At 47.0% G+C, this 252,893-nt stretch overlaps 1 protein-coding gene across 6 annotated transcripts; it reads left to right on the top strand.

Annotated features, from left to right (window-relative positions):
• Positions 1-27,306: 27,306 nt before the first annotated feature.
• Positions 27,307-251,068, top strand: ANKRD44 (ankyrin repeat domain 44). Of its 6 annotated transcripts, none has more exons than XM_070421756.1 (28): positions 27,307-27,482; positions 116,724-116,807; positions 141,449-141,527; positions 149,688-149,758; positions 152,943-153,143; positions 153,792-153,879; positions 156,469-156,611; positions 158,521-158,733; positions 163,292-163,370; positions 170,159-170,273; positions 176,098-176,180; positions 177,306-177,369; positions 179,819-179,887; positions 181,367-181,507; positions 182,838-182,918; positions 186,454-186,565; positions 216,597-216,668; positions 223,155-223,356; positions 227,860-227,947; positions 229,550-229,667; positions 230,915-231,131; positions 235,311-235,398; positions 237,049-237,132; positions 238,074-238,219; positions 238,685-238,767; positions 241,197-241,279; positions 244,502-244,593; positions 248,135-251,068. In XM_070421756.1, exons 1-28 carry the CDS (start codon positions 27,456-27,458, stop codon positions 248,191-248,193), a joined length of 2,982 nt encoding a protein of 993 aa, XP_070277857.1. In that variant the 5' UTR covers positions 27,307-27,455; the 3' UTR covers positions 248,194-251,068. The 6 variants fall into 6 exon arrangements, with proteins under 6 accessions (XP_070277857.1, XP_070277852.1, XP_070277854.1 ...); XM_070421751.1 differs by having other exon boundaries at positions 246,807-251,068; XM_070421753.1 differs by having other exon boundaries at positions 177,252-177,369.
• The last annotated feature ends 1,825 nt before the right edge of the window (positions 251,069-252,893 follow it).

Below are 252,893 nucleotides of genomic sequence, written 5' to 3'. Positions count from 1 at the left end.
GAGTACATATAGTGCATGGAGCACCTGGAGTACATATAGTACATGGAGCACATGGAGTACATATAGTGCATGGAGCAAATGGAGTACATATAGTGCATGGAGCACATGGAGTACTTATAGTACATGGAGCACATGGAGTACATATAGTGCATGGAGCACATGGAGTACTTATAGTACATGGAGTACCTGGAGTACGTTATTGTAGTGCATGGACTAGTAGCCAGCACACCCAAATACAAAGCAGAAAGCAGTGGGAAGGGCAGCCCAGCTGTGTGTAACCCTTTCAATCAGGAAAGCTAAACCTCTCTCAAGCAGACGCCTACTGAGGCCTCACTGGCCGGAAGTGGGTCACATGGCCCCTCCATTTGGGTAGGAAGGCGGAAAAGTGAGAAGGATGATTGTGATTAGTTTAGACCAACTTTGATCCACCTGAGACTGGGTACATTGCTTCTCTGAACCGATGAGGCAGGAAGTGGTGGTTTCGTGTAATCACCAGCAGTGTGTATCATACGATGGAGTTCCAACCTTAACTTTGCAAGTGTAATTTTTACTGCTAAGGGCACACAAAGTATACCTAAAACCAGACATTTCACCTCGCGTTTACCCTGGCTTCTTTACCTCTGTCTCCATAACCTGGTAGTTTCCACACAGTTTTCTTTGAAAAGGTCATTGACTCCTTCTTTCTTAAAGGAAGCATGGTGAAGACTAACCCAGCTGCTAGCCTCCCGGGCTCTGACGTGCGCAGAACTCCGTCTCCTGGTGTATATATATCCTCACGAACAGCTGGAAGTAATTTTCAACCTACGCGTTTCACATTTCATGGGTGAGTGAACTTTACCATAACTTTTGAAGCAACTCTTCTAAAGCTCATGCATCTTTGATTGGACACTTGACTAATCCCATCCATTTCACTGGTGCTGAAATTTTTAAAAACTCTTAAAAGGTTCTTGCCCGAGTTGTAAAAGAGAGACAAGAAAGGCACACACAGAAACCAGGCCTCCTCTGGCCCCTCTCCTACAGTCAGTCGATTCTCTACGCCACAGCCGAAGTGCTCCTTCCAAGCAAAATGCAGATTGTGTCCTGCTCCGTTCCCAGCCCCACTCCTCGCACAGTGACAGAACCCGACGTCCTTACAGGGGCTTTCCGGCCGGCTTGTGCCCCCCATTGGGCTTGGCCTTGTAAACAAGGGGGACCTCTGTGAGTCTTCCAAGTCATAGGGGAAAGGTGGTTCTTTGCAGTGAACTGTTCTCCAGAACACCGAGAGGGAAGGTTTCTGTCTTTCTTTTTTAAAAAAATTGAATTCATTGGGTGACATTGGTTAACAAAACCATACGGGGTTCAAGTGCACAACTCCATAAAACATCATCCACACACTGCATTGTGCGCCCATGGGCCCAAGCAAAGTCTCTTTCCATCGCCATTTCCCCCTTTGCCCACCTCCACCTCCCTTCACCCCCCTTTCTCTCTGGCTATCACTACACTTGTCTGTGTGTATGTGTGTATAAGTGTGTGTGTGTGTATATATATATATTTTTTGCTTAATCCCTTTACCTTTTTCACCCAGTCCCCTCTCCTCCCTGACAACTGTCAGTCTGTTCTCTGTATCTATGCTTCTGTTTCTATTTTGTTTGTTAACTTACATTGTTCATTAAATTCCACATATAAGTGAGGTCATATGATGTTTGTCTTTCTCTGACTGGCTTATTTCACTTAGCATACTATTCTCCAGGTTCATCCATGCTATCGTAAAAGGTAAGATTTCTTTCTTCTTTACAGCAAAGTAGTATTCCATTGTGTAGATGTACCACAGCTTTTTTATCTACTCATCTACTGATGGGCATTTGGGGTTGCCAGATCTTGGCTATTGTGAATAATGCTGCGATGAACATAGGGGTGCATATATTCTTTAGAATTAGTGTTTTGCGTTTCTTCGGTTATACTCCCAGAAGTGGAATTGCTGGGTCAAAAGGCAGTTCCACATTTAATTTTTTGAGGGAACTCCATGCTGTTTTCCACAGTGGCTGCACCAGTCTGCATTCCCACCAACAGTGCACGAGGGTTCACTTTTTTCTGCTCTTCTCCAACACTTATTGTTTGTTGATTATTGATGATAGCCATTCTGACAGGTATGAGGTGATATCTCATTGTAATTGTAATTTGAATTTATCTGGTGATTAGTAACCTTGAGCATCTTTTCATATGTCTATTGGCCATCTGTCTGTCAGGAGATAGGTTTCTTAACCTTCATTGTTTTTCTAGGACCATAGGTAAAATTCAATATGTATATAATAATTAAATTATATAATACATATGTATAAATTATAAATGCATTAGAATATAAATATATTATTTATAGATATGTATTATATAGAACATATATAATATATGACATAAATATTATGCATACTTTATAGACACAAACATATAATAACTAGTATAATCTAATGCCCCTTTAGTATCAGGGAGGTGACTGCTAGCTTTCCCTCAGTCAGATAACTGGTGGCTCAGAGGGCAAATCTGACTCACACACCCCAATGTTTTTTTGCCGCCACTTTTAGGTTGAAAGTTTTTTATTTTTTTATTTTTTTAATTAATATTTTAATAATTTTTATTTCTTGAAGTATTACAAAGAGTATTACATATGTCTCCTTTTTTCCCCCCCTTGAGATTCCCCCGGCTCCTACCCCCCGCCCCCCCGCCCCGTGTCTTGTGTCCATTGGTTAATCTTATATGCATGCATATAAGTCCTTCAGTTGGTCTCTTAATCCCCCCCCAACCCTCCCCAGGCTTCCCACTGTAGTTTAACATTCTGTTCAATGTTGCTCTGCTTCTGTATCTACCCCTGTTCATCAGTCCATACTGGTCCCCTTTATTTGTCCCAACCTCACTGGAGTAGTCTCAACCTCACCAGGGCCGTCTGAGCCTCACCAGGGCCGTTTCATAGGTTGAAAGTTTTTAATATAAAAGCCTAAGTCAGGGCTTACGTCCAGCCTCCCCGCTCCTTACGCGCTTGCGCTGGGCCATAGCCACACGCTTACCTTTAGTCAGGGTCTGGTCTGGGGAAGTATCTGAACCTGTGGGCTCACCCTTTGAGGAGTGTGGAAAACCTGGATCCTATCAGGAAAAAACAACACAGCAACTGAGTTTTATTTATGAATATTCTGTAATTTATTTAACTAGTTCTCTAGTGAGAGAAGTTTGTGTTGCTTCCACTTTTTTGCTATTGCAGACAATGAATAAACATTCTTGAACATAAAAAAACCCCACCCAACCCAGATGGCAAGGGAACGGGAACGATGACCACCAGGTGAGGAATTTGGAGGTTTAGTCTGGGGAAGGTGGGGCAGGGGCGATGGGAGAGGCCCTCAGAGCTGTCTCCAAACACCAGGGCGCTGCCTTGTTCTGCTTGGTCCCCAGCGGTAGTGCTGGGAGGCCCGGGAGGCAGCTGCGGCCAGTGGGTTTTATATCAGCACAAGGAAGCCTTTCGGACAGAGCTGCCTTCAGGAGCGGCTCCCCTGTCACTGTATGGTCCATTCTTCCTTCCTTCCTTCCTTCCTTCCTTCCTTCCTTCCTTCCTTCCTTCCTTCCTTCCTTCCTTCCTCCCTCCTTCCCTCCCTCCCTCCCTCCCCTCCCTCCCTCCCTCCCTCCTCTCTCTCTCTCTCTCTCTCTCTCTTTCTTTCTTTCTTTCTTTCTTTCTTTCTTTCTTTCTTTCTTTCTTTTTCCTTCCTTCCTTCCTTCCTTCCTTCCTTCCTTCCTTCCTTCCTTCCTTTCTTTCTTTCTTTCTTTCTTTCTTTCTTTCTTTCTTTCTTTCTTTCTTTCTTTCTTTCTTCTCCCTTTCTTCCTTCCTTCCTTCTTTCCTTCCTTCCTTCCTTCCTTCCTTCCTTCCTTCCTTCCTTCCTTCCTTCCTTCCTTTCTTGTCACTGTATGTTTACTGTGAAGTTCCAAGCTCTGTGGTGGAGCTGCTGGAGGGGATCTGGCTGTTGAGTTGGTGGGTTGCATTAAATAGTTCTTTTAGCCAACTGGTTTGGCTCAGTGGATAGAGCCTTGGCTTGCGGACTGAAGGGTCCCAGGTTCGATTCCAGTCAAGGGCATGTACCTTGGTTGCGGGCGCATCCCCAGTGGGGGGCGTGCGGGAGGCAGCTGGTGGATCTTTCTCTCTAATCAATGTTTCTAACTCTATCCCTCTCCCTTCCTCTCTGTAAAAAACCAATAAAATATATTAAAAAAAAATAAATAAATAGTTCTTTAAAAAAAATTTTTTTTGTATTGATTTCAGAGAGGAAGGGAGAGGGAAAGAGAGATAGAAACATCAATAATGAGAGAGAATCATTGATAGGCTGCCTCCTGAACACCCCACACTAGGGATTGAGCCTGCAACCTGGGTATGTCCCTGACCAGGAATTGAACCATGATCTCCTGGTTCATAAGTCAAACGCTCAACCACTGAGCCACGCCAGCTGGGCTAAAGGTCCCTTCCTATTGTAGGACTCTCCGATTCTGAAATAAAATAGAATCCCATTATTTGGGCCTTCATTGATTTAGAATGAGCATAAATCCCGTTAGTGGGGTAGGATTAACAACAACAAAAGAATGCCAGCAGTCTATAGAAAAATGAGCAAAAGATTCAAATAGCTAGTGGATCCATATGGTTAATAAGCAAACATAAAGATGCTTAACTAATGAGTAACTAAAGAAATACAAATCTCTATATATAAAAGCCTAAGCAAACATTCAATCATTGACCGGTAGCTATGACACACACTGACCACCAGGGGGCAGATGCTCCAACTGGTAGGTTACTAGCTGCCGGGGTCCAGCCGATTGGGACTGGGTTAAATGGGCTGGACATGCCCTGGAGCCCTCCCGAGGTCCCTCCCTAGCTGGCCAACCTCCCTTGGTCCTTCCCCGGACCCAATTGTACACTGGTGGGATCCCAGATTGTGAGAGGGCATAGGCCAGGCTGAGGGACCCCAATGGTGCATGAAACCATGCACTGGGCCTGGTTCATCAATAAGATGAATTTGCACCTACCAAACTGGTCAAGATTTACATGTTGATGAGAGTAGGAGGAAAGATACTTCTGTACCCTGTTGCTGAAAGTATAGGCTGGGAAGAACTTTCTGGAGGGCAATCTATGTTCAATTAAAAAAATATGTATACCGTATATCCTGGGCATCCTATTTCTAAGAATTATTAAGGCAATAATTAGACAAGGTGCAAAGATGAAGCTATAGTGTTTACTGTAATAGCACGTCTGATAGCGACAAATGGTATCAGTGAGCGTTGATAGGGAGAGGAGGCTCACTCACCGATGGTAAGTGGCGATGTTTTCCCTAGAAGCTTGGCTCGGCATTAGATCACTGGGGCCAGAAGGGTCAGGAGAAATGTCTCTACCACGGTGAGTTGACTGTGAAATATGCACTTAATGTGAAGGCAACTTGCCAAGGTAGACCGCTCTCCTCCAGGCTGTCCTGGGCTGATTTGCTTTTTAATAAAGAACGTTTTCAACCCACTTAGCAATGGTAAATTTAGCACAAAGCTTTCACTTGTTTTGGAGAGCAGAAAAAAAAACCAAACCCTACACTGATTCGAAGAACACAGGGACTAGCATTTCAATCGAAACCAGATGTTCTCATTGTGGTTGGTTGTATTTTAATGGCAATGGGCAGTCAAATCCTAAAGCCCACATCTTCAACAGGGCCTGGCTACAGCGAAACATCCACTCCTGACTGGAGAACGGACTGTACCTGGTGCCTTTGTGCAGGAGAAAGAGATCACTATCCTATACTAGTAGCTTCGGTCTGGAGAGAATGTGCTATGCGTTGGGCCCCATGCTTACGCACTCCCTCCACCTTCTCTCATTTAATCCTAAGAAACCGTCTGGCCAGCCAGCATGGCTCAGTGGTTGAGCATCCACCTATGAACCCAGGAGGTCACGGTTGGATTCCCCGTCAGGGCACATGCCCAGGTTGTGGGCTCAATCCTCTTGGGAGGGTGGGCAGTGCTGGAAGCAGCTGATGAATGGCTCTCTCTCATCATTGATGTTTCTATCTCTCTGTCCCTCTCCCTTCCTCTCTGAAATCAATAAAAATATATTTAAAACAAAAAAGAAACCTATAGAATCGAGTGCTCTCCATGCTATACGTGGAAAAGTTGAGACTGTGGGCTTACTCAAGGTCACCCAGCAGGGATGCAGGCCCATGGCAGACCCCACAGCCTGGCTCTCACTGTCCACGTTGTACGGTCTCTGCTTTGTACAGAGAACAGGAGACAGAACAAGAGTTGTCCCAGGGCCAATATTCAACTCATCAACACCAGTGTGGCTACAGTGATTTCCTGAATGTTAAAATATTCCCGCACTAATGGAGAGAAATGATAGTGATTTATTTCATCTGCATTAGTTTGGTTACTGGTGTAAACGTAAGAAATGTGCAAACCTGAGAGAATTTTTATGAATTGGAGCCAAACTTTTGACAATTACCGGGAAGCAAAATCTCAATGGATTGGGAAGATGCTCCCAGGAATGGCAGTTTTACACCTTATTTTTATTTTATTTTATTCTTTAAAATATGTTTTTATTGATTTCAGAGAGGAAGGGAAAGAGAGATAGAAACATCAGAGATGAGAGAGAATCATCGATAGGCTGCCTCCTGCATGTGCCCTGACCAGCAATTGAACCTCGACCTCCTGTTTATGGGTTGAACCTCAACCAGTGAGCCACACTGGCTGGGCTTGCACCTTATTTTATACATTACAGTCAAAGGAGGAAGGAGAGGGAGTTACATGAAATCCACTGGTGATAGATTAGGGAGGTGGGAGAAAGCAAAACGGGGAAACTGGGACTGGATAAAAAGGAAAAGGAAAAGGTACTTCTTTTACTTAGGGGTATAGGGTAGTTAACAGTCAAAAAAAAAAAAAAAGGTAATTACCTTGGCATTCCAAATGTATGTTATCTTAGATGCAAAAAGACAATAGACAGTTAACATAAAGATTGACCTTTGTCAGGAAAGATACTGGCCTTGGACATGGCCACCCGCCATGACCTGTTTCAGTTAGGAAGTTTAAATTTCAGACCCTCCTATGTGGTTGCCTAGGTCTCTGCGTTTGTAAGGCTGCCACCCAGGTCTCCCCTGAGCTTGCCAGGTTAGCAGGGGGCCCCTCCTCTGTCCACACTGGACTGCGTGTTGCTTTGACCGCCACACTGCACTGAGGTCCAGCTTCCCCGGAAGCCAGTTCTAGTTGAGTTAGAATATGTAACCAGACAACCAAGGGGTCCGGGCTGCCTGTCACTACTTGAGCCAATTCAGCAGAGACAGGGTTGAATTATATGGGAGTTTATTCCAATCCTGCTGGGAGCATGGGAGAGCAGCAGGCCACCCATAGAAATCTGCTCTGCAACCCCCCATAAGCCAGTTGCTTATATAGGATAGGACAAAGGTCCCATGGGGAAGTAGGCTATGCAGGCTGGGGTGGGACTCCATTGTTTGTTAATCTTTCCATGATAATAGGCAGTTCTTGTATGAGAATGGACCGCATTCCAAGGTTGACTCCCAGGGCTAAGGTTGGCTCCCAGGTCCGGGGGTGGGGGTGGAGGTGGGGGGTAGGGTGTGTGTGTGTGTGGGGGGGGGGGCGGGCGGGGGGGGGGGGGGGCTGGTGTACAACTCCCAGCCAGGTTAGAATGTCCTTTCTTCAACCAGAACAAGGCAATCACGGATAACAGAGCATGATTAATATTTCCCGTAACCATAGGTAGTCCCCAGTACCCTATTCTTGCCCCTAACAGAGTTAGATGTTGGACAATAGGGTAGTGAAGACCTGGGGGTGGGGAGGGGATATTGGAACAGGCTATTAGCTCCCTCAACAGCCGCTCATCCTTCCGCAGGCTTTGGGTCTTCGGACCTGCTGTGGTCAGATCATGACCTTCCAGGAAATTGTCGGCCTGAGCACAGCTCGGGGGTCTTAGCCTGGGTTTTCCCCAAGCAGATCCCGAGGCAGAGGTTGGAGTTCAGGCAGGTTCTTTGTGGCTGCCCTGCCAGGGGAAGTGAAACAGGGGAGAGGCAACCACAGTCCAGCCGTGGCCCTGGTGTGGGTGGTGGCTGCTGATCCTGGGGGACCTTCTAGGAGCCTTAGGGAATGTTCCCGAAGCTCATTCCCTCTGATCTCCTGGTCCGGGCGGCCTCAGAGGCTTCTGTGGTCCTGGGCTTTTGGCGGGTGCCTGCGTGAGAGCTGAGGCATGTGAAGAGATAAACCGAGGCACATTAAACATGGCGAGTTTATTTGCGCAAAGATTGATTCGCATGCGGCAGCGCCAAACCGGCAGTGGTTAGGAGCCTTTGCCAGTAGGAGCTGGGAGAGAGATTTATAGAGAAGACGCAGAAGCAAAGCAAGGAAATTATTTGATTGGCGATCATTTAGAGCCTTGTTGACTGTGATGGACGGTCTCGGTGTTGGTTTTGTAACCCTGAGCGTGTACAGGCTTAGACTTGGTTTGCTTAGTAGGTCCCGTGCCCTTAGAGCTGCCTGTGGGGGGCATCCTGTGTGATTCCCTGAGAGCGGGCTCCCTGGGCATCTACTTTAGGAGATTAGAGACGCCCCCACGCAGGAGCCAAGGCCCTGGTGGAGCCCAGACGAGGAGCCTGGGTGGGACTTGCCCAGGATGGGTTGCCCAGCAGAGGCGTGCAGAGCAGCAGGTGCAAGAACAGAGTCTTGGACAGGCAGTGCCTGCTGACTGCGCCTTAGAGCGGAGGGAGAGGGGATGGTGAACCAGCCTCAACCTCGAGGGCTGAGCCAAAGGACGCGGACGTCATCTCGAAAGCAAGCAATGCGAAAAGCTGAGGCGAGAGGGACCCCCTCAGAGGTGTGTTTTAGAAAAGAATGCTGGCAACACTGGTGACGGTGTGCAGGGTGGATTAATGGGGGTGGGTGGCCTGTGGGGGTGGGGTGGGGTTATCCTGGTGTTTGCGAGACCTGTTAGGAGTCAATTCAGGCTGTCCAGGTGAGAAACTATGAGGACCTAAAATAAGACTGCAGGTAGCGGTTTGCTGAGAGATGGGACAGGGAGAGGCTGGCCATGGATTGTTTGGTGATGGGCTTGGGACCCAGGCGGAGGAGAGCAGAGTCCATTCCCTTGGGAGCACAAGCCGTAAGGATGTGACCCCAAAGACACTTGCTGCCTTGCTCCCCACCATGTCAACATGGTGAGGAGAGGCGGTCCCTGAGCTCTTTCTGAACACTTTGGTTATTGTTGGGATACATAGACTTTCAATACTTAAGAATTCACGTGTATGCTGGAAGCTGGTCCATCCTTGCTGCTTGACACAGTCGCTGCAGGGAAGAAACATCTACACAGCTTATGTTTCAAGGGACCTGGCGTATATGGCATTACTGTTCTTAATATGTTTGCTCCCCTTCTTAGCACTATGTGTTTTAACCAAGGTCACCTCTCTGAGAAAGGTTGTTTCCCCAGGTGGGGATTTTTCCCTGGAGTTAGGAAGGGAATAAAACCCCTTAACTAAGTGCCAGGCGGGTAATTAATCACTTTAACTACAAACAATCTCGCTTAACCTACATAATCTTTACTTAGGATAATCTCCTTCAGTTTCTTCCTTATAGCTTAATAGAACAATAGAGTAACCTTGGAATGGAGATAACAAATGCCCTAACCTTTGGAATAGAATGGATAGGATTAAAATCAACTGGTATAAATACAGATGTAACAAGACAATAAACACAGAACCTGGCTGGAGAACCTGGCTATGCTGATCAACTGAATGCAGTTTCCATGTCCTTCATTCTTCGCCAAATCCGTCCACACCTTTGGGAACCCCTGGACCTGCTGGGGCTTGACCCCAACATGTGTAGCCCAGTGGCTCAGTGGTTGAGTGTCAACCTATGAACCAGGAGATCATGGTTCTATTCCTGGTCAGGGCACATGCCTGGGTTGTGGGCTTGATCCACAGTGTGGGGCGTGCAGGAAGCAGCCGATCCATGATTCTCTCTCATCATTGATGTTTCTCTCTCTCTCCCTCTCCCTTTCTCTCTCTGAAATCAATAAAAATACATATTTTTTTTTAAAAAAAGAATTTATTTGTACACCATTGTTTTTGTTTTGTTTTCTCCCAGAGCTACAAGAACGAGGCCAACACACATCAGATGCTGAGGGGTGTGTGTGTGTGTGTGTGTGTGTGTGTGTGAGAGAGAGAGAGAGAGAGACAGAGAGAGAGGCCGTGAGTTCTTGCATCCAATCTGCCCAGCCCTGCTCTAAACCCTGCCTTCCAGGGTTTGATGGTTTGTTTATATGAACATGTAATTTACCCTTTTTGGCTTAAGCTGCTTGAGCAGAGTTTGTCCTAATCAAGAGTCCTGACTAAAATAACATTTTTGTGCCTTAAGGCCTTTTTCTATTTTAAATTATTTCCTTAGCATGTATTCTTAAGGGAAAATAAGAGTCCATAATTATCACCAATTTACACATCTCCAGAAATGTATAAGAATAACTTACTTCATCATACTCTTACAAGTATTGAGTAATAGAAATGTTTAAACCTCTGTAAATTTCTTAGGTTAAAACTAATCTTATTTAACATTACTTATTTTTAATTACTGATGAAGTTGAAAATAATCCAATCTATTTGTTTTAGACTTTCTTTTTTGAGACTTGTCTAATTATATCTTTTACCTATTTGTTGGGGTCCAATTTTTTTTTTTTTAAATCAAGTTGTATGAATTCTTTCCAGCTAAAAGACTGTTAACTTGCCTGTCATATTTATTTCCCTAGCTTGGTTACTTGCTCTTAATTCTGTTTACTATCCTTTTAGAGAGATAGAAATTATAAAATGTTATATAATTCAATTTGTGTTTTCTTTCCTAGCTCTTAAATTTGGTAGAAAATAAAACAGACTTATTTTCAGCTACAAAATGTTAAAAAAAAAAACACCTTAAAAAAACTCTACATACAGATTTATTTTTCATTCTACTAGGGATAATTTGGTTCTAATGAAAATTCAATCCCACACATAAGAAATGACTTATTCATTTACTTTTACAGAGAGAAGAAGGGAAGGGAGAGAGAAACATCTATGTGAGAGTGAAACATCCATCAGCTACCTCTTGCATGCCTCCCCCTGGGGATCCAACCTTCAACCCAGGCATGTGTCCTGACCAGGAATCGAACCAGCAACCTTCCCATGCCCAGGACGATGCTCAGCCAACTGAGCCACTGCTGCCAGGGCCAGGAAATGGCTTTTTAATTTTATTTTAAATCTTTATTGTTGAAAGGCTTTTACTTTTGAAAGTAGGAATCCCACAGAGTTGGCATGGCAGCCATGGAGGCCCTCGCTGCCCTCCCTTCAAGTAGGAGCTCATGGCCCAGCTGTGAGCCCAGCTGTGAGCCCAGCTGGCTCTCGAGCTGCCACCCCAGCATCAAACCCAGACCACTGTCTTCCCAGCAGCTCGCAGCCTGTCCCTGAGCACAGCAGGGGACGAGGCCCTGCCATTCCTGCCAACACAGGACTCCTCCGTGAGCAACGTGTGCGGTGGCCTCGGGACATGTGCCATGGCCTCAGGACTGTGCTGCATCCGTCTCCACATCTTCCTCCGTCCCCTCTTTTTTCATAGCCACCAGACTGACGTCGAGGCTCTTCTCCCCTTTGTTTTTCACAGGCCGGTCACCCTTAGCTTCATTTTGACATCTTCCTGGAGAGCACACATGGCGTTATTAGTAAACAATGAGGCAGTTCAGAGAAATGCAACAGAGAAAAGAACCAATCCAGGGAACCTGCCATCCGCCATGCAAACACAGCCAAACGGGCTCGCTGAGTCCCAACGCTGAAACCCCTCAGAGCCCCAGGGAAAAAACGTTCATAATATAGCACCTAAAAGGTGCGTTACGTAGAACTCTGACTTCAAAGAATAAGAATTTTAAAGGTACTGACTCCATGAGAGAAAATCCAGAATTCAGCATCCGTGAAGAAATCTACGTAGTTGTGTGGTGTTTCTAAGGCCTCATGGAAACTTGCTAAAATAAACATATGTTCCAGCACCTTTAAGAAAAACCCCCGTATAAAATGCTGAAAGTAAACTTCCATTATTGCCTAGAAAGCCGAGATTATCAAATGTGTGTTAAGAACGACTCTGTGGGGCTGGGTTTCTGTCCACAGTTTTAGGAAATAGGTCGCAATGACTCTGAGTTTCATGTTAGGTTCGTGGTTCTGACTGAGGACAACGGTCTACATTCCAGTCGATGGACGCTTGGCTGCTTCATCTACGGACATGACCCCTCAGGAAATCTGTCCGTGTGAAAGGCACCCCCACAGGCCAGTCGCTCCTGCTCTTTGATGCTTGGCCCTTTGCTTGTCAGAAGTAACTGCAGTGACGGAAGTGAGCCCACAGCACTTACAGATTTCCCAAGATCGGCCAACAGCATGCGAGCGTTTGACTTACCGTAAGAGGGTGCGCCAACCTGAGCTCCAATTTCAGCTCAAAGGTGAGCTTGGCCAGCCCCCTAAGCATCTTCCACCGGAATGGCTCCCCAGGAAATCCTTGGATGACCTCGTGGTGTCCTAATCTAGTTCCACTGGATTTTAAAACTGTAGTTTAATATTGCAAGGAAAAAAGAAGAGATGATGGGGATGGAAAGTACAGCCTAGGGCAGTGATGGTGAACCTATGACATGCGTTATCAGAGGTGACACGCGAACTCATTTTTTTGGTTGATTTTTCTTTGTTAAATGGCATTTAAATATATAAAATAAATATCAAAAATATAAGTCTTTGTTTTACTATGGTTGCAAATATCAAAAAATTTCTATATGTGACATGGCACCAGAGTTAAGTTAGGGTTTTTCAAAATGCTGACACACCGAGCTCAAAAGGTTAGCCATCACTGGCCTAGGGAATATAGTTAATAATACTGTAATAACTAGGTATGGTACTAGACTTTGCATATTACATGAACGTCTAACTACTATGCTGTACACCTAAAGCTAATGTAGAATAATATTGAATGTCAACTGTAATTGACAAAAAAAAAAAGAAGAGCCCAGCCTGTGTGGCTCAGTGGTTGAGCATCAACCTAAGAACCAGGAGGTCACGGTTTGAGTCCAGTCAGAGCACATGCCCAGGTTTTAGGCTCAATCCCCAGCATGGGGTGTACTAGAGGTAGCCGATCAGTGATTCTCTCTCATCATTGATATTTCTATCTCTCTTGCCCTCTCCCTCTCTGAAATCAATAAAATATATTTTTTTAAAAAAAGGAGAGATGATGGGGTGAGGGAAGGAGGGTCTTGCAGTTTTGAATGCCATTATCACCCAATAGCAATGTGTAGGCCTTAATCAAACAAACAAATTGTAAAATACATTTATGATCCTTGTGAAATGACTGGAAATTTTAGCAACTGCTGAATGTTCGATTATACTAAAGAATTACTGTTGACTTTTTAAAAAGGCAATAGTATTGTGGTTGTGCTTAGAAAAGAGAGTCATTGCCTTTTAGGGAGCCATGCTGAAGTGCCTGTGGATGGAATAATGGGGTATCTGGGATTGCTGCAGAATAATAAGGGTGTTGTAGTGGATGGGGCTATACACAAGGACAATTATCCCTGAGTGGAGCGCTGTTGAACCCAGGTGATGGGTAAATGAGAGTCCCTTTTACTGTTCGATTTTAGTACTTGTTTAAAATTGACTATAAAAAAAAAGCTAAAAAGATTGTTTCTGTGCTTTGGCAGCATTTAGGATGAGTTTCACCTTAGAATTATTTTTCAAGGAGTTGACTATGGGAGTGAGTCTCTTTTCCGGCTTGTTCTCCATGCCTCACTGTCAGTCTCCTCAGGGCCCCCTTGCTTTTCATTCTTTTCCTGTTCCCCTTATTACCACACTCGCTCCCATGGCTTTCATTACCCACCATCTGCCGACAAACCTCCAAGGTGAATACCCTCCTGTTGTCCAACTCCATCTACATATTTCTCAACGTGGATGTCCCAGGGCACCTCCGACTCAGCTGAGCTCAACGCCTGCTTCCCCAGACCTACCCCTCGTCCCGAATTGCTCTCTCAGCGACTGCTGAGAGCCGCCGGCGTTTCTCTGTTTGTTTCATGTCTATCACTCTAGTTTCCACAATTAGGGATGGACCGTGTCTTATCTTACAGTTATTCATTTCATGGATGAACCGACTGTTTATTGAGTACCTGTCATCGGGCACTCTACTAACCTGGAGTTACATGTCTCATTGCTTAGCCCAGTGCTTGGCATGGAATTAACTATCAGAGATCTCCTGTTAACGGGTTCTTCTTTTCCATTAGTGAAACATTTCAAGCATGCAAGAAAAAGTCTTGTAGAAATAGAAATAATGGTCTGTATACCAGCCACCCAGCTTAAGAAGTAAAATTTAGAGGTAAAATTTAAGCTTCCGAGTACCCTCCATGCTCCCATCTCTACTTCTCCTTCCCCAAACACAGTCATTGCCTTCAATTTTATAGTTATCATTCCAAAGTATATTTAGACTTTTAATATTATGGAGTAGTCTTTTGAATGTCTCAAAGTTCATATAAAATATATTAGACTGTTATATATTTTTATAGCTCTGTTGGCCTAATGTTATGTTTTGGGAATTTATCCATGTTGCTGCCTGAGACTAGTTTATTCATTATCACTGTTGTTCAGTATTTAATTGTGTTTATCTATTCTCTTGTTAATGAAGATCTAGGTTGTGTCCTTTTTTTTTTTTTTTTTTACTAGTATAAACAGTACTGCAATGAGCATTTTTTATTCACATGTGCGAGTAGAATTGCTAGGTGACTTTCCTAGGCATTACCTGGTGTGCATAAGCCCAGGTGTGAGCAGGCCAGTCCCGTTGCCTCACATTCTTAGCAACATTTGGCACTGTTAGACTCTAAGAGTATGTGTGCATCTGATGAGTGTGAAGAGTAACTCATTAGGATTTTAAATTGTATTTTTCTGATGAGTACTGATATCAAGCATCTTTTTTATGTGTTTATTGGCTATTCACAGTTTCTTCTTTTGTTAATTATGACTAGCTATAGTAAAAAAATTTTACCATTTAAACCATTGTTAAGTGTACAGTTCAGTGGCATTAAGCATATTTGCATTGTTGTACATCCTAAATAATTTATTCATTTTCTACTGTGTTTAAAGGTGTTACCCATTGTAAGAACTTTTATATTGTGTTCACACATACACACACATATAGATCTAATGGAAACAACCATTTTATCTTCAGTATGGGGTATGCACTGACAATAGGAGCTATTGTAGGTTTTCACCAAAGACTAGCCAGAGAGCTCTTCGGTGGATTTGCTATTTGCCAGCATATTTTTCACCATGGACATGTGCTGACAATTACACAGCAGAGAAACAGTCAATGTAAAACATGCACGCAAATCTTTAGGTCCTTGGCTTTGTTCTTGATTTCCTGATGAATGACGCATCCAACTACCGAAGGACCAGACACAAAATCTTAATTCTTTCCTGTTTCTACAACAGTTGAGGGTCCTTTCCTATGGTCCATCACTGCTTGATAGCTCTGTGTTCTGCAGACTGGACGGGAAACCCAGCTGTGTCTTTGCGTCTCTGAATGTCATGAACTAGTTTTCAAGTATTCCATGAAACCGCAGATAGACTTGGTCAAGCATTTTCCCCCTGAGTTTTTGAAAACATTGCAGATCTTAGGAAATGTATTGCATATGCTCCTCATTCATTTGCCATTAAATGCTCCAAATCTTGCATTGCAGGAGCTAGACACTGTCCAAAAAAGCTTACTGAACCATTTCTGAAATTGCTTTCTACAAAAACAGGAAGTCCCAATATACCAGAAGTTAAGGGAATGTGAACTTGAGAGGAGTTGGATTAGGCTCAAAACGTCTGAATTCGTAAATCTGAGCAGGATCTAAATCAGGATATTGATTGTCCTTCCTCTCCTGTGAGGGTGTGTGTGTGTGTGTGTGTGTGTGTGTGTGTAGTACCTACTTTGTATGCACTCTAAAGTGCAGTGATGAGAAGAAGACATTTCTGTGTTTTGATTAATTGGATTTGAGGAGGAAAGAAAAGCAATCTTGAGGTTGCCCACTTGGAAATTGAGAATGCACATGGAATCCAGTGACTCTGGTCTTGTTCTGTTTTTTTTTTTGGTTCTGTTCTTTGCCACTTGTTAAGGCCACTGAAATGGGGGACATTTACACTTAGTGATTCATTTTAAAGATAGATTTCATAGATGACAACATTTTATTGAAAAGAGTGCTTTGCAAAGATAATTAAAAAGTGTGTATGGTCTATGTTATAGACTAATCTTATCCTTTCTTTTTTTTTTTTTTTGATTGGGTGTCAGGAGGGAGACTTGAAACTGTTCCAGGGCCTAAAAGCATAGAAAAAAACCTGAGATAATTGCTGTGTTCCATAGTTCTTTGGCGGAGGATGCAAGATGGCTTACTGCAGTGGTTCTCAACCTTCTGGCCCTTTAAATACAGTTCCTCATGTTGTGGTGACCCCTAACCATAAAATTATTTTCATTGCTACTTCATAACTATAAGTTATGAATCGTCATGTAAATATCTGATATGCAGGATGGTCTTAGGCGACCCCTGTGAAAGGGTTGTTCGATCGCCAAAGGGGTCGCGACCCACAGGTTGAGAACCGCTGGTGTAGAGGAAGACATATTTTGGAGCAGGAAGGCAATGACTTCTTAACAATGTCCTGTACATGAGAAGAGGCACTTTTTAGTTCAGCTAATAAAAGTTTAACTGAGGGCATCTTATGTGACCAGGTACTGAATGTCCTTGGGATCTAAAGATGAATTTGAAATGGGCCCTGCCCTCAGGGAGCTCACAGTAGAGTGACAGGCAAACAAATCATCAATATTTAAAGTGCTATGTCCAGTAGTAAAAGCTTGTGTAAGATGTAGATTTCGTACCAAGGCGGGCAGGATTACTGTGGCTGGAGTGGCGAGAGAGGATGGTGGAGTGTACAGCACTTGGCACGGCGCCTGGCACCCATAGAGGCTCAGGAGGTTTGCTCCTTTCTCCCTTTCCTATAGACTCAGCGGGCTGACCTTTATGTGCCAAGATTATGATGCCACTTGCCAAGCATCAAGGGGATATGGAGTTAGAATTCTTCCTTTGGGGAGTAAGTTAGTACTGATTCCTCTGCATTGCCTTTTTTTTTTCATTTTTCTTCTGGGACTAGTGACCCATATTTATGAAATTGCTTACCCGTGCAATGGGCAAGCTGGGAGCAGACAACAGATCTACAAATCCACGCTGTAAACTTGGCCCCTGATGTAAGTGTACCAGCCACATTACTGAAGGTTCTTCTATCCTCCTTCCATTTCAGCAGCAGGAAGCCTATTGAACTTCTAAAAGCGGTGCTTATTAAACTTTTCTTGGGCGTCCCAAGAGCAAAGTGGGTGATGACTTAGCCTAGGGCTTGGGCGTGCGAGGGGTCAGTAGGGGAATACGGGCAGACTGTGGGTTTTCTTTTTTCTTTTTTAAAAATATATTTTATTGATTTTCCACAGAGAGGAAAGGAGAGGGATAGAGAGCCAGAAACATTGATGAGAGAGAAATACCGATCAGCTGCCTGCACACCCCCTATTGGAGATGTGCCCGCCACCAAGGTACATGCCCTTGACCAGAATCGAACCCGGGACCTTTCAGTCCTCAGGCTGATGCTCTATTCACTGAGCCAAACCAGTTAGGGCAACTGTGGATTTTCTATCGCAAACACAAGATGTTTGACGTCTCAGGCTTACTTAAAAGATGTGTGCGCATGCTATGGTCCCAGATAAGACGATAAGATATCCATTTGTGTATGTGAACATGCAAATACGGCTTCCAGTTACTCACTAAGTTCAACCATTTACCTCCCTGAGTCGCCAAGTAAAACGGAGTCCAGGAAGAAGTGTGTTTAACCTGTGACCACCTGAGCCCTTGCTACATACACCATTTTGAACAACTTTGTCTTAAAAGAAGGAATAACTATGTGTACCTCACAGACTGTCCGGCCAGTCAATGGACTTACATCATGGTTTCATTACTACACTCTTCATTTCCCTCTTTTTTAAAAAAATATATTTTATTTATTTTTTTAAAGAGAGGAAGAGAGAGGGATAGAGAGTTAGAAACATCAATGAGAGAGAAACATCGATCAGCTGCCTCCTGCACACCCCTTACTGGGGATGTGCCCGCAACCAAGGTACATGCCCTTGATCGGAATCGAACCTGGGACCCTTCAGTGCACAGGCTGACGCTCTATCCACCGAGCCAAACCAGTCAGGGCTCTTCATTTCCCTCTTGCCCTTCATCTGAAGCATCTGGCTGCTCGTTCTAGTTCAGGACCAGACACAGAGCTGCTCACTTCAGCGGTGCAGGCACGGGGCTTGCACATGACAGCCTGGGAGTATTCCCTCGCCGCTTTCTCTTTCCGTTAGTGCCATGCCAACTGTTCTCTCTCTCATTCTTTCCTTCTTTCCACTTTCCAAAGCATTTTCACACACATTTTTTATATCTTCTTTTAAATGTTAATGTTACTTAAAAATGCCCATCACCATTTATTCCTCCATACCCTCTTCCACCTCCACCCCACCCCACCGCACCCCACCCTACCCCACACCACCTCACCGCACCCCACCCCACCCCACCCCACCCTACCCCACCCCACCCCACCCCACCCCACCACACCCCACCCCACCCCACCCCACCCACCACACCCCACCCCATCCCACCCCACCCCACCTCCACCCCACCCCACCCCACCCTACCCCACCCCACCCCACCCCACCTCCACCCCACCCCACCCCACCGCACCCCCACCCCACCCCACCCCACCCCACCGCACCCCACCCTACCCCACACCACCCCACCCCACCTCCACCCCACCGCACCCCACCCCACCCCACCCTACCCCACCCCACCCCACCTCCACCCCACCCCACCGCACCCCACCCCACCCCACCCCACCCCACCCCACCCTACCCCACCTCCACCCCACCCCACCCTACCCCACCCCACCGCACCCCACCCCACCCCACCCCACCTCCACCCCACCCCACCACACCCCACCCTACCCCACCCCACCCCACCCCACCCCACCCCACCCCACCCCTGCCATATCACTCTGTGTGGCATTGAGGGCAGACATCCTCAGCCTTATTTGACCAGGAATAAATGAAGGTTCATCCAGGTTAAACTCAAAGTTGCATTCATTCGGAAGTATTTATTTTGCATCTACCTTGCGTCAGACACTATACAATGAGCTAGAGACAGACAGGTGAATAACACAGTTCCTGTCCTAAAAGAGGAGTCAGGAAAGTAAACGGCAATTACAGGATCAAGGGCGCCATGCACTAAGAGGGGTTAAGCAGAGGACGCTCAACAGAAGCCTCAGAGGAAACTCCTAATCCACACTTGGGAGGTGGTGTGAGGACGAGAGAGCTTCGTGGGGTGAGTTCCATCTGCACTGAGATCCGAAGGACACGTAGGATTAACTAGAAGATGAATAATAGAGAGAAAAGAGCGATCGTCACAGGCTCAGAGAGAGGCATGTGCTGCCCAGGGTGTGGAGACGCGGTAACGAGGCCAGGCCGCCCTGTTTGGCCTCCGGGTTGTGTGGGCACCACACCAGCAGCCATCACGCACACAGACTAGGATGTGAAGCCGGAGGTGAGCAGCCTGGCTTCCCTGCAAGAAGAACGGTGGGCGGGGAAAGTGGAGGAAAACCGTGGAAACCCAGCAAACTCAGATGTTTGTAAATAGACTGAAGGCGATGGACAGCCGCTGAAGGAGAGTGGCTAGAACAGGCTTGAAGTTCAGAAAGCTTGTACTGCCGGGGGTGGGGTGGGGTAGGGGTGCGGATGGGGGTGGGTGGTGGTGGGGGGGTGGAGAGTGGGCCCCGGGATCCAGGCGGGAGGCTGTGCCAACAAGGCCGGCAGCTTGGTCTGAAGTAAGGTCCCGGAGAGCAGGAGTGGCATAAATAGAGTTAGGAGATACGACGGAAACAGAGTTGATCAGACTTGGACAAGCCTCAGGTTCTGTTCTTCGACCAGATTGGGTCCCCTGCTGATATGGGGAGCACAGGAGGTGTCAGGGGAAGACCACTGATCCCTTTTTCACATGCTAAGTGGAAGGTGTTCACCTGTAACACATAGGCAGCCAGCTATTTCTCTAGCAAAATTAGTTTATTTGGAAACAATAAAAAATTGCAATTTGGTTCATGTGGTCTAATCGCACACCACTTGCCAGTCCAGAGAAACAAAGAAGAACATTCTTTTATGGACTTGGGAGGGGCTGCTGTAAAGGAAGCAGTCGTTGGAGGAAATGGAAAATCTGAAGTATGGTGGCTTCTCACCGCTGCGTTATGGCAGGCCCCCACTGGCTGAGCTGTTACGAGGGATCTTTCCTTCCTCCTGCTGAGGTAGGGGTGTCCTGTCGGTCCTGCGGGAGGTGCAAGGTGTGTCTCTTCCTGTTGGAGTCAGTAGCGTGTATCATGTTTGAGAGTTTTCTCTTCCAGCCTCCTGACTCCATTTTAAATGTGGTTTCTGTTGGTCAATTTTCACAGATGATTCTGAGACATCCAACGGAGAAGTAGGCAGTCTGGCGACCAAGAGAAATACGGTTGGCCCAAGACACAGATATGCATTTTATTTTATTTGTTTATTTTTATTTTAAAAATATGTGTTTATTGATTTTAGAGAGAGAGAGAGAAAGGGAGAGGGAGAGAGAGATAGAAACATCGATGAGAGAGAAACATCAATCTGCTGCTCTGCAGGCCCCCTTCTGGGGATCCAGCCTGCAACCTGGGCATTTGCTCTGACTAGGAATAGGACCAGTGACCTCTTGGTTCATGGGTCGACGCTCAACCACTGAGCCACACCGGCCGGGCCAGATATGCATTTTAGACCACAGGCAAAAAGGATTGTCAGGATGTGCCCACGTGGAGCTGGTCAAAGCTGCCGTGTTTTCAGGGGAGTGGCTCAGGGGAGGGGGAGAGGGTTGAGGAGATGGGGAAGTGGAGAGAAGAAAAATAAAGAGGCATCTCTTTTGAGAAGTTTGCTGTGAAGGAGGAATGGTTACAAATATGAATTTGTGTGATTATTTTTTGGGAGGAAGGTTGAGAAGGGTGCCTCAGATTCTTCAGTGCTCCAGTTCAGTTGAAAGACCACCATTGTACATTTCAATGGCCCATCAGGTTTTTTTCTCTTTTAATAGAGCTTGCTGCTTTCACCAACTTCACCTCTTTGGCATTTCTTTCCTCTCCCTTCAGGCTCTTTCAGCGGGTCTAATAATGAAATCTACATGGGACAAGCCCTGGCGGGGTGGCTCAGTAGTTTAGAGTGTCATCCTGAGGTTGTGGGTTCGATCCCTGGTCAGGGTACATACAAGACCCAACCAATGAGTGCATAAACAAGTAGAACAACAAATTGACGTCTCTCTCTCCCTTCCCCTCTCTAAAATCAATCAAGAAATTAAAAAAAAAATTTATGTGCACACAAAAAATCAATAAAAAAGATATATTTAAAAAAATTACATGGGACAAATTAACAAAACAAAATAACCAAATTTAATTATGTATGTGCCACTGGAAACCCCACATGAGGGAGGTTCAGGGACAGAAAGTTAGAATGAGCTAAGAGCTGAGAGTACGGATCAGCACACAGGGCCTCTCGGGGGGAGGAAGGTCATGGCAGGGTGATAAGAAGAGCAGTAATCAGTAGCTGGCCCTGCCCTATAGATAGGCCGAATGAATGATTTCTGTTGGTAACTTTTATTATAGGCAAGACCCCTATTTTAAATTCTTCTAGGTAGTTAAGGGGGGTGGGCAGAAGTTCCTCTTTAGCCCCAGGGTCTTGGTTGCCTGTAGCTCAAAATAACCCACACACAAGAGGTGAATCTTGGGGTGCACTTGTCCTGAACTCCCACAGCGGCTTCTCTTCTCTCCTTCGTCCTCCACCCCTTTGTCTTCCAAGATGAATCTTACCTTCTCACCTTCTAATGTTTTTGGTTTGCTTTTCGAAGACAGCTGTCTAAAGAAGTTGAACATGAATGGAATAGAAGTTTAAAAACCACAATAAACAATGGAGGAAATGCAATATTCATCTTAGCAATCCCTCACAGGAAAACTTTAAATACTTTATTTCTAAATCGTTGTAATAACTTAGCTCCTTCTACTTTGGAATTTTTTTTTTTGGTGTGTGTTGCTGAATTTTACACGTTAGGTAGGCAAGTGGGATTTTGAGTAAGTACTTAAAGAAAAAGGTCCTAGTTACATTGAGTAGAATTACTATGTTCCCAGCCGATAGTCCCTCCACTTGCATGCTTTTAAAATCCTTTATTTATTGGATTTGTACTTAATAGCCAGCATTATAAGGATACCAAAGAAGTATAAGGCATGGCTCATGCCCACTAGAAGTTTCTAGTATAGAGGAAAACGACACATATACAAACAAAATATAAGAAATTATAGGAGACTGATACCCATAAAACAATTAAATACAATGGACAAGTGAAAGCAAACAAACAATGAAGTACTTAACTGAATGCTACTGATTATACATGTTAGAAGGTGAAGGACAGTAAAGGTCAGGAGCCGAGAAAGGCAGTCCCTGTTCTAAAGAACTTAACCTTCAACAAACCAACACAAAAATGAACTTTAGATATTTATTTGAAAAAAAACCTACCCTGTTTCTTCAATGTTAAGATGTCATCTTTTCCCATTTTAATACAATGGATGTCATAGTCATCTTGCACTGACTTGTACCAGGCGCTGCTGTAAGTGCTTTGTACGCGTGGACTTGTTTAGTGTGGATTATTCAATGGGTGGAAATATCTCCCCATCTCCCCTCGGGGAAGGTGCTAGGGAACCATTGGTACCGACGGGAACCCGATGGCTGTTCAGGATTCAGGAAGCACGGTGTGTGCAGAAAGAAATAGTGCTCAGAGACGAGACTTCATAAAAATGACATTGCCCATGTTTCCTATTTCCTCAGCCTAGACCAGTGGTCGGCAAGCTGCGGCTCGCGAGCCACATGCGGCTCTTTGGCCCCTTGAGTGTGGCTCTTCCACAAAATACCACGTGCGGACGCACGTACAGTGAGATTGAAACTTCGTGGCCCATGCGCAGAAGTCGGTATTTTGTGGAAGAGCCACACTCAAGGGGCCAAAGAGCCGCATGTGGCTCGCGAGCCGCAGTTTGCCGACCCCTGGGCTAGACTGTTGGCCCTTAGTGTCCTGGTTTGTGAGGATCACCCATAGCCTCAACACCCTTGGGCTTCCTGTCACTTGACTGTTCAGTCAGAGGCCACAGAGGCTTCAAAAGAGCAAAGTTTCCATGCTGAGGGCGTGAGGTGACCCATTCAACGTTTATCCTCATCCAGCATCAGTTTTCCCAGCCCTGCAGTGGGTTTCGCCTTGGCCAGGAAGGTGCTTCTGATTTATTTACAAACTCTCTCAGCTACCAGCGTAAAGTCGAAATACATGACTATGTCGGGTTGGGCTCCTTGGAAACAGGCTCTGAGATGGAGACTGGGGACAGGTTATTATTGGAGGTGGCTCTAGGACCACCACCTGTGGGGAAGCGGGGGAGGCGGAGAGAGAGGGGGCAGGCTCGGCAGAGGTGGTCTGCGATGCAGTTGCAGCAAGGACTCGGCTGACCCCAGGGGGCGCTCTGGAGCTAAGATGCCCTTTAGAGGTGTCCTGTACTGAGACCAGGGGTGCTTGCCATTGCACCCTAGCATTCGTTGGATATGAATAGTGCCCAGGCAGGGGCTGTAACCTTAGAGGAGACGATGACTTTGACTGAGGGCAATTCCTGGGGGATGATTCAATGTCAAGCTGTTGGCAGGCAACATCCCCAGCAGTTGGGGGAACAAGAGCTTGGGCCCATTAATTCTGAAGCAGTGTCTAGTCATCCCTGAAACATCTGGGTAGGTATTTCCTTTTTCGCAGTGCATGGTCACCCTAGTAAATGACATCATTTGCTTCCTTTGGGAAAGGCTTGGATGTAGATTGGTAGTGTATGTTTATGGTGATGCTGCAAGGTTTTTCCTCAGGGGGACCACCTGTCTTATTATTTTTTTAAATAAATATACTTTTATTGATTTCAGAAAGGGAGAGGGAGAGAGACACAAACATCAATGATGAGAGAGAATCATTGATCGATTGCCTCCTGCACGCTCCCCACTGGGGATTGAGCCCGCAACCCGGCCATGTACCCTGGCCAGGAATTGAGCCGTGACCTCCTGGTTCATAGGTTGGCGCTCAACCACTGAGCCGCACTGGCTGGGCCCAACCTGCCTTTTAATAAAGGGGCTGTGTCAGTGAACTGGTGTGGTTGGAAACTGGGTGAGAAGAATAACTTTTCACTTTGATGGCCCCAGTCAGGTTTCAGGCAGCAGAACTACAGTTTTAAAGATGAAGGGATATTTCAGAAGTCTGCCCAGGGCCACTTAGGATGGTACCGAATATCCCTGCGGGTCAAGACCTTTGAATACTCAGTAAACATGTCCCTCTTGTCCCTGCCAGTTAAATGCTGCCCCTTGGTCATTGCCATCCCAGGACCCAATTATCATGGAAATCAGGGAGCCATCTCTATGAAAGCATCTCCCCCACCATATCCGGCCACTACCGAGCTTTTCTGTTGCTCCCCTTACTAATGTATGTATTTTTCCAATGCCTGAGTGTAGAGACCATCATCTGGGCCTTTAGGGGTATGGAGATTGGGACTGGGTATATGGATTGCATGGGTCTACATGCTAACATAACCCCACAGTCCCCTCTCCAGAGCATTTCGGGTTTCTTTCTCTACATCATACCAGGGACATTCTGTCATCTCATTGAATACAGACAACCACCGAGTCAGAGTTTCATTTAACCAAGTAAGAAAGCCTCTGGAGTCACTTTCAGTGCTTGAGCTAACATGTGAAACCCAGACTTCCTGGTAAATGCACCCACCTCAATGCATTTAGCCCAATCCTGTGCCCTTGGTTTTGTTTGGAACTTGACCAAGAGCCTTTCTGCCTTTCGCAGGTCCTGTCACCTTGGACACCGATGCTGATATTTGAGGAGCTAATACAGCACCTCGATCTTGGTCTGCATTTGTAGTTCTCTCATTCACAGTGGGTCTACATGCAGGTGCAAGCATCTTACTTTTGTTTGGTCTTCCAATAGAGTTGTGTGATAGCAGTTACTTACGGAGATACACATTAATTATAAACCACTTTCCTTTATTTTTCCTTTATTATACAATTAGGACATTATATTGATTTTTTTGAAATTTGCATAGGTAGCTAATATTATTTATGAATTGCATTTCACGATAGTCAGGGGAGTATTTAAAACACTAGCTACCAAAGGGGATGATGGGCCTGATAGGGCTGAGAATGGCTCCCTGCCTTTCAGGCCGCAATCATGTCTATAGAGGCACGTTCACGATGAACCAAAGCGGTTCTGGAGCACAGCCACCAAATGAAATCACTTGTTATCAATCTCCTGAAAGGTGGCTATGGTTAAGTAGAGAATTCAGTGTCCTATTCATTTTAATTACAGAGCCACGCGGGGTGATATTAATAAGGAGACCTATCAGCAGCGGCAACGAAGAACTATCTAAGAGATGCCACAAGAGCAGGCTGCTTTGTGCTTGAAAAGGCCTTGGAGAGGCAATCTTTTGTGCATCCCTGAGGCGAGGCGAGGGGAGGGGAAGGCAGGAGTGTGCTTCGCTCTCTGGTCTGCAGGATCTGAATCCCAATTCCTTTCAACGTGGACTCTCTGGGGACGAAGTAGGGAGAAAGAGTCCATATTAGGTTTGTGAATGAAGGTAGATGTTTGGTCTTGACGCAGGAACTCTAGCTCTCGGCTGCTGCTCAATGCCACTGGCCTGCATTGCTCTAGGGCAGCGGTTCTCAACCTGTGGGTCGCGACCCCTTTGGGGGTCGAAGGACCCTTTCACAGGGGTCGCCTAAGACCATCGGAAAACACATATATAATTACATATTGTTTTTGTGATTCATCACTATGCTTTAATTATGTTCAATTTGTAACAATGAAATTGAGGGTCACCACAACACGAGGAACTGTATTAAAGGGTCGCGGCCTTAGGAAGGTTGAGAACCACTGCTCTAGAGCCTTCCGGGGGGGCATACAGGGCTACCTGGGAGCAGCACCCCACCCCCTGGTTACTCAACTCCTCCTCCCAGATCTCAACTCTCTCAGGGAAGCCTGCCCTCCCCGCCAGCCTGGTCTGGTTCCTTGGCCACAGATTCCTTCAGAAGCGTTTCTCACCGGTGGTTTCTGGATGTCAGTGTGGGTGGGATTGCTGTCACGAGCGGGGACTATGTGGGTTATGTGGGCCTCCTCCTACGACTGGCTCTCCTGCCTGCTTATGCTCCCCCACGTCATCCCAGTACCTGGTGCGAGGTAGGCACGGAGGAGACAGTTGGTGAAAATAAATGTTTGCTCCAAATCCCAGCAGCACCGACACCTTCCATGACTGTGAATGTACCGTTGTATTTGTAGCCCGTGCGTTTGACAGCTGAGCCTTCTTCTGCCGGTTGAAGAGCGTGGGGACTGGATTTTGCACAAATGGGCGAGTCGGGACAGGTAGAAACCCTCAAAAGCCCCATCCTTGCGGCCATTCAGGTCCCCCTTTCCTCCGCAGTCACCCGGGGCCATCCCCACCTTCCCTCAAACAAACCCAGAGGGAACTGGCGCTGGAGGGCGTGCGTCCTGCGGGGAGGCAGAGGGAGGATGAGGTGGAAGGGCCGAGCCCCGTCCCCCGTTCCTCGCGGGGCCTGGCGGGCACCTGCTAAGGAATGACAGTGAGCCCAGGGCCTCCCCGCGGGCAACAAAGAGCATCACAGAGCATCGGAACCACGGCTCTGACCCGGGGGGTCCCCCCGCGGAGCGCGGGGCAGCTCGGCTTCAGATCAGGGGGAGAGGCTGGAGGAGAGGCTGGGGGAGAGGGAGGCTGGGGCCGCACCTCCAGGTAAAGCAGGCGGCGTGCGAATGGCAGCCTCTCTCGCCCCCTCGGGACGTGATCCCGGGCAGATGAGGAGCAGCCCCGGGGGCGCCTCTCCCGGCTCCGGGGCCGGGCGGGCGCGGGGAGCAGGTGCGGAGAGCAGGCGGGCGCGGTGCGGGCCGGGGCCGCGGGTGCGAGGCGCGGCGCGGGCGGCAGGAGGCAGCGTCGGCCCGGCGGCGGCGGGAGGCCGCGGTGATGTCAGTGGCGGCCGGGCCGGCGGCGGCCGGTACTTCCTGTGCGAAGGCGGGCGGGCGGGCGGGCTCCGCCGCGGGCCCCACTCGCCAGTGTCGGCCTCTCGGCGGCGGGGGCGGCGGCGGAGGAGGAGCCGGGGGAGGGCTGTCAAATTCGGGACCGGATTTTTCCCGGCCCCTGGCGATCCCTTCCGCTTCCCCGGCCCCGGCGCGCCATCCGCGGGCCGGGACCTGCGCGCGCGGAGGGAAGATGGCAGTGCTCAAACTCAGCGACCAGGTAGGGCCGGCGCCGGGGCCGGGCGCGGGGCGGGCGGGAGGGGGCGCGGGGCGGAGGCTGTTTACTCCGCGAGCGGAGGGCGTGCGGCCGCCCAGCTCCAGCCGGCGGCTCCGGCTCCGGCTCCAGCTCCGGCTCCGTCCCCCGCGCAGTGCCGCCCGGGCCGTCGGAGCTGCGCCTGGGCTCGGGGCAGGGGCTGGGGCGCCGGCGCACCGGGGGCCGGAGGGCTGGGGCGCGCGGCTGTGCGGTCCCCGGACCCGCTGCGCAGGGGGATGGGAGGCTCGCGGCGCGGCTCGGGCTCCGGCTGGTCGCCTGCTGCGCAGCCAGGGCCCCGCCGGCCGGTGCGCCGAGGGCTGGCTGGTCCGCGCCGCCGGGAGGAGGGCGCTGGATGGAGAGGGAGAAGCGTCGCAGCCCGGGACCGGCCCCGAGCGCAGCCCCGGCCCGGCCCACGCCGCGCGCTCGGTGTCAGCTGTCGCCAGCCGTTTGACATGACAGCCTGACTTCCTCTTTAGCTGCCCCGGGGCTGTGTGCGCGGCGCGCGATGGGGACCCTGGACGCGGCCCTCTGGGCTCGGACCCGTCCCTCGGAGGGGCAGTGGAGTCCAGGTGGGCCCCGCGCACAGCGGGGGGGCGGGGGGGCTGCCCCTGCCTGTGCCCATCAGCCTTGTTGCTTGCCTGGCTGAGCCGCGGGCAGCGCGGAGCCTGGCGTGCAGAGGGGGGCTGTGTGCTGACTCGTGGGCAGCCCTCGCTGTGGGTCCGTCGGTGGGATGGAAGCGCCTCGCCTCTGCGGACCCTGCTGCTCTCAGCACGTGGACACTCACGGGCGCCCAACCAGAGTTGCAGGACCCAACTCCTTGCAGCTCCTTCCACGGAAAAAAGAAACAGCTCGCTTCCCCCGCCCTTGCTGTCTAGTCGTGGGTGGTGCAGGGACATGGGTTTTGGGGCCTGGCGGTCCTGACACCCGGCGGAGCATTCCCTGCGCTCGGCTTTAAACAGCTCCTACCCCCCAGTGGGCTGCACCTGGTGCCTCCTCCCCAGCTGGTGTCCTGCCCTAAGAACGTCCTGCGACTTAAATGCAATGTCACCGCAATGATTTGCTTTCCTGCCCCCCTTTTAGAGTCAAAGCTTCGGTTTGCTTCCCCTAAGTATTCACCCCCCTCCCCGCCTTTGCAGGGAAGAGACCACTGAATTAAAATGCACGTTAAATTTAGCAGGAGGAGCAGCTGGCAATTGTGATGAACCGACTTGTCCCCGCGGGTCCCGAGCATTTAAAAGTGTGTGTAAGCTGATAGTAGGATTTCCCCCACCTTTTGGTCACAGACTGGACAACTGTTCGACATTTGCTTGTTTTAAATCTTCCAGTTGTGGTCTGACACGGTCTTGTCATCTTTGCCACTACACGCTGCTCACTGTACTTGTGTGTTATTCCTAAATCTTTAAAGTACAAAAAATACTTCTAAGACTCATTATTGTTATTATCACATTCACAAAATTTCACATAGAATTTTAGAGGACCGTCTTCGTCTGGCCGGCGTGGCTGAGCCGTTGAGCGTGGACCTAGGAACCAAGAGGTGGCTGGTTCGATTCCTGGTCAGGGCACATGCCAGGGTTGCTGGCTCCATTCCCAGTAGGGGGTGTGCAGGAGGCAGCCGATCAATGATTCTCTCTCATTAATGATGTTTCTCTCTCTCTCTCTCTCTCTGAAATCAGTAAAAATATATTTTAAAAAAAGAGAGAGCATCTTAGCCCAAATCCTTCATTTTTAAAATGAAGAAACAGATCTGGAGAAGGGAAGTACATCTGCCTCTCGCCTTCCAGGCTCTTGTGCTTTCTGCGCAGGTTAAGACACCCCTGTCTTGCCACTGGATGTGTTGAAAGGGTTACCAGAAGGCCGCATCTTCTAAATCGATATCAACACTAGTGAAAAGTATGTGACTTGGTCTTACAAGAAAGAAAGTGACTTGTTCTTCAGGACTTATCAGACTAGGACTTCAAAAATGTTTCTCTTTTAAAGTGTTTCTCAATACATACCTCCCTTCCCCCAACAAAGTGGGATTACTATGGAGAGAGAGAAAGAGCTGAACAGCCTTCTTGTGGCTCCATTGATGCCTGATGCGGAAAAGGACCAGGAGTTCTTCGATTTGAGTGCACCTATAACTTGCCAGCTGATTTCTGGGCAAAGCCAGAGGAAGGCTGGCCGAGAGGTGTTTGGGGTGGGTGGGGTAGGGTGGGGTGGGGTGGGGTGGGTGGTGGGCAGCCGTGGTTTCCGCGTGGCTTTGGGTCCAGGAAGTGTGTGGCCTTCTTTGCCTTGTATAGTCTTACCTTTCAGTTTGAAACTTGAGGTTCTTAGAAGCGGGCTGCTAACCTCACCAGAGGCAGAAATACCCTTGGTTTAAACGCCTCCCGCGTGAGCTGGGCTCCACCGTTGTGGGTGGGGAGCCAGCTTGGAGTCCCTGCTCCACAGTTTGTAGAAGAGTGAGTGCCTCGCTCTCCATCGGGAGATCTGTAACACAGACTTTTCTTGACTCCTCCCTCATCTGTTTAATGCCGTGTGTGTGTGTGTGTGTGTGTGTGTGTGTGTGTGTGTGTGTGGTGAATCTTGATTTTTGCCAAGCCTCTTGGATTTTGAGCTTGAGGACACAGTCTTGCGCTGATGACCCAGATCACAAGCGGTCTGAGTTGGTTTTGAACGGGCCTGAGGTGGGAGGGATAGAGGTTGACGTTTCCCGTCCGGCCCAAGCTGGGTCTGGAGCTCTCTGGGCTGTGCGATCACCGCTTCAGCAGTCAGTCCTGCACCCCATCCAGGGGTACCCTGGGAGGAGGACTACCTTCCTAGCTCTGTTTTGGAAGAGTGAAAAGAAAGGGGGGAGGGGGTGGCAAGTGTGGTTTTCAGTTTTTGGTGTTTTCTTTTTTTTACTACGAGAAGGAACTGGAAGCTGTTGCTACAAACAAACTTGGCATTTGGCAGTTCTGCATTTGTCACTGTGTCTGCTCTGCTTTCCTCTGCACACAACACACATCATGTTCCAGCGACAGGGGGACCGCCATCCTGTCTGCAGGGACTGAGGGTTTTTGTAGGATGTGGGACTTTGGCACTAAAGCAAGCCAGGGGGCGGTCCCCGTAAGGAGCACGGAGCACACGCACCCCTGTAATGAATACAGCCTTGTCATTATTTTCTCCAAATGGACATCAGGCGGTTTATTTATAGCTTTGATTTTAAAAAAACGAGGTAATTTTAAGTTTGGGGAAGAAAATTCTGTTAACCTATGAATGTAATGCATTTTGGCTCAAGAGAGCCATGAAACTCTGCAATTTGATTTGCTGTTGAACTTTTGGGGGCTGCCCTTTATGTCACATAGTTAAGGCACTATAGTGATTTAAACACACACATACAGAGGAAGGGAGAGGGAGAGAGAGAGAGAAACATCAGTGATGAGAGCGAATCATTGATGGGCTGCCTCCTGCACATCCCTCACTGGGGATCGAGCTGCAACCCGGGCATGTGCCCTGAAAGGGAATCGAATCATGACTTCCTGGTTCCTAGGTCGAGGCTCAACCATTGAGCCACGCTGCCCGGGCAGCACTGCAGTGATTTTAAGCGTGAGGCCATCTCTTCAGCTTGGGCCCCTAAAACTTTCAAAGTTTTGAAGTCAGATGGGAAGTTCGTCGGGCCTCTGAAATGTTCACGACTGTTCCTACCTGAACTTGCCAGTGGCAGCGTAATGCCACTTCCACGTGAGGGCTGCCTGCAGGCAAGCCGTTCCAGCAGGTGGCCCTGCTTGGCGCTCCTGCCTGGAGGCTTCTGGCTTGCTGTCCCCTTGCCAAGTCCGGGCTCACACTTGAGTTACTCATCTCCTCGTCAAAGGCAGTGGCTGGCAGCCCTGGCGGTGGCAGGAATTGAGAATCCCTGTAACTTGGAAGGCAGGGTTTCTGGCCCCTAGTGTGGGGCCCTGGGCCTGGTGGCCACCTCCTTGGGCTGCCCCATCCCCCTCGTTCCCTGGAGCACCGGGCTCACAGCAGACACTGTGCTCCAGGCCTGCCTTCCGCGGAGAAGAGGGGAGAGAAAGGCTTTATTCTCTGACGTTCACTAGTTGTTTGGGGACCCAGTCACATGGCTTGGGGAGTGCACTTGAGGACTGGTGTTTCGTGGCCGAGACCTAATAATGGCTTACATTGATCTTGATCTTACTGTACGCCGGGCCCTTGCTGTGAATCATCTCTCTTAATACCCACAGCCACTGTAGTGTGATTCCTATTTACAGACGAGAAAACAGGACCAGAGAGGCTAATTGACGTGTCCAAGGGCACACACCCAGGGGAGAGCCAGCGAGGTGTCCACCTATCCTGGCAGCCTTGATGGCCTAGGTGGGGCTCTAACCACAAGGCTGTACGTTTAACAGTTGACAGGGCAGTGCAGCCACTGGACCCACGGGTGTCTGTCTCACTCCCGGGAGCCACGGGGTGAGCTGCACCCTGCCCTCCTCGGAGCCCTGTGCTGGCCCCAGGCCTGGGAGGTCAGGAGCTGCTACCTGACCTGGGCCTGGCTTACCTGTGAGCCTCCTCCCCCCACCGCCCCTGGGGAGTGAGGTGTTGGTGGGTAACTTGGTGATTTTTTTCCCTTGGTGATTAGGATATAAACTAGATCATCATAGAAAATCAGAAAGCTAGACAAACAGTTCAGACCCTCTGAAGTCTCTATACTCAGGCAGAACCCCTCTTGACATCCTGATATATTTCCTTCTAGTCTCCAGTGTAGGTTGCCAGGTACAGCTCTCCCTTTCTGCACGGCAGTATCAGTATTTTTCTCTTGAGCACAGAGCCGGTATCTGTGCTGTCTAGACCAGTGACTTTTCCAAATAAACGGAATTTATGCTTCTCTGAAATAAACAGTTGGCTGCAGCAGCACACAAGGTCTAGCCCTGAGCTGATTGAAACTTAAAAAAAAAAAAAAAGTTTTTAACTTCCTCTTTTCCTCTAAGCAGAGAGTAAATATAAACCCAAAAAGGCCCAGTTGTTTGTGCCAGAAACAGGACTGAACAATGTCATGTGAAGTTGTATGGGCTGAAGGATAACGTGAAACAATCGACATACAGTCAGGAATGACAGATCTGATCATCCTCTGGTTTCAGACTTGTGTCAGCGATTGGCTCCCATTTGTCTCCCCCAAAGCTCCTCCCATCGAAGCTCAGCCTATAGGAGAGCTTGGCAGGAGCGGTGGACGCCCCCCACCCCCAACCTCCCCCCCCCCCCCCCCCCCCCCGCCCCCTAGGCCCTTTCAAAGCCCACGTGGTGTCAGTATTACTTGAAAGTCCCTTTGGATGAGAAAACTGCTGGTGACTGATTCAGTGTTTCTTTTTCCTGACACGTCAGATGCTCAGAAAACAAACAAGTAAACATATAAGTGTTTTGTAGATGATTAGGCGTTACGCAGAGTTTGGTTGGCCACATCATGTTTATCCAAACTGGGGCAACTTTTGAGAATGATGAGGGTGTGAGCTGGGGAGCAGGTGCGAGCCAGGCCGTCCCAGGCAACCCTGGACACGTGGCCGCACCAGCAGGGCTCTGCGTGCCCACCGCAGGCCTGGCAGAGCAGCGAGCTAGTGTGACGGGAGCCTGGCCACTCCCCTCCGGGCCAGGCTCACCCGGAGCAGGGATCCCGAGGTGGTGACAGGACCACGGGCAAGCCCAGAGGTGGAGGACGGCTTCCGTCTGGCACAGGGGTTCTGAGCGGCTGGCGCAGGGGCTGCAGGAGCATCATGTCAGGGGCCTTGCCGCTGAGGAGGGGGAGTGTGATGCCTGGTAGCCAGTGCTTGCCCCGGGCACAAGGCAGACAGGCAGATGTTGTGCATTAGCCAACCCTTCGCGAGTCACATGAACCTCCAGCCTCAGGTGGCTCCGTGTGAAGTAAGGAGGTTGGACGGGATGCCGTGGGCGCCGGGGCCCCGCCCGCTCCCTCTGACCCAGCCTGAGCTGCGGAGGGGCCTGCTCTCCTCGTGGTGTGTGCGGGACTCCTCCGCACGGATGGGGCCACGGAGGGGCATTTGCAGACGCGCTCGAATTTGCTCTCCAGGTAACAGCCACTTAACTTCCTGTTCCAGAAGAGGGTATGAACCAGTGTCCATGATTTGGGAAATGATTCCTGCCCTGAATAATAATATCCCTTCAATTTTATAGGTAATCCAAGATTTTTATTTTACAGTTTAGTTTTATATAACAAAAATTATATAATAATATAATATATAATATAAATAATCTGGTGTTTTTATTTTATTATTTTTAAATTGAGTTTATTGGGGTGACACTGGTTGATAAGGTTATGTAGGTTTCAGGTGTACATTTCCATGATACATGATCTGTCTATTGCATTGTGTGCCCACCATCCAAAGTCATGTTTGGTTCATTATTCCCTCACTACTTGTTAACCAGCATCATATTTGCCTTCTGTCTGTCAGCAGAGGTTGGGAGAACAGGTACATTCTCTTATCAATATTTTTACTTGTAAAAAAGTTGGTAGCCCCAGAGGTTGAAATGAATAATTCATGACTAGTTTTTAAATGATCCTATTCATCATTTTTAAGGATCCTTTTATTTGTCCCCCCCTTTGAAAACAGGACATCTAGTACTCTCTTAATTGGACCAAGTGAATAAGAAGTACATAGTCCACCTTTGGGCTGTTTCTGGCTTTACGAAGCCAGTGTTTTCTTGAATTTCTTGGTTTTCATGTGTCTTGGGTTTTGTACTTCTCTCTCTTGTGAGTCATAAGAATCCCAGTGCAACTTTCTAAGATCTTAATACCAGGAGGTCATTTTGCCCTAAGGGAACCTTCAGAGCTCCTAGTATAATTAGAGAGGTTGGTGGGAGCAGCTGAGGCCTCCAAAGGTTTCAGTGTTACATTGCTGTTGTTTATTTTAAAACTAGAGGCCCGGTGCATGAAATTTGTGCACAGGTATGGTCCCTAGGCCTGGCCTGTGATCAGGGCCATTTTCCCCAGCTGCCAGCAGCTGGCCCCGCCCCCCCACTGCCACCCACCCCCGATTCCCCGTTTGCCATTGGGCGATTGGAGCCTGCCGGCTGGGGGGAGGGACCGAGAGGTGGTCAGTGCGCCTCATAGAGACTGGTTGAGCAGTCGTTCGGTCAATTTGCATATTACTGTTTTTTTATATATATAACACTGGATTGGGAATCAGAAGACTTGGATTCTACTCGTGGTTCTTTCTCTAATAGTCGTATGTTTGGCTTTGGGAAAGTCCTGGCCTTAGTTTCTTTGTCTGTAAAATATCTCTAAATTCTTTCAAGCTCTGACATTCTAAGAGAACACCCCAGATATCTTGTGTCAATCCTTCTCAACCCATGGGATCTGGTTTCAAATAGTACCTGCCTTCCACCAACTCCTGAGTTCTCACCCAGTGTGGCAGTGGTAGCTTCAGAGTTGACCAGGTCTGAGAAACACATCTAGAGTTCTGCCTAGGGGTCAAGGGTACTTTCCCCAAGGGTGTCATCTTCTGGGATCTCCACGAACTGCATTTTAGGCACACAGAGCCCCTCTGGCTTTTCTCTGTGTGGCCCTTTTACAACCCCCTGAGCCTATTTCAGAGCAAGGGGAGCACACCATGCAGACCCCGTGTTTGTCTGTTCTGCTCCGTGGTGCGCTGGAGCCCCCCTTGGCCTCCCTTACAAGTGCTGCTTTAGCAAATGGCCTGGGTCCTCCCCAGGCTCATGTTTTATGGAACTCCACAATCACATCTGGGTCTAGCAAGTCTGTTTGCCAACGGTGGGCCCCAGAGGTTGGGTGCAGTCGACACAGAGACCACAAACCTTCTCAAGGAGGGAATTCCTACATGCAGTCAGCAGCCTCTGCGTGGGTAGTCAGGCTCGGCCTGTGGAGGAAACCTGTTCTGGTATCTGAGACTGGCAAGACGAAGAGAAAGAGGAAATGAGTGCAGAAGTGTCAAGACAAAAGGCCAGGCAGAAATTCAGGTCAGCTGGGACCAGTCAACCAGCCAATCATGGTGCAACAGCGGTCTCTCAAAGAGAGGGTCGCTTCTATCCCAAGGGTGAGCAAGATGGCTTATTGAGTTTGGGAAAGAAAATGTAGGATTCAGATTTCTTTAAAAAACCCCGTTAACTTTTTTATATAATACACCAGTACTGTGAACTTCTCTTAGCTCTACTTCCCATTTTTTACCACCTGGCCGAACTGCTACTTGGGATATTGCAGTGGCCTTTTGACGAGTCCTCCCCATCCAGTCTTGGCCCGTCCACTCTGCTTAGAGTGATGGATCTCAGGACATGCCACTTAAAACAAAAAAAAAAGATTTTTATTTTTAGAGAGAGAGGAAAGGAGAGGGAGAGAGAGAAACATTGATGTGAAAGCAAGACATCCATCCTGCACACCCCTACTGGGGATCGAGCCCACAAGCCTGGCATGTGCCCTGACTGGGAATCGAACCTGCAGCCTTTTAGTGCAGGGGATGGATACCCAACCAACTGAGCCACACCGACCAGGGCTCATGCTGCTTCTTGATCCAAAACCCTCACATCTCACATAGAGTAAAACCCAGTCATAGAGCTCCTCCACTCACCTGCCCCGCCGTGCCTCCTCCACTCCCTCCCTGGCTCCTTGGCACAGCACACGGGCCTCCTCACTGAACATGCCAGGTGTACACACTGCTGTTCCTGCTGCCTGTGAAACTTCCCCAGATACACACGTGGTCCACTCTCACCTCTCAGATCTTGACTCAGATGTTACCTTTTCGGTGAGTGCTTTTCTGGCCTCTCTGTTTAAAATGCCCACTTTACATTCTCTGTTCCCTTTTCTTTATTTTTTCTCCACAGTACATATCCCTTACACCGTATTTTTCATCCTTTTTTTAAAAACAACACCAAAACAACTTACGTGTAGGAGAGATACAAATAACCAGGCAGAGGTCTTTATTATTGTTGTGTTAGCCTTGGTTCAGTCCCTCTGTATCTTCAGCACTCAGAACAGTAAGGGGCACAGAGGAAATGCTCAATTAATATTGGTTAAGTGACAAGTAAATATGTATGTGTGTATGTACATGTTCAAATGCTTTTTACTCAGGAGGTGCTCAGACTAAAAAAATAGGGAAACACTTCTGTAAACAGAGCTTTCATCTGTGTACTGGAACAGCCTTTCCAATTAGGGAAAATTCAGAGAAAAATTTCTGCCCCATCAAAAGATCAAAGATCACATCCTGTCTTCGTTTCTGGTTATATCCCTCACTTTTGAAGTTGAGCTTTTGGTGGTGGGGATGGGTTAGCACTGTCGTTAGTTCTGAGCAAGTTCCATTTCTTCCCAGGGGAAATATTGGGGTGACGCTAGGGAAAGGGAGGTGTTCATCCTAAACATTATGGGAAGGGACATCACACCCATGGCAAGGTGGATCCCCTAGGTACTTAGGCATTCAAGGAGTGTTGAATGAACTCCATCTCCATGGCAATGACCCTGCTGGAGTCCTCTGCTCCCCCTCTTTCCAGAATGGATAAGGACAGGTAAGAACGGGGACAACTAAAACAGTCAGAAGCACCATGGAGGACTGCGAATGAGGAGACAAGACAGTACTCACACTTGATGTGATTTAACCCTAACAACATCTCTGTGAGAGAGTGGCTGTCATTCCATTTACAGGAAAATGAGAATTGAGAGATGAAGTAATCCACTCAGGGTCACAGGTCTCTGGGATTCACCTGTGGGCGAGGTCGACTCCAAGGTGTGCATTCTGAGCTGTGGCGCTTCTGGCCCCCTGAGCTAGTATCACAGGAGGCCCTTCCCTCCTGGAGCTCGTGGTCTTGTTAGAGATGCTATTGAGTGTCCTGTGCATGGAAGGACCCATCACATCTTTACTGATACACGTGACATATGAAACAGCTTTCAAACAGGCGGAGTGCAGGTTAGACAGCATTTGGGTACCGTTAGGGACTACAGGGGTCCAGAGATGGGTAGTTATTAAGACAGTCTTCAGAGCCTGGCCCGGGTGGCTCAGTGGTTGAGCGTTGACCTATGAACCAGGAGGTCATGGTTCAATTCCCGGTCAGGGCACATGCCCAGGTTTTGGCTCGATCCCTAGTAGGAGGCAGCCAATCAGTGATTCTCTCTCATCATTGATGTATCTATTTTTCTCCCTCTCCTTTCTTCTCTGAAATCAATAAAAATATATATTTTTTTTAAAGAAAAGAAACATCTATGTGAGAGAGACACATTGATTGGTTGCCTCTACACGTGCCCAGACCAAGGCCAGGGATTGAACCTGCAACTGAGGTACATGCCCTTGACTGGAATCAAACCCGAGACCTTTCAGTCCACAGGCCGACGCTCTAGCCACTGAGCCAAACTGGCTAGTGCTAAATCTTTTTAAATAAAAAATTACTTTAAAAAAATCCAGACTATCGGGAATCTACAGAAAAAATGATCTCATTTTTTTAAAAAGTCAATTACCAGAAAAAAAAAGATGGAGGAGAAATATATAGATTAAATGAGAAGACATAAACTAATTGCAGTGAGTAGATTTGGATTCTGATTCAAACAAACTTGAAAGATACTTCTGTGAGAGAATTGGAGAAATTTGAGTGCTGATTGGGTATTTGATGAATATAGAAGGGTGATTATGTTTGCAAAGAGTTCTTATCTTATAAACAAAAAAACAAAACAAAACCACAAAACCTTAGCATTTGCCCAGGGCACCTAAACACCAGTGACTCACTGTTTCTGGAAGGGACTTCTCTTCCTCTTTACCTCTTCCTGCTCTCTCTGTGGCCCTTCTAACGCCCCACTATCTCAGGCCCTCCTCCCCCACCTCCCCACCTGGTTTCACTGTCCCCAGCTTTAAACGTCCACCTGGACTCGCGCTGTGAAATCTTACACAAAGTCAAGAACCCACACACTACCATTTGGCCTAGATGGCCCGCTCAGGGCCAGGACCTCTTTCCGGAAACATTAGAATCCTTTTGGCCAGAAAAGCACACAATTCTGCTAGTTTTGTTGCCTACAGAATATGTTCTGAGTTAGTTGTGAGGTTCACCCATCTGTTGATGTAGTTTAAGTAGCTCTCATAACTCAAGTCCGGTATTTGAGCATCTGCCTGAAAATGGTGTCTTGTCTGCCGTTAGGAAAACCTAGATTTGGCTCTCCTTGTAACCCATTTCATTGTAAGCTGTCTCCGGGGGAGTTTGCATATGAGAGTTGCCAAAAATCACTGTTACATTAACTTTCTAACCATGTTTCTATTTAAACTGGGTCTTTTCTAAATAGAGACAGTGAGCAGGTACAAGGTCTCAATTTTAAGGGCCCCGGCTGCCACGCCTCTCTTTTTACCTGACAGGAAGTGGGTGTTGGTGGCTGCACCCTCGGATTTCAGTGCTGTGTCAGGCAGCTGAAACACCGGCCTTTATTCCTATGAGTGTGACACTCTTCCCTGTCCTTTTTAATGGAATCCGGGTTACCAGTAAGAGTAGACTGTAAGCTGGAGAAGTGGCCAACCACTACTTGAGTCTGTGATATTGTCACGACGAATGTAGAAGCCTGTGCCTGGGATTTTAGGTACTTTGGTGACACAGTATAAATATTCCTTGCGGTCCTTGGGGCAAGTGTGACATTCAGTTGCTGTTGCTCCTCTTCTTAGCAGCCAAGGAGAAGTAGTCTTGTTTTGAGGAGCTCTGCTTTTTAGCAAGCAGTCTTTTCTTTTTTCTTTTCTTTTTAAAATCTTTTTTTATATATGTATTTTTATTGATTTCAGAGAGGAAGGGAGAGGGAGAGAGAGAGAGAGAGAGAAACATCAATGATGAGAGAGAATCATTGATCGACTGCCTCCTGCACGCCCCCCACTGGGGATCAAGTCATAACCCAGGCATGTGCTCTTGACCAGAATCGAACCAAGGACCCTTCAGTTTGCAGGCCAATGCTCCATCCACTGAGCCAAACTGGCTAGGGCTAGCAAGCAGTCTTATATCTTCCCGGTTACTCTATCGCTGTATATTTTAAAATATCGTGGCATCTTACTGAACAATTTCCCAAAGTACTACATGGGAGTGGCATGGTTACGAGAAGACTGAAGTGATGCTTGGAGGTCTGGACTATAGTCACATCTGTGCTCTCACGGGCTGTGTCAGTCTTCCTGAGACACAGCTTGCCTCGACTGTAAAATGGGTATCATGATAATTGCTTTGTGGGGAAGTTGTGACAATCATGTGGGGAAAAAGGAAAGTCTTTGTACAGCAAGTGGCTCATGGTAGGCACGCAATAAATAGTCCTTGAATCTCTAGTTGGTTCTTCACTTGTCAAATTAAAGAGGCTAGTTATTGCCCTGACGGGTTTGGCTCAGTGGATAGAGCGCCATGGACTGAAAGGTCCCGGGTTCGATTCCGGTTGAGGGCATGTACCTTGGCTGCAGGCTCAATCCCCAGTAGGGGGCATGCAGGAGGCAGCTGATCGATGTATTCCTCTCATCGATGTTTCTAACTCTCTATCCCCCTCCCTTCTTCTCTGTAAAAAAATCAATAAAAATAATATTTAAAAAAAGAGGCTAGTTATCTAGGGTCAATTGCAGCTCTATGAGGATATGGTTTTTATTATTTTTTTGTTTTCAATTTATGCCCATTTGTCTGGCCTTCTTTCTCTCTAGCTTAGACAACATTGGTAGGAGGGTGTCCCTGCTTGTTTTATTTTTGTGTGAAATTTCTGTACTTTGGTTTGAATTGTAGCATTTAAAAAAACACAATTATAGCATTTTGCTTCCTACAATTTGAAGAGGGGCATTTCTCGTTCATTTCGATTTTAACAAACCAGTTGACTCAGTTAATTTGACTGAAGAATAAATGTGTGTGGAAAAAATTATGAGGAGTTGGCAGTCATTCTTGATTTAAGTTGTCAGAAAGAACTGAAAACGAGTTGTAAGAAGGCCACTTCCTCTTCACAGAAGTATAAAACCACGTCTTTTTGAGGAAGTGTCTAAGAGCAAGATAGTTGCTAGAGCAATTTTCACAACAAAATCATAAGGGCAGAATTTCTGAAAAACACTGGTGTAAAATTTCAAGCCTTGAGTGAGTCTGTGAATGAATATAGAAAATCATAAATTTCTCTGGGAAAAAAAAGTGATTAAAAAAGTCAGAGGAAGGATCCTTTGTAAAAAGCTATTTTAATTTGGAGTCTTTTTTCTCTTAAAATTATAGCGTGCTATTGAAAGAGGAGGTCAGTTAAACATGCCTGGATACGTATGTGTATTTTAATTCTAAAATGTATTTCAGGGTGAGGTTGTACCCAGTTAAGGTATAGAGCAAAAGAAAAAGGGTCACAGGGAAATGAACATGAAAAACCTGAGTAGAATAAAGAAAGAAAAATAGGAGAGAAACATACATATTTTTTTTTTTAAAAGGGAGAAGGAGCTAGGAGGGGGAGGGAGGTTGACCGCATTAAGTTTGAGGTGCATGTACAGATGCTCTTGAACCTTAAGCTGAATTGGTATTCCCCACTAGTCTGTTCTTTAAAATAATTTACTGTTAAAAATAGGTTTTTACTGATTTCAGAGAGAGGAAGGGAGAGGGAGAGAGAGAATCATTGATCGGCTGCCTGCTGCACACCCCACACTGGGGATCGAGCCTGCAGCCCGGGCATGTGCCTTTGACCAGGAATTGAACCTGTGACCTCCTGGTTCATAGGTTGATGCTCAACCACTGAGACACACTGGCTGGGCTAAAATAAGTTTTAATAATGTTGATCACTGCTCTTGAGCCACACTGATTCTATTTCTTGGAGTTCCAGGATGGGAAGAGCCAGAGTGGAGGTTGTAGTTAAGTGGAAGAGAAATGACCAGAGCTGTGTACCCAGGAGGCTAGAAGGACTCACGCCTCCAGGTGGCCAGGTCCAGCCTTGGGGAGGGGGGGGGGGGGCCCTTCCCCCTGCCCCCTCCCCCCGCCCCGCTGAGACAAAAGCCTCACAACCAGTGTAGGGGGTTTATGTGGCCTAAACGCAGTTTTTACATTTTTAAGTGGTTGAAAGAGATCAAAAGAATAATCTTTTGAGACTGATGAAAATGATATGAAATTCCAGTGTCATTGTGGATACATAAAAGTGTATCAGTGCACAGCGTCCGTCATTTCCGTATGTAACTCGGGTGGCTGCTCTCCTGTATGTCGCTCAAAGCTGAAAATACTTACTCGCTGGCCATTTTCAGAAAAAGATTGTCAACCGCTGCTCTAACCCAGCCCAGACGGGGGACCACGGGCTCAGAGACTGAGGTGCACACTCTGATAGCCTGAGTGTTACCTAAGCTGCACTTGACCGAGGTTAATTGGACCCAGGGGGAATTCTTGCTTCTATTATTTTCTCCAGGAGAAAGTAGAAGCTTAGTTAGCTTTCACGGTCTGCTTTTACTTTTTTTAAAAAAAATCCTCTTTAAAACAATAGTTTGTTTGTATTCAGGTTTTTTCCGATCCCTCTAGGAATCACTGTAGAGAAGGAAGACACGTGTTTATGTTTTAAATCATTTGCCTTTCAAACGGGATTCGTGAGCTCCAGATGTGGACTCAGGAACAATGAAAACGCACCTTCGCCGCTCTCAGTGAGCCAAGATGGGGAGGAGGGCTTTTCCTCTTCTATTTGAGAGCGAAACAGAAGTCTCCGTGTTTCCCAGTGTGTGCTAAAAATACTACTTTCCGTTTTTTTGAGTCGAGACTCTAGATCAGTGATGGCGAACCTGTGACACGCATGTTAGAGGTGACACGCGAACTCATTTTTTTGGTTGATTTTTCTTTGTTAAATGGCATTTAAATATATAAAATAAATATCAAAAATATAAGTCTTTGTTTTACTATGGTTGCCAATATCAACAAATTTCTATATGTGACACGGCACCAGAGTTAAGTTAGGGTTTTTCAAAATGCAGACACGCCGAGCTCAAAAGGTTTGCCATCCCTGCTCTAGATTGTCATGGGGCTTTAAGTTTATGGGGAGTCAATTTAAACAAATACATCTTTAAAGATACACTTAATTATACAGATGGAAATGATAAAGTTAAAAATGAGTGTCAATAGTATCTACTCGTTGAATGTTTCTCATTATTCTAGAAAGTTCTGAAGCTAAGTGTGGTAATTTCAGTGTGAGTTATACGTTTGGGCGGGGCGGGGGGGGGGGGGGAGGGAGGAAAAGGGAAAGGAAGAGAGGGAGCTTGTGTGTGTGGTTTCCAGTGTTCACGTCCCTTAACTATGAAGAGCATCAGCCGCCCCCTCTTGCTCGTCCAGAGCCCTCTGAGTTATTCTAAACGCCTTCTCAGCCTGGAGTTCCTTTTGATCTTGGGAGAAGATGGGCATCTTGAACTGGTTAGTGAGGGGCAGAAGGGAGGTCAGGCAACACATGTCATCCTTCATCTAAAAGGGTAGCTCCCCTTTTCTCTTCTGATCTTCCAGAGAGAGAGAATCAGGACTGAGACACTTGTGGATAAAGAAGACTTGTAAAGGAACTCATGTAGTATATGACTTTGGGAAACACTGACGACTCAGGACCTCCGCTGTCGAAAACCTTCCCCATTTCCTGACAATATCACCCATGACCCGGGGAGACAGGAGGCGGACGCTGGAATCCCCATTTGTCAGAGGGGAAAACCAAGGCCAGTGCTTAACTAGCTGTTGGCTCTTAGTGGGAGCAGAGCTCTTGTTTTTCATTTGCCTGCACTTATTTATTTTTTTATTGACTGGTTAGAGAGAGAGAAATTTGTTGTTCCATTTATTTGTGCATTTGCTGGTTGATTCTTGTATGTGCCCTGACCAGGGATCGAACCTGCAACCTTGGCATATCGGGATGACAACAACGCTGTAACCTACTGAGCACTTGTAGCATCACGTGTCATTTCTACGGTTCTATTTAGGATACAGCTGAAGCACCGTGTAAACACCCGGTGATGGAATACTGGTCTGCCGCCTGGGTAATTACGTGGGTCACGTATCGTGTCATCTTCATTATCGCCCACTTCTGAGTTGGTCTAGAAGAGGGAGCCCATTGTGTTCAGGCCCAGAGGATGTTGCCTCACGGTTCCCCTTCGGGTGAAGCATTTGGGATACACGTACAGAAGGCTGTGGCCCTGCCTTCTTGTTTGAAAACACTTGCCACTGATAATAGCGCTGAAATACAAAGGCTTTCCCACGCCCTCACCCCCAATGCCTCCACAGTGTGCGCTGTTCTCTTTTTTAGAGCTTCGGGAGAAGTTGCTGGAATTACTGTCTGAAGGGAACGTTGTCACAGAACTGCCCAATCACTAGACGTGTCTATTGCAGATGGATTTAGCGAGCACTTTCATTTTTCTTCTTCATGGAAGGGGTGAGCGTTTTCGCTGAACCTCTCACTTCTGGTTTTAATCCGTTTTTAGCCCCCTAATTAGTGTGTGACTTAAAAAGGTTGGAGCTAAGCCATTTATTTGCTCTTCCCTTCAAGGGGAAAATGTTTGCACCGTTTTATTTTTTCTTTTGTTAATCCTCATTGGAGGATATTTTTCCATTATTTTTTAGAGAGAGTGGAAGGGAGAGGGCGAGAGGGAGAGACGGAGAGAGAGAAACATCGGTGTGAGAGAGAGACATCCATTGATTGCCTCAGTACATGCTCCCAACCAGGGCCCCGGATCGAGCCTGCAACTGAGGTATGTGCCCTTGACTGGAATCAAACCTGGGACCCTTCAGGACATGGGCAGACACTCTGTCCACTGAACCAAACTGGTTAGGGCAGCACCCCTGCTTTTTAATTTAAAAATTAAAAAAAATATTGATTTGAGAGAGAAAGAGAAAGAAACATTGATTTGTTGTTCCACTTATTCATGCATTCACTGGTTGATTCTTTAAAAAAAATTTTTTTTTATTGATTTCAGAGAGGAAGGGAGAGGGAGAGATAGAAACATCAATGATCAGCTGCCTCCTGTATGCTCCCTACTTGGGATCGAGCCCGCACCCTGGGCATGTGCCCTGACTGGGAATTGAACTCTGATCTCCTGGTTCATAGGTCAACCCTCAACCACTGAGCAACGCCAGCTGGGCATCATTGGTTGATTCTTGTGTGTGCCCTGACCGGAGATTGAACCCCAAACCTTGGTGTATCGAGAGGACTCTCTAACCAAGTGAGCTAGCTGGCGCCCCTAATTTTAGTATGCAGGGCCCTGGTTAACCTCCTGGTAGGTTAGTAGTAACCGGTGAATAGATGAATGAATGATCTGGTGCCAGTTTCTGCTGCTGTGTTTTCTCCTCTCACACCATCCTTCCCCGCTCGTACTGTTTACTTTCTTTCTTCCTCCTGGAATCTTTGAAGACAGGCAGGACAGAACGTGATTAATTTTTGGTACATAAATAGCCCTGTTTAAAAAGATTGGTGGGAGAACATAGTGACAAGTGTTTTGGTGGATTTTTTTTCTTGGCCTTTGTGAAATATGTGTCATCAAGAAGTGTGTGGCTGAGAGTTCAGTGTGTCAGGACATGAATAGCCCTTTAACAGCCCCACCACCCTCCACCCCAGTCAGGGAAATAGTACAGGAGGATGTTTGGTTATCATTTCCCCCCCATATTTGCAGGATTTTAGACAGGCTTTCACTGGGGCAGCTCTGGAAAGACTTGCACAGGAAATCACTGTAGGTTCTTGGTTAGAGTATCTGGCTGAGTCCCAAAGGACACAGAAGATGATCCTATCATCAATCCGGGGTGGCCTAAGGGAGGGCCAAGCTGGCCCCCTCAGGATACTCAAGGGCAGCTTGGCAACGTTTACCCCAACCTCCCTCCACCCCTTTCACTCAGCCCCCAACCCCTCCCTGCTGACGCTGTCAGTCTGTTCTCTGTATCTATGTGTCTGTTTCTGTTTTATAAGACTTGAACATTTGAAGGAAAGTAGAGGAATCTATAATGTCTTTACATATAGTCTCACTTAAAATATCTTCAATTAATGAAGCCAAATAACATTTCTTTCATGGTGTCTGTGTCTCTGTCGGACTGTTCTAGTGAGTCGATACTTGATGGAAAGTTGGTTGTGTGTGTGTGAATGTTCAGACAACGTATTGCGCCACCTTTGAAACCATGTTTGGTGCCCAGGCGATGTCCTCTCAGATATGTCGAATCAGACCCCTATGTGGCCCTCCTTCTATTCCACTCTGTGCAACTGGTCGGATAGGAGTGGGCGGTGAGGATTGCTGTTTCTCATTAGGTTTTAAATTTGAATTAGAATTCTGTGTATTTGAAAGCTGATTTCTATCTTGAAAGATGCAGATTCTGCTTTTATAACGGATGCTTGGCAAACCAGTGGCTTGAGGAAACCCGTCTGACCGCCACTTAAATTGAAAATAGATACCGTATCTGCGTACGTTACAAATGGGAGGTGAGACCCCAGATGTAAAATCCACAACGAGGTGCATTTGAATGTGCACGGTGAACGGATTGGCCTGGCTTTTCTGGGAGTGTTCCACCAGCATCAACAGTGGTTCTTCGAAGAGGATGCTGGAATCCGATGCCTGGTGCGGCTGGTTCCTCTCGCTCATGTCTAGACCAAACAGAGACACGTCCTCTCTGCCAAGCCTTCTGTGACGTCACAGGCAGGCCCCACAGACAGCGGCTGCTTCTTGCACTTTTCCTTTTCTGGCTGCGGGAGATTTAACCTCTTCCTCAACTGCTGTATCCATTTTTTTTCGGTTGGAGGATATATACTTCTACGTTATTTAGGACATCTAGTACTTTAATTATTTTAAAAAATAGATCTTATTGTGTAGAGAAGTTTTAGGTTCACAGCAAAGCTGAGCAGACAGTACGGAGTTTCTTTATACTGCCCGCCCCTCTCCACCCTCCCCACTGCCTTCACCTGGAACCTGAGCGGTACGTGTGTCAGAATCCATGAACCTCCATCGACTCATCATTGTCCTTCAAAGTCCATAGTTCACAATAGCGTTCACTCTTTTTTAAAAAAATATATTTTATTGATTTTTTACAGAGAGGAAGGGAGAGGGATAGAGAGTTAGAAACATCAATGTGAGAGAAACATTGATCAGCTGCCTCCTGCACATCCCCCACTGGGGATATGCTGGCAACCAAGGTACATGCCCTTGACTGGAATCAAACCTGGGACCCTTTAGTCCCTAGGCTGATGCTCTATCCACTGAGCAAAACCAGTCAGGGCATGGCGTTCACTCTTGATGTTATACATCCTATGGGGCTTGACAAATAGTTAATGACATGTATCCACCATGATACTATCATACAGAGTAGTTTCACTGCCTGGAAAACCCTCTGAGCTCTGCCTATTCACCCCTCCCTCCCCCAACCTCTGATCTTTTTAAAATTATTGTTTAATATATTTTTATTGATTTCAGAGAGGAAGGGAGAGGGGGAGAGAGACAAACATCAATGATGAGAGAGAATCATTGATCGGCTGCCTCCTGCACGCCTCCCATTGGGGATTGAGCCGCAACACGGACATGTGCCCTGACCTGGAATGGAACCGTGACCTCCTGGTTCATAGGTCGACGCTCAACCACTGAGCCACGCCAGCCGGGCCCCTGACCTCATTATTGTCTCCACAGCTTTGCCTTTGCCCGAATGTCATACGGTGGGATAGGTTCTTCTGAAAAGGGATGTAATAGGATGAAGGGCTTTTGGAACTTTAGGGGATCTTAGCAATTTCCCAGTATGTGGCCTTTTCATGCTTCCCACATGTGTTCAGCTTCACAGGAACAGAGAACTTTGCAGTGTTTAAAATCAAGTTAAATATTTCTGGGAGAAATACAGAGTAGTATGAAAAAGGTTAAGTTGGAGGAAGTAGAAAGAAATTCTTTTCATCCTTAGGAACCGCTTGAAGGATTCTGAAGCCAACTTTGGTTGCCATTTTGATAGCATTTAGAGAGATCTTTGGATTGCATACAAAGAGATTGCTCTCAAATGGAGAGAAATTGTATTAAACAGAAATATGCTCAATTGCATGGCAAGGTGGAACCAGACTCTGTTGAGGAAAACTGGTTTGGAAAGGATACTGACTTTATTTAAATTTTAAAAATATATTTTATTGATTTTTTACAGAGAGGAAGGGAGGGGGATAGAGAGTTAGAAACATCAATGAGAGAAACATCGATCAGCTGCCTCCTGCACACCTCCTACTGGGGATGTGCCCGCAACCAAGGTACATGCCCTTGACCAGAATCGAACCTGGGACCCTTCAGTCCGCAGGCTGATGCTCTATCCACCGAGCCAAACCAGGGAAGGGCTATTAGTATTATGGAGACTCCTGTGGAGCAGCTCCAGTGGCCAGTGGTAGCGCTCTCCTCCTTGTGCCCAACTGGCCAGCCTGCTCCTTTGCTGTAACGTTGGGGTGCAGCGCTGTCAGACTTGCCCAGGGTCAGAGCCGAGGCTCAGGCATTGGTGTGGGAGATGAAAGGGCTGAATTCCTTCCACCAGCGCTCAGTGATAAAACCGGAGGCCTTGATTTTGTCAGTGGTGACCACACTGAAATCTCCACTCTTGCAGAATCTGATACTATCATAATTTTATTGATTTCTCTAATGTATGGGTTCTCTCTCAGCCACTCTGGGGGTCTGTTTCCCTTTTCTGTAATCTGTTCCACCAGGGTTTATTTTGCAGGAACGTGTGATGGGGCATGCCTGAGACGGACAGACAGGCCAAGTCTCTTAATTATTATTTTATTTATCTATCTATTTATTTTTTAAAAATAATATTTTTATTGATTTCAGAGAGGAAGAGAGAGATAGAAACATCAATGATGAGAGGGAATCATGGATTGGCTGCCTCCTGCACGCCCCCTACTGGATGTTGAGCCCACAACTGGGCATGTGCCTTGACTAGGAATCGAACCTGGACATGGGCTGACACTCAACCACTGAGCCACATTGGCTGGGGCAGGCCAAGTCTTTAGGGCTGTGCTACTCATCTGTGAACAGCTTAAGAAGCTCTTGGTTATGGAAATAAGTCCTAAAGCCACAGAAGGATGTAGCTTCTTAAGAAAGTAAAAATGTACTTAGCATGTTTATGAGAAAGGAGAGTCATTACCCCGTTAGAGCCCAGCAGTAAAACTCACATTCACCTAGAACACTTCCTACAGCGTGGCCAGTGGCTTTAGCCCATGGCTTCCCGCTGCTCCATCACGGGCTGCTCTGTGTGGGTCGCCGCCCAGAAGAGGAGCAGGTGGGAGCTCAGTGCCCAGGGAGCGTGTGATGGCTTCCTACATCCCCCCTGACTATCTCCTGGCCGCCACGTCCCCGCCGTGTTCCTGCAGCAGGAGGCCCCGTGGAACTCGTTGATGGACATTTTGCAATGTGACTCGCCAGGGGCCACAGGCCTTGTGTAACTCAGACTCCTTAGCTTCCCACCACTTCCTGCAGCACTGGGGCTGAGGGATTCAACTAGAGATAGTGGGTGATACTCAGGCTTGCTCAGGGGAAAGCTCCTGCGTGAGCTGGGAGGTACGCGTGACCTGGGGTGCCACAAGCCTGGAGTCTCCCTCCTGTCATCTGAAAAAGGCCCTGCTTAATGAGCAGAAAACATAGTCCTGTTGGCTGTCGTGCACATTTTCATATCTTACAACTTAATCTAACATTGTCTCAAGGAATCCTCTTTCTAGAACTTTATTTAAACACATGCACGTAGTTTTTGGCCACATGTGGCCTTCATGTCTTGTTAGATCCTGTGGTAGCAGGTGCTAAGGTTTTAGAGAAATGAATAGGAAGTTTGCAGAAGACTAAATATATGTACAGGGTGTTCCCCACAAATGCAGACACCCTTTCACATCTGACCACTCCATTTTGAAAGTGAACTGTAACTTTAATAAACACTGCCTTTAGAATCATGCAGAGTGTGTGTACACATGGTTTTGGGGACACCCTGTATATGTGTATTTATTATACTTTTCCTCCTGAGAATTGGGAAAAGGACTCCCCCATTGTTTGGATTTCATGAGGAGGCAGCTTGGACCTGGTTGCAGTAGACCATGGCTGTCCTGAGGGATGGTAGTTGGAAACCTCGGCACCGAATGCAGGGGAGATGCAGGGAGCCCAGGGGGCCGCCACAGGCCTGAGGGCCTCAGCATCCCCCTGGCGCAGCTGGTTGGTGACGTCGGTAATGAGTTCCCCTGAGTTCCAGCTCAGCGTCACTAGATACAGATGTCTGCCACCTTCGGAGGGACTTTGCAAGGTGATCTTGTACCGAATGAGCATGTTATATTCTTGTTCGGATGAAGCCCGATGCTTTATTTTCCCCCCCAGGAAAAAAAAATGTAGCTTTTCAACATTGTGAATTCTGTTAAAGCGTTTTAGTTTAGTTTCCCTGTACCCCTCACTCCAGCAAAGAGACAACGTCCTGGACCTTTTGGGGGGGATAGTTGTCCAAGTCCCTATTTTTTTTTTTATTATTTTACTTTTTAAAAAATCCTCATCCAAGGATATTTTTTTCATTGATTTTTAGAGAGAGTGAAAGAGAGAGAGGAAAAGACAGAGAAACATCGATGTGAGAGAAACTTTTCGATTGGTTGCCTCCTGCATGAGCCCCAACCAGGGCCCAGGTCGGGGAGGAGCCTGCAATCCAGGTACGTACCCTTGACCAGAATCAAACCCAGGACCCTTCAGTCTGCAGGCCGATGCTCTATCCACTGAGCCAAACCAGCTAGGACCAAGTTCCTACTTATTTTCTTCCTCTTGGTGAAATGGGAGTGACTTTGCTTAATTAATACCGGAGGACCACTGTCGGCCCTTGTAGAAGGCACCGACGCCCAGCAAATTTCTTTTGAGGCTGGTAATTTCCAAAACCAGCACTAGGATGTAGAGTACCAACGCTGATGCATCTAGTAGCAGATGTGTTTGGAAAATGAGGAAATGCTGTTGCTCGCTGTGTTTTGAAGGATGGTGTAGCGGGGTATAGTTGGCTGGTATTTCCTCTATTAAAGGGATGCAGGCAGTTTTTTTTCCTTGGAAATTAAGATGTATGTATTCCTCTAAAAGCCTCCTGGGACTTTGAAACTGCTACTTGCTTGCTTATAACTGTTCCTGGTTTTCTTCCCAGCCACGGAAGGGAAGTTTAAATCTTGCTTCAATCCACAGTAAACTTTATGTGTTGTGACCCTTGTTGGTATTCTAAACCAGTGTTCTAAGACCATGTAAAATGATTCTGATGCAAACATGGGAACTACAATATCTACCGTGTTTTCCAAGGAAATTTGTTATTCGGAGGGATTAGAGAAAGAAGGCAGGGCAGTTGCTGATGGTGTGTGTCTTAAATGCTAAACTTAGTTTGTAGAGATAGGCTGGTGTGGCATGGGCAGCGGATAAGGGTTTGAGGCGGAGTCTGCATTTGGATGGAGGTAGTTCAGTTTAAAAAGTCACAGCTGGAGTTGTTGGCGTGGTTTGATGGCCTGTGAGGCCCCGGGGGTGCACGGCAGACCTTGCCACCCTGGGATGCTGAGAGGTAAAACAGAGGGGAGGTGTGATTTCTGGATTTTTCGAAGGTTGGGAGGAAAGGGATTAGGCCCAGCTTTTCACCTCTTTGACATGTAGGGAGCGAGAAAATGAAGTATGTGACAGGGAATGAGCAGTAATTGATCTAGAGGGGGGTTTAAAACCACGGAAATTGGTGGGTTCTTCGGGTGAGAGGAGAAGCCAGATGGGCGATGAGTGAAAAGATCGTCTACTTTTGTAGACAGAGGATACGCTATAGAACTCTGCATTTATGAATTAAACATATAGCCGCTTCCAAATTACTTTGCAAGTTAGCTAGTGGCATTCTATATTTGTTTGGAAACTTTTATGTTATAATCCTTTTAGATGATTCCCTCGTAGACTTTTTTAGAGGAGGTTATGTCATAGGAATACATTGGTAGAGATGTATTTTTGTGTATGTTTCTAAGCTTCACTTAATCATCCTCTGCCCACAGGAGAGATTGATTTCTCTTGCAAAAGCGCGTGGGGACTGGTGAGAGACGCTATGGCCCAGAAGCTCAAGTGATATCAACTGTACTAGTTAAATATTCTAAATAATGTTATTTTTAAAAATCCTCACTCGAGGATATTTTTCTTTTTCTTTTTCAATAAATCTTTATTGTTGAAAGTATTACATATGTTCCCCCTTTTCCCCATTGCCCCTCCCAGTTCTGTCCCCTCCCGAAGATATTTTTTCATTGATCTTTAGAGAGAGTGGAAGGGAGGGGGAGAGACAGAGAGAGAGAGAAGCATTAATGTGAGAGAGACACATCGATTGGTTGCTTCCCACATGCCCCTGACCAGAGCCTGCAAACTGAGGTACGGGCCCTTGACCAGAATCAAACCCGGACTCTTCAGTCTGCAGGAAGACGCTCTACCCACTGAGCCAACCTGGCCAGGGCTGTAGTAGGTAAATTTTCTTACAGTGAGGCCTATTACCTTAAAAAAGCCCATTACGATGCATCCCCTCGGAACAAGCACAGTGGAAAACAACTCCTTTTCTACCAATAAATATTTATTGAGTCCTGAAAAGTGTCCTGCCAGTCTCTGTGCTGGGCCCTCGGATACATCTCTCCATGCCTGTCCTCCTGACAGTTCAGAGTGATCCCCATGTTTCCATATAAAGCCATTCCAGGAGAAAAATTAATAGTGAAGCAATTGCAAGCATGAGGGGCCTTCATAATAATAGTAAATATTTAATGTCTCCCTGCAAAATAATTGTATTCTTAATTAGAAACCCAGCTGTTGAAAGTGCAACAAATTAAGTACTCGGATGACAATCACGATACAATAAATATATAACTTAATAATTCATGGGGATGGTTTCTTTAAAAAGATGAATGTGGCGGTGAAGTCATGGGGGTCTCCGTTGTTACCACAGTGGGTGTGTAAAATGACGTTTCCCTCTTGCAGCCATTTCTGCAGCAGTAACGGAGCAGTGAAGCGGGGAGGTCAGCTCGGGCACCGGGCCAGGCCTCAGCAGGTCATGTCCTGTCTGATGCTGTTGGATTTTGGAGTGGAGGGATTTGCAATATTGCACTGCTTCCAAGAGTGGCTCGGGGTATGGTGCATTCTCTGTACTCAGCTCAGCTCCAGATAGGACGGGCAGAAGAGAAGAAAGAACCCCGTCAGTTGCCCTCGCTCCCCCTTTTGCAGGACCGACTTATGGACAGGACACTGTATCCCCAGTTCGCTGAAAGGAAGGGAATGTTATGCTTGGAAATATTTCTGTGGCCCTAGCGAGGCCATGTTGTAAACAGAAACTGGGCTTAAGGATTTAATGCAGCCCGGCCAGTGTGGCTCAGTGGTTGAGCATAGACCTATGAACCAGGAGGCCATGGGTTCCATTCCCAGTCAGGGCACATGCCCAGGTTGCAGGCTTGATCCCCGGTGTGGGGCGTGCAGGAGGCAGCCGATCCATGATTCTCTCTCATCATTGATGTTTCTGTCTCTTTCTCTCTCTTCCTTCCTCTCTGAAATCAATAAAAATATGTGCATATAAACAAAGAATTTAATGTAAAGAACATGCTAGTAGTCAAAGACTTTTTAATCAATAAAGAAAACCAAAATCTTAGCGGGAGAGACGTAGGGACATAGTAGCAAATAGAGAGATGGGAAGCAAGGCCAACATATGTTGGGGGGCTGATTGGTAATGTGTGACTGTTCGTTGGTAAGTTAATCTCTTAGTTAGTGACCGAGGAACCCGGGTAGCTGTGTTGACCCGGTGAGGATACCTTGGCAGCTTTTACTTTTTGGCGATCAAGTTAACAGCACAGCTCCGAGCCCACCCAACTCCCCACAGCGAGGCCTGGCCACACAGTCTGCAGCCCAGGCTCAAGGCTCTGACACCGTGGAGCCAGCTCCCAGCCTCCTGCTTCCCGGAGCTTGTGGTTGGGGCGCAGGTAACTGAAAACAGATGTGCGAGTGGAAGCTGCTGGTTTTCTCGCGGAGTGGTCGGCGATTTGGGGGTGGGGAGCGAGCGCTGCCTTGACAAACCCTTTGTGCTTTGGTTACAGGCGGTTGGTTTCCCGACCTCAGCAGTATTTGCCCGCACTCTGTCCAGATGCTGGCTCTTCTGCTCCTCAGGGGGATGCTGACCTAGTGGAGAGGAGCCGGCCCCTTTCTTGATGCTGATCTCTTCTCCCGGGGCCTGTTTCCTGTCTGTAGCCGGCAGGGCCCTGGGGGACCCAGGCTGATTTTCCGACCTCGAACTTGCCTCTCTGAGTCTCCTGTTAAACAGGCATTCGGCTCCTGGCAGCCCTGCTTACGCGGCGATTGCTGCAGTGATGCCCGCACACCTTTCCGAGCGTCCTCTGTGCCCAGGGGTGGGGGGGGTGGGGGGGTGGAGGTTGGGGGGGTGGAGGGGTGGGGGAGAGGTGAGATGGGGGAGCAGGTGAGATGGGAGGGGGAACAGGTGAGATAGGGAGAAGCCAGTGCGAGGTACCCCCCCAGGAGCTCCCCGGCCAGCTGGCGGGTGGGGGAGGGGGCGGGGATGAGCGCCAGTGCCGGGCAGTGCCCGGGGCTGCCAGCTGCCAGCATCTCTATCGTGGCAGCCCCAGGGAGAGGCGTCCAGCAGGAGGTTTCCTGAAAAGCGGCTTTGTCCAGGCCATGCCCTGGGAGCTGGGTTTGAAATGCCTCGTGGCAGGAGTTCCACAAGCTGGGAAGGCGGAGGAGGGGGCACCTGGGCCCGGGCAGCGGAGCAGGAGGAAGGAAGCTCTGTGCATGCACAGGCCTCTGTGGGAGACGCCTGCGGAGAAGGCAGCACAGGTTTGTGGGGGCCCCTGCAGGTCCCCTGAGGAGTTGGGGTCCGTGGGAGCCACGGGGGACTTTCGATCAGGGCTTGTGATGTGCGTGAAGGAAAGTTGTAGGCCCAGGAAGCTAACCGCGAGGCGGAGAACCGAGTCTCATTCACCTCCTGGTCTGGATGGCGCTGTGTGGCAGCCACCCTCCCCTGAGGGGTGCAGTGCCGGGTGCACGGGCACAGGCGGCCCCCTGCCCCCCGCACCGCCTTAGGCACCGACCCTCACCGTCTCGTTGCTTAGGAGAGGGCCGTGTTTTACCACCAGCTCCTCTTCCATCGCTGCGGTGATATTTTATCAGCCTTTGAAATGTGGGCCTTGTGATGGATATGTGAGCGACTCCTAACTGCAGCCCTGCAAGCTCAGCCCTGCAATCATGTGGTTATGAAATAGTACCCAGCCTGAAGCCAGAAGGGAAACGCACCCTTTGCTCTAACCTACTCACAGCACTCGGTCAGAGCGCCGACCCTTCGAGGGGGCGTGGAAAGACCGGAGAGCCGAATGCAAATGAGAATTCCATGTGGTGGGTTCTCCTCTGAGAGTTTTTTCTTCTTCTTGCTCCAGACCACGCCGCCTGTTTTTTTTCTCCAAATGTTTCCAAGACCGAAGGTCTCTGCCTCGGAGATTCGAGGCACTTGCTTGCTGTTGACCCACATGTGGTCCCGCAGGGAAGGGGAAAGGATGGAGAGAGAGGGATGGGCAGAGGGACCTTCTGGGCTTTTGGTTAACAACATCTGGGCCCGCCCCGCCAAGCTCTCATGTAGAATCGAGGGTCAGATAAAGAGCTTCACAGACAAGGAGAAGCTCAAGGAGTTCACCACCACCAAACCAGGGTTACATGAACTGCTGAAGGGTATTCTTTAAGAGGAAGAAGAAGCGATAAAAACATATGAACAATAAAATGGCAACAGATGCATATCTAACAACAATCGAATCTAAAAATCAAAATAAACGAACAAGACATCTAAGGAACAAAATAAACTGGTAAATAAAACAGAATCAGAGGCATGGGGCAGACTGACGAATCTCAGAGGGAAGTGGGGAGGGGATGTGGGACGAGATTAACCACAGATCTTACCTATGGACAGAGTCAGTAGGTGGTGAAGGCCTGGGGTGGGGCGGGAACCGGGTGGAGGGGGACAATGGAGGGTAAAAAGAGGGACATATGTGATACTTGCAACAATAAAGAATGAAAATAAATTAGTAGCCCGAGCCAGTTTGGCTCAGTGGATAGAGCGTCGGCCTGTGACCTGAAGGGCCCCGGTTCCATTCCAGTTAAGGGCACGTACCTTGGTTGCAGGCTTCTGGCCCTGGTCACGGGCATGCGGGAGGCAGCCAATCGGTGTGTCTCTCTCTCCTCTCCCTTCCACTCTCTCTAAAAATCAATGGCAAAAATATCCCCGGGAGAGAATTAAAAAATGAATAAGTAAAATAGAAGCTGGGCCACAGAGCAGTGCCGTCCCTGGAAATCTTGGCGATGAAAGAACTGGTCCTGCGTGTCCTCGGCCTGGTCCGCGTGAGGCTGGCTCAGGGAACCGCTGCTGATTCTGCCTGGTTACGGGCGGTGCCCAGGAGGGTGGGCACAGCAGGTTTCATTCACTGCGGGAGCCCGTTCCTCTTCCCTGTGACCCCGGGGTCGGCAGAGGGAAGGAAGGAACCCCACGGAACCAGGCGCCTTCCTTAGGGCTCTGCACCTGCGAGGTCGCCTCAGCCGCCTCTGCCCCGGGCCATGTGGTATTCCCGCTTCCCCTGGGATCGGCCAGCTCGGGGCACATCCCTGAGAAGTGCAGGCTCCGCGTTGCCTTGGCCTTTGGTCCCCGTTGTCCACCTACATGTGGCAGCCATTGCATGATTGCTGATGGTTATACACCCTTTATTCTTAGATGAGAGCACCATCCGCTGGCTTACAGAGGCTCGGGGGTGTCCCTGGGTCATCACGGGGCCTGCCGAGGTTGCCCCCCCCCCCCCCCCCACCTCACCGCCCCCCCCCCTGCCGCCCTTAGCGGCTCCTTCTCCTCCCTCCTCCCTCCCACCCCCTTCCAATGGCTCTGCAGACATTCTGAGCAGCTGTTCTCAGAGTGGGGTTCCCAGGCCAGGAGAATTCGCACCCCTGAGAACTGCTAGACGTGTGAATTTGAGGGCCCCACCCTGGGTCTCCTGAGTTGGGGATTCTGAGGGTGGGCGCAGCCTTCTGTGCTTTAATAAGCCCCCCCCCCCCCCCCCCCCCCCCCCCCCCCCCCGTGATTCTGCTGTGTGCTAACTTCTGGGTGTCTGACAGACATTTGTCACACAACAGATGGGGTGTGAAGCGTCTTGATCTTTCCCTTTATAGTGATATATATGCATCTTGTTATCTACCTGGATGCAGAATAAAAACAGAATCTGACGCATTTCATCTGCCTCTCCATTCATTGTTGACACTTTCTGTGACAGAATGGGGCAGCCTAGCACTTTGCAATTTAACAACTAGTTAAACACCACTTAACCCTTTCGCTCTAGCCAATTGCCTTTCCTCTGCGAGCCTGCTCCCACCCCCACCTTCCCGCCAGTCCCTCCGGATCGCTGCCGTCACTCACCATTAGGCTAATTTGCTGCTCTGGGAGAGTGTGCGGGTGCCTCCGGGATTGTGTGGGAACTGATTAAGCAGAAGCTGGTTATGCTATTGCTGGGTCCGTGAAGGCAGCGCGAGAACCCCTCATTCCAAGCCCTTTCCGTTGTGCTGTGGCCTCAGTTTAGTTACTTCCCCAGGGTTCTGGCTGTTAGCATTGGTGACCCCTGAATGCCGGTCCCAGCCTACAGCCCTTCCAGCCCATTGAGGGGTATGTGCGCAGGATCCCTTCCTCACAAAGATGGCTCCCGTTGTCCTGAACGCCGGCGACCAGCCGAATAGCATGAGCGAAATGCAGCTTTGGGAGAAGAACCACACCTCTTATGTATGAGGGATGGCGCTCTTCTCCCCCCTCCCCCGCCCCCCAAGGCCAGGTCCTGGGTGTTAGCTGATGGGTAAGCCCTGACTCTAGGGCCACGACATCTCTAGGCCTCAGCAGGAATGGGGGTCACCTCAGTGGGGCGCTAGATCTGAGGTGATGATGCTTCTGCAGGAACTCTCCCCGCTCCCCGGGTGAGGCTCTGCATTCACGGCCTTAGGTCCGCACTCCAGGGCACCCCCCTCCCAGAGCCGTTTGTGGTCTGGCTTTCAGGCAGTGACAGCCATGTGTCTGAGCGTGGCTGGGCGGCCTCTCTCCCCCATCGCTGCCCCGACTCACCGGGGGCTTGGGGAGAGAGCGTGTGGGGAGTCCGGCACCCAGGAGCCAAGATGTTTCCTGAAGGTCACAGGTGTCTCTGAGACTGGTAGGCCTCAGACCCCAGTTTTAGGGTCAATTCTGCCAAACCCAACGTTCCTTCTATATGTGTTGTCGCATCCTCTTTACTTCCCGAGATGAAACGCCTGGGTAAGAGATCTCACACACAAGTATTTAAAACAACAGACACACAACTCTGTCACATAAAGGAGAAGCAACATTAGATGGTTTATAATAAAATAGCTTGTATTTCAGTGTGTGCTCAGCTGCATTAGAAGATATAAGGAAACAGGCTTTTGCTCTTGTAATAAGTCAGGTTGGATTTAAGCAGCATTCAGCAGACGGTGACCACTAATCGTATAGAAAACCTTATAAGTAAGGGCCCAGTCTTTTCCTATATATTACTAAGAAGAAGACAACTGTGCTTGTAGGTCAGTAGAGGTGTGCTGTAGAGAGGGCTCGTTAATCGAGTGACATTCCCGACACTGGCATGATGTTTTAGAGATGGTAAGAAACTCCTAATAGAATACAGAACACTTTCTCTTCAATTTATAGGTAAATTTAAAACTGAGCAAAATGTTTCCATAAAATGCAGAGTTAAGCTCTAGACTGACGTAATTTATAACCTTTGTGTTCTCTCTCTCTCTCTCTCTCTCTCTCTCTTCCTGCAAAACACTTTATTGTGTGCATTTGGTCCAGTGCCTCGGAGAGGCTCCAAGTGGTAAAAGGATGCCTAGTGGTTTGGGGCAGAGGCTCAGGCAGAAGCCGGACCCCAGGGGGACGCAGAGGGGCCCCCAAAGGCCTCCGGGCCCCCTGGCTCCTGGTGCTGCTGGAGGGGGAGCCTTTGGGAGAGACACTCGCCAGCCCCGCCCGGGGGCCGCCACCTGCGAGGGCCCAGGTGTGGCCCATCTTCCTGATGAGCCGCCCTCCTCACCCGGAGGTGGTTCCCAGGGGTCACGGCGGAGGGTCGGGGGCAGCACCAGGGCCTGCGGCTCTGAAAAGGCCTGGGCCACCTCCTCCCCGGGCCAGGTCTCCTCGGGGTCCCGAGTGTCACCCCGTCCCCTGGGGAGGCTCCAGCTCGTCCTGGAGAGAAGCGGCCCCCGTGCTGGGTTTGTGCCTTAAGAGGCTCAGTGCCCTCGGCTTCTTCACCTCGAGGAAGATGCGTCCCCTTCCCCGCCCTCCAGGGCCTCACTGTCAGGTGGAAAGAGACGCCCAGAGACAGGTAGGCCGGGTGGCCCGCGAGGTCAGGTGGCCGCGGTGACCGCAGCCTCCTCCTGGGGTGGGGTGGCAGTGATTCTGAGGAATCTGGAGCCGTGGTTGTGGGGCCACGAGGAGTGAAGGCAGAAAATGACAGCGGGGTTGGCTGGTCCCCGAGGTGGCTCTGAAGGTGGGGACTGGATAAGACCCGGAGCCTGGCCGAGGCTGGAAGAAGGGGCGTCCCTGGGTCTGTTCCCTCCAAACACTGGAAGAGGAGACAGGTCCGGACGCAGAGGGCACTGCCTGTTTTTTCTCTTTTATGAAAGTTGTGTGTGACATGGGACAGTCCATCATCAAGAGGGACCTTCTGGGGTATTCCAGGGCGCTAGCGTCCCGACCCCACTCCCCAGACGCTGTTGGCAGCCATTGTTAACCACCACCCTTAACAGCCATTGGTAGCAACCCCTGGGGGCGGTGCCACTCCCTGAGAACCGGAGGTAGCAGGACATCAGCCCTGCCTGGCCCTTGTGGCTCAGTGGTTGAGCGTTGACCTATGAACCGGGAGGTCACGGTTCAATTCCTGGCAAGGGCACATGCCTGGGTTGTGGGCTTGATCCCCAGTGGGGGGCGTGCAGGAGGCAGCCAATCAGTGATTCTCTCTTCTTATTGATGTTTCTAGCTCTCCTTCCCTTCCTCTTTGAAATCAACAAAAATATTAAAAAAAGAAAAGAAAGGAAGACATCAGCCCTAAACAGCACACAGCCCTGTGGCCCCACCACCTGCCCCCGGGACATGGTGTTCTGTACATATTTCTGGTGAATATGCATGATCAGACGTTGAATACTTGAAATGAATGGCACGTAAAAGTTTACTCCCTGGAGGCAGGTGCCAACGTGGGAGCTTGGGATGCAAGATGCTCATTCGGGGCCAACATCTGGGAAGGGGAGGAAGCAGGATGGGGCAGAGAAAGAGGTGGAGGCCTCCGCCGACCTGGGGGAAGCCCTGGGATGAGAACTTACAGGCCTGGTGTCTTGCTTTGCACTGAGATTGCTGGGCTCAGCCAGCAGGTGCTCGCTGCAGTGGGACCTGCAGGAAGGGGGTGAGCTCAGGAGGCTGCTCTCTGCAGCTGAGGCAAAGCCAACCCTGCTCAACCCAATGGAGCCCTGGCCAGCTCTCCACGCTCTACCACAGCCTCTGTGTACATCCTCACCTGTGCATCACAGCACAGTAACCCGGGCACTGCTATCATTCCCATTGTATAGACGATGAAACTGAGGCTTAGAGCATTTTCACTAACTTCCCGGGTTTAAGCACCTCACGACTATCTCAGTGCGGACTGGGTCCCAGGCCTTCCACATGTCACGCCCCCTCCGTGCTGTCCACGTGGGCTTGACGATTCTCACTCATCATTCATTCATCCCCACTCACTGGGGCCGTGTGAAGTGCTGTGCCCTGTGCCGTAAGGGGACAACTGAGCTGCTAACGTCTGTCTTGTCCGTGCTTTGCTTTTGTGGTTGGTGGAGTAGCTCACAGGTAGATTAGCAGGGAGGCGGAGACACCTGAGTCCTTTTAAATTCCCAGCGTTTATTGCTTGATCAGGTTAAGGAATTAATTTTTCAAATCCTTGACATGCCTGCTTGCTGCTTGTCTTGAGATAAGATTTTCCTGGTGGGTTGTTTCTGGCATGCACAAGGGCATCTGATGGAGGGCCTCTTAAAGAGCACCGTGCGCCTTTGAGATGTCACTCTCCAGGCTCGGCCGACTGGAGTTTGTGGGGCTGGCAGCGGCCTCAGGAGTCCCACATGCCCACGGGAGGCACGTACTGCCAGGAGCTGGCCTGGCTCCGTGGCTCCGGGCCCTCTTCCCCGGGTCTCAGTGTCTGAGTCCTCTCCACGCCCCCGGGGAAAGGCCGCCTTGAATCAGAGACGCGTTTCGCTGCTGTGTGTTGGGCTAATTTTGCCTTTTGAACAAATCAGATGAGAAATGACCGCTAGGCTACGAGGTTGGCCACAGGCAAGTTCAGTGAGCTCTTAGAATCGCGAGCCTGTTCACTCCGACAGATGAAGTCAACGCAACAGGAGCACATGCTTAGGATGATAGTTGAATGTTTTTGAGGCCAGAATTCTTTTTAAATAGTTTAATTTTTAAAAGTTACAAAATATGTGTTCACTGTTGCAATGAAATCTCCTCTCCCTTCAGGTCATTAATATGAATAGTTGTGTGTTTATTTGAACATGTACACATATATTCACCCACTTTTTTCTTTGTTTTTTCATAAAAATATGATTCTAAATATATCTATATTTTAATCCTCACCAGAAGACATGCTGAGAGGAAGGGGGAGAGAGAGAGAGAGAGAGAGAGAGAGAGAGATGCTAGAGAAACATCACCCCCCAACCAGGGCATGTGCCCTGCCTGGGAATGGAACCAGTAACCCTTTGGTGTGAAGGATGACGCTCAACCAACTGAGCCACTCCGGCCAGGTTGATTGTAAATATTTTACAAAGTGCTTTATCCACCATACAATGTATTATGGACATTTGCCCCCCAGGTCAATATAGGTCTTTATAATATTCCATGGTGCGGATGTCTCATGATTTGTTCAACCATTTTTCCTATTGGTAGACACTCAGCTCATTTCCGGTTTTTGTTATTAAAGCATTGCCGCATGGGGCGTCCTTAGCGCCAACAGTCCTGCTACAGCCCCGGAGGTGGGCAAGGCGCGGACGCTCACGGCTTTCCAGAAGGTCACGTTGTAGTGGGGAAGCTGTGTGCACGGGGAACGCGATACACAGAGTAGGAAGTAGCAGCGAGATAAGGGCTCTGAGAGGAATGAAGCCTGAAGGGCAGGCTCTTGCTTGGGGGTCACTTGGGAGTGGGGTCTGCCAGCTGCCCGTGTGCAGAAGTTGTCGTGAGTCACTGCCCCTGCTCAGAAGCCCTGCTTCCCCCACCCCCCTCAGCTGTAGGTGTTCCTGTCTTTCAACATTTTGCCCATCTCCTATGTGGCGAATGGATGTTTCCCTGAGTGCTGATGAGGTGAGATAGCTTTTCTTATGTTCATGGTGTTTTCACATTTCTCTTCCTTGAATATTGACTTTGTCATGAAAAAATTGGGTTACGTGGCCTCTTCTGACCATTGCGGAGGGGCTCGTTGTCTGTCGGAGTCTGTGGCCTTACTTTCCCTTCTTGTCTCTCCTCGTTGTTCCTTCAGCCCCAGAGAGAAGCAGCCCTTAGGGATTATGGACCTGGGGCCTCGGGCCCATGAGCTTTAAAAATATATTTTTATAGACTTCAGAGAGGAAGGGAAAGGGGGAGAGAGAGAGAATCATCAGTGATGATGGAGACTCACTGATCAGTAGCCTCCTGCTGCCCCTACTGGGGATTGGGCCAGCAACCCCGTGGCATGGGCCCTGACCGGGAATCGAACTGTGACCTCTTGGTTCACAAAGATTTGGTTCACAGGTCAACACCCAACCACTGAGCCACGCCGGCCGGGCGCTGAAGTTTTTCTTATTTCCAACCCAGCTGTCTCTCCTCAGCTCGCGTCTGTCTATTGCTTCTTAGAACTTCCACCTGGGCGTCCCACGTGTGCTCAGACTCCTTTTCCTCCTCGTCGTTCCATCCTTCCAAGCCTGCTGCTCCTCCTGTATTCATCACAGTGGTTAGTGCCCCTGCTGTGTACTCAGTTGTCCAGGCTTAAGCCTGTGGGGTTGTTCTTCACTCTCCATCCTTTCCTCTCCACCTCCTCACAGCCCGTGGCTGCCAGGGCTTGTTGGCGCGGCCTCCCACGCCAGTGCTTGGAGTGTGCTCTCCCTCCTCCAAGTCCAGCGACAGCCTGACGCCTTGGCAGGGCGTGCAAGGCCTTCGCACTGGTCCCTACCTGCCCTCTCACCCTCAGCTCCGTCCCCCCACCCCCCCCAGCCCCACGTCTGTCCCTCTAAGTCCTCAGACTTCTCACCTGTGAGCCATAGTACCTCCTCCTGCCCCCCACCCCTGACTGGGGACATTTGGAAATAGGAGGCATCACTCTAGTTATTATAACGAAGGGGAGTTGCCACCAGCAATCACTAGGTGGGGTCTGAGATGGTAAATACCCGCAGTGTGTGGGACGGTCTCTCAAAGGGGAATTGTCCCGCCCAGACGGGCAGGTGGCCGCCCTGTTGAGAAACACAATGGTGCTGTTTCAGGCCTCCTCCTCGGTGGCAGCCCTTCCCCAGCGGAGATGCCCCTCCTCGGCCTCCGCCTGGGGACTCCTCCCTGTGTCTGATCCCAGTTAAAATGCCATGTTCTCTCTGAAGCCTCCTGTGCTCCGTTCACACCAAAGCGAGTGGGCCCAGGCTGCCCTGCCAGCACCTCCTGGGGAGCGCCCTTTGCCTGTGTCTTTCCCTGCAGAAGGGCTGGTCTTGTTCAGCTTCACAGTCCTCGCGCCTGGCCTGGTGCCGGCAGCTGGTGGGTGTGCAGGAAGGTAAAAGGGGTGGGGTGGCTGCAAGGAGGGAAGCCATGGCCTTTCATCTGTGCCGTTCCGGGATTGGGCTTTGCTTGTCGCACTTGATTTGGATCTTGTCCTCCTCTCTCTCTCTCTCTCTCTCTCTCTCTCTCTCTCTCCCCCTCTCTCTCTCCCTCCCTCCCTCCCTCCCTCTGGCATGCGCTTCTTCATTCCTGCAGACTGGCTGCCTTCCATAGCTACAGTCATCTGCACTTCCTCGAGGCACTTAGATCTTGGCCCTCTTTGCTCCAAGGTGATGGCAGTAGTTACAGCTCCCGTTTCCAAGGCAACAGCCTTCTGGCCTGAGTGCTTCTCTGACTTGGTGCCTCCATTAGAGGAGAGGAGCCATAGGTCTCCTCTCTCCATATTCACACTCCCCTGCTTTATTGCTTCTAAAAGGCCAGGGGACATTACAACAGGACAGGGTGGAATAGTACTCTGCTCTCGCAACTTAAAAATGTTTGATTGAAGCACATGGTGTATGCAGAGGACAGCGCGTGTAGTAAGTATATATCCCACCAACACACCCGTCACTGTGCATGTAGAGGACAGTGCGTGTAGTAAGCGTACATTCCACCAACACATCCGTCACTGTGCATGCAGAGGAAGTGTGTGTAGTAAGCGTATATTCCACCAACACACCCGTCACTGTGCATGCAGAGGAAGTGTGTGTAGTAAGCGTATATCCCATCAACACACCCGTCACTGTGTGTGCAGAGGACAGCGCGTGTAGTAAGTGTATATCCCACCAACACACCCATCACTGTTCGTGCAGAGGACAGCGCGTATAGTAAGTGCATATCCCACCAACACACCCGTCACTGTGCATGCAGAGGACAGCGCGTGTAGTAAGTGCATATCCCACCAACACACCCGTCACTGTGCATGCAGAGGACAGCGCGTGTAGTAAGTGCATATCCCACCAACACACCCGTCACTGTGCATGCAGAGGACAGCGCGTGTAGTAAGTGCATATCCCACCAACACACCCGTCACTGTGCATGCAGAGGAAGTGTGTGTAGTAAGTGCATATCCCACCAAAACACCCGTCACTATGCGTGCAGAGGGCAGCACGGGTGGTAAGCAGTCCTTACACCCTTCTCAGGAAGGTAGGCGAGGGTGCTACTGCACAGTGTAAGGAACTGTCATTCCCACATTTCTAAGGGCTAAACTTTTATTCTTTCACTTATTTACTATGTAATGGGCATCTGTTACTTGCCAGGTGCTTTTCCAGGGGCTGAAGATACAGTAGGAAGCAAAACAGACAAAACCCCTGCCTTCCTGGCGGTTAATCTAGTAGGCTGGGTCTGGAGCAAGAAACTCTCCATCAACCGAGAGGCTCCAACGTTTTTAAAAAAATTATTTTTAATAGATTATACAGAACGTTTTTCCACGTTGCACATAGATTAAATGGAAAACGGATTTTTAAGACTTCCAAAGCTGGCCCTATGCATGTCCTGTACCACGCTGAGAGTCTCTGCAGTGTACCCCACCATTTCATTTTCCATCACAACGGAGGTGGGAAGTGTGCTTTGCTTCTTGCAGGTGGGAAACGGCACCACGGAGAGGTGCCCACGTGCCCGAGGGTTCACAGGGGTCAGTGACGCTCTTCTATCCCCGCGCTGGGGGCTTTCCCACTTCCAAGTTCAAGTCCTGGGCTGGTACTGCTGTTCATTTTGAAGGACAAGTCCAAGTTTTCTGTGTGTATGTGTGTGTGAAAAAGTCCGAATTTTAAATAGAAAAGGTGAAAAAAGTCGGGTGACTTCATGTTTGTGTAATCAGTTCTAAAACGAACCCCTCACCCCTGGCTTTCTGGATGTTAGTGGCTTAACTGACTCTGAAGGATAGAATTTCCCCTGCGGTTGTCCCTCCCCCCTCCCTTCCCTCTGGCTTGCTTCTAGAAAGCTCTCTGCTGTTATTTGAGGCTTTCTAAATGATCAAAATGAGTAGCTACTAGAGCTTTTATTTCGGCCCTTAATCAGACAGGGCTGAAATTGGGGGTGTTGGGGGAAGAATTCTTTAGCCGGCCGCCTCTGATTGGTCCCTGGAAGACTGTGGGTTCAGCTGGCCGGCTGCGAGCACTCTCAGAGAGGTCCCCCCCTTGCCTGCCTGTGCAGTGGCTTTGCTGTGAACACGAATCCTCAAGCCCAGCTGGCGTGGCTCAGTGGTTGCGCTTCAACCTATGAACTGGGAGGTCATGGTTCGATTCCCAGTCAGGGTACATGCCTGGGTTGTGGGCTTGATCCCCAGTGTGGGGCCTGCAGGAGGCAGCCGATCCATGACTCTCTCTCATCATTGATGTTTCTCTCTCTCTCCCTTCCTCTCTGAAATATATATATATGAAAAAAAAGAAAGAAAACAAAGCCCCATGCTCAGCTGTCCCTTTGCCTGCACCCCTGCACCCAGTGGGTGGCTCTGAGAGGGAGTGTCTGACTTATTATTTTTTACTGAAGGTCACTTTTGTGGAATATGTCATATGCTTTGCATTCTAGACTGAGTTTTAATGACCACAGACCAACTACATAGGCTTTAAGCTTTAGCCCTCGGAGGATGTGATAAAATGCTTTCACTGCTAGTGTTCAATTTGTGAACATATAGATGGCGGGTTGTACTGCTAATACAGCCAATGGGTTGAAATAGGACAAAAAAAAATCTGTCTTTTGTCTTTCTTTTTAATATCGTGGGACGACATGCTCTTTCAAATGTTCGAGGAAAGTGGTACCTGTTGGTTTGCGGTCGTCTCTCAGCAACACTGAATATGCTCCGTTCAGTTATCGTCCTCCCTGCGTCTGAGAGATCCTGCACTCGGGAGCGAAGGAATCACAAAACAAAACACTCAGTCATTTTTATTAGACAAGGCGGAGGCAGTAAAAAAACAGACACACACACAGCCCAAGCTTTCATTTTTAAAAAGCTTTTACTCCAGGAAGCACATGAGCATTTCTGTGACTAAAATAAGAAACAGCCCCGGGCCTGCGGAGCGGGGTGATGGTGAGTTCGCTCTTGATTGGGGCTGCGCTGAGATGAGGTCGATCTGGACCGAGTGGCCCGCGGAGGACTCAGTTCTGCAGGAGGCTTCCTGGGCGCTCCGGGTTTTGGCTGCCGACTTCCACCATTCTTGTCATCCCGCCAAGATAGTGGTAATGACTGTTACAAAAGTGAGAAAGTTCAGTGTCTTTTAAAAGATTCTGTGTGGTTTTTTTTTTGAAAAAAACTCTATTTTTTCAGTTTTAGCTTCACAGCAAAATTGAGAGGAAGGTGTATACATGTCCCATGTAACCCTTGCCCCCTCCCCAAGCCTCCCCCTCTAACAACTCCTCCCACCAAGTGGTATGTTTGTTATAATGAAATCTATATTGATAAATTGTGATGTAGTTTTTTTTCGTATGAGAAAACAAAAACAAAACACACCTATTAAATCCGATCTGGTCGTTTTAGCCTAAGTATTTTGTTCTGTTCTCTAGAGTCGTGGGTTTGATTTCCTGAACTATGCAAATGAGATTTTTCTCTTCGTCCCCGGGTCCGGGAGAAGATCGGTTCCTGATTTATAAGTGTCCCACCTTCCTCTGGGGAAGGCGAGGACCAGCTGCGCGCTTGGCTCGGTGGGTGAGATGGATGCCAGGGCAGCGAAGACTGTTCTCCTTCTGCAAGGATGCCCCGAGCGAGGGGAGGGAGCTGCCGTTTGTGGGGATTACTTATCGTAGATCTGGATTGTAGTGAAAATCGATACTAACAACACAAAAGACCGATGCTATCAGCCAACATCAAACACTGACCATGGATGCGAAAGACAGGGTGGAAATTTTCTTTCAGGAAATGTAGGGTGATATCTATTTTAAGGAACAGATATCAAAACAAAAGATAGTTGTCAAATTCAAAATGCTTCGAGATGCATCAGTTAGGGCAGTGGTCGGCAAACTGCGGCTCGCGAGCCACATGCGGCTCTTTGGCCCCTTGAGTATGGCTCTTCCACAAAATACCACGTACAGTGTGATTGAAACTTCGTGGCCCATGCACAGAAGTCGGTATTTTGTGGAAGAGCCACACTCAAGGGGTCAAAGAGCCGCATGTGGCTCGCGAGCCGCAGTTTGCCGACCACTGAAGGGGACTGGTTTGGTCAAAATAATAACACAGAAATGTTCTCATCTAGACAGGTCTGAGCAAGAGCGGACCAAGTCTTGCTGTTGGTGATACAGGCACTTTCTCTCTTACTGAGCCTTCCAGCTCAGATGGCTGCCCCAGTTCCCATCACTAGAGCAAAGGGAGTAAGAAAGGAGAGGACAGCTCCTTAAAACCTGTGGCTCAGATCCCATTGCCCACACCCAGTCACGTGACTACTTCCCCGCAAGGGGAGCTGGGAAATGTACTCTTTTATTTATTGTTTGATTTTTTCATTGATTTCTAGAGAGAGAGGAAGGGAGAGCGAGAGAGAGAGATAGAAGCATCCGTGATGAGAGAGAGACATCACTGATCGGCTGTCTCCTGCACGCCCCCCATTGAGGATTGAGCCCACAATCCAGGCATGTGCCCTGACTGGAAATCAAACTGTGACCTCCTGGTTCATGGGTCGATGCTCAACCACAGAGCCACACTGGCCGGGTAAGGGAAACATACGTTGTAGGTTGGCAGCCATGTGCCCCACTAAGCCTTCGTTTCGATAGAGGAAAGGGAGAGTGGGTATTGGGGAGACAGCTAGGAGCCTGTGCCCCGCAGGACTAGCAGCCCATGTGGCTCCTTGGCGGAGTCAGAGTTGACACTGCTCCTTCTGAAGGGGATGCTTATTATTCACGCTCCAGGCCAGAGCACAGGCGGTGTTGATGTCTTGCCGAGTGTGTTGCTCAGATGCCCAGGCTGGGAAGGTAGGTTTTGACTGTGTTGTCATTAAGTGAGAAGGGATTGTACTTTCTTTAAACATGCTTTTCTGGTGGGAAGAAGGGACTCGTTTTGGCGTATTGGGATTTTCACATAGAATTCCCACGCCTGCAAACCCATATGCATCAGAATGAGAAAGGGCTCAGAAAGGGCCGGCCCCAGGGAGCAGGTGGACGGATTTGGTGCTGGGTGGGGATTGGATTCTGGAGTTGTCAGTGGTCGGCCTTTAGGGTTGACTCTGATGTTGATTCTAGGAATGGAGCCAAAACATTACAAACTCATTTATAACTTCCCCCACCCCCTGTGAGTAACCATATTAATAAGTAATTTTAAGGGCCTGGGTTCTAAACTAATCTTATTAAAACAGAGTGATGTCTCTTATTTCTCTACCAGGAGATAGTGCCAGAAAGCTCGGCCATTTATTCCTTTCTGGCTACTTCCCGTCTGGATTTTGTTTATTGTTCTCTGCCCAGAGTGCTCCATCAGGGGGACTACTGTATGGCCAGGAAGGTTTGTTTGTTTAGAAGTATGTGAATGTTTTGTTCTGCTTGGTAGGAAGTGAGCTGTCACTGATACTCAGGTTCTTTTTTTTTTTTTTTAATATATTTTTATTGATTTCAGAGAGGAAGGGAGAAGGAGATAGAAACATCAATGATGAGAGAGAATCATTGATTGGCTGCCTCTTGCATGCCTCCTACTGGGGACTGAGCCCGAAACCCTGGGCATATGCCCTTGACTGGAATCGAACCTGGGACCCTTTGGTCTGCAGGCTGACACTCTATCCACTGAGCCAAACCAGCCAGGGCTTTTTATTATTATTATTTAAATAAAATACATATTTTTATTGATTTCAGATAGGAAGGGAGAGGGAGAGATAGAAACATCAATGATGAGAGAGAATCATTGATCGGCTGCCTCCTGTACACCGCCTACTGGGGATCAAGCCTGCAACTGGGGCATGTATCCTGTCCAGGAATCGAACCCTGACCTCCTGGTTCATAGATTGAAGATCAGCCGCTGAGCTACACCAGCCAGGCCAGATCTTGTTGCAAAGCCTAGCTTGCACCGTACGTTATAGGTTCTTAGTTGAGGTTTCTAGATTCGGGTGTGTGTGTGTTTTGCCCTTGGTTTTTCTCCTGTTCCATCGCACACAGCGAAGGGGATTTTGAGATCTGAATCTTTCAGATCCTGTTTTCGTCCTCAGGGTGAGCTAGACTTCCAGGCTCTGTCTTCTGGCCGTGTGGGAAGAGTTAGCAGGCCCGGTCTCTTGCCCAATATGGAGCTTGTCTATCTTGTGTCTCCAGCGTTGTTTGGGTCTTTTGCTTGGCAGTGAAAAGTCTCAGAGTCTGTAGGTCCCTCGTTGTCACGGGACCTTAGGAGACGCGTCAGGAATGACTGACTACTGAACAGACAGGGTATCGACCACCCACCGGCATCAAAGCGTCATCTTTGGCATAAAGACTTAGGGCAAACGTTTTAGAAAAAGTTGTCTTTTTTTTTGGTGAGCAAGAAAGCCTGTGATGAATTTCCCTTTAGAAGATTGTTTGGTTCAGGGCTCTGCTTCCAGGAAAGGTATTATTGCCATTTTTCAGGGAGGCCCCCGAGGCGAGTGATTTTGTTTAAGGTCATATAAGGCAGTGCGGCCTCTCTCTTCATGGTGCCACATTATTTTTAATGAGTTAGAGCGAGGGATTCTGTTAACAGATGAGCAAAGGGCAGCTCTAAGACCCAGGAGGTACTTGGGGGTTTTAGATGAAGTAAGGACTAGAGAAGGCAGACTACACCGCCATGGTGAGTTCGTCCTGCTGGCTCAGCCCTGGGACATAGGCTTACCCCTGTTGAATTAATGACTGTGAACTAAAGGAGAGTTAACAGTGAAAAAGGAAGAACAAAGATTTGGAAGAGCAATGTTTTCAGGTATTAGTAGCCTAAGGAGGGTTAGATCGGGGTAGATGGAGAAGGTAAAGAGAGGTTATTTGCAGGAGTTTGGGAAATCTTGGTGGACTAGAAAAGAGCAACCCAGGGCTAGTTCAAAGCTGGACTTGGTTGTTGTTAATCCTCACCAGAGAATACTTTTCCCATTACTCTTCAGAGAGTAGAAGGGAGGGAGGATGGGAGAGCGAGAGAAACATCGATTTGAGAGAGACACATCGACCAGTTGCCTCTCTCATGTGCCTGACCAGGGGTATGTGCCCTTGACTGGGAGTTGAGCCCAAGACCCCTTGGTGCACGGGCTGATGCTCTAACTACTGAGCACACTGGCCAGGGCTCAAAGCTGGACTTCTAACTCCCAAGTCTCTTAAGTGCCTGTTCGTCCTTGCTTCTTCGGTTTATGAAACTACTTTTATGGTGAGGAGGTTGAATCCGTTGCTGTGTGTGCATTCTCGTTGTGCAGCTGGGAGGTGCCGGGAATGCAGGTGTGCCCATGGGAGCACACCTGTGTCTGTGTGAGCAGGGGCTCATCACCGAAGGCCTCAGGCAGGAAGGGTGCCTGACAATGGACATCCTCACATCCCAGAGCCCTGGGGCCATCCTGCTTTTCACTCCCTTGTTAATCTGGTGAAACTCCTTGGACGGTAAACCCTCACAGTATTGACTCTTCCGCAGGACTGTGTGGAAGGCTGCCTTCCCTAGTCTTTAAGAACCGGGAGGACATGTTTAGAAATATCTTTTATGTCCGGGTCCCACGGTTTCGGTGCCTGGTTGCGATCCAGAGCACAGAAACGCTGGCTTCGTGGTTTTAGTGTGTGGGAAGTTCTTCAGTTCCCAGGGCCTTTCATGGGTGTCTCCGTAGAGCAGTGATGTCTTCCCTACAGAAAGGGATACTGAAACAAGAAGACACATTTTGAAACACCATGTAAAAGAAAGTGGAACAATCACTAATCATCAGGAAAACGCAAGACAAAACCACAGTGCGATGCCACTTCATACCCATTAGCATGGCTGTTCCCTGAGAAACAGAAAGCAGTGAGTGTTGGTCAGGAGATGGAGCTGTTGGAGCCCTGTGCATTGCTGGTGCACCCCCCTAGGTATGGGAAGTGCTGTGATCCGCCTGGTACTGCCTCCTGGAGTACCCATTTCCTTGTAGTTTTAGAAGAAACGTTGATGTTGATGTTGATGTGAAAGCAAGTGCATCTGTCAGTAGAGGCTCCGATGGGACACGGGCAAGAATTGCCAATGTAGCCGCGAGGGAATCGGTTTAACTTTGCGTGTGGGATAGCTCCTCTGCCGCTGGGGGTGGCGGTGAGGGGTGGGGGAGTTCCAGAAGCACCGAGTGTCTGGCCCATTGCAGACGGGAGGTGGAAGTTGACCATGAAGCTGGTGTAAGTTACTGAGGCCAGAAGATTTGCCGCCTGTGTCAGAGCTGGGTATGGAATACTCCCTCTGGGGGTGGGGTGCAGCCAAGAAACATTCCCGTAGCCCTCCCAGGAGCCCTGGACTGGCTATTAATGTTGTTTCCAGAATGAGATTTAGCCAGTTCTGGGGTCACAGTGTTCTGTATAGTTACCCCACTTGTTGACCGCACAGCGATGCCCGGTCTCCTCGCAGCGGCTTTGCACGGGGCGCCTTCCCTTTCCCGGGCGACAAAGAGAAGGTACAGCTCCGACCACAGTGCCTTTTCCCCACCCTGTCAGGCCGCCCGCCACAGTGCTTTTCTGTGATTTTAACGCCTGCGTGGAAATTCTCCGGAGAGTTAGTAAAGACTCGACTATGAGTCCTCTACCTCCATAAATGAACATCCCTTGGCTTTCCAGTTCATCCAAGTTTCTTTTTAATATTTTTATTCCGCGTGTGTATGTGTGTGTGGAATATATATATGGAATATATATGGAATAGCTCACATTAATAGAATAATGCAGGAATCAACATTATTGAGACATTATTAAACTACCCACTGTGTTTACTACTTATATGGAATACAGTAGGTACCTGAATAACATCGTTTTTTTTCAACGCTGTTTCTTTATAACGATGAGATGGAACGTAACTCTTGTTTATCTCAATGAGCCGCCGGTAAAGTTCAGTTCCTTACATGTTGCTTCACCTCAGTTCCAATTCCGTATCGATGTTGAGTGAGGACTTACTGTGTGAATGAGTGTATATATGCGTGTAGGTAATATATAGTAATAGAATAATGTGGATATGGACATGATTGGATACGTTAATAGACTTTCCACTGTACTCATTGACATCTTAGAATAAGATTCTAATAATGCAAGGCAGTGACAAGAATTTATCTCAGTAGATAAATTGGGAATGCTACCTGGCTTTTTTGGTGTGTTTTTTTTTTTTTTAAATCCCCTTTCAATTTAGGATAAAAATAACTTCCTCAGAGCAGTTATTTGGAAAAATAAAATTACTCATAGTTGCACCATCCTCATCCAAGAGGGATTGGTCATTTCTAAGCAAACAAACAACCATGACCAGAACCACTTTGTAAGAGGACTAAGGATTCGTGATTACTTGTCTTTGGGGAGCATCTGAGGATAAATGAGGGAGATAAGCGTTGCCTTTGCTCTTTTTTAGGTAAAAGAGTAAAAGTATCAGTTGCCTTTTAAGAGCTCTGTTCGAAGCACAACAGAAGTAAACACAGAGCTTTTGCTCAGCAGGGTTTAAAAACGAATATAAATATTAGCCTTATGCCGAACCGGTTTGGCTCAATGGATAGAGCGTCGGCCTGCGGACTCAAGGGTCCCAGGTTCGATTCCGGTCAAGGGCATGTACCTTGGTTGCGGGCACATCCCCAGTGGGGGGCGTGCAGGAGGCAGCTGATCGATGTTTCTCTATCATCGATGTTTCTAACTCTCTATCCCTCTCCCTTCTTCTCTGTAAAAAATCAATAAAATATATTTAAAAAAAAAAAAATATTAGCCTTATGGTTCTTAAGATTTAGCTTAAAATGAGAATTTTGAAGCCAAACTATGTGAAAACTTGGGAAATATTTGAAAAGCAATAGATGATCAGGCTGTAGCCACGAGGTTTTGGTTTGTGAGACCTGGGGCAGGAATCTCTATTTTTAAAAGCTTCTCTTAGGGATTTTGGTTTGGGAATAAATATTTAGGTAACAGGAGAGCGAGTTGTGAAGTCTAAAAAAGTATGCAAACAATGTATTACGCCTTTTCTTTTTTGTTAAAAGATTAAAGAGTTTATTTTATATATACTTGGGTTTTAAAAAATATACATTTTTTTCTTTTAAACAAATATATATATATATTTAAAATATAGTTTATTGATTTTTTACAGAGAGGAAGGGGGAGGGTCAGAGAGTTAGAAACATCGATGAGAGAGAAACATCGTTCAGCTGCCTCCTGCACACCCCTCACGGGGAATGTGCCCGCAACCAAGGTACATGCCCCTGACCAGAACCGAACCCGGGACCCTTCAGTCTGCAGGCTGACGCTTTATCCACTGAGCCAAACCGGTTAGGGCTGAATATATTTTTTTATTGATTTCAGAGAGGAAGGAAGAGGGAGAGAGAGAAACATCAACGATGAGAGAGAATCATGGATTGGCTGTCTCCTGCACGCCCCCTAGTTGGGATCGAGCCCACAACCCGGGCATGTGCCCTGACCGGAATCGAACTGTGATCTCCTGGTTCATATGTCTACGCTCAACCACTGAGCCACACCTGCCGGGCTATATGTTGCTTTTGAGGAATCAACGGTATAAGCAAAATAAACTCTGAAGATACTGTCTTTTTCACCTCTGATTTTGCACCTACCTAGCAATTTCAGGATAAAAACACAAAAACACTCTTAATATCGCACAGTGAAAGAATAATCCTTGTGTAGTTGACCGTGAAAACAAAGACCCATATGTAAGTGTTATTACTCTCAGAATTTTTGAGCATAGTAATCTCAATATTTATTTTGGGGGAAAATTGAGCAGTGGAAACATTCTTGTTCATATTTTTATAGCTAAGATTGACATTTATGCCTCAGTTATTGAAATTTAGGAGGTTGGGAAATGAGTTGGAATTTGGGTCCGCCCAAGGGTAAGTCTAGACAAACTGATCGTTTAGTCTGCATATAGTCTGCAGAAATGAAATTAAACCAACTTTGTTTTGAAATATCTAAATTCACAACAGCACTAAGTCCCCGAAAGATTAATGGGCAAAGAATAACAACAGATTTTTCATAGGAGGAAGTACTGGCAAACAGGCCTATAGAGAAGTGTTCCACTCCGCATCAAAGGAATGGCAGTCAAAACACTAATGAGAAGCCATTTAATGGCTATTAAGTTAACATGGATATAAATAAACCTAAGCTTATGTGACCTCAGAAAATGAGTAAATTCTTATTTTTCTGGCAGCAGTGTTAACAGCTCTGTTCTTTTGGAAATCACATTGGCAATGGATAGAAAAAGTTATACAAATGGTCAGGTCCTTCAACCACGTTATCCCACTTAGAATTTATTCTAGAGGAAAACTCCTGAAGAAGAAAGCTATAAGAAAAAGACATTAATTGTGTTGTTATTTCTGATACAAAAAATTAGAAAGAAATGTAGATGGCCTACAATGGATAAATAAAATTAGAATATTTTCTAACTGTCCCAAATGATGTTCAGGAAGACTATGGAAAATAAAGAAAAAGGCTTGGAGTAAAACATAGTAAAATGTATATACATATATTATAATGAAATATGTAAAATGATTAATAAACACTTTTATCCTGGTGTTGGCAACATAAGTGGCTTTTACAACATTAAACTTTTTTTTTTTTTTTTTTAGCAATAAATGAAAGACATTTAAAAAAGGATCATTTTAAAGTTTGCAATACCTGGAATACTTTTCCTTCCTTCTCAGCATAATGCAATAAAGATAGGTGAAATAAAACGCTTTTCGTTGGAAATCTGAAGGACTTGACCACTTTTCTCCTTGTACTATATTACCTCCCAACATGAATTTTCTGGGTACCTCAGTTGTCTTTTCTGTGTAAAAATGTTGTAGCCACTCAAGCCAAGACTTTGTAGTCTGTGGGGTTGGATATCTGGATGAAACCCTGTTTAAACTGTAGGGAAATGGGTACTTGCCACTTACCAGGTGAAGTCCTGGGAGAAACGATCTGACCTCTGTGTGCCTCACTTTCCTCATCTGGAAAATGGAGCTAACCATGGCCTCTCACTGGTGAGAATGAAATGACCTGATGCATATACAGTATGCGATAAGGTACCTAGTACTAGAAGTACTCAGCAATTAGAGCTATTATTCTATACCCATATTTGGGAGGCACTCTTGATTGCCTACTCTACTTTCTTCCTTGGTGACAGAAGCCCACTTTGGTTCAGGCGCCTGACTGTAAAATGCCCAGCTAATCAAGGCAGTCCTATTCCCATTTGGTACAAATTGGGTGAGACGTGAGCAAGTGACTTTGTACTGGTCCATGAGAGGTAATGGGAAGCCAGCTGGAGGCTTCTGGGAGAGAGAGTCATCCCCTCTGAAAAAAGAGAGAGGCGTAGGAGGGTGTGTACCTGTCACCTCTCCTGCCCCAGCGTCCCTGCTTTGGCCGTCCTTGTATGATGATGTGTTGTTTGCAGCTGTCACAGCCATTTTGCAGGCACTAGGGGATGGTCGCCAACGACCATGGGTGGCCGAGCAAAAAGAAGGAAAGAGCCTGGCTCTGGGATAACATCACTGAGCCACTGAGCTCCGCCCAGAGCCACCTACCTCAAGAGGTTTTGTTAAGGGAAAGACATACCCGAATTGCTTAAGCACATTTTAGTTGCCTTTTCTCATGTTTGCAGCTGAAAACATCCTAAGTGATAGGTAAGGTAAGTTTAATTGTTATGGTCTCATGTGGTTATTTAAAAACTAGAGGCCTGGTGCACGAAGTTGTGCACGATCGGGCCGGCTGTGGGAGCGCACTGACCACCAGGAGGCAGCTCCTACATTGAGCGTCCGCCCCCTGGTGGTCAGTGTGCATCATAGTGACCGGTTGTTCAGTCAGTTGGTTGCTTAGGCTTTATATATATAGATTATGCCACTAAAATACATGGTTTTTCTTGAGTAGATTAAAATTTATGGAATAAGTCAGCACTCTTTTATTAGTCTTTTATTTTAGATGTAAGATTTTCATTATAGAAATAATACTTTTAAAATTTTACCTTAGCCCGGTTGGTGTCACTCAGTGGTTAATGTTGACCTATGAACCAGGAGGTCATGGTTCAATTCCTGGTCAGGGCACATGTCCGGGTTGTGGGCTCGACCCCCCAGTAGGGGATGTGCAGGAGGCAGCCGATCAATGATTCTCTCATCATTGATGTTTCTCTCTCTCTCTCTTTCCCCCCTTCTCCCCCCTTTCCCTTTCTCTCTGAAATCCATAAAAATATATTAAAAATATAAGTAAAAATAAATAAAATTTAACCTTGGCTAATACCTGACTGGTATATTTTGAGCCTAGAAACTTCTTTGAAAGCTACTTTGATGATAAAAGTGAAATGTAGATGGACTTGTATGCTTTCCATTATCGACATAAAAAATATTCTCCAAATAAAGACTGCAATGCTGTAGACATTTTGGTGAGAGTGAATGTAAACCTGTAGCTCTGTAATGGACGACCCAGCTTCAGCCCTGATAGGATTATGGCTTAAATATTTTGACTATCTGTTTAAAAATAAACTTTCATGCAGCTGATGAAGAGATTGTGTGTTTTAATGGATATGTCTGCTGAAATTACATATCTAAAATAAATAAGTTATGCTCAGTGAAATAAGCCAAATTAAGAAAGGCAAATATCACTGGATCTCACTAATTTGTGGAATCTAATGAACAAAATGAATTGACCAACAAAATAATAACCAGAGCAGGGAGGCATGGAACAGACTGACATACCTCAATGTGAGGCTGGGAGAACAAGAAGAGATTAACCAAAGAAATTATATACTTACTAGAGGCCCAATACACGATATTCATGCAAGAGTAGGCCTTCCTTCCCCCGGCTGCCGGCACTGGCTTCCCTCTGGCACCCGGGACCCGGGCTTCCCTTGCAGCCCCAGCTTCATCCGGAAGGTCGTCGGAAGGATGTCTGGTCTAATTAGCATATTACACTCTTATTATTATAGATATGCATAGCCCATGGACATAGGCTATGGCAATAGGGTGGTGAAGACGTGGGTGGGTGGGTAGGGGCTGGGAGGAGGGGGAAAAAGGGGGGAAATGGGAGATATCTGTAATACTATCAACAATAAAAAATATATTAAAAAAACACACAAATAGGAAGTTCTACTTTTCCTTTGCTCTGTCACAAAGACCTTTACTGCCCTGGGTTCTGCTAGAATAAAAGCATGCTGGTGCCACCGGCTTCTTCCACATGGACGGCAACTGGGAAGTTCTTTCTCTGTCGGAACATGAGTCCTGCCCTATTTTAAGGGGTTAAAGTGATAAAAATTACCTGGTGGGATTTTCATAACCAAAGTGAGCTTTATACTACCCTTTCCTTACCTATTAGAGAATTTCCAGGAATAAGATACTCTTTCTCCCTGTAGAGCTAGGAATGTGAGTTCTCCCTAAGCAAACATTTTCACTCAAGTCAAGCAGCCCGCCATCATCCCTCGAAGCACATGCACTTCAGTACTGCCCTCCTCAAGCACACCACATGCGACTCCTGCTCCCAGTGCCTGCCTAGCTCCCCAGAGAGCCTTCTTCATCTGCAGAGATCTGCTCCCACAGCTCTCCATCCTGCAAGCTGGGCCCTGGATTAGTCAGGGCTCTCCAGGACAGAGCCAATAGTATGTATAAGTGTATGTATATGCAAATTATGTATATCTATAATAAAAGCGTAACATGCAAATTGACCAAACGGCTGAATAGCGGAACGACCGTCCGGACGACCTTCTGGACAACCTTCTGAATGACCTTCCAGATGAAGCCAGGGCTATAAAGGCCTACTCTTGCACGAATTTCATGCATTGGGCCTCTAGTCCATATTATAAAAACCCAGTGGCCCTAACGCCGTAATGACCAAAGACCGGCACGGGTGGGCGGGGCTGCGAGCATGGCAAGGTGCATGTGGTGGGCGGGGCTGCGCATGTGGGTGGGAGGGGCTGCGAGCACGGTGAGGCTGCGTGGGTGGGTGGGGCCGCGCGATTTCGATTTGGGCTTCTAGTGTATATATAATAGGGAATTGGTTCATATGATTGGGGAAACCTCAAATTCCAGAATCTGTGGTGTGGGCGGCAGGCTAGAGACCCAGGAGAGCTGACACAGCTCTCACTGGAGTGGGTACTGCGCAGTCCCCCGGCAGTCTGCTGGAGAATTCCCCCTTGCTCAGGGAGCCTTTGTGTTCTATTCAGGCCTTCACCTGATGGGGTGAGGCCCACCCACGTTATGGAGGGCAATCTGCTTTGCCTAAAGTTCATCCATTTAAATGTTAAGGGGGAGGGGAGGTGATGAGGAAGGAGAGGCCCTGTCCAGAACCATTACTTATTGTTGACGGAGTGAATGCCTTAGCCTGCAGAGACCTTGACACAGGGCCCCGGTGCCAGCCATCTCCCAGTTCTTCTTCGGCGTCTCCACTCCTCAGCTCGGACTCTTGGTCTGAGTTGGGCTGGACTTGGAGAGAGGAGGCTTGGGTTGCTGTCATCGCTCTGTTGTGTGGCTTTGGGTATGTTACTCATCATCTTTGTATGTCAGTTTTCTCGTCAGCCAAATGGGGACAGTAATAAAGCCTCAGAGCCCGTGTTGCTGTGGGGATTGTGTCGGAGGTCATGTGTAAGTGGTTTGTCTCCTGTAAAGCATGCTATGAATGAAGGTTGGGTTTTTACTCTATTCCACCTGCAGCCACCATTTATATAAAGCAATTGATTTTGCTCATGGTACCAGGACTTCTGCCAATAGGATTGCCCTGTGATAGATTTGGCAAATTTTTTCCAGGGAACAAGAGGGTATAATTGTAAGGCATTTGTTTCCTGCATTGGGGAGCCATATTTCAGCAGCCTATCCCAGCTCCTCCCCTTTCCCCCCTCCTCTCTCCCCCCTCCCCCCATGCCCACTGTGGCTTACAGCCCGTGTGGGATGCAGACCTATTAGTGCCGGCTTGCTTGGATGCCCTTGCTGACAGTGAGGGGATGAGTAATTAACCTAACAAGTTCTTGCCTGATTTCCTTGTTGCCTGGTGTCATGTTCAGAGATTAGACTTCTTGGGCAGAAGCTGAAATTCTCCCCCCGCGGCCCCTCCATGACATTCAGCATAAGGACTATGATTGAATGAAATCAGAACTGACTGTTCATTCATTCGCATAGCCAGTCATTCAATCAACACTTATTTACGGCGAGTACTGCTTTGAATGGGCTGTACCAAGAGGAAGGAGCAAAGGAGAGAAGAGGGAAAGAGACTGGAAAGGCACATAGATATTTGACTGCTCGGTGGAGGGTTTGGATTTTATTCTGTTGATGTGAAAACATGGGCGTTGTGAACACTGGGCTTGGAGTTGGACCATCTGGGCTCCAATTGGCTATTTGCAGCGAGATAGCCAATTCCTGGCTGTGTCATCTTGGGTAAATGACTGAACTGTTCTGTGCCTCAGTTTCTTCATCTACGAAATGGAAAGAGGGACACTGTTGTATCTATTCCATAGTGTTGCAGTGAGGATGAAATGAGAGAATAGTGCCCGAGCCTGGGGAACTGCTGTAGGTGTGTGAGCTTAGAAAATGTATGTCCAGAAACAAAGCTGGCAGCAAGACGAGGGAGAGGTGGCCACAGTGGGGAAAGGCGGAAAGGGTGTGACAGTGTCCATGGCACAAAAATGTCATGAAGATACAAAAGAAAACCAAAGCAACCCTGAACACACGTTTCCCGACTCATGATAATGGCGCTTGGTTATCTCGCACGGATACTAATGTGTTCATGTCAACGCTCAAATTGCTTTTCATTGTTGGATATATAGGCCCACCCCGCCCCCCTTGGTTGGTCTTCCTTGCTTAGATAATGTCCGTTTGAGGATAGACCTGCTGATACCAGGAACAGCAAACGAGGTCCCCTCCAATATTTTGGCAAATCTGTGCAGAAACTGCCGATCATCCCCCAGTATCCAGCCTTCCTTTCTTTATAGGGAATAGAGACTGCATTTCCCAGCCCCCCTTGCCACTGGGTAGGGCTGTGTGACTACATTCTAACTAAGGGACTTAAGGGTGACATTTTCAGAAAAGGGGAACATCACCCTTCATTACCCTGCCCCCCTTTGCCGCCTGCTGCCTGGAGTTGGATGGGATGGCTGGTCTTGAGCAGCCGTTTTGGGTCATGCAGTAGAGCAGGAAGCAGATACTGAGGTGAATTTTGCAGCGAGATAGATAGAACCTGAGTCCTTATCCCTAGAACACCACCCCAGTCCTGGGTAACTTCCTGTTTAGACCTTGTCTACAATGAGGGAGAAGTAGGCATCTGTCCTGTTTAAGCCCATTTGGGGTTTTCTGTACAATGTGGACCGAATCCTTCTATCATATGCTAACCTGAGAGCCAGTTCTTGGTCAGGGTGGCGGTCCTAGCACAGACCTGGATAAACCAAATTCACCTAGATGAATCAGCTTAAAAGCACTAGAACCGGGTGAGTAGGCAGTTTTCAGAACAGACTCCCCATCCCCTTTACCGCCTCCTTATTTGGTCTGCCCACGTGCTGTGCAGGGTGTCCAAACCTGACAGGGTTTGCTTGTTAATTCATTCAGCCAAGCACTGAGCGCCTACTGCATACTAGGCGTTGTGTTAGGCTCTGAGAATCCAGTGAGAGCCAAAGGGCACGAAACCACGACCTTTTGGTGCAGAGGACGCTACTCCACCCCATGGGGCCACACCGGCCAGGGCTGTGCCTTTCTCTTAAGCAAGTGACTAGTCCTGAAACCTTCAAGGGGGCAGTGCTCTGTGAGGACAGAGGTCTATTCTCAGGGGAAAATAATACAGCCAGCTGTTACGGGAGACCCACGATGGATGGCACGCGACTTGAAGGAGTTGTGTTTCCTCCAAAGTGACCCCCTGCCGCCTGCCTCTCGCCAGCTCCGTTCTATGCCGTCGTTGTCACCGTCACTGCCTGGGCATCAAAGGGCATTTGTCTTCTGTTTCCCTGGATTCTAGTGAGGGGCACACAGCAGCGCCTCGCTTCTCCCATCGCCCCTGCAGAGTTTCTGAGCGCGGGTTTACCTTTGCTCTTTCTGTACCAGAGACAATAGGATGCAGTCCACCGCCTTAGACTCTGAACAGGCTCGAACTGAAACTGACCTGCTACCCTGACCCTCCTCCTCAGTGGCTGCTGTAAAATCAGTCTTTCCTTCTCCCTCTCTCCCGTCCGTCCCTCCCTCCCTCTCTCTTTCCCTTTGTACTTTTTTCTTAGTCACTTATTTCGGGGAGATGAGAAGCTTGGGGTCGGATTGAGACTTTCTAATAAATGGGGAAAGAGAACGGAAGCTTGCTTAAAGGCTCCATAATGAGGATGTACAGGCAACACGTGTAGCTATAGAGTTGAAAGAAACTAGCCCTGCAGACCAAACCAACCTCAGCATTGCAGAAACAAGTTAAAACAAGAAATATTTTATAAAACCTCTTTTCTTATTGGTCCACAGAGATATACCCTCTCCTGTCACTGCTATTACTTTTTATGAGTGCAGGCTCACGGTTGGCCAGGCGGGAGGGTGGCTTCAGGACACCCTTGAGTTGCAGTGGGTTGTACACACACTTGTGAACACTTTCAAGGTAGGGACCGTGTGTCTTCTTCATCTGGTCTTTACACGGGCACAGTAAGTGCTTAGTGATGGGTTTTGAATGTATTTACACACAGTCAGCCTTCAGGAGGACAAGAGTGCTGAAACGTAACTTCTGATTCCTCCAAGGAGGCATTGCCGAGAAGTCCTGTGAGCTGGTGTGGCCCACACAGGGGTGGGGGCTGGGGATTCTGGACCTTTGGGGTCTGTGTTGAGAGGCACCTCATTGGTTGTTACTGTAGCACCATGTCCTCTGGTCTTACTTCTACCAAATGTACAATCACACTTAGATTCATTTGCCCAGGTGTGTCTTACGGTCAAATGACTGTTTTATGGTCCTGTCATAAACAGCCCTCATCAGTTGGCTCCTGTGTTAAGCCCTCACTGCAGTGCCGAGGGGCCTGTTCAGATGACCTGTTTGATGTTACTTCCCTCGATTTACTGCCACTGAGCACTCCTCCTAAGACACAAATTGCCTCCACCCTTTACTTGCTCACCTAATTGTGGACTGCTCTGCACTGTGAATTGTTTTATTCATGTCAACCTCAGCTCCCTGTGTTATAGCTTCTGGAAGGCAGAGATTGGATCTTATGTTGCTCTTGAGCCTCCCTTAGCACATAGTAGGCAATCAGCAAGCATTTGAATTTGGGAATCCCAAGTGAAGATAGTTTTGGTCTTGTAGAAGATTCTAAAATGTAATTCTATTTAGTGCTTTAAAAAAAGAAAGAATCCAAGACCATGCGTATTGGTGTGCTGAGATTTTTCACATGTATGCCATCTTTCTTCGGTCTTAGCTGTGTGAGTGTGCGTGTGTGTGTGTGTGTGTTGAGGCTGAAGTTCGTATGCTTAACTCAGTGAAGGAAGCCCATAGGTAGAGGCCCATTCTGCAAGTAAAACAGAGCACTGATTGAACAAACGTTGTTAATGGATAAGGAATGCAGCTTGAAAGAGTTAGAATTGAATCTAGACTGCTAACCCTCTCTTTTTAAAAAAAATATTTTTATAGATTTCAGAGAGGAAGGGAGAAGGAGAGAGAGATAGAAACATCAATGATGAGAGAGAATCATTGATTGACTGCCTCCTACACACCCCACACTGGGGATCGAGCCTGGAAAGGGGCCATGTGCTCTGACCGGGAATGGAACTGTGACCTCCTGGATCATAGGTCAACACTCAACCACTGAGCCACGCCAGCCGGGCCGTTTTGACTCTTTTTTAAAAAGCTCTATTGCATTCACACTATGTTCAAAAAGTAGCCTCTACTTCTTACCCCTGGGAAGAAAAGAACTTTACTAGAAGTGGGTTTTGGGTGAAAGTTGGAGAGAGGCAATCAAATGGAGTCCACTAGCAACTTAACTTTAAAAGTTTAGCAAAGCTTTGTAATTTTGAAAATTGGCAACCACCAAATTCCTATCAGTAGGGTTAAATGAACCTTGGGGTGTTTTCCTAACAGGAAAGCCTATGCTATTCAAAAGAATGAGGTGAGTAGGCATGCATGGCATGAGATAATCTACAAAAAGTCAAAAAAGCAGGTTGTGGAGCAATTCTTGAAATCTGATCCCAATCATATATCAAAACAAAACAGGAGGTAGATTTCTGTGTTTATGCACGGATAGTCACTTCATAGAAAGAAGTCTGGCAGGATACACACCAGACAGATGATGGTTGCTTACCTCTGGGAAGTGAAGACAGATTTACTGGTTTACTCAGTATATTATATTTTTAAAATTGAGGACACATACATTCTTTTGTTATAAAAAAAAATAGTCAACAGCCCATAGACATTTCCTTGTCCTTCCAGCTTTGTGTGTCTCATGAGAGAAAATGGAAAGAACAGTTGAGCAGTGTGTAGTTTGAATTGTTTAACTGCATTATTTTTCTTGATCAAAGGTGAGTGCAAGTTAAACTTGAGTTATTGTTACTGTGATATGAAATAGAATATAAGAAATAGAATATAAGATGTTTCTGCTTATTCCCTTTGTTAAGTCAGTTTAGAAGTCATCAGATATTGGTTGAAGAAAATAGTGCAGCACTTCAGTTATTTAATGATATCACTTATGGAATAAAATTTGTGTTTTCTAGCAGTTTTACTTTGGTTAGAGGCATTCAGTGTCTGGAGGGGCATTTTGATCATTTCTGGGAAGAGCTATGACCCCTCCTCACACAATGTTTTTTGCATATTTTATCCCATTCGAGCCTTCTAAGAGCAAAGGGTGGAGGAGGCCAGGCAGCATTGGTTCTGCTGAACACAGGCAGCATTGGCCCCAGAGAAAATTAGTAACATAAATCAAGTCATAGAGCTGGTAAGTGACAGTGTCAGGAATCAGATGGAGGCAGGTCTCTAAATTTTATTTACTTTTAAAAAATATATTTTTTATTGATTTCAGAAAGGAAGGGAGAGGGAGAGAGAGACAGAAACATCAACGATGAGAGAGAATCATACTTAGGCCGGGCTAAGTGAATGTTTTTTTTGCCTTAACTTTTTGTGATTTCCCCTGTTTTTCTTCATTCGAATGAAAGCATTGGTAGGATCAGTGACACAAATTGCCAATTACAGAGATTTCTAGAACACGGCTGCACACTTCATGTAACTTCTCTTCAAGTAGCTCTTGCCTTTTTGTTTGTTTTCTTTGCTTATCATGTCTGATAATTCTAGGAATTGACTGGCTACCTGCCTGACACCCTGATTTAGCTAAAGGACCGACTTGCTGTAGAACACTGACCTGATACTTAGGGGATGCTTCAACCTTGAAAACCTTGAAAACCACCTCAACCTTTAAGCTTGAAAACCACACTTAACATCTGGAGCCTGAGAAGATGGTGATACAGCTGTGACTGGAATGTGAGGGTGGTTATCTAGACCAGTGGTCGCCAACCTTTCGGATCTCACGGACCACCAGTGGTCTGTGGACCACCGGTTGGTGACTGCTGACCTAGACCCTTCCAGTTTACCAGACATTACTCAAAGCCTGCAAAGAATCGGATCAGGTCAACAAGAAAGTGTAGAGTTGCACATGTGGCCTTCGGCAGTGTTTCTGGTTGTCGAAAGGGAGAGCTGGTTACTTGTAGAGTAAATGTTGGCCATCTGGTATTGAAAGCTTCCAAGGTGCCATCTCTTTATATACCTGGTCCCTACCCACCTCTGCTCTGTGCTGTGGGGGAAGCATGACAGTAACAATAACTAGGGTTACACTAGTGACCAAGAACTAATATTTGTTTTGGGCACTTACCATGTGCCAGCCACTGAGCTAAGCTCTTTTTTTAAAAAAAAATATTTTATTGATTGTTTATAGAGAGGAAGGGAGAGGGATAGTGAGTTAGAAACATCAATGAGAGAGAAACATTGATCAGCTGCCTCCTGCACACGCCCTACTGGGGATGTGCCTGCAACCAAGGTACCTGCCCTTGACTGGAATCGAACCTGGGACCCTTCAGTTCGCAGGCCAACGCTCTATCCACTGAGCCAAACCGGTTAGGGCTGAGCTAAGCTCTTTCCATGATTATCTCATGTTAACCATGCCAAACCTCCAAGAGGACCTGCTATCATAGTCCTTATTGAATGGGTGAGGACATCGACGCTATGAACGGTAACTTAACAGAGGTAAGATTTTTTTTTTGTATTTTATTGTTTTTTTACAGAGAGGAAGGGAGAGGGATAGAGAGTTAGAAACATCGATGAGAGAGAAACATCGATCAGCCGCCTCCTGCACAGCCCCTACTGGGGATGTGCCCGCAACCAAGGTACATACTCTTGACCAGATCAAACTTGGGACTCTTCAGTCCACAGGCCGACGCTCTAGCCACTGAGCCAAACTGGTCAGGGCAAGATGGTTTTTTTTGAATATGTTTTTTATTGATTTTTAGAGAGAGAGGAAGAGAGAGGGATAGAGAGGTAGAAACATCGATGTGAGAGAAACATCATCGATCAGTTGCCTCCTGCACATCTCCTACTGGGGACCGAGCCCCGGTGACTGAGAATCAAACTGGTGGCCTCTTGGTTCCTGGGTCAACACTTAGCTGCTGAGCCACACCAGCTGGGCAGACAGAGCTAAGATTTGACTCCAAGTCTGTCTGACTCCACAGTCATGGTGGTTCATCATGACATTATATGGGTAACTCATTCTTTAGTCAAATCTTTGTTTTAGGAATTTAGTACCTGAATGTCTTAACTTTTTATCCTGTGATATAAGTCTCTTTTAATCTTTTGTTCTTTCTAGTGGTGCCTGCATTTATGTGCAGTTTTATAAGGATGTTTTTATGTAAATTATCTCTCTGTTTGGTTTTCAAAAACCAACCCATGAGGCAGTCAGGACAGATGTTATCCCAGCTTTCCCCGTGAGGAAAATGAAGCCCTGAGCAATGGACCTGCCCCAAGAGCAATAGACCTGCCCCAAGAGCGATGGACCTGCCCCAAGAGCGATGGACTTGCCCCCAGAGCAATGGACTTGCCCCAGCATACGTGACAAGTGCATGTCGATGTCGGGAGTGGGGCTGGATTGAGGTCTTTGGCTCCTGGGCCAGTTCTGCTTCAACTCTGCTGTGATTTTGGCACCTCCTTTCACAGGCCCTCCGTCTTTTTCTTTCAGCCTCAGGGGATTACCTTTTATTACAGCAAAAACACTGTCGTGGTTGCTTTTCATAGGTTAGCAGGATTGGGATGTGTGTACATAGGGTCACGGGGACCAGGCCTGCCAGCAGTTCTCACACCTGAAGTTGTGTATGGGGAGGTGTTGGCTAACGCCCGGGGTGTTACTGTGCTTATCCCTTTCCAGAACCTTCAGAAGGGGCCAGCGTCGCCCACACTCGAGGGGCCAGGCTCATTTCCAGCTCCTCCTGTGTCTGCGGCCCCCTGTGCAGCTCTCCCTGAAAGCAGAACTCCAGACCTCCCGTCAGCAAATGATTTCTTTTAGAAGTTGCCCTGCGGCCACTTCTTTATATGAAAGCTCTTAGCTCATCCCTACACCAGAAATTCAATTTACCACCGAATGAAGTTCTTAAAGGGAGGTTGTTATTATCTCTTTTAAAGAGAAGCATCAGAGGACAGGGTTTGGTGGAAGCAATAAAGCAACGCATTCATATAGATGGAGAACGAGGCTGCTGTTCTCTGGCGAAGGTGTCAGGAGGGGTGGTTTCCATCTCACAGGGGATGTAGTTGTCGTAACAGCAGCGAACCGCTGGCCAGGGAGGCAACATGGAGCCGACCCCCGCGGAGCTGCTTTCTGTACCTCCCAGGGAAGCGGGTCCAAACTGCGGTTCCTTTTTGGAATCCAATTCTGACATCTAATTCCATAAGGAGACATGCAACTATGAAAGAAGGTAGCGTAATAGAGAAGAAAGAATCTGCAGATGTGGGCTCTAACCCCAGCTCTGTGACTCATTAGCTAAGTGACTTCAGAGCTGTCACGCAGCCTGGATGGCATGGCTCAGTGGTTGAGTGTCGACCTATGAACCAGGAGGTCAGGGTGTGGTTCCCGGTCAGGGCACATGCCCGATCCCCAGTATGGGGCATGCAGGAGGCAGCTAATCAATGATTCTCTCTCATCATTGATATTTCTTTCTCTCCCCCCTCCCTCTCTGAAATCAATAAAAATCTACACTAATAAGAGAGAAACATGCAAATTGGTGTCACTCTGCTATGCCCACCAGCCAATCAGGATGAGTATGCAAATTAATCCAACAAAGATGGTGGTTAATTTGCATATGCAGGTGCGCAGCAAAGACTGAAGGCTCCGGCCCGAGTGAAGACTGAAGACTGAAGACTGAAGACTGAAGAGGCTTGGCTTCTCCACTGTGGTCGGAGCGAAGGCCTGGGTCCTGGGTGCCAGAGGAAAACCGGTGCCAGCAGCCAGGGGAAGGAAGGCCTATTGCACAAATCTCTTCATGCAACGGGCCTCTAGTATATTAATAAAGAACTGTCACGTAACAGCTCTGGGCCGCAGCGCCCTTTCCTGGAGAATGAGGTGGCTGGACCAGATCTGGGGTATCTGACCCTTACTATGCATCAAACCAGCGGGCGACCTTCTGAAAATGCAGATGCTTGGGCCCCGTGGGTAGAAATTCTGATTTAACGGGTGTGGGGTAGGACCCGACATCAGTATTTTTAAAGGCTCTCCAGGGGATTCCAATGTGTAGCCTGGTGAGAGCGACTCTAAAGTTCCCTCTTGCTCCGGCAGTCTTTTAAAAAATATACACAATTGGTTTCTTACCAAGGGATTTATAAACTGCACAGCAGCTTGTAAATGGGTTCACTGTAATGAAGAACACTGATCATCTTGTCCTGGAAAAACAGAGAAACGTTACGGAAGAATTACTGAAGCCATGCCATTGACCTGCAAGACAGTTCTCCCGGGGCAGCCGTGCAAGTTGTCTTCTGTGAGATACTGCAGATGGGAGAGAGTTAGAGAGTTCGGTGAAGCTAGAGAGCAGGAATTGTTACTTTTTGGGCAAGTGGGAGTGTTTTTCCTTAGAAGTTTATGCTGAGAGAATTTGTTCATAGCCCTGGAAGAGAATGTTTGCAAAGTATTTTTAAGGTTAAGTACAGTCATTTCTAACCTACACCACCTTTTAAGTCCAAGCACAGAAAACCACATTTTTATAAATGCCAAATGATTAGGTCTGTTTTGGGGGGGTCAAAATTTCAGTCCTTGTGAAAGAAAACGACCTCTTCCTTGGGAATCAAATTCCCCCAAACCAGTTTTACTTTTAAATGAAATGCACTGAAAAACATACAATTAATTGAATATTATTTTATTCACTCAATTTCAAAGGATGAACCCTACAAGGATTACTTTATAGTTTACATCGGATGTAAAAAGAAAATGTAATATTTTTATTTTTTTATTTTTATTTTTTTTAGTTGAAACGAACACCTGAGAATCCCACATTTCACAAGCACAGATAGAATATTCTTTTCCTAAATGCATTTTACAACACAAATGGAAGTGCATCTACCGTTTTTTGGGGGATTGCTCACCCATTTGTGGGCTCATGCATTTATTCATTTATCAAGCTTTAAAAAATATTGTTGGCATTTAAAACTTACTTACTGTATAAGTAATAAGTGAAAGCACAAACAAGTCGATGTAAATGCCAGGTTTACAAGAATGAAAATCTGAAAACAGCACCGGGAGAAGATGACGCTGAGGGCAGGGGTTTTCTCCCTCATTCGGCAGCGTCTGCTCTCGGGAATTTCTCCCTGGAGGGGCGAGAGGTGGGGGCAGAGTTAGGCTTGCCTCGGTAGTGGTGACTGTTACATATAGCATTATTCAAATTTAAATAATGTGGTAAATGAGAAGAAATAAAAGCCTCGAGGGAATTGGACCTGCTATAAAAAAGGATTATACGGCAACTACTTTCTTTTCTTTTCTTTTTTTCCCTCCATTTACAAATATTGTATACTTTCATTCTTATGTAAGTTTTCTGGATCGATTTCAAAGTACTTTTATGCTGTGCAGACTTTCCTAGCGACATGGAAAGAAGTGATGCTGGGATAGTCCTTTGTTACGCTTCTAGTAAGTGATGTCTCTGTGTAAGGACGATAGGAAGAGCTTGTGACAATGAAGGGACTCTTCGCCAGGGCACTCGCTGCCTCTCCGCTTCCTCCGTATTCTCTCAGGCCCTTCCCTCCCGTCTGCCTGGAGGCTCTGATTTCTTCCTCCCTCCGGGGATGAGATGCAGCTTCCTGTGCGGCTCAGTGTCTTCTCCTGCGACAGACACAACAGCAGAGAGTCCATTTTCGGTGATTTGCTCTACATGATACATTTGGCTAATTATCTCCTGGTCTCTCCGGACCCTGATTATTCTCAAGAACCTTAGTCAGGATCCCATTTGCTTTCACGGTGCCAGAACATGTGGCTTTATTCACGGTTTTTCAAACAGCTCTCATTTTTTAAACTAGTGACCCGGTGCACGAAATCGTGTGGCCCTGCCTTCCCGCATGCACCCTAACCTCTCCACCCAGAGCTCGAGTGCGCCTGGCCCCGCCCCTGGCCCCTCCGGCCTTCTCTGGCCACTTCAAGACCCGCCCTCGGTCCCGCGAGTTGCCTCGGGCTGGTCCCACCTCCTCTGGGTGCCTCCCCGCTTCTGTCCCGCTGAGCACGCGCATGTAGCCTCCTGCTGATTGGTTGTTATGGTGTGAGGGCGTCATGACCATTAGCATATTAGCTCTCTATTATATAGGATGAGTATTTTATATTCATCACTGTGCATTGATGCATTAGTCAGGGTTTTGTTAGGTGCAGTGGCAGAAATCCCCCTCAAACTAGTAGAAGCACCAGTGATGTCATGTTGTGGGCAGTCGAAAGGGGCTTCAGGAAACTCTTTCTCTCTCTCTCCCTCTTGATATCTAATATTTAGCTTCTTGCCATTCCTTCCTAAAGCCCCAGAAGGGCAGGTTTCCTTCAGCATGGGACAGCTGTGGGGGGCCGGAGTGGCCTGTGGGGTGGATCTCAGATGGCTTCACGGAGAAGTGGCCATTGAACTTGGTTATTGGTTGGGGAGCAATGGAAAGTGATCAGCTTGACCATGGGGTGGAGAGGGGAAAACCTAGGTAAACAGTCCACGTTGGCTCTAGAACAGCGGTCGCCAACCGGTGGTCCGTGGACCACTGGTGGTCCTTGAGGTCCGAAAGGTTGGTGACTGCCACTCTAGAATGCCCTGGCCAGTGTGTGCAAGGTCAAGGCGAATAGCAGAGCTAAGCTCAGAGCAGGTGGCGGATGGGCAGTGTGTCCGTTTGCACTGGGACATTCCTGGAGAAGGGAGGGAGGATGGGCTCGCGGCTCCTCTACCATGGGGCAGAGACGCCTGCTCTGGGGACCTGGGAGGGGACAGGGTGCTGGAGAACAGTCACTCAGTAAACATTTTCCTTCCCTTCTGTCCGAATGCCTGTCTTTTTCTATTTTTAAACGCCAATGTCTCTTTATCCTTCTGTGTACAGAATGGTCCTCCCATCCTTCTGCCACATTGCGGGACCCACCCTAGCGCATCTCAAGCAAATCGTTCCTCCTGTCTGTGTCCTGGCCTCAAGAATTAGCCTTTCCTTCCAGCTCATTCCAGTGTTTTACCTGCGCTTATACATTTTCTTTTTTTTTTTTTTTTTAAATATTTTATTGATTTTTCACAGAGAAGAAGGGAGAGGGATAGAGAGTTAGAAACATCGATGAGAGAGAAACATCGATCAGCTGCCTCCTGCACGCCCCCCAGTGGGGATGTGCCCGCAACCCAGGTACATGCCCTTGACCGGAATCGAACCTGGGACCCTTGAGTCCGCAGGCCGATGCTCTATCCACTGAGCCAAACCGGTTCGGCTTATACGTTTTCTTATGTGTAGCCTAAGCCCTCATGCTATTGACAGTCTTCCTCTCTCAATAGGGGGGGGGCGGGGGGCGGGGGGAACAGTTTAGTCCAAGAACTGAAGGGCTTTGTTGCCGAATATCTTTCCTCTGGGGACAATTACGCAAATGTTTTCCTGGAAACTCTGTGGGAATCATGTATTCTGAGCTGAACTGGAGACTTTTTAGATCTGGGAAGGACCCAAAACCAAAACAACCCCCCCCCCCCCCCCCCCCCGCCACCCCACAACAAAACACACGCCACCCAACCGCTCATTAGCAGATGAGAAACCCTGGCCCGCAGTGGTCTAATAGCTCTCGCACTTCTGTTACCTGAAGGGTACAGACCTCAAGGGTGCCCTCGGGGGAAGCCTGGGTGAGTGATTCAGAACCGGTGCTGCTCTGCCCCAACGTGGAGAACAGCCTCTCCTGGGCGCGTTCCCCAGCCACTTTCCCGTTGCCTAATTTCTCGGTGGTTTCACACAACAGCTTCAAGTGGCTTTCGGATACAGAGGCGAGGGCACTGTTTTTGCTGCCTCCCTCCAGGAGAGTCCGTTACATCATCCAAGCAATGAACAGCCTTTCTCCAGCAGAATCACTTGATTTGGGTGGGCTGCTGTGAAGCCAATATTTTCTATATTAAAGAGCACTAAGCCCGGCCGGCGTGGCTCAGAGGTTGAGCATCGACCTAGGAACCAGGAGATCACGGTTCTATCCCTGGTCAGGGCACATGCCCGGGTTTCGGGCTCGGTCCCCAGTGTGGGGCGTGCAAGAGGCAGCCCATCAGTGATTCTCTCTCATCATTGATGTTTCTATCTCTCCCTTTCCCTCTCCCTTCCTCTCTGAAATCAATTAAAAAAATATTAAGAAGGAAAAGAGCACTAACAGATTCCCCTTTCAGACCCATTTCGGGAGCTAGACAACCTGCGAGAAAATCTGCCTCTCTGGGTCGGTTTTGGGTCCTTTGAATGAATCCTGGTGGTGGTGACATGTCTGACACCGGGATCTTTCTTTATGGGGTTTGCCTGACTGAGAAACACACGTGTCAGTGAGCAAACGGAGGTAACTGAGGACATTGAGATAACCTAGTAACGTGGGAGGGAACTGGGCCATGAGACAAGTGGGAAGTAGATGAAATGGTCTCTGTTCCTCAGAAAAACCACCAGCCTGGCTTGCCAGCGGTGATGAGGAAATAGAACTCCTCCTCCTCCTCCATCTTCACGCTCCTCTGAAGGGCTGGTGGCTGGTTTGGGCGCTTTTACAGATCAGCCAGCCGGCCTTTTTCTTCGTGACGGTGGTGGAGTCTTTGTTGTCGGCCGGAGGAGTGGTTGGGTTGGATTCCGTCGCTCTGCTCTCCGACACGCGGCTGCTGGCTGCCTCAGGATTCAGCGATTGCAGGGTGGGAAGGCGGTGCTTCCCAGAAGTGGATGCTCGTGAGGGCAGAAACGTGTTTCTGCTGGAAACAGGCCACAGAAGGTGGTGATGTGTGGGACGGTGTCAGTGCAGAATGGAAAGTCCGCTCTCTGCCAGTCACAGGGGGAGAGGGAGATGGCGAGAGGCACCTTTGCTCAAGGTCACAGAGGTCAAGGACCCAGTCAGTCCTGAGCAAGACCCTGGCTGGTCGGCCCGGGTCGGGTCGTGTGACCTCTCTCTGTGACCCTAAGGCTTTGAGAGACCTTCAGTGTGTCACGGATCTTAGGATCTCAGTTTGTTGTGACATATTTAGGCCCAAAGTCTTACCTGCAGGCTGATTTCTAATTAACTTAATTAAATGGCGACGTAGTGAGAGGGCTTAAAGTACTAGACATTGCTTTTAGGTACTTGTTCAACCAAGAATGCTTTCCTTTCTTATTTATAGAAATGTTTACTTCAGTTAATTGAAGCCATTTGAGGGCATCAAAAATTGGGGAAATTTTCCCTGCCCACAGTTTTAGGGGAGACAATGGGTTTCCCGCCTCACCCTTTCCCATCTCAGTGTTGAATTGAGGTGTTACTCCCGGCTAACCCTGCACAGAGAGAGCCTCTTGCTGCCAAACCTGGTGTTTCTGTAGCCCAGCCAATGCCACCAAAATAGCCCTTTCTCTACCCCAAGCAAGAAAAAGCTTCAGTGAAAAACTGGGGCTATTTGCTTCCTAATGGTTTTCAGTAAACAGAGTAGAATAAACGAGCACATTTTTGCTTAGATTTAATAGATCATCCCAGCACAACTGCACATGAGCTACAAACTTGCTTTGTAAATACAGCGGCTGGTCCGTCCAGTCCCTGCGTTTTGGTTTGGCCTCACTTCGAGCATCTGTCCGGAGGAAGCATCTTTGCTCCCACTGCAGCTATTGCTGTCCTCAGCTGTGTTCTACTTATTCTTACAAACTCTGCTTTAAGCGCAATTTCATTTACACACCTGCTTTTTAATTTAGTTTTTATCGTGTTTCTTTTCTCTCCTAACAACATTAGCGATGAATATTAACTGCAAAATTTGGAATATAAACATGAGCAGAAGAAAAAAAAAGGAGAAAATAACTCATATGTATTATAATCACAAGAGATAAATGCTGTTGATGTGTTGATATTTTTCCTCTTCCTCTTCTCTTTATGCTTACTTACTTATGCATGTGTATGTATACTTAAATATAGACTTGCTATCTGTTCTATATGTTATTTAATGCAACATGTTTATTGATTTCAGAGAGGAAGGGAGCAGGGAAGAGAGATAGAAACATCAATGATGAGAGAGAATCATCCATCAGCTGCCTCCTGCATGTCCCCTACAAGGGCTCGAGCCCACTACCCAGGCATGTGCCCTGACTGGGAAACAAACCATGACCTCCTGGTTCATAGATCAAAGCTCAACTACTGGCTGGGCTGTTGTTTGTGTGTGTGTGTGTGTGTGTGTGTGTTACATGTGTTACTTTTTTCCCCACTTAATATTATATAGCAAATATTTCTCTAAGTCTTTAAAAATACTTTGAAATGTCATTTTAGTAGCTGCATAATATTCAACCATTTGGATATTCTATGTTTTATTTCATTATATCCCTAAGATTGGATAGTTAAGGAACTTCCCATGATTTTCTCTAATAAACAACACCCCAATAAACATCTGGATATAAATCTTTGTGCTCATCCCTCATTGCTTCCTTAGGGTAATTTCCCAAAGGAATTATGGGGATAAATAATGTGGAGATATGTGTAACTTTATTTGAATGCATCTTTCAACTGCAAACTCCATCTAATCCCTTGATTCTTTGCCCCTAAAGTGGCTTGATTGCCTTAAAGTGACCCTAATATCCATACTTTAAAATATACTTTAGAAAGGATTCTATACTCCCAGAGATACTCATATTTAATCTCTTAAAGCGACTGTGGTTAAGATATGAATCTTTCTAACAAGGAACGAAGAGTTCTAAGCTTGTTTATGCAAAAAGCCTAATAAACCAGATCATTAAAAGTGTTAGAATGGTCTTGTTTATGAAAACTTGCAGTTGGTTTAAATTGGCTATTTAAAGATTGTATGAACCCGTTGCCAAGAGCTTAGCAACGTACAGGCCCAATTCCATTATTTGCTCAGTAGCAGTTTCTTACTTAGGCTTAGCATAGAAGCCTGGTAATTGTGGCAGGATCAGGCTACAGTGCTCGAGTGTATAATAAGCCTGGCTTAGTTGGGATAGGGAAATATTTACCAGTGCTCTGCTAATGAGCTGTTATTTATACCGTTTAATGAGCTGGAGTTACTTGAGCTAAAGTTAAATGTATTTGATAGAGGTCTTGAAATAACGCGTGCTGAAGTCAATGAGAAGACATGCAGAAGAATTCCAGCAGACTTTCTGTGGGCAGTCACCATGGAGACCTCATTTTGGTTCATCTTAGAAAACCCAGAAAGCTGGTTGGAAGGATGGACTGAACCCTACTGCATGCCCCAGATCTTCCTGTCTGTGTTACAGACACTCTGCTACAGGCCACCTGTGTAAGCAGATGTGCAAGCTTTCCTTTGGCAGGCACTCCCCATTCAACCTGGTCTTGTTTGGGGTGACGTACCAGCCTGGGTTCCAGGGGTGCGGCTCACTGATTGGCTGTTTTTAAGTCTGTGTAGGAGGCAGAAGTCATAGAGACTCAAAATCGCCCGAGAATCCCCCTGGAAGGCTCCACCCGGGAGGCCTACACAGCCTGTCTTGCTCGCAGAGTTGGATCGGATTGCTGTTTCTCTGAGCATCAGATAAGCAGTTGACTTGCGTTTAGGTTCCAACTTGTATGTGAAATCTGTTTCTTCAAACACCAGCATCCCTCTCCGCCCTGGGACATGCTCCCACTGGGGGAAGCTTGCTGGAATGAGACTGGCTGAGGGAGCACGGAATCACGTGTCCTCTCTCTCTCGCCCTGGGGCTGAGGTCATTGAAAGGGACAGCTGGGTGCACGCATGAGCACATGGGTGTCTCAGCCTCCCTCTCCTCCCCTCCAGGGGTGTTATTGAAATCTTTTGAGTGAAAGCATGTGACGTGACACCACAGCAGTGCTATGATGCGGGATTTTTACCGTGTGGACGTCCTTCTGCGAGACCTGGCAGTGACCTCATTGGTTCACACACACCATAAAAGCAGAGAAGAGACACAGGACAAATGAATGTGTCATTTTGAAACTATCCTTTAATAATGTTTCTTCCCGACACCCAGTGGGCATTGACTTATTTTTATTTTTAAAATATATATTTTTTAATTGATTTCAGAGAGGAAGGGAGAGATAGAGATAGAAACATCAATTATGAGAGAGAATCATTGATTGACTGCTTCCTGCACGCCCACCCCCTTCCCTCCCACTGGGGATCGAGCTGGAAACCCGGGCATGTGCCCTTGACCGGAATCGAACTGGGGACCCTTCAGTCCGCAGGCTGACACTCTATCCACTGAGCCAAATCAGCCAGGGTAGGCATTGATTTATTAAGGGCTTACTATGTGCTAGGAGTTAGGGACACAGTAGGACCATAGTAGACCCAATTTCTGTCTTTCTGTAACGAATGGTCTGGTAGATCCCTGAGAATTTGCCTTTGGTTGGGCAACGATGGACAGACTAGATGGTCATTAAATCTATAGGAAACCAAATATTTGGTGCAGGAAATGCTATTTTTTTTGGTTCTTGATTTGGGACAGTTCGATGAGAACTGTCCAGCTCACACACCCGCTGGCTGATACAAACCAGCCTCAGAGGTCAGTCGACTTCCTAGCTGATGTCAGCACGCTCTTACCAGATCACTATCGTCCTGGTCTCGGATCTTGGCTCTTGTGCTGCTGATCTCTGACTTCATCTGAATCCACGGCACCAGCACCTGCTCGCTCCAATTTCTTGTTCTTAGGATCTGCATAGAGTAGTGGTAGGGTGTGTGCACATGTGACAGAGAGAGAGTCAAGAAAGTAACTTCTTGCACATGAGAGGTTACTTTTGATGACTAACCCTTCATCTCCAATGTTGGTCACACACCTGGAGAAGAGGGCACAGTGATTGGTCCCCAGTTGCGTATGTTCCTTTAGCTCTTTTGGTCTTGACCTGTTGACCTTTCACGGGGCTTCCTTGTGTTGTGTCCTCTGCCCTGACCTCTTATCTGAGGAATGCTTGGTAACTTGCTGTCTTTGTTAATGAACACCTGGGGCCTCCAAACTTGGTAAAAGAAAGAGAGCCTCACGGTGGGGTGGGGCGGTGGGACTGTCTGACCCTGATGGGGTCCTAGATTCTTGTGTTCTGTCAGATGGCACAGCTCAGGTATGCCAGGGCTGGCATAATTCACAGGATTAACATGATGTACCTTCCCAGTTAATATTTTTTGTCAGTCGATGAAAAACATTGCTTTTACATTGAAACAAGCATGGGTATCTCAAGGCATAGACGTAAGATTTGGCACATAATAGCAACTCAGATTTATATGAATTTTAAGTTAAAAAATTAGTTTTGAGGCAGACACCCAAGGAGAATGCATTTACTCTTGTCTTCTGTAGCAAGGGCTTTGGAGAAAGAGATTAAACAAGGCTCGAGGAATCCTGGCTCCTTGGTTGAATTATTTGAGATATGTGGGAAGCACGCAATGCATGCTGGTGGCCTGACCTCCCTGTTCCCCGCTCCCCTCCCTCAGGTATGCTCTGTGCTGTCTCTCACACTGAAGGTGCTCCACCCTGCGTGTCACCCCTTCCGCTGGCATTGCTCCCGGTTTCCTCGGACCTGCTTGAAGGGTGGCCCCCATGGCCCCTCAGAATATTGAGGGTGAATAGTAGACTGAGGAGTGCGTGGAGGGAGGAGGCAGCCTGGCTTTATGCATCCGAGGGGGAGGCATGTGCTTAGAGAGGAGATAAGACTAAGCATTTCCTGTGCAAATATTTGGTTTCCTATAGATTTAATGATCATCCAGGCAGTCCACTGTTGCCTAGGCAAAGGCGAATCCTCAGGGATCTACCAGATCATCCGTTGCAGAAAGACAGGAATGGGGTCTACTGTGGTTATCACTGTGTCCCTAACTCCTAGCACATAGTAGGCCCTCAATAAATCTATGCCCATTGAACATAGGGAAGGAAACATATATGATAGTTTCAAAATGACACATTCATGTCGCTCTCTCCTGGCACATAGCTGCACAGCGGAGTCCACGTAACACGAGCGGCTGTCTGTAGTCCCAGGTGAACCCCAGCAATGGAGCAGGCTGGGGCTCGCTGGCTCCCACAGTGACCGGAGCCGAGTCTGCCCTGGACGCTTTCTGCTCCATCAAAGGCTCCGTCAAAGGCTGCAGGAGGCGTTTGTCCCTCCAGCCTGTCACTGTCCACTGCACGGGGCAGGCCGTGCTCAGCGTCTGTTTCCGACCTCATCTCTGGCCTCCTCTTCTCTCCGTGAGGGAGGAAGGACATCTGAGCCGCAGGAAGCTGATGCCTTTTTAGTCCCAGGCTCCGGCCCCTAATCTCTCCAAGACAGGCTGTCCAACAGGTGTGGGGTCCTTCTCCCGAAGGCCTCCCCTGCAAGAGAACTCGCCTCCTGCCCCATCTCCGGAAGGAGGGATGGACGACGATAGGTGTCAGCCCTCAGGGACATGTCTGCAGGTGCCAGGTGTGCTTTGATGCCTTCCCTGAGGAGCGGCTCATGGGGCGGGGAGGCCACAGGCTTGGGAGCCCACAGATCTCCATCGGGACCTCGCTTAGTCCCTCGCTCGCGTTATAGCTGTGGTCCGGTTATTGACATTACTGAGTCTCGTTTTCTGCAGCTATAAAAGGATGGTGCTAATAATAACTCACTGTTAGTTGTGAGGAGGGAGCAAGATGACGTATGGAAAGTGGTTGGCTTGTAGTAGCCACTCAGTGTAGGCTCCTCGTGGCTGCTGTACTGTGTGACCCAAGCCCAGTGTTGGGCCCAGGGTGGCCCTTCTGAGAAGGTTCTAAATCACATGATTTCGTTCCTCGTCTCTGTTGAGACCACCTACCTCCCCCCTTGCTCCTGATCTTTCTTTAGGAATTGAGAAAGCAAACACAGCACCTATCAGAAGGAATTCTCCCTGGAAATCGTTGCCCGAAGAACCCGGGTGTTGGAGGAGATTCTGAGGTTGTGTCTGTGTGAGATCAGGAGTATTGTGCTTGATTAGTGATGTCTGCTGGAGGCGCAGGAAGGGAAGGGCAGCTCATGACTACGTACCTGTCATGCCTTCCTCCAGCCACTGGTCGTTCCATGGTTTCTCTCTTCATCTGCTCTCCCACTTGAGAGCAGTTGGGGAGTCAGAGGTGTTCTCCAGCGAGGCTTGCTCTGGGGAATGACTTAGCAGGGCTGAAGCGTGGTGCCAACTAACACTTTTCTTTGGTTTCCTGTAGATTTCATATTTATCCTATTCTGGATGTTTATTAACAGGAAAAATCGAGAGTTGTTAGGAAGTTCGAGAAACTGCCCAGAACATTTTGCTTTTCCATCTCTGAAGGGCCCGGTGCTCGAGAACCGTGGGCGAAGAGATGAATTGCATTCACAGATCACTCGAGCAGCGCAAAGCCAAGCCAAGAGCTGCCTCTAATCGTGTTGCTGTGGTACCCACTCTGCCTTTATTTATTAATCTAGGATCCCATCCCCATTTTAAAAACCCATCCTCTCTGCTTGAGGAATGATGAATTAAAATGTGGGTAAATTCATTGTGCTTCCACGAATGAAAAGCGCCTAGAGCAGGTCTGACTTAGAGTCTCACCTACGAATATTGGGAATGTGGTTCTGAGGAGCACTGGCCTCTCCTCCCAGAAGCCCTCCCTGATAACTGTGCTGGGCTGGGGCCTCCTGCAGGACCCCCCAGTGTTCACTGTGATGTAGTGGCTGCTCTTCTGCTTTCCCCTGGATCCAGAGCTTCCTGAGGTCGGGCTGGTGCCTTAATCAGGGACCTGGAGAGATGCTGCTGAGTGGGCGGGGACAGGGTATGTGGGGAGTTGGACCATTGGGTGTCTTGGAGCCAGAAAGAGCTTCTCGGGGCCTGGCAGTGACCTTGGGCCACGCTCACCCCCCACACCGGAGCGTCTCTCTCTGGGAGTGGGATGGCGGTGCCTCTGCTGCTTGCGGCTTGTGGGAGAACTCAGTGGGATGGTGTGAGGAAGGCCTTGGGCACAGGACCTGCTCCGCAGTGAGCTGCAGTGCTTTGCCCTTCCTTTCCTCAATGTCCCCCCCCCCCCCCCCCCCCCCACCTTGTGGCTCGGGTCATTCACACTGCGGGTTAGAACTGAAACAGAATCTGGCTTGGAGTCGGAGGTACAGGGCAGCGTTACAAAGCCTCGGCCAGGCAGCCGGGACACTTTTTTATTTTTTAAATATTTTTATTGATTTCAGAGAGGAAAGAAGACGGAGAGGGAAAGAGAGAGAGAAACATCAATGATGAAAGAGAATCATTGATCGGCAGCTGCCTCTTGCATGCCCCCTACTGAGGATCGAGCCCGAAACCTGAGCATGTGCCAATGACTAGAATCGAACCAGGGATCCTTCAGTCCGCAGGCCGACGCTCTATCCACTGAGCCAAACCAGCTAGGGCAGCCGAGACACTGTTTATTTAAAAATATATATATTCTTATTGATTTCAGAGAGGAAAGAAGAGGGAGAGAGAGAGAAACATCAATGATGAGAGAGAATCATTGATCGGCTACTTCCTGCACGCCCCACACTGGGGATTGAGTCCGCAACCCCAGCATGTGCCCTGACCTCCTGGTTCATAGGTCGACGCTCGACCACTGAGCCAGGCCGGCGGGCCGACTCCTCCTTATGTAGCTTTTCTGGAACATCTCAGGGGCGGGCAACTCCCTGCATTTGAAGTCCCCTGTTTCCTGTTGGACAGCTGCTCTGATAGTCAGAACCCTCCTTAGCTGCTGGCCCGATCCGGCCCCTGGACATGCCCAGCCTTCAGTTCAGGTTCAGGTTCTGCCCCGTCTCCCACTTGCCCGAGGACCTCGCAGTCACCCTGCGTCCCTGCAAAGGTCTCCTTTTCCAGGCTCAGCACTCCTGATCCTCTGAGCCAGAGTTTGCTAACCGGCGCCTGTGGGCTGCATCCGGCCCACAGATGTGTTTTGTTTGGCCTGTGGTGCTTGAAAAATATTGAATAAGTTGCCGACGCTGAAAAGTCTGGAGCTCCGGCGTCTCTTGAAAACTCAAAAGATCTGGGTTTACAGTCCAGCTCTGGGCGAGACGTACATTCTCCGGATTTTACACACATTTGCAGGTTGGGGTTCCACCGCTCCATTGCCGTGCCCAGCCCCCACCACTGAAGTCGTGATATCACGTGTTTTTCAGATCTTTCATTATTCTTATCTTTTCCTATCTGTGCTCCAAAGTGTCAAATGGTCTCATTGTTTAAAAAGTTATTTTTATGATTATGAAAAGAATATGGAACAATAAAAATATTATAGAGAAGTTTGGACATTACAGAGAAACAAAACAGAAAATGTATCTGTCAATAAGTCTGTTTAGCATTTTTTAAAAAAATATGTATTTTTATTGATTTCAGAGAGGAAAGGAGAGGGAGAGAGATAGAAACATCAATGATGAGAGAGAATCATTGGTCAGCTGCCTCCTGAACACCCTGTACTGGGGATCGGGCCCGTAACCCAGGCATGTGCCCTGACCAGGCATTGAACCGTGACCTCCTGGTTCATGGGTCAGTGCTCAACCACTGAGTCACACCGACCAGGGTGCTTGTTTAGCATTTTTATCAATTTCCTCCCAGTTCTTGTTTTTCTGTGCATATTTATGTATTATGAGACGTGGGTCACACTCTAAGTAGCTTCATAGACTGCTTTTTCTTTATTTAAAGAAAAATCTTTATTATTGAAAGTGTTACATATGTCCGCCCCCGCCGCCCCGACCCCTTCTAGTCCACTCCCACCCCTCACCCCAGGCCTTCACCACACCACTGTCTGTGTCCATGGGTTATGCACATATGCATACAAGTTCTTTGGTTGATCTCTTCCCACCCACCCCTGCCGTCCCTCTGAGATTCAACAATAGGCTGCCTTTTCTACATTTTCCACATCTCCTTAAACTCCTTTGAAAGATCAGTTTTAGAAATTATCCTGTTTTTTTTTTCATTGTAACTTTTTTTTTATTGTGGTAAAATATACATCAACATGACATTTACTGTTTTAACCATTTTCAAGTGTACAGTTCGGTGGCAGGTAGTGTATTTACAGTGTTGTGCAGCCAGCACCACAATCTAGTTCCGGAACATTTCATCACCCCGAAAGGAACCCCATGTCCATTAAGCAGTCACTTCCTTACCCCCTTTTCCTCCCAACCCCTGGCCACTGCTAATCTGCTTACTGTCTGGACTTCTCATAGGAATGGAATCATACATGTGGCTTCTTTGTAAATGCTGTGGCTTCCTTCACTTCGAATGTCTTCAGGGTTCCTCTGTGTGGCAGTGTCTGTCACTGTGCTGGTCCTTGTTGTGGCGGAATAACATCCCGTTGTGTGACGACGCCACGTATTGTTGATCTCTTCATCAGCAGATGGCCATTTGGGTTGCTTCTGCCTTTTGGCTACTGGAATCGTGCTGCTGTGAGCATTTGTGTCCAAGCTTTCATTGGACACCCATTTTCAATTGTTCGAGTAGAGACCTAGGAGTGGGATTTCTGGGTGACGTGGTAATTCTGCGGTTGAGTTACTGTGGAACTGCCAAATGACCCGTTTTTTTATAGTGGCTCTACCATGTCATACTCCCGTGAGCAACATTCCAATTTCTCCACATTCCATTTTGTTAGCTTTGGTTTGGTTTAGCTGTCCTAGTATGTCTGAAGTGGTATCTCATTGTGGCTTGGATTTGTATTTTTCTAATGTCTTTTCATGTGCCTGTTGGCCATGTGTATGTCTTTTGGGTGGATTTATGTATTATAACATTTAATAGTTTCCCTAACTTTGGCATTAGTTTCTCTCTGATGTTTGCTATCATGAATATTTTTCTTATGAGCACCTCTATGCAAAACTTGTCTGAATGTCTAGATATTTCTGTGGGATAGCTTCCTTGAAGTGGGATGACAGGGGTCAGAGGTATACTCTTTCTAAGGTGTCCATATGAAGGGTCAGGTGGACACTACATGGTTGAGGAGGGCATTCTAGTTGCGTGGAAAGCCTTCTCGGGCACCTCTGTTAGGATTCCCATCTCTGACTTACTGTACTAGGCTCATTGGAGGGGAACCCGATTTCTCAGTGATTCTGATTTACAACCCAGCTGTGAGTTGTTAGTCAAGTTTCCTCTGCAACCATGTAGATCTTTCAAAAAAAAAAAAAAAAAAAGCCATATTCACTGTACCGATACTCTGACCGGTTCTGAGCAGATGGGCCCTGCTGCTTCCTAGTTATGTGGGAGGCCCTGTGTTCTTAGCCTGAGCTCATGATGGCCTGGACCCCTCCGTGGGTTTTCCCCTCAGACTCCAGTCTTCCCCTTCTTCAGTCCATAGGCCATTGCTCTAGCCACTGAGCCAAACCAGCTAGGGCATTGGTCTTCCCCTTCTTGTTCTTGGGGAGCTGGTTGCTTTGAACCCTTCTTTCTGGTGAGGAAGCAGGCTTCTGCTGGCGCTGTGACTTGCCCTGGTTATATAACACCTACTCCCCAGGCTCAAGCCAACCCCGATCTCCTGGCTCCCAGATGAGTCCCTCCGCTTCCGTCATGGCCTCGCTCTGACATTGTTGACTGGTCCAGATTCAAGAGGGGAAATGCAGTCGCACATGCCAAGTGTCCTCGGAGGGCCCGAAAGGAGGGACAGGCTCTGACACGCCCTGACAAGCCGGTTCTGTCCCTGAGAGAGGGGAGGGCGGCCAAAGGTCCCCTGAGCTGGGACGATGGGACCATGATCTCAAAGGAGCCGTGATCACATGGTGCGTTTTAGACACTGGAATGCTGGGTGTTGGTGGGTGACGGTTGCTAAGGGTTTTCATGTTAGGTGTGTAGTGTAGATTCTCACATCTGGATTTAACTTGCAAATATACGAATGGGGTCTCCGTCCTGTTTAGAGCTGATTCAGGGGGAGCTGCTGAGGAGAAGCGGGCGAGCCCTCCCAGTTATGGTAACTGGGCCACAGGAGGCTTCCGGCCCAGCTGCCTCCCTGACACCCACTCTCAGGCCTTCGTTGCCTCTGTGGTTGGGCTGGTGCAACGAGTTCATGACTTTGTTTTTTCTTTTTATTCCTTACTGCTAAATAGAAACATTCAGCAAATTAGGTTTTAAAAAATTTATATATATATATATATATATATATATATATATATATATATATATATATTTCAGAGAGGAAGGGAGAGGGAGAGAGAAACATCAGTGATGAGAGAGAATCATTGATCGGCTGCCTCCTGCACGCCCCACACTGGGGATGGAGCCTGCACCACAGGCGTGTGCCCTTGACTGGGAATCGAACCGTGACCTCCTGGTTCACAGGTCAATGTTCAATCACTGAGTCACACCAAATTAGGTTTTATTTAAACTCAGTAATTCCCTCTCCTTATTAAAAGTTCCTATTTCCTGCAATATGACTGTCAAGATTATGTCTTTCAACTTGGCATCCAAGTTCACTTCCTCTGAGTAAATCTTGTTTTGCTAAAGTTTAAAAAATATGTTGAAAGCTAATTTTAGACTGGGAGGGGCAATGGAAAAAAAAAAAAGAAAAAAGAGAGAGAATCGCAGACTTCCCAGAGGCGCCACTTCAGTTAAAAATTATATGCAACTTTTAAATCTTAAGTCTTTGAGATAAAAGGCACATTAATTTGCTTACGCCGGATCCTTTTTCAGAGCTTTCTCACAGAATTACGTATATTCAGTACCAAGGCATAAATACGTCTGGCACACACACCGAGCTCTCAAATCTTCTTTCCCAATGTGAGAAAGTTTAAGACATGATACTGCATGTATTTTAAACTTAAATGGACTTCGTAAGTGGACTATACAGCATTGCAACATAGAGTGAAAGATCAGCACTAGTTTATCATATACCAGCTAGTTTATCAATACCAACCTTTTGTTTTTTTGTCAAGCATCACCTGAGGATAATTTTCCATTGATTTTAGAAAGAGTGGAGGGGAGGGGGAGAGACAGAGAGAAAGAAATATCGATGTGAGAGAGACACATAGGATTGGTTGCCTCCTGCACGTCCTAGGTACGTGCCCTTGACCCGAATTGAACCTGGGACCCTTCAGTCTGAGGCTGGCACTCTGTCCACGGAGCCGAACCAGCTGGGGCTCAAAACCAACCTTTTTTAACAGGGTTTTTGATTCTCAAAAGAACTCAGGTTTTTTGTTTTGCTTTAAATTACAATCATTTAAACTTCATTATTACTTCCTTCCATGTTGTTTATGTAATTTCCCAGATAGGTAGGAACAGTTTACATGACTTTTGTTTAATGGGTACAGAGAAGGTAATACCTGTGTGTGTGTGTGTGTGTGTGTGTGTGTTTGTGGGGGGAGGCTGTGAGCGGGGCATAGGAAAGGTAGTGAGGGAAGAGATTTGGGCAGTGTTTTCAGGCGTACCTGGCTGGAAGCAGTGCCTTGTATTGTATTCTTATTTTAATTAGCGTATAGTTGATACAGTATTACATGAGTCTCAGGCACACGGCACAGCGATTTGGCATTTAGATACGGTACAAGGCGACCCCCACAATGAGCCTCGTTACCCTCTGTCCCTACAGGGTCATTAGGGTGTTATTGACGATGCTCCCTGTGTGAGTTGCTTCCCCATTTTCTTTCTTTTTTTTAAAAAAATTTTTTTTATTTTCAGAGAGGAAGGGAGAGGGAGAGATAGAAACATCGGTGATGAGAGAGAATCATTCACCGGCTGCCTCCTGAGCCCACAGCCCGGGCATGTGCCCCTGACTGGAACCGAACCTGGGACCCTTCAGACTGCAGTCCGACACTCTACCCACTGAGCCACACCAGCCAGGGCCGAAGGAGTGCATCTTCCATCAGTGCTGTGCATGCTCTGTGGCCACTCAGCTTAGGACTCTGTCTTGAGCAGAGGCGGTGGGGTGGGAGCGGGTGAGGGGCTGTTTAGAAGTGCAGGGATGTGGACAAGGGCTGCTTGCTGTCACCTGTCTGAGGTCACTGCCGGGCCCTGGCTCACTTGTCATCCAACATGCAAGTTTCCCCCCCTCGATCTAATCTCTTCCCAGGCCCTGCTCCAGTCCCGTCTTCTCCGCAGACATCAGGGACTTCCTGGCCCTTCCGGTCTCCCCCTTTTCTGAAGCTGCGAAGGCCCCTGAAATGTTAGGGCTGGAGGGACCGCTGGGCTCTCTCTCCCATCGTCCTGTGTCGAAGGGAAACTCGGCACCATTTGCGTGAAGTCCGGGGAGCGCGCTCAGTCCCGCCTCGCGGTGTGATTGCTCTGCGTGGGGGAGGCTGGCTTCCCGGCTCTATTTGGCTCTCTCTGGGGAAGGGACTGTGTCACATGTGTCTTGTATGTTTCACAAAAACAGCGCATGGTAGGGACTGAGAACATGCCTTTAGCTCCGGGGACGCGCGCTGAGAGATGCTCTGGCCCAGGATGGAGAGCGACAGGCTGGTTCAGCCCAGACCAGAAGCAGCCTGAGGGCTCATGCAGAGGGGAAGACTGGAATAGATTGTGAGAATTTCACATGATGCAGCATAACGTAGCTATTAAGAGAGGGGAGTTCATCCTACAGCTACCGACCTGGGGGATGTCCTCAGTATATTACTGTGCTTGCAAATAACGAGAAAGGAAGATAGTAAAAGCCTGCGTTGGTGAGAACAGTGTAGCTTCCTGTATCTGTGCTTGTATTTCTATAGATCAGCAGGAACCTGGGGAAGGGTGTGTCAAAGAACTCGTTAGCCTGTTGGCAGTGGTGGCGGGAAAGGTGAAGTTTCTCTGCATTGTTTCGACAGGGAAAGATGAAAAACCAGCCAGAGAAGAGAGAACGCACAGAGGTCTTCATGCATCAGGAAGCCCCTTTCTAGTCTTCACACTGTGCGTGATTAAAAAAATGAGTTCGCCCTTTGATGAACTTTTGGAATTAGGAACTAAAGAGAACGTTATACTTGGGAGAGGGTTTTTTTTGTTTGTTTCAGCCACAAAGGTAATGTTTTTATTCTTCTTTCTCATGACCCAAAGATACGTTTTCTTTTTATCAAAACCTGAACCATGAAGGTAGCGGCAAACCGAAAGCCGGGCCTCTGGTTTTGTGGTGGGGCGGGGAGAGAGCAGCTTGTACAGATGCAGGATGCTCGCTCACTTCAGAGCCCAGGAACTTCCTGTCCCGGGGCTGAGCAGAACACAGTGCAACCCAGGGCCTTGCCTAAGTGGGAAAGTCAAGAGCTCAAGGGCTGCAGGCCTTCCGGTGCGCCCCCTCCCCCCCTCCCCCCCCCCCCCCCCCGCCCCGCCCCGCCTGGGCCGCTGGCTGGTGGCTCAGTCCCAGGGCCCCTGCATCCCACAGAGGAAGTTGTGAGCATCTTTCTGAATGCAGGCAGCAAGCCTGAGCCCGCTGGCTCTAGGTGCATAAAGGTGCATATGATTCATTTACCTTTAAAAATATGTATTTGTATTGATTTCAGAGAGAGGAAAGGAGAGGGAGAGAGAGATAGAAACATCAATGATGAGAGAGAATCATTGATCAGCTGCCTCCTGTACGCCCCCTCCCGGGGATCAAGCCCGAAACCTGGGCGTGTGCCCTTGACCAGAATTGAACCCGGGACCCTTCAGTCCCGTGAGCCGAACAGGCCAGGACCAGAATTATTATCCTAAAACACAACTCTTGGGTCACTTCCCTGCTCAAAAGCCTTGTCTGGCTCCCACGTTCTAGAGAGGAGAGTCCACATTTCTTAACTTGGCCTTCAAGGCCTTCTACCCTCTGATCCCTGTCTACTCCTCAGCCCACCTCCCTTCTCTCACGCTCCAGCCCAAAGACGTGGTTCCCTGGGCATGTTCTGTCTCCCCAGCTTCTGCTCACATGCTTCCCATTTCGTCCCTCTCCGCCCATTTAACTGCTCTCCACTCTTCAATATTCAGACCCAACGCTGCTTCTGTCCGGAGGCCACACAGGATTTCGCTTCTTTCTCCATGTACTTCCCCTGGGTATTACCTGACGCTCGGGTTGTGTGAACTCATGTACTTCCTCCTGCCCCTCAGGGACTCCATCACGGGAGTGGCTGCCTAGGACATCCGTGTCTCAGTTTCTTATGCTGAGAACGTTCCTCACAGGCAATCAGTCTCTGTTGGATTGGATGAATACGGTTATCTGAAATGGACCAGATTACTTCTTTAAAAACATATTTTTCATCTCTTGTTGGGACGGGGTGCTGGCAGAGAAAAAGGAAATCTGAGCTGAGTTGGCGTCTCTGTAAGGAAATACGACGTGACCATTCTTTTTTGCAAGTTCCCCCGTTTTCTGTTATCTGCTGTTTTTCAGCCTCTTGGACTCCTCTTTCCCTGCCGCCTTATCACTTCCTGCTGACCTCTGTCACCGCTCGCCCGGGCCTTGACTGGCCTTGACATTGGGGGGGGGGGGGGGTGTGGTGGTAATGGAGAAGATTCTTCCCAGAAGACCACCCCAAGGGGGTCCCTGATCTATTTGCATTCCCGTGAATTTCTTGTTTTGGGGGGCATCAGGGGGACCCTCCACACATCTCAGGCGGGGAGACTACTTGAGGTCCCACCTTCGATGGGAGAGCGGCTTGAACAGCCTGAGCCGGAAGGTGACATCTCCCTGACCCCCCACCTGGCTCCCTGCGGAGAGGTGGTGGGAGGTGACCGCCATCTCCTTTTCCAAAGAATATGTATGGAATTAAAAAAAAGAAACCTACAGAAAGGAAGGAGGTGGTTAAAAGAAACCATCATGGTCTTTGGAAAGACTTGGTTGAGCAAAAAGTGGCTTCCTGGTGTTTTGAAAGAATCGGGTTCTAACAAATGTCAGACACACCCAGTTCGGAGTTTGCCTAAATCATGAATGGCTTCCTCTGGCTGGGTCAGTGCATGTATCTCATATGGCCATGCCAGCCTCCACCCTCCTGATGGAGGCCTTTATGTCTGCACACCGATTTTGTGGTTGTTTTTTAAAATTTTTTTTACATATTTTTATTAATTTAGAGAGGGAGGGAGAGATAGAAACATCAATGATGAGAGAGAATCACTGATTGGCTGCCTTCTGCACACCCCACACTGGGGATCGAGCCCACAACCCGGCATGTGCCCTTGACCGGAATCGAACCGGGGACCCTTCAGTCCACAGGCCAACGCTCTATTCACTGAGCCAAACCAGCTAGGGCTTGTGGTTGTTTTTAAAGGACACTGGAATTGCCCTACTTAGCTTCCAATTTCTGAGATCCTCAAAAATTATAATTACTATTGACCATAAGAAAGTATTACTGCAGTTATAGATCATTTTCTATGATATTTTTTCTTTAGGAATACTATTTTATTTGTACCCTTAGTAAGATAAAGGATGTACACTATGGGCATTGATAAAAAGTCATGTTTGTACAATCCATCCTGAAACTGAGGACCACTTTCTGTATCAGAACAGACGAAATAAACTACTCTGAAGTCACTTAGACCCTGAAAATCACCTTCTGGACGTATATCCTCCCCCCATAAAGGTCACTGGAATACCTCATCTTGATTCACATGATTAAATCACCTTTGATACCTGAAACCATATGAATTCAAGTGCTATACGATACAGTTATACAAAGAACATAAGCCAAACTGAGGAAAAACCTCTACAACCATTTTTCAAAGCAGGGACTGTTGTAGAAGTATGTTGTTGTTCTTTCTGTCCTACTGCAGTCACACGGATTTAAATATTCTGGGCGAATTCACCTCTTGGTCCATTGTGCTCTGGCTTAACTGGACTTTCCTTGAAAGTCAGCTCCCGAATGCTGCTTCAGTAACTTAGCTCCGTGCAGACTTGTCCTCAGACCGGTGGGAAGTAGCCGGAGCGAACAGAGATGCGGAGAGTTGGCAGTGGAGCCGGTCAGTATGCGCACTTGGCAGCGCACGCCTGCCTTGTGGTGCTTTGCTTTCCTGACGGACGTGGCTTATTTTTGGGTTGAAATGCTGTGGCTTAAATTCAGCAACCCAGTGACAAGGCTGACACAGCAGGGCTCCCTTCCACAGAGGCTGGGGGAGGGGGGGACGGGGGGAGATGGACGAGGGCCAGGAGCGAAAGGAAGTAACCTCCATTTCACCTGGAAACATTAGTGTCTGGGGGCAGGAGGTCTGAGCTCTATATAAAGAGGGAGGAAAGCGGCCAAGTTGCTGAGCCAAACTTGCATCCAGGAATAAAGCAACATCAAAGGACTGAAAACAGTGTCTGCTGCTTCCACTACATATATCCCTGTGAGTAGCAATCGGGGAACTCGAAATACCGTCGACCTATGAACCAGGAGGTCAGGGTTCAATTCCTGGTCAGGGCACATGCCCGGGTTGTGGGCTTGATCCCCAGTGGGGGGCGTGCAGGAGGCAGCCCATCCCTGATTCTCTCTCATCATTGATGTTTCTTATCTCTCTCTCCCTCTCCCCTCTTCTCTGAAATCAATAAAAATATATTTTTAAAAATAAAGGGGGACGGGGGAATTCTTCCCTGTGAGGCCCTGGGCCATGGCCGTAGTCTTCTGCAGGGTTCTCCAGCTCCTTCTCAGCTCCTCAGTGGTTGGCGCACACTGCGACGGCGTCAATGTTTGCATAAACTCTTGCTCAAGAGCCCGGTTCCTGTGTGCCCAGAGGGTTAGGTTAAATTCCTCCTGCTGGCCCAGTGCTCTCCCCACTCCGTTATTTACTCTTCTAACCTCTTCACTGGCTTTTCTCCAACAGGGAAGGTTTATTCGTCTCATTCTTCCAAATCCACTCTAACACCTGCCTTCATCTTGCTGACAACTCATCCCCACAGAGCTCCCTACTTAGATTGTCGCTGTTTGTTTCCTAACTTTTGGTAAGATTGTTTTATTGTGAAAGGATGTGCATCTTCCTCAAACAGGATAATTGGTCCTTAAATAACTATAGCCCATGCCTACATGTTACTCTCATTTTGTAAAAGGTTAGATAATAAATTAATTTTTTTTCATTTTCTGACCAAATATAGTTATCCTGTATAATAAAGGCTAATATGTAAAAATCGACCGAACAGCAGAACGACCGGTCACTATGACATGCACTGACCACCAGGGGGCGGACACTCAACACAGGAGCTGCCCCCTGGTGGTGAGTGCACTCCCACAGGGGGAGCACTGCTCAGCCAGAAGCTGGGCTCATGGCTGGTGAGTGCAGTGGCAGGAGCCTCTCCCACCTCTGGGGCAGCACTAAGGACCCCTCCGGGGATGTCCAACTGCCAGCGAACATCCCCTGAGGGTCCCAGACTGTGAGAGGGCATAGGCCGTGCTGAGGGACCCGCCCCCCCCCCTCCAGTGCACGAATGTCATGCACCGGGCCTCTAGTTTTTTCATAATGTTTAAAGAGTTAATGGATAGCTACAGATAGGGAGAATGTTACTGATACTTGGGATTTTATTATTTTTTCTGTTATTAATAATAATTGGAAGTAACTGGAAATGTTACAGACATTTGCTCTGCAGTGTAGTTTGTAGGAGGCATTTTCAGACATGTGGTCCTGCCTTAAAAATGCTGTGAGGACGCAGTGTATTCTGTACAGCTCTTAAGGCAGCGTTTCTCAACCTGTGGGTCTCGACCCCTTTCACAGGGGTCGCCTAAGACAGTGGTCGGCAAACTGCAGCTCTCGAGCTACATGCGGCTCTTTGGCCCCTTGAGTGTGGCTCTTCCACAAAATACCACGTGCGGGCGCGCACGTACAGTGCGATTGAAACTTTGTGGCCCATGCGCAGAAGTCGGTATTTTGTGGAAGAGTCACACTCAAGGGGCCAAAGAGCCGCATGTGGCTTGCGAGCCGCAGTTTGCCGACCACTGGCCTAAGACCATCCTGCATATCAGATATTTACATTACGATTCATAACAGTAGCAACATGACAGTTATGAAGTAGCAACGAAAATAATTTTATGGTTGGGTCACAACATGAGGAACTGTATTTAAAGGGCCAGAAGGTTGAGAACCACTGTCTTAAGGGACACAGATTTAGATCCTATGATCATCATGATCTCCCTGTGATGGAGGGACCTTCTCCCAAGTAGCGAGTGATCTATATCCAGGAAGCACTCCATGGTGTGCTCTCGCGGATCACACAGGGACCCACATGATAGAGCGAACAAGTTCTGCCCATTAAATTTAGTGACTCGAACAAATTTTTATTATCCTTTTGTAAAAACGCAAGCTCTGCCTCAGCCAAAACCCAGTTGTGACTTAATGAGGTGTTTCGGCATGTTCAGAGAAGCCGACGGTTTCATATGGCGGGATTATTGCCGCATCAGCTATCAGCTACTACCAGCGCGCGCCCGGCCTGCTCTCATGGCACACGGCACTCAGAATACTCAAGTATGGACAGATGTTTCGGAATATCACTTCCCCCTCTTGGCGATTGGTTGAGTTCCAGCGCACACTCCTGATTCGAATGCAAGATGTTTTCTTTGATACTTGGAGTCTTTAACGACCCAATCAACTCCGTAAAAGATGCGCAGCGTGCCAGGAATTTGGCACGTGTCGCCGGGGCGTCTTCTTGGACCTCTCGCCACTGACGGTGGTTACGGATGCTCCGTGACAGCCTCTGTCACTCCGCTCACCGTCTGGAGCCGACGGATTAGTAAAGAGCACGCAGCTCTGGCAAAGGGATTATAAAGTGCCCCGCACAAGGTTTTAGCAAAAAAATTAAACTCGTGGTTTCATTAGGGGATTTGGGAGGAGGGACCCAGGGCCTAATTGCAGGTTGGCGTGGATTCTCTCTACAGGGGGCCCTCTCCCCATAGAACCCACGATGGACTGTACTCCTCAACTGTTGGATGCGCCTGGCCGGCATGGCTCAGTGGTTGAGCGTCTGTGAAGTCACAGTTCGATTGCTGGGGAGCGCACATGCTCGGGTTACAGGCTTAATCTCCAGTGTGGGGTGTGCAGGAGGCAGCTGATCAATGGTTCTCCCTCATCATTGATGTTCCTAGCTCTCTCTCCCTCTCCCTTCCTCTCTGGAAAAATACACACACACACACACACCCCCCTGTCGGATGCACTTTTAAAAAGTGAAATTGAGGGAATGATTGGATTGGGTTTTGCAATGATGAGAATGGTGCCTGGGGCCTCAGGGATCAGGAGGGACTTTTTTTGCCTTTGGGTCTGTACAGAGCGAGTGTGTTTACTTATACTAGGAACCCTCTCAGGAGCTCGAGTTCTCTTATGTCTGAATACAGTGCATCCTCCAGCCACCTTGCTTTTCTTAAGGACACAACCTGAGTATTTACCAGTACTCCCATCTCCCAGGTGACAGATTACCGTCTTGCTCCCCCTAGTGGAATTGTGACTCTGCTGCAAAATTTGAGAGTACTGTGTCAGTATGTGCTTGATTCAGCATCTTACTTGTGGGAATCTGGTGTCGTCTCAATTTGTTCTCAAAGACTGAGGTTAAAATCGAGAAGCGTTGCATTGTATGGGCTGATGGATGTGCCTAGAGACACTCGTATTTTACGGATGCATTTTCAGTTTCTAGTGGTAGCAAGGCTAGCCACGTCCTTTATAGCGGCGCCAACTTCCAGGGACGCCTCTGCCCTGCACTTCTCCGTCGGAGAGGGGTCAGATGTCACCAGCCGTGCAAACAGTCACCTCCAGGAGCCAGCTGCCGCTGCCGGCACTCCCGGCAAAGAGGGTCGTGTGGCTAGTGGGTGAGGTTGAAACAGGACAGGGCCCGTCTGAGTGCTGACGCCCACCTGAGCCATCGGTGAGGCAGGCACAGGGGGTATTCCTGTGCCTCTGGGTCTGCCCGAGGGGCTGTGCCACTATCCATAGCACCTGGCTGTCATTGTCAGTTCAAGGCAGTTCTCCTAATAGAAGCTGAAATTCCCGCAGACCTCTCTTAAGAGTTTACATTTCTTTTTTTAAAAATTGAATTTATTGGGGTGGTAGTGGTTAATAAAGCTACACAGCTTTCAGGCATACAGTTCTGCAATACACCACCTGTCTGTTACATTTCTTTAGGGAATGATACCTGAGGTTTCATGGCATCAGAATCTCCCTTTGTCCCCTGCCACTATTTGCTTTTCATAACCTTGACCCTTGTTATGAATTGGTGTCCGTCAGCTTTGGACCGGCTGCACCCAAAGCGCTCCTGTTTTGTGGACGCTGGTGTCGCATGTTGAAACGTCAAAAAGAAAAGCCCGCCTGTGCCCAGCTTAGGATCCTACTCTTTTTCAGGGAAGACTTTGCCTCTAAGCCTTATGCAGGTCAAGGCGAAAGCTCCAAGGATACAGTGGTTTCCAATCAGTGATCAGTACAGTCTAAGTACTTTAAACTCACGAGCAAGGACGCTGTAATTAGAATAGTTCCCCTTCCTTAAAATTATGTAATTGAGACAGTATTTAGATCTATCTTTCCCCAAATATTTATTCCCAGAGTAATGGGTTATACTTAGGGAAAAAGAAGACAGCAGGATCGGATTAAAATCCCAGCCAGCAAGAATGCCAGTGTGCTTGCTGGGCATGTTGTAGGTGGGGATGTGGGGAGAGAAAGAAAGAAACACCCCTATGTCTCTTTTTAAAAAATACATTTTTATTGATTTCAGAGAGGAAGGGAGAGGGAGAGAGATAGAAACATCAATGATGAGAGAGAATCATGGATCGGCTGCCTCCTGCACTCCCCCTACTGGGGATCAAGCCCGCAACCCGGGCATGTGCCCTGACCGGGAACCAAACCGTGACCTCCTTGTTCATAGGTTGATGCTCAACCACTGAGCCATGCAGGCTGGGCCCATTATGTCTTAAAAAAAAAATACTAACTTGCTCAAGAGTCACAGTAATTTAGTTCAAGAACTGCATCCATGCAAACACGCAGCTTCCGCTCAGGCAGAGCGCGTGCCAGTGAAGCTCTGGTCTGGAGCCCGGTGACGCCTGGATTCAGGGCTGTGAGGACGAGGATGTGGCAGTGGCCACGCGGCCAGCTGGTGCGAGAGGTGCCGTCTGGCAGGAAGATGGAGAACAGGCACTTTCCTATCCCGCGGGCAGGGTGAGGGGTTTGTATGTGAATCGACATCTACCCCTGTGTACACACACACGTGTGTAGATGCCCGTGCAAACGCAGGCGTGTCTGTGTGGGCGTATCTGTGCACGTGTGCGTGTGCCTGCAGTGTGGGAGAGTTCCAACAGTAGCTCGGCTTCCCCTTCCCAGCGGATGCCAGGAGTTCTATGCACTGACAGCCCCTCCACAACGATGGTGAGTGGAGCACGGCCGGGTGTGGACAGGTGTGCACCCCGCCCTCTGCTGGGATTCTGGGCATTGGAGGTGCGCTGCGAGGCAGGCCCAGGGCGGTGCCGAGGGCGTGGGGAAGCTGCCCGCACCCGCCCTGCTGGAGGGCTGAGCTGGCCTCCTGCCTGGCAGCCTTGTCGGGTGGCTCTCCTGGAACATTCCAGCGTGGCCGGAGCCCTGGTCTTTCCTGAGAAGCGCGAGGACTGAGGGCCACAGAGTCGTGCGCGTTCCCCCCACTGACGAGGGATGAGAGAGGCTTTCTTACCCGGCTGCTTCCTCAGGTGAAGCCCCGAGGTGCCTCATGCCGGGATGGGCTTGTCCCACTGCACCTGAACTTCTCAACTGTTGACTCCACACCGGGATCCTTGGGGCTCTGCCTCTGCTTGTCATCGTGGTTACTGGGTGTGGAGATTTGTTTTCTCTTGGGGCTCACAGAGGCGGGGAAGTGCACGTGAGCATTTGGCCAGGAGCACAGCAGGTAGAGGGTTATGAAACAGATGAATGAGATTCAGTATTTTTGTTGAGCTCAGTGGGTGTGGCTCAGAGGTCACGGTTCGATTCCTGGTCAGGCACATGCCTGAGTTGCGCGCTTGATCCCTAGTAGGAGGTGTGCAGGAGGCAGCCGGTCAATGATTCTCATCATTGACGTTTCTATCTCTCTCTCTCTCCCTTCCTCTCTGAAATCAATAAAAAATAAAAATAAAATAAAAAATAAAACATGTTGTTTGTGTAGGGTTAGATGGCTATAGAGGGTTTTCCCATATGTTATCTCATTTCTTCCTGGTAACAGTCCTGTGAGGGGCTGGGCTGCAGAGAGCGTGAACCCCCCCAGTTGCGCTGGGGAAGGAGCTGCAGGTGTGGAGCTGGCTTTGCCCAGGATTCTCACTCCTTGGCCAGGCCCAGCGCCAGCCCAGAGCCCACCCCTGGTCCTCTTGCTCCCCACACTCTGGTGGCCAGGCTGCTGGCAGCATGTCTGACGCATCATCTTTATGTGTCTCCGCCCCTCTGCGCGTGCAGGCCCCCAGTGCTCGCCTGGCCTGCCTTCCTTCCCTGTTTGCAAGCTCATGCTCATGAAGGCGCTTCCTGAAGCTTTTCTGGGCCCTTCTCCTCACCTACCTGCGCCCAGCAGAGCTGGTTTCACTTCCAGCTGTGTCTCCATCACACTTGATAGACCCACTATGCGTGGGGTCTTGCTTGATGTAGGCGAGGCCAATAGGAAGCCCTGAGTATCGCCCCCTCTTCCTGCTCCTCACCCGCCTTGATCCCATGCCCTTTGGGGAGGCAGTGGGTGTGATTAAGACTAAAATACTCAGGCTTGTTGGTCACGCGATGGGAAGTGTTCGGGAATGATGCCCAAGGTTTCCCAACGTTGACACGGCAGCGCGCAGGAGGCCAGCAGCTTAGCCACTAGCGTCCTGTGGGGATGGGTTGTTTGAGGATGGGGTGCCGGGGACATCATCTAATGAGAGGTGGGGGCGGCGGGTTACAGGAGTCCGTTTGCACAAAATCACAGATTTGGTCCTTTCCGTGATGGGGAAGTTAAGGGCCTGTCAGGGACCATTTCAACTGTGGGTGATTTTCATGTCACACCAGTAGCCCCAGGTCAGATGTGACTGTGTCACGGCCTCCACATCGTGTTATAGTTATTTCTTTATGCAACTGTCTCCCCACTAGACTTCCAGGGAGGGAGGCCTGGGCCCGATCCGTCTTTGCCAGCTGATCGTGTTGGATTCACTTTGGGGAACACATTTTCTAGCCTCCCGCCTCTGCATGCAGTCGAATGTATTCAGTCATAGTTGTGATTCAGACTCTCCTGCTTTTGCAGCCGCCACTGGTCCAGGCCATCTTCAGCGGCGACCCGGAGGAGATCCGCATGCTCATCCACAAGACGGAAGACGTGAATGCTCTGGTAGGCGACGCTGGGCTCCTGCCCGGGCCCCTCACCTTCCCCGTACCATGGCCTCCTTGGTAGCTGGCGAAAGCTCAGGACTGCTTCTCAGAAATCTGTTTTTAAATCCATAAAGTGAAATGTCTAGGGTTAGAAAGGAAATCAATGACACTGAAGTACAGTTATCAAAACATAAAAAATCGGATTTGTGATAGACTAGATGTGCTTCTCTAGCAACACATTTAACTAGCAAGAGGCAGCAGAAGGTCCAGTAGTGACCACAATTCAAGAATAGTGACGAGCATGATTGCACTCTGCGCTGTGTGAAAGTGCTCTGATGTGGGGTGAACATACCTGGGATTTCTGCTGGGGGTCCGTCACCGTTACTGCTGATGTCGAGGTTTGCTGCCTACGTTCATCATGGAAGTTCGTGAAGCCCTGGCTGGTGTTGCTCAGTGATTAAAGTGTTGGCCCTTGCACCAAAGGGTCTCGGGTTCGATTCCCAGTCAGGGGCACATACCTGGGTTGCAGGTTTGATCCCAGATCCTGGTAGTGGCAGGTACAGGAGGCAGCCAATCCATGTGTCTCTCTCACATCGATGTTTCTCTCTCTCTCTCTCTCTCTCTCTCTCTCTCTCTCTCTCCCTCCTCCTCCTCCTCCTCCTCCTCCTCCTCCCTCCTTCCCACTGTCTCTAAAAATCAATGGGAAAATATCCTCGGGTGAATCCAAAGATGTAATATTTTTATATCTGGAACCCATGCCCTACAGCAGGGGTTGACCAACTGTGGTCTGTCACTGGCGTTTGTACAGACTACTGACAAACGATAGCTTTTATTTTTGAAATGGCTGAAAAAATGAAAAGAGTAATGTTTAGTGACGTGAAAATTATATGAAGCCCAGAGTCTATAAATAACGTCTTGTGGGACACAGCCATGCCCGCGTTTGCTCTGCAGCGAAGAGCTGAGTAATTGTGATGGGGACTGTGTGTGGCCCCAGTAGCCCAACTCTGTACAGTCTGGCCCTTTAGAGGGAGTGGTTGCTGACCTCTGCCCTGCAGTGTGCATGAGCCCGGGATCACGGATGAACTAGGCATGCTGTGTGTGCCTGACATCATGTGTCATGTACGTGTGCACCTGTGGGCATTTGTATTTTTCTGTGAAAGGGTCAAGACATTGCACCAAATTAGTAAAAGGGTCTATGGTTCCTAAAAGATGAAGAACATTGTATTGGGAAGATCTCAAAGCCAATGAACCTGCGATGAAGCAAGAGTTAGTCAATCATTTACCCTTCAAATCATTGCCGAGACCTGGGAGGAACAAGCAATGACATGCAATACGTGCTGCTAATTCTCTTAAGGTAACTCTGTTACCTGAGTGCCCGGCCCCTCGGGGAGGGAGCTCTCTCTGAAGTCTCTGGTGTTGAGTAGAAGCAGCAGAAAGAGGGGAGCCCATCTGCCCCTCGAGGGGAGCTCTGCCCAGGGCGTGAACTGTTTGAGGGTGTATCCCTGCCTGATGGATCGATCGATCAGCTGAATGCTTCATTCAGAAGGTGGGCCGTGGGGTGTGGCCTCACTCTGGCCGTGCAGATCGCTCTGGCTTTTTGAAAGAGCTTCCGGCAGCTTCTCCCCTGACAATAACGGGGCAGTGCTTTGTGGCATTTCTGCAAAGTCAGCACAGACGAGGCCAGGGCCAGAGTGCCCGGGAAGGCAGTCGGGCATCTGCCCAAGACCTGCGGGCGGGACTCATGTTTCGGAGGGTCAAGGCAAGCCGTGCCCTGACATCACCGGAATCTGCCCGCGTGCTTTGTGGCTGCAGTCCAAGCCCGGGCGAGCCAGAGGCAAGGTTCCTATCTTCCTGATGGTCACGAGCCGGCAGGACTTTTGTTGTCAGACATACCGAGGAGGATCGTCCTGGCCTCTGAATGGCCTCTGTCTCCTTAGGAGAGTGACGGTCGCTGGTTGGTAAAGGTTAGGAGAGCTTCATTTTAGCTGTAACTTAATTCTACTGGATTAGTCAGATGGGTTAGCTGCTGTAACACACAGACTCTCAAATAGGAGAGAAGGTGGTTTCTCTTATGAACACGTTAGAGAGGTGGCTCTTTTCCAGGTGGGGCTCCAGGTGTCAACCTGTGGCTTCCAATGTCGCCCGAGGGGTTCGGCTCCAGCCCAGCCAGAGGGGAAGAGCATGGAAGCAAAGCCTGGGAGGGCTTTATGGATCAGCTCGGAAGTGGTACAGTCACTTCCACTCCCCTCCCCTCCACCAGAGCTCAGGCACAGCCGCACCTAACTGCACGGGGTGGGGGACGGGGAGGGTGATGAGTGTAGCCGTGTCCCCAGTCTGAGCAAATGGACTCTGGTGAATAGTTAGCAACCTTGGCCACACCAATCCTGGGTCTTACAGAATTCTAGGGAATTCGAGCGATCACCACTTTTCTGCTCAGTGTGTTCTTTTTTTGTTTATTTTTAACGGATGTTTTTATTGATTTCAAGAGAGAGAAAGGGAGAAGGGGAGAGAGATCGGGTATCAAAGCAGCAACCCAGGTATGTGCCCCGACCGGGAATAGAACCCCCAGCCTTTTTTTGGTGTATGGGACGATGCTCTAACCAACTGAGCCACCTGGCCAGGACGACTGGAAAGATTTTAGAAGCTTCAACAGACGAGCCAAATTGAGCTCAAGAGAGAAGAACATCTGAATTAAAAACGAATGCAGAGATTCTGCAAACCAAAACTTTAACGCAGTCATGGCATGTTGGGGTTTATGCTTTGACAACATGACATCAACAGACAGTTTTCTGTGCTACGTGGGGACAGGGCAGCGGCACTTTGGCACCTGTCACGGGCGAGTGGTGAGGATGGAGGTGGTGTCCGTGCCATGTGAGGAGTGCTTGGAGGACCGCGTGATGTTTTAAACTTGGAAGGGACAGGAGAGTGTTCCCAGGTAGTTCAAACACTGTCAGGTCCAAGTGGAACTAAACTTAATCATTATGTCACGTGGTTGTAAGCTACAGAAAATAAGATTTCAGCTCAAAATATGAAAAATAACTTAGTAGACAGAGCTGTCTGAAGAAGTAATGAGTTGCCTTGACAAGTAATGAGCTCCCTGGGAGACCACTAGACGGGGTTCTCACGGTGCTAATAACAGTACATGTGGCCCCACTGTCCTAACTCGTGCCCTTGGCCAGCATCGCTGATGAGTCATGACTTTTTTTCTTTGACTCGTAAAGACCAAGGTTTCTCCTAGCCCATCACCAGCCAGAGGGGAAGAGCATGGAGTTGGCCTGTAAATGGAAATGTTTTTTCCATGCCTGGCCTACGTGATGTTTAAAGTCTGTTACACTCTGAGAGACTACAATTCCAAGATTTGTAGGTCCCGTGTGATAGCAAACCCGTGATGTTATTTGTTTTTTAAAGTGTCGCTAACAGATATGAATGCACACACACACACATGCACACCACCATTATCATACCAAGTAAAATGAACAATAATCCCTTAATGTTAGCTAATACCCAGTGTATATTCAACTTTATTTTGTTCGAATAGCCTCAAAAATGTCTTTTTACACTTGGGTTGTCCCCAAGTTACCCCCATCTGTTTTGTCAAGCTGTTAATGTGTGTTATATGACCACAGGATTTGGCATTTCGCTCACTCTCCCCAGTTCCAGGATGGGAAGGGATGCTATGTGAATACAATAGAATAAATCTTGAGGTGAAAGCTAAGCTTATGTTGGCAAAGAACTTATAGAGGAAAAAAAAACATTAAAGCTGCATTTTGGATGCCGGGCATTGATTAGGTGATAGTGGCCTCTGAGGTTCCAAGTGAGAAAAAAGAAGCCATATCAACATTGTCTGATGAGGGCACTCTAAAAAACACAAGACAAATTACCCCAGTGAGCCCGCAATCTGTTCCTGTGTGTCTGTGTCTCAAAATGGTCAGACCGTAAGTCTAGTCAGTATCCATCTCCACACAGTCACACATTTTTTTTCTTGCGATGAGAACTTTCAAATATGCAATACAGTATTATTAACTCTAGTTGCCATGCTGTATATGACATCCTCATGACTTATTTATAACTAGAAATGTGCACTATTTCTTTTAAAAATAGAATATTTTATTTTTCCCATCACCATTTATTGCCTCTGTGCCCTCTTCCATCTCCGCCCCCCATCCGACACTGCTGCTCATGCCCCTGAGTTCTGTATTTTTTTTCTTTTTTGCTTAATCCCTTCTACCGAGTAAAAATGGAATATATTTTTTTGATCCACCCAGAAGGGTGCAGTATGACTTTACCAAAAGAACTTGAAGGGATACATTTAATATCTTCTCTGAATTTTTCGCAGCTTCATTCTGCCATGTCAACTCCCCGAACCTTAGAAATACAAACTCCATAGCACAGCCTTGGAACCCTCCAGCTGTTTTGTGTATTTCCCCTCACCTGTGTATATTTTACTTTGCTTTTTTCCTTTTTCTTTTTCAATAAGGTATTTGGTAGGGGAATAAAGACCAGGATGTTTTGTGAGCTTAGGGACCTGGCGCCTCTAATTAGATGGACATGCAGAGGCCACTCACCAAAGGAAAAACATAAATGTTTCAAAACATATAAGACAAGGTGCTCAGTCTCAACCTCATCTGAAATGGAAGATTCATATCAGACAGCCCCACAGTATCATTCTTTACCTGTCGGGTCAGCAAAGATGAGAATAACATCTCCAGGAGGGAGTAGATGCAGGGGCACTCTGGTCCCTTTCTGGGGCGAGTGTAATTTGGACTCCCCTCTGGAGGGCGGTTTGGCAGACTCTATCAACATTTAACTGTGTTCACCCTTTGACACAGCAACGTGACTCCCGGGATTTTCCCTAAGGGAAATCATCAGACATCTGTATCTATATCTACATGTATGTCTACATGTATGTCTACATGTATATCTACATGTATATGTATATGTATATGTATATCTATATCTCTACTAGTATATCTATATCTATATCTATTTATATCTATATATTTGTATATATATCACCTATACCTATACCTATACCTATACCTATACCTATACCTAGTATTTGTTGGGATGTGGTTCCTGATAACATGTGCATTCTCTCCAGCTCCCAGAGGTCCTGTCTTTCGAGGTCAGTGCGTCACATTGACTTACACCTCGTGTCCTCACTGCTTTGTGTAGATGCCTTTCCCTGTAGTTAACACACACGTGCTGGATCGGCTCCTCCTCTTCTGCCCCCTCCTCTTCTGCCTCCTCCCTTCCAAAGCAGAACATTGTGTCGGACAAGACATGTATTGGATTTGGGAAGCCTGGATAGGTAGATAAATACAGGTGGATAAATAACCAAGCGAGCAGGCATAGCCGGATGGCGAGACAGCATTGCCCGTTTCTGGCTGTTTCTCGGGGGCCCCCAGGCTGCAGGACCCCTAAGGAAAGAGCATCTGCAGCCACAGGCTCGAGAGATTCCATCGGGAGAAATTTCGAGCCATCTGATGTCTTTCCTCCTGATCTGTCAGGAATGGATGGTAGTGGACTTCAAAAAAATCCTCGGGTTTTATCATGAAAAATTTTAAACAGAATAACTGTGAGCCTGCCGCGGAGATGGAACACGTGTTAACACTTTGCCATATTTACTTTAAAAAAACACACGAAAGCAAATGTTATAGATGTAGAGTTTTGCCCAGTATAAACACATGGCCCTTGTGTCACTCATGTCTTTGCATGAATACCACCTCATCAGGGACGCCTTCACTGATGTTCCGTGTGAAACAGCCCCACACTGACCTCTAACCTTCTCCTGCTGGCACTCCTCAGCACCCAGCGTGCAGTGTGTGTGTGTCTTCTGTCTGCCTCCCTCCACCAGCGCAGCTGGTGAGAGAGGACGTGGCTTGTTCCCACCGCATCACCCCCGTCCCCAGTGGCGCCGGACAAACTAGGGACAAGGGACAGAGCTGAAGCCATAGGCTTCCTGGCCCGTCACCTCCCCGAGAGGGAACCCCTCAGAGGGAACCACTGTGTGAGGTGTTAAATACCCCTTAACCTTGTCTTTAAATACTCTCATTTTATTTTTTAAAAATATACTTTTATTGATTTCACAGAGGGAGTGAGAGGGAGAGAAAGACAGAAACAGCAATGATGGGCTGCCTCCTGCACTGGGGATCGAGCCCACAACTTGGGCATATGCCCTGACTGGGAATCAAACTGTGACCTCCTGGTTCATAGGTCAACACTCGACCGCTGAGCCATGCTGGCCAGGCTAAATACTCTAATTTTATTTATACCCTAAAATGTATATGTGTGCATTGTGAACTTATATACCAGAATAATAGATGGTGTTGTGTATCTTTAAAAACATTACATAAGCCCTAACCAGTTTGGCTCAGTGGATAGAGCGTCGGCCTGTGGACTGAAGGGTCCTGGGTTCGATTGCGGTCAAGGGCATGTACCTTGGTTGGGGGCACATCCCCAGCACGGGGTGTACAGGAGGCAGCTGATCAATGTTTCTCTCTCATCGATGTTTCTAACTCTCTATCCCTCTCCCTTCCTCTCTGTAAAAAATCAATAAAATATATTTAAAAAAACAAAACAAAACAAAACAAAACATCACATAAGTAAACTGTTTGTGTCCTCGTTAACTTGCTTTTACTCACTCAGCATTATGGGTTTGAGACTTACCTGTGTGGATACATGAACATTGACTTCACATAGCTCATATTCCCACAATATTCCTCTAGGCGCTGATCACAGTGGGTCTGTTTTCCGTCAGAGGCTTATAATAACGGCTGCAACACTTTCCTTTTCATGGGCTCTCTGAGTCTGACCTACGGCAACAGTGGCACCAATCCTAGAAACGGGTTAGGAAAGTGGTGAAGATGGTAAATTTTATGTTAGCTGTGCTTTTCCAGAATTAAAAAATTAAAAAGCTTATCCAATTGTAGACTTTGAAAAAAGTAAGTTAGATTGGGAACAAAATCAGAACGTTGAGTAAGGATTGCATTGTCTGTAAAAATAAACTCATGGTAAATGATATTTTTAGAGAGTGAATTTCACTCAACACCATTGAATACATTTATTTATAAAATTCTTATTTTTTCAAGGAATTGTGATTTTGTTCTTGGTACCTTAGAAAATAGAATTCCCTCAGAGAAGACGTATAGGTACAGGAAGAGGGGCCTAACATCCCAGATCACCAGGGAAACGCATCAAAACCACTGTGCGATATCACCGCACACCTGGTGGGATGGCTCTCATCAAAAAGACAGGAGATAACAAGTGTGGGTGCGGATGTGGAGAAAAGGGAACCCTTTGCACTGTTTATGGGAATGTAAATCGGTGCAGTCACTATGGAAAACAGTATGGAACTTCCTCAAAAAATAAAAATAGGACTACCCCATGATTGAGCAATTCCCCTTGTGAGTATTTATCTGAAGAAAGCAAAGACACTAACTCCGAAAGATGGAAGCACCCAGGTTTATGACAGCATTTCACAGCAGCCGAGTGTGACAAGCCAGGGGTCCCGGGGGTATGACGGGTGAAGGGAATGTGCTACGTGCATACAGTGGGATGTTCTCCAGCCTTAAAGAAGGGAACCCTGCTGCTTGTGACAACATGAATGGACCTAGAGTATATCATGCTAAGGAACATAAGTCAGAGAAAGACAATTCCACACGCTATCACATATGTGGAATCCAAATTAAAAGGCAAATACGTGAGGTGTTAGCTCAGTGGGGGAATCTTTGCACAATGTATATATATATCAAATCATGTTGTATACTTTAAGTGTCTTACCATTTTATTTGTCAATTATACCTTAATAAAACTGGGGGGGGGGTATAGAATTCCCTCAGAGATAAATCATATCCCAGTATACAGGTCATTCATATCATAAAACCTTTAATGCCATTTCTCTTAAAGAGGAAAACTGGACAACAAATATGTTGCGTTGCCCTAAAGTAATATTCAGAATTCTTGGCTTTTGGCAAGACTTTAAATGTCAGAGAAGTCTGATTTTATTATGGCAATTTGACTTCAGGCAGGTACAGAATGGAGACACATGCAAATACCTTCATTCTGAGCTTCCTATTAAAGGAATACTTGTTAGAGGACAAAGTTTTATTTATACAGCATTTGGTAGATTTTGTAGATATAATTTAAAAAGTTAAGGAAGGTTTTACCACCCATAATATATTTTTTAAAAATATGTTTTTATTGATTTTAGAGAGAGGGGAAGGGAGAGGGATAGAGATAGAAACATCGATGAGAGAGACACATCGATTGGCTGCCTCCTGCACGCCCCACACTGAGGATCGAGCCCGCAACCAAGGCATGTGCCCTGACCAGGAATCGAACTGGACATCTTGATTCATGGGTCAGCGCTCAACCATTGAGCCATACCGGCTGGGCTTACCACCCATAATTTTGAAGAATGACTCAATAGTCCTTGGCTAAATGTGAAACTGTTCTGGAAAGATCCCATGATTGACCCTGTTTTGCATTTTGCTCATGCAAATCCATCGGGGCTGTACAATGAACATCTTGTTTCTAGTGACACAGTCAGACTTTAGTTAGCTGTTTAGCAATTTCAAAACAGGTCGTGTTACGCATGTCCTAACTTTAATTGGTGTATTTCCTCAAGCCCTATTAAACTTGAATATTGAAAGACCATATTTAAAACACATGTGGCAGTTAAATGAACTATCGAACCACTGCTGTTTCACTTCTTCTATTCAATCAACAGACACATATTGAGCTTCTACCGAGTTCCTGGCACTGGGCCACGGGCTGGGGCGATACGCTGAATAGGACAGGGTCCCTGACTGCCTGAATCATTGAACAGGTGGCTGAGACAGATATCTAATCACATCATCAAAGGCAATGGTCAGTGCTACAACAGAAATGTCAGTCCTTGCACACTCCTGGAGTGGCCAGGACCCTTAAAGCAACAGTGTCAGGAAGTGCATGGGTGGGTGTGGGGTGGGGATGGTGGGAGGGTTTAAGCCAAACCACTGTCCTTATCCCCTCCTTCTCCAAGCCTCTACTACCACCACTGTTGTTACTAATGGTAGAGTTAATAATGGGGCAATTGATGTTTTCTTAATCTTATATAAAGCACGACTAAAAAGATCTTTAGAAACTTTTAATTTTATAAACTTTTATCTTTTTAGAACAGTTTTAGGTTCCCAGCAAAACTGAAAGGAAGAGACTTCCCATATACTCCCCACAGCCCACAGGCATAGCCTCACCATTGTCCACATACCCCCTCAAAGTGGTACATTTGTAACAGTCCACAAACCTACCCTGACTCATCATCATTTTAAAAAAAAATATTTTTATTGATTTCAGAGAGGAAGGGAGAGGGAGTGATAGAAACATCAATGACGAGAGAGAACCATTGACTGCTGCCTCTTGCATGCCCCACACTGGGGATTGAACCCGCAACCCGGGCATGTGCCCTTGACTGGAACTGAACCTGGGACCCTTCAGTCCACAGGCCGACGCTCTATCCACTGAGCCAAACCTTCGAGGGCCTGACCTATCATTTTGATCCAGAATTCATAGTTTATATAAGGATTAACTCTTGGTGTTGTACATTCTTTGGGTTTTGACAAAAGTACAATGACATGTATCCGTCATTATAGTATCAAACAGAATAGTCTCACTGCCCTGAAAACCCTCTGTGCTTGCCTATTCGTCTCTCCCTCTCCCGTGTCATTGACTTTGACATGTAACTAAGTAAGAACAGCTAGACTGCCACGCCAAAGCCGGCCCACTCGCACGCTGAGCCACCGCTGACTACGCTCTCTCCTTTGGTCCTGTGTGCGAGCTCCAGTGTTTAGCACAAATGCCCAAAGAGTACGTCAGGGTCCGTGGCATTAAATTCTTCAGTTTCAAAACCAATGAATGTGGCGGATGTGCTCACGACCAACTTGTAGATCGCCGCCCTCCTTCTCCCATCACGCTTGACCACCTCATCGTCACAGAGGGGCTGGAGGCCCCGAACAGAACCGCTCTGTACCCCGAGGGTTGGGGGTCGTCTATGCTGCAGATGGCACATTACAGTACAAACAGACCTATTCACTCTTATTAAAAAAATACTTTAGAGTGGAAGGGAGAGGGCGAGAGAGATAGAAACATCAATGATGAGAGAGAATCATTGATGGGCTGCCTCCTGCATGCCCCCAACTGGGGATGGAGCCCGAAACCTGGGCAAGTGCCCTGACGGAGAATTGAACTGTGACCTCCTGGTTCATGGGTCGAGGCTCAGCCACTGAGCCACACAGGCTGGGCTGCTTTTAGAGAAGCAGATGTTTTCTGTGTTCACCTGAGCTTGTAAAATTTCATTAGGCGGCGGATCCTTAGCCCTGATTAAGTAAACGCCGGCTGGGTGGCATGGGCATTTTAACGTCCTGTTTCCAAGCTGGCTCAGCCTTCTCCGGGTTGCTGGGTCAGCCAGGCCCAGAGAGTTTTCAGTCACCTGCGCAGTGTTGACTCCTCCCCTCGTTCGCCTGGGGGAGAAAACCAGGCTCTCCAGCCCCAGGTACGAAGTAGGGTCTGGGGTGCGCCTTAGAGGACGGTTCTCTCACACCCGAGGCAGGGATCCCATTGCTGCTTCCGAACAGGACAGGAGACTACACCCGCTTCTCTCTCCAGTTCCACCTGGACTTGCTGCCATGTTCTCTCCTTCCAGGTCTGCCCTGATCAACACTTGCAGGTTTGACAAAGACCAGAGTTCTTTTTACTGACATTAAGACATTACAGTGTGCCTACTGTGAAGCTTTTATCTTCAAATCTAGGCAAGAGCAAAGGAGATGAAGATGCACGAAGCTCACAGCAGCGACCGCCAGGGACTTGGACGCAGTGGAGGGGGTGGTGGGAGAAAGGTTTTCTCCGGGAAGGTCTACGCTAGGACATTTCCCAAAGTGTGTTTCTCAGAGTCCAGAACAAATCTGGCAGGAGTTTAGGAGAGGAACGAGGAGGTTTTGTGGCTAACTAAAATTGGGAAGTCGTTCTGCCAATTTCCCTGTGTTTTAATGATCTACAGTGCATATCGCCATATTCATGGTTCTGAGAATTCCTGCCTTAAGAAAATGGGTTCAACGTCTTTGAACACAGTGTCTTCCAAAGCCATTTGGCTTTGAGTGCCGACCTTTGTTAAAATTTATGTTAACCTAGTACCTAGGACTGCCCCTCAACACCAGCGGAATGCGCTCACACGTTGGGACGCTGTGTAGAACGAGAGTCTCTAGAATAGTCAGTCGTTCTTGAATCTGCATGTGCATCCCCTCCTGGAGGTGGTCACAGGACAAGTTGCTGGGCCTCAGCCCCAGTTCCTGTTTTGGGAGGTGGGGCCTGAGAACATGCGTTTCTTCCATGTCCCAGGCGCCGCTGCTGCAGGCCGGGAACCACACTTGGAGAACTACTAGCCATGGTCAAACTGGAAGGAAATGGAAGTTCAGGGGGACGGGAGAGGGGAGGAGTGGTGTGACAGGTGTGTAACAGCGGTGGGCACAGGCCTGGGCTTTGCCTGTGGGAGCTTCCAGTGTCATGAAAAGACACTGGCCAGTAGGAAGGTGAAGGGGGTGGGTCAGTAGGCGCATGTGCACAGAGAAGACGCTGTGAAGGACAGTGTGCTGTGATCCGGAACCAAAGATGCTGGGAAGGAGCCCTCTGGGCTGTGGCCACAGTGACGCTGAGACTGGCCATGAGAAACGGGGGCCATAAGAAGATGAGGTTCATGTTTCAGTCCATATAGACATGCGCAAAGGCCCGGAGGGGTTGGGGAGAGAGTGACAAGCGTCAGGAATTGAAAGCAGGCCAGTGTGGCTGGAGGCAAGTGAGTGAGAGAGAGAAAGTGGAGGAAAAGGATGCTGGAGGAGAGGTGAGGAGGGGCCGGGCCATCAGGGCTGAGTGAGGAGTTCAGGTTCAACCTAAATGTAAATGGTTCTGGTGAAGGGGGTGGAAGGAGGAGCCTGGAGTGGGTGGCAGCTGTGTTCCGGCTGCTGTGCCCTCAGGAGCTCTAGTGCAGTGGTCGGCAAACTCATTAGTCAACAGAGCCAAATATCAACAGTACAACGATTGAAATTTCTTTTGAGAGCCAAATTTTTTCAACTTAAACTATATAGGTAGGTACATGGTTATTAACTTAATTAGGGTACTCCTAAGGCTTAGGAAGAGCCATACTCAAGGGGCCAAAGAGCCGCATGTGGCTCGCGAGCCACAGTTTGCCAACCACGGCTCTAGGGGCTTCACTCACTGTAGCCCCAGGAGAGGGGACACATGATTGCTCCCAGCTACTTCATGGAGGGGCTCACACAGGATTCGATGCGGGATTCAACGTGAGGGGCAAGGAAGAGGGAGGTGCCACGCATGACTCCTGGGCTCCTGGCTTGAGCAGTAGAGATGGGGGAGAGATGTGGGGAGAGGAGCAGAGAGACAGTTCATTCCTGAGAGAGGGGACAGAAGTGAAGAGTGACTTTTCCGAGGACAGTGAAGTCGCCATAGTCCCCAGGATCCTGCGTATAGAGTCCCTGGCTGTTGCTGGTTCACAAGAGATGGTGTTGGGGTTTAGTAAATGCCTCTATTCGAGCTGCCCTGTAGCTCGGATATTAGTGACTGCCTGCTTGCCCTGGATTGGAAAACAAGTAAGGCCATTTACCACCAAACATAATATTGTCTTTCTCTAATAACTCAGAGAGCATGTCGGGACCTCACAGGACGGTTCCTATTGCTGCGTAACACCCCACCCCACAGCGCAGTGGTGCACAGCAGCCACTGTGTGATGCTGGTGGGTTTTGTCGGTTAGGAATTCGGACGGGCAGAGCGGGATAGCTTTTCTCTGTTCCATGATGTTGAGGCTCAGCTGGGGGGACCCTTCAGCTGGGGGATTGACAGATGGGGGCTGGAGTCGTCTGGAGATGTCTTTGCTCACGTGTCTGTGGTCAGTGCTGGCCGTTGGCCTGAGCACCCGCACAAGCCCCCCTGCCTCCCCCCCACGTGCCCGTGGCCTGGGGTCCCCACAGAGGCCCTGCCCGGCAGCTGAACTCCTGACATGACAGGTCAGGGCTCCAAAGATGAGTCATCACTGCAAAAATCTTGACTCCTAAATTACACGGGGCAGGTAGCTAGACTCATGCCCTGCTCAAGGCGTGCTGGATAAGAGATGGCTGAGCTCAGCACGCGGCCGCGGGGCGATTTGACTTCAGGGAAGAAGAGCCTTGTAAAGGGAAAGGGCTGGCTGTTTTGCATTAAACCTGATGACAAGGATGTTCTCCTTTTGACCGTGACCAGTCGTGTGTAAACAAGTATTTTTCTAGTCTCTTCTGCTTGCCCAGCCCTGAGAAGTGAAGCAACCGAGTGTCGTTCACTGGATGATATAGGGATGTTCATAAACTAGAACAGATAAGACAGGTTTGAATTATTTAAAAAAAAACGTTACCTGGATACAGTTTCCCCAAGGCCTCTGCTCTTAGATCCGTTCCGGTGGCTTCACCATGAAGTCACAATGCACAGCGCTTCCTCTCAGTGTGGAAAATATTCTTTTTGTTTTTGTCTATTAAACTTATCGGGGTGACATTGGTAACAAGGTTATGTAGGTTTCAAGTGTACATTTCTGACTCGTGATCTTCCTATTGCATCGTGTGCCCACCACCCAAAGTCAGGTCGTCTTCCGTCACCATGTATTGGACCCCCTTTACCCTAACTGCCCTCCCCACCCCCTGTTTGCCTCACATCCCTCTCCCAGGCCCATGGTAAAAATCATTATAAAGCCCTTCTGTGCACTTCATAAAGTGAGTCAGATCATTTGCATGATCACTGTGCCGTTTGAAGTGTGTTTTGTAAAGTAAGTTCAACTTTCGATGCTGCCGCGTGTAGATGCCCATAGTCACCATGAAACATTTCTCCCCCAGGGTAACGGGCCCTGATGCTGTCTGTACATGGCAGCGCCTTCTCATGGGTAACGCTTCACATTGTGTTTTTTGGGGGGGCGCTCACGGGAACACGCCAGCAAGTGGCTAATCTGCCCATTGCTGTTTAGACACAGAACTGCATTTTCAGAGCTCCTGTCATGTTCTTACCCTTGGGCTCCTGGTTCCCAGTCTCTGCCACCCACAGGAAATGAGAAGCATGGTGTGACCTCGTCACTGTGGTCCGTGCTCACTCCACATGCCGGTCACCCCAGTAATTACAGGGGTCCAGGCAGCAATTGGATGAAAGGCTTGTCTGACCAGCTCCTCTGTCAGGTACACCTCCCACATGCTGAGCAGAGTGATTTCTTTCCTCTGGCCCCGTGCGTCTCAGTCACAGGCCCAGCAAGAGAGCGTGTTTCTCTCGCCTTTGGACATGTTGTCCCTCCCCCTGTGTGGATGGTGCCATCTGATTGCCCTGGAATTTAGATGAGACTGGGTGGGGACACCTTAGCCTTTTCCATCTTCATCTCCACCCATTTCTCTCCATATATATATATATTAGAAACAAGGATTCATATATATATATATATATATATTTATATATTATATATATAATTTTTCCCCCATTGACTTTAGAGAGGAAAAAAGAGGGACAGAGAGATAGAAACATCAATGATGAGAGAGAATCACTGATCGGCTGCCTCCTGCACACACCACACTGGGATCAAGCCTGCAACCCAGGCATATGCCTTGACTGGAATCAAACCATGTCCTCCTGGTTCACAGCTCAATGCTCAGCCACTGAGCCATGCAGGCCGGGCTCCTCTCCCTATCTTTACCAACCATCAAGAATGAGCTGTGAGGGAAAGAGTGAAAACACGGATTACATGATACTGGGCAATATTTGTTGAGTGCTAACCATATACTAGGCTTTATTAGCATCATTTCATTTCGTCTCACAAATCCCCAGGAGGTAGGTGTCATTATTGTTCCTATTTTACAGACAAAGACATGGAGGCTTCTCGGAGGGTCCAGGACCTTGCCCGAGGTCAATATGGCTTTAGATGGCAGGACTGGGATTTGGACCTGGTCCTTCGTCTCCAGGACCCACTGGGTTGTGCTTCCAGGGTCAAGGTGCTAAAATTCAAGGCAGAATCAGCTAAGTGCAAAGTCCAGGGACCACAGAGGGAGGGGCCCCTTTGGAGAGTGGTTGCCGGGAGGGCCTGTGGGAGGTCGAGGGCTGGGCCTTCTAAAGTAAGACATCTTAGGGTGGAGCAGGCAGCTCTGATGAGCAGGCCGGCCTGGTGCCTGGTGCCAGGAAGAGCAGTGTCCTGTGGCTGGGAGGGGTCCCTTGGCAGGGGGCGGGGTTGACAGGTTTGGGGGCTTAGAGGGGAGCTGCAGGAAAGGGAGCAGTGCAAAGTACAAGGATCCTATTGCAGGAAGATCCCCAACCCCCCCCCCCCCCCCAACCCCCCTTAGAAAGTGGACTGTGATCTCCCAGTCAGGGGCGGGGATTCAACACCACAGATGCTCAGCATAGAGGCAGGGCCTGCCTTTCTTTCTTCCACTAAAAAGACTGGGGTAGGGGTGGGGGTGCTCTCCTGAGGGCTGCTCTTCAGCTGGGCGAGTGCCTGAGCTGCCTGGCCCCACCGTGTGGCCTGGACAGTGAGGGAAAGGCGTCCTGGGCCAGGCTTCCTGGGAACTCCAGGAGCCCAGCAGCTGTGCTCCCCTCCTCCCTCTCCCACCCTCTCCTCCTCACGCCCTTGACCTTGTGCTGCAGAGAGGGATCCTGCTGCCTAGACCCAGCGGGTGGCTTCTGAGGCCAGCCCTCCAGTGGCCTGAGGTGTGCAGAGAGTCCTCACACAGCCAGGTTGGAAATCAAGTCCTTTCTTACCCCCTGAATTAAAATTTCCCCAGGAACTCTTGGTCCTTGCCAAGTGACATGGCTGATTGGGATGTGGGTCCGTCAGTACTTTTTTAACCAGTTAACTGCCAGGATATTTTGAATGTAATTAATAAAGGTCTACCACGTGCGTCTATAGACGCGTATGGAGTACAAATGGTTAAAAAAAAGATACGTTTTTATTGATTTTAGGGAGAGGAAGGGAGATGGAGAGAGAGAGAGAGAGAGAGAGAGAGAGAGAGAGAGAGAAGCATCAATGATGAGAGACACTGGCGCATTCGTAACCTCTCAGACAACCAGTTCTCCGTCTCACCACACAAACCTGCAGGCCAGCCTCACACAGGCCATTTTTCATTGGGGTGTAGGTTTTGATAGAATCTAAGATTAAATCAAGGCATTACTCCTTTAGATTCCTCCAAGACACATATTGAGCACCTGCTGTACGCCAGGCGTGGTGCTAGGTTGATACTGAGATCAGTCGGATTATCTCTACTCTGAGCCCACAGCCTGGCTAGCGAGAGGCAGGGAGAGCAAGGGCAGATGGTCAGCGGTGACGGTGCCACGACCGGAAACCCACCGCGGAGGACGAAGCGTGCCAGGCCCAACTCGGAGTCTGGGAGAGGCTTCGGCTGCCTGTGGGTTGAGGTAGCAGAAGGCATGGCCCTGCCCACGGGGTTGACTGCTTCTTGCAGGAGAGGAGGCAGGCAGAGTACTGCTACTGGCCAGCTGTGAGGAGGCACTTCAGCCCTTGTCCTGGCGAATACCATTTCTTACCAGGAAAGTTTCTCCAGAAACTGTTTGAGTCTTATTTTGTCAGATCACCAAGAGGAACAGAAAACAATCAGGATAAGCCACAAAGATGTCCATAGTTATAATCATAATACTAGGTGACTGATATTTGTTGGATGTCTAGTTTGATCCTATTTTATTTTACAGAAAAGGAAAATGAGTGTCAGGGAGGCTGAGTTATTTGCCCAAAGTCACACAGTGACAGAGGAGGGATCAAAGTCAGGCCATTCTGACTTCAGAGTCTGTGTTCTCTTGACCATTGGAGGATGCTTCTAATGCCAGTGTGTGTGTGTGTGTGTGTGTGTGTGTGTGTGTGTGTGTGTCCCTGCCCTGCAGGTCACTTGACAGGAAAGATCAGAGTAGGACCCAAGGTCTTCAGAGTGCTGTGAGGAGGGTGGACACAGGTTCTTGCTGGGAGAGGAATTTGTACTGATAACGAAGGCCCGGGCACTGCTGTGAGCGGACACAGAGCATGTGGAACCAGGAAGCCCAGAGGCACCCAGTGTTGGCGCGTGGCTTTGGGCAAGTCATGATGAGTCATTAGCTCTCGGAGTCTTCCTTGATTCCTTTCCTGTAAAACTGGTTAAAACCTCCGTGGTCTTCTCCCTGGGTTTTCTTAAGACTGAATGATGCGCCCTAGCCGGTTTGGGTCAGTGGATAGAGTGTCACCCTGCAGACTAAAGGGTCCCAGGTTAATTCTAGTCGAGGGCACATGCCTGGGTTGCGGGCTTGATCCCCAGTGGGGGCCTTGTAGGAGGCAGCCGATCAATGATTTTCTCTCATCATCCATGTTTCTATCTCTCTCTCGCTCTCCCTTTCTCTCTGACATTACTGGTAATAATAATAATAGGCCGGATGGTGCACTGTGTAGGGCAGCGCTTCGGCAGCTCCATGGAGCGTTAAACAAGGTACAGTTTTCCCACGTGCGGTCACAAGCAAAATGTTTTGTCCTTTGCAAGGAAACACATTCACATATCAATTTTTAATTTTTATTCACATATCAATTATTTAAAACCTACTGCAAGAAAATTAAGGCTTTGGACAGGAAATAATGTCCAGTGCTTTACTATTTATATGTAATATTTAAAACCAGCTTTTATTAAAGATCTGTGTTGTTTTTTTTTAAATAGGAAATTGGTTTCTTATATACAAAGGAATTTTGTTTTCTTATTTCTAAACTGCATTATATCTACAAGACTTGAAATACAGGCCAGGAAAGAAGAGGGTGAAGAACACCCATAAAATTACTCACCCAGAGGATAATCATTGTTAACATGTTGATGCATTGAGCTGATCTGATATATTAGGTCCAAATAATTGCACTGGCGATTTTTATTGTCTGTATTGCATATACACTCTGTTTCTAAGATATCTACCCAGAGGCTGAAAAAGAACTTGGTAAAGATGAGATGATGTTTGGTGGAGCACAGAAATTGTTATTATAAGCTTTTGCTTTTAATTCCCCTCAGGCCCCCCCCCCCCCCCCCCCCCCGCCCCGTCCCCATAAAAGAGAGAGCGAGAAACAGACCCGGTAACTAAGAGGTATTGCTGTGCTCAGAGTAACTGTCTCCTTTCATGCCACACTTTCTTTGTCTGTTTGGCATTTTCTAACACTGTGTCTCTTTGCTGACTGGTGTGATTAATATCAGTCTACCCTAGTGCACAGCCCACTGGGGGCAAGAGGGCAGGATCCGTTGAAGCTCCGTGAAGGCCCGGACTTGTCTCTTGATGCCCCAGTGTCTTTGGACCTAGCACAGTGTCTGGCACATAGTAGGCCCAGTAAATATTCTGTCATTTGTATGAATGAGCAGTTCCACCACTGCCATTAACACCATGTGACTTTGTACCAATTAGTTAAACTCTCTGGATGTCTCTAATACCCTTCCAGTTCAAACATTTTATAATTCCAGCTTCCTCTTCTGAGATTTAAATTATATATATATAAATTATATATATATATATATATATAATATATATATATATATATAATTTATTGATTTCAGAGAGGAAGGGAGAGGAAGAGAGAAACATCAATGATGAGACAGAATCATTGATCGGCTGCCTCCTGCAAGCCCCCTACTGGGGATCGAGCCCACAGCCCAGGCATGTGCCCTGACCAGGAATCGAACCGTGACCTCCTGGTTCATAGGTTCACACTCAACCACTGAGTCATGCTGGCTGGGCTGCAGTTGAACTTTTAATAAACATAAGAAAAGGATCTTAATCTCACTTGTACTTAGTGAAATACCATGTCAGGCACATCATATTGGCAGAGTAATAAGGTTGATAACATCAAATATTAGCAAGAATGTGGGGAAAAGGACCTACTAGGTGGCTGGTGGGAGTGTAAATTATTAAAATTATTTTTGAGAGCTACTTGACAATACCTAGTACAGTTGACTATGAATATACCCTAAGATTGAGCTACCTCCTTTTCTTGGTATCTGCTCTAGAGAAATTCTCATACATATGCACAGGGAGACATGTAGAAAGATGTACATTGCGACACCATTTGTAATGGTGAAGAATGAAAGCAGCCTAACACCTCCCCCCTCTCTCTCTTATACACACACACACACACACACACACACACACACACTCTTCAAGTTATTTTCAGAACAAGTCAGTCACAGTTCTCATGGTGCTGTACCCCTAAAGCTATCTTTTAAAACAATGTCTGAAGTGGACATAGAAAAATGTTAACATGCTTGATTTTTCATGGTAGGAACATACAGGTCTGTCATTTTCTGTGCTTGTCTAGATCTGTGAGATGTTCAAACGTGAAAGTAAACATGAAGATTTTAAAAAGAAACCGGATGCTTCTCTCCTTTGCTTTCTTCTTTACAAACTTCTTTGCAATCCCTGCCTTAAAACCAAGTGTTTTTCTTATTTGCCTCTTGTTTGATGGCATGTCTTCGGCTCTTTTCCTCACATGGTTTGAAGTCTCTCCAGGGAACCTGTTTTGTGTTCAGGTTCTGTAGACATTGCCTTGCTCCGGGTGACCTGTTGGTTAGCACACGAAGCTTGTTGGGCCCCAGCTGTCAGTCACTTCCCTGCTCCTTCAATATCAGGGGGCGCTTGCATTGATGATGGGAACTTCTGCATTTCATGACAGGAAGGCCTTGAGGGCTGTTTTCTCACTGTTGCTGCATCTGTCTGTCTTGGTACCTAAGATATTTATATGGAGGGAGGGATGTTTGTTTTAGCGCACGACAGATACTTGCAGTGAAGATTAGATCGTGCACTTCTGAGAGTCTCCAAAGCATGTAATAAACAATTCTTCATCTTTAAAACAAAGGCGTGGGCCGCCCCCTCAGCCTGCACAGTGCTCATAGCTTCCAGAATAAACTCCCTGCCCATGTCAAGCTCACCGCACGTGTATATCCTTCAAGTTCCCTGTTTTCTTTCATCTGCTTCCTTGGTAAACAGACGGCAGACACTTCCTCTGCCTGATCTCTCCCTGACCCTCTGCACATCTAGCTCAGACGCCAACGGGCTGTGTGTCTCAGGCTATTCATAGAGGGAGGGTTACCTTCCTTCCTTCTGGAGAAACCTGGGTCTTTTCATGGGTCTGTTTGCAAAGGGCTGTTTGGAATCGGAGGTACAGGGTAACGGAAAGAGATCTCTCTTTTTGTGGTACTTGAACAATCCATTAAAAACTCCTCCAATGAGCCATCTCCAGTGGGTGCTGGTCGTACTGTGCCTGCTTTTGAAGTATTTTCTCCTCTTGGGTTTGTGGGTGGTGTGAAGAGCCACATGACCATTCATTGCAGAGGGTGCACTTGGCAACAGAGGAGGTGACAGCCAGTGCAGGGAGCCCGTGGCTAGGCCACTCTGCTGAGGCTGCGAGCGTCCTGGCTGGTCCTGGATTCTAACTTGGATCTAGAAACTACCATTAGGTCAGTCTTCAGATACAGACGGGAAGCCAGGACACCTCATTCCTTAACATGTTTCCTGTGCGGGCAAGTCATACAACCCAATTCAAGGGCTCAGATTCCCTCTTTTATTTTTTTTAATTACTATTTTTAAATATATGGTTTTTGATTTCAGAGAGGAGGAGAGAGGGAGAGAGAGGGAGAGAGAAACATCAATGATAGAGAGAATCATTGATTGGCCACCCCCGATCAAGTCTGCAACTCAGGCATGTGCCCTTGATGGGAACCACACTGGGGACCCTTCAGTCCGCAGGCCGACACTCTGTCCACTGAGCCAAACCAGCGAGGGCTCAGATTCCCTCTTTTAAATGGTGATAATAAGACTTAACAACAAAGTTCTGAAACGTGTGTCTCCCCTGATAGGGATGTTATGCGAGTCAAGTAGAAGAATAGATAAGGCATTTTGAAAAAAAAAAATTAAAAGCACTCCATGATTAGCAGGTAGGTTTTGTTTCTTCTTCTAGATGCCCTAGGGTACACTGGCCTAGAACCCATTTTTACCAGTGTTATTACTAAAACCCTCTTTTCCCCAGAGCCTTCCCCCTTCTCCTGTCATTGCACCTCCTACCCCATTTGTTTGGCTTAGGACAAAGCAGAGTGGCCTTAAACTGAGGCACAGAATGAACTGCAAACTGCTGGACAGTCTTACCGGATGGAGCATGGTGATGACTGTGGCTCTGAGTCTGCCCTTGACCCATGATCCTGTACGTCACTCAGGCACCGGTGAGAGAGCAGGTGTCAGCAACCCTTGGTCAGTAATAGAAATGCATAGCCTGACTGGTGTGGCCCAGTGGTTGAGTGCCAACTATGAACCAGGAGGTCACGGTTCGATTCTCGATCAGGACACATGCCTGGGTTGTGGGCTCGATCCCCAGTAAGGGACGTGCAGGAGGCAGCTATCAATGATGGTCTCTCACCATTGATGTTTCTATCTCTCTTTCCCTCTCCCTTCCTCTCTGAAATCAATATAAATATATTTTTAAAAAGTAATAGAAATGCGTAGATGTACTAGAAGCTACAGGAAACTTTTATTTTTATTTTTTTAATATATTTTATTATTTTTTTACAGAGAGGGAGGGAGAGGGAGAGAGAGTTAGAAACATCGATGAGAGAGAAACATCGATCAGCCTCCTGCACACCCCCTACTGGGGATGTGCCCGCAACCGAGGTACATGCCCTTGACTGGAATTGAACCCGGAACCCTTCAGTCCGCAGGCCAATGCTCTATCCACTGAGCCAAACCGGTCAGGGCTACTACAGGAAACTTTTCAATGCATAGCAACAGGGACACTGGGATTTAACGATCAAAAATTTTTACAATATGATCTCACATAACACACCCATTTTATACTATAAAAGCTTTGGTTTCAACAAGCCATGTCATGAAAGTGTCATAAAAGGGGCCACAAAATCAGCAAGGCCAGGCATATAATAACAGGCCAGCAGGTTTAGATATGAGGGTGTTCTTGGCTTTATTGGAGGTCACATTCTCAACAGAGCCCTGACTCTGCTTCAGGTCAAATGAAGTCATATTTGGGTTGGGTTAGCCCTTGTTGAAATCACTTAGGTAGGTCTAATTTGTTGAGCCAAACCCTGCAACCAGTTCAATTCACAGGAGAACGTGTAATTATATGACTTTTATCCCAGGACCCAACAGGAATGTTTTGGTAGCTATAGTGGGGCTTGAAAGGGAATATGAGGCTGACATGGAAAGTGCTTTTAGCGATCTCACCAGAAGAAACAGAAATAGAAAATATTTGTGCAAGTCTGGTCTCGGTTACTTGCATAATCCATCACACCAGTTAATACGCTGGATTCTCAAATGAGCAAACGTGTTTTCAAATATTGAAGCTTTATTTTCACCGAAAGCGTGATCTAGTGAGCAGAGGGTGAACCATAGTTGTATATCTTCTGAATGAATTTTCCAAGGCGTACCATTGTTTCATATAGAACAGTTGTGTGTCTGCCCGATTTCCACTTATCTGTAGTAATTACTGCAGCATACATCAACAACATACATTCCCAGCTAATGCAGGCTCCTCTTATTTTTATTTATTTATTTTATCCTCACTGAAGATATTTTTCCCATTGATTTAAGGGAGGAAGTGAGGGAGAAGAGAGAGAAAGAAACACTGATTGGTTGCCTCCTGCATGTGCCCTGGCTGTTGCTGGGGATCGAACCTGCAACCCAGATACATGTCCTGACTGGAAATCGAACCTGTGACCTTCTGGGGCACAGGACGACGCTCTAACCCACTGAGCCACACTGGCCTGGCCAGACTCTTCTTTTTATCTACTTAAAAGTTAGTCCATCCCGTCATAAAGCCTATTTGCTAGACCTCCTAACAACAGACTGGTTGGAGATCAGCTCTTGCTGTGTCCTCTGGCTGCCACCTGTTTTAGGTGTTAGTGCGTCACGAAGTGCCTGAAAGCACGAGTCTGAAAGAGCAGAGGACTGAGCTGTCAGAAAATAGGATCATCTCCTCGGCCTAATCCAGGGTTGTGAGGTGGCTTGTATCATCAGGTCATCACAGGAAGGATGAGTAAGATTAATCATGAATCCATGAATCTCTGGAAACTGAAACACAGGCTAGTTTTGGGAGAAACCTCAAAGGCAGCATGCAGACTTGGGCTGCCACTGTTACGGCGCAGTGGCTGGATGTTTGGGGGGGGAGACCGTGCACGCAGACCAGTTCGGTTTGGCCAGCTTCTGCTGAGCACCTAGTTTGCTGCTGCTCTAGGGATAAGCGGGAGTGAGACCCGGGCTTGGTCCTGAGAGTTCTCAGGCTTGGAGGGAAGATGTCACAGGAGTGTCTGTGCTGATGGCAGCGATGGCTGTGCACGGAGCACTGGCTGTGCATGGCCAAGCCTCGTGCCTGCCCGGGCTGTGTTGACTTGCATTACCTTGAATTCTCTTATCAATTATCTAAGCTGAGTATTAGTATCTCCGATGTACAGATGGGGAAGCAATTTTCCCCTTGCATGTTGTTGTACTGCCTCTGAGCACAGTATGTGAAAGGCCTTGCCAAGGACGTAGAGTGGGGAAGAGCTCAGCTTGGCTCTGCTATGCACTGATGGGGTCTTGAGGAAATTTTGTAATTTATTTGAGCCACAGTTTCTCATCTATAAAACAGAACTAACAGTGTCTACTTAGACCTCACTGTCAGCATCCTCAGGAAGGCCTTACCTGAGCACTCTAAGGAATTTTATTCCCATCTTCCCAGTCACTTGGTCCCATCACCCTGTTTTAATTTTGTCATCACCATCTGAAATGATCTTACTGTGTCATTTGTGTTCATGACTACTGTTGGCCTCCTACTTGAAGGCAGGGCCTGGGCCTTTCACAGTTACCCTCCCGTCCCCACACGTTGGTTCCTGGCACATAGTAGGCACTCAGTAAGTATTACATGAATGGGAAGTGTGTAGGCCACAGTGGATGGAGATAGAAAGAAGAAAATGACCGTACTTACGTTCAATGTCCTTGTGAAAAATTCCAGAAAGAAAACAAATCATTGAAAGCTTTGAGCTATGCAGTGCGGGTAGGTAGAATGGTTCAGATTGGTGTTTTTCAGCCATTACTGAAGGCTTGAAAATAAATTCAGTTCCATCATCTAGTGCCGTGGTCAGCAAACCGCGGCTCGTGAGCCACATGCGGCTCTTTGGCCCCTTGAGTGTGGCTCTTCCACAAAATACCACTTGCGGACGCGCATGTACAGTGCGACTGAAACTTCATGGCCCATGCGCAGAAGTCAGTATTTTGTGGAAGAGCCAGTATTTTGTGGAAGAGCCACACTGAAGGGTCCAAAGAGCTGCATGTGGCTCGCGAGCCACGGTTTGCCGAGCCGAAGTTTGCTGACCACTGAGATTCTAGTGCATGATGGGCCATCCTTGACCGGAGCTGACCTTCCCTAGCAGGAGAGCGAGGCCAGCGGGACACAGACTCAGAAAATGGGATCTCCCGTGCATGGGCCTGGGGGAGATGCTGAGGGAAACGTGTAAGTGGAACTCACCTGAGTAGGTGTCTGGCCTTCGATCTCTCCCAAGCGTGAGCCTCAGAGGGTGTGCTGTCTTGCTGTGTCTCCCAAAGGCCCCTGCGGCCACACTGACTTGCTTACTGTTGCCCTGGTTGCAGGACTCGGAGAAGCGCACTCCGCTGCATGTGGCCGCGTTCCTGGGAGATGCCGAGATTATCGAGCTCCTGATCCTTTCAGGTAAATGCCAGCCGTGCGTAGTCACCGCAGATAACGCCAGCGACCCACTCATTACAGTGACCACGTGAAGGACCGCAAACAGTTTCCTTATGGGGCTTGTGGAAGTTTATTTGATCAGCGAGTTTGTCACTAAAGGTGTAAAAAGTTCAAGAAGTTGTTCTTTTTAAAAAAAAAAAAATATATATATATATATTTATTGATTTCAGAGAGTAAGGGAGAAGGAGAGAGAGATAGAAACATCAGTGATGAGAGAGAATCATTGATTGGCTGCCTCCTGCATGCCCCCTAATGGGGATTGAGCCTGAAATCTGGGCATGTGCCCTTGACTATAATTGAACCCAGGACCCTTCAGTCCACAGGCTGACACTCTATCCACTGAGCCAAACCGGCTCGGGCGCAAGAAGTTGTTCTTATTGAAAAATGACATCTCCAGCAAAACGTATGTGTGGTTTGAAAATCTGATTCCTGACTGTCTATCGGGCCCAGCATGGTAGGTGAATCCAGCGTATTCGGATGTCTTTATAAAAGAACAAACAGGCAAACTGGTTCCTTAGAGTCTATATGAACAGACACAAATGTGTGTATATGTACATAGATCTGAATTGCACTGCAAAACAATGCTTTGTTCTGTTTATGGACCTCTGACTATGGCCATGTAATAAAAATATAAAAACACGCAAGGAAAGGAAACATTAATTTCTGGACAGTGGTTACTTACTTCTGAGGAGGTAGGCTGAGTGAGGGGTGTTTTCAGGAAAGGGCGTAAAAGAGGCTATAACTCTGTAAAGTATTCTATTTTCTAAAAATTGAAAGCAAATATGGCAAATGTGTTAAATCTGATTTGCATGTGCACTGGTCTTTGAGATATTCTCTTTATTTTTCTATGGATTTTAAGTATTTTGTCTGAGTTAAAAACGCCAAGGCTTTCATTTTTGGAAACCTGTGTGCTTGGTACCTCCCACTGAGCAGGTTTCTGAAATCAGTACGTGCTCTCCGCCTTGAGCGTTTGCCAGACAAGGCCCGGGAATGAGTCTGAGCACGTGCCCGCGTCCTGGGGTGGATCACGTGCAGATCCGCTGCCTTTCCTCCTCCCTTCTGTTGGGGAGGTTAAAACTTGGACTCTGCAAAGGCCTGCACCGAGGCTCAGCCTTTGTTTGCTGTAGCAAAGGGAGCTGTAGAACCCAAAGTGAGCTGCGCACGGGTGCGAGCTGATGCAGGTGTTTAAGCAGATGTGGAGGACATTGTGGGCAGGAAACAGAATTGTGCTGGGATCCCTGGCCGGTTTGGCCCAGCAGTTAGAGCGTCGGCCTGTGGACTGAAGGGTCGCAGGTTAGATTCCGGTCAAGGGCACGTACCTTGGTTGCAGGCTCCATCTCCAGCCTTGGTAGAGGCACATGTGGGAGGCAACCAATTGATGTGTCTCTGTCACATCAATGTTTCTCTCTCTCTCTCTCTCTCTCTCTCTCTCTCTCTCCTTCACCCTTCCTTCCACTCTTTCTAAAAATCATTGGAAAAAATACCCTTGGGTGAGGATTAATAAACAAACCAGCAAAAACAACAGTTGTGCTGGGACACACAAGGAAGGTTACATTGCCTCCTTGTGCTGTGTCCCCTGCGAGGTGGGCTTTCCCGGACACAAGTGCTCTGTGCCTTAGACCTGCGGCCTGCGCTCCTGGCCGTTGCCTGGCGCTGGGTGGGAGTCTGTGTGGCGTCCTTGTGTTCCTGAGAGCAGGCCTCCTCTGACGGTCCTAAGATGTTCCAGGGCCGGAGGCCAAACAAACACGCATTGTTCAGTGTTGGCACGGACCAAGGCTCAGAGCCAGCGCGCACCTGGCCGGCTGCCCCAGCGATAGAGACTTGGCCCATGGAAAATTGTAGGCAGAAACCAGTGGGGTGTAAAGTAAAGAACTTTGTGGTATGACACCTAATGGTCCGAACTGCTGTCCTCACCACCCAAATGTATGAAGAGACACCTCAGCGTCTCAGAAAAACGTTAGGTTCATGAATGTGTGAATTCAGAACCTTGTCTTGGACCCCAAGCTTGGTTTTTGTCTGTTTTTCCACACCTGAAAGGGGAGGTTTTAATTCCGCAGCGTGAAGTTGACCCTCTGTTTTCCTTAGGTGCCTCCACGTGTCATAGAGTCCACCAGCCGCTCTTTTTTTTTTTAAATTTTATTGATTTCAGAGAGGAAGGGAGAGGGAGAGAGATAGAAACATCAATGATGAGAGAGAATCATTGATCAGTTGCCTCCTGCATGCCCCACGCTGGGGATCAAGCCCGAAACCCAGGCATGTGCCCTTGACCGGAATCAAACCCAGGAAGGACTCTTCAGTCCTCAGGCTGACGCTCTATCCACTGAGCCAAATCAGCTCAGTTTAGGGCCAGCCACTCTTAAATGTGGCTCATTCAGTGGAGCCTGGAGAATATATCTTGATCTGTATACCTCTTTGTCTTGGAATTCTGAGCTGTAAACCTCTCCAGTATAATTTTGGGTGGCACATGACATGGAATTTCTCCTCCCCCATTAAATTAGAAAGATTTAGGGTCCGAGAGAGCATTGGGAAGGTTCTTGATAAATTTTACTCAACTGTGGAAGCTTTAGGTAAACGCTTGGGATTCACATGGCGTTAGTTTTCCCTTAGGAGTCCTGTATCCAGTTGTATATTATATTCCTAAGGAAATGTCACTGTAAGAGCAGGATGATTTCATCTCTGAGCTTTCATCTGGCAGCTGACCCTTTAGGGTAGCGGTTCTCAACCCTTTGGCGGTCGAACGACCCTTTCACAGGGGTCGCCTAAGACCGTCCTGCACATCAGATATTTACATGACGATTCATCACAGTAGCAACATTACAGTTATGAAGTAGCAACGAAAATAATTTTATGGTTGGGTCACAACATGAGGAACTGTATTTAAAGGGCCAGAAGGTTGAGAACCACTGCTTTAGGAAGTCCACCCAAACTTTTCTCCAACTTCATAACAAATGAGGTGTTAATGATTCCCATGTTGGACAAATCATTTGGCTTTGCCAGAATGGCCCATTACAGCTGTGTTCTCTATTGTATTAACTGCAGAGTGTAGTGTAACCCAACCCCATTAATCCCTCCCGACATTGTCTCCTGTTAGCCAGGCGGATGGAGCCCCGAGGCCCCTGAGCAGAGAGGAACAGGCCTTGCGAAATCCCCCTTCCTGTAAACGCCAGAGCGGATTCTGGCTTTACTTCCCCACCTGACTCTAGCTTCTGTTTGGGAACTGGCCTTGTCTGGCTCAAGTCAGAGAGAAGGCCAAGAGCTTGCTGTTGCCCAGAGCTGCATGCATGAGACCAACGTGAACCAGTGAGTGGATGAGAGTTGAGGGACAAGGTTGCGGTGCAGGAAGCAGAGCACACGGGAACACGACCCCAGTGACAGCAGCTGTAGAGAAACTGGGATGCACACGGGTTAGCGCCCTGGGCTGGAGGAACAACATTGAATCCTCACCCTCTGGCATGGGATGTGTGAGGTGTAAGTATGAATTCAAAATAGTGAGTTCATTTGCATGTAGGCCACCCAACAAGGGGTGTTCCGGTAAAGGGATTTCCTGTGATCTTTCAAAATGTGATTTCTGCTCCCAACGCAAATTGTCTCCTGAGCCCCGGCAGGCCATTGCTTTGATGCTCTTATGCATAACAAATACTCATCCCTTAAGGTTGGATTCGGTTTGTGTGTGTGTGTTTTTCCACCCCCAAGAGGTGAAGGTGATTAAACCAGGCAGTGCTGGTTTTGCCCCCAGAGGTGGTGTGATTATCAGGGGATGAGCCATTTCTGGTGGGCATGGCAACCGGCTCCAACGGCAAGGCCAAGGGGAGTGCTGAAGATGCTCTGAGCGGTTGCCACATCCACGGGATTATCATACACGCTTCCGAAGTCATTGCTTTGAAGGACACCGCTCCTGGGCTGTAACAAGATTTGGTCTCTGCGTGAAAAAAATCAATAGCGAGCCCATTTCATTATATCCTAATCATGTTTCATATGGTTTCTGGTCTATACTTGTTTGTTTCTGTAATTAAAAGCCAAACTGGGGATACATCAGCCTTGAGAATCAGTTATCCTCTTTAACCTCTAAGCGTTTTCAGTCCCTCATGTACCTTTGGTCTTTGTTCTACTTTTTCCTAGACGACAGGGCTAAGAGAACAGACATGTCGCCCCTGGAAAATAAGCTCAGAGCTCCCGTTACTCCTGCTCTCTGTGAACATACAATCAGGCGGTAATAGGGGTGAGACGAAAAACACACTTAACTCGCAATCAGGGTTCATGCCTGACAGCTGTGAGCTGGGTCTCTGTTTCTGACGAATCAGGAGAGCCTGCCATTTAAAGAATAATCATTTAAGCTTCAGATGTCCTTGGGCACACCGCATCTGCCTTTAAATCACTCGGCATGCAGGCCCCGTGTCCTTCGGTGCACCATGGCCCCTGACGGGCAGGTAAATAAGAGGGAGCGTCCTTTAGAAAAGTCAGTTATAAATACTCAACCGTCTCCGTCTCCCGCTGACATGTAAACAAGGCTGGATGTGTTCCGGAAAGAGGCCGAGGAAGCCAGTGGCAGGGATGACACTGATGAAATACTGCCTGGTCCCCGTTCAGATAACTCTGCTTTTGTCTTAGTAATTCCGTTGCTGGGGAGGGGAGCTTTCCTGGAGGACGAGTGGAGGGACAGGGGACTCAGCGGTGACCGTGAGAAGCCCCTTCCCAGCTCTGTGATGAGCTTTCAGTACCTGGAGCCGCAGGGAAGCAGTGCCGGGGTGTGTTACACAAGAGGGGGTGAGGGGGGGTTGCTTTATGAGCTCAGCCAGCTCGGGGTCATTTTTCTCCTTGAGAGAATTTTAATATTAAAAGCCACACTGGGATCTACATACAACTGAAAGTTTTCAGAATACATAAATAAAAATTATCATAACAACACAATGCAAATGTCTATAAATTATAAGGACAAACAAGAATAGAATAAGGGAAATAGGCAAAGCCTCTGAACAGGCAGTTCTCGGAGAATGAATGATGAGTGGGCAGGAGACAAGCATTAGCAGATACCCAACCGCACTGTTAAACAGGAAGGCACCGCAACGAGATGCCATTCCCCTCTCATCGGATTTGCAACATTTTCAATGGTTATAACTCCAAGTTATCTCCCTTAGGAACATGATATAGAGCCTTCTAATGCGGCACACAAAGCCCGAGCAGGTTGTATGTCACGGGGGTCGGGGGGAGGGAGGAGAGGGAAGGAGGAGAAGGGGGCAGGGAGAAGGAAGGGAGGGAGGTTGAAGGTAAAATTCTGACATGCGGTGGCCAAGCAGGTGGACTCAGGTCTGGGCATGTGCCACACGCAGGCAGCCTGCCCTCAGGAGTGTCCTGGTTGGCTGGCTGGTGATGGAGCTACGGGGGATGAGATGCTTAGGTTCACAAAGTGGTGATGACAGGATGGCATTTGGAGTCAACGAAAGGTTCCCGGAGACAGAGCACTGCCCTCTGCGTGGACGTGGCTTCCCCATCGTCTTTCCTGGCTGAGCTCCTGGCCTCTGGCTGCCCTGCAGCTGTGTGTGTGTGGCGGGGGGCGGGGGGGGCGGGGGGGGCGGGGGGAGGCCTGCGTTTGGGACCAGCACAGCAGCTGTGGAGAGAGGAGAGCATGAGAGGAATGTTAAGACACCTGCTTGGAACACATCCTCAACTGGAAAGTTCCTTTTCAATCGAACTGTTCCACCAACAGCCTCTTGCTATGTATTGTCCTTATTCCCTGGCCTGAACTGGAAAATCCTGGAGGATGCTGAGTGGCGGGACCACTTTATATGGAAAGAGTGGACGTGTTATTTTTTTTAGACATATACTTCTTCTTTTTAAAACATATATTTTTATTGATTTCAGAGAAGAAGAGAGAGGGAGAAACACCACTGAGCCACGCCAGCCGGGCCACAAGTATACCTTCAAAGCTTCCCAGGCCCGGCCGGTGTGGCTCAGTAGTTGAGCGTCAACCTATGAACCAGGAGGTCACGGTTCAATTCCCGGTCAGGGCACAGGCCTGGGTTGTGGGCTCCATCCCCAGTGTGGGGCATGCAGGAGGCAGCAGATCAATGATCCTCTCTCATCATTGATGTTTCTGTCTCTCTCTCTCTCTCCCTTCCTCTCTGAAATCAATAAAAATATATTTAAAAAAATTTTAAAGTATAGATGTGCCTGGCCCAATCTCAAACCAGTGAAATTAGTCTTGGGGGTGGGAGGACAGGAGTCTGTCTCTTGGTTTTAGGGATTATTATGCTCCTGTTTTCTATAATTACTATCGTTAATGGTATTTGTCCTTCAGTTAAAGAGAAAAAGATTGTGTATGGTCTATGATTTATTATTTCCTTTTAGCTGGTATCTTAAACTAAATTTCTAGCTCATCATCTCCTGGTGCCTTTTGAAAAAACACACACGTAAAAAAAAACAAGGTTCTATTTTTTAAGCTGTTAGTGGCCTTGGCCTCACAGGGATGAGCCAGCCCTGCTTCCACTGGCCTCCTGTCCCAGCCTGGCCCATAGGCACCACCCCACCTCCCCTCCTCTGCCCGCTTTGCTCGCTTCCTCACTCTTCTTCCTCACCGACTTCCTTCCTTGCTGTCCTAAGGCCAAAAGAGTCTCATCGTACTGCATCGCAGACGACGGCATTTTCTCTTGCTCCTCTTTAGTAGCCCTTTTAACAAAACTTTCCATCTCTGATCAGAAGACTGGTCAAAACCCTGAAGCCCCCTGGAAAGGGAGCTCAGATGGGGTTGTTTTATTTTTTAATTTTCTTTTAAAAAATATATTTTTTTTGTTATTGATTTCAGAGAGGAAAAGAGAGGGAGAGAGAGAAAGATTAATGATGAGAGAGAATCATTGATCGGCTGCCTCCTGCACGCCCCCCACTGGAGATCGAGCCCACAACCTGGGCACGTGCCCTGACCGGGAATGGAACCATGACCTCCTGGTTCATAGCTCAACACTCAACCACTGAGCCACGCAGATCGGGCAGATAGGGTGTTTTATCAGCTCAGCTGTAGACCTGGAGGGCTTGCCCTGGTGAGGATTGTGAGGGTGTCACGGAAGGAGGGCCGATTCTGCTGTCCTTGACTCCGTTCATTCGGGGCGTCTGCTCCTTGATGGAGGTGGCTTCGGAGATGAAACTGTGAATGTGAGCTGGCTCCTGCTCGGGTCTGAGCGGGGTCTGGCTGGTGTGAGCCTGTCTGTCCCCCACAGAGTGAGGGAGCCTGTCTGTCCCCCCACAATGTGAGGGAGCCTGTCTCCCCCCACAGTGTGAGGAGCCATGCGCAGCCCACACAGGCTTCCTGTTGGTCTGCCCCAGCGCTCCATGGTGGCTGCCTTATTCCCACCCAAATGCCTGGCTAGTCCCAGAGACAGAATGGGGACTCCTGGATAAAGGAGATTTCTGCTGATCCTCTCAGCCCCGACGAAATCCCTTCAGAACTCAACTTCGCCCGACGCGTTTGGAAGTGGACTGGCCCCTCGTGCACACTAGTTGGAAGGCTGCTTGTCGTTGACCGTTTGCCAAGAGAGTGTTGTGTGACCTGTGAGATAAATATCCTTAATGACTAAACAGAAAATACTTTATCTGGTTATGTATTTTATATCCAGGAATATACCTTCTATTCGGGAACACACACACACACACACACACACACACACTGGAAAAGTCCTTCATTCCTCAGAACACACATGTCCACAGCCCTGGAGAACCTGTCCTCTCACCACTGTGTCTCCTGCCCAGTGAGATGCCGTATTTCACACACTGGAAAAGTCCTTCATTCCTCAGAACACACATGTCCACAGCCCTGGAGAACCTGTCCTCTCACCACTGTGTCTCCTGCCCAGTGAGATGCCGTATTTCCCACCCAGTCTTTACCAGTTCTCGGACATTCTCAGTTCTTGATCTCGCTCCTCGGCAGCCCTGGGGGTCTCCTCCTGTGCAGTTGCCAGAAAGCACGGGGCTGATACAGGAGAAAACAAAACGCAGCGTGGTGATTGTGCCGGGCAAATGAGAGCGCAAGATACAGCCTCTGACGTGACCTCAGCCCCCATCCTCGCGCGCCCCCCCCCAACCCCCCCCCCCCCCCCGCCCCGCATCATGCCTCTCACCTGTGCTCTTTGGTTCCAGGAGCTCGTGTGAATGCCAAGGACAACATGTGGCTGACCCCGCTGCACCGGGCCGTGGCCTCCAGGAGTGAGGTGAGTGGCTGGCTGATGTGATCTACCACCTTCAGTCCCTGGAGAGAGAAACATTCTCTCCGCTGGAGTAGGATTCTCACTGGTGAGCTAAAGGCTTTGCTTCGCATGCAAGAGGGTTACCAACAATGAACAGCTGTTGATTTGAGTGCCAGCTGCATGGCAGGCACAGGGCTGGGGGTGACTGGGGTGGTCCGGGGTGGGCCCCATGGTCCTTGGCTTCAGTGAGCTCTCAGTCTGGAGGGGGAGGCACGCAGGTAAGTGGATCAGTCCGACATCAGAACTGAATGGAGGAGGAAGCAAAGAACTGCTTGGATAGAGAACATCTTCCAAGAAGAGATGCCTGGCTGAGCCAGTCCTTCGAGGATGAGTAGGGGCACTCCCTACTCAAGGGAACGAGGCTGTTTCAATAAAACTTTATTTACAAAAACAGACCAAAATGATCTGTGCTAAAATATTTTTAGAAGTATTGCCTATTTAAGAATATAGCCCCCCCCCCACACACTCAAATACATATTTTCTTTGCATAACCTGTTGCTTTGTGTGAAATGCATTTCTAAATATTTCTTTAAAAGAAGTACCTCTTGAAGATATTATCTCATTCCCCTAGTCTTAGTTACTCAAAAAATAAACACATTTTGTGACTTTTAGAAAACAAATTACTAATGATTTCACTGGTCTTATCTCCAAAAAGTATGAATTTGTGAAATGTTCTTGTCTATTTTGTTTTGTCAGTCTATCCTCAATTTACATACTACTTAACGCAGAGCGAGAATTAGTACCAGTGCAATAAATAACGCACAAGGCAAAGGTATTCAAGTGACAGTAGGTATTGTTATTTTGCTCTGAATGTGTGAAAAGCATCCTGTACCAGCAGTTTTTACACCATTTCTCGGAGATGATTATCTTCGATCTTTTTGGCCATATATCTGCAGTACTTTCCCAGCATGCATCTTCAAAATGTGCATCTCATTTATTTATAAATTATATACTGAACTGCTGTCATATTTCCAGGCACCATAGACTCAGGGGGAGGCTCTTCATTTATCAGATCTCCCATGACCCAGGGAGATAATAGGCTTCTGAAGGCTTTCCTGTTTTGGCCAAGCTCCTGTCAGATCTGATGAAATCTGTCATTACTTTACCTTGTAATGTAGGCGATAGGAAGCTTTACCCAGAGTGGAAGTGTCAGCTCCGTAGCTTCCACGTTGTTCATGTGGGTTCCTTGCGTACACCTGGCTTCGTTTAGGATGCTCTTCGTTTAAGGGCACATCTCACAACCTGTAAATGGACGTGGCAGGCCCTTCCCTGTGCCTTTGTGTGCACTCCCAGCGAATGAATGGAGCCAGGGCCACCCCACGCCCTCAGGACTGTGGAAGCCCCCCTCTTCCCTGAGGGCATCCCCAATCCTGTGAGGCCAGATCCTCTGCAGCGCTGACTGAGGGCACAGCACCAACCCAGAAGTTAAATGCCAGCTGAAATGCTTTCCTTTTTAAAGAAAAATACAAGTGAAGGTTCCAATATTTTCTTCCCACATCACAACGAATTAATTGCCTGTGCGTCTACTTAACCCTCCATATTTATGAGAACAAAGTTGATAAAAAAATATCATTTTTCTAATTTAAATTTTAATGTTTTATTGTGATTGAGCTTCTCTTTTGCTTATTTTTTGTGCACTCAGCTAGTTTTTAGGATAGAACCTACCTGGGTAATATTTCTCTCAACCTTCCATAGTTCTAGGCATGTTTCGCACAGTATGTAAGCATAATGGGTACACATGTTTTGCTCTGAAATGGCCTCAAGGACTATTTAGCAATCATTATTTTATTGTCTGTCTTGCTGAGGATGGGTGGCAGATATATTTCCTCCCCTTTTTGGTAATCTTAACAAATTGCTTGCTTGGGCCCTGTCAGCTTATTACCCTTCATTTATAGCATCTAAGTGGAGTTACACTACTTCTTTAAATTCTACTCAGTTATCCATTCCCTTCCACATGTACTGATTTATGGAACATTCTTTTTATTTTATCATTTATGTCCCTGATGAAAGTATTACTCTTGAGAGTTCGAATTGTCTTCTATCGGGGGCACTTTCATATACTTGCATGATAACGTAGCCCGGTCACTCCAGGCCTGTGGGGATCAGGGTGGACAGCGGTGAGCCCTTGGTCCATGAAGGGTGGCGGGAGTATGGGACTGATGCCTTTCACTGGCTCATGGATGACACATTGATAAGATGTCCATACAGGAGCTCCATTAACTGCCCCAAGGATGTCTCTGGAAATAAAGAGAAGCAACCACAGCCCATCGCCTTTCCAGAGAAGCTGCATCATTCACTTGATTGAGCAGAGGCGTCGCAGTCCTGGCTGTGCAACCAGGTCCCCAGGGAGGTCACAGAGAGCCCGAGGCCGGCTAGACCCTCGGGGTGGGACCAGGCATCTATTTTTAAGGGCTCCCCAGGCGGTTTCATCGCACAACAAGGTTGAGGTGTAGTTCAAGAGGCAAACAAGCTGCCGGGGTCAATAGAAGGAAAGTGAAAATTGGGAGGCTCCGGAAAGGTGAAGGAACTCAATAGTAGAAGAGAAATCACCCCTTTGTAACATGGAAAAGGCTGGAAGAACACTTGTGTAGCTTCAGGTCGAGGTGGTAACAGACATCCTCTTTGCTTCACTGCTTATCGATCACAGAGTGAGGGTTGCGATGTTGGCCGAGAGCACTGAAGATTTATAAATCGATCCAGAATGTCTGAAGGGCTTGGAGGCCTTGGGCTTTGGAAGGGGGAGACTGATCAACGAACACCTCTAACCTCAGGTGATCTTGGGGGGCCTTTTGGCCGAAGGATATGTCGCCCAGATGTGCACACTTGCACATGCGTGCTCTCATTTGGCCAAAAACACCTGCTACCTTATAAGGAAACCTTATACTCAGAAGGTTTAATTGGTGTTGGACCTGTGCCAGGGCCCTTGGCCTACCAAAGAGACGCACAGGGAGTCTGTTTTGATCTGCGCCACTCTGGATCTTTATCTCGCATTCGCTTTGCTTGTCACAGGAGAGCATCCCTCTGAAGCCAGCCGCGGGGGCAGGAGCCGCCCCTGTCGGTAGCTCGGGGTCTGGTGAAACCGCTCACACCCAAGGAGTATTGATCGGGCATCTGTCCGTGACCCCTGCGCACTCTGCTTTGCTTGTAGGAGGCAGTGCAAGTATTGATTAAGCACTCGGCTGATGTCAACGCGAGGGACAAGAACTGGCAGACCCCGCTGCACGTCGCCGCCGCCAACAAGGCCGTGAGGTGTGCGGAAGTGATCATTCCCCTGCTGAGCAGCGTCAACGTCTCCGACCGCGGCGGCCGCACGGCCCTGCACCACGCCGCTCTCAACGGCCACGTGGAGGTGGGCGTCCTCACCCCTGGGAGCAAGGGTCCTCCCTCCTGCTCTCTCAGCCCGGATGGAACCATCTGCCATCTGTGTCCTCTCTCCCTCTCCCTCTCTCTCTCTCCCTCTCTCTCTCTCTCTCTCAGCCCACAGTGGAACCTACTATTACTGCTGAGACCTTTACGGAATGTGGTCATAATATTTGTACACAAAACCACAGGCATTTATATCCATTTTTATTTACCTATTTTAAAATATATTTTTATTGATTTCAGAGAGGAAGGGAGAGGGAGAGAGAGATAGAAACATCAATGATAAGAGAGAATCATTGATCGGCTGCCTCCTGCACGCCCCACACTGGGGATCGGGCATGTGTCTTGACCGGCAATGGAACTGTGACCTCCTGGTTCATAGGTCGACGCTCAACCACTGAGCCACGCTGGCCAGGCTATATCCATTTTTAAATTTGGAGCCACAGCAAATTGAAAAAGTAGCCGTCACCTGAGTTTTTTTCTCCTGACACACATGCTGCCAGGTTTGAACTCTGTTTGAACTCCGATCTCTGACCGGCCTGGCCTTGCACTTGGTGCAGTTCCCCTGCAGGCGGTGAGGGGCCCTCCCCCGCCCACAGTGCACACGGGACCTCACTCTTGGTTTATCTTGCAGATGGTCAACCTACTCCTGGCCAAAGGGGCGAACATCAACGCCTTTGACAAGAAGGACCGGCGGGCCCTGCACTGGGCAGCGTACATGGGTGAGTGGTCCATGGATGGGAAGCAAGTGCACGTGACCTTCATGCAGGAAGCCAGGGGTCTCTCACTGACCACACAGGTTCTTTCTCGGGCAAGTCTGACCTCTTTTCCCGCTTGGGATTCAGCTGGATTGAGATTTGGTCCGTTTTCCTGGCAGGCGTCGAACACTCTAGTTGGGCAGTTGCTTTGCCAGAGATTTATTTCTCCTCCAGGGAGGAGGAGGCATGCATCATGGCCTGGATCCCACTGAGTGCGCTTCAGTCTGGATTGGAAAGCTGCACAAATGGTGCTTCTTTTAACTTGTTGTGGAAGCAAGATAAGGTGTTTACAGAGAAAGCAGCCTGGCTAGCAAAGCAAGGATGTAAATGCCATTTGTCTTTTTATTTATAAATATTTTTGAAAGAACCAGAAAGGAAGGATGGATAGACCGCCCCGCCCCCCGGCTGCTGTGTAGGTTGAGGTGGCCGGAGTCACTGTGGATTGTCCTGCTTCTCCATGTCCTACAAAGCTGGGGGTTGTGGTCCTCGCTTCTGCCAGCTCGGCCAGGGTGGTGGTGGTGGGGGGGGGGGGGGGGGGGGAGAAGGTACATTTCTCTATTTTTCCTTTTCACTTCTGTTGGCTCAAATACCACTGAAAAAAGATAGACCAAGAGTAGAGTTTATTCTCGGTGTGGTCCTGTGGGAAACGGAGATCCTTCCTTGTGTTTCTGATTGGAGAACATCCTGCAATAGAAAGCAGACAAGATTCTATTGGCACCAAGCTCTAACCCACTTGAAGGCCCATCCGCAGGAGACGATGTTGGTAAATTATGGGAGATCTACACATCGGACACTGCGCAGTAACGGCAGTGATGATGTTGTTGTATTTATTAACATAGGAGGGTCCTCTGACATGCCAACTGAAAACAGATCACAACACAGTGTGAATACTATGACCCCCATTAAAAAAATATATACAATAAAAACAACCTGGTGTATGATGCACTGAAATGTTCATTGATCATCTCCAGGGATTAGTGATTGTAGGTGATTTTGGTTTCCTTTTAATACTGCTTGGCTTTTCTGAATCTTCTTAAGCATACAAGCCTTTTATCTCATAAAAAAACAGTAACATTAATTGTGGGGAGAAAAGAAGGTGGGTTGGAGCAGAGATGAAATAAAGGATGTGCTCTTGGGTCTGAATGAATCTCTGGGCTTGGAACACCAGAATCCTAAGACTTTGTGAGCCTATCATGTGCAGATGAGGTGAGCTGAGTTGGCTGAGCAGATTGGATGGCCCTGTGGGGCTGGAGCCGGTGGGCATTTGCCAGGCCGACCTTCAGGCAGAGCACACAGTAGGCTGGTGTGGGATGGCACTCAGACACCCGGGGCTTCCAGTCTGTTCCTTGCTGATGTGCAGCTAGAGCATGTGTGTAGAATTGCTTTGAAGAAGGAAAGTCGTCATTATGTGTGTCATCAGGATTCAAATAGGAAAATACATGGTTGATGATCTGTAGGAAATAAAGGACAAACCAACGAAAGACAGCACCACTAGTCTTCCTATATACAAGTCCTGGGGGAAAAGAGTCAAATATTAATAAAACAAGCCATGACCAAACACACACACATACACACACACACACACACACACACACACTTTCTCTCTCTCTCTCTTTCTCTAACTCTCCCTCTTTCACATGCGGGCACACACCTCTCTCTCTCTCTCTCTCTCTCTCACACACACACACACACACACACACACATCTCTTTCTCTGCCACACTCAGGCACACACCTCTCTCTCTCATACACCCCTCTCTTTACACACACACACACACACATTTTAGATGAGACAGTACTCATCTACCCTTCAGTTATCAACCATGTTTACAGCGATGACCCCAAAGCATTGAACAATCTTCAGTCACAAAATAAAGCTCAAAAGCATTTAACATATTATATGTAGTGACATAGGGAACAGAGAGAAATATTCTAGATAATATGCCAACAGGGGTTGAAACTAGGATTTTCTGTTTAGCCAATAATTCACGAGAATACTTTTAAGTGAAACCATATGAAATTGCCATTTCTGTGCCACCCCCAAACACACACACACGCACACACATGGTCAAACAGCAGCAATTTCATATAATTTAAAAGTTAATCTGGAGTCATCCTGATTAATTGATTTTTTTTCTTTCATTAATTTTTTTCAAACCAAATTGCCACTGCTGGGCCTTTCAGTGAGGCATGGCAAGTGGTTTCAAAAGCATTGCTTTCATTTTAACATAATGCTTGAAGGTTGTGGTACTAACACTTTACAGGACCTTGTTCTTACTTAGTATTTATTGATGAACAGGCATCTCTCCTATTAGATCCTGCAGAAAAGGCTCCCATAGGAATCATCGATTTCTCCCCACCCCAGCATTTACATAAAGCCTGACACATAGTAGGTGCTCTCTAAATATTTGTTGAGTATTTCCATGAACCAGCTTTTGTAAAGAGCTTAGCAAAAAGCTGATGGCGATGAGAGCTCACAGGGGTCACTTAGGTGGCACGAGTCCTCAAGTCGTCCTGTAAAGCTTAACGGTGTCTCTGCTGCTTGCTCTGTGAAGGCCACCTGGACGTGGTGGCGCTGCTCATGGACCACGGCGCGGAAGCGACCTGCAAGGACAAGAAGGGCTACACCCCCCTGCACGCCGCAGCTTCCAACGGACAGATCAACGTTGTCAAACATCTCCTCAATCTGGGGGTGGAGGTGAGCCACCACCATGCACCACCCTGGGTATATTTGGGGGCTTTCTGTTGTTCTGAAGTGAAATCCTCTGGATTTGTGGGTTTTCTTTTGTTCTGAAATTAAACCCTGTTTGCATTTTATTTTTATTTATTCATTTGAGAGAGAGAAAGAGGAAAGTGGGAGGAGGGGCTGGAGAAGGAAGGAGAAGGAGAGAGAGAAAAAACATCGAAACATTGATTGGTTATTCTACCCATTTATCTATGCACTAGAGGCCTAGTGCACGAAATTCATGCACTGGGGGGGGGGGGGGGACCCCTCAGCCTGGATTGCCAGAGGGTGCAGGCCTGAATGCAGGAGGTTGGCCAGCTGGGGAGGGACTGTGGGAGGGCTCCAGAGTATGTCCGGCCCATCTTGCTCGTCCTGATCAGCCAGACCCCAGCAGCAAGCTAACCTACTGGTCAGAGCATCTTCCTCCTGGTGGTCACATCAGTGCACATCATAGCAACTGGTCAAATGGTCGACTGTCTGCCCCCTGGTGGTGAGTGCATGTCATAGTGAGCGGTCGAGCGACTTTAGTATATCATTCGCATATTATGCTTTGATTGGTTGAATGGCCTACCAGACGACCGGACACTTAGCATATTAGGCTTTTATTATTTAGGATTGGTTAATTCTTGTATGTGCCCTGACGGGGGATGGAACCCACAACTTTGGCGTATCGGGAAAATGCTCTAACTAACTGAGCTACCCGTCCAGGACTAAATCCTGTTTCCATTTTAACTCAAGAGGAAAAATACCCTTCTTACTAGTACCCTGTCTTTGAGTTTCAATGGGCAACTAACTGGTGGAGGGCAATGGGGGCATCTAATTACCGGAAAACCAGAAACAGACTAACTTTCTGTGTCACAATAGATAGAGAAATAGTTTTATATGTATAAAATACGCATTAACCAGTCAATTTTAAAGACTGGCTAGGACTCCCCATCCCACCTTCGGAATCTGGCCTTCTACCTGGTGGCTTACGAGCAGAAATGAGGGAGTGGCAGGACAGCAGCAGAAGGGTTCAGTGCTGAGCTGGAGAGGTCAGCCCAGACCCTGAAGGTAGCAGAGCAGGAAAGGAAAACCAAGTTGCAAAACTGAGACCCTGAGGGTGAAACCCAGCAAGCGGGGCAGGAAGACAGAGCCATGGCCTAACCCAGGCCAGCTTCATGGTCCTGCTATAGGATGCGGCCTTGTGAGGTGTCAGGCGGCAGCCACACCCAGGGTGGCCTCTGAGCCCCACTTCTGAGCTCCAGCTCTACAGCACCTCCCTGTGCACCTCCCACTCCTTTGCTTCCGGTTCACTGTGAGTTTCAGACTTCTTTCTTCTTCTTTTTAAAAATACTATTATTGATTTCAGAGAGGAAGGAGAGGGAGAGAGAGATAGAAACATCAGTGATGAGAGAGAATCATTGATTAGCTACCTTCTACACGCCCCACACTAGCGATCGAACCCACAACCCGGGCATGTGCCGTGACTGGGAATCGAACCGTGACCTCCTGGTTCATAGGTTGACTCTCAACCATTGAGCCACGCCAGCTGACCAGGCTTCTTTTTCACTCCCCTGATTCACTTCTCCTCTGGCATTCCAGGCAGCTTTGCCCTTCACTTGTTAATCCCTTCCATAGCCCACAACTGTCTGACCACTAGTTGAAACCTCTCACTCACTCTTCCTCCCCAGTTCACTGTTTGTCACACCCCCTTTCTGCTGCTCTTTACCTCCGGTGACAAGCATGTCCAGGATGACCACGATGGGCAGGAGTAAGCGCTGAACAATTACGTTGACACATGGACGTTTTCTTTCTCTGGCACAGCCGTTAGGTTTTTTTGTGGGAAATGGGGTGAATTGGCTGCAGGGACTTTAATCCCCCGTCCCACACTCATTTGCAGATCGATGAAATCAACGTCTATGGGAACACGGCGCTCCACCTGGCCTGCTACAACGGGCAGGACGCTGTCGTCAACGAGCTGACCGACTACGGTGCTAACGTGAACCAGCCCAACAACAGTGGCTTCACCCCTTTGCATTTTGCTGCTGCCTCCACCCACGGTGCTTTGTGTCTTGAGCTGTTAGTCAACAACGGGGCGGATGTTAACATCCAGGTATGGCACTCTTAGTGTCTTTCTTTCTCTCTCTCTCTCTCTCTCTCTCTCTCTCTCTCTCTCTCTCCCCCTTTCTCCCCCCTTATCCCTCTCCCTTCCTCCCTCCCTTCCTCTAAAATCAATTATAAAAGAAAAAAGAAAGAGTTAGAGAAAAGGAAGGAAGTGGAGGGGAGTGTAGAGTCTTCGTGAAGAAAAGCAGGTAATAATGGAAAAGTAGAATAGCTGAAGAGAATGTCAGAGTTCTAGATCTTGTAAACAGAGACCATCCAGGTCCTAAGTGGAGGTAAGAGGAAGGTCTTTGAGGGCATTGAAGAGATCAAGGAACTGTAGCCCAAGGTGGGGGGAGAGTCATCGTGTGGGAGTGTGGGATTGAAGTCGGAGAGTGTGCTGGTGGGAGGCTAACAGGTGGCCAGACCTTCAATGTCCCTAGGCTTGTGGACATTGCCATCCTGGTGTCTGAGGGACACCCTTAAAGCCCCCAAAGAAAGAAAAATTATTGAAATTAAATGAAGTTTCTCTTTTCACCAACCTCCATTCAATTAATTCAAAGGTTTTCAGTCACCTCTGTAAACATGTGACTGATACTCTCTGTGCTTATCCCGGGGCTAGAAGGACACACCTACCTACTGCTCCCCGGTCACTGACAGTGGCAGTTCCCATTGGACAGGGCTTCAGCTGTGTATGGAGCATCGGTTTATGGCAGCCTTCTTTTCCCCATAAAAGAGACATGGAAGCATAGTTATTAGATTTAATATTAACTTTTCCTGTGGACTGCTAATCATCAGTAGAATATAGGAAATAGCATTTTTAAAACCTGAGACTTGGGTTTATGTGTTCTCAAACCTATGCCGGTGGGATTTTGAATTAAATCTAGCCTTTCCCCTCAATCTCCCTACATCCACTCTGTCTACATCCTCTTGGTTTCCTCCTTCTCTCGGGCCCCCCTTAGCTATTCCAGATGGCTTCTGGGATCATAGATCCTCTGACATTTCCGTAGAGCCATTCTGTCTGACTCTGGAGGTAGCTTTCTAATTGAAGTGGTTATCTCTCTCTACCACGTTGCTCCCTGGCTTTTGAAAGTGTTTGTAGATTGCAAGACAGTTTGTATTTGTTTAGATTTTCTAAAGCTTGAGGGAAATCACATACTGAAATATGGCCAATACCCACCCACGCGTTCACTCTGTTTTCCTCCATCCTCACAAAACACTAAAAGCAATGTCTTCAAGGGCAATGGCAAGAATATTGAAAGAGGAGGAAGGATATGTGTCCTGCGTGCACTTGACAATCCCTCATTTTGCTTAGATTGACCGTGGCTTTGACCTTGTAATATTAGTTTATTTGTGATAAAATAAGACATAATACTTCATACAGCAATCCATCAAAGGCTCATACAGCAATCCATCGAAGGTTCTTCCATTGACTTAGGAAGCCCTTTGGGGTTTCTGGCTCTATCTGGCCCCCTCCCCCTGCTGACCTTAGTGTTGTGTTCTAGAGGCGCTATTGGCCTTTAGTAGGACACTGAGCTGGTGACTCTGGGAGGCAGCATGTATTCCACAAAGAGCACAAAGCCTGCAGGTTCCCGGGGAGGAGAATGTCTGTGTGTTTAGGGAAGGTTTTGTGAGGAGTTGGAGGATGAGGAAGGGCGGCATTAGGAGCGGAGGAAGAGAATGAACGGATTTCTGAGGAAAAGGGTCAAGAAGAGGGAAACACTCCCTTAGGCCAAGGATCAATCTTCCTCAGATGGTGCTGAATTCTGCCCCGAAAGAGTATTCAGATTTGTCACAAAATATCCTTAATCCTCAATTCGTTTTTCTTCATGATTTATGACTCACTCTGAGCCAGTAGAAGAGCTTTTTGCTTAATGAAATAAATCCCCCAAATAAAATTTTCCGAGCCCTCAATCTGATGGGAAAATGCATCTGGAAATCGGAGGGAGCCTAGACATTCAGAATAAGATTTGGAAAAGCAAAGCTGTGAATAAGCAGAGGAACTGCGCATGACCTCTCCTTCGAGCATGCAGGGATCTTTCATCTTGGAGGTTCTCAGAACATCAGCAGCCACGGCCAGCCCCCTTGTGCACCCTGTCTCAGGCAGGGCCCCTCCTCTCAGCCCGAGGACTCCGAGTTCCAGCTCGCAAGGCGAGCTACAAAGTAGTGTCCTTTTGACCTTCATTGGTGGTCAAGGGCTTTTTGAAGTTCATACCATATGAACAAAACTGCCCTAAAGTGACTTGTAATGCTTCCGTCACCTCCCCGCCCCCCTGCCACCCATCTCCCTGTGAGAAAAGGATAGTCAGCAACGGCCTGGACTCAGTGGTAGGCGAACCCGGGCAAAGATCGACAAGGATAAACCTGAATGGGCATCACCGCTGACCATCACGTTGTCCTTTGGGTTTTCCTGACCTTGGTCAGTCAGCCTATGTATTTGTCCCTTTACCAAAGGCACACACACGCCAAGGGAGCGGCAGGTGTGGCGCTGCTGTCCCTGAAATGGACCCTCTTGGTAGACAACACTCTACAGGCCCTTGCTTCTGTCCCCGCTAACTGGCCGCAGTTTGCTTGGTGACCACCAGATTGGGGGGACGCCTCAGGGAAGGCTTTAAGCTGTTCTCCAGGCGTGGAAAAGTGCTCAGTTAAATATGTACAAAGATACCATCTAAACACGGAAATACCCGTGGCTTTATGTGTTTAATGAATCACGAATTAGTTATGTTTTCATATTAAATTTAAGAGACAACATTAGAGCAAAATTTAAAGAAATAGCGCCACCTAGGGACAAGTTCATGTCAGTCTGCAACTTCTGTTCTCTCCCTAGGTGTCTTGGACTGTCATCACGTTTTCATGGGGCGGGGAGGGGCGTGCAGGGCTGGAGGGTGTTTTAAATCCTTATTCCCAAGTGGTTCCCAGGGTTTCGGTGCTTGAAACTGGCTGCACCTCCGACAGAGGGCCCAGGCTGTGGAGCCGGAGAGCTTTGGGGAGCTGTGCATGCGTGGCTGGGGTGGCCACATATCCTCACTATCCTGATTGCTGCTGCTTGTCCTCTAAAAATCCCCTGTCAGGAAGCCTTCCGGTGGACTTCCCTCTCTCTTCCTCAGCCCTTTCTGACTCGGGTGACACTGTTGTGAGGCGGGGAAAGAGCTATCAGTTCTTTTTCTGCGGCTGCCTGCGAACTGTCACCGCCAGGCAGCTCCCACTCTGATGCGCTCCTCCCGTGGCCCAGGCTGTGCGTGGCTCCCTGCTTCCTTTCTGAGGAATAGATGTCAACTCCTCTGTTCAAGCCTGTGGTTCTGCGAGCGGTTCCAGCCCACAGTGGAAAGCAGGGTGCTCTGCAGGTCGCAAGTGGGGCTCCCGTCGCCCCGATTCCGGCTCGGCGGGCCTGGGTTTGGGCACATAATTCACATTTATCACAAGCAACCCGATGATCAGGCGCAGGTAGTCCTCGGTTCACTCTGAGAAACACTTCTTTAAGTAATGATTTGTGTTCCACTGTAGAATTTTTTAAACCAAGAGCCATTTTAAAGGAACAGTATATGGGATACATCACTAAAATGAACTTGCATTTCACAAACCACATATCTTAACCTCACGCTTAAGAAAAGTGTTTTCCCTGAGACTTAGAAAAATAAAATTACATAGTGTGTTTATTATTATTATTATTATTATTATTATTACAATACTTGAATGAAAGAAGGCATTCTGTTGAGGATACCTTTGGTTTAAAATAACTAATAATTTGGGGGGGGGATTACTATTTTAAGAAATTCTATGAATGACTATTTCTTAATTAAATGTGTGGGATTTGGGGATTTGGTGTAATGATGATCAGTATATAGATTCTGTGCATTTTTTATGTTTTGGCTTAACCTGTGTCAGGAAGTCCCATCACTTATATCTTGAACAATGAAGAGGTGTATGAATTCAGTACACCAGTTTCCAGGTGATGGGTAAAGGGGCAGTTTGCTGGACAGTTGCATGCCTCGATGCTGTGAATTCAGCCTTTCTCTTTTGCAACAGTCGGTAGAGTTTTCCTCTGGAGTTGGGAGGGAGGGATGGTGGAGGATTCTAGGTTCGTCCTGAGAGTTGCAGTGATTTATAGCAGTTTGGGCTACGCCATGTCACTCAGGGCCAAGCGAGGTAACATACCATTTGTCTTTTTTCTTTTTTTTTTCTCACGGACTATAGACAAAAGTTGAAAAAAAAAAAGTCCTTGGAGAAAACTTCCTTCAACTAGTAGGTTACAGGAGATGAGAACATTTTGGAGGATTTATTCCATTTGAAACAGAGTCGTTTAAAAACTGTCAGTATAACTAGATATTTTGCATTTCTTCTCTAAAATATTCACTTCTCCCGCCTTCTTTACGATGTGATGTTATGCAGCAACTTGAGGTATAACATGCACTTTATCATTTGCTTTCAAAATTATCTTTTGCCTCTTCTCATTTTTTATTATACTTAAAAAAATTTTAAATGGACATTGTCAGGACATCGCCAGCAGTGTCCGTAGGGATGTCTCGGACCCATGTCCCTGGTCCATTCTTTCCCTCTCCCTTCTTTTTCAGAGTAAAGATGGCAAAAGCCCGCTGCACATGACAGCCGTCCACGGCAGGTTCACACGCTCGCAGACCCTCATTCAGAACGGTAAGAGGCCTCTTCCGCACCCTCCTATTTGAACAGTGTTCTGGTCCCGTGAGATGGGCCGTCAGTCTTCTGAACGTGAAAGGTGATGCTCTTTTAGAGTTCATTGCGCTCGGATTTGCAGTTTCCTTTGACGTGCTCTGCTAAAAGCTCTTCCTCAGACGTCACATCCCCAGCCAGCTCAGGAGGGACGACATAAAGCCACTAAGTTTCACAGTCCATTCCCAGTCAGTCAAAGAACATGTGAGTTCTGAAACTAGACATCATATACATACCTACACAGGCTCAAGATCCTGCACTTTTACTCAAAAACTGATACAAATAAGTACTATACATTTCCTAGCAGGAAGTCGGAGCTATTTTCAAGTTTCAGAATTCACCATCGTCCCCTAAGGTGAACCGCATTGGGCTGCTTGGGCAAAGGTAGCTAGCAATGAGTTGACCCGGGAAAAAAGCAGGTGAGTATGTGATGTGAAGAATCCTAACAATCACATGCTCGATAGAGACCTTGGGAAGTCACAAGATCAAGCAATCCCCCAGGCTTACAGCAGCGGCCTATGTGAACCAATGGGCTGGCTCTGCAGCCAGAGTACCTGGGAGGGTCGCTTCACATTGTGGGTGGAGGCCGGCACCGAGAGTGGCTTGACCTTCACAGCCCAAGTCTGTTATCTTAGCAAATCTTAGAGACAACTGAAAAAAACACACCAAAACCACGAACCCTCCCCTCCCCAGCCCCCCACCTCCCTGGGGTTAGCCTAGATCTTAGTTCACGTTCCGGGTGAATCCCGCAGCTCCTCGGCTATCTTTAGCTGACGCACATTTCTCCTTCTCGCAGTTCTGGCATCAATTTTCTTGGACCTGTTTTTCTCTCACCTGTCAGGACTTTGATGACATGCACTTGAATTATTCGTGGCACTGAGTTAGAGCGTAGGCACTCAGGTCGTAAAACCAAACCGTCGTTTGACATTTGGACGGAAGACCAGCCAGGGAAATGATGCTTAGAAAGCAGAATACCTGCAGCAAAGCAAAGCGCATGTCTAGCATTTCAGGGCGGCGGTCGGGGAAAGGCCGTCCTAACCAGTCCCCACTGAGCCCGGGGAGGGAAAATGAAGATTAACGGCACACACTCGCTCTTTGTAATTGACATATGTGGCCTTGGGCACTCGCTTCAGTGAGAGGACCGCCTTGGTGGTTTTATTCTGCTGGGCGTGGACAGGGGAGGTGGCAGGGACCCTTCTGTCTCTCTTTTGATCAGTTTCCTTGCCCCACTGCATTTCTCAGAAGCAGTGTCCCCTGCCTTAAAAAATAAACAAAACTAGGGAGAAATTTGGTATAGATTATTTTTAAAAAATTAATTCAAATGAACTGGGCCTTAGCTCTGTGGCATAAAAGCTTTGTTCCCTGTTAGAGCCACTTCAAGCATCAGTGACCACACCAGAGAGCGTAGTTTCTCACCTTGTAAGCTCTGCCCTCCTCATGAGCGTCCTGTGGGCCAGACGTACGGGCCTTCTCCTTTGAGTCCTGGCCAGACCCACCTGCCCTCTGCTATGCTAGTTGCTTACAACAGTCCCCCCAGCGGGCGGGGCACAGGGGCGCTGCGTTGACTTCTCCAAAAGCCGTCCCTGAGGACCTGAAGACTTCCACTCCCTCTCTGCACATCCTTGCTAGATGTCTGAGTTGGGATGAGACCTGATAGGGACCCCATCTCTTGTCCTCTGTGACCGAGGAGCTTTGTTTCAGAGCCTGTCTCATTCTTGGCTGGCCTGCCATCTTGCTTGTGCTCTGGATGGGGTCCAGGGGTCTCAAATGATGGGGACTTGGGGCTAGAATATGTAGTCCATCCTATATAATAAAAGGCTAATATGCAAGTCGACCAAACAGTGGAACTACCAGTCACTATGACGCACACTGACCACCAGGGGGCAGACACTCAATGCAGGAGCTGTCCCCCGGTGGTCAGTGTGCTCCCACAGGGGGAGCGCTGCTCAGCCAGAAGCCCTGAGCTGGGCTCACAGCTGGTGAGTGCAGCAGTGATGGCAGGAGCCTCTCCCGCCTCCGAAGCAGCACTAAGGATGTCTGACTGCCAGCTTAGGCCTGCTCCTCAGAGGGAGCAGGCCTAAGCTGGCAGTCAGACATCTCCCGAGGGCTCCTGGACTGCGAGAGGGCAGAGGCCAGGTTGAGGGAACTCAGCGAGTGCACGAATTTTGTGCACCGGGCCTCTAGTTATATATAATTCCAAAGCTACCTTTGGTCTAGTGTTCACACTGTGCTGGGCGCTTGGCTTAGATGTGCACACAGATCACCCCATGAGGAAGAGCTCCATTTCAAAGATGGGGAAATTGAGGCAGAGAGGGCGTGGCTTTTGCTGGGATATTTGGCAGGTATGTGAAGGCACAGAGATTGAAACTGAGGCAGTCTAACATCAGAGACTGAATTTAAAACATATATTTTTTTTCTTATTGATTTCAGAGAAGAAGGGAGAGGGAGAGAAAGAGATAGAAACATCAATGAGAGAGAGCCATTGATCGGCTGCCTCCTGCATGCCCCCCACTGGGCATGTGCCCTGACCGGGAATTGAACTGTGACCTCCTGCTTCATAGGTTGACGCTCAACTACTGAGCCACGCTGGCCGGGCCAGAGACTGAATTTTTAACCACTATACTTACATGTTTTCTGGATAAACAAGGACATTAAAGTTGTTTTTGACTTGAATTCTATTTAGTCCAGGAGTCTCTTACATTTGGAGTGAGTTGTCCCTGAGATAGGATGATCTCATTCTCCTCCCAGCTGAGAATTCTTTGCGTTCATCCCCCATGTGAGAACTGCGAGTGCTTCCATTTGACATTTTACAAAGTGTCCTCAGGGAGGAGAATAAGCAGCTCTGTTCTTCCCTCCGGTCGGTTGGCTTCCTTCTGGGAAAGTACGGAGGCTCTCACCCTCATACCCGCAGGGCCTGTGTGGACCTCGGAGGGGTCGCTGGGCCAGGGGGCCCGAGCGCCGGCCCACGTGGGGACAGTGCTGGCCCCTGGACCAGCGAGCAGGCTGCGAGGAGTATGCTGTGTGTGTTTGTTGTTCTGTTCAGTCACTCTGGGGTTGGACTTCCTATGGCATTTCTCTGCTCTCTAGTCAGGGTTAGTTCTTCTTCACAATCACTTTGTTTTTCCAGAATTATCCAGCTTCGGTAAGACAGCCATTGATTTTTTTAGTTGGTTAGCAAGACAGCCTCTGCTGTTCAGTCGCAGTTAGTTGTCTGAAGCTCTGTCGTCACAGGCAGAGGGAGAAGGACCTGAACGAAACCCACCAGGGAATCAGGAGGCGCTGAGTCCAGCCGCTGGCCCCAGGCAGCTGCTCAGACGCCTCTCAGTAGGTTGCAAAAGTTCAAAGCAGCTGTTTTCTTCAGGAAGCTGTACAAATACATAGAGTTTGAAAAGCAAGAGTCAAGTGCTGGGCTAGGATGAGTCATCGTGAGGTTTTTGACCTTTTGGCTCACAGTTCTTCTGAGGCAACTTGGTGAGCTGAGCGTCCTTGCATGTGCGATGGAACTAGCTTCAGGCGAGTGCGCGAGTGCGTTCTTCTAAACTCAGATACTTTTTTTCCTCACTAACGATCCAGGACAGATGACCAGTGTTTAACTTGCAACCTTTAAATGAATAGCAAAGGCATTTAATTTGCATTCCAAGAACATCTTAAAGGCCTTCAGGTAAAAATGGAAAGGTTTGGGTGAATGGAAAATGGAAATTCATTCAGCTCGAGGTCCTATTTTAATATAAAACATTTCTGAGTAACAACTACCCAAATTATGTTTTCTTGAAATGTGCTTTATTTTATTTTTTTGAATTGTATTTTAAATGACAATAAAAGCGTGTGTGGAAGTACCTATGTTTTTACAGTTTTAAATGGACTTATTAAACGATAGCACAACAACTGGAAGAAACTTTATCGACTCAGCCCCTCTTTCCCACCCTTTTCAATATTTTTCACTCTTCTTTCTTCTACCCAGTTTTTGGCATAGTTGAGGCTGGTAAACGCTCAGCTCTCACATTTGTTGAGAAAGGTTTGCCGGCTCTTGGCTGTGAAGGACCCGAGTGATTCGGTGTGTGTTCAGGGTGAAGGTTTCTCTGCAGCCTGGGGGTCTGCCCACCTCACCTCCCCGACCAGCTCCAGGAGTAGACCTTCCAGGCCGACCTCTGTAGGCGGTTCTTAGACAAGTACATGTACCAGGATTGCTCTGAGGTATCCATGGAGACCAGCTGGCTGCCTGTTCCCAAGATTACATCATGTCATAAAAATGATTGATCTAAGTTGGATGCTTCTAAATTTGGATCATAGTAAACAATCTGTTAAGTCCCTAGAAGATCCTGTCTAATTTTATTTTCTTATTTTAACTGATTATAAAATTAGGACATGCTCATTGTCAAAGTTAAATCACAAGATTGCCCATGATATTCACCAATATGTCTCCCCACCGCCATCCCAAGAATTTCTATTGACAGTTTGGTGACACTTCCAGATTTTTCTCTGTATTTAAGAATGTATATGTATGCACAGTATAAAGATATATAATCATTACTTTTATTTTTACAGAAATGATTATAGTTGATATGAATAACTGGTTTTTAAAAATAAGTACTGTACCACAGTAAGAAAGATTTGATGTGCAGATATTTTCACGTTGATTTCTTTATTGCCAGGATGTGGGTAAAGCCTTTCTAACTACAACTTAAAATCTAAGTACAATAAAAGATTGGTACATTACAAAAATATTTTTTAGGGTAACACACCAAAGACAAATGAAATTCCAGGGCGAAAATGTTTGCAACATGTATTACTGATAAATGGGTAATCTCTTAAATATTTTAAGAGCCCTGAAAATCAAGGGATAAAAGAACCCCCTTACACACACACACACACACACACACACACACACACACACTTAGAAAAATGGGCAAAAGGCAATGACAAATAGTTCATAGGAAAAGATAAACAAATGGTTCTTCAATATATGACTAGATGCTCAACTTTCCTGATAAGAGGAATTCAAGTGAAAACTACACTGAGCTGCCAGTTCTCACCCATCACATGACAGTACTCATAGCTTGACAAGGCTGTGGGGTAAAGGCACACATACCTTGCTGCCGAAATTGCAAAATTGCATAGGGCCTAACGAGGCAAATTTAGCAAATCTAACAAAACCACACTTTCATTTACTCTGTGACCTAGAAATCCCCTTTCTAGGAATTTACCTGGATGATATATTCAACAAATACGAAGCCATAGGTTATTCACTACAGCGTTCTTGATAATGGCAAGAATAATATTTACAACCTAAATGCTCATCCATACGAGACTGGGGCAGTGAACTGGTACATCCGGGGAATGGGAACCATAAAGCTGTACAGAGACGAAGAAGATCTGGAGGTGAATTCCCGGAGTCATTAAGTGAAAAGGAAAAGAGCCGGGTGTGAAAGAGTCTGGTGCTTATTTTCGCAGAGAAACACAGGAAACATAAACCCAAACCAGTGCAGGTGATTTCTACAGGATGTGGTTGAGGATGAAGTGGAAGGGATAGAAGTGAGAGTGGGGCTTTGTAAAAATCGAACTGTGACTTTTGAAGCATGCACTAAGTACCTTGCTGTGCATTCATCCATTTTTAGAACTTTCTCAGATGCGCCACCCAGTAGTGGAATAACTTGTCCTTATGTGTCTGCTGAGGAGATGGGGTGGGGGATGCGCATCAACTCGGGGGTGTTCTTGACACAATGTGTAGCCTGAATCTAGTAATAAGGAAATCATCAGGCAATTCCAGAATGCAGCACTCTACAGGACGCCTGGCTTGGCCTCCCCAAGTGTCAGTGACACGAGAGACTAAAAAATAAATAAAAGGCAAGAAGATTTTTGTAGATTAAAGGAAACTAAAGAGACGGGACAACCAAATGCTGTCAGAATGTTAGATCGGATCCTGGAATTTTTTAAAATAGCTCTTAAGCACATTTTTGGTATAATTGGAGAAATTGGAACATGCACTGTATATTACATAAAATTATATCAATGTTAAATTTCTTGGGTATCATGATGGAATTATGGATATGTAGGAGCGTGTCTTTGTTCTTAGCAGTGAAATGTCATATGTCTAACTGATTTTTAAGTGGTTCCTCAAATACATGAAAAAACAGACTAATCATATTTACATATACATATATAAAAAGCGGAAAAAGAAATGTAGTAAAGGAAAAAGTTGTGAAAAAAGACAAAATGCAAAGGAAATACTATATTATTCTGGACTACAGATGATGAATGTGATAGTTTTTAAAAATATATTTTCAGTTCAGTTCATGCTTTTACTTATTTTACTCATCGTATTTTAAATTAGACAATCAAACTACATAAAATATTTTCCTGAACTCTCTATTCGCCTTGGTTCTTTAGCTTTAGTATAAGGCCTACATAGATCTTTACTTCAGCAGGTACAGTAGAAAATGAGTATGTCTTCAGAATCACATCGAATAGGATTTGATGATATTGTCCCTTCAGCGCAGGGATCTGATTGTAAGATGTTAGGTCCTCATGACAATATGGAAAGCTTTTCCAGAAGCATTTCTAACAGACCTCCCTCCAGGCAGCTTTGCTAATCCCCCTCCTTCAGATGGAAAAGCGTTCCTCTGCTTCGAAGGAGAGATGCACAGAGTAGGGGAGAAACCAACATCTGATCACCACGAGTGACTAGCGGAGAAGGTAGCATCAGATCAGCCTGGGTCCTTACGCTGTCTCCTGTGTTAAAACATCTTTTCCAGGAGGAGAAATCGACTGCGTGGATAAGGATGGCAACACTCCACTCCACGTGGCTGCAAGATACGGCCACGAGCTTTTGATTAACACCCTAATCACCAGCGGAGCGGACACAGCCAAGTAGGTGACCGCCAGATGCGGGGGAATGGTTGCCGCGCGTGGAGATACTGCCAAAGGGGTTCTGCCGTGGGGCAGATAGGCCCGTTTATCGAGCTCCAGGTGGATCTGTACCATTATGCTAAGGACACATTACATTTGAATGAAATTAAGGGACTTTTAATAACAGATGTAAGGAAGGACCAAATTAATTTTTTCAGCCACATCAATAAGAGGCCCATTCCAGTGGTTTTAATTAAGGAGACTTGAGCTTCCTTCCTCACTTTGCATTGTAATATTCTTCTGTTCTTTCCCATGTTCCATGTCAGTTCAGCAGGGAAAATGAATCACACGTGGGCAAATTTAGAGTTTATTCAGGATGCTTGCTTTATCTTAATTATGTAATTATAGGGTCCAATTGAGTAAATGTGCTACATAGGGAGGGGGAGCTGACCTCATTTCACACTTCACTTCAAACAAGGATGTATAGGGCATCTGGACCAGCTGTCACAAGGCCAGGCGCTGTGGGGAATTTCAGAAGTTACCTGGTTGGTACCTTCAAGGAGGTCATCACTGTGTTGGAGGCCCAAGGCCTGCCCAAGACAAAGAACCATGCAAGTTAGCATATAATAAAGTTCCAAATGAAGCAGGACGTAGGTGGCAAGATGTTTGGTGTAGACAGTATGCCCTAGAGCAATGGTTCTCAACCCGTGGGTCGCGACCACTTTGGGGGTCGAACAACCCTTTCACAGGGGTCACCTAAGACCATCAGGAAACACATAGATAATTACCTATTGTTTTTGTGATTAATCATTATGCTTTAATTATGTTTAATTTGTAACAATGAAAATACATCCTACATATCAGATATTTACATTACGATTCATAACAGTAGCAAAATTACAGTTATGAAGTAGCAACGAAAATAATTTTATGGTTGGGGGTCACCACAACATGAGGAACTGTATTAAAGGGTCACAGCATTAGGAAGGTTGAGAACCACTGCCCTAGAGTGTGGACAGGAAGGGGAGAGCGCCCGTGTGGCCAACTGCTCAGAACAGCCTTCAGGCGATGAGGTTTAGGTAGGCAGAGGGTGGCAGACCCCAAGCAGAGAGGAACGTAAGAACAAAAGATGAAAAGGGTACAGTTCTGGGAAGAGTTTGGGCTTAAAGAGTGTGTATGGGGATGCCATGCTCTGCCCAGAGGCAGCGCTATGTCCCTGGCGGGGCCCAGGCTGTCACTGCCCAGGCTCCAGGCCAAGCTGCTTTGCTTGTAAGCTGTGTGGCCTTGAGCCCATTGCTCAATCTCTCTGTGCTTTGGTTGCTTCATTTGAAAAGTGGGAGTAATAATAGTACTTACCCATTGGTTTGTTTATAAGGATGAAAGGACTTAATTACTAGTAAAGCTCTCTGGAATAGGTTAAGAGCTGTATGGATTATATACATACACCTGCTAAGGTTATGAAACAAGATAATCCATGTTATTTGTGCCTATCACAAAACAAGCTATCATTAAATGTTAACTATTATTTGTTAGTAATATGTAGTAGAACCAGATTACAGAGGGCCTTAGATACTTGAATCAAGAGTATAGCCTTGATCACAGAGACCGTGGGTAACAATAACAATTTTCAGGGGCAGAACAATATGAGGGCAGTGTATTATTAGGAATCTTATTTTACTTGACAGTTTTGTACAACAGAATAAAAAGCCTTGCTTGAGCATGAGCCAAATGTAGATGGCCTGGGGAGGTGGGGTGGGTTTCAGAATAGTTACCTACTTGACGATATCCCGAATGCTGCTGCAGTTAAGACAGAGAAAGAAGTGAGCACAGTCGGTCAGGACGAAGAGAAATGAAAACCCTAGAGATAAGCGCCCCAAACCCAAAAAAGTTAGAGAAGAAAACCAAAGGGCTCTGACACCCCATAAAGGGACACGAGCCTTGAGTCCAGCCGCAGACCGTGCTCTGGAGCTCAGAGAGGTAAGGAAGAGCGAGGCCATGATCTTTATTTTCTGGATGAGAGAACTGCTTTGTCCTTGCTGAAGACCAAACAGCCAGCAAGTAGCAAGACTAAACTCAAACTCAAAGTTTCTGACCCCGTCCCCTCCCTTAACCACATTTGGGTATTTCTAACATCATTCGCTCACTATAATTCACTTAATATAGATTCATGTTGCTATGAAAAAAGCTCCTAGATTTATTGAATTTCAAGTCTCTTCTGCAGTTGCCTTGGCGGGGCCAGACCAAATGATTTTGCGGGCCCCGTTCCCCACTCCCGACTAAAGGAAGGTTCTAGAAAAGACTAGAAATAGGGAGGGATAGCCATGTCTCTCTGATGCCAAGGCTAATGCTTAAAAGAACTGATATTCCAGTGGGTCAGAAGTCCTTTGCTCATTCCGGAGAGCCGTCTGCAAATTGTTCTGGCCTCATTTATCCTGAAGTAACTGGGTAGGAGACGCCAGCTTACAGCTGAATTAGAAATAGCTAATACAAATGCGTTCCATTAATTTTATGTCTGGTCAAATAAATGGAGCCATTTAGCTGGAATTGGTCGCCTCTTTCCTGCCACGTACACATTGTTAAGTTTGGTCTTAGCTGACACCCTCAGTGATTGGCCTTCCTGGATGTAGGCCTGATGATGTAAGAGTGGTCCTTCTTATTTGACCTCTAAGACAGTTGAATCCTCATTTTCTGCTAACGGTTTTACAATCCTTCCTTTATGGGCAGTCTTGTTGAATAGCAATAAAGGAGGAATTTTATTTTGAAATGTATGAATCATTTCTGAAGTGATTCAGAGATTCTGAATTCTACTTTAATGTTCTTTCCAATGGCGGCCTAATATTTAGTTTTCCTATTTGAACCATAGCAGCATATTCAAGTTCAAATGCCAGTAGAACTTGAGTCCAAATTAATTTTTTCAAAACCTGCACTGAGGTAGTGACTTTTTATTAACTGTGGAATAAAAAAATATATACCAAACAGAATTTTTGCTAGACATTTTAAGAGTAGTTCTCCCTCCCTTATCTTCTCAGGTTTATAACTAACAGCAAAAAAAAAAAAAAAGAAAGAAAGAAAAAAAAGAGGTAATTTAGCTAGTGTAGAGTATAATGAATTATCTAAAGACAGTGATGGTAAGTGGTATGGTTGATTGGAAATATTGATCATGAAGATTATAGAATATAATCCTGTTAAACAATCCTGTTGCTGTCATGTTATCGCTTACACTTTTTATGTTTTCTTATAGAGTTTGATGCTATTTTCATTAATTCATTTGCTTGTATTATTTTATATAAATATATATCTTTATGTTTCTTTAGAAAATAAATCCTATATATTATAGAAGATACATAACACATTATATATTGTACACATATACATTGTGTTGTGTGTGTATATATATATATATTATGCATCTAGTATATAATATAAAATTTTAACATATTTATATTTTAATATTTTATATATGTATATAAAATGAAGAAGTCTCAAAGAAATCTTGAGCAATCCAATCCTTGATTTCATGTTTTTTCAGGAACTTAAAACCACCCTAGAAAATATTCTATTCATCTTCCTCTTGGAAATGTCCAGAGATGTTTAATCATATATTTTTGCCTCAACTGCCCAAAATAAATAAAACTGTTAGCTAAAACCTCATAGCTTACAGTTCCATGTAGTTAGAAGCTTTTAAAACATGCTATCCGGGAAAAGAAATTGCTGTGTTTCACTGGCGTCACGAGGGAGCAATAGAAACAGCAGCACAAACAGAAAGCTCTCCCCTCCTCCAGCACATTCTTCCTCTCCGTGAGCATCCAGGTTGTCGCTGATGCAATTGCTTTGCAGAGTTTTTTTGTAAACGATGAGAGAGGCAATTACAAGCAGTGCTCCTGCGCGTGACACTGCCCGGAAGACAGGCAAATTGCATGTCTTGATGGATGCCAGCTATTATAGACCCTGGGCTTCAAATCTCCATGTAGGGAAAAGAAAGGGACAGAGGGAAGACCGAGCAAAAACACTCATCAATAGAGAGAAGTGTTCATGGAAAGAGAGGGGGCTCCTTGCTAGCAGACTCCAATTTCGCAGACACTCTGAATACCATGAGAGATCTGTGAATACGGATATACGTTCACACATCCACACACATCAGAATAACTTTTGAGATAGCAAATGAAGTTCATGTATCCAACACTTAACCAAATTCAAATCTCGTTTTTTATGATGCATAGAATCTGAAAACAGGCCACTAGTGCCAGAGAAGAATCTTAGGTAATGTACCCACAGGTGTAAATAGATGACCTCGCTTGTGCTATGCAGAGGGCTTACAAAGTCTGAAATCTATTATTTGAATAAAATGAGATGTAATGAGCAACGATCACTAACAATATAAGTGCTTGTAAGTACACAGGAACTTCCGGATGATGCTGTTCATTGTGAACTACAGTTCAGCACACGGCTGGGGTCCTTGTTCAAGGAGAGGTGATGGGAAGAGGAGGATTTAACCTGGAGGCAGAAGGCGCTAACATCAAAAGCTGCCTGTCCCCCAAGGGCGCATCCTGTGGACTGTGCTGTGGTGGAAGAATCTGTCTGAGAGTGCTTTTGCACATTCTTTCTGGAACACTGTCAGGGAAAGGCTGCTAGGTTTTTGAAATAGACGCCAGATCAGGTTTGTTACTCCCAGTGGCGCTTCTGTGGCTGGATCCTGATGTGGGCTCGTGAGCAGGATAAAGGTCTATTAGGAAGATGGAGTTTTACCTGCAAAAGGCAAATAGTTTTTATTCTCACTGAAAATGGTATTTTCAATAATACAGCCATTATTAACTTTTAGTGAAGTGCTTGGTACATGGTAGGTCAATAATAACTATTTGTTTATTTTTCTTTTTATTGATTTCAGAGAGGAAGGGAAAGGGAGAGATAGATAGAAACATCAATGATGAGGGAGAATCATTCATCGGCTGCCTCCTGCACGCCCCTCACTGGGGATGGAGCCCGCAACCCTGGCATGTGCCCTTGACCAGAATTGACCCTGGGACCCTTCAGTCTGCAGGCTAATGCTCTATCCACTGAGCCAAACTGGCTAAAGCTAAATATTTGCTTATTAATTCAAGGAATAAAGCAGGTTGCTTTCAAAGTTGAGAGTTTGTCTTATCTCTAGCACAGCGGTTCTCAACCTGTGGGTCGCGACCCCTTTGGGGGTCGAACGACCCTTTCACAGGGGTTGCCTAAGACCATCGGAAAACACATATATAATTACATATTGTTTTTGTGATTAATCACTATGCTTGAATTATGTTCAATTTGTAACAATGAAAATACATCCTGCATATCAAATATTTACATGACGATTCATAACAGTAGCAAAATTACAGTTATGAAGTAGCAACGAAAATAATTTTATGGTTGGGGGTCACCACAATATGAGGAAAGGGTCGAGGCATTAGGAAGATTGAGAACCACTGCTCTAGCACTTAATATAGTATCTCATACTTAGAAAGTGTTGAACAGATGAATGAATGAATGAATTAATGAGATATAAAATTGCTAACCTGAAAGAAAAAAGAAAAGGAAGTTAATTTTAAATGTAAAGAGTCACATAATGTTTATGTGAAACAGTTTCTTCACATTATTAGGGGCTTTTACTTCTGATTTAGGTCCAGGACTTTATTACTTTAAGGCAGAAAATGAGTGCATCATACTTCTCAAATGGAAGAATTGCACAACTATTTCAGCCAGGAGTCCCTGAGCCAGGTGTGTGGGCTTGACTTTCTGCAGAGAACACCTAGAAAGGTCATCGTCCGTCTGCATGGACCCTGAGAGCTGTTCCCGTGAGCTGCTCTGTTTCTTTCCTCCTCAGGTGTGGGATCCATAGCATGTTCCCCTTACACTTAGCTGCCCTAAACGCTCACTCCGACTGCTGCCGGAAGCTGTTGTCGTCGGGTGAGTACCTCCATCGCCAGCGAGGAGGCTGGATGTGTCCTGTGTGAGCCACGTGGCTCCCTGTGTCTGCTCAGAGCTGCCTGTGCTTCATGTCATTCATTCATCACCTGGCCGTTGTCGCTGCCGGAATGTCAGCGTTGCTGTCCCTGAATGAGAGTTTTGTCTGTTTATTAAGTTAGAGCTCGGGGGATCCAGAGTCAGAGACAGGCAGCAGTGGCCACAGCTCACAGCACGTTTGTCATAAATGGAGAAAACTTCTTTCAAGCTTAAAATGGTAGCTTAGCATTTAATACTTTTCAGCAAAGGAAAGGGGCCAAATCTCCCCCCGCCCCGCCCCCATTTTGACAGTAGAAAATGTCATATGACCTTTCCACTCCGTGGACTCTGAAAAATCGCCATGGCTGAGCCCCTCCAATTAGGTCTCATTTTTATTTAGTTATTTATTTATTTTTAATGTGGGCCTGTTGGGAACCAAGAAATCTGTTCTGGTTTGGAGCCTTGCTAATCTTTCTTATCACTGCTTCTGCCAACCTCCATGTATTCAAAGGCGATGGAGATCTGCAAGGCAAAGACTGTTTATGAATTAATTCCACAGATATTCCAGAAGCATTTGACCCCTTTAAGTACTTTACCTCTGGTGGATCCTGCTCCCACTGCCTTTGGCATGTCTAAAAAGCATCCCTGCATGAGAGCACGTTTCCCAAACCTCAGACCGACTGGCAGCTGATGATACGTTAAGAAACTCTCTATGCCGGCATGTTGGGATCCCTCCTGTACCTTCCGTGTTTTCTCCGTGTGTCCTGTCCGCCCAGCTGTCGCCCTCCTTGCCTCCAATGGGTTTCCATCAATGTCTATCCTGGGGTTGAAATACGGGGCTGTGGCTCACCCAGAGCTGAATGTGAAAATAAATTCCTCTTGACTTCCCGGTTCTTCCTATAAAATTGCCACGCTTGAGCGGTTCCCATTCGTTTGTTTCCATGACAACCTCTTTCTGACTACAGTTGCTTTGCATTCTGGTTTTTCTACTAACTGATTTTTCTGTCTCTGCAATGTTTCTTGTGGTTTAACTAGGACAAAAGTATAGCATAGTGTCCTTGTTTAGTAATGAGCACGTGCTGTCTGCAGGCTTTGAAATAGACACCCCAGATAAATTCGGAAGAACGTGCCTTCATGCCGCTGCTGCAGGAGGGTGAGTAGTGAGCAATTTCGGTTGTGACTTCCTTTTCTTAATGACGAATGCCTCTCACTGGACGTCAGTGGTCTGTGACTCAAAGGTCGTTTCCTTAGTGAACTGGGTCAGAACCATTTCTACCAACACCAAGTATCGCTGGGTTGCATTTCCAGATTTACTTGCGTTACTGTCCTTCCAGAGAAAAATTTTAGCCCATCTCATCTAGAAATAGTTTTTCTTTGGTTTTATTCTGCCTTTCTCTTCATTTTCTTTCCTTTCCGTTTTTTTTTAAATTATAAATGTTCACCCTATAGAATATGCATCTCCTTGGTACTCCCTACACTGAGAGAAAATAATTTGATTGAGGGAATCCAAGATTGAGTTCATTTACAGACATTTTTGTCCTTATTTTTAAGTCTTCGTAGCGGTTAAATGTGAACAACGCTTAAGAAAACCCAAAGGATAAGAAAGAAGTTTAACCCTTGCCTTTTTTTATTGTAAAGATAATTTTTCGCCGAAACCGGTTTGGCTCAGTGGATAGAGCGTCAGCCTGCGGACTGAAGGGTCCCAGGTTCGATTCCGGTCAAGGGCATGTACCTTGGTTGTGGGCACACCCCCAGTAGGGGATGTGCAGGAGGCAGCTGGTCGATGTTTCTCTCTCATCGATGTTTCTAACTCTCTATCCCTCTCTCTTCCTCTCTGTAAAAAATCAATAAAATATATTTAAAAAAAAAAAAAAGATAATTTTTCATCAGATATACTCTTTTTGATATCAGTGGTTAGATTAAGGTTCTCATCAATATATTTTGATGTATGACCACACATCAGCCAAACCTGGCCTTTCTCAGATGGCTTTGTTTGGGTAAGGTGTTGGTTCTTTTTTTTTTCTTTTAATATATTTTATTGATTTTTTACAGAGAGGAAGGGAGAGGGATAGAGAGTTAGAAACATCGATGAGAGAAAAACATCGATCAGCTGCCTCCTGCACGCCCCCCAGTGGTGATGTGCCGGCAACCAAGGCACACGCCCCTGACCGGAATCGAACCTGGGACCCCCGAGTCCGCAGGCCGACGCTCTATCCACTGAGCCAAACCGGTTCGGCAAGATGTTGGTTCTTAATCAATTTCCTAATCCTTGAGAACCAACAACACCTCTCCTCTTGTCTGTATATTAGAAGTGGGTTGACTGAAGCTATAGGGCCCCTTATTTGCATGGTTTCCTTCTGAGATCTGAAATCTAGTTTTATATTCATAATTTTGTATTATTATTTTTATTTAAAAATATTTATTATGGATAGTATTGCATATGTCCCCTTTCTTCCCCGTTGACCCCTTCTAGCTCCCCCCTTCACCACACTATTGTCTGTGTGAAGACCCTCCTTCTCCCCACCTCATTCCCCAGATCACGTGGGCTCCGTGAGCCACACACCTGGGATCTGTCTGCCTCTGAGCCTCTGGCTTCATGCAGGAAGGACAGGTGCTTATATCAGCAGGCAGGCTACCCCAGCTCAGAGTGGTCTCGAAAGTTCTCATGTTTTATGGCTAAAACAGCCTGTTCTCTGAGAAAGGTGGCAATGACGGGTGGGTGTGGGGTGGGGAGAGCCCTGCTCAGGCTTATCATGAACGAGATCATTTTTCTTAGTTAAATGATAATAAAACAGTAAACCCCAGGCCACTTCTTAGTATTCTAAGTTTAGAACAATGATGGATGATTGTCTCCTCTGATGCCACATTAAAAAAAAATATATCAGGCCTGTACAGAAAGTGACAGCACACCATTCTGAACCCATGTCTGTAACTCCTGTTAGAATTAATATTTAACTACAAGCCCTTCGATAGGAAAATTCACTTCGCTGGGTCCTTCGCTCTCCACTAAACATGATTTATTGCTGCTGCGAATGACAAAGGAGCGTTGGAAGATCACTGCGCTCCACGATATCATTCTCGGCTGTGGTTCCGCACATTCACTTCCCGAGATCACAGAGGCAGGGAAACGCAGCCGTTTCATTTTCTATTAGGGAAGGTCTGGGTCAGAAATGGTGGTCATGGCGAGTTCATTCTGCCATGATGAAAGGTGATGCTCTCCAGTCTGGCTCATTATTTAAAGGTGACATGACCCTAGGTTTAGAGGGCTGTTTCCCACACTCCTGATGGTTTTGAAAGAGAATTTTAGGGTACATGACGAGACCACCACTGACAGGTTTAATCATATAATAACCATTAAATGCCATCGTCATGGAATTGAAAATGTTTCATCAAGCTCTTTCTCGTATTGATCGTTTAGCTTTGAAAAAATAATTGTAGGAACCGTAAGTCCTTAATATGGCCTTGCCGTATGTTCAGGTTGTTGCTAGAATCTAAAGCTGGAACTGTGGTTTCCCGCCACCGCACTCTGCAGAACACAGGTCTTCCTGCAGTGAGCCCCGCAGGTCGCCGCCACCCCTGAGTGATGTTCTCTGTCTTTCCAGTAACGTGGAATGTATAAAACTCTTGCAGAGCAGTGGAGCGGATTTCCACAAAAAGGACAAGTGTGGGAGGTATGTAAACAGGGAACTCTGCTTCCGGTGCCTAAATAACAGCAACAGGGAGCAGTCCATCTGGAAGCCATGTGATGCTGTCATGTGATGCTGTCATGTGATGATGGGATGGTAAACGGGGAGCTAGTTGGAAGTCCATCCTCGGAAGGAAGTCCTTCTTGTAGCGAAACGCCAACAAAGCAACAAAAACATAAGCAATCCAACATGTAAAATATTTATAATTTCCCTTTTTTGGACTAAAAAGGAGTAAATCAAGTGGTCAAAGAGCCCATCAATTGCCTACAAAATATAAAATAGTTGGACTTGAAAATTGATAAATGGTACTTGACAAAAACAGTTACTCCATTTCTAGCAATTTGTTTGGCTAGTATCCCCTGATACTAGCAACACCAGATGGACTGTAAAATAATTGAGGACTAAAAATAAGTGATATAAAACCTTATATTCCTGCTCTGCGGTGTGCTTTACAAGTGGCTGTGTTTTCTAAATGTTACTCGCTTGGCTTCTCATAGTAACTCCATGAGGTACAAGGAGATGCTCATTATCCTTTTTAATTAACGAGAAAACTGAGCCCAGAGAAACTAAACGAGTTGTGCACGTGCATGGGATTTCAGAGCTCAAGTGGACCTGAGGTCCTTGTAGCCAGAAGGACAATGCCCTGGAGAGGGGATGTGGTTGGGTCTGGCCTGCACACTTGTCCAGACCAGAACCCAGGGCTCCGGATTCCATGTGTATCGCTCTTCCTATTAGCCGTATAGTTCAGTGGAGAAGGTGAGACGACACCAACAGCTAACATCAGGGCAGCACAGGATGAGAGAGGCCCAGACAGGTGCTCGGCGATCTCAGACAGAAGAGAGAGAACTTCTGGTGGAGTTGGGGTTTTCATGGGTGGAATGCTGCTCCCTGCTGCATTCCAGGGAAGAAAGCAATGTGGCCAAGTGGAGGGGAGTGTGAACACGACAGGGACAACCTCAGGTCATTTCGTTGGGATTCAATAATGGGCTCATCTAGGGGAGAGAGAGACACTCCATGAAGGTAGATTGGGACCAACTTGGGGAGGTCTTCAGCTTCACACGGGGCTTTGTCAGGGGGGAGGATCAGAAGTTTTAGGACGGGATTGTCAGATGTGGGTATCGGACCTTAGAAAACCGAGTTCTTCATCTGGAACAACTAGACAGTCAATGGAGGATTGATTCGAGATAAGGAGGCTAAGAGGGATGGCACTGCAGTGTTTCATGTGGGCAGTGACATCGACCTGCACCAGGAGAGGCGTGAGGAGTGGAAAGGCAGGTCTGCAGGTGGATGGCCTTGTCTGAAGCCACTGTTTCTGTAGCCTCACTTGCAATTTACCGTCACAGAAGGCACCGCCCTGGCCTCCGGGCTCTGGGGGACGAAGAGCTCTCCACACCCGTAGGAACCCTGCCTTCATGGGCCTGTGTGCCGCCTGGGGGAGGTCACACCTTGCCGCCTGTCTTCCAGGACCCCTTTGCACTATGCAGCTGCGAACTGCCACTTTCACTGCATCGAGGTCTTAGTGACCACGGGGGCCAACGTGAACGAGACCGATGACTGGGGCCGGACAGCTCTGCACTACGCCGCGGCTTCCGACATGGACAGAAAGTAAAGGCAGCCTTGTCCCTGTGTCCCCTGGGGCCGGGGAGGGGGAGGGGAGGCTGGCTAATTTCCTTCATTCTGCCTTAAGGATGCTGGGATGCAGCATCTCTCTCACCCAGATCGAAGGAGTTAGAGATGCTTCGTACCCACCCCCCCACCCCCACCCCTCCACCCCCCCGCCACTCCCCATTCTGCTCTCTTGATGTGTGATGATTTCATGTCACTGCACAGTCACGTCTCTGTGTTTGGGGTGGAATGCCAAGGGGAGCTGTCAAGCCCAGGTTGTCAGCCCATTCAAAAATCTGTTGTCATTTATTCTGTCATCTGCTGCAGTTTTCATTACCAGCCCTTAAATGCTTCATCTGCGGTAAAACTGACATGTGTGTCCTGTGTGGAAAATAGCCATCCATGCGTCAGCCCCGTAGCCTCAGATGCAGTGTCATGTGTGAAGCAGGCACTGCTGTCCCACGCGGGTGTGGACGCCCTTCCAGGAGCTGGCGGGCAGGAAGTCTTGCCCTGGCCGTGTTTGGAGTCTGGGTGGCTGGGAATGGGAAGCAGGATCAAGTGAGCCGGTTCGGGGGCAAAGGCGGGAGAGGTGCCCGTGATGTCTGAGCTGTTCTCACAGACTTCAGGGCCAGGGCCTCCTCCGGAGGAACAGCTTCCAGGGCCTTGTCTGCTGCCTCGGGCTGTGGGACTGACTCTGGGTCAGTGCTGGGGAGCATTGGAGAGAACCATGCCTAACACACAGGGCGTCCCCCCAGAATGCATTTGCACTCTGGGTGACTATAAAATCAGTGTGTATTAACATACAGTTCATTTTTCAAAATTTAAAAGAATCTAGGGAAATGAATAATTTTTTTTTGTCAATGCCTGTGTTCAAACTGATGACGGTTCTGGCCCAGGCACTGCTGATTAGTGCGAGGCCCTGGGATCGCAGGCATCAAAGATCATTTTGTTCCGTATTTGTGCGCCCTCAGTTCATCCACGGATGCTGGTTTTGTACTGTAAACTTTATCTTTTATATTTCTCCATTGAAAAATAAGTCTACTGGCACTTTAGGGTAAATTTTCTTTGTTCCTAGCATAGTCTGGCTTCACTCATTATTTCAAACCAGTTAAACCCAAAAAGGAGTGAAAATTAAGTGAATTCTCAGCTGTTAAAGTGTGTATACCTTTTTTGGGGGGGACACCCTGTAGATCCTCAATGAAAACTCTGTAGTGCTTATTTCTTTGGGTTGGGAGAAAAGTCGTTGAGCTTTAAATAGCACCAAAATCATTAGCAACTTGGCCACTAAAACATTAATTGTAGTTTTCTTTCTTTTCCTCACGCCGAGAAGTAAGACCACCTTAGGAAATGCCCACGAAAACTCAGAGGAACTCGAAAGTGCCCGCGAGATGAAGGAGAAAGAGGCCGCGCTGTAAGTTACTTCCCTGAGTTGCCATGGGGCCAGCCTGGCTATTGGGGGTTTTCACTTGGGATCTTGAGGAGGTGATGTGGGCTTGTCGTTAATGAAGAAGAAACTGTTCTTTTAAGACATCCTTCAGCTGGGCTGCTGTCACCCAGGGGCACTCTTTCTAAAATGGTGAGCTTGGGCACGGCCATGGCTGTGATTGGTCAGCGGCTTTTGGAACCAGATGTGTCTGGAATATCACTTCTGACTCTGCCAGGTATCGGGTGCCTCGGGCGATACCCTGACATTCCTCCCAGGGGTAGGCTCTCCTGTAGGGCCTGCGGATAACTGCTTAGCAGATTCTATAAATAAAAGCGTTGAGATTTCAGTGGGAAATACACCCATTGTACTCTCCTCTTCATCCCCAACACTTACATCAGCACACACACAGCCCCCTGCCCTCAGCCGCTGCTCATGCCCCTCCTCCCCCTGCCTCTGCCATTCCTGTGATGGGGTGGGGTGCCTGTCTCCCCAGGGGTGTTGATTCCTGGGGAGCCCTAATGCTTTGTCCCTGGGAGTCCTTCCTGCAGGACAGGTCACAGTGACAAGCTTGTGCCGCCCAGCGCGGTGACCAGCACACAGCTGGTGATCAGTAAGTAGTTGTTGAATAGGTGGGCAAACGAATGAACGGTGCCCACTTTCTGGTCTCGGGACCCACTGGATGTAGTGCCCCAAGTCTGCACACACACAGTCCTTGACTTGCTCTCTTCTCCACTCCAGGGCCTTCCTCCCGCCCGATGGGCTCCCCCCCCCCACTCCCCCACCCCCCGCTGTCAGGACCGGGGCCTAGAGTTACAAGTGAGAAGTTGTCTACAGGAAGTCGAGGGATGTAGTTACAGGGTGGCTCAGGTGCAGGTTCAGGGACATAACTTTGTTACTGGGTGGCAATGGGAAACACTGCTGAGTGTAAAGCAGACTGGCCAGGTTTTACTCTAATTCTCTGCAATTTAAATAATCATATTAAGGCCCGGCCGGCATGGCTCAGTGGCTGAGCATTAACCTATGAACCAGGAGGTCACGGTTCGATTCCTGGTCAGGGCAAATGCCGGGTTGCGGGCTCGATCCCCAGTGGGGGACATGCAGGAGGCAGCCAATCTATGAGTCTCTCTCATCGTTGGTGTTTCCATCTCTCTCTCCCTTCCTCTCTGAAATCAATAAAAATATATTTTAAAAATGATCATATTAAAGACTGGGATTTTAAGCCATCTCAGCAAATGCTCCTTCTCTAGGAAATGCAGGCTTGCCCAGGCCAGAGCAGTCGGCTTACAGCTGATGGAGAGGGAGGGGCGGGAGGGGCGGGGCAGGTGGCCACCTGCTGCCCAACTGCTGCCCAAGAGCCCTTTTATGCAAAGAGGCTACTCCCCCTCCTTCTCCCCCCCATCCAGATACACCCCTGGCCTAATGTGCATCTCTTGCTGTTGCAGCTTAGGTGCCAGAACTGCCCTGGGAGGAAAAAAGATAAGCATTTCCAGTTAAAACTAGTTAATCACTGTCCCATAAAAAACAACACGGAGAATTTTCAAATTCTGTCCAACTGTTGTTATTTCAGTAGCACTGTTGGTAGTATAGGTCAGGTATATTCTGGATTGATTAACTCTTTAGGAGCAATTCCAAGTGTTTTCCAAATTTTATATTCAATTGGTCAACAGATTTCCAGACGCTGGGGGTTGTGCATCCATAGAATGCCATTCCTATTGAATGTTTTATATGAAGAGCCAAGTTCGGTTTACAGTGAGTCACACCTGCAGTCCTGCCCATGGGCATTTTATTACCCAGATAAGGGAGGACTTCCTTATAAGGCACATGTCACCAGAGGCAGTATGACGTCAGGGCCCCAAGAATAGCTTGACTTATTATTATGGAGTATTTTTATGGATAAATCATGTGACATGGAGGTATTTGGTTTAAAAATGTATGTCTTTCATCTATTTTTTCTAGAAATTAAAATATCATTTTAAACAGTCTCTGTATGTGATCTATTTTTCTCTTTGTGGCATTTGCCAAAAAGATAGGTAAATGTCACTTGAAAGTTCTTCTGTGCACTATAGAAATTTTCCTTTGGGAGTTCTTATTTAAAGTATAGGCTTCGGAATCTTACAATTTTAATTTGATAGGAAATTGAATCAGCTTGGTTTTGTGAAGGAGTTGTTGGTCCCACTGCCACAAAAATAAAATCGAGCCCTGGCCTGCATCGCTCAGTAGTTTGAGTGTCAGCCTGCACACCAGAGGGTCACAGGTTTGATTCCTGTCAAGGGCACGTACCTGAGTTGCAGGCCCAATCCCCACCCCAGTCGGGTTGGGTGTGAGAGGCAACCAGTCAGTGTGTCTCTGTCACATCAATTTTTCTCTCTCTCTCCCTCCCACCCTACTCCCTTCCACTCTCTCTAGAAATCAATGCAAAAAATATCCTCAGTCCTCAGGTGAGGATTAAAATAAGAAGAAGATTAAATTGAAATCACAGAGCAAGAGGTGTGGCCGACTTACTCCATCTTCCCCAGCAGGATTGTTCCATTTGCGATAAACCCTGAACAGAACTGGTTTGGTCCTTGAGGCCTGTGTCCTGGAGTTTGGGGCTCGTCTGGAAAGGGGAGCCGCACGCCTTCCTCTAAGCCAGTGGTTCTCAGCCTTCTGGCCCTTTAAATACAGTTCCTCATGTTGTGACCCAACCATAAAATTATTTTCGTGGCTACTTCATAACTGTCATGTTGCCACAGTTATGAATCGTCATGTAAATATCTGATATGCAGGATGGTCTTAGGCGACCCCTGTGAAAGGGTTGTTCGACCGCCAAAGGGTCACGACCCACAGGTTGGGAACCGCTGCTCTAAGCTATTCCAAGTGTTGTGGCTTTTTCAGAAAAATGACAACTTTGTCATCAAAGGCTTTTAAAATGTATTAGTTATTATTTGCTTTAGTCTCTCTTCCTAGTGGTGCAATTGGAGTCTTTTTCTTCATTTGTGGCGACTGACTTATGTTTTTTAAATGTTTACCCATTCCTTTAATACTTTCATCACTTAGGCTCTTCTTCGGTTCTTTTTTGTTGTTGTTGTCTTCTTACACTTCTTAACTTTCCTTTTCCAACCTTTTGATCTTGGAGTCTCCAATAGCAAGGTGGAAAGAACCCCCTCTCCGAGGCTGGCCCTGTCGCAAGGGTCCGGACACTTTGTCTTTTGAACATGGAGCTCTCACCCTGACTAGTCAGTGGTGCTGACAGGGAGGGTCTCCACCTTAGGATGAGAAGGAAAAAGAACTGAATGACTGTCTTGTGCTAAAGGCTTTCCTGAATTCTAGAGTGGCAGTTTTAAGCTGAAACACACACACACACACACACACACACACACGCTCTTCCAGGACACAAATCCTCATTGCTGTAGGATTTTTAAAGAAATGCTTAAACTCACAAAGTGCTCTGTGGAGCATTCATAATAGGAGGAAATTTGCATTCAGTATCTCTTTTGGTCCGGAGATGTTTTCTGAAATGACCTCATCCCTACACTTACAGATGCCTCGAGTTTCTGCTTCAAAATGACGCCAACCCATCTCTCCGGGACAAGGAAGGCTACAATAGCATCCACTACGCGGCTGCCTACGGCCACAGGCAGTGTCTGGAATTGGTGAGTCGCTTTGCCTTGTCTTGTTTTCTCTGACACACACACACACACATGCATCCAGACCAGACAGTGCTGGTCTTAATGCCTCAGCAAAGGGCCTGACTACCTAGTTAGGTCCCCCTAGAAACCACCTTAAAGATGTTCTGTGGTAAGTGATTCAGTTGTTTAACTGGATCGTGTGAGATCTCTTTGCTCCTTTTCTGTCCATCCTAATCTTAGAAATGGCTGACAATGAACTCTTTTCTACATTAACTTGGGCCGAGAATGTAAGACCTGTGTACGGACGCAGTTTGTATTTTAAAGATCATTTGGACGTATCAGATAAGCTCAGTATATGTTTCTGGAGGCGCACGTAGCACCCCCATATTCAGGAGAATTGTTGTAAGATAATTTACATAATCATGAGGCATGTGGGCTTGTTACAGTCCAATGTGTAGTCTAGGGAAAGAAATTGGCAAGGGTACAAAAAAATCAGAATGTACTGGAATTCCCAAACCACCAGAAATTTCAAACCTGTCGTGATCAAAGAACACTTTGGGGTTTGGAGTCTGAAATGCCTCTGCTGGTATAGGTCAAAAGAGACACAAACTCACATGCTCACAGGAACCAGAAATGTAAAGTAAAGGAGTGAAGTAAGCCCAGGTGTGCAATAGGGAGTGGTGGGGATTGTGGCAGCTAGAGAGCACATGCTCTGTCTAAAGCAGTGGTTTTCAACCTTCTGGCCCTTTAAATACAGTTCCTCATGTTGTGACCCATTATTTTCGTTGCTACTTCATAACTGTCATGTTGCTACTGTTATGAATTGTCATGTAAATATCTGATATGCAGGATGGTCTTAGGCGACCCCTGTGAAAGGGTCGTTTGACCGCCAAAGGGATCGCGACCCACAGGTTGAGAACCGCTGGTCTAAAGGTAGAAACAGCGAGTCAGCCCCAGCTCACGGAGACCAGGTGGGAATGCATACCTGGGGTTGCCAGACTTCCAGCATCTCAAGAGGAGGTAGAACTCTAGACTTCGTATGTGAAATTGGCTGCTAGAAAACCCTGGGTGGAATAGGAAGAAGAAATGTGGATTTGTGGCTGGATTCTCTCTGCTGGCCACCACTGGCCATCTCCAGAGCATCCCCCTCATTCAACTTCACCAGGATACATGGGCCATCCACCCTCCCCATCTCTGGTCTAATGAGAGGTGTCACCTTTGGGGACTGGACTCCCAGCTCTTGTCCATGTTTCTTTAAAAGCAGAAGTCCCACTGTCAGAGCCATTGAGAGGTGTCCGGTGTCCGGGGGAACCTTGCACAGTTGCACAGCGATTGAGAGAGGCAGGAGGCAGAAAGCGAGAGAGCAGCCCTGCCCACGCCTGCGGGGAAGTGACTCAGTGATGCCCCCGCTTGTTCCTTTCCCTTTGGCTTTGCTGCCGGTTTCAAGCGGTTCCAATAGGGTCGTTCTTACTATTACACACCGTTATGCAGGTTCACAAAGGTCCCCCAGTTTGGAAAGAAGAGGGTGATTGTTCTAGTGGTCTTCTTGGTGTGGCGTTTACTGGTGAATGGTGCCTGCCTTCCTAATCCTGGACTACTTCCGAGCCTTCTTTCCCCGTTTGACCTTGGGGGTGGCATTTCCCCTCTAGCTTTGATTCCATTCTAGTTCTTCCAGTTACGGTGGCTGCATAACAAATCACCCCCAAAGTTAGTGGCTTCACACAACAGTCATCATGTTTGAGCAGAGCCTGTTTCTGTCCATCTGGAACTCAGGCGTGGCCTAGCTGAGTGGTTCTAGTAAAGGTGTCCTGTGAGATTAAGTCAGACAGTGGCTGCTTTCCATTGGTTTTCTCGATGAAAACCATGCCGTAATTGGACATCGAAACTTTTATTACAAAGTTTGTTGTTGCAGTCTTAATAACTTGTGCTGGTGTGTGTGTGTGTGTGTGTGTGTGTGTGTCTGTGTTTAAAGAATAGTTTATTGATTTTTAGAGAGAGAAGGCGGGAGAGAGAAAGGGAGATACAGATGTGAGAGCGGTATTTCTGCACCACCTCCCCCCCGCCCCCCCCCCCCCCCCCCGCCCCCGTCTCCAGGATCGAGCCTGCAGCCAGGGCAGGTGCCCTGACCGGGAACTGAACCAGTGACCTTTTGGTGCGAGGGAGGATGCCCAAACAACTGAGCCACGCCAGCCAGGGCAACTAGTGCGGTTTTAAAGAATGCCCCTGTAACACTTTCTCTCTCTGTAAATAATATATTGCACGTTATTTTTATCTGTCAGGAAGCCAGCTCAGGGCCCTTATGTCTGTTAGCCAGTGACCAGGGTTTCTGTCCACCAGAGGCTTCACAAGTTCTGTTTGTGAATGAAAGTACCCCTCTGATTCGATGGCACTTGCTCTGTGTGATTCACAAAGAGATGACGATTCTTGGCCATTACAAGACATTCAAACATCAGGTGTCAGGGGGACGAGGGTGGGGGTGAGAGGTGGGGTAGTAATTGATCTCAATTAGCACTGTCAGCTGAAAAGGACCCGATTAGCAACATAAATTGGTAGAAATGTCACCATTGTTTGCTTTCGGAAAAGAAGCCCAATGGGTCATTTATAACAGGGATGGGAGAGAAATTCTCCCGTTGTCCTGAATTATTATGGTTATACAGAAAGTTCTGTGTATTTCCACTGTGAATCGCACCCTAAAATTCCTCTTGGGCAGTTCCAATAAGTAAGGATCCTGAGCAGGCTGTAAGCATCCTTGCACCCTGCACCCTCCTGTTCAAAACAAAACAACCCTGGGCTCCCCCCTGGGCGTGGCCTCGGAGAGTCCGACCACCGACCACCGTGGGTGTCTGCTCCCACCACTGGCCCATCAATGGTGGGGATTTGGGGGAGGGTGGGACCAGCACCAATGGCATTTGTTGTGTGTTCATCACATGCCAGGAATTTTGCATACATTATGCCATTTAATTGTTTTTCCGTTTTCTTGAGGCATACTTGATATATAGCCCTGTATCCATTTAAGAGATAGCCTAACGACTTGACTTACATATATTGTGAAATGATGAACAGTAAGTTGAGTTAGCATTCATTACCTTCTATAGGTTCTTTTCCCTAGTGAGAAGGAGAAGGCTGTTCTTGAAGCGAGAAGTGGGTTTTTTGAGGGGCACCTTTTCTAGTTTTACTCTCTCTCTCTCTCTCAGACCACAATACCCTCATATTCCTTAAAACTCCCATTTCTTTGGGTCCCAGACATCAGGGAAGCAAACCAATGCGCCCGTGTGCACTAGAAGGTACATTTTTGAGACTCATCGCTGCCAGGCCAGTCTTCTCCCTCTTCTCAGCACACAAACACCCCAACACTTCCAGGGCTCATAGGTCTAACATTTGGTTCTGACTCTGCGCTGGGGGCCAGAATAATGCCAGTGAAAGGCATGTTTGTGGTGCTCTAAGGAGCTCAGCCGAGCCTCTGAGCAGGCATTATGCCGGGAGACCTTCTGTATGTCGTGTTCCCTTGCCCATGGTTCTGGCCTCCGGAAGGGACACAGAGGAGGAATGGATGTCGTGGCCTCTGGGCGTCTCTGGCCAGGCCAGGCCTCTGTGCTGCGGGCGGTGGACAGGACTGGACAGGGTGCTGGCCATCAGAGCAGCTGATTTGCGAGGTTGGTACAGTGTGTCTTCTGCCGCTCTTCCCACTTAGCGGAGCAATTCCTGTGATCATGCGCATCGTTAAATCCGGGTCATTAACTTTGATGCACATTTTATTTGACTCTGACATTTCACTCGGTGTGTTCGTCCCGTCTGTGACCCGAGGCTGAGCATTTGTAAACCCTACTTTGTGTTCAGTCTATTTTGCTATCATCGAAAAGGAGCAGAAATGATTTTTTGTCCTTTTCACTCTGTTTTCCTAACATAAACATATATCGAATTTGTTCCATAAGCACAAACCTTCTAGAAAGTAGTATGAACCCTTTGGCCTCAACAGAGGAGCCCAGGTTCAGAGTTCTGCCAAGTCGGCCTACTCAGGCCAGCATTCTCGGCTGGACTTGGCCAAAGAGGTGCAAGCAAAAATCTGCCCACAGACGCATGCCAAGGGCTGTGATCAGTTACATGCGATTGAGCTCAAAATATCGAAGCAGCAAGGAGGAGCCTGGCTACCACAGCAGCTTGTCTGAATAAAACTTATGTTTCAGGGGAAGAAGGGGGTTAAAGAAGAGCTCGATGCCTCCCTTCTCCTTGGTCTGGAATGCATTCTCTTTTTAAAAAATATATTTTTTATTATTGATAGTATTATAGATAAGTCCCATTTTTCCTCTTTCCCCCCTCCTCCCAACCCCTCCCCTCTCCCTCCCCTCCCCTCAGGTCTTCACTCTTACTGACTCAGAAGAGAACGATTGGAGAATCATGCCTTTACTTGGAGTCTGTGTGTTTATATGGGCATACTGAATTTCTTTAACAATACTAAAGAGTTGTCTGTGACAGCAAGATTTTTGTGGTTTTGTTATACTGAAATGGAAAAATGTATGTGCCAATATAATGACATAAATCACCTGCAGAAACTTAGAGGGATTGTTTGAAAACTCGAAGCTTCTGAACCAATTCAGCCCAAGACGTTGTCATGCCAAGTCTCTGGGAATTTGGCTGCTTCCCCCCGGCCTTCTCCCCTGTTCCGAGCCAACTTGAACTTCAACTGTGAGAGTGTGTGGGGGTGACAGACGCCCCTGCCTGTGTATTCTAGGAGTTTCTGAGATTCTCTGAAGATAGTCTGAAGGCCACTATATTTTGGGCCACTGAACACTGAAATTATGCTGCTCCCAAGTAAACTACTGTGTGTTTCGGGTGGTCTCTGTGTTTATCAGAGGCCTTTAAGAAACCATCACCGCCTGGCTCTGTAGCAGAGGTGCTTATGTTAGCAATGTCTACTTAAGCGTTTCGAGGCTAAGAACGCAGAGAATCGAAGAGTTTAAAAAAGAAGAGGTACTAAGTAGTCATCTGCAGACAAGAAGGTGAGAAGCCAGCAAACCTGAATCCCAGCCCCAAACAAGTGTCTGCTGGCTCTTTCCTGTCCCCGGAGGTACGGCTGAGAGAAGAGGTTGGGGTGTCTGTGACTCCCGGCAGGCAGACCGCCAGTGAGCAGTGGGAACCTCAACAATGCTGGGCTTGCGTTTGCTTCTAGTTAGTTCAGTGGAAACATGGAATCTCGTGGGCAACAGGCACAGAAGAAGTAGCCTCGTGAAGGAGATCGGACTTGCTACAGGGAAAAGGAGAATAAAGTTCTGGTTCACCCCATGACTTGCTAGTTCAAAACCAAGTTGCACACTTAAGAGTCACAGTTTTAGGAAAGATTGATGCCCAGTTCCAAAGGAAAATCAACCATTATCCTCTAAATGTACATGAATTTAAAGATCAGCTTTGTCAGACAGACGGTTCTAGTAATGCCAAGCCTGTATCAGGTGTCAAACATTGTTGAACAAGTGAAATTCACTTGGGAGTGATTACATTGGACTTAGTGATACAACCTAAGCGCTGTTTTATAGATGCACCTGTTCTAGTGACGGGTCCTGCTTGTCAGGAAGGTATTTCAGAGAAGACACAGGTGAGAGAGGAAATGAAAATTTAAACTCTGCGGCTTGGCTTTTTCTTTAGATTTGATTACTTCCCAGCACAAACTCATTTTATTGCAATCTTCCCTCCATTTTTCCCTTTTTCGAGATATAAAGGCCCATACTGATGTCTCAAACCGGTATGAAGACATCCACAACATTAAAACCACACGCTCACATCCACTCACCTTTTCTGTCATGTCTCTCAGTGGATAGTGGGCACTAAGGCAGTCAGAGAAGAGGCGTTATTCCTCCTGATACGGAGCTTCTAGGGACTCAGCGATAAAGGAGGAACATTTCTTAAACAAACGTAGTTTAAAAGCCTAAAAAAGTGACCCTGCCTCCCTCCCTCCCTCCCTCCCTCCTTCCCTTCCCTTCCCTTCCCTTCCCTTCCCTTCCCTTCCCTTCCCTTCCCTTCCCTTCCCTTCCTTCTTTCCTTCCTTCTTCCCTTCCACTCAGCTATAGCCTCATTAGGCAGGCTGAGCAGGGCAGACCTCATCTCTTAAAAGAATCAATCCCTTAAACAAAACAAAACCCTAATTCTCTTTCCAGGCCTTTTCTCACGGGGGAGAAGTTTAACGACCATGCCTATTTTTAATAAAGTCATAACAATGAACATTTATTGCAAGCAGGTTGGGCTAGGCCCTGTGCCGGCATCATCTCATTTACTTCTCCCAGCAACACTAGGACGTAACTCCTGTTTTTACCCAGACTTCACATGTGAGAATTCTAAATACCAAGAGATGGAATAACTTGCCCTGGGCCATGCAGCTGGTGTGATGCAGAACCAGGACTCAAACCCGTGTTTGTCTGACTCCCTCTACAGTCCAAGCTTTGAACCACTGTGCTCGGGAGGATGGACAAACTCCAGACTTTGAGGGACAAATCAATCCCAGAACATCTGAATTCCACATCAGCCAAGACTGTGACAGCCAACTGAGGCACCGCTGAGACGAGCAGTACTTTATTAAAATATTTTTTAAATTGATTTCAGAGAGGAAGGGAGAGGGAGAGAGAGAGAGAAGCATCAATGATGAGAGGGAATCATTGATCGGCTGCCTCCTGCACGCCTCCCCCCCTCCCCCATTGGGGAATGGAACCCGCAATCCAGGCATGTGCCCTGACCAGGAATCGAACTGTGACCTCCTGGTTCATAGGTCGATGCGCAACCCCTGAGCCACACCGGCCGGGCAAGACAAGCAGTGTATAGGCTTCGGTTAAGGGAAGCAGGAGAGCCTTGGACAATGCCAGTGACAGTTATGTCTGTGTCATCCATCTCTTTGGCGAGCCTCGTCTTGACTAGCAGTCTGCCTTGTCTTTTTTCGTCAGGAGAGTGGACCCACCTCATAGCATCACCCACCCAGCGAGGGGGAAAAGGACCCCAGGTACCACTCTCAGGTACATCCCCGGCTTGCACTCTGGGGCACGGAGCCTGGGCTTCGGCACATGCTTTATCAAAGCGCTCTGGAACCCAGCCTTCCCTCTGGAACCTCTGCTCAGTATCTTTATAGCAGCTGCTGCCAGCTTGGCCTCACTCTCCTGATGATAACAGCTGCCAGGGAGGACCACTTCCAGCCGGAGAGGGTGGGGGTGGGGGTGTTGGGGGGAGGAGTGACTTCCCAGCAGGATTGTTCCTCCAAAGATACTTTATCTTTGGCAGCTGCCACGGACACATCGCCGGTGAGGTCAGGACCGGGTCCCCATCATGGCCACTTCCCTTCTTGATCCGCATTCGGTAATGGAAAGTGTAGAGGCCTGAGCTTTTGTAGTCGGAATAAGAGCTCACATACACACCTGTGCCTTCGGGTCATGGGGTTCTGTCTGATTCAAAGAACAAAGAGCCTTTCTAAGATTCCCAAGGAGGGGGAAGAGGCTCGGCCATCTGTAACCGCTGACGGGGGTGTTTGGAAAAACCAAATCCCTCCGCAATAACTGAGATCGATTTTTCCTGTATGAGCAGCCCCTATAACCTGAGTGGTAACATCACTGCACTTAAATGCTGTGGGCCATTCAGCACTTGGAAAGGAAATTTTGTTAATATTAGACAATAAAATATACTTGGTCACTGGGAAGCAATTTAATGTAGAGTGACAACTTCATAGCATTTTTCCCCTAGGAAGAATTGATAGTTTCCCAAACACATGTTTTATTTCACACACACATACACTTATTTTTTTAATTACATAAAGATTTTTCAGTTTGTAGCAACCTTCTTTGGGTCTCAAATTCCTCATGCTGATAAGAGACAGACTGTAGTAGAAATAACCCAAAGCAATCATTTCACACAAGCCTATGTTTTTTGTGTCATTCTCTCAAAATATGTTTTTAAAAGTGAGAGGAATATTACAGCAAATATTTCCTGTGGACTGACTGGTTTTAAAGGCTCCACTGGTCCTGGCAGTTGGTGAGGCTGGCAATCAAGGTCAGCGTGTGAGCTCTTGCAGGCTCATACACTGTATTAGTCCTTATCAGGCAGATGAGTCGTACGAGCAGGAACATCCTTTGTGAAGTTACAGTGAAAAGTCCAACTACTAGGAGGGCCAGGGATTCGTGTCATTTGCCACAGCTACGTTCCCTTCCAAATAGGAGACTCAATTTTATAAACTGAATGAAGTTCAGAAGTTTGCTTCCTGAGTGAAGAATTAAAATCAAAGGAATTGAGTAAACGTCAATGAGCTCACGCTGTAGTGACCTAAGGTTTCCTCTCCTACGAAGGCCTTGTGCTTTGCAGTCAGAATACCCTTGGCGACCTGCCCAGGCGTTCTCTCCTCGAGACAGACTGTTTCTCCTGGACCCCATGGACACCAAGCTGGTTGTCCACTGGGACAACTTCTATGTGACTTTTCTTACATCAGCTAGGGTGGCTACTTGCTGGACACAGAGTAAATTATAGGGCAATGTGTGGCTATATCTATCTATCTATCTATCTATCTATCTATATTGGCTATCTATCCATATCTATATCATATATCTATATATCTATATCTATATATCTATATCATCTATTGGCTCAAAATGTCATTCATATTTTCTAGTTCTCTGTAGGATAATAATAGGAGTATAATAACTATCCCCAAATTATTTCTCTGGCCCTGTCCCCTCCTATTCTGCCAAAGCTTTGGCTTTAATTTCTTCTGAAGGGGTCTGTCATGTTTCCCATGCACTGTATGCAGTTCTCTCGGCTACAGAGGACGCTCACTATTTTCCTCCCCTGTTCTCGCTTGCTGTGGTGGTATCTCTGGTTATTAACAACCACAAATCTGTTAGGTCACAAGTGTCTAGTGGAGACGCTGCCCTCATCGCTGCCCCCCAGTGGCAGTGCAGAGGCTGACAGGCTGTGCCCAGTGTGTGGAGTCTGCGCTCACCTCCTCCCACTGTGCCACTGGCCATCCTTGGTGTCCATACCATGTGGTGTGGTTGGGAGTTGAAGAACCGGGATCGTCAGGCTGGATTGAGATGCCAGCACTGCCATCACCTACCTGCAAGGTTTTCACAGCGTTTCCCTTCACTCCTGTAAGCCTCCATATCTTCCCTAATCTGTCAAGTAGGGATTAGCTTGTTCTGAGGGGTAAATGGGGTGATGTAAGGAAAGTGTGCAGCATGGTGCTGGCCTAGGATACGTACAAGTAGAAGCTATTGTTATGACTGTATTTAATGTATCTGAACCAGTATCCCTTATGTCCTGGGCACAGAGCTCTATGCCAGGTCTGAAAAGATAGAGAAGTTCCCGTATCAGGGAGCTTGCTCTCCAGTGATGGGAATCAGCATGTAAACAAACAACTATAATAAAGGACCACAGTTGCCCTGTTAGGGTTCTGGATTTCTCTTATTCTTACCCTTCATCATCCAAGATAAAATAGGGTGCCCCAGAAGAGAGGTGCAGGTGACGTGCTGAGAGAGCTAAGGGGACAGAATGTCTCATTCTGGGCTCTGTGGTTAATGAGATTTCCTGGCACTCGTCTGCGTGATGCATTTACCGTTTGTCTCTTTGGAGCCCTGCTTTCATCACCCAGCATCGGGGAACAGTAGACTGGACCTGAGATGGGTGGAATGAGGGAGCGTGCACGTGGATGTATGGACTTGATTCGATAAATTGACCAACATCTCGTTTTCGGTAGAGCGGAGAAGCTGTCTTCATGACGCCCTCTTTCTCTGTCACTGACACAGTACACTGGGGTACAGGAACGTGGATGCGTCTCTCAGCCCGTGCTCCCGAATCCCATCGCCCTCTGGGATCAGCCACTCATCAAAGATGAAACGTGAGGCAGGCCCATGTCGGAACACATGTGTGTCAGTCTTGCCCATCTGCTTTAATTTTGCTTAAACTAGTAACAGCTTTCTTTACCCACTTCTTGAATCTGTGCTGATTCTTTTAATGTTCATCAACCAGAAATAGTGGATGGTGCTTAGTTCGTGTTTCAGAACACCACAAGATTCGCTTTAATCGAACCAGTAGAAAAAAATGTTAAAGCTGTATATATTTTTGTGTGGGCTAGAATCACTAACATGTTATTGATACTTAGAGCAGGAATTTATACTCTAATTTAACATTAAAAATGGTGTCTGGCGAGACCTGTGTTGGTTTGCATGCATTCTGTGGGGACGAAGAGCAGGTAAGCAGAATGCCTTCCTGAAGCAGGATACTCCTCTGTTGCCTAATTATTTTTGTATTCAAACCTATTATATCCTTTGTCCTCTTTTTCTGCATTTTAAAAGTCATATCGCCACGCCCCTCGGCTTCTAAATTGCTCTCAGCCTAGACCTAAATAAAACATCTCTGGCCCTAGGCAGATAGATTTTCCTTGTTCTGAGGCAAAGAGTAAATTAACATGATGCTAATATAACTCGGGGTAATTTGGGAATATCATGTCGATGAAAATGATAGCTGATTAAAAGAGGTAACTGTTAAACTTAAGAATTGCTCTCAGAAGTCACCATGGAAACATGAGACCAGTATTACTGTGTCTTTTTTTTTTTCTGGTAATACACAAAGAAGATATGCTCAGCAAGTAGAATTGATCCAGTGTAACACCTATGACCCTGAATATTTTACAGGGTTGACTACCTGTCACCATTTCAATGTGCCTGTCTCTTAATGCATTCGAGGGTTTTGTAGTGCAAGAACCTCTACTGAAGTAGCTCTCAGAGGAGGACTTCTGTTGATGGATGTGTGGGTAATGGGTAGGGGATGGAATACATTTTGAATGTGAAGCCTAGGAGACCTGCTGCCTTTCTGTCTTAGATGCCAACTTATAGTGGTGATTAGGCCCCAGAGTTATAGAAAGACTCTAATAATCAAAGCCTTTGTAGATACTATTTTATTAATGAACTAATAAAGCCCTTGAAGGTGAAAAATTAGGCCAATTGACATAAAGTCTAGACTTCTTTAAAGTTCATTAAAATTATTTACTATTTCTTTTTTAAATTTTTCCTTTTTTAAATATATTTTTATTGATTTGAGAGGAAGGTAGAGGGAGAGAGAGATAGACACATCAGTGATGAAAGAGAATAATTGATTAGCTGCCTCCTGCACACCCCACACTGGGGATCGAGCCCATACCCAGGGCACGTGCCTTGACCAGGAATCAAAGCATGACCTCCTGGTTCATAGGTCGATGCTCAATAACTGAGCCATGCCAGCCGGGCTATTTATTATTTCTTTTCGTCTTGTACATTGCCAGGATATAAGGATACGTTTACTATGGAAAACAGAATTTGAAGAGTCTTTTGATAAACTACTTATTGAGTAACGTGCTGACATGTTACCCATTAGCAATATATTATACAGCCAGCTCTATAAGTAGGTCATACTGGGTGAGATTTTGGTCTGATTAGTATCTCTGACTGGTTATTTACACATTTCCAGCATAAGTACTCAATGTCAATATTTAAAGGATAGCAGTATAGGTAGAACTGGATTATAATTAGGGAATGAAATAGAAAGACAGAAGGGGAATAATGACCCTATTTCAGGCCCTTTCTGATTGTAAAAATAATATGTGCTGTAGAAAGTTTGGAAAATCATGAAAATATTCAAAGAAAATTGAAATCGCCGATAGCCTCACCATCCACAGATCACGCCTGTTTAAATTTTGATCTATTTCCTTATGGTCTTTTCCCCCAAATGTCTGCAGATACATGCATGGTTGTGTGTTTTTGTCCAAGTAGGTTTTTAACTACCTCAAGGTCTTCTGAGCAATAATAACAAAATAGGAAATCGTTTTTAAAAAGGAATTGATTTAGATTCTTCTTCAGGAGTAGGGCAGTCAGGCATCAGTTTCATTTAAACTCCAGCACTAAGACTATCTGATGTAGAATTTGGCTAAGGAGACAAATGGGGGCCATCTGGTTTTAATCCCCCCTTCGCCAGCTGAGCCGAGCAGCGCACCTTCTCCCCAGTCTTCACTTCCTGTGCTATTTGGCAGGGCTGTGCACAGCCTGGCATGATTTCCAAAACAAATGCCTGCTTCTTAAGTCTGCGTATAATTAATAACTCCCGGCAGGACATGCGTCTTCTGTAGGTTTGGAATCCTGCCTAATTTCCTCTCAGATAAGTAATTAGATGCTGAGGCCCGATAAGGCTCTCTCCTCAGAGCCTCTGCCAAGCAGCCTGCCTCTGAGAGGTGGGCAAGATGATTAAAATCTGAACATGGCTGGAGGTTTTCTCATGTGTCACAAGCCCATCCCCCAAGCCCAACCCTTCCCCAAACAAGGAAAGATTTAAAATGGATCAAAAATGCCTCTACCTTCCGTCATTTAGATGGGTTTGTTAACATCTGTTTTCTATTTTGTCCAACTCACACATTTTCTGTGCAGTCAAATTAAAGGTGAAGGATGGGCTTCTCACTCGCTGCGAGTACCATCGAGCTGGCGATTGCACTTCTCTGGAATGTGGTCTCTATATCAATGAACCATGTTGACTAAACTCCTTTATGAGAGTATGTTGGGACATTGCTGTCATAGGGCTTCTCCCTGGTAGCTTGTCTGACTCTCCTGAAAGGCTAAGTCAGAGCTCTATACTGCCTGGGTTCAAAGGAAACACTCCTCTTTATCTACTTTTATTTCGTTTCCTTAAAGCAGGACGTTTCAACCTTGGCACTACTGACATTTTGAACAAGATAATTCTTCGTCGTGGGGGCTGTTGGTGCATTGTACGATGCTTAGTAGCGTCGCTGGTCTCTATACACCAGGCACCAGTCGCTACCAACCTCCCCCACCCCCACCCTCAGGTGTTGACAATCAAGTATCTCTCCAGAAGTTGCCAGGTGTCCCCGGAGATTAGAATCGCCCTTGTTGAGAAGTTCTGGCCTCCCATCTCAGTGTGACGGTATCATACAGTGAACCTTTATTTATTGGTGGGATGGAACTAGGACTCCAAGCCAGTGCTGTTTATTCATCGAGTCTACAGAGTTGCTATTAAGTAATTCCGAAGGCACAGGGAGAGCAGTTGAGGGAACGCTTGTTCTGATTTAACCAAGCTGGTCCCTCCCAGTAGCTGGATTTGGTAGAAGCTTCTAGTTTCTGAAAAAGTTGGGTCTTACTGTTTGTGAGTCATCAGCACTTTAAAGATAAGAAAAGGAGGCTCCTGAGTCACTTCACACACAGAGTTAGTGATCCACCCCACCCCCCCACCACCCCCCAACCCGCGCTCAGTTCTACTGAGAGTGCTGTGTTCTCTTAGAGCCAAGCACAGCGAGGCACCACCAGGGTTTATTTATACAACTTTCCCTACGCAAGAACCTTCAAAAAATAACCTGCTGGCTGCCAACAGGAGGCTCAAATTTAATTGACCCAAAGTAACTATCATTATTTTGAGAGAAAGGTTTAATTGCAAGAAAGGATATTGCAAACTTGGAGAGAAGGAGGAGAATGCTTGGTCCTTGGTGCTCACGGAGTCCCCTGGCCAAGATTCAGAGGCCACTGGACTGGGTCAGAAGGGAGAACAGTACATGGTAAAGTAGAAGCACCAGAGGAACCTTCTTTCTTTCTTTGATTAAAATCACTGCTAAGGCCAAATTCTCAAGGTAAGAAATCAGAAAGGCATGGGGTTATCCTAATACATATACAAGGCATGAAAAATATAAGGCGTATTTGATATAAGAATATGAAAGTTAAATAAGTGACCTAATGTTCCCTTAACGGCATAGAACTTGAATATGAGAGTCTGGTGGTGTGGATGTTATGGGGGATAAAAAAGGAATTCCTTGCTACCACCCACATATTGAGAAATCCCAGCCACCCCCCACAGCGAGGTACCACGAACTTGTAAAGGGTATGGAAAAATACTTTGCACGTAAATTATTAGAAGATGACAAATCTTTAATGATTAGATACATTAAAACTGGCCTATTTAGAAAAGCACCATACAAATAGTAAATAAATGATTTCAAGATTTTCAGGAAATCTAGAAAAAATATTCAAATAGCTAAAAGTAAGGGTTAAGATTTACGTTCTTAAAGGACTGGCAAAAGCTATTTCAACAAAAAAAATTGTGACAGTGGGGTTCTTTTGTGGGGTTTGTTTTTTCTCTCTACGAATCAGATATCTTTAGTTCCAGAGGGCATATGTTAGACTCATTCACCAAATTCACTTCTTAAATGTCAACCGTAATTGAAAAACAAAATATTACTTTTTTAATTCACTGGCGTCGCTCCAAATTCTTGCCTCTCACCCTCCTGTAACGGTCCCTTTCGGAACAGGCCCTTCCCCACTAAGACCTCTGCAGCAGGCTGAGCTCTCATTACTGCAAGCATGTGGCACTGGTCTTCTGAGAGGAGAAACCCTTTCTTCACTGACTTGGAGTGGTTAATGTTAAATCAACAAACCATGGAGTGACTCACGTGATTATTCTGAGCCCAATGTGTGTATTTCCCAAGACCAGTTAGGCTGAGTTTTAAAATCTGAGTAGACAGATGCCATAGTATTTTATGTTTGCTCACGTTTGCAGAGGAGTGAATTTTGGTTATCGTCTTAAAATTGCCATTTAGACACTGTCGTTACCAATGGAGATAAATGTTTAAAGAACATTTTAGTCATCTCCTAGAGACAGTTATTTATACATAGCTATAAATACTTGTTTTTTAAAAGAAAGGCTAACTTTTCATTAATTTCTTTCTTGCAAGTTGAAATTTGATTTTATTAAACCAGTGGAAAAGACCAGGTTTTTTTGTGTGCGTTTGTTTTACTGGAAACTTGAGTCAATTTGTATTTCATTTCACTGATGAAGGATGAGCACAGTAAAGCTTTGAAAAGCTGTAACAGTACGCGGTTTGTTTTAGAAAACACGCTTCTTGCTAGGAACAGACTTGCAAGGCCTGCACACTGGAAGTAGCCAGGGAGCCATTTTTAGTGAAGGAAGGGACAAGGCCTCTGCTCCCTGTGAGGGTCAGTAACCAGCTCCTGGGAGAGTAACTGTGTTGAGGAACCTTGCAAATATAAAATCGGAGGGGGGGGGGGGGGGGGTTGAAACTGACATGATAAAACGACCCAGCAAAGTGTATCTTCAAGCACCATACCTCAAGTGACCCCCCACATTTATTTAAATTACCAAAAAGATGTTGCCAATTTTAAATCAAAAGCCTTAATAGTCTACTTTTTTTTTGCAATTTATCATCAGGATATCAACATGAATATTCATAAAGATTCAGCCACACAAACGTTCATAGCTGTTAATATCAATAATAATAACACCTAGAAGGGGATAACCTGAAAGTTCAAAGATAGGGGAGCAAGTTAAATTCTTGAGACATTATTGCACCGACTTATTGGAATGCTATGTGGTCATTAAAGTGATATTGCAAAGAATATTCAGTGTATGCAAAAATATTCGCTACATGTAAAGCGTATACATCATGATTTATGTGTGTGTATGCACTATTTGCCTAGAAGGACACATACGAAAATGTTAACTAGTTGTCTCTGGCTGCCCCCATTGTGGATTAGAGCCCATGTTATTTTCTTCCCTTTTGCCTTTAAAGAGTACTTTACAATTGTTTCATCTTTTTTAAAAAAATTGCTGCATTGTCCTAGCTGGTTTGGCTCAGTGGATAGAGGGTCGGCTTGTGGATTGAGGAGTCCCGGGTTCGATTCTGGTCAAGGGCACATGCCTGGATTGTGGGCTCGATCCCCAGTAGGGGGAGTGCAGGAGGCAGCCGATCAATGATTCTCGCTCATCATTGATGTTTCTCTCTCTCCCTCTCCCTTCCTCTCTGAAATCAATAAAAAAAAATATTTTTAAAAAATTGCTGCATTTTTTAAAATTTAAAAAATGCAAAGCAAATTTATTGAACAACTTCTCTGGGCCAGATACAGTCCTAGTCAGGCAGTATGTTAAATAAAGCGTGCATTCCTGAATGCATCTTATTGAGAGGTTATATTTTAAAAGTCAAGGTGGAAAAAGTTGTCAAATCTTAAAATTCATTGGAAAGGGAAGTTAAGCCCATCAGAGTGACCGGTAGTGTGGGAAGAGCGAGCTTCCCAGCCTGTCTTTAGGCCGCGGAGACGTAACAAGCACCTGAACTCCCACCTCCTCTCCCTTCCTCTCCCTGCCGGGGCTCTTAGGCTGCCGGCCAGGGCGAGGGTCAGAGGTGGGATGAAACACAATGCTGGGGCGATGAGCGCGGAATTACGGAGGAGACTTAGACGGCAGGACCTGACCTCATTGTTATAGCAGAGAAAGCACGGCTGTCCCACTGCTTTCCTGCAACCCAGGAAGGAAGGTGTAATGAAGATGGAATCACCAGCATGTAGAAAGGGTACAAGGGCCCGGCCGGGGGGCTCAGTGGTTGAGTGTCGACCTATGAACCAGGAGATCAGGGTTCTATTCCCGGTCAGGGCACAGGCCCGGGTTGTGGGCTTGATCCCTAGTGGGGGGCGTGCAGGAGGCAGCCAATCAGTGATTCTCATCTTTGATGTTTCTCTCTCTCTCCTTCTTCCTTCCTCTCTGAAATACATATATGTGTGTGTGTATATATATATATATATATATAATTCTTTTTTTTAAAGAAAGGGTGAAAGGAAGAGGGCTTGTCGCTCAGTAGGGGAAAGAGGTGGGTATGAAAGCGACAGAGCCAGTGGTGTGGCTCACCGACTGAATTCTTGGTGCCCACGTGGAAACGCAGAGGAGAAAAGGAAAGCAGAAAAAAAGTCCAAGTTGCAACTTCAGCTGTGCAACTATTTGGGAAATGATCAAAACCTTGGGATAAATGTCTTGGCATTTCAATTAACTCTACCATTAATATTTAATTTTAATAATGTTGAGTTAGTCTTTTGAGTCCAGCGCTCTCCCTGAGCACTAACTTGGAAACTTTTTGTTCAAACCTGTTTCAGCAAATACATGCTGCAATGAAGCTATATTTAACTTTATTTTTTCTTAGACATAAAACTTCTTTCCGTGCCCTTTTTTATGGCCTAGCTCGGAAGGCGTCTAAACGAGTGACAGGTTGATGGCTTACTTTACTGCCGTGAAGCCAGGTGAGAGCTCTGTGTGCTGTGAGATGCTTGGGCGTTTACCGGCGTCAGGTCACTCCTCAGGCATCTCCTTCAAAACGGACCCTCGTGAGCGAGGGCCCAGCACCTCCTCATGAAAGCATTCACTGTGGACCCTACTTTACAGCTGGGCTGTGCGCCTGGAAGCTGGGCGCGTGGTGTGGAATTCAGCACTTACTGAGCTGGTCAGCCACGCAGGCAATTTCAGACTAATTTGCTATTCAGGAGACATTCTGACAAAAATGTACCTTTCCACTGTGATAACGTATGCAGAAGCCTCCCCCAAATTTTCTGATGCAATTGTGTTTATTGCCACTTTTCCTAGTTAACAAGTAAAGTTCCAAAGGCTAAAGCGAGTCAACAGAAAAAGAACTATCCGGCAAGTTTTGAGGTGGTTCTTTGCAGAATGGGTTCTCGATTTTAATCTTTTGATCACCGATCCCTTGACTTAAAAAAAATAAAAATCAGAAATCGTACTTCTGCTACAATTACCTTTATTTTCAGCACCAGCGTTTGTAAATGGTTCCTGCTTACCTAACTTTCAGCAGCCTCACTCAGCTGGAAAGTAGTGCTTCCAGCCTCTGATCTATCCCTAACTAATTCATACGATAAATTAGAGAATAAACGATACACCCACGTCCTCAAAGGGAAAAAGTCCGCCCCTGCCCCTGCCCTTTGGTGCAGCAGGTGAAGGTGGCTGGCCCCATCGGTTTTGCGCTGGCAGCCTCAGAACCGGTTTCCTAAATGGAGCGCTGCACTGCTTTCAGCGGCCTGCAGCTGCACACTGCGTAGCTGAAATCCTACATTTAAAAAGTTAAGACAAAACTGAGTGTAAAATATATTTTTTTATTGATTTCAGAGAGGCAGGGAGAGGGAGAGAGAGATAGGAACATCAGTGATGAGAGGAAATCACTGATCAGCTGCCTCCTGCACGCCCCATACTGGGTATTGAGCCCACAACACCAGCGTGTACCAGGAATCGACCCGTGACCTCCTGGTTCATAGGTCAATGCTCAACCATTAAGTCATGCAGATTGGGCCAGATCTGCACTTAACTTAGATTTTCCCATAGTTTTTAGAGAGTGCAAGAAAAGTATTTTTGCACATGACGCTTTTTGAATAAAGCCTTGTTAAAACCAGAGCAAGGTCATTCTGATAGATAATGGGGAGCCACAAGGAAAACTTAACAAGAACATAGATTTCTGTTTATTGTGCTTCTGAGTGGTAGAGTTGTGCAAGGTTTTCTTTCCTGAACAGGAATGAGGCACTAGGCTAAGTGGCTGGGTAATACGAAACTTAATTTTAGGGCAGTTTTCACCTGCCTTCTCTTTCTTCTTTTTTTAAAATAAATTTTTATGGACTTCAGAGAGGGAGAGTGAGAGAGAAAAGCATCAATGATGAGAGAGACTCCTTGATGGGCTGCCTCCTGCATGCCTCACGCTGGGAATGGAGCCCACAACCTGGGCATGTGCCCTGAACAGAATGGAACCGTGACCTCCTGGTTCCTAGGTCAAGGCTCAACCACTGAGCAACACCAGCTGAGACTCACCTGTCTCCTTAAACCCTTTATGGAGCTACCAGCAAGCCGGGAAGCCGGTCACCGGGAGAACTCCAGAACCTTCGTGAAATGTTTTATTAAATCAAATGCCCCGCCTGCCTCTCGCACCTTCTGTTCAAAGAGCTCATTAACAGCCAGAAAGAAATGGCAAACAGCAGATGGGGAAGGAGGCAGGCACCCCCCCCGCCCCAAGCTGGCGGAGGAGCCTGTGAGCACTGGGAGGGGAGGCTGCGTGTGCGTCCTGGTGGGAAAGCCCCCACGCCATGCGTTCCATGATGGACACTTGGCTGGAAGCTGCCTGCTCCTGCCGCCCTGGAGTGCGACTGACGGAGGGAATGGCTGTGTCCGTGAAGACGAAGGGAGGTTAGGCAGCTTAGCAGTGATGGCGAACCTGTGACACGCGTGTCAGGTGACACGCAAACTCATTGTTTTGGTTGATTTTTCTTTGTTAAATGGCATTTAAATATATAAAATAAATATCAAAAATAGAACTCTTTGTTTTACTATGGTTGCAAATATCAAAAAATTTCTATATGTGATACGGCACCAGAGTTAAGTTAGGGTTTTTCAAAATGCTGGCACGCTGAGCTCAAAAGGTTCACCATCACTGGCTTAGGGCCTGCCTTTCACACTCACAGAAGCCCATGAGTTACCCATGGGCTCTCTGGGCTTGGGCTGGGAATTATATTGTGTGTGTGTGTGTGTGTGTGTGTGTGTGTGTGTGTGTGTAGGGGCGGGGGGGAGGGGGGGAGGGGCAGGGTGCCTGCCTGCCCCAGGAGACCGGACGTTACTTACATACGGGCCCCAGAGGCTGGAAAGTGTTGTCGTTGTTCATGTTTTTATTGGTTTGTTTGATGGTTTGTTTGGAAGTGGGGAGGGCTGTGTGCAGGGGGGCTGTGGTGGGAGGATGGCTTTGGAAGAAACTGGGGTGCAGTCCTGCGGACAGTGTGCTCCCTTCAAGGACCCTGCTGTGTCCTGTTCAATCACAGTAAAGGGACCAGGCCCAGGAGTCTGCCTGGGTGGGCGGGTGGCCGAACACCTCATAGACAGTGAATCCAGGAGGCCAGACTTGCCACAGTGCCACCTGCACACGGGCTCCCAGCACCCCTTGGGTTAGGGAGAGGCACGCCCATCAGGGGAGAGCGTGGCTAAGGCGGGTCTAACCCTGGGAGGACCCTTCGGAGAAACCAGTTTTTAATTCACACACACACACACACACACACACACACACACACGAGGTTCTGGAGTATCATAGTTGCATCACATTATTTTGTATTGCTTTATCTTTTCAAAATCTGGAACAGTTTTTCCATTTCCTGGAAAAATAACGAAACTAGTGTCAATAAAATAGCTGGCATGACAGTCGTCTTACCTAAATGAAAACACGGCTTAATGAAATGCAGTGTTATGAGCTTGGCAAGAAACATGTCTTTGAATTATCTTATTTGGCTCAAATGAAATGACTGCTCTTGCTTTCGATGGTAAATGATCTGTGCTTTGTGGCGTGTGTCCTTGTCTTCTGAGTGAGGTTTATTTCTGAAGCCGGTGAGATGGCGGCGGTGGGGAGGGGTCTTCCTCTGGGGCTGTAGGGGACCCGAGATTGGGGTCCTGCAGGTGTCGGGCTGGAGCGAGGTTCCCTTCAGTTCTGTGAGGGCGTCCACACAGGGAGGGAGGCCAGGAAGGGAGAGAGGATGGTCCACGCACTCGGAGACCCTGAAGGTAGTGGATGAGCTCGGCACGCTCAGGCAGACCTCCTCTCTTAGGGCGGGAGCCAGCAGAGGAGCAATGCTGGTATCTGGCAGCTCCTGCGGGTTCCTGGGAGAAGAGGGAGCAAGTGCAGTCGATATTTGACCCATGTGCGGTGTTCCTGGCCATTGCCACGGATCCCTGCGTGAAGTGGGCACTTGAGGAAGGAGGGGCGTTCGGGATTCCTCAGTCTCAGAGCCTGAGAGGAGTTCACTGGAAACCCAGTGGGGTGGATTTTCTAATCTGGGGACAGCACAGCTCCGTCCCCGATGTCTGCACAAGGCCCTTTGCAAGGAGAGGAGGCCCTTCTCCAGTCCTCAGTGTTCCCCAGAAGAGCCGGCTGTGGAACAGCAGCGAGGGGAGTTCCCAAAGGGTCTGTAAGACTGTGGAGGGCTTTGCGGTAATGGGAGCTGATGGGTGATGTCCAAGGACATAGTTCTCAGAAAATTTAAACAAGACTCATGCAAAGAGAGGAGGCACGTGGGTTAAAGATTGTTTTAAATAATGATGGACTTCATGATATGCTAAACTTTATTGTTCAAGGAGCATTTGAGGAACAGAGCATGTATAAACACTTTAATGAAGCAATATGCAAATAAAATTGCTAGGTTAGATGCAAAACTGGTTAATATCCGAAAGGGCAAGGAGCTATAACTTCTGGACTTCTCTTTTCTGCCCCACAGACATAATGTGGATCTCTGCTGGGCACAGATCTACAAGTTAGCATGTGAATTCAGAGAGACCGAGTCCTGAATTAACATTGTACTAAGAAATTAATCCTTGGGTGCAGTTATCAAAACAATGCCTCAGTATGATTTTTTAAAAGGACACAGAATTATCCTTGTTGCCTCATTTACAAGTTTTACATCATTTTCCTTAAAATAGGGAATCCAAAAATATCAAATATTTGTGGATTTTTGTTTGATACTTACCCCCTTGATATTGACCCCTTTTGCTCTTTTTCCTAAACTTACGTTACCCATGTATGGTAATGGTTCATTCACACAGAACTTTTGCTTTTGTCCTCTTCCCCTCTGCACCTTCTCTCTCTCTCTCTCTCTCTCTCTCTCTCTCTCTCTCTCTCTCTCTCTCTTCACACACACACCGATCACCACAACCCACACACACCCCCATGATCACTACCACCACCACCACAACATGCACACACACACACACACACACACACACACTGATCACCACAACCTACACACACCCCCATGATCACTACCACCACCACCACAACATGCACACACACACACACACACACACACACACACACTGATCACCACAACCTACACACACCCCCATGATCACTACCACCACCACCACAACATGCACACACACACACACACACACACCGATCACCACAACCTACACACACCCCCATGATCACTACCACCACCACCACAACACACACACACATACACACACACACACACCAATCACCACAACCCACACACACCCCCATGATCACTACCACCACCACCACAACATGCACACACACACACACACACACACACACCGATCACCACAACCCACACACACCCCCATGATCACTACCACCACCACCACAACACACACACACACACACACACACACCAATCACCACAACCCACACACACCCCCATGATTACTACTACCACCACCACAACATGCACACACACACACATACACACACACACACACACACCAATCACCACAACCCACACACACCCCCATGATTACTACTACCACCACCACAACATGCACACACACACACATACACACACACACACACACACCGATCACCACAACCCACACACACCCCCATGATCACTACCACCACCACCACCACAACACACACACATACACACACACACCGATCACCACAACCCACACACACCCCCATGATCACTACCACCACCACAACAACACACACACACACACACACACACACACACACACAATGCAGGGAACCAAAGAGAAAAACAGAATAAGAGAGCATCAGGGGACTGTTCCCCTGATAGAATACACCCATATATTGAACGCACTGCTGATACAGAGGGAGAACTGAACTCTTGAATTGCTCTGCAAAATTCAGGCGGTAAATAGGTGTGGTCAAGGCTAATTCCTTCACTGTAAATATCCAGGGAACGGCGGAAGATTTTTGCTGTTGTACTGAAACTCCCTTGCAGCAGCTGTTGCCAGACCCAAGAGGACCTGCAGCAATCCCAGTCACATCCTTGGTGGATAGATTTGGGGCCCCCAAGGCATACTTTGCTGGTATCAGCAACCAAGGCGTACACTGTGTATCTGGACTTTGCTGATGGCGACAGCCTGTTTGTGTTCCCTCCGAGATTTGCATAGGGACCCTTGTCAGCTATCTCTCTCTGTTATCTGTCTCCAACACAGGAACACGCCTTTTCTGGCTCAACACGCACACACAGGAGTGAAGCCAAATTCCACGTCCCCTCCATGATCAGTTTCGGCTTCCTCCAGCCTTGTGTTTCCAGTAACCACGGTGCCTTAACCCCCAAGAGAGTGACTTATTTCTTCTGAGTTCATCTTACTGTTCCTCCTCATCTGGACTGCCTGTGGCGAGATGAACAGGGTCATAGCATTCTATTATTTCAGAAACATATAGCTTGGCTTTTTTTCTGGACTGAGTTAGGTCATTACAACCAGAAAACGTGTTTGGAATTCTCTTACTAATATCTCTCCTTCTTCGTAGTATTGGTCCATCAACCAGATCACAATTTAGTTTGCTATTAGTCTTCTTTAGTACCTCTGGCGGGGGAGCAGAGGGTCCCCTCACGGGGAGCTACAGGACTCAGAACAGTAAACTGACGTGGTTAAGAAAGACACGTATCCGAGAGCATTTTTCAGTTACAGGACTGTGTTCTGTGGAAGATCAGGTTTATGTGTTTGCTTTGCTGGTGGGTTGACTGGTTGGTTTTTTCGATGTCGCAACAAATATGTTTTCAGATTATTGTAAAGGAAAAAATCCAACCAAAAATATAACCTACCATTAATGCTTTGTGTGGTTCTACACTCTCAGAACAGGTAGCAATTGTGTTACCACTCTGTAATTAATCCCACGATAGCTCTCATTCATTGATCAGACTTAAGTTAAATTCAGCAAACTTTTATTGAGTGCATACTACATGGTATAGGTAGAGCCTGCCTATAAGGAATTTGGAGTTTAATGGCCATGAAGAAACACACTCAGCCAACAGCAACACTGGCCAACATGGTATTGGTGCCTTAATAAAGGTATGCTAGTCCTGGTCGTGAAAACATTGACCCCTTACATTCTGGCTAGGCACCATGGAGAAGGTAGCTAAATGGACCTTGGAAATCATCTGGCTCAACCCTTTCACTTTAAAGATAAATGTATCTGATCCTTTACTAGAGTAATCTATATTTGTTGTAGAAAGTTTAGAGCATGTAGAAAGGTGGAAACAAGAAATCAAACACCAAAGCCTACCACCCCAAAATAATCATTATTAACCTTTTGATATATTTCCTTCGTCTCTTCACATATTTTACTTTTCACATATAGAAGATAATATTAAATATGTAATTTTGTACACTGATTTCCCCCCATACAATATTATGGAAATTAAGAACTCTTGGTAAATGTATTTTAATTTAAATAATGTTCCATTATTGGATTGACCATAACTTAGGCATTCTTCTACTATTTAGGTTGTTGTACACTATTTTACTATGGAATGCTTTAGGCTTGAAAGTTTCTCAAGATAGAATCTCTGAAGTAGGTTTATAGGTCAAAGTATATGAACATTCAAAAAAATATTTTTATTGATATTTTAGAGAGAGTGGAAGGGAGAGGGAGAAACACCCATCAGCTGCCTCCTGCACACCCCCTCCTGGGGATCGAGCCTGCCACCTGTGCATGTGCCCTGATGGGGGATTGAACCAGCAACCTTTTGGTGCACAGGATGAGGCCCAACCAACTGAGCCACACCGGCCAGGGCTAACGTGTATGAACACTCAAGGCTCTTGCACAATAGTTTTTAAACACTATGCATTTTATAGCGTGCATTCGGCTTTATCTTCCCAGCAGGTTTCACGCGCCATCCTCCTACAGACCGCAGGCTCTTCTGCCTTTTAATTGGCACGGAAATTGCTAGGACCTGAGTGCACTCTGGAGGGCGGAGATAAGCAGAGCAATCAAAACCAGCTCCCGGGAAGAAACGGAAACCCAGTCTCGCCAGGCTCCCGGGAGTGCCCTCCTCCAGTCCCGTTATCTCCTGCTAGAGTTGCATGGACCCTGATTTGCACAAGCGTAGAGAGGTCATGGTCCCTTACCTTTAGAATTGTGCGGGGAGGCAGAAATTAGATTAGGTTCAGACATTTCTAGAAACCACGGAGTTTCTGGCTATGGCTGTTAATAACAATTTCAAGCAAGACAGCTTCTCCTAATAGCTGTGAACGGATGTGAGCAGAGCCAGGCGCACCCGCAGAAAGCCACCGCCGTGACTGCCAAGGCCCCCGGAGAAGGCCGGGGTCCCCTGAGGCCCAGTGTGGCCCGGGACATCCTAGCAATCCTGAGGCTGAAAGGCCAGTGGGACCCCCTGAGCTCTATCCCAGGCCCTGCATGGAGCGTAGTGACACAGGCTGGGTGGTCTGAACAGTCTGTAGGCCCCGCACCCCCTCCAGGCTGAGCTGAGCCAGGTCTCAGCACAGTTGACTCGGGCGTGGCCTTGAGGTTGCCCACACAGCCTTTCATTCTCAAGCACAGACATTTAAGGTTGAATTTCTCAAGCACAGAATGTGAGGTAGAATTTCTTACAGAGGCGCCAACTCTGCAGGGGCCTTGGCCTGCTCCCAACCCTCAACAGACTTGAAGACTTACACACATCCTCCTAGTCCTCACTGCCAAAAGAGAAGTAAATCCATTTAAAAATTTTTTTAATTGATTTCAGAGAGGAAAGGAGAGGGAGAGAGAGAGATAGAGACATCAATGATGAGAGAGAATCATTGATTGGCTGCCTCCTGCAACCCCCACACTGGGGATCAAGCCCACAACCTGGGCATGTGCCTGACCAGGAATCCAACTGTGACCTCCTGGTTCCTAGGTCAATGCTCAAAAACTGAGCCACGCCGGCCGGGCAATAAATCCATTTTTAAACGGTTTCTCAGAGCACCTTGTTCACGCGGTCCTGGGGGTACTGTTGGGCTGGCTTTCTAGCTCCTCTCCCTCCTCACTTACGTGTCAGAGTCTAACCATGGCCAACGAGAGAGAAGCTGCCTCACAGATGCGCTGGCTACATGCTTGTTTTTACTGTCAGAGCCACGCTTGCTTTCTGCTTTCTTAAATAGCACATAGAAAAACTAGTTTAAATCAGCTTTAAGTCTCTTGGGATCCCTGCATTTTTCTTGCCGTGTTTTCAAATAGCCAGTCATAATCTCTACTATTTGGAAAGCTTGGGTTCCTAGTTCAAGTGCAATATTTATGTTTCCTCACAGTTTTGGACAAGATTACTGTGTTGTTTTCTTAACCCAGCGGCCATTGGATTACCATTGAGTTTATATTTATCCTTGATTTTGTTATCACAGATTCACTTTGTAGAGGAAGCCCTAAACTTGGCCTTCTATTACCTTTTATTTTTAAAAAATTTTTTTCACTTGTCAATCCTCACCCAAAGATATTTTTTCATTGATTTTTAGAGAAAGTAGAAGGGAAGGGGAGAGACAGAGAGAGAGGAACATCAATGTGAGAGAGACACATTGATTGGTTGCCTCCCACAGGAGCCCCAACCAAGGCCCGGGATGGAGCTTGCATCCCAGGTACGTGCCCTTGACCGGAACCGAACCCGAGACCCTTCAGTCTGCAGGCTGGCGCTCTGTCCACTGAGACAAACCGGCTAGAGTACCTTTGCTGCTTTTAAATCTAAGACCTCGAGATGTTCTCTGTGTGAGCCCACGAGCCCTGAAGAAACACCCTCCAGATTCAGAAAACGTCCTATCAATTGTTGAAGTCTCAAATGCAATCCTTTCCTCAGGCCCCAGAATTACAGAGCATCCCAGCCTCCCCCTCCCCCCCCCACAGTGCCCTCCCCCTCCCCCACTGACCAATAAGGCCCTTCGAAGGTCTGCTTGCTCCCACCCTCGCTGCTTTCTCTCAATGGCCACGTCAGGGGCCCATCATTATCTGCCAGTCGGGAGCTGGAAATGGCTTTAATCCCAGCCCTTCCGGTGTTTCACCCAAGAAGGCAAGGTTATAGGAGGAGGGTGTGCAGGAAGAGGTGGGGCCAGGCAGTGCGACACTCTACACATAAGCTTCATCAATAATTGCTCAATTGAGAAAAGGAGCAATCCTGGGATTTGGGAGATGACAAGGAGTAAGGTGAAGTAGCCCAGATAAAGGCTTTATGAAAGCAGCCATTTTAACAGATCGTTTAGGCAGAGGGCCAAGCCGATCTTCAGAATGAGTGCACATTTTTGTTGTAGCAGCTCGTGATGCCATGCTGGAGGGATACGTTAGAGCTGTCCATTGCACCCCCTGGACTATACATTTCTTGTGGTCAGGGACCATTTTAGAACTGATCACAGTGCCTAGCAGAGTGCTCAATAATTACTGAATGAGTGAGTAAGGGCGAATGAAATTCTTGAACACACACACTACTTTTCCCTTCCTCCGCCTCTTCAGCGGCCATGTATGTTCTCTGCACAGCTGGATCCCGATGCCTATCCCAGAGTCCTGCACGGGGATTCTCGGCAAATATTGGGTGACTGGTTGCCATAGAACATCACACACTTTTTGTATGATCAAAGTATGTGTGTGGAATGTTATGCCCCATAACCAATCTTCCGGGGACATGCCTGAGTTGAAGCTATAAACAGTGTATTGTCTTCTTGCCTCTTCGTGTGGGTGAGAAGGTGGAAATGATTCTGTGTTCCTTTGATTACAAGTTCATTCCAGGACCGGATCTGGGGTTGGGCGGCACGGTCAATTCCAGGAAGTCTTGCAGGTGATAATGTTGCAAAACAAAGCAAAAGAACAGCTGTTTTCTAGCCTTTGTGAGCAGTTAAAGCTACTTTTACTTCCACTCTGTGAGGCAGATTGGTTTTAGAGTGATTTGCTTTGAAGTTAAAATTAAATTTATTCTCATTATTCCAGCATACCTTAGATTGTTTAAGTTCCATATTCTATTCCCACACAAATAAAAGCAAACATAAAATCTCTTACCGCCGCTATTTCTATTTGTGTTGTATTATTTGTGATATTGAAATTGTGTGCTTTTAGATGGAACGTTTTACACTGTTATTTGATCTACCAAAGAATCCAAACATTATTTCCCACGTGCGTTGACTGGAAAAGAATTCTGGGCTATCTGGGCGTCTGTGGACATCATTTGTTAAATGAAAAGGAAGGTTAATCGCTTTTTTTTCCCAAATAGAAAGAGCTTTAGTGTTTTTCTGATTATGAAAACTACACAGTCACTGCAAAAAGAGGTCAGGAAAAATAAAAAAGAAAGTCAAAACCCTATATAATCCCGCGTTCAGGTTATTGTGCTATTCATTGTAGGGTATGTATGTCTAGGCTTTTTCTCTGCATCTATAGTCATGCCAGTGCAATTTTTAAAAAGTTGAAAATGGTATCATTCCACAGATATGGCTTTAAAATGTGTTTCTCCCCCTTGACAACTTTGAGATTTTCAGGGAAAAAAACGGGGAACGTGGATTTTAGGAAGTTTTGCTTTCTAGTGTATTGAGTGGTCTAATTCCCCCTTCGCACCCCCATTAACACAGCTTCTATAACATTCTGCATTACTCTTTGAATCAGTCAGGATTCAGTGGAAGGACACAGAAACCATGCTGGCTATTTTAAGCAGAAAAAGATTTGGTTTTTAAAGATGGGTGTTTACGGGATTGTTGGGAGGTCCAGAAGAGGGGACCTTTCTAGGCTGTTCCTCCAGAAACAGGTCTGACCTGGGGCACTCGGAGGCCAGGGCAGCTTCCCCTTCCCTATGACCAGGAGACAGGGAGGCAGAGAGCAGCCACCGGCTGGCTGCTATGGCCCCGGACCCCAGCTGACAGTCACTGCCGCTGCTATTGGCCCCAGACCCCACAGCATCCGCTTGGCCCACACCATCCTTCCTGCTCTGTGAACTCCCCGTGTTCGCCCCCACTTGGTGCATTTGCACCGACTCCTCCCTCCTCCCAGACACTCTGCTGCCACACCTCCACTTGCTGTAATTCTTCTTTTCATTCAGGTCTCACTTTAACCGAGACCTCCTTGGAGGGGCCTTGCCTGGCCATCAGCTGTGAAGTCACTTCCCTGTCACTCGATCTCGTCACACTGTTGTGTTTTCATCATAGCATTGGTCAACGCCAGATACCTTTCATTTGCGAATTTGCTCGTCTGCTTTCCTTCTCTATACTGGAAGCTCCATGGGAACAGGAGCTTCATGTCTTTTGCAACCCTTTCTCCGGTGAATGTGTGTTTGATGACGGAATGAACTAAGCATTGCAGTATTTTCATCATTACCATCTGGTGGGTGAAGCGTGGGCTTCCCATGAATGACTTCTCCGGGTTGGTGAGGCCGAGCATCTTTGAAAACAGGAAGCCTTTCTTGTATACAAGCGCTGAGATGATCTAGAGCAGTGGTTCCCAATGTGGAGCACACGCCCACAGGGTGGCAATTTGATTTTTTAAAAATATTTTATTGATTTTTTACAGAGAGGAAGGGAGAGGGATAGAGAGTTAGAAACATCATTGAGAGAGAAACATTGATCAGCTGCCTCCTGCACATTCCCTACTGGGGATGTGCCCGCAACCAAGGTACATGCCCTTGACCAGAATCGAACCTGGGACCCTTGAGTCCGCAGGCTGACGCTCTATCCACTGAGCCAAACCGGTTACGGCGCAATTTGATTTTTAAGGGGGGCAATTTGAGAATGAGTTATTAGCAGTGAATTTTTGGCATTTCTTATGGTCTTAGGGGCCTCTTATACCATATCCTCCTATATAATAAAAGGCTAATATGCAAATTGTCCCCTAACCGGGAGTTCGACCAGGGGGCAGGGCCAGCCGGCCAACTGCCTGCAGCCCCACCCCCCGGCCGGCCTGGCCCAATTGGCCCCTATCAGGGCGGGCTGGCCAGACCCCACCCATGCATGAATTCATGCACCGGGCCTCTAGTATAAATATATATTGTGGCATTTATACATTTCAGTTCTCTATTACATGTTTTGAAATTTTATTTGCTTTTTTTCATATCGCTTCATATTATTATTATTTTTTAACAATTCCTTAATGATTTCTTCCTCAGTACTTCAACTGTCCTATCATTCTTTTATTTTTCTCTTTCATGGATGCCATGTTCTTTGGAAGCTTGTTTAGACCAAGTTAATGGCCTTTTAGGAGTTCACTTTTTGAAAAATAAGAATTATTTGTCACAGTGGGTGGGGGGCATCAGGATTTTAGAGACGCTTAGGTGGGGCATGGCCAAAAATAGGTTGGGAACCACTGTTGTAGAGGTTGAAACCCTCAGCGTCTTTGTTGGACGCACTACATCAGGTCCTTACATTGCTTATAAGTTGCACAATGTCTTCAGTTCCTGACACCTCCTTCCTCACCTGTGCTCCCACTCGTACCCATGAAGTAGGACTCCTTTTGCGGACTGTACTGACGTCCTGTCGTTTTCCTTCCTCTCCACAGCTTTTGGAAAGAACCAACGGTGGTTTTGAAGAATCAGATCCGGGTGCTACCAAGAGTCCACTCCACTTGGCTGTAAGTGAGATTCTGTGGGCAACTTCGCTTGTTACAGGAAGAACCGAAGTGTCCCTAAAACTAGGCTGCTCTGACAATGAAAGCACAGGCATGCAGACATAGCTGACCACGAAAACAGTGCCTGGGCAAAGGCTCGGGCACATCCATGGACACCCACCTCCCCACCCTCAGTCACACCCACCAACACACCCACTGACATACGCACACACACTCTGGATCCAGGGAAATCAGGTTAGAATGTGCATAAGTCTTTGTTGCTGGAGATGGATTTGGAATGGAAAATGTAGATCGGTAATGGGATGCTTACATGTAAAAAATTCACACCGGTTGGCTTTTGGTATCGGTTGCTCTAAAGGTTGTTCCCTGAAATCTCTGCCCAACCATTGGCTGTGCCTGGGGAAGTTACCCCAACACCGAGGGTTCACAGACAGCACTAGCCACCCCCAGAGAGGCCTGTTGGAAAGGGTACCTCAGATGGAATCCTGATGCCCTTTGAAAGCGGGGTTGAGTGCACCACCAAGCCTCCTTCTGATCTGAGAAGAGACTTCTCAGCTTCTAGAAATTCTGTCATCTCTCATTCATTTTTAAAAAGTGATTGTTCAGTGTTTTTTGCGTGCCTGGTGCTCTGCTAAGCTCTGTGGGTTTCCAGTCTTGGAAAGTCAGGGTGGGCTTAGGGAGTGAGGAAGTGCATGCAGAGAGAGGTCCCAGCTGCCAGTCTCCTCACTAGTAGCTCACCTGGACCTGGTTTCCCTCCTGTAAGTTAAAAGGGGTGAGTTAGTTAAGGATCCCCAAACCCTTTCCAATTTGTTAATTAATTTGTTGTATGAGCTTAGCTAAGTATCTAACCCAGCCGTGGGCAAACTATGGCCCGCGGGCCGGATCCGGCCCGTTTGAAATGAATAAAACTAAAAAAAAAAAAAAAAAGACCGTACCCTTTTATGTAATGATGTTTACTTTGAATTTATATTAGTTCACACAAACACTCCATCCATGCTTTTGTTCCGGCCCTCCGGTCCAGTTTAAGAACCCATTGTGACCCTCGAGTCAAAAAGTTTGCCCACCCCTGATCTAACCTCTTGTGCCTCAGTTTCTCCACCCACCACATGTGGAGAACAGCAGTACCTCTATCCCAGGGCCGTTGAGGGAAAGACATGAGCTAACACATAAAGCAGTGAGAACAGTGCCTGGCGCCTGTGTGCAACCAGCAGCATCATCCTCCCCATGATTAACATGATGTCGGTCTTTCATTGACATGCGCCGACTGTGTCTGTAGTAAGCACTGTCCCAGGAGCTGGAGCTGTTGCCGTAAGCAAAGCCCGGGCTCTGTCCTGGTACTTTCCAGTCCAGTCCAGTCCAGGCAAGTGACCGTGTGGCAGGACGGAGGGTGATAGGTGCTGCGTGTGCCCCACAGCGATCGGCGAGACGGGGGTGGAGGTGGCCGGGGCGCTGTTACATAGCGCAGAGCCTCCCTCCTGCACGGACACCAGGGCTGCCCACATGGCTGGCTGACACCTGAGTGTTCTAGGCAGAAGCGCAAAGGTGAGGGCACGCTTGGCAAGTTACCGGAAGAGCCAGAAAACCACTGTGGCAGGGAGAGTGTGGCGTGGGGAGGGGACAAGGCCTGACATGTTGCCGGGGGGGGGGGGGGGGGGGGGGCAGGGAGCCGTGCAGGTCAGAGGGCCTCATGCTCTTGTAAGAACTGTGACCTTTCCTTTGAGCAAAATAGGAAGCCCTTTGGAGGAGTCTGAGGAGACAGATGAAGTGATATTACTTTTGTTTTAAAAGTGTGTGGAGTTGAAACTGTAAGGTAGACAAAGCAGAAGGTAGACAACCAGGCAAGCAGGGATGAGGATGCCTTTGGCCGTGGTGATAGCAGTGGGTTAATCCTAAAACATTTTAGTCGTGCCCTTGAAATGCAAACCATTTAAAAATATATTATTTGCTTTGCCCTGGCTGGTTTGGCTCAATGGATAGATCGTCGGCCTGTGGACTGGAGGGTCCCAGGTTCCATTCCGATCGAGGGGGCATGCTGGGGTGGGGAGCTTGTGGGAAGCAGCCGATCAATTATTCTCTCTCATCATTGATGTTTCTCTCTCTCTCCCTCTCCCTTCCTCTCTGAAATCAATAAAAATGAAAAATATTTTTAAAAATAGTAAAAACAAATAAAAATATATTATTTGCTTCAAGGACTCCCCAAGGATGCCATCTGCCTGTCCAGGGGCCTCTGAGGCAATTCATTGGATAAAACCCCAGGGCATTCGCTTCTTAGGTGGAAGCAGACGCCCTCCAACCTGCCGGCCATGGGACACCTGACCCACCTGGTTACCATTTCCTGCCGGAATGATGCAAGCCTCCAGGGTGACGAGCCAGGGAGTTCATGGGCATTTTCAGCCACTTGGAAAAATTAAATCAGGAAGCAGGGCTATGCAAATGAGGGCTCCCGCTGCCCAGAGGTCCAGATGGACCCATGGTTGTGCGGATTCTGTGAGGACCCCCAACTTCTTCCTCCTCGGTGTCCTCAGTTCCCATCGAAAAAATTCAAAGAAATTAATCACGTTATAAAAGTATGTGTTACCTACTGAGATTTAAAGAATTTCGTGAAACAGACTTAAAATGTTTGTTCCCTGCAGCAAAGGCTTACGCTGGGTTGTCTATTGAAAGCCAACACACTACGTGCTTTTTGAACCAGCGTGTTTGTTCTTTTGTGAGTTGCTTCCTCCTTTAGTTATTTCAGATATTATTTGTGGAATTACCTACTGACCGCCTGGTGGACGGTGATGGGAATAGGAAGGAGAATAGGACAGTTTTCATCGCGTACTGCTGACTACCGAGTCCCTTTCAGAGAGCTTAAAGCTTTGTTGTCCGCTCTTTCAATAGACCTCAAGAGCCATATAATTGTCTCAAGACTGAATCATGCATTAACCATCAAAGAGAATTCCATAGGGCTAAGCTCTGAAGTGTGAAGATAAATGAATGTTCTGGTCTAGTCCGAGTTACCTTTATTATTCCCCTCCTATTGCCTTTGACATTTAGTACGTCACTGTGTCTCTTCAGTTCTGTATTGTAATGCAGATGCATGCTAAAATGCAGGAGCTGGAAACAGGGCCAGCGATTTCCAACCTATGGCACACACAAACTAATTACTAGAATTCTGCAGCACACCAAAAGATGTATTTTTGGCCTCTGTATTTGTTATGGCCTAACAACAACAACAAAAAATAGGTATATGTTTGATTGATTCACACCGGACGGCTCTTATGTTTACTGTTGTCATTTTTTATCTGACAATCTAAGGGAAAAGAGGCCAGTGCCCCTGACTAAGCCGTCAGGTATTGCATGTTTTAACCATTCTTGCAGCACACCGATTGAAAATCGCTGAACTAGACTAAAGGCAAAAACCAGGATTCTATAGGTAAACCCGGACTTACAACCATCCTGTCTTTAAGGGACGTTTCAAGCTCCTGGTATAGAAGGAAGTATGGGATGGGATTCTGAGGCTTCTCTAACTACCAGCAGGGTTCGCTCTGTTTTATTTTGACATTAAGCCTCTTTAGCTTGGACACATGCTAATGGGTTTAGTCGTTGCTGTGAGGTTTAAAGGGCCTCTTGGAGGAGGTGAGTTCGTACGCCAGCACCCAGCTTATGCGCCTGTGGTGCCCCTGCGGTGCCTCCACGCTGGCTGCCTTCCTGAGTCCTTCTCTGTGTCTTCTCTAGTAAATCTAACGTGTTCGTTGTCATGCTTCATAGATATGCATGTGCTTTGTAAGTCACCGGTTCTATTTTCTGAGGCTGTCATACTGACAGACATGAACATGTTCGCTGTTTTTGTCGCAGTAGGAATGGGCCCAGTGCTGCCTGGCTCAGAGCAAAGGCCGCTTCAGAGTTGAGTTTAGACTGAAGGCCTGGGAGCCTCTGCAGTTACGGTTTGCACAGCAAGTCCAGGTTCTGAAGGTGGTGCAGGGATTCGGTTCTCCGTCTCAAGAAAGACCGCGTGCAGTGTAGGAGCGACGGCCTGGACGTTCCCGAGTGCAAACCTTGCTTCATCGCTCGTTCAGGGCACTTCCCCCGACGCCAGGCCTTCCAGGGAAGAGTGTAGTTTCTGATCCGATGCTTGTTAATCAGCTCTCCGCGCCGGAACAAGTAGAGACAAAAGTATTTTGTCTGAAAGTCACTTCAGTGGAATTACTGGGGGGAAATGATAAGACGTTGCCTGAAAGCATAGGTTTTCGTGGTCTCAGATTTGGGGTTTCAAATCCCGACTCTGTCATGTACTAGCTAAGTGCTGTTGAGTCAGTGAACATTGCTGGTTTCATTGTTTGTTTTGTTCATCTATAAAAAGGATGCTTGCAGCGATTAAATGAGAGGCTATAGCTGGAGTGCTCAGCACAGTGCCTTCAATAGTGCTATTTAAAAAACATACTCCGCCCTGGCCGGTTCAGTTCATTGGGTAGAGCGTCGGCCTGTGGACTGAAGGGTCCCGGGTTTGGTTCCAGTCAGGGTCACCTGCCAGGGTTGCAGGCTTGATCCCCAGTAGGGGGCATGCAGGAGGCAGCCAATCGATGATTCTCTCTCATCAGTGATTATGTCCCTCTCTCTCCCTCTCCCTTCCTCTCTGAAATCAATAAAAATATATTCAAAAAAATACTCAGAGGAAACAATTTAAATAATTTTTAAAAAGATAAGGTGAAAAATGTCCATATGTTCATTACTTTACTTTTTGTTTCTAGAAGTTCACAGTTTCTCTCCTAATCTTCTGAAATTTTCTATAAATTTAGAAGTATACATATAAAGACATGTATATTTCTGGATATATTTGCTTTTTTGTATAAATGAGGTCGTGCTCTATGCAGTGTTTGCAACTTAGTATTTTTTTTTATTTGATAGGTTTTGTCTGATTGCTCTCCACAAATGTCACACCAATCTATATTCCCACCAACAGAGCACAAGATTGCTTTTTCCACCGCTCTTAACTAATACAGGACATGACCAAACTTAATCATTGCCAATCTGGTAGTTAAAAAATAGTACCATAAAATATACATATTTTTTTTCATATGTTCACTGACCTTTTCTTTTTATGTGAGCTGCCTCTTTATGCCCTTTGCACATTTTCTAGTTTTTAAAAATGGTTCGTAAGAGCTCTTGTTATATTAAGGAAACTAACCTTTTTCTGTGCTGAGCCCTTTTTCATATAAATGGTGCCTGAGTAATCACTGCGGCAGAAACATGGAAGGTGCCGGAGACAAAAGAGGGGACTTGGGCTGAGGACTCCGAGGACTGGCCTTCCCTCCGTCTCTCTCACCCCCCTGCTCCTTCCTATCCCTGCTCTCTGGATTCCTACACCTTTTCTTTTCTTTATTTCAATGTTCTTTCTCTTGTGTGTACATAGATGCTTTTTACCTCATAGACTTAATAAAAATCAGCTTTCAGACTTTTGTTTTTTAGTGTGAAGGCTCTTCCTCTTAGCATAGCGTAGGGCCTCATAACAAGTCAGAACTTGGCGCTGCTACACAGAACGTTTTCCCACACTTTTGTCTCTGTTTTCATTATAATCGGTGGAGGGAGCAAAGGGGAGAGGAGGAAGCATCAGCTGTGTACACGGTATGATGCAAAGCCTGTGCGATTTTATCTCTCTCTTTTTTTTTAATCCTCCCTGTGAGGCACCTTTTATTGCTGTCCTTTTATAGACAAGGAAACAAACTAAGTGAAATTAAGAAACTCACCCAGGGTCACATGGCTGGAAATGAAAATATTCAACCGCAACAAGGTCTGTACGCCTCTGTTGAATTATGAAGACCACATGTTTTTGGTAACCTTTTGCTCCAGGTTTAACAGAATAATCTCCCGGAAAAAAAAAAAAATCGGATCATGTCGGTATGGTTAGCCTGTACTGGCAGATATAAGAATATATTAATTCATTCAGCTGCTGGTTTGCATTGGGAGAGTAGATCGATAGATACAAATACATGAGTCCATTCATACATTCGGTGCCTCTGGGGCAGATTATTTGACAAAAGAGAAAGGGCACGAAGGAATTCATATATAGCTGTGAGTTTCATGCATTTTGATTTTTCAATCTAATTCTTTGGTTTCCTGTTTTTTTGTTTGGTTGGTTTTTAAAAAATATATTTTATTGATTTTTTACAGAGAGGAAGGGAGAGGGATAGAGAGTTAGAAACATCGATGAGAGAGAAACATCCATCAGCTGCCTCCTGCACACCTCCCACTGGGGATATGCCCGCAACCAAGGTACATGCCGTTGACCAGAATCAAACCTGGGACCCTTGAGTTCGCAGGCCGACGCTCTATCCACTGAGCCAAACCGGTCAGGGCTGTTTTTCCTGTGTTTTGCTTTATCCCGAGTGTCTGTCTGACGTGCTCCTTGGGGTAGCCTCTGTCTGTGACCTTGGCGGCTGCGCCCCTCACTGGGGGAGTGGTGGGGTCCGAGGCGAGCGAGCACTTGTGTCACTGGCTTCCCCTTTGCAGGCCTACAACGGGCACCACCAGGCCCTGGAAGTGCTCCTGCAGTCCCTGGTGGACCTGGACATCCGGGACGAGAAGGGCCGCACCGCTCTGGACCTGGCTGCCTTCAAGGGCCACACGGAATGCGTGGAAGCGCTGATCAACCAGGGCGCATCCATCTTTGTGAAAGACGATGTCACCAAAAGGACCCCACTTCACGCCTCAGGTGGGTCTCGCCCAGAGAGCGGTTAGCGTTTTTGCGGCCGACTCGTAAGCTGAGTAAAAGGTTGGCAGCGTCTTCTTCCATCCCAGTTTTTAAAACATTTTCTTTCTGCATCAGGCATGCCTACACTCGTCCAAAACCCTCGGCTGCCCATCACGTGGAGGTGATTGTTCTCTGGCCAGGTGGGCCCTGGCGTCTCCTTGAAAGATGTATTTTTTTAGAGCAGTTTTAGGTTCACAGCAAAATTGAGAGGAAGGTACAGAGACTTCCCATGCACCTCCTGCCTCTCTCCCCCCCCGCCCCCCCCCCCCCCCCCCCCCCCCCGCATAGCCTCTCCCATTATCATCGTCCCACGAGAGTGGTACATATATCACAATTGATGAACCTACATCAACACCTCATCCCCATCCCAAGTCCATAGTTTCCATTAGGGCCCACTCTTGCTGTTGTGCATCCCGTGAGTTTGGACAAATGTAGAATGATATGTGTGCATTATTACAGTATCACACAGAGTACAACACTGTAAATCCAGCTCTAAAAATCCTCCGTGCTCCATCTGGTCTTAACTCAAAAGAGAGTGCAGAGCCTTTGGCCAATAGTCATCACAAAACGTTCTGAAAAAGGGCAAGGCCTACTGTGACCTTCAGATAAGTCACATAGAACAAAATCACACAGCATTTTAAAGTGGGAAATTCATGACATTTCAGGGCTGTTTCATAAAAGGAGTCATCAGACAGCGGACTAATCAGCGCACCATTCTGCCAGCCTAAATGATGCCTCTGAGCTTCTGCTCTGATTCTTGGTGCATCGGGTGTAAAAAGAGACTCTTAAAAAGTGCATGTAGATATCAGAAAGGAACTAATTGTCTTTTTCTGGGATTTTTCTCTAATACACATACAATCAAACTGTATCAGGACCCTGCTAGAGGTACACACAGATATAAAGTGATGGGGAGAGCCTCTAGCTCAGTGAGGGCATATATTCCTCTGGAGTCAGGGATTCAATGATATCTGTCTTTGATCAGGATCATAAATATTGTCTTATGATGAGAAATAACTGTCTTATACCATTAAATGAGTGTATTGAGGAAGCAGCGAGTGAAAATGGTTTTCCAGTAGATTTAATGATCTTGTTGGGAAAATTTCCTCAGAATGTTAGACTTTGTAGAAGAATTTCCACCTACAACCCTGAATTTCTAAACCACTGAAGAAAAACAATATCGAGTAGAAAAAAACACACACATGGCTGTTGCCTAATTACCTGGAAACAATTATTCCTGAGGGGGGAAAAACTTTAGTCATGAGGTCAGCAGTGGCTGGTTAAATTGCAATTCTTACTTTTTTTACCCACATTTAGTTTTTTTGCTATTGTTGTAAAGCATTATACAGTTTGATATTCTAGACATCCTTGGCATTATTCTAAAGTTCAAACTTAGTTCTTTTAAAATATTGGTTGCCTGCTCGTAAGGCAAGCACCCTGCCTTCGTTACCAGGTACTCCCTGACAACGACAGAGGGCCTCTTTTCATTGTGGAGAATCGCTCTTGTAAACAGTGAACCATGAAAAATAACCATGGTCACGCATTTGCCACTGCAGAGGTTATGGTCCAATGGAGCCCCCTCGTGGTCAAACCGACTCACTCCTTTTGGATGTCCAAGTCATTCATTGGGCAAAACAGGCTGTCATTCGACTCTGTTCTCCACAACATGTCTGCTACGTGCAAGCTGTAGCCCGTGCTTTCAGATTCTGTTTACCCTGAATCTCTTCCAACTCATTTGAAAGGCCAACTTGTTGTTGTTGTTGTTTCAAATCCTGGGAATACTGAGGAGCAAGAGCCAGAATGGATGTCAGAGGTTTGGGCACAGCTAGTTGCAATGGCAGTTGCGGTCTTTGAGCAGCGGAGGCGGGGCTAGTCTAAGACAAAGCTGGACTTGGCCCCGCACAGCCAAGGAGATGTTAGCCATTGGGGAAATGGAGAGTGTGGGGAGCCAACAGGAATTCCACTTTGGCTGCACTTTTCCACGAAGGGGGCCTTATACTTACCTGAGGGTAATTGGCTCAGTCCAAAAAGCAGTACCCCCCCCCCCGCCACCCCCCGCAAAAAAACAACAACCCAACACACTACTGTGGGTATTGGTTTGCTCTGCAACACACTGGCTCAGTGATAGGAACTTAGATGATTTTTCCCTTTTTCTGTTTAGCCAAAAACCAAATATCCTTGGAACTATGATGGTGATGAGCCTGTAAAGGAGGTCAAGTTGATGAAGAAGGAGGCATCAGTCACACTCCCCTGACCCTCCCTATGCTTGGGGACCCATTGCCATAGCATTTAGCTGCCAGTCCTCTGCCCATCCTTTCCTTTTAAGCATACAGTAAACTGCTCGCCTACAGGCGGTACCGTGGTAACAGGTTGAATGCGCTACTGAAACAAAGAAAACAACCCAAAGGCAACCACAATACAATGCCTGTGTTCCAGTCCCCAGATTTCCCCCTGAGATACAGAAATGTACCTGAGAATGAGCTGAGAGCAGCCGTCCACAGAACGTGGGCGTTATTCCTGTGTCTCAGCTGAGTGGTGTCGATGAACGTGAGCTCATTCTAATATGTATTGTCCCTGAAAAACGTGTCATTGAATTAGCATTCTCTCCTGACTGGCATTCGATAAAAGGACTGTAAAGTGCAGCTCTTCCAAGAGCCCTCATTAACCTAACGTAGCTACATCTACGTCTATTCCCTTCTCTCTCCGCATCCATGTGGAGGCAAATGCAATGCATGCTGCAGTGTCCTCACTGTTCAGAGAGGAGAGAAGGTCACGATGGAAAACGTACACATTGCTTGTCCTCAGCCTATTCCCCGAGTGGAAGCCATGTCTGTGTGAGGCTGTGGGTGGCATCCAACAAGCTGGAGGGGGGAGCTGCTCCCGCCCCGACTGCCCTCCTGGGAGGGTTGCCTCCTAGCACCCGAAGCACCCACCCTGCAGGAAGCATTGCGCCTGGTGCGCATAAGTGTAACCAGACAAGGGTTCCGGGCTGCCTGTCCCTGTTTGAGCCAATGAAGCAGAGACAGGGTTGCATCATATATGAGCATTTATTCCAATACTGCCAGCAGCATGGGGAGCAGCAGGTCATCCACAAAAATCTGCTCTGTCCCCCTGCCCCCCTCCATAAACCAGCTGCTTATATTGGGTAAAAGGACAAAGCTTACATGGGGAAGTAGGCAAAAGGGTATGCCAAATGGATTTACAGGTAATAACGGCTGGAGATTTGCAGAGGCCTGCGGCATGGCACGCACAGGCTGGGGGTCTTCACAGGGCTGGCAGCTCTGATTTCTGCAACAAGGCTGTTCATCTTCCCATGATAACAGGCCGCTCCCGATGGGGAGGGTGGGCTGCATTTCCAAGTGAGCTCCCAGGTCCCACATGCACCTCCAGCCAGATTAGAATGTGCCTCTTTCATCAGAACAAACCAATCCCGGTGAACAGGGCATGATTCATATTTCTTACAATGACAGCTGGTCCCCAGTATTCTATTTCTGCCCCTATCATAAGGGTGCCATGTAATGTGCCTGAGCTGGTCCAGGCCAACAGCAGTGCCCTGGCTGCGCCTCCTGCCCATTGCCAGCCCTCGCTGTGACCGCTGGTGGTTAGGGGTGAGGACCCGCAGCACCTGGGAAGTGGCGAGGAGACCGAGGCAGGGGAAGGGAAGGGAGGAGAGGGGCGGGGAGGCCAGGGGACCAGGAGTGTGAGGCTGATGGAGAGCCCCACCCCCCTGCCCTTCCCCCTGCATGCATGAGACACTGTCAGGCTGTGGTTTGAGGAACTCTGGGACAGAGGCGCCCCTGCAGGCAGCCCATCCAGGCTGTCAATCAACGAGCAGTGAGTGGGCAGACTCTGTACACCTCCCCGGCCTGAGGGTTTGCTGTAAGTCACTGTGCGTCAATCAGAACGGTTACTTGGATGCCTGCAGAATGTACAGTGTCGGAGGGAGTACTAGCAGGACCTGTTCGCTCTCTCCCTTCCTCTTCTCGCCTCTCCTCTGCTTCACCTCCTCCCTATCCCCTCCTTCCATCCTATTCCTGCTCCCCTCTCTCCCCTCCACTCCCCTCTCCTGTCCCTTCTTCCTTCTTTTTAAAAAGGTCTGAAGGCAGGCAGGACACCGGGTTGCATAGTACTATTGTGTGACTCTCTCAGAAGAGCAAAAGGAACTGGGAAGTAGGGAGAAATGAAAAAAAGAGATTTGAAAAAAAGGACATCATGTTTAAGGGAAAATAACCCTCGGGGCATGAACCAGGAACCAGTTCCGTAAGGACCAAGGGGCCCTGCTGGGAAGAAGAAGATGGATGAGTGAAGTCAGCCTCAGGGCTCACTGTGCCGGCAGCTGGTATGACCTGGAATGTGGGGACAGCAGATTGAAGACCAGTGATTTAGAGCCCAAGTAGACTTCACTCTGGAGGGCTGTGTGTGATCCTGTGGGTCTGTTAACAGAATGCCCGTTCTTCTCTCTTCCAGTGATTAATGGTCACACCCTGTGTTTGCGGCTGTTACTAGAAATCGCAGACAACCCGGAAGTGGTTGACGTGAAAGATGCCAAAGGACAGTAAGTGTCCCCCCTGGGCCGGGCCGGCGGTTGATTTCAGTCACGGTGGGTGATGGTTGGTGGTTTAGCCGCTGGGAGGGCTGACTGCTGAGCGTGAGGTTGGGGGGTACATGTTTGGGTGAAATTCACTGGCTGAGGACCCTGGAATAATGAGGTAGCTTCGTGTCAGAGTATATGCAGGGACGGGCAAAAGTAGGGCTACGGTTGCTCATATGGAAAAAGGCGTAGCTTATGATGATTACAATAGCTCTACTAACTCTAAAGAATGTCACCACGGGACTTAGGAGAGTCTACCTAAGTGCAGTGTGTGTGTGTGTGTATGTGTATGTGTGTGTATGTGTGTGTATGTGTGTGTATGTGTATGTGTGTGTATGTGTGTATATGTGTGTGTGTATGTGTATGTGTATATGTGTGTATATGTATATGTGTGTGTGTATGTGTGTGTGTATATGTGTGTATATGTGTGTATATGTATATGTGTGTGTGTATGTGTGTGTATGTGTATGTGTGTGTGTGTTGATGAAAAAGAGCCAACTTTGTATGTCTAGGGCAGTGATGGCGAACCTATGACACGCGTGTCAGAGGTGACACGCAAACTCATTATTTTGGTTGATTTTTCTTTGTTAAATGGCATTTCAATATATAAAATAAATATAAAAAATATAAGTCTTTGTTTTACTATGGTTGCAAATATCAAAAAATTTCTATATGTGACACGGCACCAGAGTTAAGTTAGGGTTTTTCAAAATGCTGACACGCCGAGCTCAAAAGGTTCACCATCACTGGCCTAGGGCCATGTACCCTGGTCTTTGAAAAATAGTCCTCCTTGGCTCCTTCTTCCTACCCATTTTACCCTCTTTTGAAGCTGCTACATTTTCATGTTCATATTAATAATGGCAATGGCCTCAAGAAGTTATCTCCATCATAAAAATCCTCCATATTTGCCTCCTTCCTTGGGTTTGTTTTTCCCAAGTCCTTCCCACCTGATAGCCTGTTCCTGCCCCCAGTCTTCTTACAGATAGGAAAGGCAGAGCCAGCACGAGTGCCTCACCCCCGCCCGGTATGTGAGCCAGTGTCGAAGTGGGAGCTAGGATGCCCCCTCCTGGGCCCCAGCTCTCTGCTCTTTCCTCTGTGTTGGCCAGGCTTTTCTGGAAGGCAGCAAACTTTGGTCAAGTGAAACATTGAGCAAACACCAACACAGAACTCTATGAAGGTCGAACTACTCTGATAGGAGCGAGAGGGTCTCCTTCACGCACGCACTCCCTGCTTGGTTGATATTTCGAAATGCTTCTGAAAATGATGGGATTGCAGTGACCATCCTGAGAAGGAGCCTCCCCGGCCCCACCCACATCAGTCATCCCACTGATACCATTCCAGGTGGCCATTAGATGCCAGAGGCAGAGAGAGACATATATACTAGTGTATATATGCATATATATATATATATATATATATATATATATAGAGAGAGAGAGAGAGAGAGAGAGAGAGATATGGAGACAGAGACAGACAGAGTGACAAAGAGAAGGAGTTACTCCCACTGGAAGTAATGAGTATTTTGTTTTAATTTTCTTCTAAAAAGCCAATCTTTCTCTCTCCTAGAACCCCACTGATGCTGGCAGTAGCATATGGACACATTGATGCTGTCTCATTGTTACTTGAAAAGGAAGCAAATGTAGATGCTGTTGACATCATGGGATGCACAGCTTTGCACAGAGGGGTACGTACGTCTTCCTCGGCCGCAGTCAAGCCATCGTGTAATGAGCATGCTTCCTCTTTACTTCCCATATGAGTTTTTAGTGAAAAGGTTGTTTCCTAGGATAACCAATGAACCTCAGTCGGCCTAAAAGAAATTACAAAATCTTTTGCAAAAGTAAAATAGTGGCGGGTACTCTGAGGTCCTGCTCTTGCGATTTCATGGTCGATTGTGATAACAGAACCATGAACTCCTACTGTTGGTAGAATTGCTTCTACTTTCAGATGACAAAATACTTGCACAGCATAGAAAATTTGCAAAGTATTTTTTCAAAGCACAGAGAAGACAGTTACAATCACTAGTAATCCTACCTCCTGGAGATAACCATTTTTTTGGTTTATAAACCAAATCTTCTTTTCTGTATATAGATTTATTTTTAAAAAAAAAAATTAAAAAGAGAATACTGAAGATACTATTTGGAACCTCCTTTTTTTCTTTTAGAATATCAAGGACCTTTTCCATGTCAGTAAATATTTTCCTGCTCTATCATTTTTAATGGTCCATTGTATGCAGGTGCCATAATTTATTCCAGTGATTGCTTAGTGTTGAGTAGCCATGCTGTGTCTGACGGTTGACCCATTCCTTGCCTGAAGTATGTATCCTGTGACAGTTCCTTGTATACATCTGCTGAGTTGTTTTTTAAAGCATGCCGAGGAAACGAAAACAAACAGAAGCAGAAATAAAAGTGCTCTTTGGGGCTGGTGCCAACCACCATGGTCAGTGAACAGGAGAGGAACTCTCAGTGGTCAAAGTGATCATCCTCGTTCTTATTTCTTGGGGACTTCCTGTGGGCCATGCAACAGGCTGGGGTCTTTACGTACCTTATCTCGTCAGTCCTCACAACAACCTGTGGGGTCCCTATTACTATCCCCAGGTACAGGTAAATGAAATGAGACAGAGAGGTGAATTCACTTGTCCAAGCTTTACCAGGGGAAGCCAGGATTTAGCTCACACCTTCCTGATTCTAACACTCATGTGTTCCACTATATCGTAGTATCTTTCATGGTTATGCCTGGAGAGTCAAGATGTTTCCCACATGCTGATGTCCACACGGACTTTTCTGCTATGAATCTGGCTGGGTTGTCCTCCCGTGAGGCCCCGGGCATGCATGTCCTCTGACTCTGAGCCCAGCCTCACTCAGCCGCCTGCTTCACATCCCAAGCCGGCTGCCCTTTTGACTTTTGTCTTGTGTTTTCAATGCAATCGATTAGATCATGTCGGGTCATGAGGAATGTGTGCAGATGCTGCTGGAGGAAGAAGTCTCAATTCTCTGCAAAGATGCCAGAGGGAGGACCCCCTTGCACTACGCCGCGGCCCGCGGCCACGCCACGTGGCTGAGCGAGCTGCTGCAGATGGCCCTGTCGGAGGAAGACTGCTGTTTCAAGGACAACCAGGGCTACACGCCGTTGCACTGGGCTTGCTACAATGGTGAGTGGACTGCCGTGCGACCGAGTCCAGTGGGTTCCCTCTGCACCCGGCACCACTGGGATCTCGGGAGGGAAAGCAGCACAATGCTGTCAACCTTGATTGCCAATCTTTCTGCATCTGAGACACCTTTTTTCTGTTGTTGTTGTTTTTTTAAATATGTTGCCCTTCCTGGCTACTATGATGCCTCAATGGAATAAAAATTCACTTTCTCCCTTTTTGCTAATTAATAACATAAAACTCCTAATCAGGACTTCTAATGAATGAATAACCAGTTTTAATGAAGGTTTCTGATGCTACATGATATAACCAGGGACCCTACAGTGAATTAAAATAACACAGCTAACACCTGTTACAGTTGACTACCAGTCAGACTTCTAGATGATTGATTTGTCTTTGGGCATTTCCTCTTTTATATCTCATTTCCCCCATTTATTTTGTCGCACTTATAATTCAGAAGATCTAACATTTCTTATTTCACTTATTTGAGTAAAAAAGAAATGCAAGCTCATCGTAAATTTCAAAAATATTGACATGTCTAAGGTAGAATTAAGTCTCCATTTCCAAACTTGCTTTCTGATGTAGTTTGGTGTGTACCTTTAATACTTTCCCCTTGAGGATGTAAATACAAATGTATGTGCATTTGTTTTTTTTAAACTAGAATCATAGAACAACTATCATTCTATAACTTTCTTTTTTGCTGTTGTTTATTTAACATGGTGGGGCACAGATATAATGGCCACCTGAACAAGAAGATGTCTGCAGACGAAAAACGATGTAGGCAACTCCATAGACTGTAACAGAAAGGATTACAGGATCATTTCCTTACAGGGAGGTAGGGTCAGAGCAGACAGACAACCCAGCACTCTGCACAGATGATTCTCTGCTAAGAGACCCCTGTTACAGTACTTTTTTATGGTATAACTCAGGTACTAATAATTGACAAGACAAAGGGACAAAGAACGCAGTCAATGAGTGCTGTAGTGCCCAGCCAGTGTGGCTCAGTGAACCAGGAGGTCACTGGTTCGATTCTTGGTCAGTGCACACGCTCTGGTTGCAGGCTCAAACCCTTGTGGAGGACGTGCAGGAAGCAGCCAATAAATGCTTTTCTCCTACCGATGTTTCTATCTCTCTATCCCTCTCCCTTCCTCTCTCTAAATTCAACAAAAACATTTTTTTTAAAAAAAGAATGCAGTGGCACCAGAGGCCATACCTCCTGGTGGTCTTGCGACGGAAGATGGTTCATAATGGATCCTATCACCAGGTTAATATTTATTCTGGTTGCCATGGCATTCTGGCGGTTACTAACAAAAACATTTATGGTAGGTTTTATGGAACACTGATAATCATCAACTGCAAGGCTCTGATAGGCTTGCTCAGTGAGGCTGATCGAAGGTCACAGCAGAAGAGAAATCCGGGACCCAGGGGTGGAGTCAGTTTTGTCCGCATCTACTTCTATACACATTCTATCGCAGATATCCTGCAAGTTATTGTGTATCGATAATGATTGATCTCCTTAGTATATTGCATAGCAGATAAATCAATATAGATGTGTGTGTATCACAGTTTATTATGTATTCAACCGGGTCCCTGGGGATGGACATTCGGATTGTTTTCAGGTTTTCTCCTGTTAAAACGAGGCTTCAGTATGTGTCTATTCATAGTATGTACCTTAATTCTGTCCGATAAGTTTTCAGAAGGGAAACTATTGATGAGGACATGTGTGTTTTTTAACTTTAATAAATTACACCATGTTACTTTGCAAGAAGGGTGTATTTTATTACTCCCCCAAACGTGTATAAGACCTATATTTTCTCCAAGCTTTTGCCACCCCAGGAAGATAGCATCTTTTTCCTTTTTGTGAGTTTGAAGGGCAGAAAAGGTTATCTCATTACTTTGGTTTGTGTTTCCCTACAGTGTATTTATTTATTGGTATTTCGTCTTCTGGAAATGACCTTTTCCATCTATTGCTTATTTTTAATGAGTTTTATCTTTCCTCATGCGTTTGCTGGAGTGCCTTGTCGTAGAGATAGGAATCCTCCCTGCATGTGCTATGTGCTGCCAGTGTTTTCTCTCAGCCTGTCATTTGTCTCTGGTCTTTGTTTATGATGTCATTTTCCATGCAGAAATTTTGAACGTTTGTGTAGTTGAGTCCGTCATATTTTTATTTGCTGGGATCTAGGTTTCCAGTCCTGCTTAAGGTCTCCCACCTGTAAGTTTATATGGATATTTTCCCATATATCTTCTACTCTGTTTCTATAATTTTATTTTTCCATTTGCAATTCTTATATTAAAATTTTCACTTAGACGGTTTGGCTCGGTGGATAGATCATTGGCCTGCAGACTGAAGGGTCCCACGGTCAAGGGCACATGCCTAGGTTGGGGGCTTGATTCCCTGTAGGGGGCATGCAGGAGGCAGCCGATCAGTAGTTCTCTCTCATCATTGATGTTTCTATCTCTCTCTCCCGCTCCCTTCCAGTCTGAAACAAATAAAAATATATTTTAAAAATATTTTCACTCAGAAACTATGGGGTGCTCTAATTTACACCATTTCATTTTCATTACAGTCCTCTTTCGTCATTGGCTCTGACCAGGAAGAGCCAAATTTTCTACTTTCTCAACTTGGCGTGGTCCCTCCCTGCTACTGGAGGATTGTGATTCTTTACTTACCAGTGGCTGAGGGCCCCCTAAGCCCCATCTGGGTCACACCCGGAGAGCTCTCTGGCAGGAAGGGGAAGGCGCAGTCAGAGTCTTGGCCTAATGGCAGGTGGCAAACTCACCGACCACATCCTCTCCCCCGAGATGAGTGGAAGGGGGGTGGTAGGTCTCTGTTCTGAGGCCTCTCCAGGTGCAAGCAGGGGAGGGGAGTAGTCCCTCCCTAAGCAGTTCCAGTGCAGTCTCCCTCCGGGTCTGAGGGTCAAGCTCCCATCTTCCCAGAATCCCCTTCCCCACTGTGAAATACCGAAAGTCACTCTAGGATGCCCAGTCCTATCTACACAGACCCTTAGGTTGGGGTTCATAGAGTCACAAAGAGTGGTGTGTGTAGACGCTTCCCTAAGTAGATCCTGTGAAAGGATTCATATTAATAGAGGATGTGAAGTGTTTAAGTGAGGGTTGGCTATAGGTGGAAAGCTAAACAGTGTAACTTACCTAAAGTTAGGGGAATTTTATATTCATTACTTTGTATGTTTTAGCCCTCCTTCAAGCAGTGTCCCTTTTTCTCTTTATAGGTAAAAGAAAGGTTTGGATTGTGTTTTAATACTTAAAATTGTCTGATCTTCGTCATTCTGAGGTAGATCATGAGAGAGCTGAGAATTCAGCCCTAAGTTCAGCCAACAGGAGGTTCCAGGACAACAATCTGTATTCCAAAGCCAAATAGTTTGGCATTAATAGCTGTCCATCCCGTCACAGACCACATTCAGGCCCTTTATCCATAAGCTCCCATCATCCTGTGACATCGGCAGGATTCCTCGTCTGATTTCTTATCTCTGAGAAACTGAGGCTCACAGATCCCAAGAGAGTTGCTTTGGATCATGTGACAAGGAAGCCAACAGAGCTGAGGCCTTAACTTAAATTCAGTTGATTTGAAAACTACTTGTCATTTTGTTGAAAATAATTCCTCACATTCATTCCTCTACTTATTTTTTTAAAAATACTTATTGGGTACACATTGTTTGCCAGGAGCTGGTCTTGGTGCCATTTTAAACACATACAGTATTTTACACTCAGCATTTTACCCTTTCATCTGCTATTTTCTATCAATCACATCTTCTCCCCTTCACTAGGGTCCATAATTATAAGTGAATTTACTCAGATGGGTGAAGGGGAAATTTCCTGTTGTTAATATGGGCAAACTGAGATGTGTTAGATGTCTACCTATCAAGAGCTGAGCATAACATAGAATCGATTCTGCTTGCAAATGAGGTCCCTTCTCCATCTCGTTCTCTCCATCAGACCATATGGCTTTCATTGTCTTATTTGTTCATTATGTCTCAGAACTCCTGTGAGCATAGTCAATAACATGTTGGCATTTTGTGAATTTCATTCCAAGGAGGTTGAGCATTCAGCCGATTCAGGAAAATTCATAAGCCAGAATTCAGTTCTTAATGACAAAAAAAATTTGATTGTGTTGAACAAAATTTCATTCTTAGAAACTTCCTAAATTCTTTTGCTTCCTTGCAGGTAATGAAAACTGTATAGAGGTACTTTTGGAGCAGAAATGTTTTCGAGAATTTATCGGCAATCCCTTTACTCCACTGCACTGTGCGATGTAAGTAGAGATGCCAGAAGTCAATGGTGCTGCTTTAATTCCTTCAACGACACGTAGAAAAAGTGCCCTTTAGGAAAGGAAAAAGCTTTCACATTGCAGATAAGACCAACGTATTCCATTTTGCTGCTAAAGGCAAATAGGTCTGAGAGCGAAGTGTGGTCCCTAATGTTAATGATTTCCAGGAGATTTCTATGAAAGGCCATGGCTCCAAGGCGGCTCACATGCCACCTTAGAGAAACTGCATGAAGAGGTGGCCTGAGGGGCACCTGACACCCCATACTCTTCAGGTATACTTCACACCTGTCAGCCAAATTCTAAAAATATGCCTGCGAATGATTAGAAAGACATTTTCTACCGGGAAGACTTTTCATGTATTGTAATTCCCTTTCTTCGTATGTTGTAAGGTTTTTTTATATGTAGTTTTTGCTCCAATCTCAATGTGTGAACCATTGTCCAGAGAGTACAGGGACTGGAAGTCAGACTTCCATGGCAGCCTGCTGGGTCATGGGCACCCAGGTGGACACTTTCTTGAGGTTGGTGGGTGACCTAGTGCCGATCCAGCCTGCTCCCTGACCAGCTGGCCCTGGCACAGGTGATGTGAGTGGCCAGCGCTCTCTAACAGCTTTGAAGCACTCCACCCTTGCCCTCCAGTTTTTCAGCTTTGGCTTCCACGATTCCATGAACAATAGGCCTATTATTTCTCTCACAAGGTTGTTTTTGGTTTTGGTTTTGTTTTTTTTATAGTGGCAGACACCCTAAAGGCTTTACTATTATTATTTTAAATCTTTATTGTTGAAGTATTACATATGTCCCCCTCCTTCCACCATTGACCTCTTCTAGCCCACTCCCCACCCCCACTCAGGCCTTCACCACCCTATTGTCTGTGACCATGGGTTATGCATACATGCAGACAAGGTCTTTGGTTGATCTCTTCCCACCTCCCACCCTCCCCCGCCTTCCTTCTGAGATTCCACAATCTAAGCTTCTATGCTTCTATGTCTCTGGACCTATTTTGTTCCAAGTTGTGCCCACTTAGATTTTGAGGTGCCGTTGCTCACAATTTCTTGTCTTAATTGATTTCTCGGAGTCCTTGTTAGTGTGTTAGCAGCTGTCCCTGGCTGTGGACTCTTAGTATAACTGTCCCGGGACCTTTCCAGGAACCTTAATAAACCTCTTTCCTTTAAAAATTTGGATATAATTTGTTTGGATCTGTGAGAGAGTGGAGCTCAAATCCCAGAGTGACTAACCCACGGCTCCCAGTGAACTCGGAGTAAAGAGGGTGCCCTCCTGAGCTTCTCCTCCCAAGACCTTCAGCTTCAGATCCTACCCTCCTTGCCACAGCTGTTCAGACAAGCAAAGGAGGCCACTTAGGTCAGATAAACAGGCTTCAACCCTTCTTGGAGCAGGCGATTCTCCAAAATCTTCAGAGTGGAGACTGCCCGCTTCAGGAAGTGTTAAATAAAGTTCGTTTATATCACCTAAGTTATCTTCTTTAAACGTTTTACCAGAACATAGGCCACAGATATTTGCATCAGACTTAAAAAACAACCACCATCAGATTGTTAAGTATACAGTCCCTGGGAAGATGGACTAGGAGGGGATATATAACTTTTTAAGTGGTGAGATTTTTAATGCTACTTTTCGTTTTAGAATAAATGACCATGAGAATTGTGCGTCACTGCTGCTGGGGGCCATAGATTCCAGTATTGTCAATTGCAGGGATGACAAAGGCAGGTGAGTGACCCATGATAGCATGCCTCTCCTCCCCACGAATCCCAGTCTCTGCTCTGTGGTTGCAGAGGGGCCAAACATCTTTTATTTGGTTCTTAAATTGAAAAGTAATATGTAAGCATGTTTTTTTAATCAAGTATTGTGAAGGATATATAATTAACACAAGTTTTCCTCCTCGGCCCAGCAGCCCCAGCCTCTTCCACGGAGGAAGCCACTAGAAACTGTCCTTTCCAAATGTTTATATTCCCTCACATATTGTCTGTGCACAGCTACAAACTGTAAAATATATGTGCTTATATCCCTTATGTGCAAATGGAGCACTCTATAGCAATGCTCTGCTTTTAGTACATCTTGGAGATCTTCCCAAATACTGAAACCCTTAGATTTACCATATTCTTTTTAGGCTGAATATTATTCATCTGAATGGATATATTATAACTTAATCAGCCTGCCGGCTATGGAAGAATATTTAGGTTGTTTCCAGTACTTTGCTATTTCAAAGGGTGGTGCAGTTCATATGTGCCTGGTCCTATGACCCAACTGTATCTAGGAGATAAAATCCTAGAAGCGGTTAAAAGGCCAGTAGTTTTTAAATTTGACAAGTAATGCCAGGTTGTCCTCCCCAAAAAATCAGTCATTCGCATTAGATGACGTGGGCTTTTTAGAAAAATAGCCAATGATCTACAAATTTAAGGTGTAATTTTGAAAGTATCTTTATCCAAGGGGAGAGAAAAGCCACTGGGACTCAAGATTAAAGCGGTCAACAAAGATGCTAATTCCATGATCAGGGCCACCAGCTCACCCCCCCCCCCCCGCCCCCCCGCATCGGTGACCCTGCCGAGGGGCCTGGTGGTCATCTCCGTGAACCTGCCGTGTTTCTCTGGCGGGCACGGAGAGTGGGTGTGAGGTTCCCAGGAAGCTAACGCCGCTTGCTCGGTCGCCAGGACGCCGCTGCACGCCGCAGCCTTTGCTGACCACGTGGAGTGCCTGCAGCTCCTGCTGAGACACAGCGCCCAGGTGAACGCGGCCGACAACACGGGCAAGACAGCGCTGATGATGGCCGCGGAGAACGGGCAGGCGGGCGCCGTGGGTACGTGCCCGAGGGGAGACTGCCCATCCTTTCCTGTCCAAAACCAAAGGCATGGGCAAGCAAGAAAGCCGTTCGTCTCTTCCTATATACCCATAAAAAGACCGACACATTATCTAAGCCACCGGCTCCACTTGCTCTTTGTCCGCAGTCCTGTTACTGGCTGGTCGGTCGGCCTGATCCAAGTGAGCCAACTTCTCAGCAGGGAAATCTCTTGACGTTGAGAAACCAGAGGTAACACAGAATCATTGTACCCGGGAATAAAACTGTCAAACAATGGATGCCTATAGGCCTTGGATTTGGCTAGAACACACGTGGCCATAAGTGGCTCCTTTTTTTCTTAAACACATGAAATAGGATTATGTGAGCTGCACTGATTTAGATCTGTTATTGTTTCTGTAGTAACTTCTTTAAAGTACATGTAATTGGCATGTAGTCTGAGTAGCTTTCTTTTGTTTTTTTTTATAGACATTCTGGTGAACAGCGCCCAGGCTGACCTGTCTGTGAAGGACAAGGACTTGAACACACCCTTGCATTTGGCGTGTAGTAAAGTATGTAAGGGAATATGACACACTGTTATTCAGTATAATAATAGTAGTAATGATGATGATGATGATGATAAATACCACTTAATTCTACCTCAAAAGTGCGTATCATGGCCCCTAATTAAGAGGTCCATCTCCCCAGGATGTTGGCCCCTCTAAGCAGAGTTGGAGGAGGAAAAGCAAGGGCGTACCGCACGGGTGGACGGGATGTGCTTTGCGTGGCATTGGCCACTTGCATGCTGGCTGCAGTGTGGCTTGATGCTGCCACTGTGTCTGTGGTACCACCTTTTGGTTATAAACACACATTGGGACCTCAGGTACATGGCTTCTAGAATATGAGCCTCTCCACTTGTTCTCATTTTGTTTCGTTGGAAGGCCTTGTAATAACACAGCCCCAAAATGCTCTCCTGTGAGGCAAGTCAGTGTGTTCGTGTGCAGGTCTACCCTCTCCCTTTTTTCTGGTGCATAGTCCAATGCAAAGAACAATTTGTGTGTATGGTGTTGTTGTTTTTTTTAAAAAAATAGCATTGTGTTCACTGCTTCAGCAAAAGATAAATGGCACATAGGAATGTGATTTCACAGAAGCAGGATCATACTGCTTACAACCTGCTTTTGTTCCTGAGTCACATGTTATGAATAGCTTTCTTGTGTAGACATTTCACAATGTTTTCGAAGATGCATGGTACTCTCTCTACCTTAGGAATGTGCCACCCTTTACGCAGCCTACCCTCTCCCATTAGACATTTGCTTGTTTTCAAATACAAGCTACTCTACATAATAATAACTGTGGTGCAATGTTTTAGGAAGCCTTGTTCCTTTAAACTAAATGTCTAAATGTGAAATTTTTGAACCTGGGCTATGAAGATTTTAAAGTCCAAATTCCCCTAAAATGAAGTCTTAATTATTTACACTCCACCAGTAGTATATCAGAATGAAACCTTCGTGGATATTTCTAAAGTTATATTTAAGGGTCTCCCTTCTAAGGCATTGTGGTATGATGGCAACTGACACCAGTGATGGCGTTTATTTCAGTACTAGAGGTCCGGTGAAGGAAAATCATGCACTGGGGGGTGGAGAGTGTCCCTCAGCCAGGCCTGTGACCTCTCGCAGTCCAGGAACCTTTGGGGGATGTCCGCCTGCTGGCTTAGGCCCATTCCCCGCCGGGGATCGGGCCTAAGCCGGAAGTCAGACATCCCTCTCGCTGTTTGGGGCTCTCGGAGTGCGGGACCCTTCACTTCTTACTGCCCGCCTGCAGCAGAGGCGGGAGAGGCTCCTGCCACCACTGCTGTGCTTGCCAGCCATGAGCCTGGCTTCTGGCTGAGCAGGCTCCCCCTGTGGGAGCACACTGACCACCAGCAGGCAGCTCCTGTGTTGAGCGTCTACCCCCTGGTGGTCAGTGCGCATCATAGCAACCAGTCATTCGGCCATTCGGTCGATTTACATTATTAGGGTTTTATTATATAGGATAGTTCCAGCATTAAAGGTGTTATCTGTATCCAGCGGCACCAGCAGTCTCAGCTGTTCCTCTCATCAGTTGCATTTTCTCACTTCATGTTCAGGGTGTCCCAGGGAAACCACAAAAAGTGCTCCGTTTCCTCAAGTGTGTTTCAAGGTGTAGTTTTCATGACTATAAATGCATTGCTTTTCAAACGTTATTGTGCCATTGACTCACCTGAGGATATTGTTAAAATTCAGCTTCTGATTTAGGAGGGCGGGAGTGGGGCCTGAGATTCCATGTCGCTAAGTGCCAGGTGATGCTGATGTTGATGCTTCGGGGTCACAGGGGCTCAGGAAGCCAGTACCTTCACGGAGCGCAGGCCTGAAACCGTGAAAGCGCCTCTGACGGATCCATCAAAATTACCGACTGTCTATTGTCATAAGGCATAGAGGTCATTTCCCCTGGCTGAGGAGGAGATGAATAGGCTTTCTTGAAAAAGAATCCTTTCACAATATAAGGCAGTAACTGGTGAGTGACACAGATCATAGGCGACATGCAAACTTCAAGGATAAATGGATCAAGGAAGTGGTCAATCATGAAGACTTGAGGAAGGAGATGGGACTTGACTTACATTTAAAAAGTGATGTTGAAGGATATTTCTAATTCTCCTCCCTGTTTACCAGCTGACCCGGCTGAATTCGTATCGGTTTCAGCTCCTTGGACATTAGTTCTAAAACTTATCCTAGAAATGTTATTATTTCAGATCAGATTTATATTAACCAAGTCCTAATGGGACCTCATTTGGAATCTTGGAGAATCTAGGGCCCTGGGACTATTTGCTTTTTATAAGAAAAAGGAACTACTCAGATGATGGCCTTTTGACATGTATACAGGCAGAGGACATTCGTTTCACATTTAAAGCCCAATGAAGTGATTGTTCTGGAACTTTTCTAAGTCTCCATCCTGAGTTTCTGATAATTTTCTTTTTCTTCCCTAGGGTCATGAAAAATGTGCCTTGTTAATACTTGACAAGATACAAGACGAGAGCCTTATTAATGCCAAAAACAATGCACTGCAGACGTAAGTGTGATGGCTAGAGCTGGACTCAGACCCAAGTTCCTAGTCATTTATTCAACACATGTGAAGAGCTAGCTCTGTGCCAGGCTGGAGCTGGGACACAGTAGTGAAAGCACAGACCCGCCTCTCCTTCGTGAAGTTTAGTCACACACCTGCAGCTCAGACCCAGCTAGGCAGTTTCGTTAGAACCTGCATTTTGATATGCCGGCATAGAGATGTGTGAGGTCTGTGTTTTTCTTTGCTGATATTTCTATGGTAATATTATAAATTTACTGGATGATTAGAAAAACGTATGGGCTGACCTATTTGGGAAATATTTGTATACTGGTAAAATGTATTAGCATTATGTGTTCTTACTAGAAAATGACAGTTTTATAAATTAGGTTCCCAGAATATATTTGAAGAGTTTCTAAGCCATTTGTCTTAATTACATTTTAATGTAATTCAGTGTTATCCTCAGTGTGAAAAACTTAAGAGCTGCTTCAGCTTTAGCCATGTGGCTCAGCTGGTTAGAGCATCATCTCATACACCAAAAGGTTGTGGGTTCGATTTCCAGTCAGGGCACATACCTAGGTTGCAGGTTCGATCCCCGGTTGGGGTGCATACAGAAGGCAACCAGTTGATGTTTCTTTCTATCTCTCTTCTTCTCTGTAAAATCAATTAAAAGATAAGCATATCCTCAGGTGAGGACTAAAATTAATAATAAATAAATAAATAGAAGCTGTTTTATTTTCTATTTTAGGAAATTATGTATTTGTTTTAAAGGGCAAAGAATATTAGCATTTTTTCATTAAAATTCTTAAGGAATAGATAGCAGAATATACTAACTTTGACATTTGTTCTTTAAGATGTTCTAAATTCAGTAAAATATCACTTAGTAATAACAAAGAGGTTTGAGATTATATATATGAGTGATATTAGACAGTCATATTGATGAACTGGGTGAAACAGTGATTCAAATGCAAGCGTACAGCTCAAGGGTTAAAGAACCTTCTAGAAAATGCACCAGAGCTTAAGTTCTTCTGTCTTCCTATTTTTTTGTTGTTGTTGGTTTGTTTGTTTTTTTAATTAAATCTTTATTGTTCAGATTACATTTGTTCCTCTTTTTTCCCCCCCCATAACTCCTCCTCCCAGTTCCCCGCCCCACCCTCCGCCCTCACTCCCCACCCACTGTCCTCATCCATAGGTGCACGATTTTTGTCCAGTCTCTTCTCGCATCTCCCACTCCCCTTTCCCCCACAAGAATAGTCAGTCCATTCCCTTTCTATGTCTCTGATTCATTATAATCACCAGTTCATTCTGTACATCAGATTATTTATTCACTTGATTCTTAGATTCACTTGTTGATAGATGCATGTTTGTTGTTCATAATTTGTATCTTTACCTTTTTCTTCTTCTTCCTCTTCTTAAAGGATACCTTTCAGCATTTCATATAATACTGGTTTAGTGGTGATGAACTCCTTTAGCTTTTCGTTATCTGTGAAGCTCTTTATCTGACCTTCAATTCTGAATGATAGCTTTGCTGGATAAAGTAATCTTGGTTGTAGGTTCTTGGCATTTATCACTTTGAATATTTCTTGCCACTCCCTTCTGGCCTGCAAAGTTTCTGTTGAGAAATCAGCTGACAGTCGTATGGGTACTCCCTTGTAGGTAACTGACTTTCTTTCTCTTGCTGCTTTTAAGATTCTCTCTTTGTCTTTTGCTCTTGGCATTTTAATTATGATGTGTCTTGGTGTGGTCCTCTTTGGATTCCTTTTGTTTGGGGTTCTCTGCGCTTCTTGGACCTATAAGTCCATTTCTTTCACCAGGTAGGGGAAGTTTTCTGTCATTATTTCTTCAAGTAGGTTTTCAATATCTTGCTGTCTCTCATCTTCTGGCACCCCTATAATTCTGATGTTTGTACGCTTGAAGCTGTCCCAGAGGCTCCTTACACTATCTTCGTATTTTCGGATTCTTTTTCCATTTTGCTTTTCCGGTTGGGTGTTTTTTGCTTCTTAGCATTTCAAATCTTTGACTTGATTCTTGCGCTCCTCTGGTCTGCTATTGGGTGTCTGTATAATATTCTTTATTTCAGTCAGTGTATGCTTAATTTCTAGTTGGTTCTTTATCACAGCATCGAGGGTCTCATTAGATTTCATGAGGCTCTCATCAAGTTTATTGGCAGCTTCTAGCACATTATTGCAAGCCCTCAAAGTTGCGTTTTTTAGCTCTATATCCTCCATTTCTGTCATGTTTTTTTGTCTCCGCATTTTTTATGCTTTCTTGGTGCACCCCCTTGTGGTCTTTGTGTGCAGTCTTGTTCTAGTTAGGCCTTGATTGTTGTAGTTAATACTAGAGGGATTTGACCACCAGGCCTACTGGCTGTGAGAATCACCTTTATCTGCAGTGGGAAAACTTCTGTCCTCTGGAGAGGTGCTAATCTAGCCTTTGCCTGAGGCTATCCGGCAAATGGCTCTGCGCAGGGCTTGGGCGGGGCGGGTCGCATGGGATCAACAGGGCGGGCGGAGGGAGCAGTTATGGCTGCTCTCAGTCCCGTTCCCAGAGGCTCTGCTTCTCCGAACCCCAGCAACTGCTGCAAACCTCGGAGAGAAAGCTGCCCTCACGTTCCAACTGATGCCAGACAATCCTGCCTCTCCCGTTTGAGTCTGAGTCCCTAGAGACTCGCCCGGATCTGGAGCTCAGAGTCTGAGACTCCCTCCTGATTGAAAACGACAGCCGCGCCCTCAGCCACCAGCCCGCTTTGCGCGCGCACCTCCGCACCTTTGTATTTTCCACACTGCGCCTCCTCTGAGCCTCGGTATGCTGTTGTTTTTCCTTCTAGTTGAAGAGTCTCTCCTCAGCCAGCCTTCCTGTGGTTCTGGGTGATGTCCATTCCGTCTTTTAGTTGTATTTTTGAAGTGGTTGTTTGCAGCAGCAGTCTCCGGTGTTTACCTATGCCGCCATCTTGGCCTTCCTCTGTCTTCCTATTTACTGTCATTGAGGTTGTTTGCGGTGCAGAGTATTTGTGATATCTGCAGAGAAATCTGGGCCAACTTGGAAGAACTGTTGGGTCATTAGCACCTGGAAGAGATCTGGTCAGCAAATCTCTTTTTTCCCCCCAGTAAAAACGTTCAGATGCTATGTATGGATTCTTACCTACTTGCTGCCTCTTAACAACGCAGGCTGCCCAAATGGCACATCTCACACAAACGCGTATCCCGCCTGATGCCCTGTGTTCTTTCTCAGGCCCCTGCACGTCGCTGCGCGCAACGGCCTGAAGGCCGTGGTGGAGGAGCTGCTGGCCAAAGGGGCCTGCGTCCTCGCTGTCGATGAGAATGGTGAGTGGGAAAAGGACACGATCACGGCAGGTGCCTTCCCTGTGCTGGGGAGCCAGAGGACAGGAGGGATGTAGGAGCTAGTTAAAGAGGCAGTAGGAACCCTCTCCCTTCGGAGCCCCCCATGTGTGAGAAATCAACAAGGATGCTGTGTCCTGTCTGTCTTCGTTAAAGTGCAGTCTCCCTGTAGCCACCACTGCCTCCCATTCTGCATGTGACGTCAGCAGCGAGGGTCGCTGACTCCTCAGCGTGGCGGTGAAAATGCCCGAGACACACGGACGAGCTTGCACGTTGGCATTCGCCGTGCTGACCGCACACACTGAAGAGTGAGGGATTCCCCATCATCCGTGCATGCTCAAGGGCTCGCGTCAAAACCAGGTCTCTGTGTTCCAGTCCATTCTGAGATCAAACCTTTTTCTTTTCTTTTTGAGAACAGACTAGAACGCATATTCCCAGGATGGCTATTTGGGGAATGTGAATAAGAATTTTAAATTCATGTCTAGGCTTGACACTTCTCTTGATCTAGATAACGTCCCTTTTCTGAATGAACTAACTCTTAACAGCAGCTTTCTCCTCTGCTTCCTACGAAATTGTGAACCCCAGGGTTGTATTAGATGCCATTCGAAGCACAATGCCTATTAGCCTTGGAGAGCAGGTGCGGGACTTCTGGATATTTACTAATTAAGTAAATTTTTCAAAATGTGGCATGAATCATGGCATTTAATTAACGTCGTATAATAAAATGCATTAACGTAACTCAATTAACTGCTTATTACAGGTATTGGAATTAGCAGCTCATGCCCATTGCTCAGAAGTAAGCAGCCCTATGGCGTCATTAGCTATAACTCCTGTTAGTTTGGTTTGGCGGCCCCATTTCCCCTAGCATGTTCCCTGCCCCGTCCCTGGCCCGATTCATCTAGGAGATGCAGAAAGTTCGCTGTTACTCCATCCGTCTGGTTTTCCTGCCTCCCCTTCCCTCACCCTCTACTCACCATTGTAGACTTTGGGGCTGGCGTGCAGAGGCCTACGGCTTTTCTCCACGATGACCAGAGACCAGAACACATAGTTTTCGCTTCTCTGGTGTAAGTCTGCTACACCCGAGGCTCATCCAGCCCTTACTGACCTTGGGCCAGTGGGACTGTGGCTTGTCTCGGAGCTTAGCTGCATCCCAAAGACCTCGGAACATCTGGGGCACGTTAGTACAGCCCCACAATCCTATTCCTTGACTCATCACAGACCTTCATGGCAGAGGACGTTAATATATTCGTCCATTCTTGTTTGTTTTCACACCAGAGAAGGAATAATCTGTTAAGAGGGGCGAGGAGGGGGAAGCAGAAATGAGGTTAAGCGCTGATAAACAAAATAACAAAAAGTTCGGTTTTATTGAGCCGGTTCCTCTGGAGTAAATGAGCGAGTAGTGGCAACTCCGGCCAGCAGAGAGGACAGGATGGCCTGGAACCAAAGTGGACTAAGGCAGCCATAATGACATCCACGAGTATCTATTTCCCTGCGCACCTGTTTCGTGCTCTGAGCTCACTCTCCCTTCCGGATGGCAGCCATCCAGCCTAAATGGTAGAGCAGGGCACGACTATGCCAACCATCGCGATTTCCCCATCTCGGCTGCCTTTAGGTTGGCAATGTTGCTATTTTTTAAAATTCTGTTAAGTTTTTTTTTTAAAATGATGGTACATGTTCAACGACAAATGACCAGTGCCTGCCTGTTTCTGACCTCCTCACATGATTCCGTTTTTCTAGAGCCAGTTAATTGTAGAATCTGACACACAACCACCTACAATGGAAAGCCATTGTTCTCAGAATGAGCGTGCTCCGGCCCCGGCCGAGGCCCACGGTGTGAGTGTGTGTGCTCGCCAGTGGGGGCCCCTTCCTGGCTGTCCCGTGGCTGTTTTTTTGTGGAATTGTGTCCCCCGCCCCACCCCCCCTCGTGTTTCCATTCACTAGACAAAGACTGGAATTCTGCCTAATGTTGGATAATATAGTGCTTGTCGTTGTCACGTAAGCTGAAAAGGACCCCCCAACCCTCCCGAGAATGCCTCCCCTCCAGGCCCCTCCCACCTCACCCCTAGCATGCCCTGTGAGAAGTAACTCCTCCCTTTGCCTGCATGATTGCTAACTCAACATACATCTCCGTGGGAGGTCGGATGAGATGTACTGTGGATGCTCGGACTAACCACTGCCTTGTCTGCATTTACGCCCAGGTCATACCCCGGCCCTGGCTTGCGCTCCTAACAAAGACGTGGCTGACTGCCTGGCCCTCATTTTGGCTACCATGATGCCTTTTTCTCCTTCCAGTACAATGACGGCTGTCAACTTGGTTTGTTTTAAAAAAGACAATTTGAACAGGACGACCCTCTCCAACCTGGGTAGCATGGTTAGCCTGTGCAGTAACAACGTAGGCTCGGAGGATGGGTACAATGAGAACGATTCTGATTCGGAAACCTTTTGACCTTGGACTGTAGACGTTTTCCCTTGATCGACCTTGTTGGAGGAAGGGGAAGACGCTCGGATTCCAGGTTTAGGTCGTGTTCCAGTGTTATTATGGGGCCCGAGCTACCAGAAGCCGGTAGAGAAGGGATTCGTTCATCAAACTGAGGGAGGGCGGCTAGGCCGGAGGACCAAGCACTCACACGGATGGGCCCTGCTTTTGATCTGTCTCATGCTTTCCTTAGCTCTAAGAGACTTCTGTGAAAGTCTACCTCTCATTTTAAAGAAGGAATAAAAAAAATGCATTTCATTCTTTTTCTTTGGGGATAATGCACTGAGAGGGAACTGTTGTCCCCTATAAAGTGTGGTGTGTTTTTTAATTTGTTTTGTTCACATACTCACTTGGCAGTGAGTTGTCAGAAGTGTATCACGCATGTCCCCAGGGGGAAGGGGAGGCAGGGGCGGATAGGAAAAGCCTCCAACCTCCTCTCCCTTTGCTGTTTACGTCCTCACTAGAACCCAAAGGTAAACGTGTTTCTCTCTGGAAATCATGCCTGTAGTCACCTTTCTAAGGGAGACCGATGGTCCGTGTCCTCCCTAGAGTGAGCCCTTCAATAGCCAGGACTTCTTCCCGAGGCTATTTGTTGAAGTTGCCAAACGAAGGAGAAAAACTCATTGGAAACAGGACTTGCTTGTTTTTTCTTTAACACAAACACAGCGCCCACTGCTCCCCATAACAAGCCTGTGGCTTATGTCCACCCGAGTGATGGCATCCAGGGCTCCCTGTTACCCTGCCGGGGAAAGGCAGATTGCACCCACACCTGGGGGCCCATGCAGGTTTGCTATGGAACTGCCCTTACTGATTCATCCTTAGACAGAACAGTAACTTCTAAAGGACATCAGGCCTTGCTCATCGATAGGAAAATATTCCAGGAGCTTCTCAGCTGAGGTCATGCCGAGTGAGGGCCAGTGTGGCTGCAGCAGGGGACAGAGAGAGGCAGAGCAGGTGGCAGGAGTGGGGGACGTGGAGAGGAGAGCCCGTGGTAGTTGCTTGCTGATGAAATCAACCTGGTGAACCCTGTGTCTGCTCCCTCTGCCAAAGCTTCTAGGTCCAACGGACCCCGCCCCGCCCCGGGAATAGCTGTACAAAAAGAAGAATGAGACTCTTCCAGAACCATTCACACACACACGTGCACACACATGTATATAGTTCTGTCTGTATCTCATCAACCAGCTCTACAGGAGGACCAAAATGCTTCCGTCGAGAATGGAAGACTTCACTGGTTTTTCTTCGCAGTGAAAGTGAGAACTGAAGTAGCTTTTCTATGGAGTTAAAATGGAATCTTTTTGCGTAAGAGTCTTTGTTGTATTTTATATTTCCTATGACAGAGATTTCCAGTGGATGGCTTACCATTTGTAACGGATGATGTGTTGACCACAGTTTACTTTTTTTGCCCGACTAGAGAAAATGTTCATATACTTTTGATGTAAATGTGTTTATATTTATTGGAAATGAAACAAATGCCGAGGGAGCATCCTTTGTTCGTTCTCCCTCTTCATTGCTGTGTGTCTTACTTGGAAAAACAAAAAAGCAGAAAAACACACAGGGCCCTCCCTGGGCCGACCAGCAGCCTTGGACCAGCCAGCAGCCCTGGGCCGGCCAGCAGCCCTGGGCCGACCAGCAGCCCTGGGCCAGCCAGCAGCCCTGGGCCACGCCCGGCATTTCCACTGCTAAGGTCTCAGCGGATCCTCCTGATCTCCCACGTGGATTGGAGAGGGCACAGCACCCATCACTCAGCCCCAGTCTGTGGCCAACCTAGAGCTTAGAAGACATTGGAGTCCTTCTGCCAGATGAACCTGAAGCGCATTGTGGATCATATGCACAGACGTGGCCAAAAGAAAAGTCCAGAAATGATCCCGAATGCACTGAAATCCCACGTGGTCCCAGTAAACTCCTGGGAAACTGCATCAGTGTGTGGACACTTGTGCCAAGAGAAGAAATAACAATCACCAGCTCGCGCTATTAACCATCTGATAACTGGGTCCCTTTCACCCTGGAAATGGCAGTCTCATCGTGTATGTGAGGCATTTTTACAACAGCGTTCGGCCATATCGGGATCAAATACAGGTTCTGTATTCTGTTTCTCATCTAACTGCAGGAGACTTAAGTCCCGCTCTTTTAATCCCCGGATTGAATGAGGAGCTCACGTTGGGTTCTTCACCAAGGAGAGCTGTCCAGAGGACTTCCGACATAGTGTTTGCATTCCCCTCCTCCCTCTGTCCTTTTTGTTTGTTTAGAGAAGATGAATTTTTTTGCAGGAGGTAAATTGCTCATGAGTAATAATGACCTCATCGTTACCAAAACCCTGAGCATGAGAGTGAGCCAGTGCTGAGAAGCACGATACACCGCGGTGTCTTTTTCTAGAAGTGAATGGAAATCTTGCTCCGTTGGCATAGAAAGCAGGCAAAGAGACGGCCGCTTCAATGGTGGCGCAGCGGTGACATTGCCCCCGCGGAGCCTCACAGAGGGCAGGAGCGCTGCAGCAGGATGCAGGCCTGGGCCTTATCTCCACGGAGCTGCTTTGGACTCCCCGCACCCCTTCCTCACAGAAAGAAGGCGGACAAAGGAGCAACATGAAGTCACGCTTACTCTGAACTGTTCATTGAATCCATCTCTCCTCTTGCTCCCTCCCCCCCGCCCCCTTCCCCTGGCCAATTCTTTTCCTTTGAGAAATGACTTTAAAAACTCTGAGTTCTGTATCTGTCAAGTACATCTCTTAGAGATAACATTAGATTTGCAACATAGCTTTCTAAGAAAAAAACATAACAGAAAACATTGTGCTTTTCATTGAGTCTTAGCTGGTTCGTGCTTTTTACCTACCTGTGTTCTTTTTCGACTCGATTTTAACCACAGCCACAGGGATCATGTTTCATTGCACTTCACCTGTTCGCCAGTGTCTGCCTGTCCGTGGTAAATACATTACTGTCTCCACATTGCCTAAAACCTGCTACGATTCTACAGTAAATAGCTCAGGGGATTTCTATGTATCACTACTAAAAGGGCACCATAGTATGTTTTGGTACTTTAGGCAGTACACAGCTGCTTGATTTATTATTTTGTTATTAAATTAGAGCAAGAACAGCACACGGATTCGCTGCACTAGTTATGCTTTGTACTGTTGAGCAACTCGGTTTGCTTGTCTGTTGTGTCGGTTGAAGAACTCATCCCCCTTTTTTCCCTTTTGTCTTGTACTATGAAGGTAGAGTGCCTTTTTATATCTGTATATTCTGAAAATGTTCTGTGAAATGTTTTGTATTTTTTTCACTTGAGTGTTATCAGAGCAATATAATACCAGTGAGTTTTCATTTCAACCTTTCTTTGAATGTATAAAGTGTCTTTTTCCCCCCTAGTTCCCCTTTTCCCTGCTTTGAAATGGAAATGGATAAGCCCAAGTGTTCCCTAGGAGTTCTGTTTGATTTTGCAGTGCTAAAATGCTTTCTTCTTACCAAACCGTAAACCATAGGTCAGTGTTATAGGGGGAAAGCGTTTCAAGATGGTGACAATCTGAGTGTGTGTACACAATGTAATTCTACGCGTTCCTTATGCAGTGTTCTAAAAGCTCAATGCAAGTATATTTGGGTTGGTAGTGTGTCTCCATGTTTTATGCTCAAGCATGTGCAATATATCTTTGCGAAGCACGATGATACAAATCTGGTGCCAGTGTTCTATTTTGCCTAATATATTTGTAACAGCATAAAATATTGTTTGATGATTTCAGTGGGATTTTTGTCTGTAATGTTTTCTTATGTAAATTGAGGTCGAATGACTCTGGTAAATGCCATGATTGTAAAAATGAGGAAAATGACTGAGTTCAGTGAATGGCTTTGAACCAATCTGAATCTTCTCAAGCACAGTTTAATACTTTTTCAACTACTGAATGCGAATAATGTAATGACGTACTTAACTGTAATATACTACGGACATGCATTCAGATGGTTATTTTTACAAATAAAGACGGTACAAATATTGTTGCAATTTCTGTTTTCTTTAATTTTACCAACTATTCTGATCATTTACATCTTTATCTCCCCTACCCATGCCAAATTAACACTAAATTCTTAAAAAAATAAATAATCAGAAGTGTATATGCATATTTAATACTTCTGTTTATATCACCACAGTTAGAGAAAAAATTCAAATATATATATTTGTGTTGATTATATTTATTCTTGTCATAAAAGATTTCAGCTGGCTTGTAACAAAAGACATGTGATAAACTAGAAATAGAAAAATTAAGACGGGGGGAAATGCAAACAAATATGGGAACTGTGAAGTTTAGCACAGTGGCCATGACTGAACTTGAGTTTGCTCTAGGCTTCCTCGTGTTCACGGGAAGAGGGGAAATGTGATTATCTGGTTGCATGTATCAGAAAGGAGGAAGCTTAGGAGGTCCTCAAAATTGTGAATTCAACCGTTCTTGTCTTTGTTGTTGCCACCACTACCTTTCAACTGCTTCATAGCAACACGAGACCCGGCCTCTCTTCACTGTTCTTAAAGGTATAGTATAGAGAATTTTCTCTTCATCTCATCAGAATTTCTCCCCTTGAGTAGTAATTTCAGGAACAGTCGCTAGAAGCACTAACGAACAAATTCCTGATGATAGAGTTCCCAACTGATGAGAAAAAGATGTGGGGGTGGGGCCTTCCTGAGTTCCTCAAATCACAGTGTCATAGAACGTTAGCAGCTCTTGCAGTTTAGCCCAATCCCATCCACTGTTTTTCATGAAAATACTGAGCCCCAGAGAGGTTATAGAATTTGTTCAAGTTTGTGTATACAAATATTCAGTAACCTGGTTTGATACCATGTGTGCCTATAGGTCTCTCTTCTGTGTCATCCTACTGAAAATGTTTTGTAGTTGTTTTATTATTATTTTTTTTTTTCTAGAAATGTTCTGAAAGGTTGCACTCTGCCCTGTCCTCATTCAGATATACAAATCCACATGCTTTCCATTTTTTAATTTTTTTTTTATTGGGTTGACATTAGTCTACACGAACATATAGGTTACATGTGTGGATTACTCATTTACAAAATCTGTATATAGAACCATGAGCCCACCACCCAAAGGCAAATCTTCTCCTGTCACCTTATATTAAGACCCCTTTCTTCCCTCACCACCCTCCCTCTGGCAACCACCACACTGCTGTTTGTGTTCATAAGTTTCAGTTTTATATTCCAAACTAGAGGCCCGGTGCACAAATTCATGCACGGGTGCGGTCTGGCCAGCCTGATCCGATAGGGGCCAATCGGGGCCAGGCCAGTGCAGGGGAGGGGACCTGGGAGGTTGGCCAGTCGGCCCCATCCCTAATTAGGCTGGTTGGCTGGCTGCAGTGGGCGTCATAGCGACCAGCCATTCGGGTTGTTCTGGGGTTCCAGTCGCTGGCTTTTTATATATATAGATATGAGTGAAATCATAGCTTAGTTTTTTCTGTTTGACTTATTTCACTTCGCATAATGTTCTCAAGGCCCCTCCATGTTGTTGTAAATGATGCTATTTCATCCTCTCTATGGCTGTGTAGACTCCTTTGTGTATATATATATACCACATCTTCTTTATCCAGTCCTCTATCATAGGGCACTTTGGCTGTTTCCAACTCTTGGCCACCGTGAATGCTGCTGCAATTAACATAGGGGTGCATGTATCTTTGCATATAAATGATTTCGAGTTTTTCGGGTATATACCCAGGAGTAGGGTCATTGGGTCTTATGGTAGCTCTATTTTTAATTTTTTGAGAACTCGCCAGACTGCTTTCCATAGTGATTGTACCAGTCTACATTCCCACCAGCAATGAATGAGGGTTCT

The sequence above is a fragment of the Myotis yumanensis genome, unplaced genomic scaffold, assembly GCF_028538775.1.
Source record: "Myotis yumanensis isolate MYYU_CA2020_CCGP unplaced genomic scaffold, mMyoYum1.0.hap1 SCAF_8, whole genome shotgun sequence".
NCBI lineage: Eukaryota > Metazoa > Chordata > Mammalia > Chiroptera > Vespertilionidae > Myotis > Myotis yumanensis.
Note: the sequence above shows the minus strand (reverse complement) of the source record. Positions and strands in the feature narration are given on the sequence as shown.

Coding starts and splice junctions, on each gene's coding strand:
- ANKRD44 (XM_070421750.1), top strand. CDS start 27,456: ATGGCAGTGCTCAAACTCAGCGACCAG. Junction 153,880..156,468: donor GCACTGGGCAGCGTACATGG/GTGAGTGGTCCA, acceptor TGCTCTGTGAAG/GCCACCTGGACGTGGTGGCG. Junction 238,220..238,684: donor CGGGCAGGCGGGCGCCGTGG/GTACGTGCCCGA, acceptor TTTTTTTTATAG/ACATTCTGGTGAACAGCGCC.